Source organism: Rhineura floridana, chromosome 6, assembly GCF_030035675.1.
Source record: "Rhineura floridana isolate rRhiFlo1 chromosome 6, rRhiFlo1.hap2, whole genome shotgun sequence".
NCBI classification, from domain to species: Eukaryota; Metazoa; Chordata; class Lepidosauria; order Squamata; family Rhineuridae; genus Rhineura; species Rhineura floridana.
The window spans coordinates 55,110,591-55,398,948 of NC_084485.1; the positions used below are offsets into that span (position 1 = coordinate 55,110,591).

Genomic DNA, 288,358 nt, shown 5'->3' on the forward strand with positions numbered 1-288,358 from the left:
GAAGGGGAAGGGGAGGATCCCTGTAAATCAGGCAGAATTACCTTGCATGAGTGAGACTTCTGCTCAAAAAATTTTCAGAGATCCCCTTTCCACCTCAGCCGCTTGCGTTGCAGTCCACCCCATTCAGCAGGGTTCGCTGATCCTCAGGAGAGGCTTTCAGGGATGGGAGGGAAGCTGTCACGGGAAGGAGAGACAGGAAAGTCAAACTTCTGCCAGACCCCTTTTACAGGCTTTTCTCTGGATCCAACCGAAATCAATAACCACCCTTAAAAGGGCTCGCAGTAGTCTTCTGTCTGGGAGCTTGATCAGAACCATAGCTCAAAAGAAAGAATCGTAGCTCAGCCATAGAGCATGCAAAAGGTCCCAGGTTCAATCCCAAGCATCTCCACGGAGGGCTGGGAGAGCCCCCTGTCTGAAACCTTGGAGAGCTGCTGCCAGTCATTGTAGACAATATTGAGCTAGATGGACCAATTGGTCTGACTCAGCATAAGGCAGCTTCCTGTGTACCTCACCTGCTTAACCCCATCAGCCCTGCAGCATCTGGAGGACCCAGACCATTCCTTGTGCCCTATTAGCATCTCTGTTCTTGATCATACCCATTGTTCTATCCTTACATTGTTGATGGCTAGTCCTTCCTTTAAAATCTATTTTACCTGTAAACTGTTATTGTGTATCACTGGAAGTCACAGTCTGTGCCTGATCAGGATACACGCAACTAAGTGCCTAATGATCATCTCATCCATGATATATATTAAAAGCTGAAGCCAGTCATAGGTAGGTAGAGAGAGAGGATGCTGAGGATAGCATTCATCAAGGTGGTGAAATCCAGCACAGTTTAGATGCAGTTGCTTGTTGCTCAACAAAGAGTGAAACCAGTGCCTGAATGGGGATAGCTGAGGGAACCAGGAGCTTTTTGATAATTGCTGTGTAGTCTCTGCTTTATCTAATGATGACTTTAATTACTGTGCTCTTTGCCTTTTCTCAGCAGGGCTTCTGGAACTGCTCTGCATCTGGAGTTGGAATAATTGCATTCCTGCTGACTGGCTGTAGGTGGCAAAGTAATTATGTCCATTCCTGAACCCTGGTAAAGGAGACCAATGAGAACCCTATAATTTTACATCTCAGTGAGATAATGCTTTGTTTTGCAAGACTTTGTGGAAATCAGTGCATATCCTTCAACATTCAACAAAAGTGAAAACTGGAACTCTTGACATTTAATATGAATATAGTAGCCAGCCTGTTGATTAAGGCTAGAAAACAACAATGATACAAACAATACACTTCCATGGGATCTCTGCTCCAGTAAAGAATTTTGGAAATCTTAACTGCAAGTTGTACATTTTCCTAATAACTACAAACACATATTTTTTACAATTAGTTGCCATGAATTTTTATGTTCAATTATTTCAGTGACTATTGCAAATGTAACTCACAAAACAGTGTAATTTTCTAAACTCAGAATATTATTTCATTTAGTACATTTACATGCTACTCAGTTCACATTGCACAAAACAAAATTCAAACAATAAAGTTAATATACTAAAAACCAAGATCAGTTAAAGCTACATCATATCTGCAACAAAATTATATAATCCCACTTGAAGACAAATGCAAGTGTGTACAGTGAAGGTTTCTAGGCTTGGGCTCAGACTAAATTTCCTTCATATGACATTTAATAGTTCAGAGCAATCACTGAAAAGGTCCTCATGCTCACTCTCATAGATTTTACAGAGTGCCACAAAGGAATTACAAGTAATACAAGGTATTACAAACAGGTTAAATGTACACACCACTTGAGACCCTAGAGATCATGGAAACTGCTGTGCTTGACATGGGTTGTGGGCTTAGGCAATGCATTATTTAGGCTGCAATACTATCTACACTTACATGGGAGTAAGCCCCACTGAGTGTGGTAGCACTTCTAAGGAAACATGCATAGGATTGCACTGTTGTGCAGATAACTACCATGAGTGAGAAAAGCACCCCAGTTTATAATATGAATCAGCTGTCAGTCTAACTCCTAGAAAGACATGCAAAAATATCCCAAACATATTGTGGGGGTGGGCGATATAGTTCCAGCTGAATCCTGAAATGACAGCGGTCAAAACAAATAACTGTCAGAAATGATACAATTAGTATGGGTTACATTGTTCTCCTGAATATTCAGCTTCCCCCCACCCCACCTTCAATTCTTCACATCTCCCCCTTCTCCTCAATTTTTAATTCTTCACTGCTTCATTTTATGATCTGCAGTAGTATCTCCAATTCTCAGTGACTGAATATCAAACAGCTTTGTTATCAGTGCTTGCTACACCCAGGACCATTGAATCATCACTGACAGTCACAGAGATGGCCAGATAGGTGTCTGGCTGAGGTGAAAAGACATCATGAAAGATTAAATGAGGCACTAACCTATGGTTACAAATCATAGTTTCTCATAGAGTTAATCTTCAGATGGAAGACTAGGATGGAAATAAGTCATTAAGATGCCCGTCGTTTTCTTTTCCTTGATAGAGAAGAAATAGCAATTAACTGAAAGATGACATTTTTCATTAAAAGACAAGCTTTAAATCACTGGAGGAAGATGCCAAATGAGAACATTTTAATGGCACCCACATCTATAAAGGGACTCAAAGAGGTTTCTGGAGTTTGCTGAAAGCTAACATAATCATTAGAGTATCTCCAAAGAAAGAAAGGTTTTAAAAATCTCTAAGCAGGTTTTTCATGGGGTAGGCTGCATGCTGATTTCAATTTGTACCATCACTGGGCAAGCATTAATGAAGAAACAACCATAATGACACCTATCATTATACAATATCAGACCACTGGCAACATTGCCAAAAACCTGGACATTAAACATATATTTCTATCTGGTCATATTTATTCCTTTCATCATAAACAACCTTTTGGATGTCTACCTCCCTCCTACAAGTTATTCTAACATCACTGAATTTTATCATATATATGCAAATATGTTAAATCAGATTGAGAAACAACAAAAAATTACTCGTATTCTGCACCATATCCATTTTGAAAGCAGACAACTGATTTATTCTGTCTAAGCAGAGGACCAAAGAAATGTCATACAAACCTCATGCCTGAAATTAATGGCAACTGTCCTGCAGGGGAGAAAAAAGAAACACATACTCTAGTGAATGTAACAGATCGTGTAAGTTTTAGAGGGATGGGAAATCTAAATGTCACTGGCAGCCCAAACCTAACCATATTTACTCAGAGTCAAATTACACTTATAATAAGCACATGCTTAAAGTCACCTGGTAGCTTATGTTGAGAAATTTTAAGTGGCGAAGAGTGCCCACTGCTCACCTCAACGCACCCGGGCAGAAGTGCGAGCTGAGATAGAATCCTAATTCGTTTGGCTAAGAGCCACCCAGATATCAAATAAGACAAAGACAACTTCTTGATCAAAAAGGGCTTTCACACTCACACGGGCACAACAGCCTGGCAAGGATGAGAGCAACTCTTTATTGTTCAGCATGATGATATATAGTATTCTGAAACGTACTATCAATAAACAAAATGTAACTAAAACAAGAGAAAAGTAACAGGCCTAAGCTACATATCACTTGCTACATATCAAAGTCAGGAAGTTTCCCTTTAAAAATCAGAACCCATGTCCATCTCATCCTGAGATAAGGAATGGTATGTTGGGGTGAAGTAACACTTTGGGGGACCATAAACGAAAGACACATATACAAAGAGATACATATGGCCCTGAGAACTATCTTCAAGGAATATTCTATTACACACTTCTGAGGGGATATTGACACATTGGGGGAGACTGTAGTCATTTATTACAAAGGAAAACAACATGGCATGAAAGGAGTTGAGAATACACAGAGTACAGAAAAATAAAACAGTCAAGGACAGCTGAATGATTATCTTGTCCGGAACATAGTTGCAGCCTGGCAGGCACCATCTCACGCGCGTTCCCACAGTGAAGAAACAAAACTTAAAGAGTGCTTCCTGCCAGTTGGGCCCATGGTGCTTTGCAACTTTGGTTCTTCTGTGCTTTTGTGATTTTAAATCAAGACATAACTGAGGCCTTACCCTGATTTGTCCTAACACTTACAACACATGTATAAAGATATTTTTGTAATATGTTTATTTTTTTAATTTGTATTTACAACTGCTTTTCATTAAAGAGAGATGTTTGTTTATTTAAGCCATTTCAACACCAGTTAATATATACTGTATATATAGCAATTCCCAGAGTGGTTTAACAGTCAATCCCTATTTCCACAGAACTCTGGAAACTGTAGCTCTGTGAGGGGAATATGGGTCTCCTAACCACCCTCACCACACTTAACAAACTACAGTTCCCAGGATTCCCTGAGGCATGCTGTGACTGTTACAGTGATATATTGCCTTAAATGTAAAGTGCAGACAGATGTGGCCCAAGAGTTATATAGAATAATAACTTTCCCCATAAAGCTTTTAAGAGATTTGATGGCCTTGACCATGACATTTTCTAGGACCATGAGAAAAGCTGTTCATTCTAGAGGGATACACACAGTACTCAATATGCCTCTGCTCCAGCTGCCAGTTGTAATATTTACAGCAAATCACAGCTGACTCCAGTGTAATTGTCAGAATCTAAAGACCAAATAATGAGATCCTTCAAGCATTATTGTATTAAAGATACAAAGAATAATTGTATTCATTGTCCGGCCAAGACACAAATCAAAATCCTTGCCAAACCCTTTATGTGAATCATACAAACAAAACTCACATTTAGCTATCATATTTATGTTGTTCCAAAGAGAGAGTACATCTGAATTCTTTGTAGGATGTTTTTAGACCACAGGTACAAGCAGTATAACCAAAGCATCAGTAATGTGAACAGATTGTAGCTCATCCCCTGTATCCACATGACCCCTGTATAATATCTGAACTTTTCTGAGGTAAAGGTTGGCTACAACCAATTATTTCTCATAATACTTCCTAGTTGCTGTTTAAGAAAAGCAAAACGTGCCAGCAAGAGCTAACTAATTAGGTCTTTCTGTCCCATCTAATAGCAATAGTAAATAACAACAACAATAATAACCATTCTTTTTCTATTCATTGGGAGATACACCCTATTCCTATGATTATAACTTGTTTTGTTTTTAATATTGAATTTTAAACTGCTGTAACCCACCCTGTACCTGCTGGTGAAGGGTGGTTAATTAATAATTAATAATATTAATAACAACAATAACAATAGTAAGATTACACACTATTCATTTCAAGCACATAAGCATAAGGAATGATGCAGTCTTTAAGGTACTTTGGGGCCAAGTTGATTAGGGCTTTGTGAATTAACACAAGTACCTTGAACCTGGCCCAGTAGCAAACTGGCAACCAGTGCAGCTCTCTTAGCAAAGGAGCAACATGTTGGTAGTAACCTGCTCCTGTGAGCAGGATGGCCACTCCATTCTGCACTAGTTGCCGCTTCCAGACTACAAGGGCAGCCCCACAGTAATAAACTCTTGATGTTACCAATGGATGGGTCACTGTGGTCTGGCTATTGCAGTCCAGGAATGGTTACATTTATCTCACTTAGTTTCTTGGGAAGGCATTTGTCTTTTGTGACAAGGCACACCTCCTCAGACAGCAGCTATTTTGTGACTAGGCAGGCACACCCATTAGCCAGTTTGTAGTAGTGCCCACAATTGTTTCTCAGATTTCTAAATGTACTCCTGCCCCCAAAAATGGCAGGTGGACCTGCTATAAGCTTGTAAGAGTTCTTTCTAGAGAAGCCTGGTTTAAAGTAGCTCATTCAGTAAGCAGACTAACATATTCTAAAGACCTTTCTTACAAAAACTGTATTAGACAATAAGAGCAAAATAAACAAAGAAAAACAATTATGTAAGCAGAATTACTTGTCCTATCAGTGGAATAAAAAGGATCCTTACTTACAGGCATGAAGACATACAAAAATTCAGTCACACTTTGTAGTTAATGACTTTGGCTTAACTATCCTGATTTGTGAGTGGAGGAGTGTCTTATTTGCCATCTTTGCAGGGGGCCCTGGAAAACTCACTAAACTCTCTGCTGTAGCCTGGAACTGTGTATGGGCAGCACAGCTGATTGCTGAATGGGACACAGCTGTCAGCAGCCTGAGGAAGCTCCGTCCACCTTGGTGCCAGCTCATAAAAATAAGCCTAGAGTGAGAAACTTGGGAACCCTCTTTTGTTGAAAGATGGGGAAGGAGTGAGCTGAGTTTTAGCCCCTGGTGAGAGCCAGGTGGCTGACAGGGGAGGTGTGGCACAAGGAGAAGGAATAGATATTAGTTTATTTTTATTAATTGGCATTGATGTAACATTTCTCTATGTAACATTGTGTATTTTTGTAACATTTGTTATTTACGTTGTATGGGTTTTTTTAGTTTTCTGCGGCTTAGAGATATTGCTATATATTAAGCAGTATAAAAATGGTGTAAATAAATAAATCTTGATTCTCCCTTTTAAAATAACCAAAGTCCCTATCTACAGGAAAAAAGAGCCCTGCAGCCAGAATAAAGCATAAACTAATGAAGTGACATTATGGGGGAAATTCACAACTTTGTTTTTATATTTGTTTTTAATGTTTTTAATTGCTGTAAACCGCCCAGAGAGTTTTGGCTATGGGGCAGTATATAAATGTAATAAATAAATAAATAAATATGCCACCAAAAGCCAAGCGGAAGGGAAAGCAAAACTTATTAGCTTTAAAGTGAACATTTATCTATAGTTGGCAATAGACCTATTGTTTTCTCTGTTGGTGAAACCAGCTGCAGTTTCCAGACCAGCCCCAAGGGCAGCCCCACATAGAGTGCATTGCAGTAATCCAACCTAGAGGTTACCGGTGCATGGACAACAGTGGTCAGGCTATCCTGGTCCAGAAACAGCCGCAGCTGGTAAAAGGCGCTCCTAGCCACTGAGGTCATCTGGGCCTCTAGCAACAAAGATGGATCCAGGAGCACCCCCAGAGTACGGACCTGCTCTTTCAGGAGGAGTACGACCCTAAAGTACAATGCTTTAGTACGACTTTAGCAGCTTTTTGTATTTTCACAGTGTATCCAGAACAACACTATATAGTCTTCCCTTCACTTCTGTGTGCTGCTGTATGCTTTGTTCTGTAGCTTAGATACATGGAACAGTATTCAACTAAATAACTGCACTAATGAAATGATTAGCACTATTGTAGTGGGCCTTCCCCATTCTTCCACCTCCATATGCGCTCCACATGGGCACCAAATCTGCTATGGAGGGTTGGGGAAAACCCCAGAACAGATTTAAGGGGGAGTGCCAGGGGAGGAGAGGAACAGGGCTGGTGCTGTCATTAGGCCAATTAGGCAGCCGCCTAGGGAGCAGACCTCAGAGGGGCGCAGTACTGACCTTTGAGGGGCATAGCTTTAAACAGATTAGTTTTTTTAACCCTTGGGAAAAATGCAACTGAAATAAATTTAGCAGTTTCAAGTTTTGTGCTTTTCATTTTTTCTACATCTGTTTTTGAAAATTGAAGTGAGCAATTTTTTGGGGGGGGTGCAAGTAGTTAGCCTTGCCTAGGGTGCAAAATAGCCTGGCACCGGCACTGGAGTGTAGGAGAACATTCCATTGTGCCTGAAGAAACCTTTGCACTGACAAAACCAGCAATTTATTGCTACACTGTTTACATCCACAGTTTTTGTATTTCTGGACCAATGGTGGTGGGATAACTCTCCACTATAACTGCCCCTGCAGCCATAATGTAACAGGCATTATGGAAGTGTGTGAGACGTTTCAGCTGCAAAAGGATTAAACTTCCCAGGGAAAGAGGACTGTTCACTCCTTTACATCCACACTCTCAAAACTTCAGGGGTCCATGCACATAAGGTCATTGCTGGATCAGTCCAAAGATCTATCTATCTAGTCCAGCAGCCTATTTTCCACATTTAACAACAAGCTGTTTCCTGAGAAGTCTACAAGCAGGACATGAAATTAATAGCCCTCCACCACTGTTCCCCAGCAGGTGGTATTCAGAGGCATACTGCAATGCTTGCATATGTCTTGTCTTTAAGGGAAAAAATACATTTAGGATGCAGTCTTATGGCACTTACTTGAGTAAGACATGTATATGATTGTACTGCTAAGCAACAAAATGTTTGGCAATGGCAAGGATTGACATGGAAATATTTATTTATTATTCATTATATTTATATCTCACCTTTCCTCCACAGAGCTCAAGATGGTGTGCATGATTCTCCCCTCCCCATTTTATGCTCACAAAAACCCTGCAAGGTAGTTGAAGCTGACAGTCAGTGGCCTGAGATCAATAGAGATTTTATTTTATTTAACAAAATTTATATACTGCTAAATAAAATAAAGCCTCTAAGCCGTTTAAAAGAGTAACAAAACCTCTAAGCGGTTTAAAGGAAGGCAGGGCTCCTGCATCTTTAATAGTTGCATAACAATCTACACCTTCCCTATTCTACACAACTAAAGGTGCAACAGCGTTGACTTGGCAACCCTACATGATATAAAAATCAAGACTGACATTGATTTTCCATTTATTCTATTTAAAAGCCTACCGTGAGTGCAAGTCTGGAATAAAACTCTCATCCTTTGAAATATTTTTTTTAAAACAAAACAAAACAAGGAAAGTGCAAATGCAAACCAGAGGAGGCTGAACTCCACCAATAATGAAATTCCTTATATCATCTCCATGTTCATAGGGATGGATTATTTATTCATTGTCATCACTTTTTCTCTTAGCGTGCAACTAATGACTTCAGTTTTGTCTGGAATCTCTGGATTCAATGTCAGTTGGCTTGCTTGTATGCCAGAACAAATTCCTTCCAGCTAGATATGGAACAACAACTCCAGAATTCCTCCTTTCAGGAGCATGCTCCACAGTTTCTCCAGCATAGTTAGTATTAGACATAGATTCTGGAAAGTAAAACCGGTCATATTACAAGATGATTAGCTTTCATTTCTATAACCTTTACCCACCCGATAAAATGCAAGTTTTTTACTTCTGCTTGTTTGCCATTTTATCACTCATTGGGTAGCCAACAGCCCATCAGCTTTCCTCCCTATAGGTATGGCATTATTTCTTGGAACATTGTCATTTGAATGCTATCATTTGAAAGCTGGATTAATTAGTCAAAATCTAACAAATCATTATAGTGAACTAAAGCATACCAGGAGCTCCCATCCCCACTGGCCTTTTTCCAGTCTTCTTTTAAAGTTCAAACTTTTTTTCTCTCTCTCTCAGTGCATTGCTACAGAAATCCATTATAAATCAAACAGCCAAAGCTCAATTACTTCTGGTCCTCTCAAGGGGAAAATACAGGAACTCTTCCATGAGATAATTTAAACAAAACATTATGGCTGGGAAATTTGATTCAAGACCATGCTGAGAATGCACTAGCAAACACAGGAAGAGAGAGAGGCAAAACAGTCCATACCGGCTACAAATAACAAACATTGTGTCCCCCAGATGCCTGAAAAATTATCTGACTGCATCTCTGGGTTTCCCATGAAAGGATGGAACTGTTTTTTTTTTGGTGGTGATTAGGTCTCAGTCAGCTATCAAATTGACAACAAGAAATGTGACACAGACAGCGTCTCATTCGCCATGAAACATTGAGCCGAGAATAAATATCCATTCGATCTGCACTGAAATTTCTCTGAAGACATTTTTCTAAGAATCTCTCTTTTTCCCAGCCCCATAGAAAATGCTCACTTTTCAGAATATTTCTCACTTTTTTTCCTTTTTGGTGGCAACCAACATATTTCCCACACAATGCCCTGGAATGATGCTAGGCCTGGGGTGTTGTAGAGAATGCGAAATGGTGGCCAGATTGCCAAAACACCTTAGGAAAAAAGAAAGAAACTGTTGGAAAATTTCTCCTCTGTTTAGAGAAATGGGATGAAATGCTAATCTCTCCCCCATAAATGCGAGAATTTCAGCATTCAGCAGGGCTCACCACTGATGTCTGTTGTGGGTTACTCTCTTCCAGCACTCCAATTAGTGGCAGTGGCTTGGAGTCACTATTTAAATTTTCTTGAATGCCCGGCAGCACACCCTGATGTAACATGACTCTGGGGGCACTGTGGCAAATTTAAATAGTGTGTGGCATTAAAAAAAAGGCTGATTTTCCCACCTCTGGAACTCTCATAAGGTTACTCTGGAGCTCTAAATTTAGGGGCAAATGTGAGTGAATGTTTTCCTGGAACTCTATCATGCTTTGCCAATATGCCAGACCTGTGCATTCATGCCAGCATTCTCTAGTGATGCAATCACAATTTTGAATGCCATCTATGACAATTCTCAGATGTTTCTAGTATAGATGTTGCAAGTCCACAGTTTGGTTATGTCAGCACAGATAAACCCTGTGTCTCCTGCTAACATATGGGGAAAATATCTGCTTGGCTCCTGTGTACATGTAAAATTCAATGTTGCAATCCTTAACAGAGCGCACCTATAGCTGACACTTTTTTTATTGGCCTGGCTTTGGTGCCTTTAATAGCGTAGCATACAGAAATTAAGCAGGTACAGCTGTTCCTGGCATAGGGATAGAGACAGAAAATATCACGAAAAAGGTGTGCACCATCGGGCTCCTGTTAAAAGCATAGGGACAAAGTCAATGACATGCTGGTAATCCTAGGCAAGGGGTAGGAAATCTGTTGTTGGACTCCAAATCCCTTCATCCCTGAGACCCCTGGGCATGGTGTCCAAAGCTGATTGGGAGTCAGAATCCAATAGGTTCTCTATGTCTGTTCTAGGTACAACCACTGAAAGGAGTGCTTAGTTTAGTAGCCTCTAGGGATGGGGAGAAATTCTTTTCAGTTCACATTTAGAACCCAATCTATCAAATTCACACTCTCCAAAACAATACGAAAACTGAAACACATCCATCCTTCAAAATTCTCACTCATCCAAATTTTGCAATGGCGTTCTTCAATCAAACAAGGTTAATAAAATGTATATATTAGGGCACAAGTTCTTAGATTGTGGTCTGTGGACCACCAGTGGTCTGCAAGCTTCATTCAGGCGGTCCATGGCATGTCCACATTAACTATTCACATTGATTTTTATTCATATTGATTTATTGTGTTTTGACTGCTTCTATTTTTTCTTACAATTTGATTTCTATGGAGTTCAATTTTAATAGAATAGAATAATATACAATATATAAAAATAAAAGAAGCAATAAAATATAATTAAAAATCATACATTTATTAGAAAAAAGTCACAATAAAATGCTGAAGAATTTTAATGATTTTGTTTTTTAAACAAATGCAAATTGCTGCAAAAAAGTGGCAAACTGAATTTAAGATTGGAAAAATGAGAAACTGAGAGAACAAAATGGACAGATCCTTCCATCCCTAGAAGCCTCTGAATAGAAGGCCGTGGGGCATAAATCTAAGTCCTTTTCTGATATCGCAGTCATTTCTAGAACTATGTAAGACTTAAAGTGAAAGCTGAGAATGTTTCTAAATTAAATCACCTTCTTTATAGAGCACAGTATACAGATATAATTAATAGTTTCCTTATGTTTGCTATAGCTCATTAATTATATCTGTAAATGTTCCCAGGCTTAGATTTAAAATGAGTTCTTGTTATATTTAAATGTGTTAAGCTTCCAAGAATGATAACTTCTCATCTTCCCTTGCAATGCAAGAGAGCTCTGGATCATTACTGGGAGGAAATGGCCTATGCTGTATCCAGGTGACTGAGTTCTTGCAAGAATTTACAAGGCAGCATTAAAGTGCTTTATCCCCACAGGGCTGAGAGATGAGAGCAATCATGCTCAGTGGCCTTCTGTCTAACTTCATTTCCCCCTTTTATTTCCCATTTCCTTGTTCTGAGAATTATGCTGTAATATCTCCTTAAAAACATGGCTTTCTAGTCATTAGAATCACAGGTTTGCTTTGGTACCAAGAGTTTGATTAACAAATCCTTATTAAATCCAAAACGTTTTTAAATATTTCTTTCAGACTGAATAGTTACCAGATGTGAAGCATGCAGAAATTAAAATATTAGCTGCTCTGAGTACTAGGACTACATGTAGTATTAATAAATATTCATTACTACTAGTACTAATACTAGTACTACTACTGATTTATTTATATAGTGCCTTCACTGTGTATAAACCTTTACAGAGTAGAAGATAAAAGGTCCCTATCCCAAAGAGCTTACAATATAAAATTTGACATAGAAGCCACAACCCTGACACTGGGGAATCTGTGAGCACTTCCACAATGTCTCTGTTTTGTGGGTGGGATTCAATACTGGCAAATTCAGTGGATTTGGATCTTAAACAATAAGCCCAATTCAGGTCCTGCACAATAAATTTGCTTGCTTTTAGAAAACTGTCTTTTTTTGCGGCAAGGAAAGTGACAGGAAAATGCATTGCAAAGTGTGAGATAACAAATGCTTGATGTGACATCATATAACCTCCTGCAAATAAATCAAATGTTCAGTAAACAGCCAGCATTGTAACCCTCTGCAAACTTTGTGGGAAAAAATCTGAATAAATGCTCAATAAACAGCCTATCTGAAAGCAAACTCTGGCTATGTACAAGCCATACATTAAAAGCAAGTTTGTAGCACATTATTTCCCCAAAGGAATTTTGGAAACTGTAGTTTACCCCCTCACACATCTACAATTTCCAGCACCCTTAAAAAACTACAGTTCCCAAGTTTCCCAGGATTCTTTGGGGGATATTATGTGCTTGAAATGTATGGTGTGTACACTGCTTCTGTCTCTCCATAAGTTGTTGGACTCCAACACCCATCAACTCTTTGCATGTGCCATGGGGTGGGGGAATTTTGAACATCCACTCACACTCTGGGTAGTAGTATTTGCACAAAATAACTTCCAGGAAATACCTGCCTCAGACAAAGATGCATCCTGGTACGGAAGAAAGGAAGGGCAGGAAAGAAAATTGGAAGAAGCAGCTCTTTAGGACCCTACCGCAACTTCTGCCTGCTTACGTGATGTGTGCCTGCCCTTTGCTCTGCCCGACCTGCACCTCATCTCTCCCATGAATCATTGCTTTTAATTCTCCAAACTCAGTTCTGCCAGAGGGCCATCAGGAGATGAGGAGGAGGGTGAGGAGGACATGGGGGTGCTCATTCCTCCTGGCAGTTCCTGTCAGAAACTGGAACATTTGGTTCTGCTCCTTGCTCTCTCAACAGCCCTGCTGCTTCTGCATGACTAGTGAGCAGTGGCAGCAGTTTGGGTATAAGGCGCTGTGGGCCTCCTGTGGTCCTGGGTCCTCGGCCAGAACCCCACCTGGCTACATGTTAGCTCCGGGCCGGCTCCTACACCTTGTGGTAACTGCCACAGACAATTACTCTCCAGTGGCAATCTTGCCTGGAAATCTTAGGTGACATTCACTCACTACTTAAATTCTTCCTGCAGTGGGCCTGGAGTTCTTTCTGGGACAAGAACAGGCTGCCTACTCTGTCCCAGAAAAACCTTCCCTATTTTTTCTCTCCTTGCAGCAAACTCTGTAACCAGGGCTACTGACCCTGACCAATCTTATCTATATTGCTGTCCAGACATAAAGAAAGATTTAATCTTTATAGATTTCTACATTTTTAGTTTCTAGATATTCTAAATGACTATTCCCTAGACCAGTTGGTCATGGAACCGACCAGAGGGACGGCAACCCTGGACTTAATCCTCAGTGGGGACCGGGACCTGGTGTGAGATGTAAGTGTTGTTGAACCGATTGGGAGCAGTGACCACAGTGCTATTAAATTAAACATACATGTAACTGGCCAATTGCCAAGAAAATCCAACACGGTCACATTTGACTTCAAAAGAGGAAACTTCACAAAAATGAGGGGATTGGTAAAAAGAAAGCTGAAAAACAAAGTCCAGAGGGTCACATCACTCGAAAATGCTTGGAAGTTGTTTAAAAACACTATATTAGAAGCTCAACTGGAGTGCATACCGCAGATCAGAAAAGGTACCGCCAGGGCCAAGAAGATGCCAGCATGGTTAACGAGCAAAGTCAAGGAAGCTCTTAGAGGCAAAAAGTCTTCCTTCAAAAAATGGAAGTCTTGTCCAAATGAAGAAAATAAAAAAGAACACACACTCTGGCAAAAGAAATGCAAAAAGACAATAAGGGATGCTAAAAAAGAATTTGAGGAGCACATTGCTAAGAACATAAAAACCAACAACAAAAAATTCTATAAATACATTCAAAGCAGGAGACCATCTAGGGAGGCGATTGGACCCTTGGATGATAAGGGAGTCAAAGGTGTACTAAAGAACGATAAGGAGATTGCAGAGAAGCTAAATGAATTCTTTGCATCTGTCTTCACAGTGGAAGATATAGGGCAGATCCCTGAACCTGAACTAACATTTGCAGGAAGGGATTCTGAGGAACTGAGACAAATAGTGGTAACGAGAGAAGAAGTTCTAAGCTTAATGGACAATATAAAAACTGACAAATCACCGGGCCCGGATGGCATCCACCCGAGAGTTCTCAAAGAACTCAAAGGTGAAACTGCTGATCTGCTAACTAAAATATGTAACTTGTCCCTTGGGTCCTCCTCCGTGCCTGAGGACTGGAAAGTGGCAAATGTAACGCCAATCTTCAAAAAGGGATCCAGAGGGGATCCCGGAAATTACAGGCCAGTTAGCTTAACTTCTGTCCCTGGAAAACTGGTAGAAAGTATTATTAAAGCTAGATTAACTAAGCACATAGAAGAACAAGCCTTGCTGAAGCAGAGCCAGCATGGCTTCTGCAAGGGAAAGTCCTGTCTCAGTAACCTATTAGAATTCTTTGAGAGTGTCAACAAGCATATAGATAGAGGTGATCCAGTGGACATAGTGTACTTAGACTTTCAAAAAGCGTTTGACAAGGTACCTCACCAAAGACTTCTGAGGAAGCTTAGCAGTCATGGAACAAGAGGAGAGGTCCTCTTGTGGATAAGGAATTGGTTAAGAAGCAGAAAGCAGAGAGTAGGAATAAACGGACAGTTCTCCCAATGGAGGGCTGTAGAAAGTGGAGTCCCTCAAGGATCGGTATTGGGACCTGTACTTTTCAACTTGTTCATTAATGACCTAGAATTAGGAGTGAGCAGTGAAGTGGCCAAGTTTGCTGATGACACTAAATTGTTCAGGGTTGTTAAAACAAAAAGGGATTGCGAAGAGCTCCAAAAAGACCTCTCCAAACTGAGTGAATGGGCAGAAAAATGGCAAATGCAATTCATTATAAACAAGTGTAAAATTATGCATATTGGAGCAAAAAATCTGAATTTCACATATACGCTCATGGGGTCTGAACTGGCGGTGACCGACCAGGAGAGAGACCTCGGGTTGTAGTGGACAGCACAATGAAAATGTCGACCCAGTGCGCGGCAGCTGTGAAAAAGGCAAATTCCATGCTAGCGATAATTAGGAAAGGTATTGAAAATAAAACAGCCGATATCATAATGCCGTTGTATAAATCTATGGTGCGGCCGCATTTGGAATACTGTGTACAGTTCTGGTCGCCTCATCTCAAAAAGGATATTCTAGAGTTGGAAAAGGTTCAGAAGAGGGCAACCAGAATGATCAAGGGGATGGAGCGACTCCCTTACGAGGAAAGGTTGCAGCATTTGGGGCTTTTTAGTTTAGAGAAAAGGCGGGTCAGAGGAGACATGATAGAAGTGTATAAAATTATGCATGGCATTGAGAAAGTGGATAGAGAAAAGTTCTTCTCCCTCTCTCATAATACTAGAACTCGTGGACATTCAAAGAAGCTGAATGTTGGAAGATTCAGGACAGACAAAAGGAAGTACTTCTTTACTCAGCGCATAGTTAAACTATGGAATTTGCTCCCACAAGATGCAGTAATGGCCACCAGCTTGGACGGCTTTAAAAGAAGATTAGACAAATTCATGGAGGACAGGGCTATCAATGGGTACTAGCCATGATGGCTGTGCTCTGCCACCCTAGTCAGAGGCAGCATGCTTCTGAAAACCAGTTGCCGGAAGCCTCAGGAGGGGAGAGTGTTCTTGCACTCGGGTCCTGCTTGCGGGCTTCCCCCAGACACCTGGTTGGCCACTGTGAGAACAGGATGCTGGACTAGATGGGCCACTGGCCTGATCCAGCAGGCTCTTCTTATGTTCTTATGTTCTTATCTTACTGTGGTTGGTTTAGTCTCCCTTTCAGCCTCCCAAGGATACATGTTATAGCCAGCTTAAGCCTCAAATTAGCATCTATTGTGTTTCATACACAACTATGTAAAATATTTACTTCATCATGCCTGGGGAAAGAGCCCATTATGTCACATTTACATGTTGAGATTCAGTGTCATCTTACACTCTGACATAACATTTCCTCTTTTTAAGAAAACTTTAAACACAAAATACTAAGAATTCTGGTGAGCAATGTGGCAGGCTGAGGGCAGGGGCCAATAGTAAGCACAGGGCTTGGGGGGGGCTTGTTTTGTGGAGGTCTGGGACAAATGGCCCCAGGCAGCCCTGCAACTTTGCTGTGTTACCAAGTTGTATGGCATGTTCAGGATACAAAACATCACAGTGTAATAGGCCCTGCTACTTCCAGGCTTTTCCTCAGGAATGTATTTGGAAAGGACCCAGAGCGAACTACCTCTTGTTCTCTGCTCTGCTTTCAGTACACTCCTGCTCCAATTCTAATATTCCAATGACATCTCTGTCATGAGATTTGTAGCCCCCATTGTAGGCCCCATGGAGTTGTAGGCCCATATTCTTTATGATGTTCAGCACACACACAAAATGGCTCCTGCTGCAAGCTCTCCTCCCTGAACAACAATACTCCATCCTCAGCTATCAGGTTTTATTATTACTTTTTTATAGCTGTTCCTGTCTTTTGGTAAACATTCTTTATTTTAGAATATCCATTATTTTTATCTTTAAAAATAATAAATAAAAAGTATCCAGTTGACCTCTTACAGTAAATGGCTTTATTATTGTTTATATAGAGTTTATAGTATTTGAAGTGTTAAGTGCTCAGTAATGTTGCCTCAAAGTAAATCTGTGTTCCACTTATTTTTACTTAGAGCAGATGACATCAAGATGGAAATTGAACAGGAAACACATTAAAAGAATCATTTTTGTATTTAATCTACAAACAACATGTAGAACCTTGAAAACAAAGGTTACAGACACTTGCTTTGTGCCACCATAGGTCACTGCAGACAGTATATTAAAAAACACAACCACTGAGTTCAGCTTGGCACACACCCCCCAGTTCAGCTTGGTGCCACACTCAGCTCAGCTTGGCATCCTCCTCAGATCACCTTAGTGTTCCATTCAGCTCAGCTCAGCTTGGTGCCTCCTCAGCTCAGCATCCGAGGCAAACACCCAGCTTGCCCACCCATAAGGCTGGCTCTGGTTGCTAGACTACAGGTTCCATACCTCTAAGATGGAGAAAGGGAAGAAAGATGGAGGTGAGGGAAGACAGGAAAAGTATTTCTGTTATATGGTATTCTTAGTATGGGATATGGAGCCTAAAGGATTATGTCACAGACTTCACAGAAAAAGTGGGGTTTGATGAAGGATTTGGAGGAACAGAGAGCTGGCATACTGTAGGGTGGAATTAGATAAGCAAATGTTACAGGCAGGAATATAGGATTGTCAACTGACCAGAGAATACAAGCCTGGGCTTCTCTTGTTTAAGAGCAGCGTATACACATTTTTGGATGCCTAATGCACACATTTTTGGATGCCTAATGCATATACTCAGTCCTCATTACAACAGGTGGGAGGAGCCACCTTCACAATTGGGCTGGAAAGGAAGATGGCGGCGGCGTAGTAGCTTGCTCCAGCTAGAGCTCCGCCACCTCCTTCTTGTTAACATCATTTATGGGGGTTTTGGAGCGTTTCCCCCCCCCCTTTTGGTCCCGCTGGTTTTCCCTTTGCAACGGGTGAGGAGGATCAGGAGGTACTGGCGCAAGGAGATATTGGCTGGAAGAACGCTAACAGTAAGAACTACTCTGAACGGGGCGTGAGCTTACCATCGATCTGTTACCATCGACTGCCGAGCCAGGTGCTGTGAGGTCGGGTGAGAGACGTTCCTCTTGGCGCTTTGAGGTCGAGTGAGAGACGTTCCTCTTCGGCTCGTGCCTTTTGTTGCTGCTCTCTTTGCCTGTTGCTGTGGCTTGTGGCTTGTGCCTCCTGTTGTCACCGTTGCGGCCTGGCTTTCTCTTTTCACTTTTTGCTGGGACTCCTCCTCCCTGTCGCTAATGTTTTTCGTCGCAGACTACACCTTATGACAGCTTGTGTTTTTCATCACGGCAGTTTTCGCTACGGCTGTGTTCTTTTTGCCGTTGACTGTGCCTCTTTGCCATCATTGTGCTTCTGCCGCGGCCCGTGTTCCTCCGCTGCCGCTGTTGCGGTTTGAGCTTTCGCCGCGGCTGTGCCTCTATCGCCGCTGCTGTGTACTGCGCTCCCGCCGCTGTTGGGCCTTCGGATCTTGGAGCGCTCTCTATTTGGCGGGGAGCGGGGAGTGGTGGGCGGCGGGTGTGGCGCGGTACAGCCGGGTCGTGGGGGGCTTTGGATGTGCCCATGTTGCTGGGCTGCTTGGCTAGTGACGGGCAAAGGGAGGTATGGCGTTGTGAGAGGGACGGGCCAGGTTAGGGGAACGCGGCCTAGACATGTAGTGGCTGTGCCGTGTTCCGGTCCCTCTCACACCCGCAGGGTTGTTGGTTGTCCTCTCAGCCAACTCTCAGATCTCCAGTTGCTGCTTTTAAATGCCAGATCGGTATATAATAAAACCGCCCTCTTCCACGATTTGATTGTGGATGAGGCAGCCGATCTGGCATGCATAACCGAGACCTGGGTGGGTGAGCAGGGAGGAGTTAGTCTCTCCCAGCTCTGCCCATCGGGGTACTTGGTTCAGCACCATGGTAGATCTGAGGGTCGGGGAGGTGGGGTTGCTGTGGTCTATAAGAGTTCCATCTCACTCACCAAGCACCATGTCCATACAGTCACTGGCCTGGAGTGCTTACACCTTGTGTTGGGCCAGAGGGACAGGCTGGGACTCCTTTTGGTGTACCGCCCACCTTGCTGCCCAATGGCTTCCCTAACTGAGCTGACGGAAGTGGTCTCGGAGGTATTGCTGAGATCCCCCAGACTATTAGTACTGGGGGATGTCAACATCCATGCCGAGGCGACTTTGTCTGGGGCAGCTCAGGACTTCATGGCATCCATGACAACCATGGGGCTGTCTTTTTATTTTTATTTTATTTATTTTATTTCATTTCATTTATAAACCGCCCATAGCCAATGGCTCCCTGGGCGGTGTACAACATACAATAATACAATAAATGAACAAAATCACAGATAAAAATACAAATTCATAATAACACTAAATGATATTAGCATAGCTAAAACATTAAAACAGTAAAATACATAGAAATATATTAAAATGCCTGGGAGAATAAGAAGGTTTTAGCCTGGCGCCAAAAGGATTGCAGCGTAGGTGCCAGGCGTACCTCCTCGGGGAGACTGTTCCACAATTTGGGGGCCACCACCGAAAAGTCCCTAGATCTTGTCATTACCCTCCGAGCCTCTCGGTGAGACGGTACTTGGAGGAGGGCCTTAGATGTCGAACGAAGTGTACGGGTAGGTTCATAGCGGGAGAGGCGTTCCATCAGATATTGCGGGCCCACACCGTGTAAGGCTTTATAGGTCAATACCAGCACCTTGAATCTGGCCCGGAAACAAATCGGCAACCAGTGCAAACGGGCCAGAACAGGTGTAATATGTGAGGACCGCTTGGTCCTCGTCAGTAGTCTGGCTGCTGCGTTTTGCACTAGCTGCAGCTTCCGAACCGTCTTCAAGGGCAGCCCCACGTAGAGTGCATTACAGTAATCCAATCTAGAGGTCACTAGAGCATGAACAACTGAGGCGAGGTCGTCACCGCCAAGATAGGGGCGTAGTTGGGCTACCAAACGAAGATGGTAAAACGCATTCCGAGCCACCGAGGCTACCTGAGCCTCGAGTGACAAGGAAGGGTCGAAAAGAACCCCCAGACTACGAACCTGTTCCTTCAGGGGGAGTGTAACCCCATCCAGAACAGGATGAACATCCTCCATCTGAGCGGAAAAGGCACTCACCAACAGCGTCTCAGTCTTGTCTGGATTGAGTTCAGTTTATTAGCTTCCATCCAGTCCATTATCGCAGCCAGGCAATGGTTCTGCACATCAACAGCCTCACCTGAAGCAGATGAAAAGGAGTAATAGAGTTGCGTGTCATCAGCATACTGATGGCAACGCACTCCAAAACTCCGGATGACCGCACCCAGAGGCTTCATGTAGATGTTGAAAAGCATGGGGGACAGAACCAATCCCTGAGGGACTCCACAATGGAGAGTCCAGGGTATCGAGCAATGTTCCCCAAGCACTACCTTCTGGAGACGATCCGCCAAGTAGGAGCGGAGCCACTGCCAAGCAGTACCCCCAACTCCCAACTCCGCGAGTCTCTCCAGAAGGATACCATGGTCGATGGTATCAAAAGCAGCTGAGAGATCAAGGAAAATCAACAGAGTTACACTCCCCCTGTCCCTCTCCCGACAAAGGTCATCGTACAGGGCGACCAAGGCTGTTTCTGTGCCAAAACTGGGCCTAAAACCGGATTGAAACGGATCTAGATAATCGGTTTCATCCAAGAGCGCCTGGAGCTGGCTGGCAACCACCCGTTCCAAGACCTTGCCCAGAAATGGAACATTCGCTACCGGTCGATAGTTGTTCAAATTATCTGGGTCCAAGGACGACCTCTTCAAGAGACGTCTCACTACAGCCTCCTTGAGACAACGAGGGACAACTCCCTCACTCAAGGAGGCATTGATCACTTCCTTGGCCCAGCCGGCAGTTCCAGCCCGGCTAGCTTTAACTAGCCAAGAAGGGCAAGGGTCGAGTACCGACGTGGTTGCACGCACCAGTCCAAGCATCTTGTCAACTTCCTCAAGCTGCACTGACTGAAACTTATCCAACAACTGAGGACAAGACCATGATCTAGGTACCTCAATGGATTCAACTGTCCTAACATTAGAGTCGAGGTCCCTACGGATGCATGCGATTTTATTTTGGAAGTGCCCCGCAAACTCGTTGCAGCGGGCTTCAGATGACTCTGTAGTATCCTGAGGGCCAGAGTGTAAAAGCCCACGTACTACCTTAAAAAGCTCCGCTGGGCGGCATAAAGATGATCTAATAGCGGCAGCAAAATAACACTTTTTTGCTGCCCTTACCGCTTCTATGTACAACTTAGTGGAGGCACTTACCAAAGCATAATTGCATCCGTCAGGAGTTTGCCTCCACCTACACTCAAGCCTCCTCCTCTCTTGTTTCATCACTCTCAGCTCCGGGGTATACCACGGAGCTGTATGAGCTCTACATCGAAGGGGGCGTGCAGGAGCGATCGTGTCAACAGCCTGGGTCATTTCCGTATTCCACAGTTTGACCAGGGCCTCGACAGGAGCACTAGTCTTATCAGCCGGAAAATCTCCCAGAGCCTTCTGAAAACCCAAAGGATCCATTAGTCTCCGGGAGCGGGCCAACTTAATAGGTCCCCCACCTTTGCAGAGGGAAAGGGACGCCGTAAGTCTCAATATGTTAGTGGTCCAACACATGTGTCGGGGCATACTCTAGACCTTATTTTTGCGACTGGACATGGGGATAGTGATCTGGATGTGGGGAGTTTTACATCTCTCCCTTTGTCATGGACAGATCACTGCTTGCTGAAGTTTAGACTTTCAGTAGCCTCTTCCCTCTGCAAGGGTGGGGGAACCTATTAAATTGGTCCGCCCCCGGAGACTAATGAATCCTGAAGGTTTTCAAAGGGCTCTGGGGGGTTTTCCGGCTGACAGGACTGGCGCTCCTGTTGAAGCTCTGGTCGATCTGTGGAATGCGAAGATGACTCGGGCTGTTGACATGATCGCTCCTATGCTCCCTCTCCTGTGCAGAGCTCATACAGCTCCTTGGTACACTCCAGAGCTGAAAGCGATGAAGCAAGATAGGAGGCGGCTTGAGCGGAGATGGAGGCGAACTCCTGATGGATGCAATTATGCACTGGTTAGTGCTTCTACTAAGCTATATGTAAGAGCGGTGAGGGCGGCTAAAAAACAACATTTTGCTGCCACCATTAATTCATCTCTCTGCCGCCCGGCGGAGCTTTTCAGAATTGTCCACGGGCTACTTCAGTTACGTCCGCAGGACAAGGTAGAACCATCGGTGGCTCGCTGTAATGAGTTTGCTGAGCACTTCCAGCATAAGATCTCATGCATCCGCCGGGACTTAGACTCTCAATTTATAGCAGCTGATCCTAGCGAGGTGTCCGGAGCACAGTCTTGTCATGTTTTACTGGATGAGTTTCAGTTGGTTCAGCTCGAGGATGTGGACAAGGTGCTTGGACTGGTGCGTGCAACCACTTCGATACTTGATCCGTGCCCCTCTTGGCTAATAAAAACTAGCAAGGAAGGAACAGTTGGCTGGGCCAAGGAAGTGATAAATGCCTCTTTACGAGAGGGAGTGGTCCCTGACTGTCTGAAAGAGGCGGTGGTGAGACCACTCCTGAAAAAACCTTCCTTGGACCCAGAAAGTTTCAACAGCTACAGACCTGTGGCAAATGTTCCGTTCCTGGGCAAGATCTTGGAACGTGTGGTTGCCGGACAGCTCCAGGCGCTATTGGATGAAACCGATTATCTAGATCCATTTCAATCGGGTTTTAGGCCCGGTTTTGGCACTGAGACGGCCTTGGTCGCCCTGTATGATGACCTATGTCGGGAGAGGGACAGAGGGAGTGTAACTCTGTTGATTCTCCTTGATCTCTCAGCGGCTTTTGATACCATCGACCATGGTATCCTTCTGGGGAGGCTCATGGAGTTGGGAGTTGGAGGTACTGCTTGGCTGTGGTTCCGCTCCTACTTGGCGGGTCGTCTCCAGAAGGTAGTGCTTGGGGAACATTGCTCGGCTCCGTGGGCTCTCGAATGTGGGGTTCCGCAGGGGTCGGTTCTGTCTCCCATGCTTTTTAACATCTACATGAAGCCGTTGGGTGAGGTCATCAGGAGTTTTGGAGTGCGTTGTCATCAGTATGCTGATGACACACAGCTCTACTTCTCCTTTTCATCCTCCTCAGGTGAGGCTGTCGATGTGCTGAACCATTGCCTGGCCGCGACAATGGACTGGATGAGAGCTAACAAACTGAGGCTCAATCCTGACAAGACTGAGATGCTGCTGGTGGACGGTTTCTCTGATCGGATGGTGGATACATACCCTACCCTGGATGGGGTTACACTCCCCCTAAAGGACCGGGTTCGGAGCTTGGGAGTCGTTCTAGACTCTTCCCTTTCACTTGAGGCTCAAGTAGCCTCGGTGGCATGGAATGCGTTCTACCAGCTTCGGTTGGTAGCCCAGCTATGTCCCTATCTGAGTAAGGAGGATGTTACATCGGTAGTACATGCTCTGGTAACCTCGCGTTTGGACTACTGCAATGCGCTCTACGTTGGGCTGCCTTTGAAGACAGTTTGGAAGCTGCAGCTAGTGCAAAATGCGGCTGCCAGATTGTTGACAAGGACCAAGCGGTCCGATCACATAACACCTGTTCTGGCACGCTTGCACTGGCTGCCAATACGCTTCCGGGCCAGATTCAAAGTGTTGGTGTTAACCTATAAAGCCTTATACAGCATGGGACCATGATACCTGTCGGAACGCCTCTCCCGATATGAACCCGCCCGCTCACTGCGTTCTGCTTCGAAGGCCCTCCTCTGGGTTCCGACTCATAGAGAGGCCCAGAGGGTGGTGACAAGATCTAGGGCCTTCTCAGTGGTGGCCCCCAAACTGTGGAACAGTCTCCCCGAGGAGGTACGCTTGGCGCCGACGCTGCTATCTTTTCAGCGCCAGGTTAAAACCTTCCTCTTTCCCAATGCATTTTAACTTACGCTATTGATTTTTCATTTGTTGTATTTGATTTTAGACAGTTTTATTGTTATATGTTTTTATTGTATTTTATTCTGTATCTTGGTATTTTTGTTGTTCACCGCCCAGAGAGCTTCGGCTAGTCGGGTGGTATAAAAGTCTAATAAATAAATAAATAAATAATTTTTGCAAAGCAATTTTTGTGAAGAAATCCACATTAAAATGCTGATGAATTTTCATGAGCACCTTTTAAAAATAAATTTTAAAAAAACAAACTCATGTGGAAGTGTGGAGGACTGATCTTAAGTTTGAAAAAAAATGAGAAAGTGACAGATTTGCCCATCTCTACTGTCCGAGTGGTCATTTGGTGCTCATGGACTTCAGTCTTGAGATGCAGCACTAGCCACATCTTGGCTTGTTCCTAGAATTCAGTACCTGAATTAAGCAGTTATGCCTGTAATCAGCCCTTTTCCTCCAAACCAGAGAACGTTTCTACAGAGGTCAGCAGGGAGGAGTGGGGAGCCTGTTGGGTGCATGGTAAATATAGGACCTCCAGGGGGAAGGAACCACTGTGTTTAAACAGACATCCAAATATGTGCCGAGGACAATTTGTTCCAAGAAAATAAACTGTAAGAAAGATTTGTCCTGAGCAGAAGTGCAGAGAGCTGACTGTGATTATGAAAAGAGGGAAGTTGCAGAACCTCACACACACACTTAGCAAAGAAAGGGTTTAGGAGTTGCTACAAGATGAGATCCTTTGAGTACAACTGTACTTCGCTTACAAATGTTGGATCTGAATTATTCGGATGTACAAGGCCAAAAGCTTTCAAACTGTTATTTTTCCACACCCCAGCTTTTGTAATGCATAATACTTTTGTAATCTTTTAGACAGTGTGTACTGAGATCAACTCTCCCTCATCTTTCCATAAAGGTAAAGGTGTCCCCGCACTTATAGTGCGAGTCGTTTCTGACTCTTAGGGTGACGTCTTGCGACGTTTACTAGGCAGACCGTATATATGGTGTGGGATTGCCAGTTCCTTCCCCGGTCTTTCTTTATCCCCCAGCATATGCTGGGTATTCATTTTACCGACCACGGATGGATGGAAGGCTGAGTGGATCTCGACCCCTTTTACCGGAGTTTCGACTTCCTCCTTCCGTTGGAATCGAACTCAGGCCGTAAGCAGAGCTTTGGCTCCGTTACCGCCACTTACCACTCTGTGCCACGGAGGGTCTCTCACCACGGACGGTCTCTCATCTTTCCATAAGTGCCTAAAACTCTCAGCCCTTGATGTAGTTTCTATGCCTTTAAAAACAGATGCCTCCATGCATGTCCCTGCCGTTCTCTAATAATGCTCTCAAGAATGACATTGGATCCAGATAGGGAATGGGTTAGTGCAAAGAGCATGTTTGCTATGAAACACTAGTGAAGGGGAACCTGAAGTGACTTCATGTGGGCATCGTTGTTGACTTAACACTGAGGAATCTTACTGCTAGAACCGGGAATTAAGGCACACCATTGCCTCACCATTATCCCAAATATTCTTTATCCTAATGCAATTTCTTAGAAGCATGAATTTTACTGTCCATGGCATAATAATGTGCCTTAAGCATTTGGCAAACTACATTCAGCCAGGTATGGTTTGTCTCAAATGTTTTACATCTTTGTGCTGCGCAATAAATATTTTTTTGAAACAGAGATGAAGTTTTAAAGCAGTCTGTGATATGGCATGGGGATCTGTCATGAAAAATAATCATTGAATGTACCCAAGCCCACAAGTAGCTGTTTCAATCTTGGCCCAATCTGAACATCAGGGAAACCTTCCTAACAGTTAGAGCTGTGCAACAATGGAACCAATTACCTAGGGAGGTGGTGGGCTCTCCAACACTGGAGACGTTCAAGAAGCAGCTAGACAGCCACATGTCAGGTATGCTGAAGTTGGCTTACTGCATTGAGCAGGGTGTTGCTCAATGGCCTTATAGGCCCTTTCCAACTCTACCATTCTATGATTTTATGGTGCTTCCAGACATGCAACTCCAACTGTTACTACCTTGTCATTGCTCTTCTGCTCCAACCTATAATTGCAATAGACTTTCCCACTTAAAGGGATGTAGTACTAGCCCTGTAGTCAGCCTTCCTTGTTAGGTGGGGCAGCCACATTTTTAGATGGGGCATTTTTGGTGGGGAGGCACATAGCACCAACCAATAACCCACACAAACACACTCAGTGATGGAGAACATGTGAGGGCCAGACCAGGGGAAGGGAAAGGCAGTGACCTTCCCCTTACTCTTCCTCCATGGACAGAGTGAGTCACTTCCCTAATGGGCTATGTAAAGGTCACGCAAACAGAACATTTACTATGAACACCGGGAATTAAAATTTGTTTCATAAGAAAAAAGAATTTTATAGAAAAAAGGATGATACAATGAACAAGGGAATACCAAAAGGTGTAAAAGAAACAAAATAGTTTATGCTGTAACTAAGAAGTTAAAAACTAGTGTGAAGCTTGTTTTCTCAAAAAATCAGTTTTAATCTTGTATCAGGATAATACCAATACAAAAAAAAACCAGACTTGGAAACAGAGTAAGAGCACATTACAATGCAAACATGGTCAAGAGTAGTGCTGAAATCAATGTGCATAACTTTCTTGTTGCAGCCCATGAGACTGAGTTCTTCACTTTGTAAAATATTTACTGCATAACAGACCTCCTACATAAAGGACTAACTGCTTGGGTGTAACATTGCCAGGTGGGCAGAGTTTGTCCCCTCTTCTTTCCCCCACTACTCATGGTTGTAAAGAAAAGCCTTGGTCTCCTGCCCTTCCATTTTGACTAAACCAGCCCAGCATGTAACTCCCACCAAGTCTCCAAATTCACAGCTTAAATATTGGAATGTCCAGTAGGGAAATGGAGAGATCCTGGTGATGCTTAACACTAGAGTAGCCATTTCCCCAGCTCTCAAAAGGTGTGAAAGGTGAGAAACTGGAGGGGGGAAAGCCAACAGGAGTTGAGGACGGTTCAGAACAAATCTCCCCTCTGGGATAAAAAAACAAACAATGGCAAAAACTTAAATGGGGTAAGCCTAGAACTAGGTGTAGTGAGTGCAGGGGCACAGGATAGCAATCCAGAAAGGTAAAAGTACCACAGGCCAAACCCAAAATGTTGAGGACACTTGAAGAGAGACAGTAGATACAACTGTTTATATGCTAATGTTGTTGTTGTTGTTGTTGTTACATGCTTTCAAGTCGATTACGACTTATGGTGACCCTATGAATCAGTGACCTCCAAGAGCATCTGTCATGAACCACCCTGCTCAGATCTTGTAAGTTCAGGAATCAATCCATTTCTTGTTTGGCCTTCCTCTTTTTCTACTCCCTTCTGTTTTTCCCAACATTATTGTCTTTTCCAGTGAATGCTAATGTTAGAAGCCTTCAAGTCAAGATGAGAGAACCATAATGCATGGTCTTAGTGGACAGCATTGATACAGTCAGCATAACATATCAGCTGAGCATAACATATGGTTAATAAACAGAGAAAACCAGTGGGACACGTTTATCCCAGGATAAAAACTATATCAGAAGGACAGAGAAGGAAATACTGAAGGTGGTGTGTCACTCTATATGTGAAAGAGGGCACTGAATCCAGCAAGCTAAAAACCCCAAAAGAGACAGACTCCTCCACAGAATCATTATAGGTGGAGATACCGTGCCTCAAGAGTAACTTAGTACTGGGGACACTCTATCGTCCCTCTGATCAAAATGCTCAAGGAGATCTTGAGATGAAAAATGAAACTGAGAACGCATCTAAACTAGGAAATGTTGTAGTAATGGGTGACTTCAGTTACCCTGACATAGACTGGCTATATATGTGTTCCAGTCATGACAAAGAAGTAAAATTTCTAGATACCCTAAATGACTGTGCCCTAGAACAGTTGATCATGGAACCAACCAGAGGGGTGTCAACCCTGAACTTAATCTTAAGGGGGCCCAGAACCTGTTGCAAGATGTGTTGTTGAACTGATTGGGAGTAGTGACCATAGTGCTATTAAATTAAACATACATATAAATGGCCAATTGCCATTTATTTTAGTATGGAATATTTTAGCTTAGAAAAAAGGCGGGCAAGGGAGGGGACATAACAGCGGTGTAACACAACTCTTTGCTAACGTTTCATAACTCTGTCCTAACATTCTGTATGAGGATGGGCTTTATTGCTCTTTGCTAGGAAGAAGGAATCGTCCATAAGGAGTTTTGTGATGGTGTTACTCTGTTGTATATGCACAATAAAGCTCTAGTAGTAGTAGTAGCAGTAGTATTTTATTGACATATCAAAATCATGTTTCTGTTACATTCTTGGAAAACTCTTCCTAGCCTATATCTCCCATCCAAGGGGTTTCTATGCTTTCAGTTGAATTTGAAGCTTTCCTGCTACTAAAGCAGAGAAAAATGTTCATACAGGACACGAAACACATATATAAATATACTGCTGGGGATGGAGGTTGGAGCAATACATCTTGTCTGGTCAAGAAAACATCTCAGAAGGACCAAAAACCCCAGGGGCATTTTCCTGAGAATATTTTTTTAACAAGTAATTTCACCATAACCGGAGTGCTAGCAATTAAAATCCAATTTAAACTATCTGTCCCTATGGTATAGTGAGCAGCTCTTGCAGCTTAGTGATCATCAGGCCTGGGCTGATCTGTCTGGTTCTGTCAAGAATATTTCAGTAACACAAAAGTTATCCAGGCTGGGTTTCACTGAACTGTGATTTGTTTGTAAGAGAATAAAACCCTTGTCAAGTTTCATGGAGCTCTTCAGCAGACAGAAGTGTGCCTTCAGATCTTATGGGGTTTAAGCACATCTGTGATCATGTAATGAATGGCAATCATTTGATTGCTGCCTACATGAAGGGGAAGAGAATGCTATGTGTGGGAAGCCTGAACACTCAATAGTCTATCACAACTTACACTTTTCACTCCTCTGTTCATTGAGCGCTTTGATGGAACAAGTTACCCATTTTCAAAAGGTGGGTCAGAGTATCTGGGGACAAGCCACATGAGATCTGCAGCAGGGTTGAGAGTACTTTGACTCAGGAATGGGGACTTCACTGCTGCTGGAAGACAAACAGCATCTGGGAATTTCCCCCTCCCACATGATCCTGAGTGGGAGCATGTGAGCAACAGCTCGAGGAAGGAGTTGAGCTTGTCATTCTAATCAATCCCCACAGCTGCTGGATGGATCCCGTAGGCAAGCAAGAGAGTGGGTAGGAGGGATGGGCAAATCTGTCAGTTTTTGTTTCTCTCACTCTCTCCTTTTTCCAATCTTAATAATTTCAGTTCTCTACATTGCCACATCAGTTTGTGGTTTTAAAAAAAATCCTTGTGAAAATCATCAGCATTTTAATGCAAATTTCCCCTAATTTGCACACAGTTGTATGCAATTTTGCCTAATGCACAATTTTTTGCAAAACTATTTTCCCCAAAATAATGCATTTTGTATGGTTTTTCCACTAATACATGTGTTTGTATGGACACCTTACCCCAGTATATCCATTTTTGGACACATTACTTGGCTGAAAAATTGTGTCACCAAAATTTGGAGAAGTGCCAATTTCAAAGGGTGCCTTTGTTTTGGTCTTGTGTTGTCTCACAAAGTATGAATTAAGTCGATTTACCTTTAAATACAAACTGAATTGAATTTCTCCCCCATTCCTAGTGGTTAGTGCCCCAGGCCAGGGAAAAGAAAGTTGCCCTCCTGCAAAAATAATCCTAAGCATCCATTCATTCCGAACCAGTTTCTTACATGCAACCTCGAAAGTGAGATACATGTCACTATGCACAAGAATCACCATTACATACTAATCTAACAAAGCTGGCATGTGGTGAGGAAGGGTTGAAGGAAGGGACAGTTTAGAAGAGGGCAGCGATCTCTAGGAATTGTTGGCATTTGTTCAACTAATTTGGGGAATACTGGAATATAAGTAGTAAAGCAGACATAGGAACATAGGAAGCTGCTTTATACTGAGGCAATCCATTGCTCCATCTGCTCAGTATTGTCTACACTGACTGGCAGTGGCTCTCCAGGGTTTCAGGCAGCAAATTTCGCATTGCAGTTTTCCAGATGCCAGGGTTTGAACTTGGGACCTTCTGCATGCAAAGCAGACGTTCTACAACTGAGCTACAGCCCTTCCCCATTCTGGAGCATAGTAATTCTGCACATCTGTCATTTCTAGGGCCAAATTACATTTTAAAAATGTAAATAGCAAATGCGGATAGATTTAATCCTCCCTGCTCTCATCCCAGCACAGTTCTGATGAAAATACACACACTATTAGATTAGCGAAAAGATGTCACCCCCACCCCCACCTGGCTATTTGCAGCACAGGGATGATCCTGATGATTTTTGTCAGGCTCACAGCTCGAGAGAAAGAAGGATAAATCTCCCCTCACCATACATTGTGGTTCCAATGAAAATTTGGCTTCCCCTCCTGCACCCTCTCTTAAATTAAAAAACTGATGTGGTTGCTAATGTCACATCTTAGGGTCATATGTAATTTGGCTTTTTCTAACTGAGAATTTTGTGCTTTACAATGACACCTTTGCTGCTTGATACAAGGAAAGGCTATAAACTAGTGCTGTTAATACTGGGGTCTGTCTGAGATTTACGTTACTATATTTTAGTTTACTTCTGTACTGGTTCTTAGGCTTTTAGTGTTGGGAAATGCATATTTTAAGTGGTTCATATATGGACTTGGATTCGGACTTGGACTGGATGTTATATATGTTGCAAGCTGTTCTGTGTAGCATGGTTCTCAAGAAGGAAGGAAGGAAGGAAATTATCAGCAAACCTTTTTACCAGATCTTAATTAAAATTTGTTCAGGCTACCAGTTCCAGATAAAATCGCATTGGGAGCAGGATCTGACCCATGGGTTGCCATTCCTGGTTTCTAGACAGGAGTCAATAAACCTCTGTTCTTAACTGGTTCGCTCTGTAAAGCACCAATGCTTGTAACCTGAACCAGGGGGGAAATAGACAGAAAGGAAACCTATTCTTCCCTCACTGATTCCTTCTTTAGTAGCTACTTGTTTGTTTTACTCAGGCTTTATTCCCTTCCTCTTTATTCATAATTAGTGTTAATGTGTGAATGCTAACTTCTTGACTCTACAACATCTTAACCTAACATTTCAGAGCAGGACCAATATGGTGATATTGGTCCTCACTTTGACTACAAGGTGATATTGCCATCTGTAGTTTTCTGATCTGTGAGATCTTTGTTGGGGGTCCTGTTCCAGCTGCTCCAGTCATCTGAGGTGAAGTGGGTGGTGCCCAGTGCTATGTCATCTTCTGTTGTGGTGGAATACCCTTATCACTTTTAATGGTGCCTATTCTTGTAATGTTTAAGCACAATAAATCTATCTATTGTTTAGTTAAAATCACTGCTTTTCTCTCAAGCTTCTAACTAATTATTTGTATTGCTCCCTCTGGTTTTTGCACTTTTATTGGCATCTTAACTCCTTTTAGTTTTAAGGATTTATCCTGCCCTTCAAATACTTTCCCAGAGTGACCATTTCTAGGTCTGTTTTATTTATATGCCTGCATGTGATGTTCTTCATTTTGGGCTGTATTCAACTAAAGAATTGCCTGAGTGCATAATGGGCCTTCCCCCCCTTTCTCCCTCCATACTTCCCATGCCATCCCCAAACCTGCTCCAGACAACTGAAGGGGGGAAACCCAGAACAGATTTAGGGGGCACCTGGGGCAAGGAGAGGGGCAGAATGTTCCATTGTGCAGGGAGAAATCCTTGCACTGACGGATGTTGAATATAACCCTTTATCTTTTCCGCCCTTTCTTTTTGCATCTCATTTGCTGTTGTTTTTGCACTAATTGATGTTTTACCTTCGGTGATTTACCACTTCAAAAACTGTTGAAAGGCAGGATTTTTTTTAAGTGCTGTAAATAATGCCTGTGTGAAAAGGAATGACAGAATGATTGCAATCCTTGTACAAATATTGGTTGTATTCTAAAATATTTGTCAGTACTATCTGAAAGCAGCCAAGTGCAATCGTGGAATATCATCAGTTTCCTCAACCCTGGCCATGTCTTCCTCTTTCCATTGTGTGGCAGAACTACTATCCAGGGTCTGTTAAAGTCCATTCACCTTCTCTCTGTGGTATGAATGAGTTGTTTTGCATTCCCAGTCACACCCAGTACTAGGAAGCATTTCTCTCCAAACTTCACTGTCTGTAGTGGAGAAAATAGACAACAAGGTTTTCAGGCAGCAACAGCTTTGTTTAATCATGTTCATGAGTTGAATTTGACCAGCGGCAAGGTAACTCAATTGCAATTGATGCGGGCATCCTTAGATCCACTTTGTCCATTTGTATGTTGATGCCCAGATCAATAAATCACCCCATCTCTCCATTTCCCCATGATTAGTGAGAGGAATGGCATTGACTGCTACAAATGCCAACAATTCCTAGAAGGAAACAAATGAAGAAAAGCAGTGACATTTGTCTAACGCCAGTCCAAGAAGAACCATGCCTGAGCAGGTGAGCTTTGTGACTGGAAAGGTAGATCAGGCTGCAAGGACAAAGGCACCATTTTCTATAGAGAAAACTCAGTGCTGGCCATCATTTTCAGAAGCAGACAGAACATCAAATTATTTTACTCCATTAATGGATGCTTTTTGAAAAACTTTACCATGATAGATCTTTGATACCTTTTACTTTTTTAATGTCTTTGGAATGTTCACTTTGCTGCTGTATTTCAAGGGAAAGGTTGAGTAGAACAAGGCTCTCTTCAGTCAAGTTTTGGCTGCTCCATGGACAGGGCCTCACTGTCAAACGACACAAAATGGCAGGAGATTGATGTCAGATCTCTCACTGAAGTTTTTTAAGCTTTTTTAAAAAAGTGATTGGATCCAAACCAGCTCATGGCCATACTGCTGCATGGGGGTCAACCTTTTCCCTGTCCCTGAAATTTTGATCTGCCCCACAGGGGGAAACATTCAGGCATAAGACATGTTCACCCACACGACAAATATCAGCTTTGGATGAGAATGGTTTTTGATTTACAAAGCAGAGTGGGGTGACTGGTTAACTTCCCCCTTTAAGAACATAAGAAGAGCCCTGCTGGCTCAGAGCTTAGAAGATTACTTTTAAAAAGTAATAAATTACAGTTACAATTACATGGCCCAAAAAGTAGTAATGGCCGTTACAATTGCAATTGCTCTGAAAGTAATTGATTACTTTTTCTCAAAAGTAGTCACTACAGTTACATTTCAGTTACTTTAAAAAAACAGCTACAACGTGCTGGCCTTGGCTGCTGCACATCTAACTAGCCTAAAACAACATTAAAAATAAACACACACATACAGAGGTAGTAGAATAATTCTTTTTATCCATAAAATAGCAATGGTGGTCTCTCTGCTGGTAAGGGAGGTAGAATGGGAGGCAGAGGCCACTACTCAGATCTTTGCATGTCAAACCAAGTGCAACCCCCTCCCCCACTCAGCCAGCAAGCAAAATCTTTCTCACTTAACCACCTCCCGGACCCTGCCCTGCCACCAAGTAAGGGACACTCATCCACGCAAACATTTTCCCCTGAGATGCAAAAAAAAGTTAAAATACTGCAAATGCAGCATAGTAGCCAAACAAGGTGGTAGAGACCACTTTGTGAGCCAAGTGCAAACACGGTATTCACACACTCACTCACTCACACACATACACATTGACATCTTTCACCTCCACAGTTAACATAAGAACATAAGAAGAGCCTTCTGGATCAGGCCAGTGGCCCATCTAGTCCAGCATCCTGTTCTCACAGTGGCCAACCAGGTGCCTGGGGGAAGCCCGCAAGCAGGACCCGAGTGCAAGAACACTCTTCCCTCCTGAGGCTTCCGGCAACTGGTTTTCAGAAGCATGCTGCCTCTGACTAGGGTGGCACAGCACAGCCATCATGGCTAGTACCCATTGATAGCCCTGTCCTCCATGAATTTGTCTAATCTTCTTTTAAAGCCATCCAAGCTGGTGGCCATTACTGCATCTTGTGGGAGCAAATTCCATAGTTTAACTATGCGCTGAGTAAAGAAGTACTTCCTTTTGTCTGTCCTGAATCTTCCAACATTCAGCTTCTTTGAATGTCCATGAGTTCTAGTATTATGAGAGAGGGAGAAGAACTTTTCTCTATCCACTTTCTCAATGCCATGCATAATTTTATACACTTCTATCATGTCTCCTCTGACCCGCCTTTTCTCTAAACTAAAAAGCCCCAAATGCTGCAACCTTTCCTCGTAAGGGAGTCGCTCCATCCCCTTGATCATTCTGGTTGCCCTCTTCTGAACCTTTTCCAACTCTAGAATATCCTTTTTGAGATGAGGTGACCAGAACTGTACACAGTATTCCAAATGCGGCCGCACCATAGATTTATACAATGGCATTATGATATCGGCTGTTTTATTTTCAATACCTTTCCTAATTATCGCTAGCATGGAATTTGCCTTTTTCACAGCTGCCGCACACTGGGTCGACATTTTCGTCGTGCTGTCCACTACAACCCCGAGGTCTCTCTCCTGGTCGGTCACCGCCAGTTCAGACCCCATGAGCGTATAAGTGAAATTCAGATTTTTTGCTCCAATATGCATAATTTTACACTTGTTTATATTGAATTGCATTTGCCATTTTTCCGCCCATTCACTCAGTTTGGAGAGGTCTTTTTGGAGCTCTTCGCAATCCCTTTTTGTTTTAACAACCCTGAACAATTTAGTGTCATCAGCAAACTTGGCCACTTCACTGCTCACTCCTAATTCTAGGTCATTAATGAACAAGTTGAAAAGTACAGGTCCCAATACCGATCCTTGAGGGACTCCACTTTCTACAGCCCTCCATTGGGAGAACTGTCCGTTTATTCCTACTCTCTGCTTTCTGCTTCTTAACCAATTCCTTATCCACAAGAGGACCTCTCCTCTTAGTCCATGACTGCTAAGCTTCCTCAGAAGCCTTTGGTGAGGTACCTTGTCAAACGCTTTTTGAAAGTCTAAATACACTATGTCCACTGGATCACCTCTATCTATATGCTTGTTGACACTCTCAAAGAATTCTAATAGGTTACTGAGACAGGACTTTCCCTTGCAGAAGCCATGCTGGCTCTGCTTCAGCAAGGCTTGTTCTTCTATGTGCTTAGTTAATCTAGCTTTAATAATACTTTCTACCAGTTTTCCAGGGACAGAGGTTAAGCTAACTGGCCTGTAATTTCCGGGATCCCCTCTGGATCCCTTTTTGAAGATTGGCGTTACATTTGCCACTTTCCAGTCCTCAGGAACAGAGGAGGACCCAAGGGACAAGTTACATATTTTAGTTAGCAGATCAGCAATTTCACCTTTGAGTTCTTTGAGAACTCTCGGGTGGATGCCATCCGGGCCCGGTGATTTGTCAGTTTTTATATTGTCCATTAAGCTTAGAACTTCCTCTCTCGTTACCACTATTTGTCTCAGTTCCTCAGAATCCCTTCCTGCAAATGTTAGTTCAGGTGCAGGGATCTGCCCTATATCTTCCACTGTGAAGACAGATGCAAAGAATTCATTTAGCTTCTCTGCAATCTCCTTATCGTTCTTTAGTACACCTTTGACTCCCTTATCATCCAAGGGTCCAATTGTCTCCCTAGATGGTCTCCTGCTTTGAAAGTATTTATAGAATTTTTTGTTGTTGGTTTTTATGTTCTTAGCAATGTGCTCCTCAAATTCTTTTTTAGCATCCCTTATTGTCTTCTTGCATTTCTTTTCCAGAGTTTGTGTTCTTTTTTATTTTCTTCATTCGGACAAGACTTCCATTTTCTGAAGGAAGACTTTTTGCCTCTAAGAGCTTCCTTGACTTTGCTCGTTAACCATGCTGGCATCTTCTTGGCCCTGGTGGTACCTTTTCTGATCTGCGGTATGCACTCCAGTTGAGCTTCTAATATAGTGTTTTTAAACAACTTCCAAGCATTTTCGAGTGATGTGACCCTCTGGACTTTGTTTTTCAGCTTTCTTTTTACCAATCCCCTCATTTTTGTGAAGTTTCCTCTTTTGAAGTCAAATGTGACCGTGTTGGATTTTCTTGGCAATTGGCCAGTTACATGTATGTTTAATTTAATAGCACTGTGGTCACTGCTCCCAATCGGTTCAACAACACATACATCTCGCACCAGGTCCCGGTCCCCACTGAGGATTAAGTCCAGGGTTGCCGTCCCTCTGGTCGGTTCCATGACCAACTGGTCTAGGGAATAGTCATTTAGAATATCTAGAAACTTTGCTTCTTTGTCATGACTGGAACACATATGCAGCCAGTCTATGTCCGGGTAGTTGAAGTCACCCATTACTACCACATTTCCTAGTTCTTTATCTCCACTCTGCTGCTGCCTCCTTCTTGGGCATTACTTGGGAGGGGGGAAGCAGGGGAAGCTCCTCTGCTTTGTGGATGAAAATCATGTGCCTCAAACTGGGCTTCTGTGCAGCATCTCTCTTCCCTCGTGCTCTGTGGGTGGGTAGGAGGCAATGAGGGAGGAGGTGGAGAACGAGATTGGGGTGGAGTGGAGAAAACAATTGTTTTAAAAAATGGATGGCAGTGGAGAAGAATGGAGCGGAGGGAGAAAGGAGCCAGAGGGCAAGAACATGGATAAAGGAGGAGAAGGAGGCAGCAGCGGAATGAAGATAAAGAATTGTGGAGGTGAAAGATGACTCTGTGTGTGTGTGTGAATACTGTGTTTACACTTGGCACACAAAGCAGCCTCTGCTGCCCGTCCTGCTGCTTTGCTGCATTTGAAGTATTTTAACTATTTTGCATCTCAGGGGAAAATGTTTGCTTGGGTGGGTGTCCCTTAAATGGGGGCAGGGCAGGGTCCAGGAGGTGGTTAAGTGAGAAAGATTATACTTGCTGGCTGTGTGTGTGTGTGTGGAGGGTTACACTTGGTTTGACATGCAAGATCTGAGTAGTGGCCTCTGCCTTCCTTCCCCACCTCCTTTACCAGCGGAGAGACCACCATTGCTATCTTATGGATAAAAAGTATTATTCTACTACCTCTCAGTGTGTGTGTGTTTGTTTTTAATGTTGTTTTAGGCGACTTAGATGTACAGCAGCCAAGGCCAGCACCTTGTAGGCACTCTGGGTTTTTTAAAGTAACTTAAGTGTAATTGTAGTGATTATTTTTGAATAACAGTAAAGTAATCAATTTGTTTCAGAACAATTGTAATTGTAATGGTAATTTATTCCTTTTTGGGGTCATGTAATAGTAATTGGAATTTATTCCTTTTTAAAAGTAATCTTCCAAGCTCTGGTAGTGTGGCCCCTCTTGAAGAGGCCCTCCCTGGATCCACAGGTTTTAGAAAGCTCCTATTCAGTCTCTAATATTCTTTTCCTGGGCAAGGTGATTGAGAGGGTAGTGGCTGACCAGCTGCTGGTATGCCTGGAGGAAGCAGACAATCTAGTCCATTCCAGACTGGTTTCAGGCCTGGTTTTGGCATTGAAACACCTTGGTAACCCTGATTGGTTGTTTCTGTTGGGAAAAAGATAGGTGGTGTGAGACCTTGTTGGTTCTTCTTGACCTCTCATCATTTGACATTATCGGCCATGGTGTCCTTCTGGAGCAACTCAGGAGGAGTGGGAATTGGAGGCACTGCATTTAAGTAGTTCAGCTCCTACCAGCAGGGCTGCTATCAGAAAGTAGCACAAGGAGACTGCAAGGGTCCATTCTGTCTTCTATACTGTTCAGCATCTATATGACACCATTGGGAGCTGTCATCTGGGGATTTGGAGCACAGGGCCATCAGTATGCTGATGACATGCAGCTCTGTCTCTCCATTCCATCACAATCAGGAGAGGCTGTAAAGGTGTTAGACCAGTGTCTGGAAGCATTGATGGGCTGGATGGAGGCCAATAAACGGAGACCAAATCCTGATAAAATAAAAGTGCTACAGGGAGTTCCCAGGTCTGGGAATTAGGTGCACAACCTGTTCTTGGAAGGGTTGCACTCCCCCTGAAGGAACAGTTGGTAGACTGGAAGTACTCCTGGATTCCAACTTGTTACTGGAGTCTCAGGTGTCTTTTGTGGCTAGCAGTTCTTACACCCAACTATAGCTGGTTCACCAGCTATGACTGTTTCTGGATTGGAATAGCCTGGGTTCAATTGTCCATGCTCTGGTGACCTCCCACCTTGACTACTGCAATGTACTCTATGTGGGGCTACCCTTGAAGACAGTCTGGAAGCTGCAACTAGTGCACAATGCAACTGCTAAGCTGGTGAATAAGGCAGCCCAATGAAACCATGTGTCACGGGTCCTTAGATGCACTTGCTGCCAGTGAGCTACCAGGTCCAGTTCAAGGTACTGGTATTTTATTTATTTATTTATTTATTTATTTATTACATTTATATACCGCCCCATAGCCAAAGCTCTCTGGGCTGTTTACGGCAATTAAAAACAATTTATTTATTTATTTATTATTTTATTTATACCCCACCCTTCCTTCCAGCAGGAGCCCAGGGCGGCAAACAGAAACACTAAAAACACTTTAAAACATCATAAAAAGACCTTAAAATACATTAAAAAAACAACATTAAAAACATTTTAAAAAAACTTTAAAAACATCTTTTTTTTAAAAAGGGTTAAAGATATTAAAAGACATATTAAAAGCAATTCTAACACAGACACAGACTGGGATAGGTCTCAACTTAAAAGGCTTGTTGGAAGAGGAAAGTCTTCAAAAGGCGCTGAGAAGATAGCAGAGATGGCGCCAGCCTAATATTTAAGGGGAGGGAATTCCACAGGGTAGGTGCTGCCACACTAAAGGTCCATTTCCTACATTGTACAGAACAAACCTCCTGATAAGATGGTATCTGCAGGAGGCCCTCACCTGCAGAGTGCAGTGATTGGCTGGATATATAAGGGGTAAGACGGTCTTTCAGGTATCCTGGTCCCGAGCTGTATAGGACTTCGTACATCAAAACTAGAACCTTGAACTTGGCCCAGTAGCAAATGGGCAGCCAGTACAGTTCTTTTAGCAGCAGGGTGACATGTTGGTGATACCCTGCCCCAGTGAGCAGTCTCGCCGCTGCATTTTGCAATAGCTGCAGCTTCCAGACCAACCTCAAGGGCAGCCCCACATAGAGCGCATTACAGTAATCCAGCCTAGAGGTTACCAGTGCGTGGACAACAGTGGTCAGGCTATCCCGGTCCAGAAACAGCCGCAGCTGTCTTATCAGCCGAAGCTGGTAAAAGGCACTCCTAGCCACAGAGGTCACCTGGGCCTCTAGCGACAAAGATGGATCCAGGAGCACCCCCAGACTACAGACCTGCTCTTTCAGAGGGAGTACAATCCCATCCAAAGCAGGCAACTGACCAATTATCCGAACTCGGGAACCACCAACCCACAGTGCCTCCATCTTGCTAGGATTCAGACACAGTTTATTGGCCCTCATCCAGCCCACCACCGAGTTCAAGCACTGGTCCAGGGCTTGCACGGCCTCTCCTGATTCAGATGTTACAGAGAAATAGAGCTGAGTGTCGTCAGCATATTGCTGACACCTTGCCCCAAATCTCATGATGACTGCTCCCAAGGGCTTCATATAGATGTTAAACAACATGGGAGACAAGATGGTACCCTGCGGCACCCCACATCACAACTGCCAGGGGGCCGAAAGACAGTCACCCAATGCTATTCACTGAGAGTGACCTTGGAGATAGGATCGGAACCACTGGAAAACAGTTCCTCCAATACCCATCTCACCAAGTCGGCCCAGAAGGATACCATGGTCAATGGTATCAAAAGCCGCTAAGAGTTCAAGTAAGAATAACAGGATCACACTCCCCCTGTCCTTCTCCCAATAAAGGTCATCCATCAAGGCAACCAAGGCCAATTCAGTCCCAATAAAACAATAAAAACAAATTTTAAAATACAAAAAACAATTTAAAAACAAAATTAAAAATAAATAAAAACAATTTAAAAACACATGCTAAAATGCCTGGGAGAAGAGGAAAGTCTTGACCTGGCGCCGAAAAGATAACAATGTTGGCACCAGGCACACCTCGTCGTTATACTAGCATACAAAGTCCTAAATGGCTTGGGGTTCAAGTACCCAAAAGAGTGCCTTCCCCAATATCAACCACTCAGGCCCTACAATCAGCAGGGCAGGCACTGCTGGGGGTGCCACAACTGGGGGTTGCCCAGTTGGTGATGACCCATAACAGGGCCTTCTTGGTGGTAGTTTCCCATTTGTGGAATGGATCAGTCTCCCTCATTATTAACTTTTACTCATTATTAACTTTTAGGAAAATTTAACAAACATCCTGTTTACCCATGCATTTGATGGTTGAAAGAACTATTCCTGGCCACCCTGAAATTATTAGTTTTAAGAGTAGATGATTGCTTTTAGGATGTTGTTTTTAAGGGGGGAGCTAGAAATTTTAATTGTATTGTCTTAGTATTGGCATGTTTACTGCCCTGGACTCCTTTGGAGGAAGGTTGGGATATAGATTTAATAAATAAAATAAAATAAATAAAATCTAGTCCAGCATCCTGTTTCCAACCGTGGCCGACCAGATGCCTATTGGAAACCCACAAGCAAGACATGAGGGCAATAGCCCTCTCCCACTGTTGGTCCCCAGTGACTGGGATTCAGAGGCATACTGCTATGATCCTGGAGGTAGCATCTAGCCATCATGACTCATAGCCACTGAGTGTTATGTCCGTAACTTGATTTTAAGCTTTAAAAAACACTGTGGAAGATCCAATCACATGTCTTCTGCCATCTCATTTAGCTTAGTCCTTAGAAATGTCATGTTCCAAGCAGAAAGGCAAACTTGTTAAATCTGTCTAGACTCGGCTATGAACATGCCTGGGGATTTTTTTTCTTCTGACTTTATGAGGACTGGCTTCAAGAAATCTCTAATTACTAAGTCAAAATAGTCTTATACCTGACCTCTGGTATATCTCTGACCCAGTTTTTTATAACTGTATAATGCTGTTAATATTTGCCCAAATGTTCCCAAACATCTACATTTATTTATAGAATAAAGGGAATATTTATCTTGATGTAGGACAAGGGCACCAGGCCATAAAAATTCACCACCACCATACTGCTCAGATATGACTGTGAAGAACAGATGCCCTTGTTCTGGAAACAATTTCCATAATGCACTTGCAAGCCATGAGGTCGTGTCATTACTGATCTAGAATGTGATGTTTCCCTCATTGACTTTCTATCTGCTGTTTTGAATTAGACTCTAACCTACTCTAAGTTTTTCTTGAAATAGATAATTGTACTGTGTGTATATGTGGCAACCAAACTAACAGAATCTGCAACTCTTTACCATGCTCTGTTGAGTCAGGCAATGACACGGTCCAAACACCTGCCAAATTATATTTGATTAAATGCAGGGGGTTTGTTCATTGTAAAAGTACAATGAAAAGCAACATTAATTCCTCCATTAGGAGTTGGATGCATCTCTTGTTTCCAGAATGAGCAGTATTACTGCTGGGGTGCTAATTATTTTAGTTGCATGCAAAAATGATCCAATATTTATCTGGGGTGACTTGCTAACCCTTTCTTTCTGCCTCACCACATATATTGCTGTGCTCTCATACTTTGGAATGCTGCATTTTCAGATCAGAACAAAATCATCCTTAAGTAACTTAAATATGGTATAGAAGAGATCTAGAGTCTAGACGAAAGAGTTACAGATCAGTATCCTAAATGCTGCTCCAGTTATCTCCATGAGGAGTAAAACATTTGAGGTTATATCCAATGTAGTTCTAACTCAGGTTCACATCAGCACAAGGCAGTGGTAGCTGGTGGCTCCATGTCAGTGGGGCAGTGGAATCTGCTCCGGGATTTAGTCTGAACTTTTGATGAGCTGTGCTGAAGTGGGTGAGAGTGGGTTTCAGCACCTTGGACAGCTCCTTGAAAGTTTGGACTAAAACACAGAGCGGATTCCATTATCCTACTGACATAGAGCCACCAGCTGCCACTGGCACAAGGATTACCACTAGAGCAATGGAACTTTCCACCCTTTCCTCCCCCCATGCACTCCCTAAATATGTTCTAGAAGTTCCCCCAACCCTCCACAACAGAGTTGTGGAGGGCATGGGGCATGCATGGGCGGAGGGGACTGTCCCGTTGCACTAGCAGTAATCCTTGTGCTGACAGGACAAGTTAGTTGAATACCATTGCATTTTTTCTCCACAACTACCCCCAAGCAAATTCCTTGCTGCAGCCTTAATGGCATCCGTTCCACTAAGTTTCCACTAGGCACCCCTGCTGTAATGGAAACTAAGTATTCTTGAGGGCTTTTTCCTGCTCCCTTCCAGGGATTTGCCTAAAGCTGCAGTGCATGTGGACTTTCAAATCTCTAGAGTTCTCACAAGCGAACTATGCTAATGATAAACAACCACATGACCATAATTATAGAGGATATGTGGAATCCCTACAGGGACATAGCTGGTTAATCCATGCTGGTTCCTATGTGGGCTGTCCTGTTTATTACAAAGAGCTTTTCCGCTAAATACAAAGAAAGCTTCCACTGAATTAGATTGTTATATTTTAGGGCATTTTTTCTCCCCCAGAATACAAGAGAGGCTTTTGTTATGACACCTTTAAACATATAACCAAAGTTAAAATTACTCCCTGCAGTATTAGTGCAACATGTTTATGAACTGTGTCTCCTTCATTGTCCTCAACGAATGCAAGAGGGAATGTCAAAGGTTTCGTAAGCCGTTTGATTTCAGTTAGCAATAAATATATATCTGTTTGCTCCTTCTGTTTCCAGTTGGATAATAGCAATCAGACCTGCATAGCATGCGCTAAATACAGCAAACTCCCAGGCCACTGATAGAGAGAAAGAATTGGAGAATTACCCAGCAGGAGAAAGGAGATGTAATTTAAGGGTCCAATGGGAAGAAAAGCCAACAGGAGAATGTTGTGTTTATATATAGAATCGCATATATGATTTTGTAAACTCTTCAGCTGATCCATGGAGTGAGAACACAGAGTTATATTAACTCTGGAAGGGACTTTAAAGAAAACAAGTTCCAAAGGTATATTTTAAATTGTATCTTCTTTCTTCTTTTACTTTTTTTTAAATTGGGAAAAAATCATTACTGACATAAAATTAACTCATCAGTTTAATTAGCAAAGTGGAAAATAAGCAGGAATAAGAGAAATTGTTTGGAAACGTATATGTTACTTTTCTTTATAAAATAAGCTCAAAAGTGGTTATGCACAGGGCCGTCAACTAGGGTTGCCAGGTATCTGTTTTTTGCCCAGAGACTCGGGTTTTGGGGGGTCCTTTCTGGGTCTCCAGGGGAGTCACCCCAATCTCTGGACTCTTAGCTTTCATTTAAAAAAAAATAAGTTTCTAGGTGGTCTGGTTTAAGAGATATACACCAAAATGTCAGCCTCCCCCCCACCTGCAACTTCTGTTAGAAATATGCTGCTTTAATCCCCAACCTTTCAGGTCTTTAGCCAATAAGTAAAATCAGGGTTGTGATTGACAAGAGATTTGCTGACCTCCAGGCAATAGCTAGAACCTATTGCACATCCTGAAAAGAGTTTCCTTTCCCTGCTTGTCTGCACATCAGAAGTTGAGTGAGTGTATAACTTGCAGCAGCAGCAGCAATATTACCTTTCTATAATAATATAGCAGGAAATCTAGAATTGAAGATCACAGCAGGATCTTAGTAGGAATGCACAGTAAACTATCTCAGTTGTGGTTATAATAAAAGTGTACATGCAGGGTTTTTTTAATTACTTGCAAAAATAGCATATTATACATTTTATTTTTCAAATAATTTTTGAACAGAAATTTGAAAAAGCATACATGCTACAGCTCATGATGCCATTACAACGTGTTATACTTTCCTAATTATAAGGAGTCAAAGAAGTTTAAATTTTCCTGGGCTGTTGAAGAGGGCAGTTTATTTGTCTAATTCATAGCCTGTTTTGAAAACTTTCCCACTATGAAGCTTTAATCCTATACTCACTTTTCTGGGAATAAAGCAGCAATGCTAATCCCACATACCTGGGAGTAAACCCGATTGAATTCAGTAGGACTTACTTTTGAGTAGATATGATTAGGATTGTGCTGTAAATCAATGAGACATTTGAGTGAACATAGCAAAAGATTGTGTTTGTTTTATGAATCTCTCTCTCCCCCTCCAATCCTTTTTCTTTTTAAGCAATTGGGCAGGGCTTACTTAGGTGTCACTGCTTTTATTTGGTAGGAAACTAATACTGATTTTATGTTTTAAAAAATATTCTTCAATGATCAACTGGTTTTGACAATAAACTATTATATGGGCTTTATGTATTTTTACATCTCCAGTGTGTGTGTATAGAATCTTTCCAACAACCATATGAGGTACCGTTGGAAACAAGGCAGCTCACAACAAGAGATAAATCCATTTAAAATCCAATAACCATAAAACAAGCATAGAACAGTTGCAAAAGAGCTTAAAGTGGCATGATTCTGAATTTTCGGCTGGGTGAGTGAAGTTTGTTATCACTTGAGGTTGCAGTCCTGTGCGTGCTTCCCTGTTTGAGTAAGCCCCATTGAATACATTGGGACTTGCTTCTGAGTAAACCTGCATAGGATTGCACTTTAAATATCTTTACAGATTGTGTAAATAACGAACATCTTTGACATTCATGCTTATATAAATATTTCTTCACACTATGTCTTGATATGTATCTGCTTTCATACTATGGTTGTAAATTATTATTTACAAATTATTATTTCCTCTACATTTTAAGTGTGTCGTCCTTCCTTGGGCTAGTCATGGCTCCCCTCTTTTGTTTTCATCCTGAGGGGCAGATTAGGCTGAGAGATGATGCGTAGCCCATGGTCACCCAGTAAACTTTATAGCTTATCTCCATTCAAAAAAAAATAATTAAAATGATTTACATGCAGGCAAAGTTTATAAAGTAGATCCACACAATACATTTAAAGCACATCCAACTCCCATTTAAAGCACATGACTTCCCCCAAAGAATCCTGAGAAGTGTAGTTTCCCCCTCACAGTTATAGTTCCCACCACTCCTAACAAACTGCAGTTCCCATGATTCTGTGGTGGGATTCACGTGCCTCAAATGTTTAATGTACTTTAAGTGAATGGTATGCATCTGCCCTAGGTATGCTGTGCATTCATTAGTGAATTGAAAAGAACAATTTTAAAAGATACTTTTTTAAACAGGGGAAGGGCTGTAGCTCAGTGGTAGGGCACATGCTTTGCATGCAAAGGTCCAAAATTCAATCCCTGGAAAAGACTATTGCCTGGAAGCCTGGAGAGCCAATGCCAGTCCATGTCATCAGTATTGAACTAGATAGTACCAAATGGCTTGAGTCGGTATATGGCAGATTCCTTTGCTCCTAAAAGAGGAAAGAGACCCAAGGGCCACAGTGACTCCAAAATGTATTTATGTATTTTACTTACAACTTTTGTATACTACTTCAGGATTGTAAATAAAAAACCAAAAACCCTCAAAGTGGTTTACAGAAGGAATTAAAACAATAAAATTATTAGCAAAAACAGTTTAAAATTGGTATTTAAAAACATTCAAAATAATAAAACCAACAATGAGTTAAAAACAGATAAAAAGCATAATCGCTTCTACATGCCTGGATAAGCTTGCCTAAACAAAAAATGTTTTTAGCAGGTGCCAAAAAGAGTACAATAAAGGTACCTGCCTAATGTCAATAAAGATTCATTTAATATATAAAACAGATCAAATATTAAAATCCAAACCAAATTAACTAAAAACAGTTACACACAGTAAAACGAACAGCAGGATAAAAGCAATTCAACTATAAAAGCATGGGAGAAAAAACTTTAATGCCAACTAAAAGCTAGGCAAAAAGAAAGTATTGTCAGATCCCTTAAAGTGCAAAAAAACAGGAAATCAATCAAACCTCTCAAGGGAATTTGACCAGCTGGGTACCATATCAGAAAAGGCCCTGTCTCACAACCAGCCATGGTTCTGAAAGCAGTGAGATGCTCAGCGGAACCTCTGATGCTGAAAATAGTGGGCAAGCAGAATCAAATCTCCTATCCCAAATATTTTAGGACTTTGTAAGTAATCATCAGCACTTTGAATGGAGCTCAGAAACAAACTGGGGACTAGTGCATATGAAGCAAAACTGGGATAACAAGGTCAGTAAAGCAGGCTGCAGAAATCTACCTTACCAGCTTTGCATCAGCTAAAGCTTCCAAAATGTTTCAGTGGCAGCTTACATAGGGCATGATAAATTAATTCATTCTGGATGTGACCAGAGTACTGTATGTATAACAGTGGCTAGATCTGCTTTATCTAGGAAGGGGCGCAGGTTGCACACCAGCTGATTAAGCTAGGCGAACAGCCTTCTAGCTAAGCAGCCACCTGAGCAAGGCTATCTCCAAATGCGCTGAGATGAATGAGCTTTTCAGATTATTCAAAACCAGCTGATGGAGGTGAAAACTGCAGATTAGAAAACCTAATCTATTCCCATGGCAAACTGTTCTAAGGCACAGTCACTGATAGTAGCAGGAAATCTCCATATCATGCCCAACGCCTACATTTAGCTAGTGAATATTATCTGGATTTTTCTGACTGCCAGATGTCAAATGACTGGCCTTTCGTGCTTAGAAGTAAGGAATTGTAATTTTTTCTCCCCTGCCTACCCTACTTCGTATATCACTTAATGTAGGTATTCAGTCAGCGTCACTTTTTTCTCTCTCTCTTCAATTGAGCTATTTACAGGAGATTGTGACTCAAAAGCAGCCTATTTGCATTGTGAGAACTTAACTGGCTATTAGGCATGTAATCTGTTTAAGTGACCAGTTAAGAGAGTTAATAATATACTTCTCTGTTTCATCAGAAAAGATAATAATTGGTAATTTCTATTTATTTTGACCCCTATCTTTGTGTTAATAGCAGTAATTTTCTTCCAACATCAATTTGTTACCATGGTTATAGCATCTAATTCCAGGTCACTGGATACCTGTCACAGAGATAAGAGCAGATTTACTTGAATGCACCAGATTTCTGCACTCGTGGGATTACATAAACGGTAGGAAGTCCTGCCACCTAGATGTAGTTCTGCCAAATTTTGCCCTCCACTAATCAAATAAATAATCTGATAATTAAGTGACATCTGAAAATCAAATTACTGATTTTTTTTCTCTTTGATTACATCTAAAATTCCTTTTAGCCTCCCAAGATAAACCTGGTGTACAGACATTTTGCTCCAGCTGTTACCATATTCCAACAATGTTTAAAGGCCTCTCTTGCTTCCCAGACATTTGCCCCTTGAGCATCTCCCCTCCTTTTTCTCTCCCTTTCCCTATTGCATAGTAACCCTTTCCCTACTTTCTGCTTTTTATATTGCAAGCCTGCAAGCATAACTTGCTTATTTTATATTCTTCAGTCCCATGCTTAGGTCTTTGGAGCTGCAACTTTCCAGGGAGTAAGTCACAGTAGAAATATAGATTTGCTCCATTCCAGATGTAGGCTGCAATCCTGCAGACCCCTTTAAACTCAATAGGACTCATTTCTGAATAGACATGTATGGGGTTGCAATGTTAAGTCTTGCACAACTAGTAATGGTACTGGGTGGGAATGCACATTTCCATCTGTATCAGATTATGCAACCTAACATTTTAGATGCATATCTGCATTCATATCAACTTGGTGTGCATGAGCCTTCTTTGGCATGCAAATCTGCATGATGATGGATGATGATCTATCCTGCAAGAATTTCTTCTGAAATAGTCATTGTAAAGAACAATTTCACTACTTTTCAAACTATGACTCAGACAAAAAGGCTTTCTAATTGGACTTAGCCAAGTAAAAGATGTCAGAGGTGAAGCAACCCAACCCCTCTGTGGTATTAATATAGCCACTTCATGAGCATTGTTCATGTATAAGAATCTGGGCTTTTCTACATGATTCAGCAAAACATTGAACAGCCTCTCCTTTTGTATGAAATGAAGATGGACTGACTTCAAGTCGATACCGACTTATGGTGACTCTATGAATAGGGTTTTCATGGTAAGCGGTATTCAGAGGGGGTTTACTTACCTCCCTCTGAGGCTGAGAGGCAGTGACTGACCCAAGGTCACCCAGTGAGCTTCATGGCTGTGTGGGGATTCGAACCCTGGTCTCCCAGGTCGTAGTCCAACACCTTAACCACTAGCCTCCTATATTTCTCTTATAGCAAACAGGACAGGATACAGAAGGGGGAGGGATGCCTTGCTATGAAGCTTTGACCTTTTCAGTTTTACTTCTCGTTGATAAAATCAAAGAAATGAAATTGACAAAACTTTTCTCTTTTTAATCATCAAGGGAGAGTATGATGCAGTCCAGAGATGGAGAGTGCAAAGCATCTAGACAAATCACCCATTTAAAATGTCCAGGATGTTGGCTGAGCCATTGCAGTGGGAGTTGCTGGTATTTGCCAGTTTTTGTTTGTTTGGCTGGTAGGTTTAAAGCCCAGTTTTATGATACAGTGGGGAAGTAATCTGACTTTAAAGCTTAGAAAATAATGTCATAAGAAAACCTTGTATTGCTCATTTCTAGTTGTACCACATTGCACTGCCCAATAGGTGCACACAGTGCTTATATAACCCCAGTCAATTTAGCAATCATTGTAGCAATAGAGGCACTAGCAAAACAGGACAATGGTGTTTCCCAGAAATAGCATGTGTGTTTGGAATGCTGAGAAAATTGGATTTCCTTTCAAGAGAAACCTTATCTTGGGGAAATGTCTCGATCCCCTGCCATTAGTAATGGTTATATATTTTTGTGCTAAAAGTAATTATGTGGCAAGGTCTTCTGACTTGGCTAAAAGAAATGATGTTGGTGGCAAAAAAAAAATCCATTTGTCTTTAGAGAAGCCAAAATGTAAGAGTTTTCTGTTCCAATACTATTTATGTATTTATTAATTAAAAGTATAAATATTTTTATTTCTGCTTTTCCCTTCCACAAAGGCGGTATTTAAAGCTGCTTACAAATATAAAAGCAAACAAAAACTACAATGATCCAACCATTAAAACACAAGTGAACAAATTAAAAATAGCAATAGAAAGCAAAAACAGAAAGAGAATCACCAGGAATCAATCCATTAAACGGCAACAGAATCAAATATTTCCTTCTTTCACATAAACTGGGTTGAAATCTACCCTGGGGTCACTTGTCATTGCTCCTTTTCATTGCACTTTTCAGGGCAGAACTTACACCAAAGTAAACCTACACTATATTTCTTCTACAGTATTATCATCTGCACAGTAGTAAACGTCTGCCAATTTCAGCCTCTTACAGTTTTCATTCTGTAAATGAAAATTGCTGGGGGCAAAAAATGCCTCATGAAATCTATTGAAGCTTGCCATTAGGGTTCTTTTTTTGTCCCAGCTAATGTTAATGCATTGGGGTAAAAAAAAAGTCCCATGTAGTTCACAGTAACCAACCCAGAAAAGCAGATCAGTGCCCTTCTTCTGACATACTGCTCATGGCTTTATTTTGGGACACAGGGATATGGGAAGCTGCCTTATACCAAGTCAGAACATTGGTCCATCTAGCTCAGTATTGTCTACACTCACTGGCAGCAGCTCTCCAGAGTTTCAGGCAGGGGACATTCCCACCCCTACTGGAGATGCCTGGGACCTTCTGCATGCAAAGGAGATGTTCTCGCACTGAGCGATGGTCTTTCCTGACAAAGGGGTAGTGTTGCATCCTGGGACATTTGATTCTTGGAGCAGAATCAATGCTAGGAGTACCTGTTAACAACAATTAGTAGAGAGGAGGGGCTTTGTTAAGGGGGTGGTGACCAGGAGCTCCAAGCCCCAGGACTTGTACACTGAGCTCCAGATCACCTGCCCCTTCCCCCATTTTTAACCATACTTTCTTTACTTTGCTTTCAAGACCGTAAAGCACAGTGTCAGCAAAGCCTCAGGCTGCATACACACCACACACTATACATTTAAAGCTCATGACTTCCCCCAAAGAATCCTAGGGACTGTACTTTAGCCTTCACTGAGCCACAGTTCCCAGCACCCTTAACAAACTACAGTTCCCAGGATTCTTTGGGGGAAGTAATGTGCTTTAAATGTATGATGTGTACACAGCCATCTTAATTTGCCTAGAAGCAAATTTGTGTCATGCGCCCATGTCTTGAAACTTTGCAAGGAAGAATTTTTTTTTTAACGAAATTGCCCAGCATAAACTTCATATTTGAGTTTCCAAAACTTATTTTTACCTGCGCCATAAAGCATGGTCAGATCTTGAGTGTGTAAGCTAACTGTATGAAATTTTCTCCTCAGGATCATATTCAAGCAGTGTGGCAAAAATTTTCTCTTTGTGTCCATGAGATCCTTGCTGGCTTGAGGTGTAATTATGTTATTGCAGATTGAAACGAGTTTATGCAACATAATCCATCTTGATCAAAGCATGGAAATAATTGCAAATTCCAAGTCATTAACTGAAACTGTCTGCAAAAGTGATGAAACATTGTTTCATTCAGTGCACTACCAAGTTTGGTTGTTTTTGTTTTACAAGGTTATACGGTCAGGCTCTAAAGACTGTGGTTTTAGAATTTGTGCTGTCTCAAAAAAAGAGACAGAGAGAATTTTGCAAACGCCAGTCACACCAGTGGACAAGTCAAGGCTCTGTCATGTGCAACAAGCTATTGACACACAGCTCTTTAGAGGAACTATTCCATCCTGCCCAATCTAAACATGCCTTTCTAGCTCATCAGTATTGTAGCAGTTGCTCTGAATAATCTTATACTGGAAATGCAAATGAAAAGAATTGCCTTGCTGGATCAGACCAAGCAACCAATTAATCCAGCATTCTGTTCCCAACACTGGCCAGCTGGATGCTTCTGAGAAGCCCACATGCAGAACATGAAGGTAGCCTTTCCTTGTTCATCCCCAATATCTGTAATTCAGAGGTATGCTACCTCTTCATAAGAAGGTTCCATTTAGCTATTACAGTTTACAGGCCAATCCTCCACGAAGAATTTCAGGGAGCAAGGCTGGAAACCTGGGAGGACTACTTTTGTCTCTCCCAGTATGGGGCTTTTACAGCAGAAGCCATGAGTGTCTCGTGTTATAGGTTGCAATATCCATTATCCTGCTTCAGTCTGCTCAGCAAGAAAACAAGTTAGTAACATACTGTATGCTCAAGAAATATGAGAATATATAATACAGGTGGGGAACCTCTCACCCCCTGGATGTTGCTGGACTACAACTTCCATCACCTGTGACTGTTGTCCATGATGGTGATGGTTAAAGGAGGCCAACATCTGGAGGGTCACACAGGTTCTTAACTCTGGCTTATGGAGTGTGGATAGTGCCATCAACAGAACTCTTAGATAATCATGTAAACCCAAAAGCTCATAATGTTGACCACAGAACTTTTAAATAGGGAACCTGTAGCCCTCCAGATGTTATTGGACTCCCAATTCCCATCATAAATAAAGTTTCACAAAACAGTTTCAGGGCCTACCAACAGGCAAATATGGTTAATGTATTAATTACGTTAAGTTTTTACATTTGTTACAAATGTCACTGCCAAGTGTTGTATTATTTTAATCTTGTGTCGATTTTATATTTGATTGTATTGCTATCTGTTGTAAGTTGCTTTGGTGGTTTTATACAGAAAAATAATGTGGTGATAGTAGTATTAGTATTATTTCGGACCAATGGACTGACTCATCTTAATATGTGGGGTCAAGTTTCTTATATGTACCTGCCCTGCCATTAAGATCAACCTGCTTAAAGGTTTGCAGGCACAGGAGGCAGGGCCTTTTCAGAGATGGCCCCTTCATTGTGGGCCTCTCTCCCACAACAGGTTGGCCTTAAACAGATTTTAAAGACCTATCTGTTCAAATCCACCTTTAACTGAATAATGATGCTGATCTACATATCTAAGGACTTTTATTTAATCATTGCTGTGCCTACAACTTATTGCTCGCTTGGAGTATAATGTTATACTGAATTGCACTTTTTCTTTTAAATTATTTTATGATTTTGTCAATTGCCTTGAAAGGACTTCTTGTGTAGAAAATTGGTATTAAATGAATGAACAATTAATGTTGACGTCACATATATGATTGCTCTTTTTCGTGCTACTTCAGCTTCTGTTAATTCATCATGTTTTTCCACTGTCTAAACAACAAGCCTGAGAGATGGATGGACTGGCAGGACAATCCTATACATGCCTGTATTGGACTGTAGACACTCAGATTGTAGATATTCAGAAGTAAGTCCCACTGAATTCAGTGAAACTTACTCCCATGAAAGTGAGCATAGGATTGCAATCTTTAAATGTTCAATGTAGCACTTTCTGACCCAGGGTAAAGGAGTTTTGCCTGAACAACAAAGCTGCCATGGGGTGAGTTGATTTTGGATTTTATAGAAAACTAGAGAAAATGTCCCCAAATATAGACACATTTTTCAGCTGGGCAAGAAATAGCCACGTCCTGTTTGTTGCCACTGAAATACTCCCTCTATAATCATTTGGGTTTTTTTATGAGAACCATGTTATGATGCAATGGACAAAAGCAGTGCTTCCTCCATGACAGGTCTATTATGCCAAAGCTGGCAATGTCACTACTCCCCAGCAGGGAATCAGCTGCTGGTACAAGCTGTGTCATTCTGATGCACCCCGAAAAGCCGCACTTGTTTAATATGCTTGAGTTCTTCACAAGAACCAGCCAAGTCAGGACATGGCTTGGTCAAGGATAGCTTTTGTAGGGTGGGAGCAGAGATATACTGGAGCCAAGAGACCTTGCAAAAATTATCCTGGAATGGACTGGTAGCAGGAGGTCTTTATTATGGAAAGGTGACTTAAATAATTATTTAAATAATTGTTGAAAGATCTTCTAGTCAAGCTCTTTGTGCTGAAGCAAAATCTGTGGTTTGCCTAAATACGCCTAATAAATTAACCCTTATCTCATATACCGTATATATGCTACTTATGAATTGACACACTGAAGGCCTCTCCAGCTGTCCTTTTTATTATTCATTCAAGATGATCTGAGCTCATGATGTTCTCAGGGCAGTCATGTGTGATCTTGATTTCAATACCGTTTTATGCCTCCAAAAAAGCACTAGTCTGGAGGGCCCTAAAAGCTTACAGAATTTCAGCAGAAAATTACAGGATTTGCAATTTTTGGAAATGATCCTGCATGACCGCCCAAATAGCATCATGAGTATAAGTCATCATGAATGCACAATAAAAAGGATGTCCTAGAAGGGCACTAATAAGGGGTATAGTCATGCAGGGTCTCAGGGCGTCTTAGGCCTTTTACTTTGTTGCTGGCAGCGTTCCATCAGGGTCCCTATGTCTCCAGTATGCTACAAGCCAAACAGCATGAAAGGAGAGTGTGTTAGCCACTGAGAAGAGTCTTCTAACATGCTGCCTTGTCCTTTCCTGTGAATTGGAGTCAATCAGAGTGAACGGAGGTGAGTCAAATACTGAGAAGACTCTTCTCAGTAGCTAACATTCTCCTCTTTTATGCTTATTGATTCCTAAGCATTATCAAGGATCTCATTCTCAACCCCACAGCAAAAAAAAGAGGAGGGGGCATGGCTGTGATTAACATGAAGGGACCCTGCAGTTCTGAATTGGCCACTACACTCCTGGCTGTAATACTACAATATTCCTGGGGTGGGGTGGAGGGGTTCTATAGCTTTTGTTGTGCTATAGCACCTCCAGGCAACAATAATGCAGTAGCACTGGGGAAGTATCACAGAACAACTAATAAAGCAGAAGGATGTGTCAACTGCCCAGTATAAATCCACCACTAACGCACTCTTATTGTGTCAATAACATCTTGCAGAATGCTCGCCAAAAAAAAGTCTGGAGGGGCCCTCAGACTAATTCTATCTTGCAAAAATGATCAGACAACTATTTCAGGGATAGGGCTGGCCCTACCATTAGCCAGAGGGATGCATTTGGAGTGCCCTGAAAGTGCCTCATGACAAGTTGCTGCCGGAGTTTGTCCACCTTACTATGTACGAACTAAACAGATTCAGCTAAATCATCAGGGAAGCACAATCCTCGTCTTCATTTCAAATCCTGTTATAGGCCAGACTGCTTTGAAAAAATGTGTAACCCAGGGATGGGGAACTTGTGGCCCTCCAGATGTTGTTGGCTGGACTCAACTCCCATCAGCCCCTGCTCCTGCAAGCTTAACCAATAGTCAGGGACAATGTGAGTTGTATTGCAACAACATTTGGAGGGCCCCAGGTCCTCTGTCCCTGGGTTACACATTCTCTCCAACAGGTATGCTGGGATAGACAGTTAAAACACAGGCACAGGGTGAGATTGGGGTGATGGACTCAACTTTGTAGCCAGTGTTTGCAGTTTCGCTCATTGCCAGTTACTTGGTTCATTATTAAAAATAGTTCCCTGCTGGAGCAAGCTGCCTAGGGAGGCTGTGGGATTTCCTCCTTTTCAAAGTTTTTAAGTAAGGTTGGATAAGCATTGACATCAGTGCTTTAAGGAAGTCCTGCTTCAAGGCAGGAGGTTAATGAGACTTTTAAGACCCTTCCAGTCCTGTGATTCTGTGAAATAATCAGGCAGTGAAAGCAATGGTCTGGCAAAGATCATTTATTCTGCTGAGGTCTGTTCCATTGTCAACTCTCTTCCATGCAGCTTCAACATTCCTAGGCCTTCTCTCTCTCTCTCTCCCTCTCTGCCTGCTTCCCTCCCCCCCCCTCTCACACACGAATACTAGGATTCCCAGAATGATCTCATGTAAGTGTTAGAGTTTGGGGCATATGTATATATAGTGCAGAAATAACTGTTAGGACTGAGTGTTAAAAGAATAAAGAAACAAGGTTTATTACTACAAAGTCATACATGCTGAAGAAGCCATGCAGCTTCCACTCAGTGAGCCATTACTACCTAACTGAGAACAGACAGGAAGAGAAGGGAGGAGCAAAGCCTGCAAAAACAACAAACCCTTTAGAGGAGGAATCAGCAGAGGGGCGAACAGATTGCCTTTCTGTCTATAGTATCACCCTTCACTGGTTCAGGTCACTTGTGACATGCTTTGTGCTTTACTCCCAACAGTAAGCACATGAATTTGGCTGCATCACACCCTCCTTGAGTATTTTTTCCTGGCTGGCATGTGTCCTTGAACTCTGATCATGCTTCTTGCTTCCCTAGAGAGGGCTGTGTGAGTGTGTGTAAAACCCTTGCCTACTGTAGAAAAGGTTGAATTCACATTTGTCGTTCTGTCCACTTTTGCCTCTGGCGCCACTACCACTGGTATGTGACCCCCCAGAAGGTTGCACATCAGCCCCTTCATACAGTCCTGCTGCCCTTCCTGTCATTTGTATCAATCCCCTAAAATTTGAACCATTTTCTTTCTTGATTTCTGCTGCTCCACTAACAAAGTCATGTCAAAACCTTGCTCTTTCTAGAAGTAGTGTCTCATGAGCCTCTCCAAAAACAACAAGGATTTTAAGCATGTCCTTTTTCATAAAAATCCAGGGAAATGGATTGGTTCTCAAGTGAACTTTTGCCCAAATAATTGCATATTAGTCCCATGCAGGGGAGAACAAATTCTGGGGCGGGGGGTCTGGAAAATTTCAAGGTAGAATAAAGGGGAAATTCTTCACAGTGAGCATGATTAATCACTGGAACACTCTGCCCATGGGTGTGATGAATTCTCCATTCCTTGAACCATGTACATCAATATTGGTTTCTTTTCTTATCTATGATTAAACTTTTGCAAAACAAAACAGGGAATGTTTATGTATGTTCTTGAACACCCCTCAGGTGAATTATAAAATTAAATTACAGAGTTCTCTTTAAGTTACAAAAACATATCATATTGGTAGATAAACACATCAGGGGAAAGGTACAAATAAACGATGAACATGAACAGAGGAAATCGGGACAATAAGGGAGAGTGAAAAGACTCCGAAAGATAGAAGACAGAGCTGGTTCTGACATAATGCTAAACGATGGTTTAGCATTACAAAAATGCATTGTCCCTCTCATCTGGCACAACTGCAAGGAAGAGTTCAGAAGTTTCTGCTTCTGCAAGAGTGGTCAGGGTAGTGTGACAGTGTCACAGAGCTGTTCTCTTGACACTGGTGTTGTTTCCACTAGTCGAGGTGGGATAAGCCAGTGGCATGGTTGAGCTGCATGGGCGCACAAGTGGGCCCATCTGATGCTCCTGCCAGTGCCACTGCACAGCCCTGCCCTCGCTGTCTCAGGGCCCTTCTTAAATGGCAGCTTCCCATGCCTCTGGCAAACTACTTTGAGGATCTTTCAAAAGCAGTTTGGGATATGACAGCTGTGGGAAACCTGTGTCCCTACAACTACAGGTCCCATTAACCTTGACAGTAGACTAGGGATAGATGAGAAATTCAGTTCAGTTTGCACTTAAAGCCAAATTGATCAAATCTGCGCTTTCCAAAACAGCATGAGAACCAAAAGACAGCCATCCTTTGAAATTCACACTTATCTGAATTTTGCGATGCAGTTGTCCAACAAAGCAATATTTGCAAAACTGCATATATTAGGGGAAAGTGTGCATAAAAATGAATATATAGTGAAAATAACATACAAAAATGCATTATATTAGGAGAAATTGCTTTCAAAAATGTGTACAAAACAATACATATACTACAATAACTGTATTTAGTAGATGAAATTCACACTAAAATGCTGGAGAATTTTCATTCTTTTTTCAAAGCAAATTGCTACAGAAATGTGTGGAGAACCGAATTTAAGATTGGAAAAAATTGAGAAACCAAAATTGACAGATCCTTCCATTCCTGTCATTGAGCATGCTAGCTTTTGTAGCCCAGCAACATCTGGAGGCCCAGAGGTTTCTCACCCCTAGAATATGACATGGCAATATGTTGTGTGTGCCTGACATAGCTGCTTTGATATCCCAGCCTTTGAGAGTACATGATCACAAAACACCATGTGCTAGTGTGTGTTGCAGACAGCAGGAGACTCTTTTACATTGCCCTGGGGTGGGGCGAGGGGGATTAGTAAATGAAGTTTTGAAGGAGCAAAGCTTTCCCAGAGAACTGGATCCTTGTGATTATCTATTGTTATAACCAGCAAGGACAAAGGAAAATCATACGCACAATTGCCACATGGTTCTGTTTTCTTTCTGACACCTACCCGATCCTCTGGAACTAGAGCACTCTTTCTTCCCTTGTGGCACAAATCCCTAGAGGAGGCCCTGTTGTTGCTTTGTAATTCGTGAGATGAGTTAGAACTCATCCAGATGTTACGTGGGCAGAAATACCTATCTGAAGCGTAAAAGCCTGTAATTATACTTGCCAACCAGCCATTAAGAAAGAATTAAACGAAGAAATTATCCCCCATTCTTGTTTCACTACAATAGCAGCTTTGTAATACGCTTGTTTAAATTGGCTGGATTTAATTTCGCTTCTCTTGCTCCTAACACAGTGTGCAAGATCAGTTTGCTCCTTCAATAAGACCTTCAGAGCTGTCACGAGAAAAGCCAAGCTAGTTGGAAATTAGGCAAAAGCAAGAAAGTAAAACAAGACCTTTGCAAACAAAGAAGAGTGTGTCCTCATTTTCCCTGCTGCTAAAATATGTACACATATTGTTAAATACTGCCTACCCTAAGTGGTAAGAATTCCACCAACAAAGCTACAGGGTTTGGTTTCCTTCAGATGGGAGACAGAGCACTGGAAACCTATATCTGCAATCTGTTTTAAGTTACAAAGATAAAGCCTACTGGAAGTATAAGCTTGACACCTTATTTATTTTAGGCTTTTTAAAGGCCTAAAAAGGTCTTTACCTACTTTTTTTACTGTTTCTTTTAGCGGTTAGTCTGTGAATGTGTCCTTGGTTTTGGTATGGTCAGGTCGTGTTGCTTTATTTATTGTTATAAAATGTACATGTACTGCCTTCAAGACGATTCTGACTTGTAAACCACTTTGTGAAACTTCTGGTTTGAAAAGCAGTTCGCAAATTTTTACTTTATTTATTTATCTTATAAAGATTCCCCTCCACCACCACAAATAGGAAGGAAAGCTGCTGGTCTTGATCTTAAAGCAGATTCCCAAACCAACAGGATCTCCCACAGTCCCTTTGGCTGCTTCCAGTCCAGCTAAACTTTTTCTCTCCATCCCTGTCCCAACTCAGCTTCCCACTAGCTGAAGAGTGTCACCCTCCAAAGGCAAGGGAGAGAGAGCTCCAGTTATCAAGGAGCATTAATGTTCTTTTGTTATGTCCCTGACCACCCATTAGTTGTTTGATCATAGTAATCAAGGAAGCCAAATTTACAACAATATAAAACCTCCGCATTTGAGTTTGCTTTTCAAAAGGGTAGCATTTTACAGAGGACCAGGCAGGAAAGGGAATGTTATTACTCAGATAACTTCTATTAAAGTAATAAAATATTTGGCAATTAAACTAGTAGCAGTTACAACCCCACCAGGAAAGAAGAGATCCAGCAGGGCAGCCACAGAACATATTTCCCACTAACCTTTCATTACTGTAAGTGATGATATTGCATCCAAGTGCAGTGCTTTGCAAATCCAGTTCTTTTCCCAAAGGCCCAGGAAGCTAATGACTTTATATGCACATGAGATGCATTTAGGCACTCATGGAGCAATCAGTTTGTATCGAAACCTTTCTACATGTGACATGCAAATAGAACCTGAATGGCACAAGAGAAGGCTGTGTTACTTTTTTTACCATGTTGTTTTCTACAGAGTGGTGGTGGTGAGCCATAGCAATCCAGAAGGATCATAATCAAAGGTTTGTCTGTTTAATTCAAATAGGTTTTTGACAATGACCCCTTAAAGCTTTGGCTCCATACCTTATAGTCCCACACCTTCCAAAGCTGTCTTCTCTATTACTTTCTACCACCAGCATATAAACCAACCTGCTTCTAGGCTGTGTAAGCTTAACTCTGTCAACATTCTATCAAATGATAGCACGATCCTTAGCAATTAGCGTATTTGTGAACATTCCTTGACATCACAGCTGCTCAGCAAATGGCTGGGAGGAGTGAGTTTTGGGGAAGGGGTGGGTAAATAAAAAGCCACACAGCTACTATTAATTGGGGTAATCATCTAGTGCTCTTCCATATGGGCAGCATAAAAGCTGGAAAAATGTAATCCAAAACTCAATGAGGAAACCTTAGCTCATCTATATAATCTTCCCTATTACAGCCCAAGGAGTGCCTTGTTCAACTTCTCACAAAGCTTAGGGGGGACTCTATGGCTAGAAAGAGTTTTTTTTAAAAAAAAATCACAGGAAACAAGCAAGCTACAGCTAGTTTCTCAGCCTGTAGCTGTCTATCAGCCATCAGCTCCTCAGAAGTCATATGGTATTGAAGCTCAGTACATGTCAGTCTTTTGCCTTACTGCACTGCAGATGGGAGGAACCATCATTTGAAGATGTTCAGTGGTCTGCACACTGCACACCATACCACACTGTATTCTTTTTCTCAGGGGCTTCTTTCTGCATTCCCTCTTAAACACAAAACTACCAGATCAGAAGTATTAATAAGCAGTAATAAATTAGAACGTCCTATTGATTAAGGATGTATCTACACTACAGACAGAAAGCTGATTAGAAGTCAATCCATTACCCCACTTTTCCATGGGGAGTGGGCACAGGAACAGTGAACATGATCACACACATAGAATGAACATGTGAAAGGGGCTCCCAGAGATTTTTCTTGGTATCCAAACATAAGTGTTCTAAGACTGAGCGTTTGGATAGTAGTATTGCCTTAATTGCCCTGGTAAAATGGCCAAATTCGTCTCTTGGTAGGGAAACTACAAGTAATGTGTGTCTATGGGAATTAATTGATAATCTTCTTTAATTCTTTCAAATGGCTAGGAAATACTTAAAAGATGGCATGCTATTATCCCCACTAGCTCATGATTATGTAATCTAGGTGTCTGTGTGTAAAGAATAACAGATTGCAATCTGTGTGTGACTAAACGAGACACAGAGATAGCTCCATAAAGTAACAATGTTTTTGGGTGCTGGCTGTCTCTCTATAAAGACTGGATATGGGCAGTGGATTTGGCTATCAGTTGAAATGTTTAAGCTGTACTTCCACCCACCTGTGTTCAACTTGTATATTTCTAAATAAAAACAAATATTACAAAGCACCATAAGCCTCCAAAATCTCTTTCCAAAGGAAATCAAATCTGGATAAGTACTGTAGCCTGGAACTTATTGTAGCTTGTAGGAATGGGGTGCATGTACAAACGTAAAGAATCAATATATTCTGAAAAGGCAAAGGAAGTTATCTGTTCATGCATATCCATCAACTGAAGTAACTGCATGTTGGATGCAAATCCATTGTTCCTATATTTTAGTGAATTTGGTACGCTTTCAGTTATTGTTTCCAGCTCTCCATTTTCTTCTCCAGAGTGAGAAATGTACCATGTTTAATTAATTCTAAGACTCAGTTCAATTTTTTTAGTTTTCCTTCCTATAACCCTTATAAATATTTATGGAGAACAAACAGGGAGCGATAAAGTGGAATTTTAAAATTCTAGACAGGCAACCCTGTTAATCTATAGTTGCAAAAACAACAAAAATGTCTGTGGTGATGAACAGATTGACAGTACAGTCCTCTGCATGTTTACTCAGATGTAAAGCCTACACATCTCAATGGAACTTACACGATAGGAGTGAGCATAGGATTTCTGCCTAAAGTTGCATTGCTATACTCACTTACCTGGGAGTACAATTTACATCTGAGTAGACAGGCACAGGTTTGCACTGTTGTGGTAGTAAAATGTCATAAAGATAGGAGGCCTGTTTTCTGTGGAGTTTACAGAGAGAGAAAGAGAGGGCTGTGTTTCTGCTGATAAAAAGCAAGATGACTTGATGGTAAATCAAAGGAAATATGAGAGTTATTGAGAAGTCTGCTAGGAAACTGAATGCTGATGCTAGAAATAGGTGTCTATTTGTAGCCTGTATTGCAGAGGAGCACACCCATGGTATCATAATCTACTCTTGGTTCTGTTTTTTAGTAAACTTGGCTTACATTTTTTTTCCCCAGGAAGATAATTCACTCATAAAATTGATCTATGATCTCCCATTCCTTCTAGTTTTCTGTCAAATTGACTTACAGTAGAGACATTTTATGCTAGCATAAAACAAATTATTGCAGCTAGTTCTGTTACTATATGTTTTGGATTCTTTTCAAGGCTACCCAAACTACATATAACTAACAGCTAAACTCTGAAATACTTTCAGCTTTCAACTTTGTATGGAAAGTTGCTCTTTTTCACACCAAGATAGAAATAACACAATTTTTAACATTAATCCGGTATTTGAGTACAACAGAGGGCCCCTGGCAGATTTGAAGGAGATCCTGGCAAGATGCCCTCTGGTTCCTCCACCACCACCAGGCTTGGGTTTATCTGGCGACAGTGGCTGGATCTGGGAAGCCACCCACCATGTGTCACCCTAGAGTGGCACTAAGCTGGTTATTGGGACAACCATGCCAGTAAGCCCTTCCTGCATATTTGATTCCCAGCAGCTGCCTTAGGATGCCATGTGCTGATCACTGTCCATGGATTTTGTAGGCACGACATTCCCTATCACACACGGAGAACCCAGGAAATCTGCCATATACTAATTTGTCCATCCAGCCCAGTATCACTTACTCTGACCAATGGTGTGAGGCTTTATTTTTCTATGGATAGTTTTCTGTTTCATAAATTCCTTAATAACAGTTAATGGATGGAAATTGCAGGCCACATACTTGAGAGTTTCAAAGTCTTTAGCTTTAATTACAAAATACAAGTAAAATAAATGTGCTAAATTAGATCATTTTCTAGGGCATCAGAAAACTTCCTAATACAAACTAAACATTTCCTGCTGTAAATTACCTTCAGAAGGGAAGTCCAGAGCTTAGGTGCAGCAATAGAAAGGCCCTGTCCATGGTCTCAAGCGTGCATATTTCAGGGGATGTTGGGACAGGAGACCCTCCAAAGATTACTTCATTTAGTAGATAAGTTCATGTGGGAGGTGGTGGTTTATCCTGATCTTAAACCATTCAGGAATTTAAAGATCATCACCAGCCTTTGAATTATGCCTGGAAACAGATTGAAAGCCAATGCAAGTGTTTAACTAAGGGAGTCTCATGTTCCCTATATGGGACCCATTTTACCAATCTGGCTGCTATATTCTAGAGCAACTGTCACTTTGGAGTACTTTTCACAGGCAGCCATAAGTAGAGTGAATTGCAAAAATGCAGACGCGACCTAAGACAGGCATCACAATGGCCAGATCTGTATTGTTATGAGCATGGGGGTTGGGGTGGATGATTCCTGTGGGTCACCTTTCCAGCCTCTGATTTGGAATCCTGTGCCTTGGAATGAGGAACTCTCTGCTGGTCAGATGAGTCTTTTGTTAACCAAATAGATTGGCCAGGTAAGATAATGGGCCTATCAGTTGCCTAGCAATGGTGAATGGGCCAGGGAGATCCTTTTGTCATTGAAACTCTTCAGGAGAGCCTCCTTCCCCCCCTCCTGGAGCCCAGGAGAGTTTTGTGTTTTTAGTGTGTCTAGAGAATTGTGGGGAACTGAAAGGCAAGGCAAAGAGAGACTGCCTCTCTGCACCATGGTCTTTGAGGTGCCTCCTGCAACCCAGAGGGAAAAGCTGGATATTGGTCTGCTGATGCATTGAACCTCTCCATCCTTGAGCTCAGGTTGGAAATTGTGTAAATAAATAAACCATATTTCATAAAGACACTGCAGTCTCCACTGACCTTCATCCCAAAGGAAACCAAACCCTGGAGGGGTGCAGGGACCCCCAAAATCTCACCACTCGGAGATTGGGGGAGGCGCACAACAGAATTTTCCTGGACCAGGCTTTGTGCAGGTGCCACATTTATAACTGACATTCTCTCATCCCATAAAAGGAGCCCCAAGTGACAACACTACTACACATAGGTTTGCTTCACTAGATAAGAACATAAGAACATAAGAAGAGCCTGCTGGATCAGGCCAGTGGCCCATCTAGTCCAGCATCCTGTTCTCACAGTGGCCAACCAGGTGCCTGGGGGAAGCCCGCAAGCAGGACCTGAGTGCAAGAACACTCTCCCCTCCTGAGGCTTCCGGCAACTGGTTTTCAGAAGCATGATGCCTCTGACTAGGGTGGCACAGCACAGCCATCATGGCTAGTAGCCACTGATAGCCCTGTCCTCCATGAATTTGTCTACTCTTCTTTTAAAGCCATCCAAGCTGGTGGCCATTACTGCATCTTGTGGGAGCAAATTCCATAGTTTAACTATGCGCTGAGTAAAGACGTACTTCCTTTTGTCTGTCCTGAATCTTCCAACATCCAGCTTCTTTGAATGTCCCCGAGTTCTTGTATTATGAGAGAGGGAGAAGAACTTTTCTCTATCCACTTTCTCAATGCCATGCATAATTTTATACACTTCTATCATGTCTCCTCTGACCCGCCTTTTCTCTAAACTAAAAAGCCCCAAATGCTGCAACCTTTCCTCGTAAGGGAGTCGCTCCATCCCCTTGATCATTCTGGTTGCCCTCTTCTGAACCTTTTCCAACTCTAGAATATCCTTTTTGAGATGAGGCGACCAGAACTGTACACAGTATTCCAAATGCGGCTGCACCATAGATTTATACAACGGCATTATGATATCAGCTGTTTTATTTTCAATACCTTTCCTAATTATCGCTAGCATGGAATTTGCCTTTTTCACAGCTGCCACACACTGGGTCAACATTTTCATCGTGCTGTCCACTACAACCCCGAGGTCTCTCTCCTGGTCGGTCACCGCCAGTTCAGGCCCCATGAGCGTATATGTGAAATTAAGATTTTTTGCTCCAATATGCATAATTTTACACTTGTTTATATTGAATTGCATTTGCCATTTTTCCGCCCATTCACTCAGTTTGGAGAGGTCTTTTTGAAGCTCTTCGCAATCCCTTTTTGTTTTAACAACCCTGAACAATTTAGTGTCATCAGCAAACTTGGCCACTTCACTGCTCACTCCTAATTCTAGGTCATTAATGAACAAGTTGAAAAGTACAGGTCCCAATACCGATCCTTGAGGGACTCCACTTTCTACAGCCCTCCACTGGGAGAACTGTCCATTTATTCCTACTCCCTGCGTTCTGCTTCTTAACCAATCCCTTATCCACAAGAGGACCTCTCCTCTTATTCCATGACTGCTAAGCTTCCTCAGAAGTCTTTGGTGAGATACCTTGTCAAACGCTTTTTGAAAGTCTAAGTACACTATGTCCACTGGATCACCTCTATCTATATGCTTGTTGACACTCTCAAAGAATTCTAGTAGGTTACTGAGACAGGACTTTCCCTTGCAGAAGCCATGCTGGCTCTGCTTCAGCAAGGCTTGTTAATAATAATAATAATAATTTAATTTATGTGTCGCCTATCTGGCCAATGGCCACTCTAGGCGACGTACAAATCAGTTGCAGTAAATGCAGCACAATAAAATACACATAAAATACAATATAACAAGGAAACTATAAATAGGAATGATAACAGTTCAGAGTAATAGGCAGTTAGTCCTGAAAATTAACTCTCCCCGGAAGTCCCAAACGCCTGTCTGAAAAGCCAGGTCTTCAAGGCTTTGCGGAATACATTCAGGGAAGGGGCATGCCGAAGATCGTACAGGAGGGAGTTCCAGAGTGTGGGGGCCGCAACTGAAAATGCCCTCTCTCTAGTCCCCACCAACCTAGCTGTTTTAGTTGGTGGGACTGAGAGAAGGCCCTGAGTGGCTGATCTTGTCGGGTGGCATAATTGGTGACGCTGGAGGCACTCCATCAGGTAAACTGGTCCGAAACCGTGTAGGGATTTAAAGGTTAGTACCAACACCTTGAATTGAGCCCGGAAAATAACTGGAAACCAGTGTAGATCGAATAACACTGGAGTGATGTGTTCCCGGCGGCGACAATTTGTAAGTAGTCGAGCCGCAGCATTTTGTATAAGTTGTAATTTCCGGACCGTTTTCAAGGGTAACCCCACGTAGAGCGCATTGCAGTAGTCTAAACGAGAGGTGACCAGGGCATGTACTACCAGTGGAAGCTGATGAACAGGGAGGTAGGGTTGCAGCCTACGAATGAGGTGTAATTGATACCAAGCTGCCCGGCTCACTGCCGAAATCTGAGCCTCCATGGACAGCCTGGAATCAAGAACAACCCCAAGGCTGCGGACCTGGTCCTTTAGGGGCAATTTTACCCCATTGAACATCAGGTCAACATCTCCCAACCTTCCCTTGTCTCCCACAAGCAGCACCTCAGTCTTATCGCGATTCAACTTCAACCTGTTCCTTCCCATCCATCCACTCACGGATTCCAGGCACTTGGACAAGGTCTCCACAGCCAACTCTGGCGAAGATTTAAACGAGAGATAGAGCTGAGTGTCATCCGCATATTGGTGACACTGCAGCCCAAATCTCCTAATGATTGTCCCCAGCGACTTCATATAGATATTAAATAGCATGGGAGAGAGGATAGAGCCCTGTGGCACACCACAATTGAGAGGCCAAGGGTCTGAAACCTCCTCCCCCAATGCTACCTGTTGATGCCTATCGGGGAGAAAGGAATGGAACCACCGTAATACAGTGCCTCCTATTCTTCTATGTGTTTAGTTAATCTGGCTTTAATAATACTTTCTACCAGTTTCCCAGGGACAGAGGTTAAGCTAACTGGCCTGTAATTTCCGGGATCCCCTCTGGATCCCTTTTTGAAGATTGGCATTACATTTGCCACTTTCCAGTCCTCAGGAACAGAGGAGGACCCAAGGGACAAGTTACATATTTTAGTTAGCAGATCAGCAATTTCACCTTTGAGTTCTTTGAGAACTCTCGGGTGGATGCCATCCGGGCCCGGTGATTTGTCAGTTTTTATATTGTCCATTAAGCTTAGAACTTCTTCTCTTGTTACCACTATTTGTCTCAGTTCCTCAGAATCCCTTCCTGCAAATGTTAGTTCAGGTGCAGGGATCTGCCCTATATCTTCCACTGTGAAGACAGATGCAAAGAATTCATTTAGCTTCTCTGCAATCTCCTTATCGTTCTTTAGTACACCTTTGACTCCCTTATCATCCAAGGGTCCAATTGTCTCCCTAGATGGTCTCCTGCTTTGAATATATTTATAGAATTTTTTGTTGTTGGTTTTTATGTTCTTAGCAATGTGCTCCTCAAATTCTTTTTTAGCATCCCTTATTGTCTTCTTGCATTTCTTTTCCAGAGTTTGTGTTCTTTTTTATTTTCTTCATTCGGACAAGACTTCCATTTTCTGAAGGAAGACTTTTTGCCTCTAAGAGCTTCCTTGACTTTGCTCGTTAACCATGCTGGCATCTTCTTGGCCCTGGCGGTACCTTTTCTGATCTGCGGTATGCACTCCAGTTGAGCTTCTAATATAGTGTTTTTAAACAACTTCCAAGCATTTTCGAGTGATGTGACCCTCTGGACTTTGTTTTTCAGCTTTCTTTTTACCACTCCCCTCATTTTTGTGAAGTTTCCTCTCTTGAAGTCAAAAGTGACCGTGTTGGATTTTCTTGGCAATTGGCCATTTACATGTATGTTTAATTTAATAGCACTATGGTCACTACTCCCAATCGGTTCAACAACACTTACATCTTGCACCAGGTCCCGGTCCCCACTGAGGATTAAGTCCAGGGTTGCCGTCCCTCTGGTCGGTTCCATGACCAACTGGTCTAGGGCACAGTCATTTAGAATATCTAGAAATTTTGCTTCTTTGTCATGACTGGAACACATATGCGGCCAGTCTATGTCTGGGTAGTTGAAGTCACCCATTACTACCACATTTCCTAGTTTGGATGCTTCCTCAATTTCATATCTCATCTCAGAGAGATGAGATTTCATATCTCATCTCAAGGTCTCCCTGAGCATTTTGATCAAATGTAAGTGTTGCGAGATGTAAGTGTTGTTGAACCGATTGGGAGCAGTGACCATAGTGCTATTAAATTAAACATACATGTAAATGGCCAGCCAATTGCCAAGAAAATCCAACATGGTCACTTTTGACTTCAAGAGAGGAAACTTCACAAAAATGAGGGGAGTGGTAAAAAGAAAGCTGAAAAACAAAGTCCAGAGGGTCACATCACTCGAAAATGCTTGGAAGTTGTTTAAAAACACTATATTAGAAGCTCAACTGGAGTGCATACCACAGATGAGAAAATAAGATATGCACTTAGAGGCAGTTTTCTTCCCTATTGCTAGCATTTCATGGCTGTGGGTTAGTGCTCAAGATAGGTTGCAAGCTCACTCAGTCCCAAATATGCCCTGTAGCAAAATAACCCATCCACAATTTCCCCAAATTGTGTGTGTGTGTGTTATGCCCCTTGGAAAGTGCTGGACATTCTCATCCTCCTTCCCCAAGCCTCTTTTTAGAGCTAGGAACTCCACCTAAGGAGGCTGGTGTGACGATGAAAGAGAGGTTGTTAGACTTGATTGATGGATCCCTTTAACTCCCATATCCACGAGGCATTTCCAGAAATACATTAAGATCTTTTATGCAAAGCCTGGAGTTTATGGCTTGCAGGGTGCCAAGTTTCTGTCTGACTTACCTCATTAATCAGATCAACAGCATTATCAAAAGGATCTTTGGGTTGGGAATTGGCCTCAGAGGACATGTCCAATTCCTTCTCTCTTTTTTAGACCCCAGGCTGGCTGCTTCAACCTGTTGAATTTCTAGTCCCAGCCAGTTGAGGAGGGTCATGCCTGCCTATATGTTGCTTTCTCCTGCCTATCTGCATAAAGGAAGCGTGCATGGCAGTGCCTTGGTCCCTGCTAGTTTGGGTCAACAGCAGTAAGTCAACAATGTCTGCAAGACTGCAGGCTGTCCTACATGCTCCTATCTCCATCTGAGCACCTGGCAGGCTTGGCATCAGCACATGGAACTCTTAGGCAGCTGTCATGGTCCCAGCACCAAAGCAGGATCCACTGCCACACTGATGCCTGCTCTGCACCCCTACATTGCACTGCTGGGCCCAAGCTGCCATTTTAATTTTCCACAATAGCCGATGCTACATTGAGAGACTGTGGAAATGTAAATGGGGGATCAGATCCAGTTGCTTGGTGTTGATCACAATGTTGCTCGCCACTGACGCCAGTGATGGCCTATCACTCCCAGGTAAGCCACTGGGGCAACCACCAAGGCCCCCTTAAGTGTGGAGCCAACCCTGGCTCCTTGGCATTCTGCATAAGCACACACCCCATTCTACAAAGAGGTAGAACAATAGTCACTGCCAACTTAACCTGGCGTCCTACCTCACACAGAGGCAGCAGACTATATTACAGCACTTCAGAGAATAGTACATGGGCCCTACACAAGACAGATGGAGAATAATCTGTTTCCATATGAAAACTTCTGTTGCCCTTAATAAAGAGAGACTGACTTTCAGCCCTCAGGCAGGAGGGCTTTGCTGAAGTCTTCCTAATTTGATAGCATTAACTGTTCAAGCTCTGATTATTCTTATCCAAGCCGACAATAGAACCCTGAAATCCTGTCTTCCAGGATCCTGCTGTAAATACGAGAAGACACATTCCCTTTGCTGCACAGAACTCCAAAGGCCATTGTCACTGGAAAGAGCAGTGGAAAAGTTCCTACCTTTGCTAATGAAGAAAGAGTCCATCGTAGCCAGGCTGCAGGCATTGCACATTTGACACTTCCTGGCGAGTGCTACCTGCTGGTTTCATTCCATGTGTGATGCTCACACAGTTTGTGAGCATAATGGACAGCGATTGGCATAGAAGGAGCTGAATATCACCATAGCCTGAAGCTGGCCTCTTGTCTTCATGCACCTAATCATTGAGACGGTTATGGCTCATATACGCTGGAAGTTTACACAGCTTTATTGTATAAACCTCCAGGTTCAGAGACAGTATGCCACTGAATACCAGCTGCTAGAGAACAACAGTGGGAGAGGGCTGTTACCTTCATGCTCTGCATATGGATTTCCCAGAAGCATCTGGCTGGCCTCTGTGTAAGACAGGATGCTGGACCAGATGGACCATTGGTCTAATCCAGCAGGGCTTTTATATTCTCACTTATTATTTTGATGTTCAACTTGTCATTTATCTCCTCATATATTTTCTTAAGTTGGTCATCTACATAAAGCTTATGTAGCATTAGCATTGTCATTTCTACCCAGCAGTTTAATTCTGATTAAGGAACAGGAAAGTTATATTACATAAAATGTATTGGTATTTAGTAATCTACCCCTTTTAATGGTTCATAGAACTGGTAAGAGGCAATCTACATCAACTCCTTAACGAAAGGCTGGGCCATCAAAGCATCAACACCCCATGTAACAACTTATGGCACTCATAGCTATCTTCTTAAGTCTTGGTAGCCCTTGAACACTCCAAGTTTAACACATCTTCACAAGAGAAGATACTCCAAAGACTTCTGCACTGTCACAGATGCCTCTAGCATGACATCTCATTTTGTGCAAGACCTGCCAGGTTTGAAGTAAAGAATAGCTTTCAACCTGATCAGTCCGTTGGACCTTTGCAATCCTGACATCACAGAGGCACAAAATGAAAACAGTTCCTGCAGAAAAGTGCTTACAGAGCAAATGGTTTGAGATCTGTCATGAAAGCCACATTTTACATGGAGAGGCAACACCTACCAGGAAACCATATTAAATAGGACATGCCCATATGGAGACTTCCTGTATTGCCAGGTTTGTTCTTTAAGTTAGTTCATTACCAGAATGCAAATTCTAAATCAGTTGCTCACATTGGTGTGCAGCACACAGTAAGTAGATCTGTGCTGGTTCTCAACTCATGATGCATCTGATGAAGTAGACTCTAGTCCAAAGAGCTTATGCCATAATAAACCTGATAGCCTTTAAGGTGCCACATGAATCTTTGTTGGTTTGGTTGCAACAGACTAACATGACTACCTCTCTGGACATTGCTGAGGGATCAGTTATACAACACTGTACACACATTACTATTGGCGTGTGCGTGTATAGATCATACAAGGATGGAATCCAAGAGTCGCATAGAACAGGAATAAGCCAGGCCAGGCAAGTTTCTTGTATGAGTCTTTACTAGGCAAAGACATTAGACACAGTTCTCTTCACAGACAGCTTTTCCCCCACGCTGAGCTTTTCCAAGCATCCCACCTTATCAGGCTTCCCAGCCAGCTGCTGACCTTGGCAAACCTGGCGCTCTGTTCTCACAGCTTAACCCTTCTGCTTCAGGTTTCACTCTCTTTGCTAAAAACCCTGTCTGTGAGTCTCACAGCCTGCTTCACTGACCAACAGCCCCCACCTGAGACTCACAGATTACAAAACTTCATTGTTCATTATTACATTTCTACAATATTAACTTTTCATTACAATACATATCAGTACATGGTTTGTTTTCTTACAGTTTCTATTTACATTTTCAGTCCAGTTCTTGTCTCTTTATTTCTTTATTCACACAAGTTTTACAGAGTCATTTTGTTCACTTTTATTTGATAATACATTTATATTTCATTCCTCAACACAAAACTTCCACATGAGATCCATTATTTCTTTATCTATTGGTCCTTCTTTTTCCCATTCTACTGGATATTCATCTGTCTCATCATTCTGTTGTGTAACATTAAATGTGAATCTCTGAGGTGGTTGACCTTTCGTTTTTCTTTCTGATCTCCTAACATTATCTATTTCCATTTCTTCCTCACTTTCTATTTTACTTGGACCTGCACCTGTGTCTGCACTTGTACTTGGCATTTCTGTATCTTGCATTGCCATGTCTTCACCTCTCAGCCTTTTTACAGTACGTTTGCCACCATGTATTAGATCAGTCAATGCAGTTCTTAATGGAATTTGCTGCCCAAAAGGAACATCTGCTGCTTCCTGCTTGCTTGCACTATCTAGGATAACTGTTTGACTGTCTCTCCAAGGTTTATCTATCACCTTTATGCTTCTGCTTAACACTACTTGTTGTTTCTCAGGCAACCAAACTCTATAATATGAATTCTGAAATCCCAAAATGCGTCCTGCCTGAGCTCTTGAGCCTAATTTACCATGCCTTTTCTGTTTTGCAACATGTACCCAGCATTTTGCCCCAAAACGTTCTATGTGTTTCACCCTGGGCTTTCTTCCAGTCAGTTTCTCATAGGGAGACATGCCTATTGTTCTGTGCATAAGGCGGTTCTGAATATAAACAGTGTACAGAATACATTCACCCCAATAAGTGTTATTCATATCAGCATCTGCTAGCATGGCTCTCATTGAATCCTGCAATGACCGGTTCCTCCTCTCTGCAGTTCCGTTGGAGGATGGGCTGGAGCAGTGAGACTCTGTATTATTCCCTTCTTTTCCAAATATGTTTTAAATGAATTACTGGTAAATTCCCCACCTTGATCTGATTTGATATTTTTGATAACAACCCCATATTGTGTCTCTGTCCTCTGTATAAATGCCTTTAATTTCTCTTCTGCTTCACTTTTCTTTTTCAATAAGAACACATGTGTAAATCTGGAGAAGTCATCCACAATCACTAAATAAAACCTTGCTCCACCTTTTGAGCACTGGAAAGGTCCAGCCAAATCCACATGTATGAGCTGATAGGGTTCAGTGGTTGTGCTTTCACAGCTCTTATTTACCGGAGTCACAGTCATTTTTGTTTTATAGCATACCTCACATTCATCCACATGCTCACAATGTGTTAATTTCAAATCTTGACTATGCTTTGGGGTGTTTTGTACCTTTTCGAAATGTGCGTGTGCTAATTTTCTGTGCCATTCATGTAAACAATTATCATGTTTATTTTTATTAACTCTTATCCAGGCACACGTGGGTTTATCAAGATTGCACTCAACCATAAACATCTGGTTCTGTAATTTCCCTTGCATGCATATTTCACCATCCTTTCTCACAAAACATCTATCCCCTTCAAATGTAACTTTACAACCTATTTGAGCCAATTTTCTTACTGATAGAATGTTATATTTTAAACCAGAAACCAATAACACATCTGTTAATATAGTTCCCAAATTACTCAACCTGAGCGTGCCTTTTGCAATCGCGTCCTGAGTCGATCCGTCAGCCAGATAAATCTTCTTCTGCGCCGGCTTTGAAGTGTAAAATAAACTAGAGTCTGCGATTAGGCAATTAGACGCTCCACTGTCGAGAAGCCACTTAGAGTTAATGAGTTTATTGTCCTCTTTAGTAACAAAGTTCACGCTTGTTCTCTGACTTCCAAAGTCCCTGTTATTCCTCTCCTTTAAACAATGTCTCTGTATATGTCCACGGGACCCACAAAAATAACATATTTTATTCTCTTGCCTGCTTCTTTGATTTTGTTGTTGTTGTACAGCCACAGTCTCTTTTAACTCTGTTTTCTTATTCTCTTGTCTTCTATTCCACTCTTGTTGAAGTTTCTGTTCTACAAAGTCCAAATTCAGATGTCCGTCGGGTAAAGTTTCCAGACTAGAGACCATGACATCCCATTTTTGATCAAATGAAGATAACAGTATATAGACCATCTGAATGTCACTATGATGCACTCCTCTATCTTGCAGCTCAGCATTTAATCTGCGAAATTCAGCCAGATGCTCTGTCATAGTCACTTCATCTGTAAAACGCATCTGATAAAGTTTCCGTGCTAAACACAGCCTGCTCCCTGCAGTTTGCTGCACATGAGCGGCTCTTAGCTTCTCCCACATTTGATTAGCTGTCGGCTCACTACTCACCAGCAACAGTTGTGAATCAGACAGCCCCAGAGTAATAAAAGCCTTCGCTTTCTCGTCTTTCTTCAACCACGCTGCTGAAGGAGCTGCCGGAGGGGGGTTTTCTACAACATCATTCAAATCTTCTTTAATCAGAACTGCTCTCATTTTCCATTTCCAGCTGGAGTAGTTTACAGCATTCAGCCTCTCCATCGGCATCCCGGATAACAGGTTTACAGCCATGTTGCCCACTCTTACTTGCCTCTTTCTTGCACTTTGTTTCTCTCTGCACCAATGTCACGTCAACGGCTCTTGAACCTGCTACCTTGTATGATAAGCTGGGCCCATAACCCCTATTGGCGTGTGCGTGTATAGATCATACAAGGATGGAATCCAAGAGTCGCATAGAACAGGAATAAGCCAGGCCAGGCAAGTTTCTTGTAAGAGTCTTTACTAGGCAAAGACATTAGACACAGTTCTCTTCACAGACAGCTTTTCCCCCACACTGAGCTTTTCCAAGCATCCCACCTTATCAGGCTTCCCAGCCAGCTGCTGACCTTGGCAAACCTGGCGCTCTGTTCTCACAGCTTAACCCTTCTGCTTCAGGTTTCACTCTCTTTGCTAAAAACCCTGTCTGTGAGTCTCACAGCCTGCTTCACTGACCAACAATTACATGGCTGTATGAGGAGCCCAACCCCTACCTACATGTGTTCAGCATAACATCAGCACAGAGCCAGAGTTTGCATATACATAAGCCCTACATGTGTGTCAGGGACAGAGCCTGATCCTGATCCACTAATATGCACTGTCACTATACCCACACATGTAACATATGCAGTGAACTTGTAAACGTGGGCCATGTTTCACCAAAATGAAGGTGGTAAACAGTAGCTACCAAAATTAAGTTCCCTTTCAGACGACTGAGAGATTATTAAGAATCAAAATGTAAAACAGTTGCCATGCTCACATAACAAAAGAAACAACCTACTTGTGCCTTGTTTTACCATAAGGATATGGACCAGGAGATGTGTGCTATGGCAATACTTCCATCAATATGAACAGAAAGATCAGACCACTGTCCTTTACAAAAACTCTCAAAGACAATCCTAAAACACTAAAAGGGACAGCATAAAAATATCAATAACAATACATTCCAACTAGTGCAAAAAAACCCACAAACCATATATGAAGACCAAAAACACAGTTTAAATTTTATTTATTTATTTAAATTCAGAACAGAAGCTTCAGATCAGGCAACATAAGCCACACTAGCTTTTTGAAAGAGTCATGTTTTCACCACTCACCAGTGGGCAGAACGAAGGCATACTTGGTTCAGGAAAGGGCCATTCCGTGGTACTTGCAAGCTGCATCTCCAATCATGTTGGAAAACAGAGCAGAGATCTCTAATGTTGATCTCAGCACTTGGGTAGGTTAATATGGGAGAAGGTAAGACATCCTGGTCCAGAAATGGACTCAGAATTGGATGCAGAAACAAACTGGCAACTGGTAAAGATGAAATAATATCAGAATAATATGGTCTGCTCTGCAAGATGCAGTTAACAAATTTGGCAGCCACATTTTTAAGGAACTGGGGTCCAGGATTGACTGGACAACAGCAGAGCAATGCCTTGCATGCATAGTATATAGACATGTAAGGAACAGGAGTTAATTAGAGCAGGGGTTCCCAAACTGTGGTCCGTGGACCACCAGTGGTCCATGAGCTTCATTTGGGTGGTCCATGGCATATCTGTATTAAATATTCATACTGAGTTTCAATTGCATTTTATTGCCTCTTTTATTTCTTACATTGTATTGTATTGCAATTTTAATTCTATGGAATGCAAATTATAATACAAGAAGTAAAAGAAGCAATAAAATTTTACAATTAAAAGTCATGCAAGATCTAGCACAGAACATTACAGTTGCTACAAGAGGCAGAAAAATCATGTTTAAGTGGTCCGTCAAGACCTTCGGTAATTTTCAGGAGGTCTGTGGGGAAAAGATTTGGGAACCCTTGGATTAGAGAGTGAGACTGTAGCATGCTAAATTGGAGAGGAAGAAAGGAAAGAGAAAGAAAATGGACAGAGCAGCTGGATGAGTTTGAGGGAAGGAAAAGAGAACATAAAGGAGGGAGGCAAAAAGAACAGTTGGTCTGAGGGACTCAAAAAGGAGAAACAATTTCATAATAGAGATTAGATATCAATGTAAAATTATTTTAGCAACTGCCAGCTGATTAAGCCAAAATCAATGTTGAATCTACCACTATTTTTTGACTGGCTACCCCAGCTTCGGCATTTTGTGACTGATGGGCCTCTGTAATTTTCAGCCCTGTCAAGAGGGCCCTGCGGATTGAAAGTTTGAGTACCCCTGCCATAGAGTCATTCTTATGAATCTTTGCCAATGAAATTGCAATGTATATCCTATCAGAGGAATTGGTGCTTCAGGGTGCCAGGAAGCACAAAGGCTCAATTAAAAGACTTATGTTTAATGAAACATTCCTTTCCCCCCTTATTTTTAATACATGAAGAATTGATTTGGAGACAATCCCGTTCCGTGCCCGGTACCTGCCGGGCAAAGGGGCGTGTTTGCGGCTGCTGCCGAAGCCAGGCCGCCATCAAGGGTGTGTGCGTGCACACGTGGCGCGCCGTCGTGACGCACAGTAAGGAGGCGGGGCGGCTGAAGGCCATTTAAGGCCACTCCACCAGCCTCCCACCCTCCTTTGAATTTTGGTGGCGCCCGCCCGACCCTCCCTCTACTGCAGTGTGATTCATTTGGTCGCTACGGGGCCGACAAGGAATTTTTGGCCTGCCTGCCTCGCTTTGCTGGCAGGTTTCTTTTGCCTACTCCACACTGTGGTTGGGGGGACGGGTCAAGGGTTAGCACGGGTGCCTTTGGGGTTAATAGGCTGATTGGTGTGTTTTTAGCTTCAATATGTCAACGGTCACTTGTGGCAAAGAAGTGCGGGAAAAGGTTTAAAGGGAAAGGGCAGCTAGGTGACACCTTTAGGCACCTTTGGGGGCGATTGGCGGTCCGGGGGCCTGCAGCTCAGGGCTATACGGCCCAGGGGGCAGAACACGGGCCGCCTTTGGGGCCAACGTGCCTCATCCGCTCGGAGTTTCACGGCTCCGGGGGGCGGTGATGCGGGTTGGACCCCCTACACATCTTCTGGGTGTGGCCTGAGCTGGGGGTCTGGCACAGGGCAGCCCCGGGCTCAGGCAAGGTTTGGTCGCCCTATGGCTGCAAGCAGGCTTTGCCTGGATCATCAGAATGCTCCCGCACTTGATTTCCCCTCTGCAGGTTCATTATTCTAATTGATTCCGTTTAATAAAGTGGCCCATGATTTAACCCAATGAATGGTGTTTGTGTTTTATTTCGGCAATAGGCCGCAAACATAGAGCAGTTAATAAGCTTTGCTAAGCAAACGAACATAGTCTACAGGGCATACTAGCATTTCCAGGAATACTTTGCCTGCAGTTGTTCTGCTCTACAAAACATGCACATCTTTTCTCCAAGTGTGGCTATAAATTGACACATATTGGAGAATTCATGCGTTGCTGGAAGGCAGGGGAGATAAAAAATGCATGCAAAATTAAGAAACCAACCAGTGGCTGAAAGAAGCCTTGGGTTTGCTCTGTTGGAAGTCACTGGAGGTGCTGCAGAGAGATACAGAAAGAACGATTTTCAGGCCAGTGTCAAAGCAGTCATTTTAATCTTACAGTTGTGCACAAATGGTCTCTCAAAATTCTCCACCCTATTTGTGGGTAGATAAAGGGGAAGGACCATTTCACAGGGATGGAAACATCAGCCTATTTCCCATCCATGTCACTTTTGGGTAGTTTTGCTCTTATCACTATTCCATCTGCTTTGTACACTAATCTGTTAATTATTTTTAATTACTCTCAAAATATATATTTAAATGCATATTTTCTCCCAAAAAAAGTATTTAAATTTGCATTTTGCTCTCAGAATACATATTCAAATATGTATTTTGATGTGTTTAAGCTGCTGGGAACTTCATGACACCATTCAGAGAAGAGTGAAATCTGTTCAATAGAGAACTTTGGATCCACGCAGAAGTCCAAGAAGTGCATGTTTATCAGGGCCCTCCATTCAGGAATATGCAAAGATCAAATTCTCCAGATGTCCCTGTCTTGGCAGCTCCACTGTTCCTTGGAATATGTAAAAGGGCTCATGAGAATTTGGCTTGAATGCTATTTAAACCAGATGACGCTTCCTTAATCCAAATAGCAGCTCTATAAAGCAGCTGAAAACTTTAATAGCTGTTGGAATGAACTTGACCCCCTTTGGTGTAATATAAATGTAATATAGCAGACTAACTAACTGCAACTTTCTAAGAAGCAAAGGATCAATATGTATCCCAAGATGGAATACCATCCCTAAATATTGGAAACTTTTAACCTTTCCATAATTTGCTCATTGCAAACCAACCTACTCTGGGAAAACTGCTTTTCAAATACTAAGATCTTTGATTTCCCATAGCTGATATTGAGATAATTAAGCTTAGAATAAAATGAAAACTTAGATAACAGATGCCTTAGCCCAGGTCTGGAGTGGGAAATAATAACTGCATCGTCAGCATGAAATAAGATACACATTTTCCTATCCCCTAGTTTTGGCAGGTGATCATCTGGGTGGTCGTGGTATAAAACAGAGTCAGCTTTGGTTTAAGAAAAACCAAACATTTTTTGTATGTATCCCTTCATCCATAAGAAATAAATTATAATAATTCCCAAAGAGAGCTTTATTGATAATCTCCAGGCAGCCACATTCCCAGCTGTATTCTTCTCCTTGCCCCTCCTCTCTTCCAACCTCCTTCTTCAACTACTGGGTGCTGACAAGGACAAACTTCTCAAAACTCATACTCATAGTTCAAAATAAAACAGCTTTCCTTTTCATTGTGCTGGGTGAGGAAAAAATAACAAGCTTATCCATTCTAGTAAACATAGCCCCAATGTAGAATAGCAGTGAACTGAGAAATCTACCATTTAATCAGGGCCGGCCCTACTATTAAGGAGAGTGAGGTTGCTGCCACAGGGCAGTTATATAATTTATTATTATTGTCTTTTTTTCTGCCACAGAGAGGCTCTTGTGGGATTTTCTGCCTAAGGTACCAAAATAACTCAGCCAACTTTGAGCACTATGCCTTGACTTGGATGCAGGGGTACCATTTGCTGTTCTGCCTCAGGCAGTAAAATATATTGAACTGGCCCCACATTTCATCCAGTACTGCCATTCTCCCTTGACTGAATTCCACTGCCATTTCAGGGTTTTCCACTATTGACTTTGTCTGTTTTTATATAATTAAACATATTTGTTGACTTTATTGCCCAAGAATGTCAATAAACCCCTTTCTGAAAGATGGTAATTTGGCTAGGGTTAAAGGTTCAGCACACAATAAGTCAAGCAGAGATGTTATCAAATTGTGGGAAGGCTTGTTGAGTTGTCAAGTTAATTTGCAGGTCCCTTTTTGAAGATCAATAATTTTATGCTAAGAAGGGGGTCATTTTTAAAAAGAAAAGTGGATAGTTGTAAATAATTAGGACAATTGATTTTTCTCCCATGAAGTAAAATGAATGAAGTCAGTGTTTGGCACCAAAAAAGTACCAACTCGCCTGAAACAAACTGAAGCAAGAAGAAAATAACTTCTCATAATCAAATGTGTGGGGGGGTGGGGGGGTGTGGGTGTGGGTGGGTGGGTGGGTGGGTGGGTGGATGGATGATCTTTATCATGAGAGAGACAGGGAGAGTGTGACCCTGTTATTTCTGCTCAATCTCTCAGTGGCATTTGATACCATTGATAATGGTATCCTCCTGGATCAACTCAGTGGGATGGGAGTGGGTATTATGGTAGTTCTGCTGTTACCTTCAGGGTTGCATCCAGAGAGTAATACTGGTGGAGTGTTCCTCGGCCACCAGGCACTTGTGCTACAGGGTTCCACAGGGTACTATTCTCTCCCCAGTGCTATTCAACATCTATATGAAGCTATTGGGGTGGTCATTAGGAGCTTTGGAGCAAGGTGTCAGCAATATGACATGCAGCCGTATTTCTCCATAACATCTGAATCAGGAGAGGCTGTGAACACTCTGGATTGGTGTCTGAATGCTGTAGTGGACTGGATGAGGGCCAATAAACTGTGCTTGAATCCTGGGAAGATGAAGGCTCTTTGGGTGGGTGATTCTCATGTTGGGGAGATAGGCAAGTTACCTGTTCTGGATAGGGTCATGCTTCCTCTGAAGGGCCAGGTCCATAGCTTAGGGGTACTCCTGGATTCATCTTTGTCACTATAGGCTCTGTGGCTAGAAGTGCTTTTTAACAGCTTTGTCTGGTTCGTCAGCTATGGCCGTTCCTGGACAGGGATAGCCTGACCTCTGTAGTCCATGCGTTGGCAACCTTGAGACTGGATTACTACAATGCACTCTATGTGGGGCTGCCCTTGGCCCTGTCTTGAAATAGCTTGCAAAAATGTGTACCTTTGTCAAAACTGCCTACAAAAATGTGTTTAGTTGGAGAAATTCACACTAAAATGGTGGAGAATTTTCATGAGGATTTTTTTAAAAAATGCACAGATTGCTGCAGGAATGTAGAGCGCTGAATGCAACATTAGAAAAGTGAGAAACTGAGAGAACCGAAATTGACAGATCTTTCCATCCCTACCTTGTATAGGCATGGGAGATTGCTGAGATCATCTGGGGAGCTCTTGTTAGTGGCAGTGTGTTTTGTTGACTACTAGCAGCTTTGTACCTGGCATTACTCAGTAATTCAATGAAACCAAAAACTCGGTGCAGTTTTTAAATCAATTATTAATATCAGTGCAGTTTTGAAAGGTTCAGTCTGCCATCTTAATTCAAAATGGTGTCTAAATTGAATCCAAACATAGACAAAAAAACTGCTCCTTGGTCTCAGGAGCAATCATGCAAAATTTGGTTACAATATCTGAAGAGGTGTTTAAATGCATCAAGAACAGACAAGCAGCTTTCCAAAATATATGGTAGACTTGTAACTGACATTGCTTAGGAATTCTAAAACAATCAGTGCCATTTTCAAAGGTCCAGGCCACCATCTTGGTTCAAAAATTGCATTCAATTGTATCCAAACATAGATGAAAAGCTGCTTCTTGATCTCAGGGGCCATCATGCAAAATTTGGTTACAGCATCTTAAGTGATTTCCAAATACATGGAGGACAGACAAACAACTTTCCAAAATATGTAGCATAACTTTGCAAAATATGTAGCATAGTATTTTCTGCTGATCTTTGGAATGCTCTTTCTCCTAACACACAGGAAGCACAATCAATTACCTGTGTCAAATGTCTTCTGAGGACACATCTTTTTCCCCAGCCTTTCCCTGCTCCTGTAATAAACAGGTCCTAATGGGCTGTGAGCAACATAGGAGACTGTTGGAAGTGTGGCAAAAGTAGCTCTTGATCTGCTTCATCTTGCATTCCAGAAGGAAGATAGAATTAGGATCCTCCAGCCTGGCTGGGCTTGCCTGTCTTTATTTGTCCTCTTCTCAACCTAACTTCCTTACGTTGTAAACTGATATTCTCAGGCAAGCTGACCTCACTTCTGATCCTCCTTCCTGTTTACTCTTGTTCGACTGTCTGAGGAGAGAGGATATATCTTTGTCCTTGTTCTCTCTCCTGAAACGTGAGGGCAATACCCAAGTCTGGGTACTGAGCCTCCAAATTAGTGAATTATCCAGATTATCTTGACCCATTCCAATCTGGGATCAGGCCTGGTTATGGGACTGGATTGGGCTTGGTGGCCCTAATGGGTGACCTTTATCAGGAGAAGGACTGGGGGAGTGTGACCTTGGTATTCTTACTTGATCTCTCAACAGCTTTTGATTCCATTGACCATGGTATCCTTCTGAGCTGACTTGGTGAGATGGGTACCAGAGGCACTGTTTTACAGTCGTTCTGATCCAATCTCCACAATCATTTTCAGATAATAGCATTGGGTGATTGTATTTTGGCCCCCTGCCAGTTGTGCTGTGAGGGGTCACAGGGTACCATCTTGTCCCCCATGCTGTTTAACATCTATATGAAGCCCTTGGGAGCAGTCATCAGGAGATTTGGGGCGAGGTGAAGATACCCAGCTCTATTTCTCTGTACCAACTGAATTGGGAGATGCCGTGCAAGCCCTGGACCACTGCCTGGACTCGGTGGTGGGCTGGATGAGGGCCAATAAACTGAGTCTGAATCCTAGCAAGATGGAGGCACTGTGGGTTGGTGGTTCCCAAGTTCGGATGATTGGTCAGTTGCCTGCTTTGGATGGGGTTGTACTCCCTCTGAAAGAGCAGGTCCGTAGTCTGGGTGTGCTCCTGGATCCATCTTTGTCACTAGAGGCCCAGGTGACCTCCGTGGCTAGGAGTGCCTTTTACCAGCTTCGGCTGATAAGACAGCTGCAGCCATTTCTGGGCCAGGATAGCCTAACCACTCCCTCCTGCTGTGTGTTTTTCCCACCTGTTGTACTAATGATGAACATTATCACACAGCATTCCATTCATGTCAACCTGTGTGAAGAAGCTAGCAATCAAGCACCTTGGGTATAAGTCACCTTTGATATTCTGCTTGTACTGAAGTACTTAAGATCTATGGTGTTATAAAATACACATAGGTTAATGAAAAAAGTAACTCTGATGTATCAGCTCTGCCAAATGATTCATTAATGCTCATTCTTTTTGAAATCAGAATACAGCCTAGCACAAAGCTACTCACCCTTATATTTTGATAGATTGGATGCCCAGAAGCTGCCTTCTCTCCCACCTGGGTTGTCCATGCTATAAGTTGCTGGCACTAGAAACAAGCTCTGTTTTATCTGCAGTCTGGTAGTACTGGTTAAAAATTCAACAAATACAGAAGACAAAATTTATACTGGCAGTCTAAATCCCAATGCATTCTGAGCAAATCAGAAGCCTGTCTTAAATGCATTAAAAAAAAAGTATTAATAACTACATTTGAAATTTTCTTCTTCAAAAACACATAAAATAAATAATTAGCAATGCCCTGTACAATAAAACATGTAATTACATATACCAGTAATTTTGCAAAACAAGCACTGTATATTCAACACAAAATATAGAGGATCGATCTACATCCCCCAAAAGTAAAAGTAAAAAAACATGTAGGAATATCACATTTCTCTTTTGAAAAGTTATGCCAGAACATCACAGTCCCGTTTTTTCCTCAGAACATTTATTTCAGAGATGAGACAACCCTAAAACATTCCATATCTTTTCAAATCCCAGTGTTAGCTCTATGATAATCATATATTCTAGAACATGGGTGACAATTATTTTTATTATTTATTAAATTTATATTCTGCCCTTCCTTCCAGAAGGTGACTGGGGCAGCAAACAAATGACAAAACACTAAAAACATCTGTTCTATTGTTTTCAGCTCAATACTCCAACCTATCAAGATCACTTTGAACATCTTAAAAGCATCATAAAACAAAATATCTTAAAAACAAAACTTTTTTAAAAAAAACATCTGTTTTGGTTTAATATTTAAGGGGAGGGAATTCCAAAGGGTAGATGCCACAACACTACATGCTCGGTTCCTACGTTGTGCGGAACAGACTTCCTGATAAGATGGTATCTGCAGGAGGCCCTCGCCTGCAGAATTCAGTGATTGACTGGGTAATAAGGAATGAGACTATCTTTCAGGTATCCTGATCCCAAGCTCTGTAGGGCTTTATACACCACAGCCTTTATACACCAAATGTGGTGTCCTCCAGATATTGTTGAACTCCAACTCCCATCATCCCCAGCCAACATGGCCAATAGTGAAGAATGATGGGAGATGTAGTCCACAACATCTAGAGGGCACTAGGGTGGCTACCCCATTCTATAACCAGTCATGACAGGAGAATCCACAGAGTTGGACTCCTTCTGTCTTTCTCCCAGCATAAGTCATCCATTAGGGTGACTAAAGCAGTTTCATCCCCAAAACCAAGCCTGAACCCAGTTGAATTAGGCTTGATTGAGATTTCTAACTATACCCTACACCTTTAAGCCTCAAAATACTGCTAAAAATGCTCTGCATGGTGGCTTTGTGGAAAGAATTGTCTGAGGGGCTGAATGGCCTCAGGACTCAAAGGAAGGGGGAAATCTTCAAATAAAAATGAAAAAATGGAAATGGACTGCCTTCAAGTCGATTCCAACTTATGGCGACCCTATGAATAGGGTTTTCATGGTAAGTGGTTTTCAGAGGTGGTTTACCATTGCCTTCCTCTGAGGCTGAGAGGCAGTGACTGGCCCAAGGTCACCCAGTGAGCGTCATGGCTGTGTGCGGATTCAAATCCTGGTCTCCCAGGTCGTAGTCCAACACCTTAACCACTACACCACACTGTTAAAAAAAAAACTAGTTTCAAGTATTTCGTTCACCTCCTGATTCATCAGGGGCAAAAATTTAATTGATAAAAGGTTTTCAATCAAATCATGTAACCAATTAATCAACTGCATGCTGCAGCCCTGATTTTTAATTTTTAAAAATCTTCTAAACATGTTGTTGTAAAATTTATATCCCACTCTTACATAGAAACATAGGAAGTTGCCTTACTGAGTCAGACCATTGGTCCATCCAGTATTGTCTACACTCACTGGTAGCAGCTCTCCAGGGTTTCTTTTCCTGCCCTACATGGAGATGCAGGGGGTTGAACCTGGGACCCTCTACATGGAAAGCCAATGCTCTACCACAGAGCTACAGCGTTTTCCCCCAAGGTGCTAGTTGCTATGTCTCCCAGCGAAACCTCTTCAGGATACAGTCTGAGCTACTGTATGGATTGAGAATGCCAGAGGAATAAACATGGAACTCTGCTTGGCAAGGGAAGGGTTTTGAAGTAGCTGCAAGGAAAACAAAGAATCTTCCCCTCTTTGCCCAATTGATGGGAGTCAGGAAGGCAGATCCATCTCCAGTTTTTAAAAATGCACAAAAAGTGAAGGGATGGAAAGCAATATTCCCCATGTGTCTGCAGGTGCTCTACCTGCCCTGTTGCCATGCCAACAGAGCAGTGTTAGATTACACTTTCTGACTATGTGGAATACAGCAGATATTGCGTTCAGGGGAAATTATAGAAAATTGTTGTTTGGCAGATGAATAATATTATTAAAAGGAATTTGTTTGAGAGATAGAGCAAAAAATGTGGTTAGAAATGAGACATCTCTGTCAGAGAAAGATAATTTCCCTGTGCTAAGTGGTTCTTCTAAAAGAAAGGGTGGAGCCAATAGCCATGTGAACAATTTGCTGCATCTCAAGAAGTTAACACAGGGATGGGGAACCTGTGGCCCTAGAAGATGGTTGGATAACTCCTGTCATCCCTGACCATTGGTCATGCTATTTGGAGCTGATAGCAGATGAAGTCTAACAACATCCAGAGCCCATCAGTTAAAGAAAGAGCAGAAGGAAGCAACTGTCGCTTGACACTCATCATCACTACCAGCATGATCCAGAGTCAGACTGCAACTGTTATGGGATAGTATGAATGGCTCGAAATGCTGAGAAAAAAAATGGTGTGAGCATATATGCTCTTTGTTAACATGTTTTGGCAGAGGTGGAAAGGCTGAAGGGTTCCATAGCAGCTTGAGTGGAAGGAGTGTGGCCTGATAGCTGGTGACTGAAGGAGTGTGGCCTGATAACTGTTGAGTGCAACTAGCAGCAGCTGTGTGTGCTGGGAGTTTCATCCTGTTTCCTGACTCCTAACTGAGCAGAGCAGAGGGAGCTGTCTCAGCTGTCCAGAGGATATACAAGCAAGCTAGCGCTCAGACAGTGAGCGAACAGAGAGAGCTAACAGGAGTTTGACAGTGGAGTTCAGGGGGGTGTCAAGGAGGAGGTCCCCACAAAAAACATTATTGTAGCACACACCACATACCAGTGGAACTCTCTTGGTAACTGTCAAGAAGGACAGGACAAAGCACAGGCCATTCCAATACACGTAGGAAAAAAGAAACAAAAGGTAATAGCGACTATGGATCCAAAGGACACTTCAGTGGTGGTGACCTGCAAGGTGTGTGCAATGTTTGTTTTCTTGCATGAGAACAGCATGGCAACAACACGTGCAACAAGCGCAAGCTGGTAGTGCTGTTGGAAGAAAAAGTGAGAAGCCTGGAGCAGTAGGTGGCCACACTCAAAAGTATAAGAGAAGACAGAATGCAGGAACAACAGCAAAGAGAAGTATAGGAGGTGGAAGAATAGCAGCATGTTGAAGCAGAAGAGGAGAGTGCTGAAGAGGGGAACAACGAAGTGAAGGAAACTCCATGGACAAGTGTGACAATTAGGTAAAGAAGAGCTAGAAGACACTCTGCACTGATGGAACTATGGCACCACGTTCAGGCATTTGAGGATAAGACTGGGAAAACAGCCTGTAGAGGAAAAATTACAGGAGATCCCATGAGACAGCGAGTGAGAGGCTGAAGCTCAGTCAAGCAGAGGCCATGAAACCATGCTCCACAACAAGAGAAGAGTAGTAGTAGTGGGAGACTCCCTACTGCATGGGATTGAAACCCAAGTATGCCAAGAAGACCCATTGACTCACCAGGTGTGCCTTCTCCCTGGAGGATGGATTCGAGATCTGACAGAAGGGTTGTCATCACTCATAAAACCTACTGACACATATCACTTTCTTCTCATCCATGGGCAAACGAATTATACTTTCAAGCAGAGCTACAAATAAATCACGTCAGAATTGAAAACTCTGGGAAGGAAACTAAAGGATTTTGGGGCCCAGATAGTTTTCTCACTATCCTTCCAGTACTTAGAAAAGGAGCAGAGAGGAAAAGAAAAATATTCAGGGTGAATGACTGGCTACGAAGGTGGAGCTGATGCAAGTGATTTGGATTCTGGGACCACGGGCTATACTTCCTGAAAGATGGACTACTGGCAAGTGATGGATTGCCCCTCACAAGGACTGAGAAGAATGTGTTTGGCCACAGCATGGAGAATTTTATCAGGAAGGTTTCAAACTGAATCCTAAGGGGGACAAAGACATAAACTTGGAGGTAGCAATTGACAAAGGCTTATGCATAGTAACAGGAACAGGGAGAACAGCTGGAATGGGGCCCAATAGTAGTCTTCATAAAAACGTAGGAAGGAATCCAGACCATAAATCACATGGTCTTTGATGTCTATATACTAATACTCGGTGTATGGGAAACAAACAGGATGAACTTGAACTCTTAATACAGGAAGGTAATTATGACTTCATAGGTATAACTGAAACTTGGTGGGATGACCCATGACTGGAATACAGCAATTGAAGGATATAACTTATTCAAAAAGAACAGAAGGAATAGAAAGGGAGGTGGAGTCACAATATATGTTAAAAGTATATACCCCTGCTCAAAAATACAGGAAGATGAGCTTGGTAGCTCCACCAAGAGTATCTGGATTAAAATAAATGAGGCAAGGAATAAAAGGAACATGGTGGTTGGAATCTACTACTGACCACCCAATCAAGGAGAAGATAAGGATAAAAATTTTGAAAAGCAAAGTGCCAATGTTTTGAGGAGGCATTATGTAGTAGTAATGGGAGACTTTGGTTACTTCAAAGCTGTTGGGAGGCAAATTCTGCCAAACACAGCCCATCCAAGAAATTCCTGAAAACTTTCTCCTAACAAAGTGGAGGAAGGAACAAGAAGATCAGCTATCCTTCACTTGATTCTAACCAACAGAGATTACTTGGTAGATGAAGTGGCAGTTACGGAAGCTCTAGGGGAAAGTGACCATGTTATACTTGAGTTCTTGATTTAAAGGAAGCAAAAGCTGAGAGTAGCTATACACATACCCTGGACTTCAGGAAAGCCAATTTTAATAAACTCAGAACAGTGTTAAGTAAGGTTCTGTGGCAAGCGACCCTAATGAGAAAATGAGTCCAAGATGGGTGGGAGTTTCTAAAAAAGGAAATTCTAAAGGCACAATTGCAAACAGTTACAACAAGGAAAAGAGGTGGAAGACAGCAAAAGAATTCAATATGGTTTCACACAAAGCTTAGAGATGACCTGAAAACAAAAAAAGGACACATACAGGAAGTGGAAGGAAAGCCAGGCTACAAAAGAAGAGTACAGACAGATAGCAAAGAATTGCAGGGATGGCGTCAGGAAGGCTAAAGCTGAGAATGAGCTGAGGTTAGGAGGAATGTTAAAAGCAGCAAAAAAAGGTTTCTTCAGGTAAAAAAAATGTACTGCCTTCAAGTCGATTCCAACTTATGGTGACCCAATGAATAAGGTTTTCATGGTATGCGATATTCAGAGGTGGTTTATGATTGCCTTCCTTTCTTCAGGTACATCCATAGTAAAAGACAGAAAAAACAAATGGTGGTACAGCTACTCAATGAGGATGGCAAAATGATGACAAACAAAAGGCAGAAGTGCTCAATTTCTACTTTGGCTCAGTCTTCTCCCAAAAGAGGGTCTATGACTCTCCTGGCAAACGTGAAGTTGAAGAGGCAAGGTTGCAGCTTGAGGTTTAGACAAATGGTCAAGGAATACCTAATCACTTTGAATGAGTTCAAATCTTCAGGGCCCAATGAACTGCATTCTAGAGTAATGAAGGAACTAGCTCAAGAACTCTCAGAACCACTGTCTATCATGTTTGTGAAATTGTGGAGGATGAGTGAAACTCCAGATAACTGGATGAGGGCTAATGTTGTCCCTATCTTCAAAAGGGCAAAAAGGAGGAACCTGGCAACTACAGACCTGTCAGCCTAACATCAATCCCTGGGGAAATTCTGGAACAGATTATAAAACCATGAATCTGCAAGCACCATGAAAACAATGCAGTGATTACTAGAAGCCAGCATGGATTTGTCAAGAACAAATCTTGCCAGACTAATCTTATCTCATTCTTTTATTGGTAACCTTCCTGATAGACTGTGGAAATGCTGTGGACATAATATACCTCAACTTCAGCAAAGCTTTTGACAAAGTGCCCCATGATATTCTGATTACCAAGCTAGCTAAATGTGGGATGGATGGAACAATTATCAGGCGGATTCACAGTGAGCTACAAAATCTTATTCAAAGAGTGCTTATCAATGGTTCCTTCTCAAACTGGGGGAGTTAATGAGTAGGGTACTGCAGGACTCGGTTCTGGGCCCAGTGCTCTTCAACATTTTTATTAATGACTTGGATGAGGAGCTGCAGAGAATGCTTATCAAATTTGCAGATGATACAAAATTGGGAGGCATAGCTAATGCCCTGGAGGACAGAAACAAAATTCAAAGTGATCTTGATAGGTTGGAGTATTGAGCTGAAAACAACAGAATGAAATTTACCTGGTATAAGCGTAAAGTTCTACACTTAGGAAAAAGAAACCAAGTGCACAGTTATAAGATAGGGGAAACAAACACTTCGCCGATAAAATCGAACACTTACGGAGCTCAATCCCGTGCGCCGTGGACACAGTGGATGAACCAGAGTTGGCCAGTTGCATGCCGGTAAATTGGGATCGGTTTCGGCTTCTCCCTTCTGAGGAAGTGGACAAGGTGCTTTTATCTGTGAAGCCAACCACTAGTCTTACTGATCCTTGCCCTTCGTGGCTCCTTGTGAGCTGCAGAGAGAAATTGGGCGAGGGGATCAAAGCGGTGGTAAACGCATCCTTGAAAGAGGGTGTGATGCCATCAGCCTTCAAGGAGGCAATTGTAAAGCCCATCTTAAAGAAGCCCTCCTTGGATCCCGAAGTATTCGATAACTTCCGCCCAATTTCGAATTTACCATTTCTGGGCAAGGTCATTGAGCGAGTGGTGGCCAACCAGTTGTCAGCACACTTGGATGAAACGGATTATTTGGATCCATACCAATCGGGTTTCAGGACTGGTCACGGAACTGAAACAGCCTTGGTCGCTCTGGTAGATGATTTGAGGAGGGCATTAGATAGGGGAGAATCCACCTTTCTTGTCCTCCTCGATCTCTCAGCGGCTTTTGATACTGTCGACCACAGTATCCTTCTGCTTCGCCTGGAGGGATTGGGAATTGGAGGCACTGTATTACAGTGGTTCCATTCCTTTCTCTCCGACAGGTACCAACAGGTAGCGTTGGGGGAGGAGGTATCAGACCCTTGGCCTCTCAATTGTGGTGTGCCACAGGGCTCTATCCTCTCTCCCATGCTATTTAACATCTATATGAAGCCGCTGGGGGCAATCATCAGGAGATTTGGGCTGCAGTGTCATCAATATGCAGATGACACTCAGCTCTATCTCTCGTTTAAATCTTCACCAGAGTTGGCTGTGGAGACCTTGTCCAAGTGCCTGGAATCCGTGAGTGGATGGATGGGAAGGAACAAGCTGAAGTTGAACCTTGATAAGACCGAGGTACTACTTGTGGGGGACAAGAGAAGGTTGGGTGACATTGACCTGAAGTTCAACGGGGTGAGTCTACCCCTAAAGGACCAGGTCCGCAGCCTTGGGGTTGTTCTTGATTCCAGGCTGTCCATGGAGGCTCAGATTTCGGCAGTGAGCCGGGCAGCCTGGTACCAACTACACCTCATACGAAGGCTGCAACCCTACCTTCCTGTTCACCAGCTCCCACTAGTGGTACACGCCCTGGTCACCTCTCGTTTGGACTACTGTAATGCGCTCTACGTGGGGTTATCCTTGAAAACGGTCCGGAAATTACAACTGATACAAAATGCGGCAGCTCAACTACTTACGAATAGTCGCCGCCGAGATCACATCACACCAGTGTTGTTCGACCTACACTGGCTACCAGTTGTTTTCCGAGCCCAATTCAAGGTGTTGGTATTGACCTTTAAATCCCTACACGGTTTCGGCCCAGTTTATCTCACGGAGCGCCTTCAACGCCACCAATTATGCCGCCTGACAAGATCGGCCACACAGGGCCTTCTCTCAATCCCGCCAACAAAAACAGCCAGATTGGCGGGTACTAGAGAGAGGGCATTCTCAGTGGCGGCCCCCACTCTTTGGAACTCCCTCCCACAAGATCTCCGGCACGCCTCTTCTCTAAATGTGTTTCGGAAAGCCTTAAAGACCTGGCTCTTTCAGCAGGCCTTCGGGGTATCCGGGGAGGGTTAATTGTTATAACTGTAATGCCTCCTGCCCAGTTTTAATATTGTTGCTGCAGATGTATTGTTTTTATATTGTATTATTATATTTTATCAATTGTATTCTAACAAATTTGTAAGTCGCCTAGAGTGGCCATCGGCCAGATAGGCGACAAAGAAATTAAATTTATTATTATTATTATTATTATTATTATTATACTTGGCTCAGCAATGCTACAAGTGAGAAGGATCTTGGAATTGTTGTTGATCACAAGCTGAATATGAGTCAACAATATTATGTAGCTCCAAAAAAGGCAAATGTTATTTTAGGCTGCATTAACAGAAGTATAGTTTCCAAATCACATGAAGTACTACTTCCCCTCCATTCAGCATTGGTTAGGCCTCATCTTGAGAAGGATGCAGACAAACTGGAACAGGTTCAGAGCAGGGCAACAAGGATGATCAGGGAACTGGAAACAAAGCCATATGAGGATAGACTGAGAGAACTAGGTAAGTTTAGCCTTGAGAAGAGAAGACTGAGGGAAGACAGGATAGCAGTCTTCAAGTACTTGAAAGGTTGTCACACAGAGGAGGGCCAGGATCTCTTTTCAATTGTCCCAGAGTGCAGGACACAGAATAATGGGCTCAAGTTAAAGGAAGCCAGATTTCCATTGAACATCAGGAAAAACCTCCTAACTGTTAGAGTGGTGTGACAATGGAACCAATTCCCTAGGGAGGTGGTGGGCTCTCCAACACTGGAGGCGTTCAAGAGGCAGCTGGACAGCCATCTGTCAAGTATGCTTTAATTTGGATTCCTGCATTGAGCAAGGGGTTGGACTTGCTGGCCACACAGGCCCCTTCCAACTCTATTATTCTATGATTCTATGAAACATGCTTGAGATGGAATTCGGCCTTTCTATGGTTAATACAGAGAGTCTGATATGGTGGATGGAACAGCATTTTCCTGGTAACATGCCACACTCAGGCTATGGACACACTTACAGTTATACTGGTTTCAGTGTGTCTCCATCTCTGTGTTTTGAATCTGGGGACACACAAAGTCAAACTCCACCCCTTTTTACTCAGAATCTGGCATTTTTGAGATCAGGTGCATTTTCCCTTCAAGCCAGCTTCACACCGACTTCAAAACTGTTCAGTCAACCAACCCATTGGGACTCCAAGGTGTGTCCGATGGAAACAGCAGTGGGGCTGGAAGTATTCCAATCAAACAATAAAGATGTGTACAGAACTGGGTGCAGATTTATTTCAAACCACACCCAGACAAAACAGTCTCACTGCTTTTTAAGGAATGAGTGTGCATGTAGCCTTAGTCTGCCCTTTCAGCAAATTAAGGCAGGTTTGCCATATGGAAAAGTGTCCTCCATGGCTGCTGTAAAGGCTCAAGCTGCATCTTTTCCTTGTCACTGGCCCTGTGGTAGCTGAAGGGAGAAAGGGACCTGTTATGTATATAGCCTATATCTACATAACTTATAATATATATAGTATATAGTATAAAGTAATTCATAGGAACCCAACAACAGTTGTTATTTCAAGTTATGTCCGGCCCTTCCTCCCAAATGTGCTCAAGGTGGCAAGTCAGCGTCTCAACTGAAATGAGAATCAAAAAGGAAGTAAAACTGTCAAGTAAAGTAAGATTCAAAGCAGGGGTGGGGAACCTTAGGCCCCAGACCTGAGTGTAGCCCTGCAGGCCTCTCTACCTGACCCTTGGGTCTCTCTACAGGCCATTCCACCTCTCCCATTTTCAAACCCTGCACTGGCCCTGCTTGGCTCCCCAGGTGTTTTGCTTGGCTGGAATGGGGACTTGAGCTCTGATCGTGCCTCTTGCACGTCTGCATGGAGAACGGGGAGGGGGTGTAGGAGTTATTCTATTGTACGAAGGTAAATGTTACACTCATTGCTCTGCCCACTTTTGCTTCTGGCTCTGCTCACAACTGACATGTGACCCTCAGAAAGTTGGCCAGAGGGGAATGCGGTCCTTCAGCCAAAAAAGGTTCTTCACCTGATTTAAAGAAACAGTAAATCACAAGGCCAGATGAGCAGATGAAACACCCTGAATTATCCCAGTCAAACCCTTCACCCATGCAGAGGTATCTGGAGTCCTGTGTATATGTAAACATGAATGGCATTGAGGTATGTGTTTTTGCCTTCTCAGGGTCAATACTGCCATCCTTTCCTTGTAGGGCTTATTCACATGGGAGCATAACTTTGTGCTAAAGATGTTGTTTTTACCTCCGTTTTCCATTTGCACGTCCACAGTAAGGGCTCAATTCCAACAGCAAACACTGTGTTTCCTAGTCACACTTGAGGGGAAGCATCAATCATGCAGTTTCCTAATGACCACGCCCTCTAATTTAACATTTCCACTCGTTCTGGTTACCTGGCAATCAAGCATGCTCAGTTTGTTCTACCAGTAAGTTTCATTTTAAAAAAAAATCCAGAAGTGCAATTATTTGTATTTTCACTGGTACAATTCGGCTGAAATACAAATCTTTGTTTGAGCAGTGTTATGCTTTTGCGCACAAGTTGGGGGGGAAAGAAAATAAAGGCATCATGTGTAGCAACATAAAAAAGGCTTACAGAATGGGAGAGAGCAGCTGAAGTTTCTCTTCAGCCCACAGGAAATGAAATGAATGAAAGGAGGAGGAGGGAGTGGGTGTGGAGAGGGGCACAATTGACACACCCACCTAAAAGCATCGGAACAAAGAGTCTGCAAGCCCTAGAGATACAGAGAGAAGACGGTTTTTCCTTCCCTTTTCTGATTATCAGAGGACTGGGTTGGTATGGATTTACAGGGGGGAAACTGCATGATAGCTTCTGTTTGCCAGTAACGTCATGTGAATCATGCAAATTAAAAGGGGATGCAAGTAGCACCAGACACACAGTAAACCATTGTGCAGATGAGCCCATAGTTACAAAGTGCTCTCAGAAACCATCATCCATGTTTTGGTCATGACACTCAGTAGCAAAGGGTGCAACGACACCTTATGTCTCTGCCCTTTATTGCATAAATTATTATGAGTTTTGCTTATTTGTGGCTCTCAACTGGTTGAGCTACCAAAAATGCTAAGGAGCAGGAAAGCATGGGACAGGGTGGGAGTGATGGCAATCAGACCATTAATATCATTGGTTCCTGACTTCTTCCTGTATTACCTATCTACTGCTCTTCCAGAGTGAGTAGGAGATGGGGGAATGAAGAGAGAGATCACTACTTATTTGTGTACATTAATTCCTTTAAAATCTTTTAAAATTTTAAATTATCCATTGCATATATATTTGTATTTGCGTAGAAATGGGTTGTTTGATGAGTGAAGGCTCTTTCCAGCTGCTGGTTTCTGCAGGTCTGGTTTATTTAAATATAAATATCACGTGACTAGTTCCATTCCCCTACTGGATGTTGAGATATTCATGAGCAAGACCCAAATAGGTTGCAATTCCCTCTCTAATCACACCCTTGTGCACCCACTCATGCCTTTGATTGCTTAACTAGGATGCTGGATGAGCAATTTGTATGAGCAATTTACTAAGCAAGTGCTTCTTTTGAAGGTGCTGCCAACACAGCTCTTTCCAACCCCAACCCCCATTTCACACTTCTGCTGCACTGCCCATGGACAGCCATTTTATGATTTGTAGACATTTTGAAGACTATGAAGGAAATGTTTCAAGAGCATGATGTTGACACCCAAAGTGGTCCTTTAGAGGCAGGCCTGAATTAGAATTGATTACTTATTAATTTGCTGACACTGGTGTGGTTACAATCCTGCGGACGGGAAGAAAACCCCTCAGTATAATTACATTTATCCTTGTAAGAACATAAGAAGAGCCTACCTGGATCAGACCAAAGGCCTGTGAATTCTCACAGTGGCCAACCAGAAGCCTTGTTGGAAAACCCACAAGGAGAACACAAGTGCAATAACACTCTTTTGCTCCTGATCTTCTCTCCATCCACAAAAGATAATATTGTAATCAGTTTGTTAATCTTTAAGGTGCCACTGGACTCCCTGTTATTGTTCGGCAAGGCTATGGGAAATATTAGTTAAGTGAACCATGGGTTGTTTATGTCACATGCGGTTCTATATTTATGTGTTTGTTTGTTTTTAAAGTGTATGTCCCACTTTCCAAGGAACTCAAGGCAACTAACAGGTCACAGTAGCAAAATAATATTTCAAATGAAAATAATCCCCAAGTTATACCCAATCATAAAAGCCAAAAGAAGAAGAAGAAGAAACCAAAAATGTTTCCAACACAGCCCAGCACCAGACAGAATCATAATCAGCTGTAGGCCTTTTTTGAAAAGCCACATCTGTACCAGAAATCTGCCTGACTCCATAATAAGGATGGAGCCTGAGGCACCTCACTTGGCAAGGCATTCCACAGATGGGCAGCACTACAAAAAATGCCCAAGACCTGGTTGCCATCAACCGTAACTCATAAGGTCAAGGCAGCCTTTCCCAACCAGTGTGCCTCCAGATGTTGTTGGACCACAACTCCCATCAGCCTCAGCCAGCATGGCTGAGGCTGATGGGAGTTGTGGTCCAACAACATCTGGAGGCACACCAGTTGGGAAAGGCTGGGTCAAGGGATCTGGAACAGGATCTCAGATGCTGATCAAATCACACAAGAAAGAACATACGGAAGAAGGCCATATGGAAGAACATATGGAAGAAGATCAGGTGTCAGGCTAAAGTTACCAACCATACCCAAATGTTGGTTTACAGTTACACTTCATGAAAGATCAGAAACAAAAGACAAATGTGATCAACCCCTTGCAGCCACAAGAGGTCACTGTAGGTGTATTTAAGAAGTCCAATCAATACACACTACACATCTGGCAGCTAGTTAAATTCTGACCATTAATGAAAATTCTTCATTGCAAATCTTATCCAAAAGGATTCATATTAGGCTGCATATCCCAACAGCTCCCAGACTTTCTTGTCCTCCTCGATCTCTCAGCGGCTTTTGATACTGTCGACCACAGTATCCTTTTACATCGCCTGGAGGAATCGGGAATAGGAGGCACTGTACTACGGTGGTTCCATTCCTTTCTTTCCGACAGGCATCAACAGGTAGCATTGGGGGAGGAGGTTTCAGACCCTTGGCCTCTCCATTGTGGTGTGCCACAGGGCTCTATCCTCTCTCCCATGCTATTTAATATCTATATGAAGCCGCTGGGGACAATCATCAGGAGATTTGGGCTGCAGTGTCACCAATATGCGGATGACACTCAGCTCTATCTCTCGTTTAAATCTTCACCAGAGTCTGCTGTGGAGACCATGTCCAAGTGCCTGGAATCCGTGAGTGGATGGATGGGAAGGAACAGGCTGAAGTTGAATCCTGATAAGACTGAGGTGCTACTCGTGGGAGACAAGGGAAGGCTGGGAGATGTTGACCTGGTGTTCGACGGGGTGAAATTGCCCCTGAATGACCAGGTCCGCAGCCTTGGGGTTGTTCTTGATTCCAAGCTGTCCATGGAGGCTCAGATTTCGGCAGTGAGCCGGGCAGCTTGGTATCAATTACACCTCATTCGTAGACTGCAGCCCTACCTTCCTGCTCATCAGCTCCCACTGGTGGTACATGCCCTGGTCACCTCTCGGTTGGATTACTATAATGCGCTGTACGTGGGGTTACCCTTGAAAACGGTCCGGAAATTACAACTTATACAAAATGCTGCGGCTCGACTACTTACAAACTGTCGCCGCCGGGAACACATCACCCCAGTGTTGTTCGACCTACACTGGCTCCCAGTTATTTTCCGGGCCCAATTCAAGATGTTGGTATTAACCTTTAAATCCCTATACGGTCTCGGCCCATTTTATCTGATGGAGCACCTCCAGCGCCACCAATCATGCCGCCCAACAAGATCAGCCACACAGGACCTTCTCTCAATCCCGCCAACTAAAACAGCTAGGTTGGCGGGGACAAGACAGAGGGCATTTTCAGTGGCGGCCCCCACTCTCTGGAACTCCCTCCCGTATGACCTTCGACATGCCCCTTCCCTGAATGTATTCCGCCAAGCTTTGAAGACCTGGCTCTTCAGACAGGCCTTTGGGACTTACGGGGAGGGTTAAATTTTTACGACCAATAGCCTACTACTCTGTACTGGAACTGTTTTATTGTTTTATTGTTATATTGTATTTTATGATGTATTTTATTATGATGTAATGTATTGTTGTTAAATTGTACGTCGCCTAGAGTGGCCATTGGCCAGATAGGCGACCCACAAATTAAATTATTATTATTATTATTATTATTATTATTATTATTATTATTATTATTATTATTATTATTATTATTATTATGAAGGAGGAGCCTCAAGATCTTAGGCCACAGGAGGGCTTTTTTGACAACAGTGGGGCACAAACAAGGATTGAACAAGATGTTACAAAAAGTAGGGTGCTGCCCCCCTCCATGTATCTTCTCTCCTCCCCCTGCACAGTAATACAATATAATAACACATGGGGAGCTGTGTTGATCCATAAGAAAAAAACCACAATTAGGCAATACCTTTATTAGGACCAATAACAAAGTAGAAAAATTAGGCTGGATGTTTTAGCCATGAGGTCTGCTTACAGACAGAGTGAGTTTAAGATGGAAGCAATGGCAGCTGTCCCCATTTCACAAGAAATTTCACCCCTTTGGAATGGGGGGGGAGTCTCATCCTTAGGTAATATTGCCACCATCACCTTGCTTATCTGCCTCCAAGCTAATGGGACAGAACCAGGTTACAAACCAGACTTTATTTTTTCAGAAAAATGAAGGTAGCAGCCATTGCTTCTTCATCCCAGAATCTCTAGCATGTAACCTGATAGCACCTGGTAGAGACACTCAAAGACCTCAAGAGCATACTTGGGGGAGGTTCATACATGGGGAGGAGGAGAGGGAGGGGAAGTTCCATAGCACAAGCAGAAGTCATTCTGCTCATCCTTCCCTGGATTCAACCCTTAGCCTTCTATCTGGATCTTAAGCTTAGGGCTCATCTACATGGGAGCATTTCTTCATAGGGAATACACAGCTTGTACCTTCGTAATTGACTTATACCATTCGCAGTTCCTCCTCAATGTTAGCTGCCAGTCAGTTTTTCCCATTCACACAAGTAGGCGCTCCTCCCAGAAGGATTAGTCTCACTGTTTCCTTGTGGCTCCACCCTCTAATTAAACATCTCCACTCCTTCTGGTTGCTAGGTGACCAAGCATGCTCAGTCTATTCTACCAGCTGCAGTAGGTTCCTTTAAAAAAAACCTAGAAGTGCAAATATCTGTGTTTTCCTTGCCTGTGGTTGGTAGGATACAGCTGAAATACAAATCTTTGACTGAGCAGTGCTATACTTTTTCATACAAATTAAGGGGAAAAGAAAATAGAGGCACTGTTTGCAGAAACATAAAAAAGGCCAGCAGAATGGCGGAGAACAGCCAGAAGTTGCTTCTCAGCCTACAGGAAACAAAATGAAAGAAGGGAGGAGGAGATAGTGGGCATGGAGAGGGGAACGATTGACACACCACCTAAAAATATTGGAGCAAAGTGTCTGCAAGCACTAGAGAAATGGAGCAGAGAAATGGAGCAGAGACTTTCCGTATTATCAGTTGTTTGAGTTAGTACGGATTTATAGGGGGGAAACTGCATGATACTTTGTTTGCTGGTAATGTTATATGAACCATGCAAATATAAAGGAGATGTGAGTAGCACCAAACACACAGTAAACCACCGTGTAGATGAACCCTAAGTCTATAAACAGATCTCATAGTTATAACATCCAGCCTAATTTTTCTGTTTGTTTTATTTTTTTCCTCATCGAACCACTCCCTGCTTTGTATAACATCTTGCCAGATGAAGCATTCTGGGGAACTCAAAAGCCTGCCACATTTTTGTGACTTTTGGGTTGGTCCTAAGAAATGTAGTGTAACACAATGCATGCCCTGAGTGGAGGGATGCAGAGTACAATGACATCACATTATATATGATATTATACCACTCATTACTGTTAAGTGGGCAGAAAAGCACACATGGTGAATCATTGAAATACACAGAGTGGGGGCAGCTTGCAAGGGCAGGTTTCTTGTAAGGTTGAGTTCTTCCCTATCTCCCCAAAATGAAACAGTAGCCAGGATCCAAAGAGATACACAAACATATGCAAAGCGCTTATTCACAAGGGTGGGGAGTTGCCAGATTTTATTCCCATCAATAGAACATCATCTCCCATCACATTAAAAGCCTCTCCAGAATGACCGTAGGTGGTATTATGGGTAGGTGGTTTCATGGGGGCTTTGGTATGAAGTGGGGCTGACAAGGCCCTATGCCTCTGTGATAGACTACATGCAGCTCTATTCTTATCCACACACACACAACTTCATCAATGTGTTTACTTAAAACCTGTTTTTTTCCACCCCACAAATTATCTCTTTCTGGCCATCTGCAGCAATTTGATTGATTGATTGATTCAACTAATATCACACTGTGAGTCAGTCTCCAAGTTTCCAACAGAGGTCATAAATACAACAGGATCAATATGGTTAGTATTTGTAGATGTGATGGCCAGGACAGGGCCCACCCCATGGACAGACTGCCTTCGGTGGCATCCCCCTGGCAATCATAATGTATTCTCTGACTCTAAGGTTCTTTGTTCCATACCTGTTCTAGCGAGTTTCTTCTAAAATTGTAACACCTCTAATAACAGTCAGAAACTAGTCTGTACAGAATTCTCATTTGTGTTCATTAGTTGTTGTACTTGCAGTTTTTGTAACCTAAATAAATCTTGTGGAACATCCCTCTGGCCCGTTTGTGGAGTACAATTATATTCCTCCTTAACTTTTACTTTCTAAGCCAAATGGCCCAAGTTTCCTATACATCTCTATTTCTGCTATTCTTTGCCCTTCTTCCAGAGCACTTCTCCTCCCCCCGTGGGTCACCAGAGCCCTCCCCTCTCCCCTGCAGGTGGTCACAGCCCTCCCCCTCCCCCTATGCAGGTTGCCAGACCTCCTTCATCCCCTGATGCAGGTTGCAATAGATAGATAGATAGATAGATAGATAGATAGATAGATAGATAGATAGATAGATAGATAGATAGATAGATAGATAGATAGATAGATAGATAGATAGATAGATAGATAGATAGATAGATAGATAGATAGATAGATAGATAGATAGATAGATAGATAGATAGATAGATACATACATACATACATACATACATACATACATACATACATACATACATACATACATACATACATAGATACATAGACTTGTAAAATGTAATACTTATATACCTACTCCTGCTTTTCTTTTAAAAAGGGGGGGGAGAAAGAATATCTAATTAAAACCTGCTGTGATCTAACTCTGGTAAATCCATGCCTTTTCACACCCCATTTTCTCCCCCCCCTCATTATTCCCCCCCCCTGGCATTGTAAAACCATGCCCTCGTTGCTTGGGTCACTATTTCTGCATGTGGGGAACTCAATTCGCAATTTTCAGCCGTCTTTAGGATGCCAGCAGTAGACCAATGATCCTGTCATGATGGGTCACAAGAACCCTATAGACTAGGCGCTGTACACTAAGAAGTAGCAGTGCAGTACACAGTGCTAATGAACAGGTGACTTTTGTGGAGAACTGACAGATGGGCCTTTTAAAAAATGCCAACTTTTTCTTCTTTTCCTGTTTGCCAGTATTAAAAGCATTGTGATCCAGTGCATTAGCCACCAGTGCATCGCTGAAGAGAATAACCCCCATGAACAACTGGATTTTCCTAGCTAGGCAGAAGGCAGTTTGTTTAAAAATTCATTGGAAGGAATCAAGCTATGCAGTAGCTGTAATAAGCAGGCCTGACTAAACTGCAGAGCAGTAAGTCTCGATCCCAGACTGGGAAGGAAACTAGCTCTTTGTCTGAACATTTTCCCCCTGGTCAACAAAATGCCGAGCTCAGCAATTAAGAAGCTTTGAGGTTTGGGGGCAGGAGAAAAGTGTAGCTTTTCTTTCCCTCAGCACCTCAAAAGCTAGAAGCTTGGAAAATATTTGGCCAGAGGCCAGTTGCTAACATTTCTTCCCTTTACAACATGACAAAAGCATCTGGCGGTATTATCAAAGAGCAAACATTAGCCTTAGGGATGCAGCCTCAAGAGTAACAGAGAAGTGCATGCATTCCTATCAAGAGAAAGTTGAAGGAGCTCTTAGGAATGACAGATTACAACCTGGAAACCATGCCTATCTCTTTAACATCCTGCCAGGGCCAGAGTGAGGCAGCTGCCTCAGACACCTGGCTTGGGTGTCATGAAAAGATAGCATAATGTATTATTATTGTATTTTTACTGACAGGAAGTGGGGAGAGATATACTTGTGACGGTGTTTTGTTTTGTTTTTGCCTTGGAGACAAAAATAAATTGGGCCTTGGGTACTATCTTGATGGGAGGGAGGGCACCATTTGCTGCCCCACCTCAGGCAGCAATATGTCTTGGGCCAGCTGTGGGTGGCAGCCACACCTACTTCTGTAAACCCAGAAAAATCAGTCTTTTGGTGTGGCAGCCCCATCCAGGATAGATGCATACAAAATGTTGAACCTGGGCTTGCTATGCCTTTAGTCACAGATTATGTCTGTTCCTTAAATCAGTGATGTGGAGCCAGTAGCCCTCCAGTTGTTGTTTTAAATCAGGTGTGGGGAACCTTTGGCCCTGCAGATGTTGCTGAACTACAGTTTCCATCTGCCCCAGTAAGCATGGCCAATGGCTAGGGTTGGTGGGAGTTGTAGTTTAGCAACATCTGAAGAGCCAAAGGTTCCCCATAGCTCTGTTAGGAGACCCACACAGTGCTCTTTGGGTATAGACACATGTCTGGGCAACGACCTGAGAACCATATAAGAATTTTCAATCAAGAACTTAAGAACAGCCTGAGTGGATCAGGCCAGTGGCCCATCTAGTCCAGCATTCTGTTCTCACAGTGGCCAAACAGATGCCCATGGGAAGCCTGTAAACAGGACCTGAATGCAAGACCACTTCCCTCCTGCAGTTTCCAGCAACTGGTCTTTGGAAGCATACTGCCTTTGACTATGGAGACCGAGCATAGCCATCAGGGTAGTGGAGCCTTTTCCTCTATGAATTTGTCCAATCCTCTTTTAAAGCCATCCATGTTGGTGGCCATCACTGCCTCCTGTGGGAGTGTATTCCATAGTTTAACTATGTGTTGTGTGAAGAAGTACTTCCTTTTGTCTGTCGTGAATATTCCAAGATTTAGCTTCATAGGATGTCCACAAGTTCTAGTCTTATGAGGGAGGGAGGAAAACTTTTCTCTATCCACTTTCTCCATGCAATGCGCAATTTTATACCTATTATGTTACCTCTTACTTGCCTTTTCTCTGAAGCTCCAAATGCTGCAACCTTTCCTCATAGGGGAGTCGCTCCATCCCCTTGATCAATTTGGTTGCCCTTCTCTGAACTTTTTCCAGCTCTACAATATCCTTTATGAGGTTAGGCGAGCAGAACTGTATACTGTACACTGTTCCAAATGTAGCCGCACCATAGGTTTGTATAACGGCGTTATGATATTAGCAGTTTTATTTTCAATACATTTCCTAATGATCCATACCATGAAATTTGCCTTTTTCACAGCTGCCGCACACAGGGTCAACATAGTCATCAAGCTATTCATTACAAGTCCAAGGTCTCATTCCTCGTCAGTCACTGCTCCAATATGCATCACTTTACATTTGTTTACATTGAATTGCATTTGCCATTTTACCATTCATTCACTCTGTTTGGAGAGGTTCTTTTGGAGCTCTTCACAATCCCTTTTTGTTTTAACAACCCTGAACAATTTAGTATCTTTAATAATAATAATAATAATAATAATAATAATAATAATAATAATAATAATAATAAATCTTTATTTTTACCCCGCCCTTTTTCCAAAACTGGAACTCAGGGCAGCTTACAAATAAAAACTACACATAGGTAAAAAAGCATACAAAAATATACAATTAAAATAGAATTAAACTATTCGTGACATTAAAACCATGAAACATACACTTAAGATACTAAGACAATTTAAAACATTAAGAATAGGACCATAGAACAATACAACAGACCTTATGAGGCCCTATCTTAAACATCTTCTAGTCCAAAAGCCTGTCGGAATAAAAAAAGTCTTTGCCTGCCGATGGAACGATAGCAAGGAAGGGGCCATTCGTGCTTCCCTAGGGAGAGAGTTCCAGAACCTGGGGGCAGCCACCGAGAAGGCCCTATCTCGCGTCCTCACCAATTGCGCTTGCGAAGGTGTTGGGACTGAGAGAAGGACCTCTCCTGAGGATCTCAACGCCCGGGCAGGCTCATATGGGGAGATATGGTCTGACAAATAGCCTGGACCTGGGCCGTATAGAGCTTTATAGGTCAAAACCGGCACTTTGAATTGTGACCGGAAACAAACTGGCAGCCAGTGGAGCTGTCGTAACAAGGCGGTTGTATGGTCCCTGTAACCAGCCCCAGTTAGCACTCTGGCTGCAGCTCTTTGTACCAGTTTTAGTTTCCGAACAGACTTCAAAAGCAGCCCCACGTAGAGCGCGTTACAGTAATGTAAAAGGGATGTAACTAAGGCATGCATCACTGTAGTCAAATCAGGCGTCTCCAGGAATGGGCGCAGCTGGCGCACCAGTTTTAACTGGGCAAAAGCACTCCTGGCCACTGCTTTGGCCATCTAGAGTTAGCTCACCTCTCACTCTATATTGTTTATGAACAAGTTAAAAAGCACAGGACCTAATACCAATATTTGGGGGGACTTCACTTTCTACATCCCTCCATTGGGAGAACTGTCCATTTATTCCTACTCTCCCCTTTCTGTTTCCTAGCAAGTTTCTGCTCTAGAAGAGGCCCGCCCCTCTCATTCCATGACTGCTAAGCTTACCCAGGAGTCTTTGGTGAGGTATCTTATTAAAAGCTTTTTGAAAGTCCAAGTACACTATGTCAACTGGATCACCTCTATCAATATGCTTGCTGACACTCTCAAAGAATACTAAAGGTTAGTAGGACAGGAGTTACCCTTGCAGGTGCCATGCTGATTCTGGTTCAGCAAGGCCTGTTCAGTTTGCTTGGTTATTTTATCTTTAACAATGTGTGAAATAATGTAAAGAACTCACAAAAGATTTCAGCCTACTTTTGGAATGCAGCCTTGGTGTGTGCCTGGATCGAACTTTGTAGGTGGAGGCCCGAGCGCCTCCAATGCCTTCCTTAGGTTTCAGCTGGTAAGACAACTGTGACCATTCCTGGATCTGGACAGCTTGACCACTCTGGTTCAGGCACTGATAATTTCAAGACTGCATTTAACAAAGGGTTTGGTCCAAAAACTAGAGTTAGTGCAAAATGCTATAGCACGATTGCTGACAGGAGTGAGAGTCTGTCAGCATATTACACCTGAGCTCAAAGATCTTCATTGGCTTCTAGTTCACTACCAGGTTGAGTTCAAGATGCTATTATTGGTATATAAAGCCCTGACCTGTTGGACTGATTTCCTTAAGGGATTGTCTTACCCCATACATGCCAACTCAGTCACTTGGATCTGTACAACTTGCACTTCTACAAATGCCATGCAATGTCAATTCTGCCTTTGTAAGGAGTCATTACTTTAGCATGGCAGCACCTGTACTTTGGAACTCCCTGCCTATTGACATTAGCCAGGCACCTTTACTGTTTTACATTAGATGCCTGCCGAAAACTTTTCTGTTTCAACGGGCCTATCCAGGCATATGATTTGGTTACACCTGTTCTTAAGTTTGCTTCAGATGATTTATTGTTTTTAGATGTTTTTAACAGTGTTTAAATATTTCAGATAGGTTTTATTTGTAATTTTATTATTATTACTGAAATGTTTGCCACCCTGGGCGCCTACTGGGGGAAGGGTAGGATATAAATCTAATAAATAAATAAATTTAATTGTGTAGGAATTATCAGGTTCATGAAAAGGACAAGTCTTTGTGGTGCTGTTTGCATGGATAATAAAAAAGGATCAAGAGAATGAGATGTGATGCATATCATTTGGATCAATCAGCCACGCCTCTTCAGACAGAGCTCAAAATGGAAATGGCTACAGTAAATGAGAAGAGACAGGAATCTACAAAGAAGAAGACATACTAGTTACCAAAGCCCAGTGCCAATGGGATACAGAGGGAGAATGGCCACTGACAATGCACAATACATTCCTCTAGACCAGCTTTCCCAACCTAGCGCCCTTGATGTTGCTGGACTAAAACTCCTTTCAGCTCCAGTCAGCATGGCCAACAGTCTGGGATGATGGGGACTATAGTCCAACAACATCAGGAGGACCAGAAGTTGTGGAAGGCTGTTCTAGACTACTTCTGTCTTGCTGGGCTCGGCTGAAATGCATTGTTGTGGAAGCACATCCTCTTCTTCTTTGTTTTGGTCCTCTTTGTTTTTATACTGTATTTTGTTATGTTGTACATCGCCTAGAGTGGCAGTTCACTCGGCCAGATAGGCGACTCAAAAATAAAATTTTGTTATTATTATTATTCTTAGGTTGCTATCATGCCTATGCTAACACTCAGTTTTAGAGCTAATTAACAGGAAATTATAACTGCATACTTTAGTACAAACTAACCAATGACTCACAGCTGTCGGGGGTGCTGGAAGATTTATGGGCTACAAGCAAATACAAGTAAGGGTCCTACTCATACATTGAAACTGATCCACACTGTTCTCAACATCTATCTGAGTAATGTCCTACTCTGTGCTGCTTGGGTGTTCCTCCTGACCTCCTCCCACCTACACTCCCTCTTGTAGCAATGTCTGCCATCCATCTGCAATGTTTGTCTCTACTTAACCATTTTCCCGCTTTGCTTACAAGGTTGCAGTTGTTATAGCTGTTGTTTCTGATGCAGGGCTAAATTTGTACTAGATCTCACTGTTTTCAGTGCCAAGATGTGAAAAGTAATAAGAATACTTCTGAGCATCTGCCAATCATCATTCTGTTACCCGTGGAGACTCCCCCCCAGGTTCCTTGCCACACCTGGGGAGGGGGAATCTCTGTTCAAGAGTGAAGAGATAAGCCTCCCCTCCCCATGTGCCACCTTCCTAGTGAGAATCAGCCTCCCCCTCCACAAAGTCACATTGACACCATGCGCCTCCACCGCCACCAATTATGCTGCCCAACTAGATCAGCCACACAAGGCCTTCTCTCAATCCCGCCAACCAAAACAGCTAGGTTGGTGGGTACTAGGGAGAAGGCCTTTTCTGTGGTGGCCCCCACTCTCTGGAACTCCGTCCCATGTGATCTTCGACATGCCCCTTCCCTAGATGTATTCCGCAAGGCCCTGAAGACGTGGCTATTCCAACAAGCCTTTGAGGTCCTTGGGATGGGTAAATCGTCATGAGTCTGTCATCTATCGTATGTTGTCACAGTGAGAAATTCAGAAGGTGCAGATTTTATGGAGGTTTTGCTCTTTCTGGAGCTATAATGATAGGGAAAGCAGCATTTGAGCTGAGACCCTGTTAAGAACTGCTGCCAGTGAGAGTAGACAATATTGGGCTAGATAGAAAAAACAATCTGAGCTACTGAGGCAGCTTTCTGTGACACAGTTACTCTGCACCATTGAAGGTGTAGGAATCTCTGTCAGGAAATGAGGTGGCAAATCTATCATGTAAAGCGGGAGGGGGATTTTCTTTCCACCCTCAAGCACCAGTTGCTGTTTTCCTCTAGTTTTCCCCAAACTTAAGTGACAGGACCGCTTATACTCGGGCTTAGGGCGGCATATAAATTAAATTAAATAAAATAAATAAATAAAATATACTCACCAGTCGTAAAATCCCAAGGAAGGAATGACCATTATCCTCCAGCTAGTGCTATGTAAATCTGTCCATTTTGGTTCTATTCAGTTTCTCATTTTTCCAATTTTAAGTTCAGTTCTTCACACTTCCCTATCAATCTGAGATTTATGTCCCCAAGTCCTCACAAAAATTCATCAGCATTTTATTGTGAATTTTTCCTAATATCCACTTTTTTCTATTCAAAATATATTTTGTATATTTATCCTAATAGAATTAATTTTGTATGTTATTTTCACTAATATGTGCATACTTTATACTGGTATATGCATTTTTGTATACATTATTTGGCTGCAGAACTGCATTGCAAAATTCAGAGAATGGCTGTGTTTCGCTTCGCCTTTTGTTTCAGAAAGGACTAATTAGAAAGATTTGCCTTGAAATACAAACTGAATTGGATTTCTCCCCCATCCCTACCTCCAGCAGTTCAAACCCACAACAATCCCCCACCAGGCCCCAGAGTCTGGGGCACACTAAGGAGCAATCCACACACTGTCTCCACACTTGCTGGGAATGTCTTGAAACTAAGCCAACCCCCAGCTGCTGCATAAATCTCTCTCCTATGAATTTCCAGTCAGACTTGGAGTCAGGTTAAACTCAAGAAAGCAATGTGCAGCCAGCCAAGAAACCAAAGAAACAGTCCTGTTGGAACTTCTGTCTAGAATTTGCAAACTACTTTTTCTGACATTCAACCAGTTCTTCTCACTTGCCCGCCCACCTCAACCCCCTTATCCAGCGCCTTTTCTTTGGTTACGATGCTTCTATTGTTTCGATGGGGCAACTTTATTTTGTGTGTGTTTTATCTATTTCTTTTCTTACATTTATATTGTGTTCTTCCACCATGGAACCCAAGGCAGTGTGCATGTGATTCCTAGACAGGCTAGGGCTGTGCCTGACAGAGCACATGCTTTGCAAATGTTTTTATGATGTTTTAAAGTGTTTTTAGTGCTTTTGTTTGCCACTCTGGGCTCCTGCTGGAAGGGCAGGATATAAATCAAATAATAAAAGTCTCAGGTTCAGTCCCCAGGATCTCCAGGTGGGGCTCAGAGAGATCCTCTCTGAAAGCCTGGAGCACTGCTGTCTGTCAGCACAGACAGTACTGAGCTAGATGAACCAATGACCTGACTCGGTGTAAGGCAGCTCCCTATGCTCCTCCCATCCAGGCACTGACCAAACTCAGACTTGCTTAGTTTCAGCAAGATTTTATTTATTTATTTATTACTTGAATTTATATCCCACTTTTCCATATAAATATGCCCAAAGTGGCTTACAATAGCACAGAAATGCAGATCACTGCTTCAATAGCAATCATGCTGAAAACATAACAATCGTTTCAAATCATTTCAAGACATAGCACTCCAACGATATCTCCAATTGATTACCTAAACATTATTACATTTAAAGTCATCATAAAACAGGCTATCAGTCAATTAAAACATATAAAATTAATAACATAACATTCCAACACAAAAGTGTAAGAAAAGTTTTCTTATAGTGTCCTCATGCCCTGTACCATATACAATGTGACCACAGTGCACTTTCATCACCCAACAAACTGTATTGTGTATGCCACCACTTGCATTGTTAACCATCTTTCACAAAGAACAAAAAGGACTTCTGCACAAGGAATTAATTCCCTTTCTTGTTGTGGCAGCATGCCAGCTTATTCCTCAGCACTGAAAGACCTCAGACAATTTTTCTGTTATATTGTGGAGACAGGAGGTTTGAACTATAGCTTTAACAGAGAAGCTGACAAAAAGGATGACAGTACTCAGTGGTGAAAGAGATGCAGACAATTTTCCTGAAATTTGGTACCTGTTTATGAACTTTGCAAGTGATAATGATGGAGAATAGCAGCCACCATCAACACGTGTAAATCTCTGGAATGGCCTTTATTAGTAACTTTGTCGGATTGCTTCAGGGAGAGGGGGTGTCATGTTCATAGACTTATTTCTTGGATGTCCAAGAGATCTTTGTATTAAAACCTTTTTTAAAAAATTATTTTTTAAAAAAAAACCATTGTGCAGTATATTATTTTGTTGAATTTATGTGTGATACCTCAACCTGGTATCTGTACAGATGAAGAGCAGGATATAAATGTTTTTAATAAATCAATAAGGCATAAACCCTCTTCAGTTCAGGCACACCTACACAATTCAGCCCTTTTATGGTTTGCACTGGTTTTCTCAAGCTGACTTCTGCTTTTCTTACTCTCATTAGTTTGATATGTGCAAGGACTATTCAACCCTCAGCCTGGTCTTCCTGGCAGAATGATCTATCTATTAGGCAAGCAAAAGAAGCCATGTTGGCAGGAGATCCTCTCCCATTTGCGGTTGCATTTTGCAGACAATGGAGAGATTTAAGCCAAAACTTGGCAGATGCGAGCAAACATTTCTCAAAAATTCTTCCTGAAAGGGGGGGGGGGTTCCTATGACTATTTCCTTTCGTCCCAGAAGTATGAAACAAAGTGAAGGAGAACACAATATTAGAAGAGGGTTGAAAGAAAACTTCTGTATAGTCTGAAAGGCTTGCTGTAAACAACATGCAAACAAGCTTATGTAAAAGGGCAATACTTGTGGCTACAGTCATTTACCGTGTGGCAGACCATAATGTGCTGGTGTGTATTCAACCACATGGGATGCTGATTGTCTGTAGCAATAGCAAATGGTGAGGAAAATATTAATACACACTTTTTTGTGTTCAAGAGCAGATTTGTGATCCAATTGTGCTTACCAACAATCAGTTGTAGGAACACTATACCAAGGACCCAACCAGTTGTGGCATCATGTCATAGCCAATCCATGCTCAGGATTTTGTGCAGTTTGCTTTTACTGTTTAATAGCCCAATATGGCTGCATTGAAAATCATGGAAGTGGCAGTCTGGTGGAGTAGTTTTAGCCCTTTCCTCTCACTCTGATCTAAATGCCCACTCCTAAAGTTGCTCTTAGAGGTGCAGAGTGGGGGGTAGGGACAGGTATAGATGCTATAACTGTCTCCTCCCCCACCCCAGCTAGTAGCAGCTTCAGGAGAGGAGGGATATAGATCAGAGAAGGGGCAAGGAAAGAAAAAGTTTTAACACCTTCTTCTAGAATGCAGTTTTCCTGGCCTTTGAAGCAGCCACTGAAGGGGCACTGGTAGATTGGACTCTCTCTCTCTCTCTTTCTCTCTCTCTCTCACTCTCTCTCTCACTCACTCACTCTCTCTCTCACACACACACACACACACACACACACACACACACAGAGCACTCACTCACTCACTCACATACACACACACACACACACACAGAGAGAGAGAGAGAGAGAGAGAGAGAGAGAGAGAGAGAAAGAGTTTGAGGAATAATATGTGCATTTTTCCACCCTTGCACAACCCATGCTTTGCAACTTGTACAACACACGCCCCTGGCTCCCTGTTCTGAAGCCGTGTTCTACCTGCTTTCTCCATCCACAGCAATAGGTTGGGATGCAGAAACAGCATGCTTCTCCCACTTGGGATATTTTACAAGTTCAGAGGTGTGCTTTATTGAAGGACTGATTAACAGTGAATCCTGGAATGTCTGTGTGGAGGTTCCCTTGTCCCATTTTTCCATCCTCAAACAGGCAGTTCTTCCTCTTGACTTCTTGTGAGATGTACATTTTCTACACATTCATCCATCCATCCATCATTTTTATGTTTATCCATATGTGCCCACATTTTTAGTTTCATTAGCTATTTGCATATAAACAAATACCAATCAACCACACAACTCCCTCTGCAAACAAATCTTGCCCAGCAGCACAAGAACTGTATGCAACCTTGCAGTTCCTCTGGCACAAGACTTCCATGTGCACAACAAAGCTTCCTCTTGGCCCCTCCAGCCCACTATTGTATTGTGTACCGCCTTCAAGTCGATTCCGACTTATGGCGACCCTATGAATAGGGTTTTCATGAGGCTTAGAGGCAGTGACTTGCCCAAGATCACCCAGTGAGCTTCATGGCCATACCCTCAAAATCAACTCTAGTGGGTTGGGTGACTACCAGAAGAGATTTGAAGAACACCTGAGGAGAGTTGAGGAAACAGAAGTCCCATTACTTTAGCAGAACCCCACTGGTGCAGCATGGGATGCAACCCCAAAAACCTACCAAAAGGAACTGCCAGCTAGAGATTCCCAATCATGCACATATGTACAAGCACACAGTGATGTACAATCATACACTGAAAATTAAGAAGTGTCTTTCTCTGCCATTTTGCTTAGATGTGCATGAGCTCTGTGTGTTTGGTGGAGTGGGTGCCATAAGTGCAGACAGGGACCATTGACTGTGTGCTGTAGAGCTGGTTTGGAATGCATAGTAGGACTGGGGTGAGAGGTCTTCAATAATGACCCAACAATGAACTGCCCTCTTGGTCCTCTGTCTGGGACATACAACAGGCAAAAAGAGCCAGGACCTGATCATGCTCCCATGTTCCTTCATACACATGAGTAGACAATCAGAACAATGACGGGGGCATCAACAGAAAACAGTTTTGTGGGTGCAATGTTTCAAGTTGAAAGTGAAGGAACAAGGACTGGTATGCAGAGGAGTTAGAGTTGGGGGATGCACTTCGCAGGCATTTCCCAGGTGCGTAGGCATGTAAAGGTGGAGGTGGGGTTGCTGCTTTGAGGTGTCCTGGGGGTGGGACAGAGAATACTCCCACTTGATGAAAACACCAAAAATGAAAACAAAAACCCACCCTGGTTTGTACTAAGGGTCATGCAGGCATAGAGCATGATACATCAGGGTAAGCTTGCATTGAGATGGAAACCGTTATACATAACATTAGCATATCTATATGCAACCTTGTGGCTAAAGATTTCTTTAAAATTTAAAGCATGGTGTAATTCCAGGATGTCATGTATGTATATGCACAGATGGCATAATACACATTCAGACGATATGTTTGCACATTTTTGCAATAGTAAACATGGGGAGTTAGAAAGCCATTGTTATTTGAACTGTTTTAAACCTGTGTGACTGAGTTTTTCCTTCTGGTCTTTTTTTCAAGTAGGTCCACCAATATTAATCAATGGACTTTTTAAAAAAGAATATATTTGAATTTATATAATATGTAAATGTTCAGTGATGCACACACACCACACTCCAATCCAGGAGAAGTAGTGTTACTAAATACGGATGACCTCCCATGACTATAAAATGTAGCACAAGTAAGAGTATTCAGATCTGGTAAAGGCCAGCAGCTAAGGAGACAAATGTACCTTCCCAGTCTGTAGAAATTACATCCTGATTCTCAATGTCTTCATCTCATAGCCTTCAGCTCTGCCATCCTGATCACCTTCTTTCAAAAAATGTTGTCACCCCTGTTTCTAGGAAATGAGGCCAGAGGCTATCAATGTGATTTTCTTGTAAATCAGCTAAACTGATAGGAATGATCTTAGTCAATGTGAACAAGTCTAGCTGGAAGGCACTGTGATACAGTTATAGCATTCTTTAGAGCAGGTGTGAAGAACCTTTGGGCCTCCAGATGTTGCTGAACTATAACTCCCATTATCCCTGGCACTGGCCATGATTGCTGGAGCTGATGGGAATAGTATTGTAGCAATATCTGGAGGGCCAAAGGTCCCACACCTGTCACCCTCCAGATGTTGTTGGAGTACAACTTCCATCATTTCTGACCATTGGCCATGATGGCTGGGGCTGATGGGAGTTGGAAGGTTGCTCATCCCTCCTTTAGGGAGACGTCTGACACAGACATAGTCAGTGCCACTGGAGGGCAACCTGGAACACTTGACAATGTTTCAACTGATTTAACTAGCATTTAGAGGGATATACTCTCACTTAATGAGGTGCACTGAGGATAGAGGCCAGACGTTACTTTCAATCTGGCCGGGCCCCAGACATGCCCCATGAGAACTCTGGAGCACTCTTTTACTTGACACACCCCACCATCCTCTGCTCTGCAAAGGCCATAGTGCAACACACAATTGCACCCTCCAAGACAGTAAAGGGGCTTTCTTGTTCAAGGACCTATGGAAACCACACAGTCAGCCTTAAGAGCACATGATTGTTGCAGAAATTAAGTAAACAAGAACCCAGAGGAAATGGCCGTGGAATCAGATCTAAACAAATCTAGAAATTAGTAAGGAATTGTAATACAAATGAAAAAGAGGGCATCCCAAAATATGAGTAAAGACTCAGAATGCAATAAATTCTCACTGACTTTCAGGAAAAAAAATGCTAGATAGGAAAGTTGGGAATCGAAGAAATGTGGCTTTGTTTTCTGTTGTGAAAGATTTCAGAAAGGCAGACTCAGTAGCTATGATGAGGGATAATCATACGAAAGTTAGTGCCTCTAACACAGCACTAACTTTCATGCAAAAAAACCCTCATAGCAGGCCACAAATCAGAGATCTCAAGATGAGGCAGGGACCACAGCAATACCTGTGTAATACGTTTAGGGACATAAGTGCAAAAAATATTTGATACAGACATATTCTGATTAATAGAAGGGATATTTAAATATAACAATAGAAATAAGGTACAACAAACAAGCAAGAAACTGCCACCTAGACTCTCCAATTAAAGTATATTGAGGGCAAAGAAATGCAAGAAAAACATTCTTGTTAAATTAACCAAAGCCTATGGGAGATTCTTTATTATCATTATTATTGCAGTGCAAACTCATTGTCTGGCCTTAGAGTCATGAGTGCCTGCCCGCTCCCTCCCATGGGCAGTCTCTTTAAAATCCTTCTGGGTTGTCTTTGTAAAAAGGAGGCATCTATGAAATAATAGTGCTGGCTGGCAGATGCCAATTTGATTTCTAAGATATAGGGCCGCATGAAAATTTGGGGACATCTGCCCTTACCTCAGACCCAAAGCTGATTGACTCTATTCCCCAGGAAATTTTGTTATTGATGATGATGTTTTCAAACATAAGATATTTTTTTCATTAAAAAAAGACTAATCCAATTTTAAATGAATTGAAAAACAAAAATTGACAAGTCAGGCAATTTCTGCATTAAAAGCATTTCATATAACAGGAAGTCCAGTTTAGTCTGTGCTTGCTGGTTTTCTAAGGAGCTGAACAAGTTATGTGCATGAGTAGGCGGCAGCTGAGTTGTATCTGGAGGGAGGCAACGGAACATGTTTCTGATGCTCTCTCCACCACAGCCCCAGGCCTTTCTCAGACTTCGGTCTTCTTCTTCATCTCCATGCGGTAAATGAGTTGATAGCCATCATCCCAGGCATAGATCTGCCTCTCTTTGGGATTGTACTTCATGCTGGAGTGAGAGCCGTATCGCTTGGGAAAGTAGACCAGGGCAGCATCTTCATGTGATATTGAGCCACTGACATCAAAGACGCACTGGATACGGGATCGGCTGGGAAGCCGGGTATTGTAAACCACATACAGCGCTCCACAGATGACAAAAGCACTCTCTGCATTCTCCCGAGGGCACGGTGTGTCCCACATTTGCTCAATGTCTAGAGTTGCAGGGTCTAGTTTGGCCAGTGCTATGTTTTTTTCATTCTCTTGGGTGGCATAAATAGCCCAGATCCCCTCCTCATCAGCCACCAGATCAATGTAGTTGTAGGATGCAAGTCCAAACACAGGGATCTGCTCCTCAGCAGGGAAAACTGAACTGTCAACAATAGTCTTGTTGGCCAGATTAAACTTGATGACCTGGAAAGTACCATGTCGTCGGATATAATAAAGATGGCCCCCGTACACTAAGTGTCCAGTGCCAACCCAAGGATAGGGTAGCTTTATGCGTGCAGCCTTTCGTGTAGCAGAGAAGAGTGTGAACTCCCTCATCCTGGGAAAGACATACACAGTGTCATTGCTAGTACCATCAAATACATAGATCTTCTCTGAATTCCCCAGTGGGTCTTTGGTCCAGAGTCCAGCAGTGCCGCCAAACCGCTTTAGAATTTTCATGGCTTTCACCTGGGACACAGTATCACTGCAGTCTATAAAGATAGGATAGATTATCATCATCACATCTGTTAATCGCTTATCATCATCATCAGATTTGTTAGTCGCTTGTTACCCGAAGGTCTCCAATACATCACACCATATAAACAAAACAATTAAAAGAACTAATAATATGCTTTTCTCTCACACAGAGATCTATAGCACCAAACTGTGAAATGAACATTAAAACACACCATACAGTCATGGGAGCAAATAATAAATTCCAGAATACCAGTCATACTCAGAACCTGGTGGCTTAATTCTACTCCCCTTCCTCAATTTCTGAGACTCTCGGGGGACATGTTTACTAACAGTATGTTCAACATCTGCCCTTTCAAGGCACTTCAGTTTACTCCCACATTAGCCTCAGCAGTAAAGTGCTCCACTTATGTACTATTTGTACGGCTGCTTTAGTGATGATTAAACCATTGAAGTTCCTCCATATTTTACACCCATGCTGAGAAAAAAGGCAGTCTCTATCCCATATTTGCTTGCTTCATGTCAAGATCCCTTTGAAAAAGAAGATAAAGCTATTGCATTCTACCCCAGAATACTCCAACCATCTTCCAAAATTATTATACCTGATTGTGCCCTAGACAGTTATGCTGATTGACTAAGTAGCTACTGTTGTTTATAGGGTCTCTCTCTCACACAATCATTAGCCTGTAGTGTTCCCATTATAATATACGGTAAAGAGTGCTGTCACAAGATCGTGTCAACAGAGCAGGAGTAGCCAATGTGGTACTCTCCATATGTTATACTGCAACTCCCATCTGCCCCAGGCCAGCCAGCATGGCCAGTGGTAAAGAATGATGGGAACTATAATTCAACATCTGGCTGACAAATGATACTGGATCAGACCAAAGGTCTGTCTTCAAAGCAACTCTTGTGTTATGAAAACTGCAGTTCCTAAAGTGGTAGAGACCTTTATGTTCACATTATACTCACACACAAAATTAATTGCATGTGGAAGATTCCCCACCCCCCTTTGTGAAAGGGAACACAACAGAATTAATTTGCCCAGATTTTTTTCCTCAAATTATTCTGCACCCTTTGAAAAAAAGTGCCCTGGAAGTCTCAGGTGAGACATCCATAATCACAGATCACTGTTGAATTGAGCCCAAACTTGCTTGCTTAAAAACCAATCTAAATAAGGCTTGGCCTTTTCAGTACTAATACAACAAGCTGTTACTGATTTATTTCTGGCAAATGGTATCATTTCTCTCCTAGCTTTGATTTTTCCACTGCGTTGTGCAGCTTAGCTCTAGTGACTGGACTTGTAACAAAGCTTTCGTTACCATCTATTTGTCTTGCAGGTCCCATCTTTCAGTCATTGTTTCTGTAACACAGCATACAGCTTCCATTGCCCATCACATAAAACAATGAAGAGTTGCACTGAGCTGCTTCCTTACCCGGTTCTCCTCAAAGGCTAAGCTGCAGGGGAAGATGGAGTGGGAGAAGCTGCTTGGAAGCTGGGCTATATCACATTACATAACTGATCAGAGTTCTAAGTAGGACAGGGAAGGAGCAAGGAAAGCCAAAACCTTTCCACCTTTCCCAATAATGGATCATCACTGCATGGATGAATTATAGGTCTAACCAACAGCTACCTTTGGTAGCTAAATGCTGCCTCCATATTCAGAGGTAGCATGCCTCTCCTTGATAGATGCTGGAGGCAAGGGGATGGCTACCTCTATTTTATATATAGCTCGCATGGATTTTTCACATTCTGCCATGTTAAATTGAAAATACTCCCCATGCCATTCTGCTGCTTCCCATAAGCTCATTTCAAAACAAAATCTTACCAAATTTATAGTTCTGAACTCAGAAACACTTGCTTAACAACCCTCTAAGTTTTCATGGTGATACACAAAACACTCAGATAGAATCCAGAGTGCAAACTATAAAGCAAGAGTAAAATAATCCAGACCTCTGTTGGACATTTTTCTGTCAATGGTCTCATAATTTGTTGAAATGAAATAAATATCAGCCATGTTCACAGAGTAGTTGTAATCCTATTACTGACCTTGCCCCATACTCTGACCTTCATTGTCTGCAGTTTAAAGGTTAAAAAAATGCATGGCTGAGTTTTAATTAATTTAAGAAATTAACACTGGAGTCTGTGATAGCGCAGGCATGCTCAGTAAGAACCAACTGTCAGTGTTCTAAAAGCCAGACTAACAGCTGCTTGGCTTGGCTAATCAGGAGGCCAGACCCATGCCAGACATTTATCCCACTTTAAACATGGCTTCTCCCAAAGAATCCTGGGAAGTGTAGTTTGTGAAGACTGCTAAGAGTTGTTAGGAGACCCCTATTCCCCAGACAGAGTTTCAGTGGCCAGAGTGGTTTAACAGTCACCCCCTCCTCTCAGAGAATTCTGGTGATTGTAGTTCTGTGAGGGAATAGGGTGTCTCCTAATAACTCTCAGCAGTCTTCACAAACTACATTTCCAAGGATTTTGGGGGGGAAGCCATGACTGTTTAAAGTGGAACAAATGCCTGGTGTAGATGTGGCTAGGGACAGCTTTGGGTTAAATTTGGGTGGGAGACTACATGTGTTTGATGTAGAATTAAAACGTGGGGAAGACCATCCAAAATAGTGATACTATTAACAGTACTTTCCTTTTGGAAAGTAAAGGAGCTTTCCCACTGCCTAGTGCCCACCCAATCTTCTCCTCTCTCCTCCTCCTCCCTGTCCCTCTCCCAGGTCAGTTTTACCTATCCTAAGCATGATTACACAGGGGTAAATCCCACTGAACTCAATAAACATGCAAATGATGAAACTTGCTCTCCCCTCCTCCTCTCTCCTATCCCCTCTCCCTTCCTTCCCCCTCCCACTCCTCCCCTCCCCTCCCTGTCCTTCCCTTCCCTCCTCTCCCTTCCCCCCCTCTCCTCTCCCCTCCCCACTCCAGCCCTCTCTTCCTCCTCAGGGGTCAGTTTCACCTATCCTAAGCATGATTGCATGGGAGTATATCCCACTGAATTCAGTGAGCATGCAAATGACCAAGCCTGCCCTCGTCCTCCCCCCCCTGCACCAATCCTCCCTTTCCCAATCCACTTCCTGTGTAGCTTGGAAGAATTTGGTAACATGTGCCTCTGAGCATATGGTGAGTGGTGGCAACACCTACAATCATGACTGCATCTCTGTATCCTCTGCAGCAATCTTGACGCCTCATCCACATCTACTGTAGTCCCCAGTGAGGTGTCCAGTGCAATGTCTGCTGCAACTTCTTGGAATTGGTTTCCGTTGATGCGGCCTGATGACATGGACAAGGTGTTTGCAACGATGCGGCCAGTAACATGTCCTCTTGACCCTTGCCCTTCTTGCTTATTAAAGCTTGCCAAGGGAGTTTGACTGAGTGGATACAGGGTGTGGTCAACACGCCGTTGTGGGAGGAAGTGGTTCCAGCTGCCCTGAAAGAGGCAGTGATTCGATCACTCCTGAAAAAGCCCACCCTGAACCTATTGGTTTGTGACAACTACTGACTGGTCGCAAATACCCCCTTCTTAGGGAAGGTGATTGAGAGGGTTGTGGCCCAGCAATCGCAAGTACTCTTGGATAAAACAGATTATCTTGACCCATCCCAGTCTGGATTCAGGCCTGGTTATGGGACTGAATCGACTTTGGTCGCCCTGATGAATGACCTTTATCGGAAGAAGGACAAGGGGAATGCAACCCTGTTATTCTTACTTGATCTCTCAGCGGCTTTTGATACCATTGACCATGGTATCCTTCTGGGCCAACTTCGTGAGATGGGAGGCACTGTTTTCCAATGGTTTTGATCCTATCTCCAGGATAGTTTTCAGAGAATAACATTGAGTGATTGTCTTTCGGCCCTCTGGCAGTTGTGCTGTGGGGTGCCGCAGGGTACTATCTGTCCCTGATGCTGTTTTAACATGTATATGAAGCCCTTGGGGGCAGTCATCAGGAGATTTGAGACAAGGTGTCAGCAGTACACTGATGATCCCCAACTCTATTTCTCTGTAACATCTGACTTGGGAGAGGCCATGAAAGCCCTGGACTGCTGCCTGAACTCAGTGGTGGGGTGGATGAAGGCCAAAAAACTGAGTCTGAATCCTAGCAAGACAGAGATACTGTGGGTTGGTGGTTCCTCAGTTCGGATAATTGATCAGTTGCCTGCTTTGGATGGGATTGTACTCCCTCTGAAAGAGCAGGTCCACAGTCTGGAGGTGCTCCTGGATTCATCTTTATTTCTAGAGGCCCAGCCCAGGTGACCTCAATGGCTAGGAGTGCCTTTTACCAGCTTTGGCTGGTAAGACAGCTGCGGCCATTTCTGGACCGGGATAGCCTGACTACTGTTGCCCATGCACTGGTAACCTCCAGGCTGGATTACTGTAATGCACCCTATGTGGGGTTGTCCTTGAGGTTGGTCCGGAAGCTGCAGCTGGTCCAAAATGCAGTGCCGAGACTGCTCACTGGGGCAGGGTATTGCCAACATGTCACCCTGCTGCTGAAAGAATTGCACTGGCTACCTATTAGTTCAAGGTTCTAGTCTTGGTGTACAAAGCCCTATACAGCTTGGGACCAAGATACCTGAAAGATCGTCTTACCCCTTATATACCCAGCAGATCACCATACACTGCAGGTGAAGGCTACCTGCAGATACCATCTTATTAGGAGGCCCATTCCACACAACATAGGAAACAGACCTTTAGTGTAGTGGCACCTACCCTTTGGAATTCCCTCCCCTTAAATATTAGACATGTTAAATGTTAAAATGTTATCTTTTTAGTGCCTACTGAAGACCTTCCTCTTTCAACAAGCCTTTTAAGCGGAGACTTTATCCCAGTCTGCGTCTGTGTTGGAATTGCTTTTTAAGATGTTTTTAAACCTTGTTTTTAAAAAAGATGTTTTTAAAGCTTTTTAAAAATGTTTTTAAATATGTTAATATGTTTTTAAGGATGTTTTTGTTTTAAAGTGTTCTTAGTGCTTTTGTTTGCCGCCCTGGGCTCCTATTGGGAGGAAGGGCGGGATATAAATTTAATAAATAAATAAATCTCCAAAGATGGAGAATTACATTTTTTATATGTTTGTTGGTGTTCTTCTTACTTTGCTTCTTTCCTGTGTTTCTACAGAAAATGTAACCCAGAAAATTATATTTTTCTCATTATTCATCCTAGAAATCTGTGTCAAATTGATTTTTATTAATTTCAAAGCCTTTTCATTGGTCAGTGTCATATGATGGTGAAGACAGCCTTTTGTGTTTCAAATTGAGGTTATGTTCTATTTCTATTTTGGGTGCATTAACAGTTGAATCTGAAACTTCAACTTGATGTAAAATTAGACTGATTACAACATGTTGCTACTTAAGGAACTACTCTAGCTGTTGGAAAAAACAAACTTGGCCTACCCACGATGCATATGCCCAGCCTGCTATGCTTTAATCACTCCACTTAAGGAAGGCTGGGCATAGTCAATTAAAGCCATACAGTACACCCAGCAATTTGCTAGAAAATATTTCACCTCCCACTCTTTTACCTTGTGCAAACTAAGACACTCCTCATGTCCACTGGGGACTATTCTGCAGAATAGTCAGAGCCATTATTCTACAATTGTTTTGTGGGTTTTTTAGTGTAAATTATGCAAAGTGTTGCTGTACTTCACATATTCACAGAATCAGAAACAAAATAAAATAATTTACCATAGGAAATTTCACTAAAATTGCAAAGTAAATCAAATATATGTAAAGTGAATATCTGAACTATATCAACTGTCAATATTGTTGCTTCCTCCCTGCTAAAACAAGATCACGTGTCTTGTTTCTGTTATTTGGGCTGATTACCACCACTCACCATATACCACTCACCATATGCTCAGAGGCACATGTTACCAAATTCTTCCAAGCTACACAGGAAGTGGATTGCACTGTGAAAGGCCAACCCAAAGTGTATTTGCATTTTTACAAATTTGTAGGGCAGTACAATACTTCAGAGAAGTCAGGTCTCCTGCTCCCCTGGTGTATTCACTATAGCTGCCCAATTTCTCTGCTTTTTAACATTTGACAGAAATATCTGTTGGCTATAAGTACGTTCTTAAACTGCAAGGGTTTTTTGCCAAGCAATCTTGCTCTGCTTGTGAGCTCTGCAGATACATCCTGTTAGAAAAGCATACTTTGAAAGAAAATATGTGAGAAATATGCCCAAAAATACATATTTATATACATATTTCCATGCTCTTTTTGGGCAGGGGGTATCACAGATTAATGCAGAAATGGGTCAGAAGGCTAATGAATGAACAGATATAAAACTGAGATGGGAACAGATTGACCTGTCCATCTCTCCTTACAATCAGTTCATACCAAGTTTATCTGTATAGTGGTTACTGCATTCACACAGTTTGCTTCTGAATGAACATTATATTCAATTTCTTTGAAGTGAATTCCAGTAAACTTGGAAGACTTTAATCTAGAGCAAAGGAACCAAAAACTACAGAGCACCAGATCATGAATATGTACAGATGTGGAGAGATACTCTTAAGAGTAAGCAATATTGCCATTGCAAAAGTGGCAGAGTAAGTTTCTGGGATATCGCGTGATTTGTCCCAAGGAAACATAACAATGGAGTCTGTGCTAGCAAAAGAAGGAATATAGTTTTGCCAACCCCTCCAGATCACTAGCACAAATGGAAAAGCCTATTATTATTTATTACCCACCCTGCACCCTGAGGTTCCAGGGTGAGTTACAACCATTTAAAATACATCCTTAAAAACAATTTAAAGCAACTTACAATCACAAAAACCAAGGGGATCCTAAAAATAGACATCCCAAATGTCAAAGGCCAGGGTAAAGAGGCATGTCATAGGGAAATCAGATTTGTGAGAAGCATGGGAGAAACTGAATGACTCATTAAGCAATTTGTTATGCCTGAGAGAACTGTTCGCTTGCAATGGCTGGACTGTATCTGAGACACTGTGGTTGCGAGTAGTGTAGTTGGAAATTCAGAACTGCAGGGTCCCTTCATGTTAATCATAGCCATGCCCCCTCCCTGTTTTTGTTTTTGCTGTGTGGTTGAGAATGAGATCCTTGATAATGCCTAGGAATCAATAAACATGAAAGAGGAGAGTGTTAGCTACTGAGAAGAGTCTTCTCAGTGTTTGACTCACCTCCTTTCATTCTGATTGGCTCCATTCCATAGGAAAGACAAGGAAGCATATTAGAAGACTCTTCTCAGTAGCTAACACACTCCCCTTTCATGCAGATTTGCTTGCAGCACACTGGAGACACAGGGATCCTGCTGGGACCCTGCTCCCAAAAAAGTAAAGGGTCTAAGACCCCCTGAGACCCTGCATGACTACACCCCGGTGGCTGCAATCCTCCACAATCTGCTGAAATCTGATTTAAGGCAATGGAACTTCAGCAGTCTTAACTGTTTGCATGATTGCAGCCTATGTAGCAATCTTACTGCTGAAGTAAACTAGTCCCTTAGCTCCCTTAAACATAATTATTTTTGTGCAGTAGCTCTTGCTCACATGTTACAAAAGATCTTCTTTGTTATTGCAGAAATAACACAAAGTAAAATACTGTCCCATCCATCCACCCCAACCCAATAGCTCATTCACTGTAAATAAAGTTGTTGTGTAGATTGTGGTGGAATACATCTCACACATCCCTATTGGCCAGTGCCTGTGACATCATTACCCAGCTCTTGCACCATTTGGTGAGCATTGTATGTTCATTTTTTGTTCTTTAAAAACAAAATAATTGAGAGACTATGCATTTCTTCACAGCGCATATATCCAGGTCCTTCTAAACGAAGGAGTCATCTGCAGACTTGGAGATCCTTTCTTCCTTCTCACAGAACTTGCAAAATTTGCAAATTTCATCCTGCGATTTTTAATAGCCTTGCCAGTTCACTACCAGTACCCTTTCGGGGTACACCACCACCAAGGTGTTGTCTACCTCAGGGGTTCCCCAGCGATGCTTCACGGTGGTGGTCTGCAGTGTGACTCACCGTGCAGGAGGACAGATGCAGTGGCTGCTCCCTCATCGTTCTGAGGATTTGCACTGGGTGTCGTTTCCCTGCCTGCGTCCCTCCTTTGGAGCTAGTGGGCCAGTCACATCCCCCCTTGTTTCACATTTTCTTTCTTTCTTTCTTTCTTTCTTTCTTTCTTTCTTTCTTTCTTTCTTTCTTTCTTTCTTTCTTTCTTTCTTTCTTTCTTTCTTTCTTTCTTTCTTTCTTTCTTTCTTTCTTTCTTTCTTTCTTTCTTTCAAATCGGCTTCACTTTAGAGACGTGGAAGATTACTGGATGTTAAAAGCCTCCCCCCCCGTCTTTGACCCAGCCTTCCAACCCTAGCGTCTCTCCTTCCTCACTATTGACCTCCATTGTGGTGGCCCTTCCCGCCTTTTCTCTCCTGGGGCTTCTGCGTGTCTGGCAGTCACGGGAGTCACTCCAAAGGGCAGGCTTGATAGACGGCGCTCTTTGTTTCTTACAACTGCTGTCATTCCCCCCCCCACACACACACACCTTCCACGTTTCTCCCCAGCTCCCAGCCCCCGTTGAATGTACCATGCCTCCTCGCCACGGCTGCACTAAGGGATGCCAGGTTAAAGAGAGGTAAACCCAAGAGATTCCAAAGATGCAGACCATAATGCTTACTTGCAAGTAAGTGCCACGGAACACAGTTAGGCTTCCTTTTGAGTAAAGGTGAATGGGCTCAAGCTTTTAAGTCTGCAGTCCTGTGCATATCTACTACTAATCTCTGGGGGGCTTCCTTCCAAGTAAATATGTATGGGATTGACTGCGTGATGAGGTTTGGGAAGAAAAAGAGACAAAACTGAGGTTTGGAGGGTGAAGGAGGAGAAGGGGAAATACTAACAGGCTTTATGGGATTTTTGTAGATAACAGCACATGTGGAGCGCTTTGAGTACAAACCTTTTCAACCCTTTCTGACCCCTTACCCCAATGATTTACCTTTTGCAACTAATCCCACCTACACACACAAATCCCTCAGTAAATTCCTCCCATTTCTGTTCCATATGCATCCATTGCATTAAATACGCATATTGATTTTAATTGTATTTTGTTGCTTCTTTTATTCTAAAAGAATCCATAGAATTCAAATTGTAATACAGTAAAATACAATATAAATAAAAATGCATTTAAAAATCATTGTGGTCCATCAAGACCCTCAACAATGTTCAAGTGGTAAAAAGTTTGGGAACCACTGGTCTAGATCTAGATTGCACACGCCATCTATTTCAGCCTTTTTTTAAAAGGCACATAGCAATATGACTGCATTTCCCCAAAGCACAGTTCTCTCCTCTGCAGCTAATCATACATGTTTATGCCATGGTGACCAAGTATAGCACTAGTGGTCCATTTTGCAGGATCATCTAGATCAGCCATTAGTATGAGAGCATTCTGTGAGGGCGTCCACTCACCTGTCAGTTTGTTGTACTTCTCATTCTTACGCTTCTTGGCACTGGAAACCTGATTCTCCATGAGCTTGTCATCCACCTCCACACAGGGTGGGGCAGGATTTTGGGTTTCAAGGTAGTCCACCTCTCGCTCCAATCGGTCCACCCGCACTGCAGTGTTTTCCACCTCTGCCCGGAGTGTCTCCCGGTCTTTCTCCACTGTCTCCAACATGGACACCACCTTGTTCTTGAAATCCCTCAGCTCACTGGAGTAACGGCTGCTCTGATCATGCCACTGGGAAATCCTCTCCTAACGGAAGAAAAAAAGGTGATAAGAAGCCTTAGGAATGATGCAGAGGGAATACAACTCCAGAGCAAGCAATGCTCCAATCAGACTAGGTGCAGGAGAACTAGGATAGAAAAGTCCATTCCTGACATGCTAAATAACTTACCCAACCTGGGGCTCTGATCACCATACAGAGGACAGATTACTTTTGACTTGAGAGATTGCAAGATCACCCTGGGCTCCTTCTGGGAGGAAGGGCAGGATATAAATTTAATAAATAAATAAGATCATCTACATTGTAGACTAAAAAAACCTCTCAGAATCACGAGCTTGTTTTAAAAGTCCTGTCAACAGGATGCCAGTTCATTTTGATATAATTTCATCTGCCTTCTGGATTCTGAACCATCGCTGTGCACTCTGCAGTTACACTGTCAAGACTTTCTATAAACATTTTTGTTCCTAAAGTTTTTTAAAAAAGCAGCTCCTTTATTTTAGATTTTAAAGAGCCTTTGTCTTGACAGTTTTATTATCCTAGCCTCCTAGTCAGTGCTCTGTATCCTACTACTACTAACACTCCTGAAAGCTGCTGCAGGATTATCAGATAAACTTAGTCAATAAGCATATAGAGTGCTATAGAACCATTGTGTTTTGGAATGAGATTCTATTATGTTCTAAGGAGCTGTGACATTCTGGAATGAGGAAGGAGGCTTTAAAGCCTGGAAACACTTTTTCAGAATGTCTTGCATTTTCTGTAAAACAAAGTAATGGCCACATAGGACAACCTGAGAGTTCCCATATCCACCTCAGTGTCTCAAAGCTCAAGCCACTTGCACTTATGAGCAATTTTTTATCTTAGCATAAGGGATTACTATAGTTCCTTAGCTCAACCTCCAGTTCAGGAATCATTTTCAAACCTCTGCAGATCTAAAGCAGCCTCCCAGATGGTTTTTCTTCTGTCAAGGCAAGTAACTCCAGACTGAGCCAGCACCCCTAAGTGCAAGATGGAATACTCTTCATCCTGTGCGCACATCAGGCCCAGAGGAGGAAGCATTAATTGCCATTCTGCTCTCACCTCTAAGACAGCGAGCCTCCTCTCCATGTACTCCATTAACTGCTGCTGTTGCCCGTCAATGGCATTGGCCAGGATAACCAGCAGAAGCAAGGCGCGTTGGAGAGCCATAATTGTAGTACCTGGTTTCTTGTGCTTTGCCAGCAATCTCTGCGCTGGATTGTAGCTCAGACCATTGGAATGTTTTGACAGTTTCTCCGTAAAAGAGGGGAGGGATCACAGCCTCGTTTGCTAGACTTTATTAAATCCAGATGGCTAGTTTTGGAGGAGAGAGGCTGCTTTGCCCCATGAATAGAATAGACTTAACTCCTTTTTTGCCAGAATCATTCAAGCACTGAGGGAGTGGATGGGAGGCGCCACTGTTACGTACTTGCTGCTCCAGAATTCTTAAAGCAAAAGATATAAAGTGAATGAGAGGGCCTTCTTCACTCTGGCACATTGTGTCTTTGATCCCTGCTCCCAGGAGATCCATTTAGTCTCGTCCATGATAACAATTCTTAGCTTTCCATCACCATCCGAAAATTCCTGTGTTTAAGAAGGCTTTTTTGTGGCCATTATTAGATAATTTTTACACCTTTTTTATTATTTTTGTTTTTTAATCTGCCACTATAACTGCTTTTGACCTGTATGGTTTCTTTTGTTGTTTTATAGTTATATTTTTAACTTGCAGTATTAGCCATATTGAATGGTTCCATTTTTGAACCTCAAAGGTGACTATAAGTACTCTCCATAAATAATCATTGGGTCTGTAACATGAGTTGGGAACCTCTGACCCTCTAGAGTTTGCTACATCAGAACTCCCATCATCCCGGACCATTTGCTGTGTGGGCTGGGCCTGATGGGAGTTGGAGAACAACAATAAACTTCCCTGATCCATAAAATCAGACCCTGTTTTTATTTGTCTGAATTCCCTGATAATCTGTTTTTATGTGCTTTTATACTACTGTTTTATTGATTTTTGATACTGTATTTTTAAAATATTGTTTATTGGTTTTATGTTGCAGACCACTTAGATATTTTTTAAAAATTAAGTGACTTACAAATGCTTTTAAATAAACAAATAACTATCTGGAGAGATGCAGATTCCCCACCCCTGGTTTAGAACGTGCAACATTACTAGCAATAAGATGCAGACTATACTTTGCTAGAGTACTTGATCTTTTCACTGGCAATGGCAATGAACTAATTTCATTTGTGACCCTGAGATTTATTTATTTAATTAGTTTATGTAAAAACAGTATTCCAGAATCTTCCAATCCCTTTTTTCACAACAATTCCACATACAGTGAATATGTGAAAGCAGGGAGAGGGATCTCATCTCCTGGCCCTGCTCCAACCTCATGCAACACCTGAACCTGAACAGAACTTTTGCTGACAACTTGTATACTCATTGGCTGTCTGCATGCAATTGGAAACCACAACTACATTCCATTGCTGAATTACAATGGTCACTTTGTTGTTGGTGGTGATGGTGTATGTTTAGAACTATGATCTCTCAATATGAGAGAAAATAATTATGTTATAATTTACATAATCCCAGGATGAAAAACATTTGAGTCAAGAAAGGCTGGTCCCAGCAGGGACAGCCAGTCCTTCCTCCCCCACTCCCCATCCCCACATTCATGGGATGAATTAAGTGCCATTGATAGAAATGTCTATCATGTAAGCAAATCTGGGTACTGAAGCAGAGAGAAAGGAATGCTGAATGAACTCAAAAGAAAGAATCAAATTCCATCTGCGAGGAAGCATCTAGTGGTTAGTGCTTACATGTTTACATCAATGTGCAGACATTGACCTGGGCAGACCATTTCCTCTCTTCCCATCTCATTTCATTTCTTATTGTGAAGATGACATATTACAGGAAACTAGAGCAGAACAAAGAAGTCTCTCCAAATGTTTGATGCTGCAGCCAAACTAAAAGCTAGAAAATCACCAGGATGCTGATGCTCTGGAACCACTCTGAGATGCTATACACGGGGCAAATCAAAATCTCTCTCCCTCCCACACCAAGGGATGAACAAATCTGTCAATTTTGGTTTCTCTCAGCCTGCGTATACACTTTTTCATTTGTAGCACATGTTTTTCTCAGTACAGAATCATTCAAGCTTGTCCTCAATGTGCTGTTTCAATCTAGATTAAAATAACCTAGATCCAGGTTACTAGATACTGTATGTGTTAGAAAACCTTCCCCTTGTGATCTTGGTATGCACGTGCCACATTATCATTGGACAGCTGTGGAAACACACCCCATTTAGCCCACTCAAACATGAAGCTTGCTGGGTGACCTTAGGCCAGTCATGGTCTCTCAGTCTAACTTACCTCACAGCGTTGTTGTGAGGATGAAATGGAGAGGGAGCAGAACACAGTATACCACTTTGAGTTCCTTGGAGGAAATGTGGGGTATAAATGTAATAAATAAATAAATAAAATAAATAAAATAAACCAAACAGGAGTTTGCTTGTCACTTAGCGGTCCTGTAGAGCTCAAAGTCTTGAGGTACGAGTAGGGTGCAAGTGAAGCTATTCCCTAGACCTAGACATTTACAGAGTTAAAGACGTAATGGAGGTCTGGATGATAAAGTAGTCAAAGGAAAGGGCCGAGACATTCTATTTGAGGTCCTTGACTTTCTGCAGAGTTAGGGAGACAGCTGTTTCTGAAATTGCCATCTTGAAATTCCCACAGAGTGAGCAATGGCAGCTTCAACTCTGCAATGCCTATATGCAGCAATCTGTTCCAGGGCCTCCATAATCTGTGCACAACAGTGATACCACCTGGACTACTTAATAATACCCAACAGGTTTGGGGAGATATAAAATACATTATTCCATTCTATAGAATCTGGTCATATCCACACCATATATATAGGCCATATCCATACCATACTTTTAAAGTACATGGCTTACTCCAAAGAATCCTGGGAATGGTACTTTACCCCTCGCTGAGCTACAATTCCCAGCACCCTTAACAGACAGCAGTTCCCAGGATTCTTTGGGGAAAGCCATGTGCTTTTAATGTCCTTTAAAAGCAAATGTGCTTTAAAACTTTGGTATCTTTGTATGAACCCTGTTGACTTACCTCCTTTCAGAATGTGCCCAACTTCATATGAAATGCCAAGAGAAGTGCTTGCCTTCCTCCACTCATATGCTCTACAAGGGGCAGGGCATTTTTTTTTATGCCGACAGTTTTTAAAAAGTCTCTCGAGTAGCCAGTCATTTTTATATTGTATTGTATTTAAAAGTTTTTATATTGCTGTAGGCTGCCCGGATGTTTTGCAAGAGGGCAGTATATAAATACTTTTATAAATAAATAAAACAAGGGACAAAGGTAAGGTTTCCCATCTTGTAAGGTTTGTGACCAAGGGAGTTTATGGCCCCTACCATGTTGCAACTGTAGGGGAGCTTTCAAACTCCTGGAGAGTTTATCCATGGTTCCTTCAAGAGAAGCTCAGTCATCATAACAAACATGTTTCCTTGGTGCCCATATCTGCCTACAATATGTAGATGCAAAGGGATGGGGCGGTAGCTTTAGCAGGACACCCTATTAGTTCACATGGGGAAGGCCCAACAGACCCAGCCAGTGACCCAAGAAGTGGTGCAAGGGTTCCACAGATATCTGGTTAATACTGAATGTGTTTCATGAAAGCAGAAAATCCAAAAACCCTGCCCCAAGATAATCCCTATAGCTCAAAGAAATATCATCACCAAAAACCAGAAGGGTTTTCTTCGCCCTTAAATGAATTTTAACATCTGGTTGGATTTTTCATTTCTGTTCTATTACAGCAACTGTGAAAAAATAGATTTGGATATTTGTAATTGACATTAAGACCAGTAAAATTAACTGACTTTGAAATAGTAACAAATGGAAAGATGCCCAGAAACATTTAAGCTTAAATGCATTGCATTTGATTAAAGTGATTGCAAAAAACCCTCAATAACGACAGTTAGAAATGAGCCACTGTTTTCCTGTATTAGCAAAGTAATCAGGTCTTCAGCAAATCTGGTACTAGATCAATAGCTGCATGACAGTCTAGTAACATTACTGTAGAATGCAAATAATTTCTGATTAAGGAAAGAACAAATTTATTTTTCTGGTGCATCAAGGTCATATAGTGTGCCATATGACAGGCTAGAACATTTCACAGTGCTTGCCAGTGAAGGGCAGCTGATTTGCCTCCATTACTATCCGTAATGTCTTATACCAAATCAGACCACTGGCCCATGTAGCTCAGCATTGTCTGCACTGACTGCAGCAGCTCCTGTATGGTTTCAGACATAAGTCTTTCCAGTCATACCCAGAGATGCCAGGGATTGAACCTGGATCTTTTGCATGCCAGGCCTATGGTTCTGCCACTGAACTACAACCCTTCCTGGCTAGAAAAGAAATGGAAGAATGGGATGGCAGGGTCTGCTTGCGTAAACTAAACTTTCCCACGTTATTACCCCACTATCAGCCCATTATGGGGATTGCATTCCATTTCAGTTCCAGATCTTGGGCTATGTAAAAATAAGGGGAAATTACTCATTGTTCCTTTCAATGCTGCGCTACAAAGTTTATTTATTTATTGCATTTATATCCCACCTTTCCTCCAAGGAGCTGAAGGTGGTGTACATAGCTCTTGCCCTCCTCATTTTAATGCCCACAACAACCATGAGATAGGTTAGGCTGAGAGGTAGTGATTGGCCCAAATAAATAAATAAATAAAACAAGGGACACAAGGTAAGGTTTCCCATCTTAGCCAAAATGTAACATGAACAACATGTGGGAGCTTTCCCTCACTACCACCAATACCAAACAGTTGCTGCTGTCTGGATTCATTTGATCCAAGTATTTTTGTCATGATGGGCCACCAGCCTTTAAAAAAACATGTGAATAAGGCTTAGGTCTATTGCATGGGTAGCCAATTAGGAGCACTTCAGATGTGTTTGGACTCCAACTTCCATTATTCTTGAACTTTGGCAATGCTGGATGGATCTGATGGGATTGTAGCCCAACTCATCTGGAGGGCACCCCATTGGCTAGCCCAGTAAGCAAAGCTGCTCTACACTTTCCCTACCTCTTTGGCTTTTTGTGCAAAGATTGCTTTTACTCAAAGGCTTATGGTGCCATCTAGAGGCTGCACCAAAATAATTTCAGTATTCTCCAATCTAAATAAATGCAAACTTTTGTAGAGGTTCTATAACTTGCTATAATTGTCTCTCAAGACAAGTTTAAATGTCATGAAATGGCCCTTCTTTTTTTCATGAGTCTGAAAAGACCTTATACTTGATTTTTTAAAATGTGCTGAACATGGGGACCACTTACACATCGCCAAAAAAGAGGAAATGCATCACCAAAAATGATCCTCCCAAAATATTGTTGTTGTTTGTTTATATAGCACCCCCTATGCACATGGCACTGTACAGAAAAAAAATGAATAAAAACATGTCCATACCACAAAGGTGTACAATCTAACTAAAAATAAAATGGGACAGAAAAGGACTAAAAACTAGTAAGGAACAATACAGACACTTCAGGTACATGCTCAGGATATGGAGAAAACCTAAACTGAGATTCCAAAGGCTTTGGAAAAAAGAAAAGTTTTTAGCTAAAATTTAAAAACAGTAATTGAAGAAGTCCGCAAGTGCTCTGGGAGACTCCTCCAGGAGTATGGAGTTGCAAGGGAAAATGGAGAAAGCTGGGGTAGGGAACAAAAAACCCTGAATGGATAAGAAGTATAGGATTTGATGAATGAATCTCTCATGCAGGGCTATAAGAAATGAGGGCTGAGAGTTAAGGGGGAGCCAGATCTTGTAGAGCCTTAAAAGTTAGAACAAGTAGATTATGCTGAATGCTAAAATAAATAGGCAGCCAGTGAAGGGACTTCAAAAGTGGAGTGGCATGATCGAAACAATGGGCGAAATAAATTATCATAGCAGTAGAACGTTGAACAGAAACCAGCAGACTAATATGAGTTAGTGGTAGACCAGTCAAAAGGCGATTGCAATAGTCAAAGCGAGAAATGGCTAAAGCATAAAGTAGAGTCCTTGCAGAAGAAATGGAGAAGAAAAGTCTTGATTCTGGCAATATTATAAAGGAAAAATGATGTGACTTTGCTACAGACTCAATATGAAGGGGGAAAAGAGTCAAAAATTAAACCAAGACTGCGTGCTTCCTCCACAGGTTGGAGAGGAACATTAATTAACAGTAATAGATAATGTATATTGGGAAGAGAGATAGTCAGTTTCACCTTAAAGCAAAGGCATAGGCTTGTCAGTTTATTGATACAAACCAAAGACACTGGCTGATCAGTTTCACCTCAAAGCAAAAGCACAGGCTATCCATAGCAAAGCAAGGCTGGTCAGTTTCACCTTTAAAAAAACCTTCCTTAAAAGGAGCTTGGTTCCTGGAGGATTAATTTACTGAGGTATTACTGTACATGCTTTTGTCTTGTCTTGAATCTTCTAACATTCCACTTCATTGGATTGGGATTTTCCAGCAGAGAAAGATGTCGATGCTGTTGAAGTCCTGGTCTTGCTGTTGAACAGCAAGATGAGATAGTCAGTGAACAGGATTACTTTTGAATGTCTTCTGTCATGTTGAAGAGCCCGATTGGCTCCCTGGTATTCTGGGAAACTACGTGCTATGTAGCAAACTGGATTAAGACTAGAGCAGAAGTGGCACAAGTCACACCAGAGATAAACCAAACACTGCTTGGTGCATATAATTGTGCCTACCAGGCAGGGATGGGTGACAAATTCAACTCAGTTTACCTTTCAAGCTGCATCTATCAAATTCACACTTTTCAAAGCCATGAGAACCAAAACACAGCCATTCTTAAAAATGTAAATTTATTTGAATTTTAAACTGCTGTTCACCAACCAAACTATGTTTACAAAAATGCATGTTAGGGGAAAGTGTGCATAAATATGAATATATGAGTTAAAATATACAAAAATGCATGTGATGAAAAATTGCTTGCAAAAATTTGTACATTAGTCAAAATTGCCTAAAAAATGTGTTTATTAGGAGAAATTCACACTAAAATGCTGGAGAATTTTCATGAGGATTTTTCTTTAAAAAGCCTGCAAATTACTGCAGAAATAACTGAATTTAAGATTGGAAAAATGAGAGAGACACTAAATTGACAGATCTTTCCATCCTACTGTGTGTCAGCAAAGATGGCAAAGAATGCACGCTTTACAGCCATTATTGCATCCTCTGGTACACATAGTGGCTAGCTGCATGTGATTTGCAAGACACTCTGAGAACAAATTTGATTGACTGAATTGATTGATTGATTGATTGATTGATTGAATATGCTGATATTACCGCAAGTCCGGTCCAGATGTCCAATGCTACATGTGGCCTGGTATTATGGGATCATTTCCAGATGATGAAGCTGATGATATGGACAGGATACTTGCAGCAGTGTGTCTGGCCATGTGTTCTTTGGAACTCTACCCTTCCTGGCTTGATAAATCTATTCAAAGTGAGGTGGCCAGGTGGGTCCAGAGTGTTGTGAATACATATTTGTGTGATGGGGTGGTGCCTGCTGCCCTTAAAGAGGCAGTGGTGTATCCGCTCCTTAAAAAGTCCATCCTGAATTCAGTGGTGTGTAACAACTACTAACAGTCACCAATGTCCCTTTTGGGAAGAAGCTGGTGGAGAGGTTATGGCAGAGCAAGTGTATGCACTCCTGGATGATGCTGATTATCTGGATTCACTTCAGTCCAAGTTCAGGCCTCTTTTCGGGACTGAATCAGCCTTGGCTGCCCATTACCTTTATTGAGAGAGGGACAGAGGATTGTGACCCTGTTACTCTTACTCACTCTCTCAGCAGCTTTTGATACCATTGACTATGATATCCTCCTGGCCCAACGGCTCAGGATGGGTTTTGGAGAGACTGTATTACAATGGCTTCATTCCTACCTGCATGGTTGAGTCCAGAGAGTAGCATTGGGGGAGTGCTTTTTAGCCCACTGGCATTTGTGCTATAAAATTCCACAGGGCACTGTTCTGCCCTCAAAGTTATTTATCATTTACATTAAACTATTGGGAAAGGTCATCAGGAGTTCTGCAGCATGGTGTCATCAATCAGCTGATAACACAGAGAGCTCTATTTTTCCATAACACCTGAATCAGAAGGAGCTGTGCAAGCCCTGTTCCAGCGGTGGAGCCAATAAACTGAGTTTGAATCCTGGGAAGATGGAAGCTCCGTGGGTTAGTATTTCCTGCACTCAGAAGATAGGCCAATTGCCTGTTCTGGATGGAGTTACACTGCCTTTGAAGGAGCAGGTACATAGCTTGGGGGTACTCCTGAATACATCTTTGTCATCAGAGGCCCAAGTGATCTCTGTGGCTAGGAGTGCCTTTTACCAGCTTCATCTGGAACACCAGCTACAGCCAGATCTGGATTGGGATAGCCTGGCCACTGCAGTCCAAACACTGGTAACTTTGAGACTAGATTACTGGAATGCACTCTATATAGGGCTGCTCTTAGGTCTGGTCCAGAAGTTCTAGCTAGTGCAGAATGCAGCAACTAAACTGCTGATGGGAGCAGATGGCTGACAGCATGCGACACCTCTCCCAAAACATCTGCACTGGCTGCTCATAGACTACCATGCCTGGTTTAAGGTTCCTGTATTAATGTACAAAGCCCTGAACAACTTGCGTCCAGGATACCTTATGGACCACCTGCATCTTTATATTCCAGCCCAATCACTGAGATATTCTGGAGGAACACTGATAGTTGTTCCCTGTGTTTCAAAAGCTTATCTAGCTTCAACTAGAAGTCAAGGATTTAATGTCGTCAGTCCCATGCTATGGAATACTCTTTCAGGTGTCACTTGATGACTTTTTTATGCAACAGACCTATTCAGTTGTTCACATTTTTTCCAATTACTTCATGATTATTTTGTATTGTTTATTTATCCTATGTTCATTTGTATATATTTTTGTACACCACCTTGATTTTTATGAGTGGCCAGTATATATTTTTATAAATCAATAAATCAATCTGGGGATGCTGATCCAACCTTGTCACTGGAGGCCCAAGTAGCCTCAGTGGCCAGGGAATGCCTTTTACCAGCTTCAGCTAGTACAGCTCTAACCATTCCAGAACAAGGATAGCTTGACCACAGCTGTCCAGACATTGGTTAACTTCAAGGGTGGATTAATGTAATGGACTCTATGTGAATTTATTTATTTATTTTATTAAATTTCTATACCGCCCCATAGCCGAAGCTCTCTGGGTGGTGTACAAACTAAAACTTCTATCTACAACTAAAACACATATTTAAACAATTTTAAAACTACATCCAAATTTCAAAATTGAAAACATTTTAAGACAGACAAAAACACATATTAAAATACTAAATACTAAAATACTAAAATGTTAAAATGCCTGGGAGAAAAGGAAAGTTTTAACCTGGCGCCGAAAGGATAGTAATGTTGGCGCCAGGCGTGCCTCGTCAGGAAGATCATTCCACAATTCGGGGGCCACCACTGAGAAGGCCCTCTTTCTTGTTGTCATCCTCCGAGCCTCCCTCTGAGGAGGCACCCGGAGGAGGGCCTTCGATGTTGAGTGCAGTGTATGGGTAGGTTCATATCGGGAGAGGCGTTCCATCAGGTAGTGTGGTCCCAAGCCATGTAAGGCTTTATAGGTTAAAACCAGCACTTTGAATCGAGCCCGGAAACATATATGCAGCCAATGCAAGCGGGCCAGAATCGGTGTTACATGTTCAGACCGCCTTGTCCATGTCAATAGTCTGGCCGCTGCATTTTGCACAAGCTGCAATTTCCGAACCGTCTTCAAAGGCAGCCCCACATAGAGCACATTGCAGTAATCTAATTTGGAGGTTACCAGAGCATGGACAACTGCAGCGAGATTTTCCCTGTCCAGATAGGGGCGCAGCTGGGCCACCAACCGAAGTTGGTAGAAAGCATTCCGGGCCACCGAGGCTACCTGAGCCTCAAGTGACAGGGATGAATCAAGAACAACTCCCAGGCTGCGAACCTGCTCCTTCAGGGGGAGTGCGACCCCATCCAGAACAGGTTGAACATCCACCATCCGAAGAACCTCCTACTAGCAGCATCTCAGTCTTGTCTGGATTAAGCCTCAGTTTATTAGCTCTCATCCAGTCCATTGTCACAGCCAGGCAACGGTTCAGCACATTGACAGCCTCACCTGAAGAAGATGAAAAGGAGAAATAGAGCTGCGTGTCATCAGCATACTGATGGCAACGCACTCCAAAGCTCCTGATGACCGTACCCAACGGCTTCATGTAGATGTTAAAAAGCATGGGGGACAGAACTGACCCCTGTGGCACTCCATACTGGAGAACCCAGGGTGCCGAACAATGTTCCCCAAGCACTACCTTCTGGAGGCGACCCGCCAAGTAGGAGCAGAACCACCGCCAAGCAGTGCCTCCTACTCCCAGATCAGCGAGTCTCCCCAGAAGGATACCATGGTCGATGGTATCAAAAGCTGCTGAGAGATCAAGGAGAATCAGCAGAGTCACACTCCCCCTGTCTTTCTCCCGACAAAGGTCATCATACAGGGCGACCAAGGCTGTCTCCGTGCCAAAACCAGGCCTGAAACCCGACTGAAATGGATCCAGATAACCGGTCTCATCTAAGAGTGTCTGGAGCTGGCTAGCAACCACTCGTTCCAGAACCTTGCCCAGGAATGGGACATTTGCCACCGGTCTATAGTTATTAAAATCTTCTGGGTCTAGGGAAGATTTTTTCAGAAGTGGTCTCACTACCGCCTCTTTTAGGCAGCCAGGGACCACTCCCTCTCGCAGTGAGGCATTAATCACCTCCCTGGCCCAACCGGCTGTTCCATCCCTGCTAGCTTTTATTAGCCATGAGGGGCAAGGGTCCAGAACAGAACTGGTCGCGCGTACCTGTCCAAGCACCTTGTCAACATCCTCGAGCTGCACCAACTGAAACTCATCCAAACAATCAGGACAAGGCTGTGCTCTGGATACCTCCTGTGATTCAACTGCTATAACATTGGAGTCCAAGTCCTGGCGGATGCAAATGATCTTTTTCTGGAAGTTCTTAGCAAATTTGTTACAGCGGGCCTCAGATGGTTCTACCGTGTCCCTAGGGCCAGAGTGTAATAGCCCTCGAACAATTCTGAAAAGCTCCGCTGGACGGCAAATGGGTGATTTAATAGTGGTAGCAAGCTGGATTTCGGTCAGGTCGTTCAACTATAGATCATGCGTTAGTGTTACAACACTTTATTGATAAATATAAAAGTGAAACAGGGAGAGCGCTATATACAGCATTCATAGACTTAAAAACAGCATTTGATTCTATTTCCAGAGAAAGGCTTTGGAACAAGCTCGCTAAATCTAACATTGACATGCGTTTACTGTCTCTTATACGAGCTCTATATAAAAATACATCTCTTAGAGTCAGATGCAGTAATAATGGCCAATTAACGAACCCCATTCCCACCTATAAAGGGGTCAAGCAAGGATGCATCCTTGCCCCATTATTATTCAATATATATATAAATCCAATAGTTTATAGGCTGTCACTAATAATAGGCTGTCATCGCACCCTCCAAAACTAACCGAATTTTCAAGACCTATTTTACTATATGCTGACAACATTGTACTGATTTCTAGAACCCCTGTTGGTCTGAGGAGACTACTATCCGCAGTAGCCCTATTTTGTAAAGAAGAATTATTATCAATAAATCACAAAAAATCAAAGGTGATATTCACTAATAAAAGAATTAAACATATTTGGCGAATAAACAACCAGCAAATCGAACAAGTAAATGTATACAAATATCTAGGAATGACCTTCCAAGCCTCCGGATCATGCTCTTCGCATGTGAAACAAGTAGTTTCTAATGCCAAGAGAACCATGAAGGCTTTACTTTCTTTCTATTATAATAAAGGAGGCCAAATCCTTACTGCAGCCATAAAAAATTTCAAAGTGAAAATAATTCCCCAATTATTATATGGCTCCCAAGTATCAATTAGTGAGAAATTCATGCCTTTAGAAATAATTCAAAACATCTTTCTCAGATCCATATTTGCTGTGCCCTCTTGTGTTCCCAGCTTCATGTTAAGACTGGAAGCGGGTATCCCAACCATAGAGTCTCGTATATGGACACTCAGAATCAATACATGGCTTAAACTGTTGTTTAACCCAATTGGCTTAGCACCCCAGATACTACAAGATAAATTTCAATCACAATGGAACAAGATGATTATTAACAAAGTGATGCATCTGGGTTTTTCAATCTCTGAAGTTCTAAACATGGGATATATAAAAGCTAAGGAGAATATCCAACTAAGGATTAAAGATATAGATCTCCAACATCATTGGATGCTCGTTAAGAAACACATCTACAATACCAATTCCCAGATAGCCATGCCATACCTAACTAATCTATTTTTACCAAAACATCGCAAGGCATTCACCATGGCAAGATTTAACTGCCTACCATCTGCCATCCTGGAAGGCAGATTCAATAAAACACCCTATTCTGCCTGGAAGTGCCCTTGTGGTAATAATATGTTAGAGACACTTAACCACATTTTTTTCCATTGCCCATACTATTGTGAACCCAGACAACAATTAATTAAACCTTTAATCTCGCAATTTCCTGGAAGAAGCGAAACCTTTTATATAAACTACCTACTTGCTGATCAGTCTTCAGATATAACCGAAAAGGTCGCTAAATATTGTGCCACTGCTATAAATTTAAGAAAATTACGAATTTTAGATAATTATATCGTCTGATAAACTTTTTAAAAATTATATCTTTTGTATATATTGATGTATTTTATATATCTATTTTTGGTCGATGACCGTAATAAAGACTGACTGACTGACTGACTAGTGGTAGCAAAGTATTGTTTTTTTGCCACCCTCACAGCTCCCAAATACTGTTTAGTATAAGCACTTACCAGTGTATGATTGCAGCCATCAGGAGTTCGCCTCCATCTGAACTCAAGCCGTCTCCTATATTGTTTCATCGCTCTCAGCTCTGGAGTATACCATGGAGCTGTATGAGCTCTACACAGGAGAGGGCGCGCAGGAGCGATCATGTCAGCTGCCCGGGTCATTTCTGTATTCCACATTTCAACCAGGGTTTCGACAGGAGCGCCAGCCTTATCAGCCGGAAAACTCCCCAGAGCCCTTTGAAAACCATCCGGATTCATTAGTCTCTGGGGGCAGACCATCTTAATAGGTCCCCCACCCTTGCAGAGGGGGAAAGTCGCTGTAAGTCTAAACCTCAGCAGGCAGTGATCTGTCCATGACAAAGGGACTGATGTAAAACTCCCCACCTTCAGATCACCATTTCCATGTCCAGTTGCGAAAACCAAATCTAGAGTATGCCCTGTCACATGTGTTGGGCCAATAACATATTGGGACAGCCCCATGGTTGTCCTGGAGACCATGAAGTCCTGAGCCGCCCCAGATAAGGTGGTCTCGGCATGAAAGTTGACATCCCCCAGCACCAAGAGTCTGGGGGATCTCAGCAGTACATCCGAGACCATCTCTGTCAGCTCAGTTAGGGAGTCTGTTGGGCAGCGGGGTGGGCAGTACACCAACAGAATCCCCAATCTATCCCACTGACCCAACACAAGGTGCAAACACTCCAGACCAGTAGTCACATGGACAGGATGCCTGGAGAGGGAGATAGAACTCCTATAGACCACAGCGACCCCCCCTCCCTGATCCTCAGGTCTACCATGATGCTGAACCAAGTATCCCGGTGGGAACAGCTGGGAGAGACTAACTCCTCCCTGCTCGCCCACCCAGATCTCAGTTATACATGCCAGATCGGCTGCCTCATCCACAATTAAATCGTGGATGAGGGAGATCTTACTATATACCAATCTGGCATTTAAAAGCAGCATCTGGAGATCTGAGAGCTGGCTGATATGGCAACCAAGCAACCCGTGGGTGTGGGAAGGACCGGAACAAGGCACAGCTGTTAACTGCCTGGGCCGAGTTCCCCTCACCTGGCAAGTCCTCCGCACAACGCCATATCTCCCTCTACCCGTCACTACACCAATGGCGGCCCCCTCAAATCTTCCCACTCGGCCATGAGTCCTCTCTCCCAGGCACATGGTGCAAAATTACACCCCCACAGACCAGAAATATATACACTCACACCATGCAGCCCCCCACCCCCCTACACAAAGCCAAAACCACTACAGTTAAAACTGAGGTAGAGTGCACCAAGCGAAAGGTGAGGAGCAGCAACAACAGCTGCTCTCTTTCCCTGGGCAGCGGTGATGTTCTTTTTTCTGCAGGCAGAAGTCTCCCAGGCCCCTCAGTCAGCAAATCTATATATCCCTCCAAAGAGGGACAGATGGAAGAGTCAGTCGCAGCTAGGTGAGTGCCTGGGACCTGGTCCTGCAAGGTGTGGCACCAGTCAAGCGGCAGCAGACAAACAGGAAAAGGCAATGATGGTAGTGGCCAGAAACCGAAAGCAATATTAACAGCAACGTCGGCAATAGCAGCTCTCCCTGGGCAGCGACGATATTCCTCTTCCGACGATGTTCCTCTTCCAGCAGGCAGATGGTCTCCCAAGCCCCCCCCCCCAGCCAGCCAGCCTATAGGTCCCTCCAAGGAGGAACAGATGGAAAAAAGAAAACTAGCCCCAGCTGGCTGGAACCAGGGACCTGGTCCTGCAGGGTGTGGCACCTGCCAAACAACAGCAGTCCGACAGGGAAGGGCAGTGATAACAGCTCTCCCTCCCTGTGCTGCGACGATGTTCCTCTTCTTACAGGTAAAAAGAGTAGTTGGCCGTATTTGTTCTATCACAGCTCATCTCCTGCTTATCCCTGCTTCCTTTCAGAAAACACATTGCCTGAAGAATAGGCTGATAGCTAGGTTGTAAAAACTGTAGTCCAAACGCAGATTCAGAACTAATTACTGCAAGGAGCCCCAGCCCCAGTTTCCCTTATGGTTGGTCCAGAAACTACAGTTGGTGCAGAATGCTGAAGCGTGACTGCGGACAGGCGTAAGATCCTATCAGCATATTATCATTTGGCTCAAAGATCTGCACTACCTGCTGATTTGTTAATGGGCTAAGTTCTAGTTTTTACTATTAACATGTAAAGCCCTTAACAGCTCGGGCCTAGTTTACCTGAAGGACTGCCTTGCCTCATATGGCACCTTTGATCTGCAGATTTGCACCTTTATAAATGCCATATAATGTTTGCTCTGCATCTGTGAGGAGCCATTCTTTTAGTGTGGCAGCACTTATGCTTTGGAACCCCCCCATTAACATTAGGCACGCACCCTCCCTGTACTATTTTAGATGACTACTTAAAGCTTTATTGCAGCAAACTACCCTATCCAGACATAAATTTAGTTATGTATACTTTTTAGACCAGGGTTCTAATCCCCATAGCCATGAAGCTCACTGGGTGACCTTGGGCCAGTCACTGCCTCTCAGCCTCAGAGAAAGGCAATGGTAAACCACCTCTGAATACCGCTTACCATAAAAACCCTATTTATAGGGTCACCATAAGTCGGAATCGACTTGAAGGCAGTCCATTTCCATTTATGTGTATTATTGGTAGTGGGTTGTATCCACCACAGTGCATACAGAACTGCACTCACACAACAGGACTTCCCCTTCCTCTCCTCTCCTTGCACACTCTCAAAATCTGCTCTGGAGTGCCCTCCAAACTTCTGGAGCAGATTCTGAGGATGCATGGGGGGCTGCAGCAAAAATGATAGGAAGGCTCCATTGTGCAAGTGGAAAGTGTGCTGTGCTAGCAGAACAGGAGTATTGGATATGACCCTATTTTTTTAAGCAGTTTATAATTTTTTCTAAATAACCCAAGCTTTAAGTACCTAAGTATGTATGATGGTGTCTGTCCCTTCCACCAACTGTTTCCCCACTGTCTGTGTTGCCTACATAACTTTGGAAGGCAAGTGTAGTTTTAATAAAATAAACAAAACTTTCTGCAGTACCTGTCAAAATGCCCATCCCTGTACAAACCCATTTCTAATTTCAAGTGTGATATCCTAAGTAGGCTATGTGTATTCCACAATTCCCTGCATGCCCAGAAAAAGTACATAATTTTATAATGCACAGAGAATTCAGCATCTGGAAAAAACTAAGATTTCATTTTATTTTTAAAATAAGTTTCTAATCCATAAGGATAACAAAAAATGTGTATGATACCGCATAAAAATATAAAAAGCCAGAACACTTTGGAAATTTGTAGACAAGAGGCAAGTAGCTTTCCACTAGCAACGGGACTTCACCTTTCCTTTTCCCTGCAGCCACCTGCATACCCCCAAAATCTGCTCCAAGGATCCTCTTAGCATTCCAGAGGAACTTGGCAACTCACAGAGGGCTGCAAGGGAGAGATGGTGTATTCCACTCGTGCATGAATAACAATGGATACAACCCTCGATTTCTAGTGCTCAGACAGCAATATCCCTTCCCTTGACTAGCAGAAGTTAATTACAGCAACATTCTATACATGTCTACTCATAGTGTTCAATGGAGCTTACTTCAAGGTAAGTGGATACAGGATTGCCGCCTAATTACACATATTCATATATATTTCCTTAATTTGCACACTCGGCTTTTCATACATAGGAAGCTACCATACTAGGTCAGACCACTGGCTCATCTAGACAACTACAATAATACCTCAGTTAGCAAAGTATGTGCATGCCTGGACATTACTTCTTTAACAGAAACTTTGGTACCAGAGGTAGGAGTAATATGGAAAGAATAGGGATAGGTTCCTACATCACACACACAAAAAGATCAGTTCAACGTATTTCAGCAAATTTTTTATTAGAAACTAACAATACACATGTCTGAAATGAAACAACAAGGTCAGGTAAGCTTTGCATACAGACCACTTGAAGGCTTCTTTCAAATTGCATGCAGGGATGCCTGCCTTGACTTTTTCCTTTTATCATGTAGCATCTTGCTATAGTAATCTAAAGTTTCAAGCACAGGTCTCCTCTCCGTACACTTGATCAAGCAGGCAAGGGAAGCCACCACCACTACCCTGTGCTTGGTCTCTCTCTCTCTCTCTCTCTCTCTCTGCCATGCTCCCCTACGCTCAAACAGTTGTGTCTGCAGTAAACAGTGCTTCCAGGGCATGCAAAGCACTGTTTACTGCGGAGGCAACTGTGCCACCTGGCAAGAAGCACCATTCTGGTCACTCATGGGAGAGCTGCCTGCAGCAGCTGCAAACCAGTAGACAAGAAGCCACATTCTGACTATGTCAGAGTGTGTGCACCCCCCCCAAAGCCCCTTGCACCCAAAAAAGATTTTGTTAAAAGGAGCTTCTTTCCTGGAGGATTTGTCAACTGAAGTATTACTGTATGATGACTGGCAACAGCTCTCCAAGGTTTCAGGCAGGGTTTGTCTCCCACACACACCTGGAGATAATGCGGATTGATTCTGGGACCTTTTGGATGCAAAGCAGATACCACTGAGATATGGCCCTTCTTCAAATTTTGATTTTTTTAAAGAAATAAATATTTTAACTAGCCATGAGGGCTTATAACCATAGAACACGAGTCAGAAACCAGCAAATGAATAGAGTACAGAAAATTAACCCTTTTTATTGATGCATTGCAATTGTTCTACATTTTTACCATATTATGTAGAAAATACTTAAAATACAAGCTACTTTGTAAAACCAAAGACAAACATTGAATCCAAAGATAAACTATGTTTTCACAATGGACCCTTTTCCCATATAGTTAGTATTAAATTTTTTTTAAATATCTGTATTTCCTTTTGTTAAAATGATTTTTACATTACCCCCTAAGTACGTTGGCAATACAAACATAGATCAGTAATTGTCAGAAACTACCTTTGTCTAGCGGCTTGTAAAAAGGAAGAGCACAACCAGAAAAAAGTTAAATTCTACACAGTAAACTAGCATATCAAACATTTAATAAAGTAGGAATTCCATTGCAATATCAAGGATTCAAGCAGAAATACTAACATTACATATAATGCACTGCTACATGTAGTGAGTTAGATAATAGTTCAAGCTGAATCTGAAACCACACATTATATAAAGTTTCGCAACAAACAACTATGTCAACATGCAGCACCATTCATAAGTTAAAAATGAAAATGAAAAAGCAGAGCTGTGCCAATCCGATAACCTAGAAGCAATTTAATTTCATTTTTTGTTGCTGTTGGTTTTTTTTAAACCAAGTCAGAGGTATAGTGCTGCACTGGTCAACTATGTGCTAAACAGTAAAGCTCTGAAGTTGCTTTTGCATTGGAGTATCAATAGATGTGAGATGAAAGTTCAGCTATCAGGAAAGAACTTGATTTAACTAATCTTAAGATGAGCTGAAACATTGCATCTTGTCATTACAAAAAACGTTTACTGGGGAGGGCACCCCAACCCCACCTCAGGCTGCAAAACTGAACACAGTTACACATATGCCAGTCCCACAGATTTCAACAGGACTTTCACACATATTCAGCTGTGTGCAAAAATGCAGCCTCAACTTGGGGATTCCAGAAAGGAATATTTTAGTATGTTTTTTCCCCTTAAAATAGTATGTTAGTTTACATATAGGCTGCACAGCTGTGAGGCTACCTATTGTCCTACATTTCTCCATCCACAGTGAGGGAAGCTGGATATTGCACTGGGGGAAAAGGATGCACCTATGACCTGGTTCTCACAAACAGCAGGTGAAGTGCCAAGATTGTAACACAAAGCCAGTCTTTCACCATACTACGTTTTCTGCACCCAGGGAAAAGGATTCTAGTAAGGCAGACATATTTATTTTCTATGTGCAGGGACTTATGTTGATGGGTGAGGGAGAGATGGCAGACATTTCTCACATGCACCCTCACCTGAAATAATAACAGTCCAGGCACAGGGTTGCCAACACATCTGCTCTTTCTGAGAACAAGACCTATCTGATCTCTTGAGGCAAATCATGATGGTCAGAATCTAGACAACCTTTTAGAAATGGTTCTTATCATTTAACACTGATGGGCTCTAATTGTACTAAGGAACAGGGAATCTGTGGCCCTCCATATGTTGTTGAACTCCAGCTTCCATCAGTCCCAGCCAGCATGTCCATAGTCTGAGATGAGAGTTGTAGCCCAACAACATCTGTAAGGCCACAGGTTCCCCATTCCTTCTTTAAGTAAACATTTTGCATCTTGGACAAACACTTCCTATCCTATTGAGCGATGGTTGACTCAGGAGGGGTGAATTGGTTTGGGCTCAAAATGCCAAGAGAATCAAACCTCTCTGATGGGCATAGGTTTTAGACCAATACTTTGAATTTGTATCCCAAAGGATTAACTTGGAAGTCTTGTTTATACTGGAAATGCCCTAGTTGTTATAAAACTGGGTAAAAAAATACTTTCAGGATTTCTCTGAGGTGGATTTGGAATTTTTCTCTTTGGGTGGAAAGGCACAACTCTGCCCTTAAAGGTCTTGCCATAGAATTTGGGAAGGAAAAATTAAAAATGTGCTTGGCACTATGCAAGAAACCATTTTGATAATGTCACAGCAACAGAAAGCATTGTTGACACCTATGATGTAAAGAACTGAAATGCCTTGGTTATCTTCACATCAATACAGAGGAAAAGATTAAAACAACTGAGAGCAAGAGTACAGGTAAAAGGTTCACAGCTAGTCACGGTGTTAACCAACCACTCTCCCCTATTGCCAAAAACAAGATTCCTCATTATAAAGGAAACTGTAAGGCTTGCGGTCCACAAACCACTTAGTCCTATTTGGGATAAGTGGCTTTAAAGATTACTGAAATCTTGGCCTCACTGAAATTACTAGTGCAGCCTCTTCTGACTTCAGTGGGGTCAGGGTTATTGCCCTATGTCATCATACAAGCTGTTCACATCAGGGCTAGGCTATAACACGCTATCATGCAAGTTTCAGAAATGGGCTCTTCATTTCTGAATTCTTTGTAATGTACCAAAACTAACCTTGCGATACAGACCGGACAGAATACAAACTGGGTTTTCAAGGCTGTCAAAGCCTTTTATTGCTGTAGCAATACCACTATCCAAGCCAGTTTATTCTCCCTTTGGACAAAATCATTCTCTATATAATGGCAGTGGTGAAATGAACAGTAGTTTGACAGAACCCAGGAAATCAAGGGTGCACACTATCAGCAGGCCAGTTCCAATGTGCATTTCCTCACAACTCCAAGTGCTACAGCTCTCAAATCTTCCCCAAAGCGCCACATTACTAGTGGTGTTAAAAAAAACCTTCAGAATATTATGTGCTTTCCAGCAGGCTCTCTTTGGTATATAGGTCTTTAACACCAAACTAGTAATATTTTACAAGAAATATTCTGCTATGCACATGGGGGAAAATATGTCACAAATATGTCCCTATAATTTAAGGAAAAGTAATTGCACATGCTTAATTACCTCTGCAATATCAGATAAATTTCCAATGCATTCCCAGCACAATACCCTATTAAAGATGCATCAACAAGTAACAGTATAGGCAATATTTTTTTGGGGGGGGGAAGCTTTACTCCAAATAAAACACCTTGGACACAATCCAGCTAAACTGAAGCATCTTTAAGTCTCACTGGCTCAATTTAGACATCAAGCAAAACCATAGTTAACAGTTTGGCAAGATGTATGAACAGACAACTCACGGTTTCCAATCGGTCAGTAAACCAGAGAATCAGAAACTATGCTTTGAAGTAGCTTTGTAAACTATGGTTTGCAGTGATGTCTGAATTGACAAATAGTTACAGTCATCCCTCTGCCTCCTGAGACTGCTATACAATGAAGGAGAGAACTAATGAATCTCAGGACGGAAAACAAAAGCAGCCAAGCAGCTCTGCACCATAGTTTTGTTTTAAAACTATAGTTAGCACAAACTATGGTTCTGTTTGATGTTTGAATTGAGGCCATCCATTTCAAAGGGATTGTTAAGCATGCCCTTAACTTTCTAACTGAAATCAATGGACATTAAGAAATACTTAAATTTGGCTGGATCATGCCCACAGCTCCCTTTATGTTAGCACTGAAACTTAAAGCAACATGTTTTTGCCAGTTATTTGTATCCTCTGTTGGATATGATCAACGAATTGCTTCAGTTTGACGGAGAGCGGAGGGGCTTGCTGGTCCATTATAAGGCAAGCTCACTGTAAACTCTAGTCACACTACATAATCATTTAAGGCACTACAATATTTGGGGGGGGATGGGGACACACCAGTCACACATACCTGTGCAAAACAATCAGAAGGTATCCTTGCCTCTCATGCGGCTCCATTTTTTCTCTCAGTGCTACAGTGATGAGCTCTAGACGATTGCATTATTTCACATACATTCCAACATGTATCAACTCATTTTGGTTTAAATACAAAGGAAGAGATCAATATTATCCCCAGAAACATTTAAGAGTTAGACAAACACTAAGTACAGAGTTCAAGTATAATCACTACACATTTTGATTACAAAGACTGAACATTTGGGATTAGCAGGAAATTTTGCTTGTTATATTTTGTTCTAATCAATATGTACATATTTCATTTTCTGTAAAATATTAAAACACCACCATTACAAAACTTCTAAAATAGTTTTAAATTCAGTAATAAACCTTTAAAATCTGCAATTTGTGTGTCATGTTTTTGCAATTCCTACATGCACTTACTGTATACAAGTCTTAATAAGAGCGCTTTAAAGTTTTCTGCCAAGAAGATCCCAGAGGGATATGCTTGCAGGAGTATAAAAAGTTGTACATATCAGTAGGTTGATGTTATGGTGAATTTTGGATTCCTCAGCTAAATTTATCAGGCGAGGAACGGCAGAGGCCCCTGTATTTCTCGGAAAGGAATCCAGCTCCAAATGCTATTAAAAAAATTAAAACTGAAAAGGTATAACTTGCTTTTTGAGCTCCTGATGAAATCTGGAAATGAAAAGGTGATGCATATCTCTTATTCATTTCAGCAAGACCTTATCAAGAAGTTCCCAACAGAATCTGCTGTCAAGCAGTAATGCAAACCTATGTATTTTCAGCTGAGAACACAAGCTTTCTGGCAAAACAGTCAACCCATATTATAAACTAATCTAACATACAACAGAAAGCAAATTCATGCCTGCTGTAATTATTTTTTTTAAAACTCTCAACTTTATTTTGGAGATTCATACATTAAATTTTGAAAAGGAAGAAAAAATTCATGGTGTAATGGGAACTGAGAATAAAAAATTTGCTACACTAACTTTGAACAAAACAAAAGATAATTAAAACAAAGAAACTGGAGCAATATATATAGATATAGATATATAATATACACAGAGAGAAAGGGAGAGAACTTCTTTTGCAGAATTCAGGTATTGCCTATCAAGAATGTAAGTTACAGAATTAACTTTAAAACACTAACTGAAGTTTATAAATCTGCCCTAGCAACCTAGAGTTAAATGTGCATTTTTAGTGGCAATATGGATTTGTGCAAGCTGCTAAAATAATTTAAACAAGTACTAGGTAAGTTTAAGAGTTAAAAAAACCAGCCTTTTCACAAAGTCTTTGATTTTCTCCCCCTCCTTCAATTAACATAACAATAAGCTTTAAATAAATGGGATTCAGGCTTTGTTGTTGGTTTTTCTAAAACATCCATAAAAGTTAACTGTAAAATCTTAATGTGAATGTGATTCAAAATGTTCTGCCCAGTCATTACCTGAGCTTTCTCCAAAAAGCAGGGCTCCACCAAGTGACAATCAGACTCTGGAGAGCATAATGAGAAGTGTCAACAAGAGGGAGGTGGTCCCGTTTCGTTTTTGATTCTGCAGACATTCCTGTTGTAGAGCTGTTAGAATATTGCAAAACCCACTGTGGATCTCTTCATTTCTGTGATCAAGTAGGGAACAATTGCCATTAATCCCTGCCCAAGAACTATAAGTAAGAGTACTGATTAATCTTGGTAGGGCTCAGAGGGTATCCAGTGTAAATAGCAGATCCTCTGGAAGCACCGATATAGGACTGGGTGGCAAACTGATGTTGATATTGAGCAGGTGCTACATTGGCAGAGGTTAGCAAACTGGGTCCCACACTGACTGGGACCTGGTGCACAAGAGTGCTCGGATGGGTTGTATACGTGGTGTGCCTGGAGGAGCCCTGAGGGGAAAAGAGATGCGCAATGGAGTTGGTGGAGCCCAGCGTGGCAGCAGTAGTAGGTGCGTAGGTGTACATGTGTGGCTGGCTTGCCGTTGCTGCTGCCAAGTGAGGATGCACTGGGCTACTATGCTGGAACGTGTAGGGAGCCTGAGCTAGTGTTGTTGGCAGGGGAGCAACGTAGGCCTGCTGTCTCCGTGGAGCTGGGTTTCCACTTCTCTCTTGTGAGGCCAGAACAGGTGCTTGCTGGTTCTGCAAAGCAAGGGAAATGTACATTGAGAAAGCATTAATAAAGATACTATTCTAAGAGCTCTTATTAGGAGCATTGATCCAGATCAACAGTCTGTTTTAATCTATTTTGCACCTGCATCTGGAGTATTGTATCCAGTTCTGGGCCCCACATTTTAAGGAGGATAATGATCAAATGGAGAATGTCCGGAAGGAGAGGGATCTAGAAACCAAGATCTATAAGGAGTAGTTGAAAGAGTTGGGAATATTTAGCTTGCAAATTAAGCGGGGTTATGATAGTAGTCACAAAATAGCCTGAAGGGCCATCATGCAGACTTCTGCTCTGTTGTTCCAGAGGGCAGGACTACAACTGGGTGGAAACTGAAGGGAAGCTCATTTCAGCTAAACATTAGGAGAAACTTACTAAAGATAAGAGCTGCCTCAGGACATTGTGGAATCTCCTTCACTAAAGATATTTAAACAGAGGCTGGACAGCCATCTACTAGGGATGCTATAGTTGCACCCTGCATTGCAGATATGAAACCACGCAAAAGGTTAAAGTAGATGACATCCAAAACCTGTTCTAACTCTAACATTTCAATATTATTGGTGCATTTCCAAACTAACTAATAGCACAAGCCAACTCTAGTTTCAAATCTAAAGGGAGGTAGTGATTCCTTAAAACTGTTCAATATAGGACCAAGTTGTAGAAAAAAAATGTTCAGCAGCAAACAAGGATGATAAGCAAACTTATGTTCAAGCCAGGCTGACACTGCACACTCTCCAGGACCTTGTCTGGCCCAAAGCCTAGATACCACCACAACCTTTCATATGGTAGATTAGTAGGAAGGAACCTTTTTGACTCCACAGGCCAGATCTTTATCAAGATCTGCCTCACGGGCCAAATTTTACACATGGGTGGAGCCACCCACCAGTCGAAATCCCTTATGTTTCCCATTTAAGTCTCTGAGATAAGGAACTTAAAGGGGGGGGGAAGACTTGCAAAAACTTTAAGACAGCCCCTGCACTCCCAAGAGCTGCTTCAAAGGGCACATTTGCTCATCAGCCGACCAGGGATTAAATCCTGATGTCTGCTGTCCTCCTGCCTATCAGGAGTGATGTCAGGTGATGGGTGGGCGTGGCCTCATGGGCCAAACTGGCCCAGATGTTCCCCATCCTTGCGGTAGAGGATGGTTCCTGGCATATGCTGGTACAAAACAGTGGTTCCTTATACATAGTGGAGGGAATGTGTGGCAAATCTCATGAACAGCAGTTGTTCAACCAAAAGAAAATCTCTACATTCATTAAATGAGTAGCTTAACTTTGCCCTCAAACTGTAGATACATGAACTAGAAATAGAATCAAATTTCCTGCTCCTTGAATTTCTCATCTATGCTACTTTCTCTTTTCCCCCCTCATCATTTGGACCACTTTTCACTATTCTTTTGTTTTACTAGCCATTGCTAATGCCTGACATCACAGCAGGATCTGCAGACAGCACCCATCTGACAAAACAGTCCTACTTACCTGGCTAAGGTTAAGAGGCTGTACACCATTTGTCACCACCCGGTGTTGCCGGTATCCTGTTGGCGTGATACAGCACCCTGATGTTTGTCCACTTACAGATGCCACTGGCTTGGTCTTGTTCAGGCTACTCAGGACACCTGCAATGTTAATCCTAGTGTTTAGTCCACAAGATCTCTTACTTCGTAAAGAGAGAAAACTAGATTCTGTGGCTGGAAATTCACCCACCCACCCCCACCACCAAAAGCAGCAAATTCATGTCCTATCAAAAATGACTTCCGAAAGTGCCTTCTGTTTCAGAATTGATTTACCATGCAGCATGAGGAGGGAGCTGTTTTTGGAAGACAAGCCCACAGCTCCCTTAAGTCTACAGAACAAACGAAACTGTACACAGTATTCCAATTTGATCATGCCATAGGTATCTATAAAAGTTTTACAATAATGGCAGCTTTCAGGACTTTTACTACTCCAAAACCACTCCCCCCAAAAACAAAATTTGAAACTTAGGAATATTTAGTACAGCTGTTAAATATGTCTAACAACCAATTACTACTGAGGGGAATAATTGTACAATTGAAAAGGATTATACTGACTTTACAAGCCAATAAAGAAGCACCGATACAAAGTGAGAACAATATCTGCAAAGCACAGGCTATAAAACCTCAGCCAATGTTTCCAGCCAGTTCAGGATAATTTTATTTATTTGAATATTTTTAGGCCACTCCCCTGGACAAACGGCCACCCAAATAAGCAACCTATGTTTACGTTGCTTAAAAATCTCAACAGGGCAGGTCCTACACTCATCAAATGAGTAAACCTACATCTATGATTAAGAGATGACTGAATAATTGTTTTAACTGTTTTTATGTATGTAACTTCTTAATATATGCCATTATATTGTAAATCAGGATGCCTCATGGGAAGATATTCATAAATAAAATAAATCAATAAACAATGATAGAGCTACGGCTAACTTAATGAATGACTGTGGAAAGGAGAACTGGTATAATATATTGGACTGGGGAGAAGCATATATAGATATTTGACCCTCCCTGGTAACTCTTGTCTGTTTTACTGTATTTTAAGTATATACAGAAGGTCTATTTGTTTAGATATTTTATTATTTTGAAGGCAATAACATTTCAGTTGATCTCTGTACTTGTGATTTTTTTCTCCAAAACAAATTTTAAAGAATCTCAAATCCTCAGATAGTAATTAGCCAAAAGAATAAACTATTTAGCAAAATCTGTCACAAACAGCTCTGCGTGTACTATCCCTCTTCTACCTTTGAAATAATGGTTATGAAAACTGTGGAGTCAAATGTTCGCAGAAGATAAAAACATACTTATAACCAACAGACTGAAATGAAAATCAGAATCAAGGTGGAAGACAGTTTTATAGGCAACCAATCTTACCTGAAGCCTGGGTGGCTACAATACAGTCACTGAGCTGTGTTTTGAGAGGCACAATAATGGTGCGGGAGCTGGAAATTTCACCTGCCCCTCTGCTTTGTTCTAGTGCTGCCCCAGAGCTCCTGAGTGTGGAAAGTGCATCTGGTACATAGGGGCTATTCAATGAGGAGTCTGAATCAGGAGAGTCATTAACTGTAACGTAGCTGATGACGTTGGATCTCTGCTTCATGCCCAAGCTAAGAGGGGGGGAAATCCGTTTTATTACACCATTTAATCAAATGCATGTCAGTAGCATTCAGACATACAAATAAGTCAGATAAAGGGGAATAATGCTATTTACATCCAGTTACTGTAAGCTCTCCAATTCCCCAATTACATTATTTATTACATTTGAATTGCCTTTCCTTTAAGAAGGATGGTATACATGAGGGCTACCCCATTTCATTACCAAAACTGCCCTAGTAGCTAGGTTAGGCTGAGTGCACACAGCTAGCCAAATGTGAGCTTCATGACTAAGCAGGAATAGAAACCTAGGTCTTCCAGTCCATCATCCTGTTCAATATATCACACTGATTCATCACCATTTCTAACACACAGGCCCCCACCCCTTGGCCAGGAAACCCATGGGGTCCCACTCAGTGAAGACAAGTAATTTGTCTAAATCAGTGAGTGGCTACTCAAATAACTGGAACGTCAACCAACATTTCTGTGAGCCAATTAATATACCCACACTGCTGCTGTTTCTCTCCCACCCCATCTCAGCTTTATATTTAATTCCGTGCTTCACTCAACTTTATATACAGTAATACCTCATTTAACAAAGTAGATACATTCCTGGATACAGTAGGGCCCCACTCAGCGGGTTACGTTCCAAATCCCCACCTAAAAGTGAAACCTGCCGAAAAGTGGGACTCCGTCAATAAAATGGTGCCCAATGCCCGAAAAATGCTGTAAAAGCGGAACAAGCACCATATGAGTGGGGCCTTACTCTAATTGTGCTGCCGTATTAACGGACTGCTGAAAAGCGGGCCGCCAAAAAGTGGGGCCCTGCTGTATTACTTCTTTAACAGAAACTTTGGTACCAGAGGTAGGAATAACATGGAAAGGATAGGGATAGGTTCCTACACCCACTCATAGGTGGTGGCGACAAGCTTCAACAGGGGCTTTAAAGTGTGCCTATCTGGCACCCACCCTTTCCTCTTTCCCCCTTCTCTTCCTCTGAATCATACTGGATCCTTTCCTCCCCAGCCCTGGGAGAAAGCAAGACATCTCTTTAATGCAAAGCAAACACACACGCTTGTCAGTTTCATCCTAGCACAACAAAGGCACAAGCTTATCAGCTTATCCATAAAAAGCAAAGCAAAGCTGGTCAGTTTCACCTTTAAAAAAGCCTTCCCTAAAAGGAGCTTCTCCTAGAGGATTCCTTCTCTGAAGTATTGCTGTAGTTTTTACCTTCTTGGAGATAAATAAGTTTAAGGCTTGAAGGTACAAGGGCGCATTTATTTATTTATTTAGTCGCCCATCTGGCTGGCTGTCCAGCCACTCTGGGCGACATACAAAATAAAAACATACAAATACATTAAAACATTAAAAATCTCAACAATAATAATAAAACCTAACCCACCCCAAAAGCCTGCCTGAAGAGCCAGGTCCTCAAGGACTGGCGGAAGCTCATCATAGAGGGGGCATGGCGGAGATCATTTGGGAGAGAATTCCACAAAGTGGGGGCCACAATTGAAAAAGCCCTCTCCCTAGTTCTCACCAGTCTAGCTGTTTTAACTGGTGGGATAGAGAGGCCTTTTGAGGCTGATCTTGTTGAGTGGCATCCCTGATGATGTTGGAGGTGCTCCTTCAGATAGACTGAAGCCAAGCTTTCCTATGCTGGTGGGAGTTGTAGTTCAACACCTGGGAACCCAAAGGTTGGGAAAGGCTGCTCTATTCACTATATTAAAATTTTGGGTAAGGGTTTTTCAATGAATATCTTAGGAAACAGACAGAAAGCAGGAGGGGGAAGACACTACCTTGATGATGGGCAATTATCTGCCTAATTTGCACTTGAAAATGAATGTAAACAGGCAATCAGTAGAGTTCAGAATAAAGATAAGATACCAGTGGAAGAGACTCATGAATAAATAGCGATTATAATATCAATAATTTCCTCCCTCTATATATATATGAGTAGTTCTCAAAAAGGATAAGATAGCAGAGGAAAAAGAAATCAGATAGTTAATGACCTCGAGGGGGCAACACTTAAAAAGGAAATGTAAAAAAGGATTCTACCCCTAGACTAAACTACAGCTATGAAAGGAGTGGTCAGTTATCCATCATGCCCCAAGATAGATGAACTCTCCAACAGCTATCCCCTCAACACTTAGATTAACCTACTCAACTATTTCTGAGTAATATTCCTGACTCATCCTCTCTCATTGCAATTCCCTAACAGACTACATTAGTGACACTCTCGGGGCAAAGCTAAAACCTCTACCTTCCAGGCTTGTATTTGTTGTCCTCCTCTTCATCAGTGTCACTGCGGATGGTGATTACACTGACTGGTGGGCTGGGAGTGTCTGGAATGACAATGGGCTGATGCTGTTCCTGCCCTGGAAGGAAAGCATTAGAGGAGGAAGATGTGGCACGCAGAGGGCTGCTCCCAATTAGAGAGTAGACTTGAGATGGAATAGCCTCTACTGTAGATGCAGGTCTATGGAAAGATACAATGACAGTTGTTATAAACAAATCCATCTGAGGACAACATAACAGACCTTATGTTTTAAAGGGATTTATACTAGCCTGAGCATTCAAGCCCAAAGGATAATGTACAGATCAGTACAGAAGCACATCAATTAAAAGTTACAGGAGGCCCATATCATTGAACGTCCCAGCCTCCACAGATTTTTCATACACTACATTCCTCAATACTAAACTACAGAAGCAACTGTTGGCACCAATCTAAGGCTACTATGGGAGACAGCTCTCAGATCTGGGCACAGGGCTGCCAGGGTACAATTTAACCTGGTTTTAGCTTTACTACTATTAGGCAATGCATAGAATGAATCCATGAATCCAAATAATATGGGCCTGTTTGAAAAGTACTTTCAGTCTATTTTGTTCCAGAAATGTATCTCAGCAAGAAGTAGTCCTTACTTTGTGGCACTATGGGATGGCTGTTTGTTCTTCTTTACTGTCACAGTATTATTTTGCTGCGGCCTCACAACATGAGCCACTCCAACATTCAAAGGCTGGGTTGTAGCCAGAGTCACATGGTTGGTCAGCAAAGACGGCTGCTGCATGATCGTGCTGTACTGGTTTCCATGTGAATGGGCATTTCTACAGGAAACAGGGAAAAGAATGCAGAAATGCCAATTACTCATTAGGCACTGTAGAAAAGACAGCAATTCCCACAGCAGTCTTCCTCATCCTAAGGCCCTTCAGGTGATAGCGGACTACAACTCCCATCAGACTCAGCCAGCTTGGCCAACAGTTAGAAATGATGGTAGCTGTTGTCCAAAACATCTGGAGGGCACTGTGGGTGGGGAGGCTGTTTGAAAGTGCCTGTTCTGACGTTTGTCTTTGGTCCACCAATCTATCTGAACAAGCAAAAACTACATGCTCTCCGCAAAAGTATGAAATCTGAACAAAAAATAGCATCCTTATTCCTAGTAGATTTTCAATTAAATATAAAGGACACTGCCCTCTCAACAGAAGCAAAAAAAAAAGGCAGAGAAGTATTGCATAGCTTCTGCAAGATACATAGGCACAAAACGTCAGGGGAAAGGAATACATGTACGCATTGTATACTCTTGACACACATATATGTCACAAGACAGATGTCAAGATGATGCTCTTAAACAAGTGATGTAGCAGGGATGGGGAACCTATGGCTCTCCTAATGCTTTAGAGTACAATCCCATCAGCCCCAGCCCAGCATGTCAATGGTTAGCGATGATGGGGTTTGCAATCTAACAAATTCAGGAGGGCCACAGATTCTCCACTCCTGTCATACACGAAATGAAACAAAGTCTTAGTGCTTGTTTTACACCTCAAAGTAGAAAGTTTAACACTGTTTCCATAATTTGTTTTGGATTAACAAGCCCCTCCTGAGGATCAGAGGACCCTGATGAATCCTAGCATAATGCAAGGAGTCAACATCTGTGACTGGAATTGCCACTCTTAACAGTTGCCTCCACCAAATTTCCAGCAATTCCTCACTTTCCCCCAAAACCGCTCTCCTCTCCAGCCTTTTTTTTTTTTTTTTTTTTTGGGGGGGGGGGATTGCTGAGATGAGGATGGCCTAAAAGTATCAGCTTCCATCAGCCCCCATTACATGTTTCTTCTGGATCCAGCCCACAGGAAGTTGGTATTTTTGGGCCAATCAATCTCCCTGCACTTCATGCCCAAATACATATAATACGGAAAGATTACAGCCATCCTGCTCTATGTCATTTTACCTCTGCCATATAAAAACACTCACCTCCAGTCAGCCAACTGCTGGTTGCTTCCAATTGTTTCTGGAATCACAGCTGTAGGCTGAACAGAATTGTGCAGTGCAACCCCTGGAAGCTGTTGCCAAGTAGAAGGCAGTAAGATCTGCTGGGTGCCTCCAGGCCAGGCCTGCTGCAAGACAGCAAACAGAAAAACAAAATGTTTACTAAGATTAATGTTTTAAAAGCATGGGAAGAAAAAATAATTTCTTCAAAGTAAAGGAAATGAGTAGACTGTTAACTTGCAGAGATAAGCATGTGACTGCCCTTTTACAAAGTGAAGTGAACAAGAAATGCAGAGAGAAAACATTCCCTGTCACTCTGTTTACGTTTACATCACAAAGGCTGGCTGCGTCAGTTTGATGTTCATATTGTACTGCAGAAAATATATCTCCTTGGTGTTCACATTGTACTAAAGGAAAAAGCATTTCTTCGAAGCATCTGAAAAGCTCAGGCTGGCTGTCAAAAAAATGATCCCCAAACTATTATGATAGGCCAGCCTTGGAGACTTAAGAATGAAGCGGGGATAGGAGTTGTACATCACTTCCTTCTAAGGTCAGTGTTTGGTTAGCACATGGGATTTCACCCTGCTTAACTACTAATTCAGTACACAGATCCTTGCACAGAACAGCAGGCTCATTGCACATGACTTATACAAGGATCTCTGCATGTTCACTTGTAGAACCTATGTTTGTATAGGCTGGAGGTATGGATAGCAGAAGGAGGTGAGTTCAGAAAATTTGGAAATGAACTGCTATAAAGATCACACATTATGGAAATAAAATAGAGTGTGTGTATTCCAAAAGGTAAAAGCAACTTATGCCAATTTTCCTGCAATTCCTTTTTCTGGACAATAAGGAAGAATTTGGAGAGTGTCTTTGCCTCCATATGGAACGGTTTGGGCAACAGCCTTAAGGAAACTACCTTAAGGAAATTATGTAGTTAAGTAGCCTAAGCCTGTTGAAATCAGTGGGTTTAGGCACATCCACACAGGACTGAGCAATCAGGTTTGCAAGAGAGCAAATTCTATTATCTGGCTATCTGGAGTTTTAAGTATCTTCCGCGTATGTTGTATGAACATAAGAGGTTCTAGATTACAAATGAAATTTAACTACTTACACAATTATTTCTCAGTTATCAGGGTCCACACATTTTAAGTTTGCTTTGTAGGCAAACTTTGTTTCTAGCAGACACTGGGGCTCCACTGTAACATTTCCTGCTCTGCAGAGACAACGTAAGCAAGAGAGGCTTGCCTGGTGGGACACAGCCTCGTGGCAACAAAGCCACTGCTACTTACTCGGAGGGCAGCAAGGTCAGGGCTGTGCAAATGCACCAATGAGACTGCCAGATTGGCTCCGTCAGTGCGTCCACACAGCACCAACCTTGCCACCACTTCATCCTTCCCAGTAAATGATAGTGACTCCACTTCTAGGGGGCTATTGCTGTGACTCTGTTACACCAGGTGAGACACTCCTGGCAGCAAGTAATTCCTTTTTGTAGCCACTGCCATCTGGGGGGCTGTTACAGAGGGGAGATGTGGATGGAATATGTGTTTCTAACAACTTCTTGTCCTGCAAATGACACGAAGGCTGCACCCCAGCATAGCTTGCTGACATTTTTAAAAAGGTAGCTTCTGTGAGTGTACTGGTAGCTTCTTTAAAACTTATTACTCCTATGGTAGACTATACTATAGGTTTTCCTATATCATTAAATATATCGCAATCACTGGTGACCAATTCTGTGAATCCTGCCACTGATATAACCAATCCATTTTGTAGCACTTTCCCCATTTACATTCAAGTCCATCCAAGAACAGTGTTTCCCTATACAGAAATTATTCCTAATATACAAGTTCTGCAGTAAAAAATTTTCAAGTATAACATATATGGTCAAACTGTAAAATGATGAACACATGGCATTTTACATGACTTATTTCTGCAAGTAACAGATCCACATCATAAACACTGGTTCCAAATAAGAAGCCTTCAAGCAGTGAACTGCTAACCCCTCTGCCAATACAAGCGGAATAATTAAAAAAAAAAGAGAATTGTGTTAAAAGTCACACCATGCCTCTTTCCAAAAGCCAACACCTGCACAAGACAAAGCAAAGAGTTTAATATAATGCGAGATCTAATGTCCCACCGGGAGGCAGAAATCGGGCCTTCCAAGCGACGAACTGTTTTGACAGAGGAGGGACAAAAATATGCGAAGCTTAGCAAATGGCTAATGCAAACTTAGATGAAGCGGCAAAAGGGAGAAGTGTTGAAAGCACTAAAAGTGAGCACTTCAGGCAAAAGGCTATTAGAAGCCAAAATTCACAGAGAGAAAAGCAGGATCCAGGTAGACAGGTGGATTTAGTCAGGGATATGTATATGCAGTCATCGCACCACACAAGCACAGAAATTAGTATGGGGTGCAAAATTCAGCATTCAAGAATCTCAGTTTTTGTTTGTTTTTTAAAGAAAGTTTTTAGTCCTTAAGGCTGCAAAGAGGTTTGAAAAGACACAGGCAATGCCTGATGAAATCAAAGAAAGAAGAGGGGGGCCCAATCAGAAAAGGATTTCAAATTGTCAGTGCCTTGCAGAGCTCTTCTCCCCTTCCCATGAGCCAAAAGAGAATTATATGTCTGCAAAGTGCCTAGTTTGCATTATTTGTACAGGTCTCAGAATTCAGCTTTCCTTGGCGATGAATTTAGATTATGAGTACATACAGTTGAGTATATACAACCTTTGATTCAGTATTCTGCAATGTCCAAAGAGGGGCTTACCAGATTACTGGCTGAGAAACTCAAAAGTCTTTATAGTAACTAGTCATAGAACATTTAGGTTCTCCTACATGCATGCCATATGTTTCAGCAATTGAAATTAAATTTGAACTGAATGAGGGGAGGCAGACAGGACACCTATGAACTCTTTAGTGGTCTTTTCAGCACATGCAACTATAACCTTTAATTCCCATTCTGTCTGCCTTCTTACACTCACTGTGGCAAAAACAGCAATGCCAAAGGCAGCAGCTCCTCATCTTGGTGACACTTTTGTTTTGACTGGAGCCAATAATGTTCCAGAATTTATCTCCATTGGAAGAGAAAGATGCTCATGAATTATCACTTTAAAGCCACAAAAGACAATGATGTATGTAACAGATGGAAGTGTGCTTTGCAAGACACGTGATGACATCAGGATTTCAAGTGCACTGCAATGTTTCCATAAACTTCACTGATCTGATTCTGGAGTTTCCAATTGACTGTTTTTTGGCACCTACAGTGTGAATTTCAATACAGGTACCAGACAAATTCAGACTGGGAAAGGGAAATTTGAAAATGTACACTGTTGCTTCCTTTAATATCTCGAGTTTAAGAACAAACTATCCCGAGAAATAGTTTAGCTAGTAAGAGCTCACCTTTAATCTCAACCAAGAAATGCAAAAGGAACTAAAAGTATTGGTGGGAAGCAACATCTCTCTGAGGATGATGCACACTGCCAATGATTGGTCAGAGGTAACAATGAAAGGCCTGGGAGAATTGAGGGTCATCATTGTTCAATGGAGGTTAAGAAATCTGAACTGTTAAAGCCATTGATTAATAAAGCATTTGCTGATATCAGAAGTTTTCAGTGCCTGACACATTTCTACATGTGAAGAAGTTTTTTTTTAAAAGCTTAACTTGTCAAATCCTGGCTGCCCAGATACCTATGGCAGAGTCAACCTAAGGGCCATCCCCCTTGTTTCCAATCAATAAAACGTTAAAAAGATAAGAGAGTAAAGAAAAGAAGAAATACAATTACCACTCTTCTCAGACTAGAAGAAGAGCTTGATCAACATACTAGGCTAGTAAAGAACAACAGTCAATGGATCTAGATTCTTTACAGAGCAACACTAAACATCAGAGTCAGACAGTGCTTCAGCAATGTTGGGAAGGAAAAACAACAAGACATTAAGATGTAGCAAGAACACAGCCACAAGATGGCACATGCTTCCATGCCCTCTGCAAGTCTAAGTTAAAACAAAAACTCCGTTAGTGAACACAATCAAGGGAGGCAATTACCAGTACTGCAGCCGTCTGTTCTACTAGCGCTGGCCGGCCGGCTGCGCAGTTCAGAGTAAAAGGCACCGCATACTGCGGCGTGATGGTGGCTACTTGAGGATGAAGAGTTGCTACCATTAGTGGTGTACAGCTTCCCTGAAATGTAGATTAGGCAATGAGTGAAACAAATGTACTGAGGCAACAGGGCCAGAAAGGCTTTCTCCACAAGGAAACTAGTGGTGCTTTTGAGTGACTTGCAGAATTCATAGGTATGCTCTGAAATAAATATGCTCTTCTACCAACTTAATTCAGTATCTCTTGCATGGAGTGATATTAAGTACTCCTGAATATCAGTGAACAAGCTTTTGTGTTTAGTGCACTCGAGAGAAATCTTAATCATGAGTGGTATCTAAACTAGTGCAAGGAAGGCTTGGAAATATTAGTAGTCCCTAAAATGGCCTATTGGAGGTTCCCAACTGCAAAACAAGCGTTTTTGTATTTTCAGATAAAAACAGCAATACCTACCTTTCCACTGATACTTGTTTAAAAAATAAATAAATACAGGGCAATTCAATGATTGATATAGTTTCAATAAATGTCTCCATAACCAAACAGACTTAAAACTTTGTGCTTTCTAATAGATAAGAACCATCTGTTGGCTGCATTTATAAAGAATACTGTACTGGATTTGCGCTGTGCTAATTTGAGTGCTTCCAAAATAGAAATTTGTTTAAGAAAATTTATTTCCTCTTGATTATGAAAAACCTCTAAGCAGTTTACAAAAAACATGAAAATTATCAATAATTATAATATTTTAAAAGCAATTAAAAACAACATTAAACTAAAAAGAGATTAAAACACAGCAGCATGTGTGTCTGGATAGGCTTGCCTAAACTGAAATGTTTCACGCAGGTGCCGAAAAGAATACAGCAAAGGTGCCTGCCTGTTGTCGACAGACAGCGAGTTCCAAAGGGTAGGAGCTGCCACACTAAAAGAATGATTTCTTAAAAGTGCGGAACAAGTATTATGTAGCACCTTATCAGTGTCAGTTTCACAAGGGACAAGTTATAACATTTAATCATGCCTCATCTGAGCATGTTTACAATGATGTAACCCAAGTCCCATGGCAAAAACCACAAAATTATGTTAGCAATTTATGTAACTAATAGGATTTCAGGATCTTCTGGTCTGGAACAAACAACTGCCTTATAAAAATGATATTTAGCAAAATACAAGTATTTCTGGAAGCAGATCCCCTTTGTTTTTATGGCAGGATATAAAATGGGATTAGAGTATCAAAATAACAAATATTGAAACCTAATTATTTTATATCATCTTTCGTTTTATAAATTTAACCGCACAAAAGAAAATAACGCAGTTGCAACAAGTATCCCTATTGTGAATGGGGAGAGGGAATGGAAAAAGGAATTTACTTGAAACAAACAAGGCAACATAAAATCTTTTACTGATTTTCTTACAGAATATCAGTTGTGAACACATTCTGCTGTAGGCACAGTGGTAAATCTGCACCTGCAAATGAAAACTACCTAAGACTCAGGCCTTTATTTATTTATTTCAAGTTTTAAAAACCGCTCTACATTTGAAGAATACCTGAGCAGTGTACAAAAATAGTATATAAAAATAATATACATAATAAATATTGAAATAAAAAACCAACAAGAATTTAAAACAATGTTATTTTGGTTAAATGGGTTAAACATTAGGCAATAATTAGCCCATTTATAAAGGCCAAACCTTTAAAGCAGACAAATGATTAGATAAAGAAACCAGACTAGTGTCCATGTTTTCTTCAGTGATGGTAGGTAGGACTCTGCCAATGACTTTTAAAAGTCCTGGTTCCCAACTTCAATCCAGAACAAACCAATAATTGTATTCAAAGAACTTTATTGATATTGCAGTTGTTGTCCTCTCTTTTACCTGCGTGAGAACTCCTGACTGGATCTGCAATGGCTGAGCTGCTGGTGCCTGTGGCACAATTGGAACAGCGTTGTCCATCCTTACAGGGAACCCAGAATGCTTTGTAGTTGCCTGAAGACCAGCTGTGAGGAATAGATGAAAGGTAACAGTTAATCTACTTCTTCAACTATCTAAACATTTCAGAGTCCAGTTACCAACAAAACATGAAGATGCAGCAATAATTACTGACATTGAGAAACATCAATTCAACCTAGTAGAGACTGTCTCACACTGATGTGCAAGATGGAGTAAGCTGTGGGAGAAAACTGAAAGTATAATAGTGACAGTATTTTTAATAGTGGAGAACATGCAAAAGATGCCCATTTGAAAGTAAATGCTGCCATGAATTCCCAACAATACTCACGTTTATCTACACACGTGGTTCAGCAGCACTACTGTACAGTTTAGGCATAGCCAACTTTTCTCTGGAACACTACCTACTCAAAAACATGTTCCCTCAAATGAGACAATGCTGGTGGATTGACACAAACCCACACATTGATTCTGTTCTTAACAGTCAAGTTACAAAGACATGGCATTTGAGACTTGGGAAGCCAACTTATGAATGAACAGTGTCTGTATTATTAAAAACATAGTTTTCCCAGCTCCCTGGGAAGCTTTGTCCCAGGCGGCAGTACCTGCAGCATAAAGAATTAAGTAGCTGTAGCAGTTTGGAAACTGGCCATTTAATCCTTGACAACGAATCATTTCAGGGCCAGCCACTCCAAATATCAGCAAGGTACTCATTAATATTTTCCTCTTTACTGAAATATTTTCTTACAGGGCACTGTGGTACAATGCTCAAATAAGATATGTCTATAGGTACTGTGGCTTTGGCTGCATTTATCTTCAGGATGTATAATGGGAAAGGGGAGCAATGAATTTTGCAATGTATTTTGAAACATGGAGAACGGACAGCACAGCACCATTATTCCACATAATGGAATAATTATGTTATTAATACAGATATTTGTATATCACTATTTTTAAATTATATAGTTATTATTAAAAATATTTCTTCTCAATTGCCTGCATAAGTCTGGCAGAATAGAAAAAAACTGTTTTCTCTGAAAAGGTTCCTAAAATTTATATCCCGAACTTCCTCCCAAAGGAGCTGAGGGCAGCAAACAAGTGATAACACAGTAAACATACCTTTAAAACAAAACATCTTAAAAACAATTCCAATACAGATACAGCTACTGATGAAGCTGGCTTTGGAAAGATGTCTTTCTACCTGCAGGCTACTGCAGTTGAGTTTACTCAGTAACATGCGTTCTACATAAAGGTCTGTAAATGGGACCTACGGACCCATCGTGTACCTACTTCGATAGAAGTAGCTGTACATCAACAGGAAAGGAAGTTTTACTTTTATCTGTTTTAAAACATGAAAGATGTCAAATTATATCTTAGCTGCATATATGTTATAACAGATTTAAACTACTATATATTATTTGTGTAAATAGCACATAAAGACCCCTACATGGACACTTACTTTGAAAAGCAGGAGGACACACAATGAAGGTTTGCTGAAATGGGTCAGTTTGGGTACAGATCTGTGTGGTTCCAGGCTGTAAGGAAACACTCTGCTGTGCCACACCAGCAACTGGTGCTGCAGATGATGGGTACAGAGCAGACTGATAATTCAGCAATGAAACATCTGAATTTGCCAGAGACAGAGTAGCAGCAGCTGTAGAATTAGAAGCCAAAACACTAGCCTGAAAAACAAGAACATTTAGCATTAGAACTAAAACTTGCCATATTTTACCGGCTTTTAATCTCTCTCTCTCTCTCTCTCTCTCCCCCCCCCCTCTCTCTCTCTCTCTCTCACACACACACACACACACACACGAAAAGTAATAACAAAACCAATCCAATTAAGCAACTGACAAGGAAATGCAATACAACTGTTCGACCAGCAGCAACAACTGGAACATCAGAACAACATCAGAAGGACCCAGGTCCTTGCCGCCGCTTCTCCAACAACAGCCCGGTGCGGGGCTTCCTGCATGGGGGTCTCCTGCTCAACAACAGCTTGGCGCCTCCTACCCAACAACAGCCTGGCGCAGGGCCTCTTGTGCGGGGCCTCCTGCTTGACAACAGCCGCTGCCTCCACGTCCTTCTCCCTCTCCTGCTCCAGGCACGGCTCAGATCCCGGAGCCAGAGCTCCTGCAGCTGCCCTCCGACATAAACTGCCATCAGCAGCAGCAGCAGAAGCTGAGAGAGCAGCAGCCGAGCGAGCCCGAGGACATGGAGAGGAAGACAATATTGAACCAGCAAACAGCTTCGCTGTAACAAATGCCTGTCACCCTTCTGCCTCTCGAGAACTGCCACCCCCGCTAACACCACCTTCTCTTTCTGGCGGTGCAGATAATGATAATGTTGTTTCCATTTAATTTAATTTTTGTATATTGTATTGTTTATATTGCATATTATTGTATTTTTATACCTGTGTTTATTTTTCTGGTAAGCTGCCTTGAGGGCCTTTGGCTGAAAGGCGGAGTATTATTATTATTATTATTATTATTATTATTATTATTATTATTAATAATAATAATAATAATAATCCAAGAGTAGAAAAGCTTCATGCTTGCTACTCACTTTAACCAAACTTTCAGTATCTCTGACTTATTTTACAGATCAGCATATCCTCAAAAGCTGGCTGGCTGACATTAAACTACTAGTTAGCTGCACTTGGGGGTGGGAGAAGGGCAAGTCACACAAGGAGAGCTGTTCTGAGAGGTCCCAGGCCACAGAAAGCTTGAAAGGTCAATGCCCCATGAAAGGCTTTAAAGATCAATCCCCCCTATTTGGGTATAGAGCTCATAGGCAGTCATAGCACACTAGTAAGGAAAATCACTCTAGGAAATTATAAAAAGCAATTCCTTTTGGCTTTTATTCCTCATAGGGGAAACATGGAAAAAAGGATACAGAACTAATTACCTGATGGTGCATAGTATTGAGTTGGTTGTTGAAACTCATGGTGAGATTTGTGCTTGTGTTTGGTGCAACATGTGTTGTGAATGGGCTCTTTATTTGATTAACTGTGTCATACATATTAACTCTTCGCTTGCATATCTCCATGTTCTGAAAGCAGGATTTCACACTAAAAAGAGTAAGCAATATTCAATCAGTCTGTTCAGTGAGCTATCAGACTCTAAAACCGTAGTTATCCAGCATTTAAGGTTGGACATGCTATGCTTCTGAAACCTATTTTAACATGCACCCATATAACTCTAAGTGCAATCCTCCCTCCACCTGTACTGCCTTCGATTCTGACTTATGGCGACCCTATGAATAAGATTTTCATGAGGCTGAGAGGCAGTGACTGGCCCAAGGTCACCCAGTGAGCTTCATGGGTATGTGGGGATCCAAACCCTGGTCTCCCAGGTCGTAGTCAATACCATGATCCCCAGGCACAAGCAGTACTGATCCTTTAGTTCAAGGATGAGGAACCTGTGGTTATCAAGATATTGCTGGACTCCAACTCCTACCAGCCCCAGCCAGCATGGCAATGGTCAGGGATGTTGGGAGTTGTATTCCAACAACTTCTCAAAGATCACAGGTTCTCCACCCCAACCTTAGTTAATCCTCAATATACTTATCCCAGCTACATACTTCTAGCAAGCTGCACACTTTTTGGGTGGCTGCAAGCATCCACTACAACCCTCCTGTTCCTGCCTCTCCTCTCCCCACTACTGGGATATAAAGATTCTCTACCTATGAGAAATTTACGGTGTTGGTGAAAGGCTGGGATAGAAAAGAGAGTAAGCAGCTGCCATGACAAAAATTGTTAGTAACTCCAATGAGTATTATACTAAATACACTATGGGAATTCCTTTGATTGAATCAATTTTGTTCTGAGTTTGTTTTGTTGTAATATAAACTTTTAAAAAGATTGCATCTCCTTTTTTGCTTTATTTCTTATTTGTCTTAAGCATTCAGGAAGGGACCGGCTACACGTATGAATGACTGAATCAATAAACACTGTTTCACGCATCTGTGCTAGAAACTCACTGGTTGCTGTGTGGGAAATCCAGTAGATGGTTCATTGTCACAAACGGATGGTTCAAAGTTTTCAGCGGAGTAATTCTCTTATCTGCATCAATTGTCAACATTTTCTTCAACAAATCAATGTATTCCCTTCGATCAGCCTTCTCTGCCAACATGTCTGTTCCCTCCAAGTCTGTAGACATATTTACCTTGTGGGAGAAAAATTAGAATTATATCTTTGTTGCATAAATCATTTAAGCTCTCTAACAGTACACTTAACTCAATTTTAGATTTAGGACCTCATTCCTCCACTCTTCAGCTTTTTCTAATACAGTGGTTCCCAACCTTTATGAGCGCGGGACCCCCTTTATAAACTCAAAATTTTTTGTGACCCCCCACATGCTAATTGTGATTATAATCTCTGTTAATTGAAAAAAAATACATACTGAAGTGTTAAGTAATATCATTTTTTATTCATCTCAACAACAAATATGATGATGATATTTATTATCTGCCCTTTACCAGAAAGCCCCAGGGCAGATTACAGAATATAAACAACTTCTAACAAATTTTGAAGGATCATCAACTTACTAAGTAACTAGGGGCTTCACACACCAACCCCATATGCATATATATACACACACAAACCCCAAGCATGCACACACATAACTCGAAGCTCCCAAAACACTCACATCCACACCCAACACCCACACCCAGGGACACACATGCACACACACACACACACACACACACCCAGGGACTCCAGAACAGGTCCCTCCCCAAATGAAGCTGCTCAGTTAATTACTTCTGAAACCCACAATGTGAAGAAGAGTGAAACTAGGCTATATTCACACCATGCATTTATTCCACTATTATTCCACTTTAAATACTAATGGCTTCCCTCAAAGAAGCCTGGGAAGTGTAGTTTGTGAAGGGTGCTGAGAGTTGTTACGAGGCTCCTGTTCTCCTCAGAGAGCTACAGTTTCCTGAGTGGTTTAACGTTCCAACCCTCTTCCCAGGAAACTCTGGGAATTGTAGATCTGTGAGGGGAACAAGGGTCTCGTAACAACTCTCAGCACCCTTAACTACACTTCCCAGCATACTTTGGGGAAAGCCATAACTGTTTCAAGAGGAATAATAGTGGAATAAATGTACAGTGAATGCAGCCCAAGAGTGTTCAGGTGACCAAATGATTACTGTTGACAAGTTCTTAAAATCAAGCTCATACATCCATGGTATAACTGAGTTAATGAGAAGGCTGGTGCTGTTTTGCAGCTGTCAGAGATTGGAAGTCTGGTTGAAGAGATGCACGTTTCAACCTTAAATCTGGTTGCACATCTAACTTGTTTCGATATTTTGATTTCAATGCAACAAGTGCATTGCCTTCTTCTCCCCCCCCCCACACACAAGAAAAGGGATTCCTCTTACTTTTCAAGAAGCTATCATGCTGGGAGGGAAGAAGAAAACATCCCTTCTGACATTTTCAGCCCAATGTTGCTCCCCCTTCATCAGAGAGGAGAAAAACCGCAGTAAAAGCCACTCCTGCCTCTACTCCCTTGTCCCTTTACTGTAGGTTTTCAATCTGGGCTCGCTTCCTCCTGCACGCTGTGTTTGGAGGGAAGGTGTGCAGTGTAGGCACTCTAGAATGGGAGTGATCCTGACTGCATGTGTAGTGGCTGCCTGGCAGAAAATGACCAGATATAGAATGCAAGTTGAGTAGTTTTAAGTTGTGCAGCCACTATGCATGCAAGCTGAATCACTCCTATTCAAGAGAGCTTGCAGTGCACACCTTCCCGTTCAGCCCAAATCATCTAGTTCAGGAGGAGGGCGGCTAATAGGTGGTGGAGCAGCAGCGTTATGTCTGGGACTGGGGAAGAGAAGTGTTTAGCATAGTTAACAAACGTGCAGTTGCAGCGCCTTTAGTTTTGAACCTGTTTAAGGATTTCTCACAAAATTCTCTAGCATGACATCACACACACACACAAACACACACACACAGAGCCTCATCTGCTACCCACCCAGGAAAGATAGGTACCCAAAAGCCTATTTGTGGGCACAAGATTTTACACAGGTATTGACTTGGGGGGGGTATCTTATCTGTTTTTGCTTATCTAATTCTATGAGGCACCATATACATTTGAGAGCATAACACTAACACCACCCCAGGAGTAATCCTGCCTCCGTGTAGTTTTCTGTTGCTCCAAAGACCTCCCACCCTCCATGCCCTCACCTGCAGCCCATCCCAGGCGTCGCCCTGCACTCACTGCTTTGCTCTTTATCCCGCCCTTCCTCCCAGCAGGAGCCCATGGCAGGCAAGCAGGGCTGGAAGCGGGGGGTGGGGTGGAGGAGGAGGGAGGGAAAGGTGGTCAAGTAGCTGGGCTGGGCTGGCCAGAAAAAGACACAGCAACAGCGGAGCTCCAGCTGATTGTGTTACTTCCTCTCTGCAACCATGCGCCCCCTTCGTGGATTTAGGAGGGAAGGGTGAGCTCATCCCGTGCAGTGGGAAGAGACAATGGGAGCATCATGACATCGACAACGACATGGGTGGGAAAGGATACGCGCTGGCGGAGGGGCAGTCACCATAGAGATAGAAAAGGGATAGAGGCAACACTCCATCTGTGGCTTACCATTATTTGAGGTTCCTTTTTTTAAAAAAATCTGTCTTCTTCACAACCTCCTTTTGATTGTTTTGCGACCCCCTTGGGGGCCATGGCCCCCAGGTTGGGAATCACTGCTCTAATATATGGATGTTGAAAAGTTGCACTATTATAGCATTTAAGGAGCATGTTCAAGGGAAGCTACTATTTGTTTGTTTGTTTGATTGATTGATTAATTTATATCCCACCCTTCCTCCCAGCAGGAGTCCAAGGTGGCAAACAAAAGCACTAAAAACACTTTAAAACATCATAAAAACAGACTTCAAAATACATTAAAACAAAACCTCTTTAAGAACATTTTTTTAAAAAGCTTTCAAGAAATCTTTTTTTTTTTTTTAAGGTTAAAAAGCTTTAAAAACATCTTTTTTAAAAACAAGGTTTAAAAACATATTTAAAAGCAATTCCAACACAAATGCAGAATGGGATAAGGACTCAACTTAAAAGGCTTGTTGAAAGAGGAAAGTTTTCAATAGGCGCCAAAAGGATAACAGAGATGGTGCCTGCCTAATATTTAAAGGGAGGGAATTCCACAGGATAGGTGCCGCCACACTAAAGGTCCATTTCTATGTTGTACACAACGGACCTCCTGATAAGATGGTATCTGCAGGAGGCCCTTGTGATGTTCCTGTAGGTTAAGCATCTGTAAATATGGTAAGTGCGGGTCTATTAGGTGATGTATGGTAATTGACTGAGAAAGAAAGGGGGAGTACATGGGTGAGAAGCTGAAGTATGCTGGATGATGATTGACTGAGTGGCTGGCAGGCTGAAGGTATAAATGGAGGTTTGTGAGTGATGAGGGGGAGAAGTTGTTCAGTTGGTTGGAGTGAGGTCATTTGGTTAGGGTTGGTTGGCAGAGTTCTGAGGGAAGTTTGGATTGTATTTAACTGATATTTAAAGAGTATATATATGAACAGAAACATACAGAGTGACCATATATGAAACCATGCGCTTGTGAAACATTCCTAAAGTAATCTTGTTATTTCCTGTTGTTAGTAAATAAATACTTATTTGGTTTACCAAAGGCCTGATCCTTGGCTGGGGGAATATACAGACCAGAAGGGAGGGCAAGGTAATTGCCAAGGCTGAACAGAAACTGTGTCTAATGGTGGCAGCAGTGAAGGGAGATATTGTAACAAGTCAAGTATCCAGAGCAACCCAGAGTTGTATGCTTTATATATAAAAATACAAGGGGGTTGGGAACAGCATAGGCACACAGTCACAAAGTAACAAGCTATAGAGAGACTTAGGCATGGTCTCTGGGAGTATTGGTTACAGGAAGTGACTGGTGGTGCTGCCTAGCAGTGGGATCTAGTGAGATCTGTGCTAGAGCGGAGTGAGAAACCATATAAAGGACGGTCCTGACTGGTGGTGTCCCTGGTGGTGCCTAGTGAAAGGCAGGAGCCACAAGCAAGTGGGAACCTGACAGGGAGAACCAGGGAAGGACGTCACAGCCCTCACCTGCAGAGCGTAGTGATCAAATGGGTATATAAGGGATAAGACGGTCTTTCAGGTATCCTGGTCCCAAGCTGTATAGGGCTTTGTATGCCAAAACTAGAACCTTGAACTTGGTCTGGTAGCAAATGGGCAGCCAGTGCAATGAAATCCTAAGCATGTTTACTCAGAAATAAGACCCACTGAATTTACTGAGGCTTACTCCCAAGAAAGTGTTAACAGAACTGCAAACTTAATTCCTGAAGGGGTTAGTGACACAATTAACTCCTATGTAAAGTGAGCGTAAAATACTTCTACTCTGGATTATCTTGCTTGTACCATAAAAGGCAGAATTACTCTTTCCTTGCAGCTCACCTGTGCCATGTCATCCAAACAGTTGAAAATGTACTTCCGAGCCTCCTTTGATTTTATTCCTGTCTCCAACTCATGTTCCTCTGGAGTCTATCAAATAAAACAGAGGTTACAAGCAACTGTAGCACAGTTTTAATATTTTAGTGCAATAAAAGTAAAGGTAGGTCAACAAGCAATCAGCCATTAACAAAAGGAATGCCCTATGAAGCAGAAATGATAGGCCTTTATAACCTTACCACCTAAGCTTGTGAAAATGGCACAGTGTCAAATTAATGTTCTCATCTATATTCCCTAGGACAAATACCAGCCAACCTAAAAAAAGTATCAGATATTTCACAAGGCAGCCATAATGCCATGCTTCAGAGGGTTTCTGAAGAGGAGTTCAAACTCTGAAAGGAGGTTTTAAATCACTGGGTGGCTTTACAACAAAAGCAGAAATCATTACAAATGTGAAAAAGATTTTCTGACAATATATCTTTTTGTAAAAAGAATTTGTCACTGAACAACTCTTTCAAAACTAATTTGGATGATCTTAAAATCATCTTAAGATAGTGTTATTTCTTCTCCATTTTGCTGGTGGCACAGACAGCCTTCTATGGACATGTCTTGTAAATCTCCAAAAGAGTGTTTGTTTCCAAAAACACTCAGCTACACAAACACTAACAAAATGTGACTATAAATAAAAAATAAATGTATTTTTGAAAATTCCAATAAAAAACTTTGCTCCTGTGCACACATTAGTCTCATCAAGAATTTAAGTAGCTCTGTTTATTGTATCTGGTTCACTGGATGTATCCAGAGAAGTGCATGTGTCAGACACAATGACAGAACAACATGCGATGGGAGTGTAGGTAGCAAGACAGAGGAATAAGACAGACCTGCCCCTCCTCTTCACTGATCCCTCCTTCAATGACTTCCTGTTCTACATGTGAAGAGCCTCCAGGCAAAGAGATAGATCGAATAGACAGATAGACAGACAGACGGCAAGTAGACCTTACAATTTAAAACATGTAACAATAAATTGAATGTCTAAAGAAAAATAAAAACCTTTAGCCTCCACAGTGGGTATCCCAAGTTTGGATCTCTGTTAAAAAACCTGCTTGTTTTCGTTCCTGCACTCAGAAGGTACTCTGCTGGAAGTCCTTGGGTTTGTGAAATGTAACGAATCTGAAACAAACAAAAAATAAAGATATCCATGACAAAACTGGAAGAAGGAAAACATAGAGTAGATCCTTTTTAACAAAACAGCCTCAGTCAATATTCACATAACAAATTTCCATGCAGAAGCAAAGAAGTTTCCTTTACAAATCTTAGTTGTGAAATATATTTATTTATTTATTATTCGATTTATATCCCACCCTTCCCCCCAGCAGGAGCCCAGGGCTGCAAACAAAAGCACTAAAAACACTTTAAAACATCATAAAAACAGACCTTAAAATACATTAAAACAAAACAACTTTAAAAACGTTTTTTAAAGCTTTAAAGACATCTTTTTAAAAAAGGGTAAAAAAAAATATTGTTAAAAAAAAGGTTTAAAAAAAAGTTAAAAAGCAATTCCAACACAGATGCAGACTGTATGCCACTGAATTATTCATCTCCAAACATGTTTTGGGGCGGATTCCCAGTTTCTGGTTAGTTTGAACCGATTTATAGACTGGACCTAGGATACAACCATTTCCAGTGGGTTCCAGTGTGATGCCAATGATGCAATAACAGTGCACCAGAGGTCTGAGGCCATATGTTGTAAGGGCTAGTGCATCCCAGGACATTCCAATTATAAGAAATAAAATATCACAAATACTAAGAACATCTTTCCCTCACCAGTTAGTCTCTTAAAGCGTTCTAGCACTTTTGTCTTTACTTAGCTGTCCTGCAACAAGGACACCCAACCAAGTACGGGCTCTAGAAAATCCTATATGATAACCACTAGAACGTTCATTTCTTTCACAGGCATCAAATACATGAAAACACAATATCAAAAATACCCACTTTTATATTTGCATAAAGAAACTACCCTGCTGTTTCTCAGTTACTTTCTGTCTCAGGCTTATTACTTTTGTACTCATCCCTTGAAGATTAACAGTGCTGAAAATACAAGAATTCAGCAAAAGTAATGTAAAACATTAACCTTAAGATACACTTCATACACAATATTTTACCAGCAGAGGTATTTGTGAGTAAAAGCGGAAAGTATGGGTATTTTGTAGTATGTTAAGAAAGCGTGATTGGCACATGTACATGCTATTAAAAAGCCATATACACACTTTTTACTCATTTTTACATGCATTACATTTTTTTTGCCTACACCAATGAAGGTAAAATATTTGAAGGAGCCTTCAGACCAACCTATACACAAAGGAAAACATTTTGCAGACATGCTGAATGTTTCAAGCTCAAAAAACAAGGACCAAACAGATAAACACAGATACATGGTTCTACATAGTTATGTATCTAAATGACAGTCTCAACCACACATCGAGGTAAACCAATCTTGGCCACTTAGCTCCACTACCATGCAGGGAAAGCAAAGCATGATCCATGACTTAGCATCCCGTCTGAATTGGGGATAGTGGTTTGTTTTCACTCCCAGCAAACCATGATCTCTAACCAAGGTTTGTTCATGGTATACTGATCACGGTTTGAGTGAAACAAACCAAAATTCCTGGTTCAGGCATAAAACCAGGAAGCATGATTTGTTTCCCTTGTAGGAAGGAACAAAATAGCCTGTCCAGCCTTTCCCAACCTTTGGGTCCCCAGATGTTGCTGGACTACAGTTCCCATAATTCCTGACCACTGGCCATGCTGGCTAGGGCTGATGGGAGTTATAGTCCAGCAACATCTGAGGACCCAAAGGTTGGGAAAGGCTGGCTATATTGTATACACTCCCACATGAACATTCAATATAGGTGAGGAAACAGAGACCTCATTGGGCTACTCACACCAAAAGGGATGCCTCCAGGGAGCTGTTCTCTTGACCTGCAACTGCCTGAAAGAATGCCTGTGGTCATCTTAAGCAGAGGCAGCAGGCAACATTCATGCCAAGCACAACCTGGATGACTCCCACCCTTCCTCAGTACAGAGGTGCTGTCCACAGGTACTGCATAGGCATAGCCAGGACAGAAGCTTCATGCCACCAGGCTGTGAAGGAATCTGGTGGGTCATCTGGTGCACCCTCTGCCAGAAGCAGAGGTGTACTGGACCTGGTATGATACTGGACTTTCAGCATTTTATGGTATCCTATGCATTAATTGATTTTGAGCAACCGAAGACAACTGTACACATGGATATCACGAAATGGTCCATATAGGAATCAAATTGACCAAAAGGTGGAGAAGTTCCACACTTTCTGAGAAAACAAGACCAGGAGCAGACTGCGGTACAGATTATGAACTGGTCGTATTGAAGATCAGAGTAAAGCTGAAGAACAACAACAAAGTAATCATAATGCCAAAATACAATTTAAATAGCATCCCAGAGGAATACATAGATCAAAGGAACAGTTCTGAGGCTTTAAGCTTGGTTAATAGAGAACCAGAAGAACTATGGACTGAAGTCAGAGACATTATCAGGGAAGGATGCAAAAAAAAAATACCTCTAGTTAAAAAGAAAAAACTCAATGGATGACTGACGAAACTCTTAAAATGGTTAAAGAGAGAAGGAAAGCAAAAGCAAAAGGAGATAGAAACACGGTTAGAATCCTAAATGCAATAATACAACGACTAGTACGTAGAGACAAAGAGAACTATTACAATAGTTACCGTATAGAAATAGAAGAGGACAACAAAAATGTAGAACAAGAGCCCTATTCCAAAAGATTAGAGATATTAAAGGGAAATTTAAACCAAGAATAAGGATGTTGAATAATCAACAGTGGAACACGCCGATTGGCCAAGATAAAATAAAAGGATGATGGAAGCAATACACTGAAGAACTGTATAAAAGAGATGCAAGGATGACAGATTCATTCACGGAGGTGCCATATGATGAAGAACCAGAAATTTTAGAATGTGAGATGAAAGCTGCTCTTAAAATACTTGGAAACAAATCACCTGGAACAGATGGCATACCAACAGAGTTGCTACAAGTTACTGAGACGGAATGTGTCCAAATTTTGACAAAATATTTGTAAAAAATATGGAAAATAAAACAATGGCCCACAAACTGGAAGCTTTCAATATATATCCCAATTCAAAAGAAAGGGGATCCCAAGAAATGCACTAATTATCAAACTATTGCCTTAATATCCCATGCAAGTAAAGTAATGGTCAAGATTCTACAACAAAGGCTCTTACCATATATGGAGCGAGAAATGCCAGACGTCCAAGCTGGATTTAGAAAGCAAAAGGTACCAGAGATCATATTGTAAGCATACATTGGATAGTGGAATGGACCAAGGAATTTCAGAAGAAAATCACCCTGTGCTTTATAGATTACAGCAAAGCCTTTGATTGTGTAGACCATGAAAAACTACAGAATGTTTTAAAAGAAATGGGGGTGCCACTGCATCAGATTGTCTGGATGCACAACCAATACCCTGGACAAGAGGCTACTGTAAGGACAGAATATGGAGAAACCGACTGGTTCCCCATCAGAAAGGGTGTGAGACAGGGGTGCATTTTATCACCCTATTTGTTTAATCTATATGCAGAACATATCATAAGGAAAGTGGGATTGTACCAAGATGAAGGAGGTGTAAAAATTAGAGGGAGAAATATCAGTAATTTAAGATATGCAGACGATACCATACTACTAGCAGAAACCAGTAATGATTTGAAACAAATGCTGATGAAAGTTAAAGAGGAAAGCACAAAAGCAGGACTACAGCTGAACAGCAAGACTGAAGTAATGACAACAGAAGATTTATGTAACTTTAAAGTTGACAATGAGGACATTGAACTTGTCAAGGATTATCAATACCTCAGCACAGTCATTACCCAAAATGGAGATAATAGTCAAGAAATCAGAAGAAGGCTAGGGCTGGGGAGGGTAACTATGAGAGAACCAGAAAGGTTCTCAAATGCAAAGATATATCACTGAACACTAAAGTCAGGATCATTCAGACCATGGTAATCCCAATCTCTATGAATGGATGTGAAAGTTGGACAGTGAAAAAAGTGGACAAGAGAAAAATCTACTCATTTGAAAGGTGGTGTTGGAGGAGAGCTTTGCGGATACCATGGACTGCGAAAAAGACAAATAATTGGGTGTTAGAACAAATTAAACCAGAACTATCACTAGAAGCTAAAATAATGAAACTGAGATTATCATTCTTTGGACACACAATGAGAAGACACTAGAAAAGCCAATAATGCTGGGAAAAACAGAAGGGAGTAGAAAAAGAGGAAGGCCAAACAAGAAATGGATTAATTCCATAAAGGAAGCCACAGACCTTAACTTACAAGATCTGAACAGGGTAGTTTATAACAGGTGCTACTGGAAGTCACTGATTCTTAGGGTCGCCATAAATCATAATCGACTTGAAGGGACATAACAACAATCTATTAAAAAGGAGTTTAAACACCCTAGTAATTTTTATAATCCTGTAATTTCTTATCTAGGATACTGGAACACAATGGAGCAATGCAAAACAATACAAGGTATTTTACAACTTGCTTTACCTTGACGTGAGTGTGTTTATTTCACATGTCACAAAATCAGCCCAAGATAGCCATCACTTACTAACTACTATGGGGCTCTAGGATGAACTTGTAATATCTGAAAGCATGTTTCCTGATCCGTATTTATCAATCTGAAAACAGGAGGACTGTTGATCAAATCTAACCATCTCTCTAGATCAACTGCCAAGTGCCCATGAATTAGATGTTTATAATCCAACTACAGATGCAACTGCAATACAATCCTAACATTATTTACTCAGAGGCAAAATTCACTGAGTTCAATGACAGTTATTCCCTAGCGGAGCTACTTAGGACAGCAGGCTTAAATACCATGAAATCAGGTCAAGGTACCTTTTTGTTAGCAGGAATGTGGCTAAATTTGGACAGGTATTATAAAGGGCTAAAATGATCTTAAAACCAGGCATAAGTATGAATTCAGATTTTAATGTAACTTGAATAAACATCCTCACATACTTACCTGATCATATTCTGATGCTCCTGGGTACAGAGGCCAACCAAGAAACAGTTCAGCAATCACACAGCCCAGTGACCACATATCAATAGCTTCACAAAATGGCAAACCCAGGATGATTTCAGGGGCTCTGCAAAACATGCAACATTACTTTTGCTTATTATTCAATGAGCCTGCAATCAAAATTTCCTAGCAACTTCACAAATCCCATCAAATTGACTGTGAATTTAAAAGTTTAGATTAAATTTATAGCCTTAACTATTTTTCCACAGTACACTAGCTTTGTTTCTAAGAAAGAATGAGTAAAACTGCAAAAGCAATAAACTGTCCTATGACACCTTAAAAAGACTAAAACATTTATTATGGCACCCCAAATAATGTGTGACATGTGATAAAGTTTGCTTTGTCCCACACAGGTGCATGTTATAACAAGTTGTTAGCCTTTCAGATGCCGCAGGACTCTACTGTTTTTGCTGGAAAAGACTAACGCTGCTCACCCTCTGAAATCTCAAAGTGCTTGTATTTTCTTTAAACAGGAACAGCAATGCACATAGTTTCCACAATACCAGGACAATGTGGTCTTCAATTCAAGGAGTTCAGCTTGGGTAGCCCGGCACAAAAACATATGTCTGTATCCAACTGGTGTCCCTCTGCTGACAGGAGGCTCTTTGATCCAGAGAAGCTTTCCATCAGCTGAACAGGGATTGAGATGTTAGTAGTTCCCCCTCCCCCTGCAGCCTCCCAATATATGTTCCAGAGGTTTGGAAGACCCTTTGGAACAGTATGGGAAATGCAACAAGGGACTACAGAGGGAAGAGATGGAATTGCCACAAATGAGCTTGATCCCTATTCTGCTGACAGAAGCCTCCTCTGGATCAAAGAGATCGGTGTCAGCAGATGGACACCAATTTGATGCAACCCAAGCCCAAACCTATGCCCTGTATACTTCAAAGTAAGTCCCATTATGTTCAACAGGATTTACCCCCAGGTAAGTGGGCACAGAATCACCTTTCCACACAATCAGTCTTCGACTGCAAACTAAGACACTCATGCTTGAGAGTAATTCAGTGAACTGAATTCAGGGGGAACAACTACTTCTGAAGCACAGGATGAGACTGTTTATGTTTTAAAAGCACCATAGTGAGAGAATGTCCTGACCAGTTTAGCACACAATTAGCTAAAATATTTCATAGCATACAATCTAAATCAAGTGATCAAGGCAACAGCATGGATTCATTGGGAAACAGCAACTTTGTTGCCAGACCTGCTGGATTATTATTTATACAGTAGGGCCCCACTTCCCGGAGTTCCGCTTCCCGGCGTTCCGCTAATGCGGCGGCTTTGATTCCCCGTTTTTAAAGCCGATTTTGCTTTTGCATCATTTTGGCATCATTTTCACACGACGTGCCCCATTATATTCAATGGGGTTCCGCTTTACGGCGATTTCCGCTTTACGGCAGGGTAAGCGGGGCCCACCTATAACTGGAAATTTTCCATCAAATGGAAGAAACATGTCTAGAAATGTGGTTATAAACACAGGTTGCAGTTGAATGCCAGATCCAACATCTCTAGCTGGCTCCATGTTTCTTTGCCCAGCTTCCTTGCTCTCTTTAGCTCGATGGACCCTAATGTCTGCCCACTGCCTCACTTGTAACCTTACCTCAACTGCCTTCTTGCCCTTTTCTCTTCAGTCTTATTTAGGTGCAAATTTGATCACCAAATCTTGCAATGTTACTTAGCTGTGCTTCTACACAGTATTTATTCTTGACCTTTTGCTTCTAGGCCTGTTAATTCTGGCAGTTTTTCCTACTTAGTGGGAGGGATGTTAATTGATAGGTACACAAATAGGTATGAGATGAGAGTAGCAACTGATGTAGCAGATGCTGACTATACAAAGGCACTGATATCTCCCTTAAGCAGGAGAAAGCAGTGTGTTTCCCTATGCCATTTCTAGATGGAAGAGGCATTTGTGAAAGGTTATACAACCAACAAAATCATCAATTCAACTGTGTGTGGAAACAAAAGAGAGCAGTGGCCATCAATCTATTGAGTTTCAGCCACCAAACTCCTCTTTTTGTTCTAAATTATCTTTGATCAGGTAACCAGCTATATTTTTATTATTATTATATTATTATTTTCACAGGCATAAAGAAGGAATGAAGTGTTTCACATGAAAAGGATTTGCAAAGCCAAGAAACAGCCGAGAAAAGAAGTATGTTCTGTTTGCACTGAGGTTCTGGTGTTTCAGATAGAGGGAATGCAACAACAGAATTACAAGAATTGTGTTCTGTAAGATGAAATATTGCCACCTCCCATGCAGGAAGATCTAACAGCAAGATTTTTTTTTCTCATACAAAAAGATTTTAAATCTGAAATCAGAGCGATACTTTTCTTTTCTAGAGAAGGGCTAGGATCCTATGCAGGGAAGAAGTGTGCACACTTGTGGAGCTTAGCATTTGTTCCGGGCACAGCTGTTCCCACTGTCAAAGAGACAAGCTGCTGTTCCATTTTACAAGTGGCTTTTTCACTCCACTGTCAGAAGGGCTAAAAAACACACACCACAAATGCTCCTTTTGTACATGGTATGTGTATGTCTTATTCAGAAATAAGTCTCATTGCATTCAATTATGCTTATTCCCAGGTAAGTGAGCATAGGATTGCAATCTTAGGTAAGTGGGCATAAGAGTTCATAAGATATGGGTGTTTTAATCACAGCTTTCATGGTGTCTCCTTGAGCACACTAAGCATATGCTGTAGAACTTAAATACACAATCTGAGTCCCATGAAGTGTTTCAGAAATGTAGGATTAAACTTTGGCCAAGCAGGATTTTTGTTTTCTGTAGTTTTTGAGAGCTTTTTTTCACAGCATTCAGTATGAGTAAGGAAATAAAGCCAAAGAAAAGCAAGAGTAATGACTTCCACAAGCTAATTAATGATGGAATGGGGCAAGACTTGCAAAGTCCTGGGCCAAAAAGGTATGTGACCCTTCATGTATCCCAATAATAACTAGTATGTAGTTTTGTAGTATGAGTGTTTTGAAAGAAGCAAAGACTACCAGTGTTGAAACAATGATCCTTCAACATCAACTTTGCTGGACCGGCTATGTTGTTCAAATGCCTGATCACCATCTTCCAAAGCAGCTACTTTACTCCCAATTTAAGGATGGAAAATGGAATATAGGTGGACAGCAAAGGAGGTTTAAAGATGTTCTTAAAGCAAATCTAAAAAAATGTAACATGAGCATTGAGAACTGGGAAGTCTTGGCCCATGAATGGAGGATGGCTATTATCAAAAGGGCTATGGAATTCGAAGAAGCACGAATACAGGGTGAATGGGACAAACGAATTAAGGCACGTCAAACAAATCCTCATCGCGACCATCTTCCATCTGGAAGCCTATGTCCTCACTGTGGGAGGCTGTGTGGATCCAGAATTGGCCTCCACAGTCACTTACGGACCCACTGTTAAAGACCTTCTCTTGGAAGACAATCTTACTCAACAACAAGTGATGGCCAATGAAAAACATGAAGTATGAAGTCTCTCCTGTAACATTTACAACGTAGTATAGAAAGTTATCTTATATGCATTGTGACTTAAAGAAAATTTTAGTAAACTAGAAGTCCTCTTGGCTTTAGAGGAGTATGAATATAATGCCATAGGCATGTGCTCTCTTCAGGAATACTAGACTAAGAAAATGCAGAGACAGGAGTGGATGATGAGCAAAGTAGATTGCATATGCTGCAGAGAACCTTGAACTCACCCTGCTTCCTAAGGATGAGGGACACGAGCATCCACATCTATTTAGAACCTCTCTCATTAACAAGATGGCTTTTCTAATAAAGCAAAATCCTTGTCAAATGCCCTTCAGATATGTGGCATATGAACTGGCACAGATCTATATAATAAGGCTGGAGATCCAACATATGAAGATGGATACAGAAAACAAAGCACCAGCTAAATAAAGTAAGTGAAGCAGCCTTTTTCCAGAATCACATGGCTTAGCTGGCTTATTTTGAATCATTTTGAGCCATCTGCTTGTGGTATGTAGTGAACAGAATTACAGGGATTAATCTTGGGCAAGAGAAATTGCAATGGGCATAATGATGCAGTAGTCCCTCCCAGAATAATCTTCTGTTATTTCTAAAATTTCAGCTTCTCAGGATGTTTTTGTCTGGGCTATCTTTTACCACCCAGGTTTGAGACTGGCTGGCACTCTAGGTCTACCAACTATTTCTCAACCTTCTTCACAAGAATGTTTATTACAGCAGAAACTCTAATTCAAGGCAGTCACCTTAGGCTACACACAGGATGAAAGTTTACCATCCTGATATCAAATGGATGCAGGCAATACCGTGCTCAAATTTAGAATCAAAGAATCATAGAATAGTAGAGTCGGAAGGGGCCTATAAGGCCATCAAGTCCAAGCCCCTGTTCAATGCAGGAATCCAAATCAAAGCATTCCCGACAGATGGCTGTCCAGCTGCCTCTTGAATGCCTCCAGTGTCGGAAAGCCCACTACCTCCCTAGGGAATTGGTTCCATTGTCGTATGGCTCTAACAGTTAGGAAGTTTTTCCTGATGTCCAGTCGAAATCTGGCTTCCTGCAACTTGATCCCATTATTCCATGTCCTGCACTCTGGGACGATCGAAAAGAGATCCCAGCCCTCCTCTATGTGACAACCTTTCATGTACTTGAAGAGTGCTATCATTCCAAATTATTCTTTTACCGCATAAAATAAAAGCAGTACACAGTTACAAAGCTGGCATGACAGAGCTGAAACACCATCCTACATCTACTCCTAAAGGAATACAACAAGAGCTATCATGTTTTCCTCCCCAAACTATTTGTGGCAATATTGAATACATACTGGGTGTTGCCACTGTTTGGATTCTCTGTAATACAAAAGTTTCTTGTATTAGTTCATAAGAGTGGCACTCTCACATTAAGAAGCTAAAATTTGGGCTCTTTAATCATAGTGAGAGTTCTTAGTTTTGAAATACAATTGGGTCATAAATACAATAAATTGACTCTAGGTTACTCATTAAATACCCCACACAGTGAAAATGCATATGAAGCATCTGTGCTGATTGTTGCTCACTTCTGTTATGTCCAGATTCATTTGAGGACATTTACTTCCAGACCTGTTAAGCAAGACAATCCTTTCCTTAGTGCAGGGATAGCTAAAGTAGTGCCCATTGGTTGCTGCTGGACTTCAACTCCCATCAGCCCCAACTAGCATGGCTTATGGTCAGGGATGAGTAGAGTTATAGCCAGTAACATCTAGAAGCACCACTACCCACTTTAATGGCTAATTCTACCTTAATTAAAGTGTGTATGTTAGCAATCATGCAAATGTGTCAGAAAGATAAGGTGGAAAATAGCGTTAAGAGCTGCATGGGGAATAACAGCAGCTTGTTAAGGGTCAGTAGGAAACTTCCATCCATGGAATACAGGAAGCTGCCTTATACCAAGTCAGACCATTGGTCCATCTAGCTCAGTATTGTCTATCCTGACTGGCAGCTCTCCAGGGTTTCATATAGGACCTTTGGCATACAAAGCAGTTCCTCTTCCACTGAGCTATGCCCCTTCTCAGGGATATGGGCTCCAAACATAATGCATATTACTTGCCTATTCCTGTTTGCAAATATTACTGCTTCTTGTTGAACATTAATGATAACACTGTTCCAGAAGACAAGATCATTTTGAAGATGCTTGTAAACCTTACCAAACTCCAAATAAAAATATTTCCAGTTTAGAATGAAAAATGTTTTATGCAACATTATATACAGTAGGGCCCCACTCATACGGCAGGTTACGTTCCAGACCCGTCTAAAAGTAAAACGCACCAAAAAGCAGAACTCTGTCAATAAAATGGTGTCTGATGCCCAAAAATGCCGTAAAAGTGGAACAAGCACCATATGAATGGGGCCTTACTCTAATTGAAAACCGCTGTACTAGCGGAACGCCGAAAAGCGGGGCCCTACTGTGTTGTAAATCACTTTGGTACACCTCATGAGACCTTGTTTTCATATAGTCTTGTAACTTATGATTTACAGTTTCAGTGAATATACAAGACGATATCATGCAGTTTCTGCATGGCACCTCTCTTACAGAACTAATCATACCTTTACCAAAACATTCCTACAAAAGTACTTACCCATCCCCAGTAGCCAAACGCCCCATGTACCTGCATTAATAGAGGTTTATTGGGATGTGGTACCCATCTGAATGCTCAAACCCTCTGGATAACTATTATGTGCTTGTGTTAATTTTTCAACTATGCTCCAAATTCTTATATACAATCCCTGCAGCAAATACACAGACATCTTCCAATTCTGGCTGCTGCTAGGATGGAGATCTCCAAGCACTGGAAGACCTCCTCATTCAAACCCTGCCTACATGTATAGCACACTAGATTGTAGAGGACAATATTAAATGCATCAACAGGAAGCAGGCAGAGAGGTAAGGATTGTAGTTCACATAGGTTCCTGGGTCAGCATGCTGAGCTGGCAGGATTAACATTTAAATTAGAGCTAGGAACACAGCTACTGTCCAAAAAGATGTCAAATGTAATTAGGTGAACAAAAGTCATTTTTGCTATTTTCATCTCACACCATTGCATGCACTTCCCTCCTCTAGTTGATTATCTTCCTTGATTAGAGCAAGTAGTTCCACTGAGCATTCAAATGGCAAAACCAAACTTCACATAGAGCTGCACAAATAAAGTATAACAGACAAAGGCATCTTTATGTCAACTTGTCCTTTTTCAAGGAAATGGGGTACATTTTTTGGTAAGGAAATGGGATTTATTGAATTTGTTTTATATTGTGAACTGTGCTTTTACTGTTGCAAATACAAATTGCTTTTAAAAAATAAAATAAATAAATACAGGAACATTCACCACTATCAGTTCCTTGGAGGTGAAAACTCTCACTGACTATCTCGATATCAGGATATGTGCGTGGCTGTTTTTTCTTTGCCTTAAATGCAAAATGGCTCCATAGACAGTTCAACATGTGGATATTTCTATACCATCCAATAAAGCAAGTTCTCTGGACAATTTTGTAAAAATATTAAAATAAAAGTTCTAACACATGTCTCCCTCACCTTCACAGACCAAGTTTGACAAGTGGATAGGGCCACTCATCTTTCAATTACATGATGTCACAATGTCAGGTGCCCTGTTTTTGTCCACACCAATCAGCTGATCATCAAGACTTGTAAAGTGCTGTGCAGGGCTGTGCAAGTTCCCACAAGCAGCTGATCATTGGGCCTTGCAGAGCTTTGTGCACAAAGCACCCAAGCCTCAATAATCAGCTGATCATCAGGGTTTGCACAGCTCCTTATAGAGGGCTGCAGAAGTCCCACCAATCAGCCAACTATCAATGCTTATACAGGGCTTTGACAATCAGTTGACCAGCAGTGCCTACAAATGTCTGGCTCAGCTGCATCCTTACTTGCCCCAGACCTGATGTCATATATTGCATGGGCATCGCTTAGCAAAACAAAAAAATGTGGAGGCTTGGCAGCCTAATTAGGCCCATAAGCAAGAGGTTCCCCACCCCAATCAAACAATAATTGTGGAGCAGGGGAGGGGAAGAGTAATCCAAGGAGCTCAAGATAGCATACATGGTGTCCTGCCCACAAGCCTAGGAGGCAGGTGTGATTTGCTTAAAATGTGATGATCTCTGCAGTTATACGTGTTTTCCTCATTCATATTACTATACAGAAAAGGAGAAGGGTTCTTTCTTGAAAACTCACAACAGGTCAAAGGATGAAGTGCTGGAAGATGGTGGAGCTGACAAAAAAATTGCTTGGGAATTCAAGAGGGTAGGAGAAATATTGATATTTTCCATTTAAAAGTTTTTTCAATATTGCAATCAGCTTGTAGGCTTCTGTCAAACCATGATTAAGTTTTGACTGTTCTTTCTTTGGTATGATGGCATTTACTCTGGTTTGTAGTCATAAAAAATGAAAAGCTGAAGGACGTATTTGGCCAAAATCAGTTCAGGAACATAGTATCTTCTGTGTTGTTATGCAAGCCAAGCTCAGGTTAAAAATACAGGCGCCCCCAGTAGCATCAACCTCTAAGTCTTCCTCTCCTCTTGTCCTGCTATTGTGCTGCACAGCAGAGCTCTGCTTCTCCCTCTCTCGGGGCCTAATGGCTGGTTACCATTAGGCTATGAGATAATGGAACAATTGAGGCCTAAATAATCTTGGGATCAGTGTTGCCCAGAGCAGGGCGATGTTGAAGTGAGTGCACACAGATGGCTTCTTCTGAAAAGCCTTGACAGGTGCCTCAAGAAACTTGGATGCTATTGCTCTGTGTGAAAAAAATTGGTCACACTGGCCACATTCATACGTCATTGTAAACCAGAAACCATGGCTTACGATACACAAGAGAAATCACACCTGCTATGCTTCTCCCCACTTGTGCTGGGAGAAAGCGGACCATGAACCTTGGCTTGGCACTACGTCTGAACTAGAGATTGCAGGTTCTTTTCAGTTCCACGAAGCCACAATCAGTACCCATGGTCTACTCTTGATTTATCATACGTGACTTGTTGGGAATAACCAACCCATGATCTCTGGTTCAGATACAACACTAAACCAGGCATCATGGTTTATTCATTCCAGCATAAGCCAGGAAGAGCAACACAGACATGATTTCACTTGTGCATAACAAGCCATGATTTATGTAACATATGATGGCAGGTACTGAGTACTCATTTGCATATGACAGGTGCCTGACAATTCTGTTGGTACAAACATCTGAGCTTCCTAACACCTGGCAGTTTCTCAGGTACCACCATTTTAACACCAAGTGTGAGGCATACAAGTGCCAACACCCGTATGAGACTTTAGATGAAATCATAGGCTTGGGCACATTCAGAGGGATATACATTGTTTTAAAATGTTTTAAGGTTTTTTTCATGTGGTATGGATGACTACAGTTTGAGAAAGTTAAGTCTCCCTTGTGGATTTGTGTGGGCTTTCAGATTCTGGCTACGTCATTCAATGTACTGCACTTTACATCCAAATTCTAGAAGTATGGAAAAGTTCAATTTCTAAATGTCAACTGATGACATATCACCCCTTGGAATCTGCACTCTGAATGCAGCAGTAAAGTTTCTGAGTCCCTACTCAATTTTAGCAGCCCAGTTATTCAAAAATACTTACAAATATTTTGTAAAGTTGAAAACTCAAATAGAAAAGAAACAGGGAAGGAGCAGAAGCTGCAACTAGACAGCTGTGATTTCAGGAAACAAAAGAATTTGTGTATGAGTACAGGATGAATATCATGCAAAAAAATTGTTTGAAGACATGAAATGGTTACTTACCTATAATAGCGCGATTGCAAGTAAGTAGAACACACAGCTTTCGACACATGACTAGCAGAGCCAAAGTCTATGACCTTCACTCTGTAAGGCTGGCGCACAGGATCAACTAGCATGATGTTTTCAGGCTTTAGGTCTGCATGTATTAGACCCAGGCTTTTCAGTTTCATCAAGGCAGTAGCCACCTGTTGCAAAATCGGCCGAATATATTTCAGAGGCAGGGGGCTAAACTTGTTTTGTTTTAAGAAGTCGTACAAATTTTGTTCCAGCATCTCAAACACCAAGCATGTATGGTTTTTGTGTTGAAAACACTCATAAGAGCGGACGAAATTATACTCATCGGCGTTCTCACTACTCAGCCGGGAAAGGATACTCACTTCAATCTGCCCCTGCCTGGCATAGGAAGGGTGGTTTTTTAGGATTTTGATTGCTACTATCTCCTTTGTGCTCCGCTTCCAGCATTTTGCCACCTGCCCAAAGGTTCCTCGGCCCAAGAACTCCAGCACTTCATAGCTGTTTGTCATGGAACAAAGGATTTCATGCTGGACCAGCTGGTAATCCCCTTCGCCACTGGAACTACTGCTTTTGGTTGTTACAGTGGTGGTAGTGGCCGCAGCACCCACCGCAGGTCTGTTTTGCAGCATGAGAGGTGGATGTTCCTCAATTATTTGCACGCTACCGTTGCTGTCAACTTCTTCACTTTTCCTTTTTAATCCACATTTTTGATATGGTTCCAGCAAAGCAATATTAGCCCTGTGTGTTAGGGCCTGGCTGTTTTGGAACGATGTTGTTCCACCACTGCCTGTGCTATCTGCTGCTGTGACCACAATGTGCTCAACTGAAGGAGCAGGGAGAAGGAGGCTCTGGTCATAAGCAGGGATGCTGAAATTTGCTACCTGGTGAGAGGAGCTGGTTGGCCCTTGAGCACCTGGGAGATTTTTGCTGTGACTGTAATACTCGTCACCGTTACTCTGTCCTGAAACATCCCAGCTAGTGGGCTCCACTTTTAGTTTCTTGGCACTGCAGAAGGCACTCGAAGATACTGATGGAGGGGAGAATACCTGCAGCTGTGAGGCCATACCTGAAGAGGAAATAAAGAGTCAATTAACAAATAAATGTATGGTTCATCAAGCAACAAGATACCACAGCTTTCTTATATCTGCTGAATAGTAATGGCCAATGTGTGATCTCACCAAGAGTTTCCCAAAGCTCATGTTGCAATAGCAACAAGGCAGATGGGAGATGTCAAAGTCTATCCATAGATTGCCTACAGCAACACAAAAACTGCCACAAATAAGCAGCCAAGCAATACTACATTCTTGTCACCCTGACTGGCTGACCTACATAGATGGGGAGATGGATCAGAAAAAATTAAAAGTAACTTTTTATTTTGGACAGGAAAACATACAATTTTCCTTTTAGAACAGGCCTGTAAATGGTCAGATGCCTGGCTACAAGTAAAGTAACAATTTGTCAACAGTTCTTAAGTGAACAAAATGGGGTCAAGTAGATGTGCTGGTAAAAACTTTGTGGGGTTAACATGTGCATACTTATTTGGTGTTTCAAAGGATCCATCATTTCCGCTTTGCACTATTACAGAAAACTTATATAATCCTCTTGACCATGACCAAACAGGCTGTTCATCCTTCCTCTGCCAAAGTACAACCCACTTATAATTAAGGATTGGAGTCACATTGCTTCCCAACAATTGCTCCTACAGACAGGTCAGCCTTCCCAAAGGATACTCCCCAGACTCATAGTTTAACTGTGGGTAAAACATTTTTTAACCAACTAACTGGCTTTTAATCCATTTCAAAGGTGTTTTGAGAATACAAAGGGAAAATATTTGTTTTGTTTTTAAGTGCAACTTAAAAGCTATCCCTCATTGAAAAAAGGCAACTTATGCAGAGCAGAATAAAGCCTTAGACATATTATCAGTCCTGCAAAAAGGACACCGCCTTTGATTAAGCAATGTCAGTATCAGATACCACTAGTCCTTACTGATGATGGCCTGATGTTTCCTCTTGTTGTAGGTTTACTGCTTATTTATATTTTATTGTTTTTCACTACTTTGGCTCTGCATGATAAAAAACATTACAAATATTAAAAGTAAACACTAGTAATTTCACTATGAAAGGTTATTACCAGAAACAAACTGTTAGACCATTTATACGTTTTTGCCTTAAGTGAAACAGAGAAGAGGAAGCCAACATCAGTACAGAACCTACTTCAATTGGACCTTCAAGGTCCAAGTCTTTACATGTTGTCAGCCTTTTTAGGGGGACAGATTTAAATCTGCATCTCACAGTAGAGGTTACAGACATGATGCCCTCCAGATGTTGGGGACTGCAGCTTCCATCAGGCCCAGCCAGCATGGCCAATAGCCAGGGATGATGGGTGTTGTAGTTCAAAACGTCTGAAGGACAGTTAAATTTTGGTTATACACTTTTAGAGAATTAAGATCACTCTGGCAAAAGGAAAGAAAGGAAGCCTGAAGAACTATCCTTCTAACTTCAAGAGACCACTTATGAAAGCCTGAGTTTTAAAAACTGATGTTTTTAAAAACTAGCAGTGAACATATGCCCACAGTTAGTCAAACCAAGTTTTCCTAGAAGACATTAAGACTAGTATAACACCAGATCACAGTCAATTCACACATGCTTCATCTAATTGTGACTAGGGTTTGGCTGCTTTTGTAATTGTTCTCATTTTGGAACTAGTTTCTCCATTTTAAACAGAATGATTCATTCACAGTATTGTTGACACCACTGTGCCAGTTAATATGGAGAAGTTTGCTAGGAGGCAGGGTAGAAACGATGTCAGTGAAGCAACTTATTCCATCGATGCAATTTAACATTTGCCCATAGAGGACAGTAACAAGCTTCTGCTTGTGTCATCATTCATATAGGCCCGTGCACACTGGCACTCCTTTACTCAGTGACCCGGTTCCCATGTAAGACCAAAGCAAACAGTGGCTTAGTGCAAACAAGTGAGGTGCAGGTTCACAGAGAGAAGATCATGGCCACTTTGCTTCTCTTCTGGTCTTGCTGCTGATGTGCTCTTGTGAGCTAAACCATGGTTTGGCTTAACATTATATCAGGTTCATGGTTTATCTCACTCCAGGCAAACCATGAGCTGTAGCCATGGTTCTTTCTATGGCTTACCACTCTTAGTTTGTCCTGCAAGATAAACCAGGAGTCTGGACACAATGCTAGCCAAAACACAGCATAGCTCACAGAGTATGACACCAGCAGGACCAGAGGAGGAACAAAGTGGCCTCTGGGAACTGGCACATTTGTTCTTTCACCCTAAGATATTGTTTGGCTTACTCCTTAATGTTACATGCAATCTGGGCCAGTCTAAAGTTCAGCACCAAAATCAGTTTAGCAGAAGGCAGCTCTACTTTGATTTTTTATGTTACTAGATGCATATATGAAGACTGCCAAATTAACTCATTCTTGCCAGTGATAAGATGCAATCCAGAGTAAGTTATGCACACCTGAACACTCAATTTCAAAGCAATTTCAAGAATGATTTCATCTCCTCTGGACTGCACATAATGAATTTAAGTATGTCTCATCAGGCATGTGGATTGCCCTGATATAAAAACAGGGTGCTCCTTAGAACCTTACATGATGTGATTGAAGACCAAGACAGTCAGGAAACAAGAAAGCATATCACAGGACAAAAGTCTGGTCCAAAGCACCCATTTCAAAACACTGCATCTCATTGCCAGCTGCAGTGACACACACATTACAAAACAGAAAGCCATCAATTCCTGGAAAAAATGAACTTCCTGTACACTGCCAGCCCTCTGTTCAACTGGCTATTCTCGTATCAACATCCCATCAGAAATGCTGAGCCTTCCCTGCTCTATTAGAGCTCAACAGCGAAGTGCTTTTTTCAATATGCTGCATTTCTTCCCAATTCTGAGAACAATAGTATGTTTAGTCTTTCTGAGATCAGCTAATCTATTTGTTCAAGTTGCCTCAACAGAATCCAGTCAGAAGAGTTCTTCTCTCCCTCCCACCCATGCCTTAACCAATTGTTGTGAAAGTATTTCATATCTTACTGTAGGTAAGCCAGGTCGTAGCAAAACTGGCTGCTATGATCTATAAGCCAAACAATAACCAGATAGCAATGCCTTGTACTCACTACTTATTCAAGGGCAGATTAAAGGAGTAACATGTATACGTTTTCTCTGCGTTGTTGGCAAAGAGTCAACCATTTTCAAGAGCTAATATCCGTTTCAACATTTTATTCCAACTCTGTCAGGAGCATGTTGGATGAGTTACTAAAAACCAGTAGTAAGAAGGGAAAAGTCTGGCTCCAAGAGATGCCCCTTCAAGTTCACACTCTGACAACATCTGTCCTGAAGGATAAATGTAGTAGTAAAAACATAATATCAAGTTTCAAAGAACAGCCACAAGTTTCAGTAAAACACTTTTATCAGTATCCAGGAAACTGTCTTAACTCCAACCCCATCTTGTGTGTAGGCTTGGTCAGATGCCACATCAGCACCATTTATGCTTTATAAAACACATCTTAGTACAAAATTCTATCTGTAAAACTAAGAACATCAGGCTGTTTTGCTGTTATCCAATTCCTCAGCATTACTACCACTTCGTCAGCCATGTCAACAATAAGTTCACACTAGGCCCTCATCCATTTCCAATAAATAAAGGTGTGACCCCAACAGTGGCAGGTTTTGCATTTCACAGTATTGTGACCTAGATATCCTCAGAATGAGGACTGCACTATTATAACAGGTTTCTAGACTGATCTGTTCAGTTACGATATCAATGCAGATCCAAAGCTTACCAGGAAGACAACCTGGTTTTCTGCCACAGTCCTGGACTAAATAAACCTTTGGTCCTATACAATGTATTTTGTTGTTTAATACTGCCTGTTAATGAACAACATTAATTAAAACTGTTTTAAAGCAATATAGTAGAATAATAGTTTTAAGATATTAGCATAAACTGCATTGGCAGACTGCCTATGAGCCTATAAACCGGAGAGACACCCCACCCCAACATGCCTATATGAATTTTTAAATGGCTTCGGTTTGGTTCAGTTTGCAAAGAGGCTGCTTGAGACCTGATGGGAAAAGTAGCTGAAAGGGTTTAGTTTGCCATCTCATCTGAGAGGATGTTGCCAGTCATATGCTCAGGACATGGCCTTTGGCAATCCAATCCGAAAAGCAATTTTAAAATTTGGCCCTCAGGAGAGGAGCCCATTGTTCATATCCTATCAAGCTAGCTAAAAAGTGAATGCCACCGCCTGTCTTCACAAAAGAAAAGCCCATTACCCTGACCATACAAACATAATAGGTATGGAAATTAAGAAAGGACACCTGTCTGATACAATCAATCCTGCACTCTCCTTTGAGGCTTTTGTCCAGAAAGGTATAAAAACTGGACTCATAGAGCCATGTCCTATTCTGGGCCTTGGTCACCTACTCTGCTGAATATCACTCTACCTGAAATCACCTGCTGAATCACTTAGCCAACCAGAACCCAGGGGTCTGACTGTCCCGTTTTTCCTTCACTATCTCTGGACCCCTGCCTGCCGAAGTTACTTCAAAAGCTCTTTTCAGGGCTCCACTACTTTTCCTGCTTTGCTCTGGACTTTGCTAGCCAAAGCAGAGATCCAAGAAGCCATTTCAGGGTCTGCCTGCTGCATTTGCCGTTTTCCTGGCTGGTCCAGGAATTTCAGCGTGCTCCAGTTCTACTTCCAGATTGTCCACCGGGGCTGGGAAAGGTATATCTTGCTCTCTATCCCGTCTTCTGGCAGTCCTTTCCCTACAAATTGTAGCCTCCACATCTGCTTCGTCTGCAGACTGTTCGTGAGACTGTTCTTCAAAGGTGAATTTCTGGTCCTCCCTACCCAGCTGCACATGACTGAGGCCTAATCTGCAAAATAAGTCCAGAGAGAGAAAGGGCAGGCCAGTGTGCCTTCCTTAGTTGTGCTGAACTCAATCCCTCCATCTTCTCTTGTGCATTTTGTTCTTGCTCTTTCGTGTGTGTGTTGAGTGTGTATATGAATTTCATTATAATTTGGTTTATTTAGCTAATTCCCTCACACATGTTGTTACTGAGCTATCCCCACTGATGTCAATAAATATGTATTGGTACTGAGCTACTCCCCATTTAAGCGTTAAACGTATATGTGTTGATTCTGTGTGTGTATGCTCAATAAATACCTCCATGTTTAAGACCTGCGTGAGTGTAAGTTACTAGGTAAATCTGCAAAGATGCACTATTGCCAATGTCTAAAGATCCTAATTCACAAGAACTTGGAATATGCGAATGTGAAACGTGTCTACAGAGCAATCTTGCTAACAACTGTGTCAGCTCTCGTGTACTTTGTGGGTCTTACAGTGGATCTTTAAGTACATGTGTATCAGCCTCATTCAACAAAATATAAATAAAAAACAGCGTTTCTGAAATCTTCATTCACCTCATCTTACTCCATATTATATCAGTTGCAGATTTCAACTTCTATGATAAATTCTGAGAATCCCCATTAGAGCAACTTGGTAAAGGAGTTAACTTTTGGTTTACATATTGAGGAGCAAACTAAGGCTAGTTATTTCTAAAGTAGATATTTACAGGCTTTAGATGCAGTTTAGCTATAGACTTCTGCTACTTATTCCTGTGTTCTTCTAACAGTGCTAAAGAGGTTTCTCAGATACCCTCTGAATATACCAATAAAGACCTGCTTTGGCTCCAGGCACAATCACTCAGCATCTGCAACAAGAAAATGCCACAACACATGCAGGGCATGTGAATTTATCAAAACAATCTAATAAACTAATAGTCCACTTGTGGGGTTACTGGGGAATCCAACAGCAATTCCAAGTTATCTCACAGTTAAAACTTTTGCTATAGGGTCGCATTGCTTCTAACACTTTGCTAATAAATTTTTGCTCATTGCTGGTTTAAAACACATTACAATTTTGTTAATGGTTCAAGTACAGCTCAACAGAATTCTCTTGCAGTCCCTCCACAGCTCAGGGACCCAGCCTCTCCAGATAGGATGGGAGAGACACCAGCCTGAAACCTGGAGAGCAACTGTCAGCCACTGTACTCAATACTGAGCTAGACGTACCAAAGGCTTGCCTCCCTATAAGGCAGCTTTCTGCTTCCCCCACCCACTGTCATCTACCACCCAATCGTCCTATGGGAAGGATTCCAGGAGAGAGGTGGAACAAAGACCATCACAAAGCCTGCTCCAGACTGGACTATGGGCTACCCCCTTCCCAACACAAGGCTATTCTACCACCTGTAGGGAAAAAATCCTGATCACCTTTTAATATGTTGATATTATTTAATGTAGTTTCTTAAAGTGTGGTTTAATACTTCTTGTAAGCCACTTTGGAAGGTTTTATATCTATAAAGACGAGATATAAATAATCATAATAACTTAAATAGCACAACCACAACAAATGTGGCACTGGCAGTAGAATAGACCTCTACAGTAATTTTTTTAAAGGGATGTATTTCAATTTACTGTATTTTAAACTTGGCGGCAGCGCAGACAGATATGAAAACGCAATTTGCTCTCTCCGCTCACCGACCTGAAGCCCCAGTGACTTAAATAAGAGGAAAGAATTAGAGAGTAGAAATCCCACCCGCCAGACCAAAACGAAAAAATGGGGGGGACACCCCATGATTTAACAGGTTCAGATATGGATGAGTATAATCAGGAGCAATGCAGGAACCTGAAAATCAGCCCACGATAATTGACTCACCCGGGGCCTTCCCACTTATCAAGAACGATTCGCTTGTGCTAGCAACGTTCGCCCTCTGTCTTCCCAGACAGGCCTCAGTGGCCGTCAAGCACGATGACGGCCACTGAACCCGAAAACCGACCTGCCCAGGACGAACCGAAAAGCTCTCCCAGCGGCCTGTCCAGCCACATCCTACCAGCAAGCCGCCCCGAAGGACAGAGATTCCACCCCAATACTTACTCGCCACAGTTGGGGGTGTCTCAGCCGCGGGCCGGGCCGGGAGCTGCCTGCCGGTGCCGGGGGACGAACGGGCGCATCCTAGCCCCGGGATACGGGGCCGGCCCGGGCAAGGGGGAGCGCGGCCGCCGTGGCCCTCTCGAGGCGGCCAGCCCTGGGGCAGCCCCCAGGCCGCTCAGCTGCCGCTTCCGCCAGGCTTTGGCCCCCGTCGCCCGCCAGCGAGCCCGGCCCGGCCCCCGCTTCTCTTCAAGCTGCCGCGCCCTCGGGGCCCCTCAGCTCCGCTCAGCTCAGCCGCTTGGGCTCCGTTCCGCGCCCCTCGATCGAGCCAGGCTGAGCCAGCCGAGCCCAGCACGCAAACTACTCCTCACACTCTAGGCGCCAAGGCGGAGGTAGACGAGCGTCGAGGCAGGGATGGGACCAGGACCACGTGATCAGCGGCCGTTGGGCCACGCCGATTCCGCGGAGGAATCCAGGCTTTCGGCAGTGACGGAATCAAATGAGACATTTTCTTCGATAGTTACGGACGCAAAACATTTCAAAATGCAAATAAATACACGCCCCAACAACCAGATCCAGGCCACTTGGAAGGAAAAAAGATACCGTACTGAACAATCAGAGTCCAATTCCAAGCACGTTCACTGGAGAAACAACAAATCCCACTGAAATCAGGACTTCCCTGGGCATAGCCGATAACATAAAACGGGCAGGATTCCCTGTAGAATTGGGATCCCGGCGAAGTCTAAATTCAGGAGGTAGGGCATTTGTGGCGGATCCTCCTGACATACCTACGCGGCTGGCCACGACATGAAAAATCAGTGCTATGCATCGTACTTGAGAGTAAGCGCCACTGAGTACCGACAGTTGCTTTGGGGCAAGCATGTATAGGAACAAGCATACTAATTTCGGTTTTCCCCTAGCTCTTTTACATACAGCATTATTCTAAAGAAAAGCCTTCTTGTGTCTTCATATGCCACGTGGGCCCCTTCTACATTTTGACCCAATCAAGTATTGGAGAACTCCACTTGCCTCTTTTTCTTTTCAATATGGTTATTACCTCTCTGTGTTCAGATGTTCGTCTGCTGCTTTTAGCTTCCATCTTCATGCAGATGGAAAGGATGTGAAAGTTAAGGTCAGCTAAAGGATGTGAAAGGCAAGTTCAAAGTTTCTCCTTTCTCGATCTGTCAAAAAGCGGAGGCCCTCTGATCAAGCCCAGACGACCCTAGCTCAGCCTGTTGTCCGCTGAAGGCCTAGATTTCTAGAAAGAGAACAGGAATCCGCTCCGAACAAGCCCTTGGGGATTTTTTCTAGAGTTTTTTACGGTTTAAAACCTCCAGCGAAATATTTTTATTGGTCATTCTGAATCTAGCCAAACACAACGCTGCTAGAAAATATACTAGGCTGTTTCCTGGGAAGGGGAATTTTATATAGTGACTACTCTGTCTCCCCTGGCCATAACAGTAGTATTCAAATGTAAATACGATATTGTTTTAGCACCTTTGTGGGGAAGATATTCACCACTCAGGATCCATCAATACATTTTTCAATAGATTCATCAGTAGCCTTTGAGGACAAATATAATCACAACAAGATTACTAGTCAATAGAGATAACTGTAAATAATAGAGTCGCTGTGAAGTGTTTTGTAATTACTGTGATCACGTTAGTCTTCCAGTTTTGCTAAGGCAAGTTCACATTTTTGTAAATTAAAATCTTACAAGGGTTAAGGTTCACCAGAGAACATCGCTATTTATGATAGCATTCTACAAGTCTTTTGATACTCAGTACATTAAAACAATAGTTACGAAATGATTACCATCCTTATTTTACAAAAGGGGTCCAAGGTGCATTAAAAAAAGACCACAGGGTTGGCAATCTGTTTCGTCGTTGTTGTTGATTTGCTCTAACATATCAGGAATATAGAAGCAGTTGTAAAGCACAGAATGGTGTGGGGGAGAAAAATAAATGTGTTCATTGCGTCCTTCAGAACTGAAATAATACACATGGCCTTCCAAGCTTCCCCCCTACCCCTGGGGATCCAGGATCTCAAGTCTAGGATCTAAAAGTACCTCACTGTACCACTAAGGCCTGCCCCTGCATATTAATGAACTCATGCGGTCAAGTGCCAATCAGCTTGGAAGCAAAAAGGGAACAGCCAAAAATAATGTGGGGTGTCTATATCTTTGGGGGAATTCATAGGCACACAAAAGTAAGTAAGTTTGCAAATTAAAAGAAAAACGTGTTTAAACCTGTAACAGAACAGCCTGAGAAGGACCAATGACATTTTAATTCATATGGAATGTGTGAGGTACCTTTGGGAGAGAGATAAAACTGGAAAGGAGGGGGAAGGGAGAAAGAGAGGATGTTGGTCTGCTCAATTTATACAATTTATAGGAATATCCTCAGAAAAGGGAGTTAGAACTAGAACTCAAATTAAGGGAAATTCCCCTCCTTGCAATATACAGAGAAGTTTCAGGAGGAAAAGAGGGACAGCTCTTCCCTTTTCTATTTTCTAGAACCATAACCAGCAATAAAAATGATTACATTTGGGTCTAGAAACCCGCATCCAGTACAGCTGGGGAATGTTTGAGAGAGCAAGAACAAAAATACTTTTTTCCCTCTCACAAGGCCTGAACGGAAGTATTTTGTTACATACCCCCACTAGTGTTAAACCACCTGTTTTACTATAACCCTCTACAGTACTGGTCTCTCTCAGAGCTTGGAAGATTACTTTTTAAAAGTAGTAATTACTGTTACAATTACAATTGCTCTGAAAGTAACTGCTATTACATTTCAGTTACTTTTTTAAAAAAATGCCTACAAGGTGCTGGCCTTGGCTGCTGCACATCTAAGTAGACTAAAACAACATTAAAAATAAACACACACATACAGAGGTAGTAGAATAATTCTTTTCCCCCTCCCATAAGATAGCAATGGTGGTCTCTCCGTTGGTAAGGGAGGTGGGGAGGGAGGCAGAGACTACTACTCAGATCTTTGCACATCAAACCAAGTGCAACCCACACACACACACACAGACACTCAGCCAGCAAGCATAATCTCTCTCAACCATCTCCTGGACCCTGCCCTGCCACCAACTAAGGGACACTCACCCAAGCAAACATTTTCTCCTGAGTTGCAAAAAAGTTAAAATACTGCAAATGCAGCACAGTAGCCAGAGAGGGTGGTGGAAGCCACTTTGTATGCCAAATGCAAACACAGTATTCTCTCTCTCTCTCACACACACACACACATGTTATCTTTCACCTCCACAGTTTTATATCTCTATTCTGCTGCTGCCTCCTTCTCCTTTATCCATGTTCTTGCCCTCTGGCTCCTCTTTCCCTCCACTCCATTCTTCACCACCACCATCCATTTTTTAAACAATTTTTTTCTCCACTCCACCCCATCTCACTCTCCACCTTCTCCCTCGTCGCCTCCTACCCACCCACAGAGCATGAAGGAAGAGCAACACTGCACAGAAGCTCAGTTTGAGGCACATGATTTTCATCCACAAATCAGAGAAACAGAAGACTTCAACTGCTTCCCCCCCCCCAGTAACGCCCAAAAGTAATGCTGGAAACTTTACAATTACTCCACAAAAGTAATAAAATTACTCCTAGTTCTATTACAATCAAAATGTAAAGGAATTACCCACTCACTCCTCAAAAAAGTAATGAATTACAAGTAATTCATTACTTGTGATGAATTACTTCCAAGCTCTGGTCTCTCTTGAGTACATCTCTACTTTATAGACTGAAATACTACTTAAGACTTTCAGGTGGAGCCAGTTAGGGACAGAAATAGCTGTGTTACTGAAGCTTAAAAATTCAGTTCTCAGACTGCTTTTAAACTTCACCAAAGAGAGGAGGAAATGCAAGTGTCTTATGCTTCCTGGGTCTGCCCACCTCTGTCATGTCTGCCATAGAACTTTATTCCTCCTAGAAGGAGCCCAGGGCAGCAACTAAAAACACTCTTAAAACATCTTAAGAACAAAAGAATGTAAAACAAAGCATCTTTAAAAACATATTAAAACAAAACATCTTAAAAAAAAAAAAGCTTTAAAAACATCTAAAAAAGTCATTCCGACACAGACGCAGACTGGGATAAGGTCTCTACTTAAAAGACTTGTTGAAAGAAGAAGGTCTTCAGTAGGTGCCGAAAATATAACAGATAAGGGGAGAGAATTCCAAAGTGTTGGTGTCACAACCCTAAAGTTCTGCTTCCTATGTTGTGCGGAACAGAGCTCCTGATAAGACGATCTGTCAGGCATTCCAGTCCTAAGCTGCATAGTGCTTTGTACACCAAAACCAGAACCTTTCATTTGGCCCAGTAGGTAATGGGCAGCCAGTGCAATTCTTTCAGTAGCAGGGTAATATGTTGGTGATACCCAGTTCCAGTGAGCTGCAGTTTCTGGACCAATCTCAAGGGCAGCCCCACATAGAGTGCATTACATTAATGCAACCTGAAGGTTACCAGTACATGGACAACCATGGTCAGGCTATCCCGGTGCATAAACAGCTGCAGATGTCTTACCAGCCAAAGCTGGTAAAAGGCACTCCTAACCATTGAGGTCACCTGGGCCTCTAGTGACAAAGATGGATCCAGGAGCATCCCCAAACTACGAACCTGCTCTTTCAGAGGGAGTACAACCCCATTCAAAGCAGGCAATTGACCAATTATCCAAACTTGGGAATCACCAAACCATAGCATCTCCATCTTGCTACGGTGCAGACTCAATGTATTGGCCCTCATCCAGCCCACCACAAAGTCCAGGCAGTGGTCCAAGGCTTACATGGCCTCTCCCGATTCAGATGTTACAAAGAAACAGAGTTGGGTATCACAGCGTACTGCTGACACCTTGCCCCAAATCTCCTGATGACCGCTCCCAAAGACTTCATATAGATGTTAAACAGCATTGGGGACAATATGGTACCCTGTGGCTGTTGGCGAGTGCGTGTGTAGGTCAGACGTGGTTTGAATTCAAGAGCCGTTTAGAACAGGAATAAGACAGGCCTTATAAGAGTCTGGAACTCTGTTCTCACAGCTTAACCCTTCTGCTTCAGGTTTCTCTCTCTCTGCAAAAAACCTTGTCTGTGAGTCTCACAGCCTGCGTCACTGACCAACAGTGGCACCCCATAGCACAACTGCCAGGGGGTGAAAGACAATCACCCAATGCTATTAACTGAAAACAATCCTGGAGGTAAGATCGGAACCACTGTAAAACAGTGCCTCCGATACCCATCTCACCAAGTCGGTTCAGAAGGATACTATGGTCAGTGGTATCAAAAGCCACTGAGAGATCAAGTAAGATCCCGTCCTTCTCCCCCGTCCTTCTCCCAATAAAGATCATCCACCATGGGACCAAGGCCAGTTCAGTCCCATAACCAGGCCTGAACTCAGATTGGAATGGGTCAAGATAGTCTGTTTCATCCAAAAGTACTTGCAATTGCTGCACCACAAGCCTCTCAATCACTTTCCCTAAAATTGAGTATTTGCAACCAGGTGGTAGTTGTCACAAACTAATGGGTCCAGGGTGGGCTTTTTCAGGAGCGGTCAGATCACCACCTCTGTCAGGGCGGCTGGGATCACTCCCTCCCACAAAGACATATTGATCACACCCTAAATCCACTCGGTCATACCCCATCGGCAAGGTTTAATAAGCCAAGAAGGGTAAGGGTCAAGAGGACATGTTACTGGCTGCATTGTCACAAGCACCTTGTCCACATCAACTGAAACCAATCCCAAGAAGTTGCAGCAGACGTTGCACTAGACATCTCACTGGGGACTACAGTAGATGTGGACGGGGCAACAAGGTTGCTACTGAGTTGGGCAAATTTACCCTCAAGTGCCTTGCAAACAATTAAGAGTGGGCCTCCAAAGCTTCTAAAACTCCATTTCCTGGAGTTGATGTCAATAGACTCCTGACAATACAAAAAAGCTCCACTGGACAGCTATTTGAGGATGCAATGGTGGCAGAGAAGTGGGCCTTCTTTGCCGCCCTCACCGCCACACAGTTGGCACAGTTATGATGTTCTACTCATGCCCACAGCACACCTTGCATTCTAGCCATTGTCCAGCCTGTTTCATTGCCCTTAGTTCACAGGTGTACCAAGATGCAAACCGGGTTCCACAGTGCCAGAGAGGGCACTCAGGGGCAACCATGTCAGGAGCCCGACACATCTGGCTGTTCCACAACATGACAAGGGCTTCAACAGGGTCACTGGCTTTATCTACTGGAAACTCCCCCAGGGCATTCAGAAATCTGGTGGATTCCATTAGTGTTTGGAGGTGGACCATCTTAATCTGTCCACCACCAAACTTTCCAAACTTTGATGCTTCCCTTTGCTGTGTGATGGACACCATAACCCCAATTTGTCTTCACTTTTCTGGAAGGGTTCCTGCTTTTGTAATATTTTATTATTATTTTATTCATTTGTTTCTCGCTCCAGAAAAAATCTCAAAACAACATACACATTTTAAAGAACATACAGTACCAAATTTAAAATAATGGCTGTATAGAGGCTGAAATGTAAAACTTTCCTAGCATAAGTATGCAGTAGCAGAGGCGTAAGCTTCATCTCTTAAGTATCTTGCTGTGCAGCTGGTGAAGACACAGGGCCTAACTAATCATGCAACATAACACACCAAACAAATTGTTCCCCTTTGGGGAAGGGCCGTAGCTCAGTGGCAGAGCTTCTGCTTTGCATGTAGAAGGTCCCAGGTCTAATCCCCAGCATCTCCAGGTAGCTCTAGATGAGAACTAGGGATGGAAAGATCTGCCTGTTTCAGTTCTCTCAGTTTCTCATTTTTCCAATGTTAAATTCAGTTCTTTACATTTCTACAGCGATCTGCAATTTAAAAAAAAAAAACCCTCATGAAAATTCTCCACCATTTTAGTGCGAATTTCTCCAAATAAACACATTTTTGTAGGCAGTTTTGACAAAGGTACACATTTTTGCAAGCCATTGCGCATCATTTCATACCTTTTTGCATGTTATTTTCGCTCATATATTCATTTTATGCACACTTTCCCCTAATATATGCATTTTTGTAAATGTTGCATCCCAAAAATCTAATAAAGGCAAATTTCAAAGGATGGCTGTGTTTCAATTCTCATATTGTTTCAGAAATTGCAAATTTGAAAAATTCTGCTTGAAATGCAAACTGAATCGAAATACTCACCCATCCCTAGTGAGAACCCAGTCTGAAATCCTGGAGAGTTCATGCTAGTCAGTGTGATGAGCTAGATGGAGTGGAATTAAGGCAGCTTCCTATGTTCCCATATTGAATATTTTCTGGAACAGGTATGGAGATCAAGTTCATAATCATTCATAGATCACTTTATTGGGTGGAGGGGGAATGAATCAGTGTCATTCACAATGTTATGAGGAATGTCTGACTCTATTTCCCCTAAATTGGGGTTAGAAAAATCAAAAGCATCTGGATACTGGCCTTTTCACTCTCTTTGTGCTGGAAGCATTGTTGCAATGGTAAGCAATGTTGTGCAGGAGAAGGTGTCTGGAAGATAACCCTTCACAACAACCACACCTCCAGCTGGAATGTAGAGATTGCAAGGGGGGAGCTGCTAAGAAAACTCCTGAACCATTTCAGGTCTCCCTGCCAGCTGAAGTGTCATGAAGAAGCAAATTTCAACAAAATGTAGAACTACCAGGAACTGGCAATCCCACCCCATATATACGGTCTGCCTAGTAAACGTCGCAAGACGTCACTCTAAGAGTCGGAGACGACTCTCACTATAAGTGCGGGGACACCTTTACCTTTTTTTACCATATATACTTTTCCTGCAAGCTTTCATGGCCATGAACGTAAGCTGTAATATTGGTAGGTCAATGGCCCAGGTCTTTGTCTGAACTGTATAAAAATCCTACTGGCTTGGAGAGAAATACAGGAATTGCCAAATAACATTAGCCATATCTTGTCCAACAATGTGTCTCAAACAAGGGAAGCATGTGATGATTCAAAGGAAGGTGCAAGGCCTTTCCAAACAGCTGGTGTAGCTGTATGCATGTCATCATTTTCTAACTTTTGAAAAGTATTATACGATCCATGGATTACATCACTGTATACATAGCTATCGGTCATCTATTCTCCCTATAAAATCAGCATATTTCTTGCCATTGTGCCTGCACAAAACTCGTATGTTCCCAATCAGACCACCTAGATGTGCATCCAGTATTCATATACGTCTGTTTATAATAGAACTGGAATAAACCATCACGGTTTGAAAGTATTTCCAATTATTTCACTTAGAGTTGTCAACTTTTTTTAACTTTGACAACACAAATTTACCAGGTGTCTTTAATTTTGCCTATTGTTTAACAGCCTTTAAAGATAGTTTCAGTGGCTGCCAAATTAAAACTTTTTGCTTGGCTACCTTTCTTATTTTATACATATATAAACACAAAATTACACACACACACACACACACACACACGGACACAAAATCATCTAGCTCTTACTGATAAAAAATTATGACGGGGAAAACAGTAAATAGGCAACATTGAAGCAGAATGAGAAAATGTTTACCTTAAAAGTCATCATAATCACACTTCATAAAATGAAGAAACTGTTATAATTAATTCTCACCTGCTTACTATTCCAAAGTTCTATACACTGTGTCCAGTCCCGTTCAAATAAACAAAGTAATCTGACATACCATTCTCTCCAATGGGGAATTTCTTATTTTGTTCCAGTATTTTGCACATAGGATCTGTACCATCACTATCATATGAAATAACAATCCTCCCCCCTTTCGGTACTACATTTTCTAAATATGTAAGCAGAAATATTTTGGGGTCTTTCTGAACCAGATATTTCAAAACAGATCTTAAGTTGGATATTATTTCTTGCCAGTATCTCTTAGCTTCAGGGCAGTTCCATCAACAGTGTATATAATCAGCTCTAGTTGCACAACATTTCCAACAACTTCATTACTGGTATGGCTTGGCTACTTTTCTTGGTCAGATAAAACACAGAACTGAGGGAAACATAACCAGTGGCTTCAATAAGAAACAGTGTATTAGCCTGGTATTAAGTTAACATTAGAATAAATTCTACTGTTGTTGTTGTTGTGTGCCTTCAAGTCGATTACGACCCTACAAATCAGAGACATCCAATAGCATCTGTCATGAACTACCCTGTTCAGATCTTGTAAGTTCAGGTCTGTGGTTCCTTTATGGAATTAATCCATCTTGTTTGGCCTTCCTCTTCTTCTACTCCCTTCTGTTTTTCCCAGCGCTATTGTTTTTTCTAGTGAATCAGGTCTTCTCATAATGTGTCCAAAGTATGATAACCTTAGTTTCATCATTTTAGCTTCTAATGATAGTTCTGGTTTAATTTGTTCTAACACCCAATTATTTGTCTTTTTTGCAGTCCATGGTATGCGTAAAGCTCCTATTTCCTAATGTCAGTGAACTTGCTACCCATGACTTAGATAAAGGTATTAAATAGTTTACCACCATAAGCAATTGAAAATCATGTCTGTGGAAAAAAATCATTTCCAGAAAGCAAGACAAACTTGTCTGAGCTATAATGCAGTCTAATGTAGCCTTTGTCAGTATGCGGTGATTACTGTGGGATCAGTGTGATTACTAGCAGAAAAGCTGGAACATTCCACTGTCAGTTTGCAAGGGCAACAGCAAATTCCTGAGTCTATAGAATTTCCCCAGCTTTGCTTTGTTTTTCTCTTCAGGGTTCCACTGTCTAAACTTCTCTAGGGATGGGCTGAAGTTATGCCAAATGTTATTTGTGGCTCAAGTTTTGAGGCTTTCTGCCATTAGGCAACAGTAGTAGTCTGATGGCTACAAGACCTTGGGGGATGGGAACCTGTGAACCTTCAAATATTCATAGAATCATAGAATAGTAGAGTTGGAAGGGGCCTATAAGGCCATCGAGTCCAACCCCCTGCTCAATGCAGGAATCCAAATTAAAGCATACCTGACAGGTGCCTATCTAGCCGCCTCTTGAATGCCTCCAGTGTTGGAGAGTTCACCACCTCCCTAGGTAATTGACTCCATTGTCATACTGCTCTAACAGAAAGTATTTCCTGATGCACAGTTGAAATCTGGCTTCCTGCAACTTAAGCCCATTATTCTGTGTCCTGCACTCTGGGATGATCAAGAAGAGATCCTGGTCCTCCTCTGTGTGGCAATCTCTTAGGTACTTGAAGAGTGCTATCATATGTCCTCCCATTCTTCTCTTCTGAAGGCTAAACATGCCTAGTTTTTTCAGTCTCTCCTCATAGGGCTTTGTTTCCATTCCCCTGATCATCCTTGTTGCCCTGCTCTGAACCTGTTCCAGTTTATCTGCATCCTTCTTAAAATGCATTTTCCAGAACTGGACACAGTACTCAAGTTGAGGCCTAACCAGCGCTGAATAGATTTGGAAACTATACTTCTGTTAATGCAACCTAAAATAGCATTTGCCTTTTTGCAGTCATATTGCACTGTTGGCTCATATTTAGCTTGTGTTCAACAGCAGTTCCAAGAACCTTCTCGCGTGAAGTATTGCTGAGCCTAGTATCCCCTGTGTTAAAACTGCACATTTGGTTTCTTTTTTCCTAGGTGTAGAAATGTGCACTTATTGTGGTTAAATTTCCTTCTGTTGTTTTCAGCCCAATGCTTCAACGTATCAAGATCCCGTTGAATTTTGTTATTGGACTCCAGCTCCCTGACTCCTGACTATTGGCCATTCCGCCTGAGGCTGATAGGAGATGGAGGCTAACAGCTAATCTTGGGTTCCATGACAAAAATAGGCAGGAAATAAATGTCAGAAAATAACAAGAAATAAATAATAACATATATGATTCCCCTCCCCCCAATTTCATCCTCACAACTAACGAATGAGGAAGGGCAGACTGTAAAATTATGAATAGGGCTGCATACACAGCTTACATTTAAAGCACATTTTCTCCCCAAAGAATCCTGGGAACTGTAGTTTACTCTCCCAGAGTTATAATTCCCTACATCCTTAACAAACGGCAACTCCCAGGATTCAGGAAGGGTGTGGATGCTTTAAATCAGTGTTACCCAACCTTTTTCAACCCAACTCCCCTTTGCAAAATCTTTTTGTGCCCAATGCCCCCCTCAGATTAAGTATATGCCAATGCTTCCTATTCTTCCCTTAAAATATGAGTAATGCATAAAAGGTATTTTCAGTTATTATTACTGATTGTTTTTATCATGCCTTTTTATTGCACCTAGATTACACATTGAATTCTAGTATGATTTATTAATATACATACATAGTTATAGAAAAGTAAACATCACAGAAACAACAGGTAGCAAGCGTGTCCCATTCCTGAAGAAAACCAGCAAATGACTGTCCGCGTCACCCGTTTGCACACGGCACTCATTCGTTGGAAGAATGCATCCTCCACCAATACACCCAGCTTATCAAACACTCATAAGAACATAAGAAGAGCCTGCTGGATCAGGTCAGTGGCCCATCTAGTCCAGCATCCTGTTCTCACAGTGGCCAACCAGGTGCCTGGGGGAAGCCTGCAAGCAGGACCCGAGTGCAAGAACACTCTCCCCTCCTGAGGCTTCCGGCAACTGGTTTTCAGAAGCATGCTGCCTCTGACTAGGGTGGCAGAGCACAGCCATCATGGCTAGTAGCCATTGATAGCCCTGTCCTCCATGAATTTGTCTAATCTTCTTTTAAAGCCATCCAAGCTGGTGGCCATTACCGCATCTTGTGGGAGCAAATTCCATAGTTTAACTATGCGCTGAGTAAAGAAATACTTCCTTTTGTCTGTCCTGAATCTTCCAACAACTCTCTCGTGATTGGTTCCAACATCCCTCAAGACAGCATCGGAACATTACCTAGTGCCGAGGCATGGCTAATATCCCCATTCCTTGATATGACACTGGCCGCTATTCAGAATTTCTTTACTAGAGAGCACACACTATTTATAGTGTTATTTCCATGAATTGAGACTCTTAAATACATTCTAACTGGGGACAAAACAGTTTAAAAATTAATGATTTGTGTATTAAATAAAATTAAACTTGAATGCTTCAACTGTCGCATCAGACCGCCAAAGTCAACGCCCCCCTAATGAACCCAAACACCCCCTAAAGTTTGTAGTCACGCCAACGCCCCCCTTAAAGGCTGTAATGCCCCCCAGGGGGGCGCTACCGCCCACGTTGGGAATCACTGCTTTAAATGTATGGTGTGTACACAGCCAAGGTCACCCAGTGAGGTTCAAGGCAGAGGGAGATTTGACCCTGGGTCTTCCCATTTCCAATCCAGCCACTCTAAGGGTGCAATCCACGTCATACTTCTGCCGAACTGGATGCAGTGGACCCCTGGCAGACCTGGCAGACTCCCGGCGCTGCTGGGTTCTGCCAGCAGAAACCCCCAGCATGGCTCAGCCACGGCTGAACCGCAACACTGCCAGTACCCTGCCAACTTACTCGGGGCTTCGCCAGGGACAGCCAGCCCGGTGGACGGAGAGCCAGCAGAAGACAGTGGAAGCCCCAAAAAGGGGCATTCCGGGGGCATGGTGGGGAGGATCCACAGGTGGGGCTTACGTGAGATCCTCCTGGCGTTAGGAGCCCTCACCCAGGTCCCAATCTAGCCGAAATCTCCACTGGGCAAAAGGCTGGTGGAGTAAAATATTGTGATGGGCATCTACGGGGAGCGCTTACTCCCCGGGAGGCCAACTAGTGGGAGATGGCTGCTTCCTTCCTGCTCGTGCACACAGCCCCCAACAGAGCCAGCTTTCAGCCAGGCCAATGGATCCCAAGCAAGAAGTGGATCCCGTGGACTTTCCATCACACCTTCCACTGGTTGCCCGGGGTTTGGATTGCACTGTAAAACACTACTACTACACTGGCTCTCAAAGCATCTGTTGTTTGATTACACCTCACTAAGCATTTTGAAATCCATGGCACTTAAAAAAAACCCTTTTCTGACAAAAAAAAAAATCACACTGAAATATTGTTTTATGGAGTAAAAATGTCTATAACGGTTTATACTTGTGGGAAGAAGAATTTTCAAATAGACAGTTGTTTTTCAGAGCCTGATCTAAACTTTGTTAAAAACCAGGGGTTGTCTCCCTTTGAATTAATTTCAATGAGAGTTTTTTTTAAAGCTTTTCCTTTAGCGAGGTCAAGCAGAAGGAACCTGCTTTTGCTGCTGTTGCTATGGTAGGTTGACCCTTTTCACTGTCATACGACAAAGGACATTCTGCAGCTACCTCATATCTACAATGTAAACTTATGACAAAAAGCAATCTCCTTTTACCTCCAGTTCATCCCTACCCCTCATTGTTCCCCAACAGGAACAACTGGAAAACTATGTTGTCACTCATGCGACCCTGTTATTAACAGATCCTACAAGTGAAAGGAAAAATACACTCATCTCCTTAGTCAAACATTCACATAGCTAAGGGCTTTCTGGGCAAAGCCCATACAGTGCTGTCTTTTTTAATTGATATGTTTGCATGAATCAGGCACATAAAATTAATCCCAAAATTACTGTAGATTTCCCTGTGAAATAACATGAAAGTGGAATCTGATCAAATGAAACATGAAGAACCAGAGTGAAAACACTGTGGGAAAGGGAAGGATTACCATAAAACACTCCACCCTCCCATAATAAATTGTGATCATTTCTCTTTTAGTGTGATTGGGGGTTGGGAGAGAACTTAATTGTCTACTTGGAGTGTGAAATAAATTAACTGGGATTTCCAAGGTTTGCTATGCAACTGGAACACTTCAGTGCTAAACCCATTTATTTAGAAGTGTGTTCCAATTAAAATGTGTTTAGAAACGTAAGGAAGCACTTTCATAATAAACAGAACATTGTAAAAAATTAAAACTAAATATGCATTCGTGTCTACATTTTAGATTTTTTGACTACTGAGAAACATTACTATTTGAGATGAGAAATGCTTTTTAAAAAAAAAAACATTTGTTTGGCAATTGTGAATGAAACCATTACTTTGTAGCAGGGGATAATTCTCAGTGTTATCTGAAGTAAGACATAATTAAGATATGACTCAGTAATTTTCAATATTTGTTGCTTTGTATACATAGAAGTGAATACTTTGGACCAAGAAAGAAGTGCAAAGTGCTTTTCTGAATGTGAGCCCAAACCTAGGATAAAATATGTAGGAAACTGTGTAAACAGCTCAAATCAGTTTCCTTTGCTGCTAGGTGGGGGAGGCATAGGTCTTCCTGTTACAAAATGTTTATGTCGACAGCAGGAAAATGTGAAGCTATTTGACAGCGGACAGCAATGAAGCAGCCAAAAAAACTGAAACTCTCTATTACTGTCAATAGAGCTCCAATTTCTGCCCCACTGCAATGTGGAAAATTTGCCAGAGCCATGCCTAGATTGATATTTTGGATGACTGCAGTACCACATATGTAAAAGGGGAGATAAGTATATCATTCTAGCAACTGAGCACTGACTATTTTCATCTTCCACTGTGGGGTTTACTCTCTCAACCCTAGCCTTTAAGGTTTCATCTGCAAAATTTAGCAAAAGTTTTTAATACCATTGAGTTAAACGTGATCACCTGCTTAACGGCTATAGCTCAAACAGTTGTTTAAATCAGGGATAGGGAACCTGTGGCCCTTCACTTGTTGTTCGACTCTGGCTCCCATCAGCCTGTCAGCATGGCCAGTAGGGATGATGGGAGCTATAATCCAAAGACATCTGGAGGACCACAGGCCCCCCATCCTAGTCTGAAGGGAAGGGACAACTATAGGGGCTGTTACAAAGTTGGCAACCCTATTCCAATATAAATGAGAAAAAGCAGGATGAGATGCAAAGACTGCAGAGAAATGTAGTTCTGAGATTTTCAAGCCCCTGGGAGTAGTCCCAGGAGCAGATTGTAAATCAAGGATAGTTAAAGGAAGAACAATTGCCAAACAAGGGAGATGAGGAAACCAAGAGATTTATTATTAGGCAGTTATAGTAGACAACTTAATTGGGCACTGTGCCATTATTCTTGCTTGCAGAATTCACCATATGAAACATTTCATGGCAGTGACCAATAATAGCAGGGTTCATGTGCCCCTAAGAGGCTGGAGCAGGCAGAAATTCAAGGGGTACAGCTTCCACCTGCATTGATGAGGAAAGCTATAGAATCTTGCCTGTCCCGCAATGGTATAGGAACCCAGCTTGGCGGGGGGGGGGAGGAGGGGAGGCATAGATAGATAGGGAATAGGATGACCAGATGCAGAATGGGCCAAGGCTCCTGCATCTTTAATAGTTGTGTAGGAGAGGGAATTTCAACAGTTGTGCTTACATGACAAGCTAGACCTGCTGAAATTCCTTCTTCTACATAAGTATGAAAGGTGCAGGAACCCTGTCCCCTTTTTGCATCTGGCCATCTTACATAAAATTTTATTTATTTGTTAAATTTATATCCTTCTGGCCAGGAGCCCCCAATTTTGTTTTTGTTAAAAAAAACCCATTTTATCTTGATTTATGCCCAGAGGTGATAGTTGATGGTCATGGTAGAGAGCACAAAACATATTGTACAACACCATTTTAAGTGTAGATATGTCATTTGCTCTGTCACATAATGAGCGACTAAGGTACCAGTGGTAAGATTTATATATAGAAGCTGAGGCGGGTATATAGACAGTTTGGCAGGAAAGATTGACCTTGCTACTGAGTTCCAAGGATACCGATTTGAAAGTGAGGCCTACAGCACTTAGCCACACTATTTTATCTCTTTTCCTTCCATAAACTTCTTTTCTGGAAAGCCATGTTCATTATATAATGCTGATAAAAGTAGCAGAGCCCAGACAGGTAGAGAACAGAGCAGCGAGCCAGGAAAATTATCAACAACGTGTCTGAGCCAGGTCTTCTCATGAATAGTCCTTAAGTAGAAGGATATGAATGACCTTGTAATTTATTAGGCTTGGTAGCTATACTTCAGCATCTTGTGCTCCTCAAGGAAAGATGAAAGTGTTCTTTTGTGTTCAAACAGCAGAGGAGGACTGTGTTTGAAGCATAAGCAGTCTCAACCTGCAAACCTACACACTGTGACTGGCACCAAGTGGTTCATTGTTTGTGAAAGAATTTGAGAGAGAAATTCATGCTGATTGGCCTGAACATGGAGGCAGATTGCTGACAGTAGGTTTTTGTTTGTTTTTAAAGAACAGGCACACAGTCACATGTAAAAAAAGAAAGGATTTTCAAAGCTACATTCAGAACAGGCACAAATTCTTGTCTTGCTGATACAGCAAAGAAAGATAAAAGGCAACTCAAAGCTAGAGAGTGGTTCATATATCTGCATCTTTTGCAATATTTTGTCTTATAGGCATCTCCATAGGATTGCATAGGCTCAGTCTTTCTTCATCCAATTTCAGACACAATCTTTTTGAATTATTTTCTATATGCCATCTCCTTGGCTTCCAAGAGAATCCAAAAAACCATAGCTTTGCATTCAGAAGGTCCCAGGTACAATCCCCAGCATCTCCAGATAGGGCTGGGAATATCCCCCCTTTGTAACCCTGGAGAGCTGCTGCCACTCAGTGTTCACAATACTGAGCTAAATGTACCAATGGTCTGACTTGGTATAACACAGCTTCCTATGTTCCTATGACATTTCAAATAGCTGAACAACTCAGACTGCTTCCTATCTAAACAAAAGCGGTTGAAGCTATCAAGAGCATATTCACATGACGCTTCAGTTTATGGCTGTCATTAATTACTTTGTTCTACAGTCTGTTGTTTAACTATTGTCACAACAGTTATGTGAGGTAAGTCACTATGATTCCCATTTCACAGATGTGGAACCAAAGCTGACAGCAATTTGTTCAACACTCCCACATGGAATTATATGCCACAGATTTAAGGTACCGTGTGTTCTTAAGAAATTACCGTAACTCCCTCCCCCACAGCTTGGATTGTCAACTGCCACTGTCATCCTTAGGATCAGACTTGATCTGAATTAACACGTTACAGTGTTTTTGACAATCTCACAGTAGTAGAACTCTGCAGTAGCTGAAGGAGAAGGCAGGGTGGGGGGGGGAGAGATAACGTATTCAACAGAACCATTTATGAGGCATTTACATAATCCACCACATCTTGAGTTGCATTTCATATGCTTTCCTCTTTGTGTTATAATGTTCAGTTTAGAAAGCTTCCTCATTTGCTTTATTGCAAAATTAGGTGAAAAACAAAGGTGAGCTCTTGCAACAGCTGTCCAGCTGCTGTGCCAAATCTCCACTGAGCTGCAAGAGGGTAGGGAGCAACCCACTGAAACTGGTGAAAAAATTCAGCAATTGAATGTGCTAACAATAGGTAGGGAAGCTCCTAGATAACTCCCCCAGGCTTTTTTTCTTTCCTTTCTTTTTAGAGTGCTACACAGCGTAATTAGAGAGGGCCCACCTGGGCTGGGATCAGAGGCTTTCATTTCTGAGCTACCATCACCCTGAAAGCAGTGATTACTTTAATACCATAGCTGATTACATAAGGGATATCATAAACCAGGGTGTGGTGTTCTGGGAAAGAACCACATGTACTAGGAAAGCAAGCAGCCACAAGCAGCGCCAGACATTCTACTATCTCCCAGCAACTTTATGCTGATCTTTTTCTAAAGCATATTGGTTTTGTGAGTGATGGATGGTTTATATATACTGTTCTGTCCTGTTGCTGTAACACATGGAGTGGAAACTTGGTTAGCGTGCCAGATGGCTTCTGACCAGAAGCTATCTTACAGCCTTTACAGTGACATTCTGAGAAATCATCTTTTCAGGGTTATGGTAGATACTAGGTATGTCACCAGAAGATGGGATAGTCCTGGGAGGCAGGAGATAATTAACACATCTGACTATCTGCTCCAACAGGCCTCCCTGTAATGGTTATCTCATGGGAAGTGCTTTTATTTGCTAATGAACAATCATGGCTGCATTCCATTTGGCTATACCCTGAAACAGCAACTTTATAGTTGTGCATTGCTATGGAGCTCAGTTCGAAATAATCTCTAATACTATCAGTGACCATCCAGTCCAAAGGCTAAGACTGTTGTTCTTCTTCTATAGCACAATAAATACTCCCATGTGGATACTGACACAATGGATAACCCCGTCTGCCAGAAGTGAACATGAAAGGCAGATTATGTCTAAAAGAATCAGCCAGTTTTGTAATAATTAGTTGCCTTACAGCCTGATCCTATACAAGTTTACTCAGAAGTTAATTGCCCTGAGTTTAGTGGGACTGACTCCTAAGTAAGAGTGCCTAGGATTGCTGCCTCAAAGTGCAAGTCTCTTGGACAATCTATGGCCTGTGAGCCATTTTACAAAGGGAAAAGTACAACTTCAGGTGCATGGGAAAGAGGTATCTTCTAATGAACACACATAGGCCAAAGAATAAACAAAATTACACACATCAATCCATAAAAGCTCTTCTTTGGGAGGATCCAGACGGAAGTGGACTGCCTTCAAGTCGATTCTGACTTAGCAACCCTATGAATAGTATTTTCATGGTAAGTGGTATTCAGAGGTGGTTTACCATTGCCTTCCTCTGAGGCTGAGAGGCAGTGACTGCCCCAAGGTCACCCAGTGAGTTTCATGACTGTGTGGGGATTCAAACCCTCGTCTCCCAGGTTGTAGTCCAACACTCTAACCACTACACCACACTGGCTCTCCATGGGAGGATCCAGATACTGGGTGGTATTCAACCAACTTTTTGTGTTAGCACTAGGGTTACCTCTAGAACAGTGGTTTCCAACCTTTTTGAGTATGGGACCCTCTTTATAAGCTCAAAAAATTTAATGACCCCCCCTATGCTAATTGTAATTTTAACCTCTGTTAATTGAAAAAATGGTGTGTGCAAAATCACATCTCCAGATATTCCTTTCCATAAAATGCTCCCTGCAGACAGGGAGGCGTTGCTCATTTCTTAATGCAAAGGTTCATCAGATTGGTATCCCCACACACACACATACATAGTCTGAAGATGTACAGTCCTGTCTCCCAACACCAGTGGGTTACAGTGTTGGACTAAGATCCAGGTTCAAATCCCCACCCAGCCATGAAGCCCACTGGGTGACCTTGGGCTAGACACAGTCTCTCAGCCTGACCTGTCTCACAGGGTTGGTATAAGGAGTAAATGAAAAGGGGGAGACTATGTGCACCACCTTGAGCAACTTGGAGGAAAGGTGGGATATAAATGCAATAATAATTAAATAAATACATTTCAGCTGCAGTATGTGGACCCCAGCCTCAGCCAACCTACTGAGCTTTAAATAATAATAATAAAGAAGCAGCAATGTGGTAGTTGTGGAGATGCTAGATTGTGAAGACAAAAGAGTGGATAGATTGAGTAGGGGGGTTAGTGCTTTTAAGCCTTGGGATGATCATCAGAACTGATGACTTGGTTGGCATGCGCTTGGGGAATGAGAGTGGAGCAGAAGACAGATCAGTGCACGCATGCACATGCACACCTGCCCCTTCTGCAAGCATCTGCAGGTGTGTATACATTTGGATGTGTGGGAGGGGGGAAACCTCAACTTCCACAGCATCTTGGAGAGAGATTGGGGGGGCAGAGTGTAGGTGGAAGAAAGGGGGGACGCTGGCACACACAGCCTCAGAGATGGGGGGCGAGCAAGTCCTGAGCTTCCTCACTGCTCCTTGGCTCCATCAGGGATGAAGGCAACATCTGGGCGGCCTCGCAAATAAGAATTGTTAAAAGGAGATGGCAGTGAATCAAGAGCCAAGAAAGACAGGCAGGCTGGCTGCCAGGAAGGAGAAAAGCAGCCATTCCTTGCAGCCTTGCTTCGTTTTGCTTCACAAAAAGCCCTCTCCTCTCGTTCTGAGTAAGGGTGTTGTCAGCAGCAGCAGTACAAGGAGATGGGAGTTGGTGATAGTAATTCCCTCTTTTTCCTGGTAGCTCCACCTTAAGCCTCCTTTTGCATCTGCCACATTTTATAGGAAGATGCCTGCCTTCGGTGTGCCTGAAAGATGCTCTAGCACTTCAGCAAAAGTCCTCCTGTCTTGTTGGAGCAAGGGGAAGGTGTTGTCTGTAGCAGCAGTAGAGAGCAGACAATGTCCAGGGAATGAAGTCTTTTTTTAAAAAAAAAATTCATTTCTTTACTGTTTGTGGCCCCTCTGGATTACTTCATGGCCTCCAAGTTGGGTACTGCTCTAGAACAACAGGGTTTCCCCACTCTCCTCCCTCCCATATGCCCCCTCCGCCGTCCCCAAATCTGCTCTGGAAAGTTGGTGGAAACCCTAGAACAGATTTAGGGGGCACATGGGATGAGAGGGGGAGATCCTTCTGTTGTGGAAGAAATCCTTGCACTGACTGAATGATTGTTTTAGTGCCATGTTGAATACAACCCACTGTCCCACAAGGTAGCACTTCTGTGGTCACTGGGAAAATGCTATTCTTCCCCCAGTAGGTGCACCATTGCTCTTGCAAATGCCTTCTGGAATGTTGCTCCACTTGCATGCATGTCATGGACGCTGGTTCTGGTAACACTAGTGATAAGCAACTCAGCTCAGCTCGTTTTGTGGTCTTTTTAGAAGTGTTTTTATTTTTCTACTATTTTATTTATTTATTTTATTTATTAAATTTATTAGTCGCCCATCTGGCTGGTTGTCCAGCCACTCTGGGCGACGTACAAGATAAAAACCAATACATTAAAATGTTAAAATTTAAAACCATAACAGTAAAAACCTAACCCACCCCAAAAGCCTGCCTGAAGAGCCAGGTCTTCAAGGCCCGGCGGAAGCTCATCATAGAAGGGGCATGGCGGAGATAATTTGGGAGAGAGTTCCACAAAGTGGGGGCCACAATTGAAAAAGCCCTCTCTCTAGTCCTCACCAGTCTAGCTGTTTTAACCGGTGGGATCGAGAGAAGGTCTTCTGAGGCTGATCTTGTTGAGCGGCATCCCTGACAATGCTGGAGGCGCTCCTTCAGATAGACTGGGCTAAAACCGTGTAGGGTTTTAAAGGTCAAAACCAACACCTTGAATTGGGCCCGGTAAACAACCGGTAGCCAGTGCAACTCCTTCAGCACTGGAGTGATGTGATCTTGCCGGCAGCTGCCTTTAATCAGACGAGCCACCGCATTCTGTACCAGTTGCAGCTTCCGGACCATTTTCAAGGGTAACCCCATGTAGAGCGCATTACAGTGGTCTAGGCGAGAGGTGACCAGGGCATGTACCACCGGTGGGAGCAGATGGTTGGGAAGGTAGGGGCACAGCCTCCGTATCAGATGGAGTTGATACAGCGCTGCCCGGCTCACAGCCGAAACTTGAGCCTCCATGGACAGCTGGGAGTCAAGAATGACCCCCAGGCTGCGGACCTGGTCTTTCAGGGGCAATCGTACCCCATTGAGCACCAGGTCCACATCCCCCAGCCTTCCCTTGTCTCCCACAAACAGTACCTCGGTTTTGTCAGGGTTCAGCTTCAGCTTATTCCTTCCCATCCAGCCACTCACCGACTCCAGGCACTTGGAGAGGGATTCTACAGCCAACCTCGGTGAAGATTTAAATGAGAGATAGAGCTGCGTGTCATCCGCATACTGATGACATTGCAGCCCAAATCTCCTGATGATTGCCCCCAGCGGCTTTATACAGATGTTGAACAGCATCGGGAAGAGGATGGAACCCTGTGGCACCCCACAAGTGAGAGGCCAAGGATCCGAGACCTCATCCTCCAATGCCACTCTTTGGTACCTACCAGAGAGGAAGGAATGGAACCACTGCAATACAGTGCCCCCCATGCCTAACCTCTTCAGGCGGTCCAGGAGGATAACGTGGTCAACGGTATCGAAAGCCGCTGAGAGATCAAGGAGGACAAGGAAGGTGCATTCGCCCCTATCCCATGCCCTCCTCATATCATCTACCAAGGCGACCAAGGCTGTTTCAGTCCCATGTCCAGGCCTGAAGCCCGACTGAAATGGATCCAGATAATCCGCTTCCTCCAAGTGCGCTTTTAGAGGCTGAGTGCTCCCCAATGAATCACTCAAGTGTGGGAGTGCTCACCTAGCCCTTTAAAAAGAAAGGGGAAAAAAAAGAATGACAAGTTCCAACAAGGTTCCATCCATTTTCTAAACTTTATTTAAATGAATGGGTCTGCAACAAAAAGTTGTGGTATAGAGTGCTTTTGTTCAGTATTCTAGCCAGATACGCCCTCTTCTGGGACATTCCATTCTATTCTCCTCCCCGCTAGTTTTCAGGATTTTTCCTCTCTCAAAGGACACTCAGCATTCTGTTGACACAAAGTATGCTCAGTCCTCCAATGGGTTGTGGGTTGGCTTGTTGGCTTTCTGGGGTGGGGGGGTAGTTGCCCTTGTTAGCGTTTTTTTCTCCAGTTTTTTGTATTTCTGCAAACCGTGGGATTTCCTTTGGTATGCTCATACTGCCCTCTTTTGGCTCAGTTTTGACTACAATCCCGATAGTACTCACCAGCTTAATTTGCTATAAGAGGAGTGATAAGGAAATGCTCTCCCCTCTCTTAACACTGGAGTATACTTTTCTCTTCCCATCCACTGCAAAACCCAGGTTTTGCTGATGAAACCAATGGGCTACCCTACACATCCCATTATGTGTTTGCACAGTATCTGGCTATTGTCACTGGACTGGGGCTAAAGTAAAGTTAGGGCATGTGCTAGCTACAGTAATTGTGTTGATACCTCCCAAGAGTCCATAAGCAAAGTCTCAAGCAATGACTGCAGGAGTTCAACACCGATTGTCTCTTATGGGCAGTAAAATGTTTTATATAAGCTAAGAGCATCACTTCCCCCAGCTATGTTGAGGAGGAAACAACTGTCTGTCTGGAAATTTAAAATACCAGTCATACACTACTAGAATCTAGCAAAGTCATTTTTGTTTTTTAATTCAGAAGAAAACCTGTTCTCATCAATACAACTAGGAGTCTGGCCAGTGTACACTTCCTGTTGGGCTCTTTAATAATACTGCGAGAGAGAAAAAAACTTTGCTAGAAAAACAACAGGATCTCCCTGCCAACAAGCATCTGCTTCCCGGTCAGGAATGCTGCCATCACTGCCTTTAATTCAAGACAGAGAATGCTTAATAGCATTTCATAAACCAAGAAACGATACAGGGGTTCCCTCTCAACATATGAAAAATGCCACACAGCTGAAGCTACATACTCAGAAGCTTCTGACTGGGCAGTCCAATAAACAATGGCAAGTAGCCCTACTAGATAGGGAAGAAAGTTCCAGAGGGTTGATTGAGGCAAACTGCTGATTTTGTAGGGTCACAACAATTACAGTAGGGCCCACTCATATGGCAGGTTTGGTTCCAGACCCCCGCTGAAAAGCGCCGAAAAGCGGATCAGCTGTAGCGCGGGGGTTTGGAACCTAACCTGCTGATCGCGCAGGAAAAGATCAGCTGTAGTGCACTACAGCTGATCTTCCCCTCCTCTGGAGTGATCAGCTGGAGTGTGGGAGTCTGATCCACCCCGAGGAGATCAGTTGTAGTGCGCTACAGCTGATCTTTCCCTCCTCCGGCACAATCAGATCGAGCACGGGAGTCTGATCGCACCAGAAGAGATCAGCTTAGCTCTCTACAGCTGATCTTCCCCTCCTCCGTTGAGATCAGCTGGAGAGCGGGGAGCTCCAGTCTCCCTTCCAGCTGATCACCCGCTGGCGCCTTATTAGCAGAACGCAGAGAAGCTGGGCCCTACTGTAGTTGTACAAGAACTAGTTTGACAAATGACTGGCAAAACTTGCTTGCAAGTCCCACTTGGACACTGAGATCATTCCATGGATACCTGCTGTGACACTTGCTTCAGGGTTTCACTTTTACCTTTTTCCCAAGTACAAATCTGCCCTGCTCCTTCCTCCATGCATTTGGGTCCTTTCCCTCTCTTTAAGTACTTTTCTACTTGCCAATCAAAGTTTTGAAGAGACCATTGCTTTGGGGTACTGAGTGGAGACAAGTCATATTCCTGAAGAAGGCCTTGGGAAGTCTGTTCACCGACAAGCTGGAATGTTACGTCCGCTGGAGAGGCAGATGTGTCATCTGTATCAGTCTGAACAGCATGTGTTGATGTTGAGGGGGCATGGTTCTCCAAGGCCAATTGACCCAGACAGTCACTCTTTGCAGAGGAACATGGAGATCTTTTTGATATGGACCTTGCATCCCTCTCATACCAGTGAGTGTTTGTTAATGTCATAGTCTGACACTGATTGACAACACTGCCTTTCAGCTCATGCTTTGAAGATGTCATAGATTCAGATTTTATTGCTCTCTGGCTCTCGAGATTTTTTGGCTCTCCCATTATTTCTTTCATCTCTTTCCCAACACATTCATCTTTAGATTTCTCCGTGGGTTCTGGGCAGCTTTGCTGGGAAACCTCTGCATCACAGTCATTTTCACTCTCACTGGTACATTTTTCTGGGGAGTCAAACCAAACCCCTCTGGGCACATGGTGACAGGTAGTCAGTTTCAGTAGCTTTGAGGGTCTTTCCCAATTATTGTGGTTTTGCTTCTGCATGAATCTTTTCACTGAATAGGGGACTTTGGACTCCAGAACTGAGTAACTTTTAGATCTTAAATATTGTTGAAAATATATCTGACAAACTTCTTGCTTTACCACTGGGATTATGGAGCAAGGCTTTATCCAAGCTACAAACTCTAGTAACTCTTGGAAAGATGAGTGGTCTGAGTAGGGAACAACGTGGACATCAGGGTGGTTGATCTTCACTGGCCGGCTTGTAGGGAGAATAGCTATGGTGGGATGACTCTGGTTCCAGCTGATCATAGTTGCTTGACGGATTTCTGAAAAATCCACAGCATGAATCCAACCAGCCCCTTTCTCAGATGTGAATACATCCTCCATCTCCAGCAGTTTCATAAGTTCCAGCTTCTGAGGACTTACTACAATCCAGGTGTGAAATTCTTGGGCCAGTTCCACCAAGAGTGACTCTTTTCCTAAACTGTAGGTACCTAGAAAAGGACAAAGAACTGTATTTCAAAGCTCAGATGGCACGAGGCACAGTGAAGTTTATTCAGCAGCTAATAGTACCTGAAGCTCAGGGCTTCTGATAGAGCTGCAGCTTAGCTGTCAGACCCTTACTTTGGAGTTCAAGATTTCAAGGAAATTAAACACTTTCTTGTCCATTAGTGAGCACCTCCTGCAATGATTAATGATCCTTGTGCTGCTAAACTCAACTGTGAATGTATCATTTGTGGATACATATCTGGATTCTGTGGATTTACATTGTCCTTCAAGAAATTCATTGTATGGGACCTCTTTTCACATATGACTTCAGGGGAAAATGTGCTTGGAAACCCCACTTTAAAAAGTTAGACTTCTTCAATATCCTGAATTCATTAGATTAATTCCATGTATGTGTTCCTTTCTGGAGAGAACTGAAAATTCTGGTCTGTTGACCACCCTATTCTAAGGATTCTCAATTCAGTGATTTTTAAACTGTGCCTCAACTAACACAGGGATGGGGAACCCGTGGCCATTCAGATGTTGGCCTCTAGCTCCCATCAGCCTCAGCCAGTATAGCCAATGATCTGTGATGATGGAAGCTGTAGTTCAGCAACATCTGGAGGGCCACAGGCTCCCCACTCAGTTTAAGAAACATTTTCCAAATCTGCTTACCAATCTTAACCAGGTGATGGGGGTGTGCTTTGATCACCTCTTTGATCTGTTCAGTGGCGTTTTGCCTGGATGGTATGATAATCTTGGGGTGGCAGTTAGTATTGTCCAGGTAGAGACTGTTGATAAGCTTCGAGTTCTTCAGAGCTGTCTCCTGTTGCATGCTGGGAGTGTAACGGAAATCACCTGGTAAGACACAGATATCACAGACCCATCAGGGGAAACAGCTGCTTGGAAGTTTAAAGCTGAAATCATGATTAAAGTTCCAAATGAGTAAGCTCGTAAAGTAAAGCCAGCTTCTTTGGTTGTTGCAGCAGAAAACAGGGCACTAAAGGTTATTATTAATTGCTTCTATAGAATTTTCAAGTGTAAAAATTCTTCTTTCGTTTATCCTTGCAACAACCTTATGTGGCTAGCTCATCTAAGACAATAGTGACTTCTCTATAGCTACTACTGACTGGGATGTAAATTTTGTTCTCCCACAACCAAAGAAACACTGGGCTAGTCTTCCCCAACCTGGTTCCCTCCAGATATAATCCCATCAACCACAGCAAGCACGGCTGACAGGAACTGTAGTCCAAAACATCTGGAGAACACCAGGCTGTGGGAGGCCACTGCACCATCATAGCCTAGAAGTGAGAATGCTGCACAGCTACAGAAGTGGGAGGCCTCACTTGTGGAGTCTGCTTTTACAAAGTACCCACCACCACCAAAGTACCAGTTAAAAGGTGCAGTCAAGAACCTTAAATAAATGTATTATGGCATAAGCTTTTGTGGACTGGAGTCCACTTCATTTTTAAGGTGTCACAATACTCTTTGTTGATTTTGTTGCAACAGGGTAACATGGATACTCTCCAAGATATGGTCTGAAAGCACATTTATTTATTTATTACGTTTATATACCACCCCATAGCCGAAGCTCTCTGGGCGGTTTACATGCTCTCTGGGCGGTTTATGAGGCCAGTACCTTGCTGAAACTAAGCAGGTATGAGTCTAGTCAGTGCCTGGCTGGGAACTACGTGTATGCTGCCTTGGTTTCCATGTCAGAAGAAAAGTAGTGTATAAATGTAAGTAAATAATTTTTAAAATAGTCAAGAAGATGTTAGTGCTGAGAGACAAATTAAGGGGTAGCAAGGCTGGAACAGAGAAGAAAATGAAATCCAAAATGTGAGCCTCCTGTGTCTCATAAACAAGGAAGTTCATACCTGTGTAGAGGATGGCACCAAAGTAACCTTCAAAGAGGAACATGACAGAACCAGGACAGTGGTTAGCATCTATCAAGGTCACTGTCATGGTCTCCCTGCCCACTTCATCCAAGGCCATGACATGGCTCTCTCCCACTTCCAGAGGGCGGATCCATCGCTCAGCCACCTAGAATCAAGATGAAGGCATGGTAGAGTCAACTCTAGGTGTTCCCTAATATAAATGGCAGGGTATGATAAGACCATGCACCTGTATCTAGGTCTACCTTCAGTCTAAGATGCAGGATTTGACCAGTAACAGAAGAACAATAAATAGGTCGGTTCCAGGTGCTAGAAAGCCCCACTGTATGGTCAGTGTGCATGTGAGAAAGAAAGAACAAGCGAGCCTGCCCAGCTTTTCTGATATTCCAAAAATCCACTGCAATAGGTGTGTCTGCGATGAGAGTCCCATTCATCAGTCTAGCTCCTGTAAAAGCAAGGGGGAAATTTTGAATACTACAAAAAACTCAGAAAACAAGGATGGATAGAGGCATCAGTAAAGTTGCTGATGGCCACAGAACTGGATCAACAAGAAATAAAGACTGAGATACGTATACCCAGAATGAGATGCATAGTCATCAAGGATATGAACTGATCATAAAAAAGGCCCTGCTGGATCAGACCATAGCATGTCATCATTAATATGTAACAGGAATAAATTGATTCACAAATAAAGGTAAAAAATGAGACTGGGGTTGGGATAGTGGTGCTTACAGCCTAATCCAAAATGCATTTAGAAGACAATCCCACTAAATGTAGTGTTTATTGCAATCCTTAATAGATGTAACGGGAAATAAATCCTATAGGACTAAAGCTGCAATCCAGTATACAGATCAGGGAGTAAGTCCCATTGAAAATTCTTACTTCTTAGTATGCTTGTATAGGATTGCACTGAGATTGCATGTTTACTCAGATGTAAGGCCACTGTGTTCAGTGGGGCTTACTTCCAGGTGAGTATGCATAGGACTGCAGTATTAGGCTCCAATCCTAATCTCGCTTACCTGGGAGTAAACTGCACTGAATTCAGGACTTACTTCTGAGTAGACATGGTTAAGATTCTGCTATTACTCTCTCAATAAAAACAGCACAATGATAGAAGTGTGGTGCCTGCTGTTTTCACTGTTGATTTATTTTTCATTGCTATAATTTATACTTTTATGGTTTGATGTAAGCTGCCTTGGACACTGAATGACAGAAAGCCCGGTTGTAAATGATTAAAATAACAAAGTGGTTAGTATTGCAGTTGGACTGATGAGCACTGGGTTCAAACCTCTCTCGGTTAATGAAGCTCACTAGGTAACTTTCAGCCAGTCATTATGTTTCAACTTAAATTACTTTGCAGAATTGTTGTGATGATAAAATGGCCACGAAAATATGTATGCTGCTCTGAGCTCCTTGAAAGACGGGCAGGATAAACATCAATAACGAGTACTGAATTAATGATTTATTTAGTACTACAAATATGAGAGAGCAATCCTATTGGTCCTTGTAGTTTCATTCACCACCAACCAGAGCACAGTCTGTTATTTGGTCACATGATAGGGGATCAACACCTATGTTTTCACTTGCTAAAGTTTAACCTTCCTAATGCGAGGAGCAGAGTAACTATTATGCATCAAGTTCCATGTATAATATTTGCAAGATAATTAGCCAACTGACTCTGTGGGCTTATAGATGTTGTTGAACTCCAACTCCCATCAGCCCCAGCCAGCATGGGCAACAGCCAAGGATGACAGGAGCAGTACGTCCAACAACATTTGGAGGGCCACAGGTTCCCTACCCGTTCTACGAAAATCACCTTGAATGCCTCTGAGCGCAAGGAACCTAGTATGTGTATAAGGATCACATAGACATGGCAGCCAAGAATGATTCACAAGCAATCTTTCATGTACTTAGGATGTTAGACTACAAATATCCTGTTCTGATGACAGGGAATGTTTAAAGCAGAGATAGAGAAGTTGTGGCTCTCCAGATGATGGTGAACGCCAACGTCCATCAGCCCCACCAGTATGGCCAATGGTCAGAAATGATGGAGTCCACCAACATCTGGAGGGCCACAGGTTTCCTATCCTTCGTTTAAACCTTGGACAACATGAGCTTCTGTGGAACCCAAACATCAATTAACAGCAGCTAATCTGACTACAGTAGGGCCCCGCTTTGCAGCGATCTACTTTACAGCATTCCACCAATACAGTGGTTGTCAATTGCAGAAAGGCCCCGCTCCTACGGCACTTGTTCCGGTTTTATGGCGATTTTCGGGCATTGGGCACCACTTTTGTCAATGTTAGTCAATGCGTTCTGCTTTACAGCGGATTTTGCTTTACAGTGACAGTCCAGAACGAAACCCGCCATATGAGTGGGGCCCTACTGTATAAATATCTAGCTGGTTATGTAATATTGTCTTCCATGCAACACTGCACTCAATTTTTGTTCTAGTTATTTCAATAGAAACACCATTAGGATGCTTCCACAAAGAGAACAGTTGTTTTATTATCATAACCTAATTAAGGGAGCACTGGGTAACCATGAAAGTACCCGTGAAAACATGAAGGATTGGGAATAGGATTGCCAGGCAGATTTTAAATATGAGCCCCAGAAAATAGGGCTTATTCTATACAAATAAGTATGATGATCTAACTGTTTGGACTTTCATCAGCGTGAAGGAGGAAGTAGGAGGGGACAGGATATTGCAAAAGGCACTAAAGTTATAGGATGGTACAGAAATATTGGAAGAAAAAAATGAGGCACAGGTCTTGCAATAAAGGGGCTGCAATCCTACGCAGTTAGTCACACCTAACTCTTCATATCATCGTTTCGGATACCTCACGTGCTTAGCAGTGTAGATGGACAGCGAGATGCAGATTTATTCAGCAGTATATTCTACAGCTTGCAATATGCAATCCTGTGCATACCACTGAATTATATGGGGATTCCGAATGAACCCATACAGGCTCAGGCCACAGGAATCTGTAGGAAAATACAGGCAGGCGCTCGCGCACGGCTACTTAATGGAGTTTGCAGATGTTTCGCATCTGGTTCCAGAATCGTTCGTGATGTTCACACACGTTGGTCCAGAGCTGACACGATCCCGTCTCTCACCTTACAAATCAGGATGTAGCGAGGAAAAGTAAGGAAGCTTACTGTACTTTGCAGGCCTGTGGGACGCGAAAAGGTAACAGGCGGGACGCGCGGCTCCCCTCGATATATAAACGCTTTGCAATGAATTGAATTGGGACGCCTGTACTAGAACTTAGAAGGCTTCCTCCATCTGTGCAGGAAAAATCACTGGGTCCCTCTCCCTCGTTCAGATCTCAAGCTGCTCTTCCCGCCGAAAAATCAAACAATGAAACAACAGTTCTCCCGCTCACGGGGCGCTACGGTAGACGCTCTTCTTCCAGCGAAACGTAAAAAAGAGTACACTCTGTACAGTACAACCAGGAAAGTGCGCATGGGCAGATGTGCCGTGTACTTATTTGTTCAGCCGCTTGGCGTGGAAAACGTAGTCCTTCAGAAAGTAGACTGATAAATTTTCGGTTGGTGACGACTCCTTCGGGTTACTTTTTTTATTAGGGGAGTGTCTCTACTGGGAAGGCAGCTGTTCATAAGAAGCAGTGGGGAAATCCAGGATTATAGTATAGCTGTGACTGGGCAGCAGCCCTTCTCAAACTAAAGGTAGCAACAAAAAAGAGACTACGCTCTATTTGAGGTAGGTCTTATTTCAAGTAGAAAATGCGTGCGTGTGTTTAGTTTTTAAACATTTTTTAAATCGCCCCGAGGAGGATGGGCATGTGAATATACTCCAACGTTATACATATTGGAGGACTGCGACTAAGGGAGAAGTTTTATGACAGCCTTGCAATGTAGTCCTGTATTTGCAGATATTTTCTGTGACTGATGAGCAGTCCAGATGTATCCGGTCTCCTGGTGTTTCATCTCTTCAGGAAAACGCAAGCTCAAGGGTCGGGGGAGGGCTGAGAACTCAGCAGCGACGTTTAAGGTGAGGATGAGCCATTTTCCTCCCTGCGGGCCGTTTTTGCTATGAAGCGCCTCCATCAGCCTTCTTCACTCATAATTTCCCTATTCCGCCCCGCCCCATTGCTTACAGAAGCCTTGTGCTCCATTTACTTGCATGTGGGCGCCCTGAGTTTTTGGCCCTGCTAAATCAAAATACATGTATAAACGTTCTAAGTCAACGCGGAAGCTGGACTCCGTTTAAGTCTATACCTATAAATCTATGTTTTAGCTATTAGCGCATGCGCATTAGGCTTTCTGTTCGGTGGAGTTATTTGAGCAGGTTTGTGAAGCAAACAGATAATGTAAATTTAAGAGCATCTCTCACTTTCGGATCCGATTAGAATAATCAAAATGCGGGACAGTAGGAAGAGGGCGGTTTTTTTTGAAAGGCAGGTGAGCTGTTCGTGAGTTTAAAAATGAATTCAGTCTATGAGTTTAATTAGTTTTGTTTATAAATAGTGATGAAGAATCTATGTTTTGGAAACGCGCAACACAAAATGCCGACGTGTCTACTCAGAAGTAAGTCCCACTGAGTTCAAGATTAGGTAGGCAGAGGATTGCAGGGTTAGTGTTGCTGCCTACCTCTTCTTGCTTCAAGTAATACTTAGTCCAGCAGGCAAGCCTTTTAAAGCAACATTTCACTGGCCAGATTTACCAAAGACACAAAAAAGCAAAATTGTAAGTAGACAGTTAAACAGCAAAAAGAGAAGTGTGCAGTTGGCAAGAAAAAGACAAAACTCTTTTCATTGCTGAACATGTTTACTTGGAAATAAGTCCTTTGGCTTTCAATATTTATTATTTTAATTGTTAAAAATGTATTACCTGCACAGTTGGCCAAAAATGAGTCATGGATGGTGTACATAAGACTTTGACATGTACAATACAATATCTTATTTGTAAAATTTATATCCCACTCTTCATCACCAAGCAATCCCATTATAACATGAAATAATACAATAAAACATTGATTGACGACATATTTATCTAACCTGCTAAAAGCACAATAATTTAAAATGCCTGGACAAATAAAAAAGTTTTAACCTGGCATCAAAAGGAAAACAGTGGTGACACCAGTCGTAACTCCCTTAAATAGGCATTCCAGAGTCAGGGTTCAACCACAGGAAAGGCTCTCCCTTTTGTACGTGCATTTATTTCTTTTATAGATGGCATAAGACAAAAGGCCTGCTGTCACTATTTTAATGCACTGGCAGGTTGATATGGAAAAAATCACTTTCAGACATTTGGGACATATGCCATGTAGGGTTTTAAAGGAAGAAGCAGCACCTTGAATTGGGTGGTTACAAATAGGGAACCAATAAAGGTGGGTCTGAACTTACACAACAACTTCATAAGCTCATCCAAAAAATCTGGATGAGGGAGGAGATCCCAGAAGACTTTAGGGATGCCATAATTATCTCTCTTTTCAAGAAGGATTATAGAACAGATTGTGGGAACTACCAAGGCATGTCTCTTCTAGTTACCGCAGGTAAAATCCTTGCAAGGATCCTTGCAAATCGCCTCCTGCCTATCTCAGAAGACATCCTCCCTGAATCCCAAAATGGTTTCTGCCCTTCCAGGGGGACAGTGGACATGATCTTCACTGCATGACAGCTTCAAGAAAAATGCAGGGAGCAAAACCAACCTCTGTATATGGCGTTTATTGATCTAAGGCCTTTGATACTGTAAATTAAACCATTCTCTGGACCATCCTGAAAATTGGATGCTCTGATAAATTTGTGAATATTTTGCGACTCCTCCGTTACAACATGACAGCAACAAATTTTGGATAACAGTGGCTCTCAAAGTGATCCATTGAAAGTGGAATCAGGCATCAAACAGGGATGCATCAGGGATACCAGCCAAAGTTCTAGTAGCTGAGTTGTGTAATAGTTGAAGCTTTCAAACCATTTTTCAGAGTAACTCCACATACAAAGCATTACAGTAATCCAACCAGGAGGATACCAGAGCAATAGGATTTTTAGGGTAATAGGACTTTTATTCCCATGTAAGTGTGTTTAGGATTGCACCTGGGACTGAAGTGTTTGCTTGCTAAAGCCACTGTCAAAAACTGAAGCAGCAGTTTTAAATTTTGCACCCATAGTTTATTGGGATATGTTTCAACATAGCTAATATAGTGTTGGACTTCAACTGGATTAGTCTCCTGTGCCTTTAAAAGGCTGCATAACAAGTAGAAATTTAACAAGTGCAACCTTTCCTGCCACTGTACTTTTCAGGGCTTTCCGAGTGGAGTTTTTGTCTGTCAACAACACCTAGAGTTTAGGCAAGGCATCACCACTATCCCATCTTGGTTTTTATGAGGGGAGAGAGAGGATATGATGTTTGCAACCTACTGCAACAAAGGAGAACCTGCAAGTTGCAGTCCCTTCCCTTTCAAGTCTAGACCACAGGTAAAAATATAACGGGAAGGTTTGTTCATATCCTGAATGTCTGCTTTGTCCTGAGGCATTTAAAATACAAGACGGGGCGTGATGATTTCAAAGCAGTAAAACAAAAGGCAACCTCTGTGCCTTGCTTGTTTTATGTTACTGCGCTCATTCTGATGTCCCCCCCCCCCCCCAGAGGCTTCGCTGATTTGCAAGTGAAAAGCGGAAGAAGTCGGCAGAGAACCTGGAAGATTTTAGCTCCTTTCAGGTCTGCATGAAAGTGAACAGAGTGGAACAGGCGAGATTTTTCTGCAGGTATGTGTAAATAAATTCTACCAACGACCCTGGCTGTGGATGATGTCCCTCCCTCCCTCTTTCCTGCTGGGTGTTTCCATGATAGCAGGTGCTGTCCTTCTTTCTGGCAGAGCTTAGTGACTTGCAAGCAGAGCTTGGAAAAGTTACTTTTTTGAACTACAACTCCCATCAGCCCCAGCCAGCATGGCTACTGGATTGGGCTGATGGGAGTTGTAGTTCAAAAAAGTAACTTTTCCAAGCTCTGCTTGCAAGGTAATAGCACTGGGTCTTCAGGGCTGCGAATGTGGGAAAGAGTTTTAGGGCAAGGCATGCTTTCCGAACAAAAGATCTCAGTTTCACCCTGTGAACTCTCTAGGTAGGGCTGGAAAGACCTTTGTCTGAAACATTGGAGAGCCACTGCCAAGTATGGGGAGGGGGTTATAAGGCTGTGTCAATGGCTGCTGCTAGTAGTCATGATATAGCTGTATGGAATTCCCAGTATCAACAGCAATATATCTCTCAAATAAATATCAGTTGCTGGGGAATATCAGTGGCAGAGGGCCATTGCCCTGGTATTCTGCATCTAGTTGGCCACTTGCAAACAAGTTTGCTGTACTAGGTAGGCCTTTGGTTTGACCTGGCAGGGTTCTTTTTATGTTCTTACCCTAGATTTTTCTGCAGTCGTTACTTCCTAAATGTTTAGAGCCAGTCCAAACTCTACAGGATGCCATACTTAGGCTCAGAGGACACAGTGAAGGAGCTGAAGAGAGCTTTGTCTAACCCTCATGTGCAAGCTGACCGTCTCCGCTACAGGAATGTTATCCAACGAGTGATCAGGTCTGTAGCCTGGACTGCTGTGGAATGTACAACTTGCTTGTTCTACAGGCGTTGTAGTTGTGGGTTCATGAAATGATGGATATTTTCAGTCAATCACTTGCGTATGAACCGATTATCTTGTGACCCTAGTTGGTTGTTATTAGTTTGGCTAATTGTTATTATTTTATAATAATAATTTCCTTGCTCTGAAGTCTTTAGGCAACATAAAATAAAACCAATTAAACAACCAAATACAGGCAATTAAATGAACAAACCAACCACAGAGAAATAAAAGCTGCAGTATTAAGCAGTATATAAATTAATAAATTAAACTGCAACCAAAGCACAGTTACATCATATTAAAAACCCCACCTGTACAAGCAAGCACTTTGAATTCAGCCCAGAAACGTGTTGGAAGCCTATGCAGACAGGCAAACATTTTATTAGGAAAAGATATATTAGATCACATTGAGCTGGTTATATCAATGATAACAATGTCCTTGTTGTCAACTTTAAAGTTACATAAATCCTCTGTTGTCATTATATCTGGTTATATCAATGGAAAGCATAATAATCTCGTTAAGAGAGAGCCAGTTGCTGTAGTCCAAAATGTTTAGAGGGTACCCGATAGGAAAAAGTTGAGTTGCAGCATTCAAGGCTTTGATTACTTATGGTCTGTGCATCTGTGCTGTATTTTGACAAACCTGCCAGAGAGCTTGGTTTTTGTAGAATACTGGTTCCTAGCTATCACAGCTGTAGAGTTAAATAAAATAGCAGCATCTGTGATTGCTTGGAACTTAAGCAGAAGTAGTAGTGTCTGTGGTTGCTTGGTGCCTAAACGGAAATCTTTGATCAGAGGTGAAGATCTTGTGCAATACAGCATAACTTCCTTTGACTCTTTCTCAGTCTTCCAATTGCTTGTTCTTATAACTTTGTCCATGACAAGCAAATATTATCCATGCTTTAAAAAGAAAATAAAACTGCACAAACATCCCTCAAATTGTGTACCAAGAACAGAGGAACACAATCAGCAGTATACATTATATTTGCATATACTTTTTATTTTGCAAAATTATGTTTCTGCAACTCATAAAGAGAGACTTAAGAGATATGTATAGCCCTGAAGCATGCCCCAACTACCAAGTCATGTTTGTGTCCCTTTGTGGCGTTTAAGATTTCATTATACTCTTTCAAATGTATACATGCAGCCTGGTATCAGTTTCTTCAGTTGTAGAAAATAACAACAGACACAGCTGTATCTCCTTTGCTAGCTACAACATGTGTCATGGTCAAGATAAACTATATTTTGCAAACTTATACTTAACCGTTACCCAGTTTGAGCCCTTGAAAAGGTGCAGGTCACTTAGGAATAAACCAATTAGTTGTGCAAAGTATGGGATATGTAGGACTCCATCTCTGTTATCTTTTTGGCACCTACTGAAGACCTTCCTCTTTCAACAAGCCTTTTAAGTGGAGACCTTATCCCAGTCTGCATTTGTGTTGGAATTGCCTTTTAATACGTCTTTAAAGCTTTTCTAAAAAAGATGTTTTTAAATCTTTTTTTAAAAAAGATGTTTTTAAAGATGTTTTGTCTTAATATGTTTTTAAGGATTTGTTATAATATATTTTTAAAACTTGTTTTTATGATGTTTTAGAGTGTTTTTAGTGCTTTTGTTTATCACCCTGGGCTCTGACTGGGAGGAAGGGCAGAATATACATCTAGTAAATAATAAATAAAAATAATTTGCCTAAATTGTTCCAAGTGTGGAATTTGGTTCATGACTTAGGCTGCAATCCTAACTCCATTTATCTGGGAGTAAACCCCACTGAATTCAATAGGAATTACTTCTGAGTGCACATGGTTCGGATTGCGTTGTTAAACATAGGTTCATTAATTTCTATGGGTCTACTCTGAGTAGGAGTTAGTTGACTACAACTACAGAACATGAATTTCAGTTTGATTTGTTGCATTAAGGAAAATGCAGGTAAACTTTTTCCCTCCTAGAATTTTACAGGGTGAACTTGCTACCTTTCTCCTAACACGTTTAAGAATTGGTTATGGTTTATTCACTGGCTATGACCATTATTGCAGCATCTTGTAATTTTAAAGTAGGTTAATAGCCATAGGTGTGGTGTTTAAATATTTTATCTCTTACTTGCAGGCACATGACCCAAGGTGTAGATGTTTCCAGTGTCTTTATGGAGATGGTTAAAGCTAGTGCCACGGTGGACATTGTTCAGAAGAAGCTAGTATACTTGTATATGTGCACATATGCTCCACGGAAGCCAGATCTAGCTCTCTTAGCTATCAACACCCTTTGCAAAGACTGCTCAGATCCCAACCCCATGGTTAGGGGCCTGGCCCTGCGCAGCATGTGTAGTTTCAGGTAACAAAACTATATAATTTTCAAACTAGAGTGGTGCTGCTTGTTTTGGCCTTCATTATAAACACATATAAGGAAAAAAACTTGTTCTTTAATTCAGGGGTGGGGAATCTATTTCAACCTGAGGGCCACATTCCCTCTGGGCCACATGCCCATGGTGGATGAGACCAGAAGCAAAAGTGGGTGGAGCAACCAATGTTAAATTTACCTTTGTACAGAAGGCTAATTTCCATGCATACGTGCACACACCTCTATCCTCCATCCAGGCAAGCAGGAAGCATTATAAATGTTGAAGGACACATTCCAGCCAGGCGAAAGCATTCAAGGAAGGTGCAGAGCAGCAGCTGGAAAAAGGTGTTACCTGAGGAGAGGTGTGTGGTTGGGGAAAGTTCTCGGGTCCTGATAGAGAGGCCTGTGGGGCTGCATTTGGCCTCTGGGCCTGAGGTTCCCCAAACCTGGGTTAATGCTTTTATGACATGAATCCTTAGCATTATAAATCTTAGGCTTTGGCTTAAGTCTATGTAATGGTGCATACGTGTAAGTATTGTCCTCACACTAGTTCAGGGGTGCAGATCCAATGCCTGGTCAATGAAAAGAAGGTACATCTCTGTACTGCTCTTTGCAAAGGCATGAGGAAAGTTTTACTGCAATAGCTTGCTGCCCTGCTTGCCAGGGATTAGGTGCCAGTTGAATTATAAACTTGTTGGGCTGCTCTAGGTAAATCAGACCTTTGAAATTACATCACTAGTACCACCTTATAAAGTGACAAAGGGCTACATGATTATAAATGCCTACTACACAAAATATGTGGCAAGGCAAGGAATTAAGATGAGAAGTACTTTGGGGTGACCTTTCTCAGTTGTTTTGAAGCTAGTTTAAAGTTGTGTATGTAGAATGGAAGGCTGTTCCTTGTCTTATCTAATGCATAGAAGTCTTCTCTCACAGCAGCAGTGTCAAGGGGGCCTCAAATTAGTGTACTGAACATCAGGTTGTAAGGTAACATAAAATACACGAGCAAGGATTTAGGAGGACTTGGAACATGATGGCTTTTAATGTTCCTAGGATGCCTAGCATACAGGAGTACATCCAACAGCCAATCCTGAATGGACTGCGAGACAAAGCATCCTATGTCAGGAGAGTAGCTGTTCTTGGATGTGCAAAACTGCAGAAACTCCAAGGAGACTGTGAAGTGGGTAAATATGCACATTTATTTTTCACTTTCTCCAACTTCACTCCTCCTGCAACATTAGAATAAAAATGGGGGCATGTTATTATGCTGTAATGCAGAGACCAGAGCACAAATGCTGTACCATAGTTTCACTGAGCAAATATTCTGTCGAAGTCCTTTTAAGACTAGAAACCAGTTTCACAGCAGGTTTGTTCTGCTGGTTAAAACTCTCCTCCTCTTCCCCTCCCCAATCATTTAGCAGCAGTACTTTGAAGACTGTGACATATTATTGAGGGGATTGAATTATTTTGTTACATGAGCATACACACCGCATGACTGCTACCTGCAAGAGGCATTCTCCTATTGAACTAGGATTTTCTAACTTGCATGCTTTTTTTTTTGACAGATGGTGCACTAGTTAATGAGTTATATAGTTTGCTTCGTGACCAGGATCCTATTGTAGTGGTGAATTGTCTGAGGGCACTAGAAGAGATCCTGGCACATGAGGGAGGAGTTGTCATCAATAAGCCCATTGCCCATCATCTTCTCAATAGGTATGTTCTCCTGTGAAAGAGTACGTGGATTCCTTTGTGTTTGTGAATTTGCAGAAACCAGCTGCCAGCAAATACTCTTGATGAAGCTGATGTGCCACACTTATGTGGGGTTGCGGAAATATCTATGTACTGCACTAATGCTGTGTGTTCAATGTAATTCACTTTGTGGATCATTTTGATGGGAAAGTAATAAAATACGGAAAATGGATGGTTAGCCTGCAAATTCTGATGCCAGCCAATGGATAATACTCAGCTGACAGTCCAGTTTGGGTTATGATGGGTACAGCACTGAGAACTTGCTTGTTATGGGCCTTGCCAAAATGAATGTTTGGATATTAGTTATAGATGGGGGTGTACCTTTGAACCTATTAAATCTTTTGATGGTTTTGAGATGCCGTTGAACATCTGATGCTAGTAATGTAACTGGTATAATTTTGGAATTTTTTTGCTAGGATTGTTTACAAAGCAGGGAATCAAACATTTGTTTAGTACAAGTATGGGGTAAAACTAACAGATTTGGATTGAAGGCTACTAATATACACTAAGCTTTCTCAGTTTGCATCATACAAATGTGAGACTGTAACTTTTCCATTCTAGAATTCTGAATGCATCCATCCAATGCTGAAAGTATCCATAACATCTGAATATCTTTCTGTGATAATATGTGGTCGTGATGGGTTAATTTTAATGTAATTATTACATTTCTGTTAAATATGTGTGGATTTTTTTTAAAAAAAATGCAAAATATTTTCCTGCAGTGTAGGAAGGGATTCATAGATGGATTGCTGTTACCACTTGCTCTGCTAGGCAGAACTAATCAGATTGGTTTCGGCCCAGTTTATCTGAAGGAGCGCCTCCAGCATCACCAATTAGGCCGCCTGACGAGATCAGCCACACAAGACCTTCTCTCGGTCCCACCAGTCAAAACAGCGAGGCTGGTGCGGACTAGAGAGAGGGCATTTTCGATTGTGGCCCCCACCCTCTGGAATTCCCTTCCTTTCGATCTTCGCCATGCCCCCTCCCTGATAGGTTTCCGCCAGGCCTTGAAGACCTGGCTGTTCAGGCAGGCCTATGGGATTTCTGGGATGGGTTAGTTTTTAATGCTGATTCAAGACGAATTGTGGTTTTATTGATTTATTATATTGTATCATTGTACGTCGCCTAGAGTGGCCGTTAACTCGGTCAGATAGGCGACTCAGAAGTAAAATTTTATTATTATTATTATTTGAGCATATGACTAGCTGAGGTGGAGATTGGCCCTCTTTTCATTTTCTTCCTGCCTAACTTCAATAGGCAGCATTTTCATAGAACCCCACTGGCTTTTATATTAGCAGCAATTTTTTTTTGCATCCACCAAACTCTTCAGTTTGCTTTTCATCCTCTTCATTTAGGGAAAGTTAGGGTGGTTTCAGGCCAAGTCACACCTGTGCCAGAAAACATCTTCTGGTAATTACTACATATCTACTTGAAAAATAGATCTGTTGAATTCTAAAGGCTCAAGTTTCTGCATGCCTAAATTATAAAGTAATGTGGAAATGCTGATACCTCTTCTGTGAAGAATTCGTTTTCCTGCAGCCACCAGTTGATTGGTCAGGTGTTTCATCTTGTTGATATGTATCTTTAGATCTGATTGTGGCTGAAGTTGCAAATCTGTGAAAGAATTGGTCTGCAGATTGCAGGAGCCAAGTTAAAGCCTTGCAATTACCAATTCCAATCATTGTGCTGATTCTGGTTTCTTCTTTTGGCAGGATGCCTGACCTAGATCAGTGGGGACAGAGTGAGGTGCTGACCTTTCTGTTGCGCTACAAGCCCCGCTCTGAAGAAGAGCTCTTCGACATCCTTAACTTACTGGATGGCTATCTCAAGAGTAGCAGTTCCAGTGTGGTGATGGCTGCCACTAAACTTTTCTTAGTGCTGGCCAGAGACTTTCCACATGTGCAAGACGATGTGCTGGTGAGAGTAAAGGGCCCGCTACTGGCTGCTTGCACCTCTGAGAGTAGGGAACTCTGTTTCACTGCTTTGTGTCATGTGCGCCAGATCTTAGACAGCCTCCCTGGTAATTTCAGCAGCCATTACAAGAAGTTCTTCTGCTCATATTCAGAGCCACATTACATCAAGTGTCAGAAAATGGAGATTCTGTGCAAGTTGGTGAATGATGAGAATGTGCAGCAGATACTAGAGGAGCTAAGAGATTACTGCACTGATGTGTCTGCAGAGCTTGCACAAGGAGCAATCTTTGCCATTGGTAAGTGAGCAAGCAGGATTATTCCATACAAAAAATGTATTCCTTACATTCTCTAAGACTAGATGACAGCAGGACTTATTCTATATTACCCAGTTCTATATTCCTTAGAAATTGAAAAAAAGGAGTAAGACCCTCAAAATAGAAATGAGTGGAATAATCAACTGTCCTATTGAAACCATTTGGCAAAGGTCAGCAAGTTATTTTGGACTGCTCGGCTTCAAGGCTTTAACTATGAAGGACGGTCAGCTGCTCCCTGCCCACAAAATTCCCTGTTTCAGAACTTCTCACAGGTGATGCTTCCAGCTGCCCACACATTTGAGGGGCAGAATGGAGAATGCTGACTAGCAGGCCTGGGTGGAGAGACACTTCCACCCAATCCAATCCCCAGCCTCCATCATCAGCATAAAGGGGGTTTGGATTGCAGTGTTAATTTATGAAAAATATCTTGTTCCCCTTTTGTTTTAGATAGTCAGTTATAACCTGCTTAGACTTCTTTTATTTAATCAGTTTCCTTGGTCTCTACTCACTCTGATCTTGAAGATGACTTACTTGTGGTTATGTTCTTATATTTCTGTACTACAACAGGCGTTTAGAAATACCAGAACTTGTTTGTGACTTACTATGCACTGTTACCAAGTTAAGGCAATGCTAAGCAGCCCAAAAAAGTCTGTATCTCTTATTTTGTTTTCTAGAACACCCTCTGCCAAAGATGACACTTCCAGTGTATCTTAGTACAACTCTTATTTTTCAGAATAATCTCATTAGCAGGAAAAAACCCTGATATTTAGGGATGTCTGAAATCATTCTATATGATGCTACAAAAGAGTTGGAACACATCATTTTGGGGAATTGGTACATTCATATAGCAAATCCAGCCCACATGGAGTGGGCAAGTGAGATTTCACTTGGTGCTAGTTTACACAGGTCATGGGGGATAATAGTGGTATCAGTTTGGCCTATTTAGTCACAATAGCCAATAGCCAGCTACTTAGTTTGGGCACAGCAGTGTTCCAGGGATACTTCCCATCCTTTTCGTGGAGTGCTCTAGCACCAAAGCATGGACAGCTTGAATTTGAGAAAACAGAGTTTTGACTGAAGAAATAAATAGTTTCTTCTTGCTTCATCTTAACTTAACAAGTATTTACAACATTACAGGGAATATGTTGCAGTGGTGTTAGTTAACTAAAACATTTGTTTTTGTCTGTCTAAACAAAGCTTGGGTCATTTTGTGGGCTTTGCAGGTAACATTGCAAGGACCTATACGGAGCAGTGTGTGAGAATCCTAACAGAGCTGCTTGAGCTGAAGCAGGAACATATAACTTCAGGTAACAATCTCAGCCCTTCTGATTTGAGATTCAGTTTACCCCTTACCACTTGGTGGTCTACAAAACACAACTGTGCCAATGCTGTTGCAGTTTCAATCACTGTATCATTCCTTACTTACTCCTCTTACATGCGATCATTCTTTGCTTCCTTTTCTTTGAATTTCCATGCGCTTACAGATGCTGGATAAATTAGATTTCAACTCCCATTGGCATGCTTGTAAACTGGAAAGCAGTTTTTGCTGTGTTTGAATTGTGTGATGAATGCTTGAAACAGGTGTCCCAAGCCATGCAGATAAAGCATGGAAATGTTCATACAGCTGGAGCAGAGTGCTATGGCCAGAATAATTTATATGCACCAGTGTTTCAGTTGCGCTGGCTTCAAGTTCTTTTCCAGGCCCAGTTCAGATGCTGGTTTTTACCTATAAAGCCCCAAACGGACCAGGATGTTTGAACGACTACCTCATTCTACATAGACTTCCCATTAGTTGCAGTTGTCTTCAGAGGCCCTGCTGTATGTTCTGCCACCAAAAGAGGTGTAGTTGGTGGGTTTGTGGAACAGGGCCTTTGGAGTGGAAGCTCCCTTATCATGTAATTCCCTTCCAGGAGAGATAAGACTGATTCCTTCTGTGTTTTCTTGTAGGCTGGCAGCTGAGACATTTTTATTTTACCAGGCTTCTAGTATGTATTAGTCTTGCTAGCTATGGCTGTTGTGTTTAAGGGTGGTATCCCATTAACATGCTGAGTCAGCACATGGCTATCTCTTTGCGCAACAGATCTTTACCTCTCTTTTCTCCTCCCCCACACCCCTCAAATCTGTTCTGGGGTTTCCCCCAACCTTCCACAGCAGATTTGGGGAGAGGAGGGTAGAAGGTCTGTTGGGGATATCCTTGCACTGACAGAATGGTTACTTAGCGCCACATTGAATACTACACTACATGTTCTGGTTTTTAATGCTCTTGTTTTTTAAATGTATTGAGATTTTTACAATTGTGAATTGCCTTGGAGAACTGCCCCTGCTAAGACCAAAAGGCCATATACAATGTTCTCATAAATAATTTCTTTCCCACTGTAGCTGTAGTGCAGGTGTTCCGGGACCTGGTGTGGTGGTGTCCGCAGTGCATAGAGAATGTGTCCCAGGCTTTGGGTGGTTGCGAAGAGACCATCCAGGACAGTGAGGTAAGGGAAATCGTTTTTTTGTGTGTGGCTGGGAATGGAAATGATAGAATGACTCAGTTGAGGCATCAGGCACCAGACTTGAGAAATGCAGCTTGGAATCTAGACTTAGATTCTGCTATCGGAAAATCCAATTTCTAATATCAATATGTTCTGGAATTGTATCAACATCCTCCACCCTGTAGAAAGTCTATTACGACTTTATCTGAGACTGAAGAGGCGAGGACTGCCCTATCTTTTGTTATGTTAACTGTGTATATGTGGTCTGTTTGAAAAATCTATCGCACTCCAGTTGTATTGTTCTCCAGAAATGTAAGCTGAGCTGTGGGTGTGTCTTTTACAATAATGTTTCCATGTAACCCCTCTGCTTTTCCAGCTGTAGAGTAGGATGTGACGCCCTTCCCTGGCTCTCCCTGTCAGGTTCCTACCTGCGCGTGGCTACTACCTGTCACTAGGCACCACCAGGGACTCCACCAGTCCGGACTGTCCTTTATTATTGTTTTTTCTCTCCCCGCTCTAGCACAGATTTCAACAGATCCCCCTGCTAGGCAGCACCACCAGTCACGTCCTAATACCAGTATTCCCAGAGACTCTGAATACTGGTATTGTTATTCTCTTCACCGCTGCCACCATTTGTTACAGTTCCCCTTCAGCCTTGGTCATTACCTTACCCTCCCTTCTGGTCTGTGAAACCCCAGCCAAGGATCAGGCCTTTGGTAAACCAAATTAAGTATTTATTAAAGATAACAAAGCTAACAAGATTAACAAGATTTCTTCTTAAGGCACATAAGCATATGGTTTTACTCAATACTAATCCGAACTCCGCCCCCCTCCTTCTCCACTCTCTCCTGGCAAACCACTCTCTCAAACCCACCAAACAACCCACTCTTTCTCTTCTCCCCCCAGATTCCACTCTCACTCTTCCTTTTATACGTTCAGCCATTTTAAACACTCAGCCAATCATCTAGCATTCTACTGCCCATTCACTCCTCCTCCTCTTTCACTCCACTTACCATGTATCTTCTAAACAACAACACTTACCATATATACATTAATATAGGAACATCACATAGGACTCCTGACTTAATGGTTCTACATTTAATTTATGCATTTACCTCCTGAAAACAAAGGGTTAATTGGTGTCCTTCCATCTTTTGCTCAAGTGAGAAAGCAGGGAAGAAAATTATTACTACTATGTTACAGAGCAGAGATGTAACTCAAAAGCTTTGTCACTCTTAGCACAGCAAGGTGACCAGAAGCAGGTATGCATGACTAATGCTTGGATGATTTAATATTATGTAAACTTAAAGTAGGTGAAGTGATAACCATATGACAGAAGTAAAATTTTATAATCTGGATGCACTTTGAGAATCTTCAAATCAAAGTGCTGCAATGTATGGGATCTGAATTACTAGGTGTTCATGTGGTGAAGTAGTCTCTGAACCCACTTCACCATGTGCTCTACTCTGCACAGATCTGCTCAGCCCATACTCTTTGCATGGCAGTCTGGTCACACTTATACCCCTGGCTCTCACTGGTATAAATAGGATTGCTAAGTGGGATTGCGTGACCTTGAATGTGAGGCATTCTGGTTTAATTTTTCAGGGCAAGCAAGCACTAATCTGGCTGCTGGGGGTACATGGAGATAGAGTCCCCAATGCCCCCTATATCTTGGAGGATTTTGCAGAGAATGTGAAATCGGAGGCATTCTCAGTTGTGAAGGTGGAATTGCTAACCGCTTTGGTACGGCTTTTCATACAACGCCCAGCTGAGTGTCAGGACATGCTGGGTCGATTACTCTATTACTGCATAGGTAAGTATATGCCTTCTAAGATGTCTGATATATTATGAAATATGTCACTCATGAGGAGTAAAAGTATTGCATGGCAGAAGCTCTGCAGTTCTTTAAAAATACACCAATCTAGCTTTGAAATCTATGAATCTTGAATCATTTTACAAGAAATTTAAGATATGCAGATGATACCATACTACTAGCAGAAACCAGTAATGATTTGAAAAGAATGCTGATGAAAGTTAAGAGGAAAGCACAAAAGCAGGACTATAGCTGAATGTCAAGACTCAGATAATGACAACAGAAGATTTATGTAATTTTAAAGTTGACAATGAGGACATTGAACGTCAAGGATTATCAATTCCTTGGCACAGTCATTAACCAAAATGGAGACAATAGTTTAGAAATCAGAAGAAGGCTAGAACTGGGGAGGGCAGCTATGAGAGAACTAGAAAATGCAAAGATGTATCACTGAACACTAGTTAGGATCATTCATACCATGGTATTCCCAATGTATGGATGTGAAAGTTGGACAGAGAAAAAAGTGGATAAGAGAAAAATCAACTCATTTGAAGTGTGGTGTATAGAACTATCACTAGAAGCTAAAATGATGAAACTGAGGTTATCATACTTTGAACGCATCATGAGAAGACACGATTCACTAGAAAAGACAATAATGCTGGGAAAAACAAAAGGGAGTAGAAAAAGAGGAAGACCAAACAAGAGATGGATTGATTCCATACAGGAAGCCACAGACCTCAACTTGCAAGATCTGAACAAGGTGGTTTATAACAGATGCTATTGGAGATCGCTGATTCATAGGGTCTCCATAAGTCGTAATCGACTTGAAGGCACATAACAACAACAAATTGCTTCCCTTGCTTCACCTTCAGCTTGTATCAAATGCCCAGATCTGGTAAGGGGAGGCATATTCTATAGAATCATTCAGGTCTGAGATGAACAAATGCGATATTCTGATTCATAATAATTTTCTTTTTTTAAAAAGTGCCTTTTTCTTTCATCCAGAGGAGGAGACAGACATGACAGTTCGGGATCGTGCTCTTTTCTACTATCGTCTTTTGCAAGCTGGTATGGAAGATGCAAAAGGGATTCTGTGCAGCCCCACATTTGATCACTCTTTGCGGCTTTTAGAAGAGCGGGCTGAAGGCTCTGTGAATGCATGGGCCTCTGACTTTAACTCATTGGTGCCTATATATGGCAAAGAGCAATGGACAGCCATGACAGCCAGCCGAGTTATTGGCCTTCCCCATGCAGATTCCCCCTGTGAAGATCCCACAGTAATGGGTGAAGGTAACGGATTCACTTGGCTCTTGAACCACTTCCCTGGTCCTTATGTGCTCAATTTTCCCTAATGAAAACCAGAACCTTCAATGAAAGGTGCTGTTTTAGGCATCTGACACTGCTAGATGCTTTTCATTCCCCCTGCTCAGTATGATGTGTATTATAGCTTGTAATACCAGGCATGAAGCGATTTGTGTTGTCTAATAATGTGTTGTTGTTTTTCCAGAGCCACTGATATCAGAAAAGAAAGAGGAGGTTCCTTGTGCTGACACCAGTCCAAGTGTCCTTATTCTCATCCCTAGCACATGTATGACCGCAGAACAGTTTGAGAGGAAATGGCTAAATCTGGGTGTGGGCTGCCAGCAAACTGTTCCTTGGCAGAAAACTGTACAGCCAGACACTCTACAGGCTGCACTGCAGGTTGTCCATATCCAGACAATTGCTATGAGCAAGGCTGGCTCCCAGCTGTGGAAAGCTTACCTTGGTGCCCAGGATGACACAGGCTGCCTTTTCTTGACTGAGCTGCTGCTTGAGATGGAGGATCCAGAGATGCAAATGATGGTAAAGCAGAGTGAAAACAAGCCTGAGGCACTGCAGGCTTTCATCTCTGTTCTGAAGACTGTACTGGGGACAGTGACAGAGTTGTCATCCTGACTCTTTTTAACCGCTGATATTGGCCATGAAAAGGAAAAGACTGAGTCTGTTTGCATATTGCATTGTTCACATTATACTGCTGCTCTTATGAACTGTTAGTAAAGGAGAAGAAAATTCCATTGTGGGCTGAGTGAGATCCAGCTGCTCAATCCCATTCCCTTATCTTGGAATATTTTGATGGGAGCTGCTGCCTGCTGTGACAACAGGAAACAAGGAAGAGGGCAGAAAATGCTGCTTGAATAATGCTGGTTTTATATGGACACCATGTAATTCCTGTTCCTGTAGCAGATTTGAGTGTGATTTTACTTTGAGAATCCTTTGTAAGCTGTTTCAAGAGACTCTTGGAGTTAAGTGCGATATAAGTATTCTAAAAATAATAAATAACAGCCTTTGACTTAAGAGAGCAGTTGGTGATGCCAGTGGGAACAGTATATACAATAAGTTAGTTGTCATCATCAAGTGGGGAAATAAGATGGGTATATTTTTGTTTTGACCTAGGGAGCTGGATACAGAACCCCATAAGTAGCACAGATGGAGCTGAAATCCTGCGTAATGGGGATTTAGCGATGGACAGAGTCCCCTGGAAAGGGTTGTCAAGTGCATTGGTCAGCAAAAGTGGTAAGTTTACTTTAATGCAGAGGTAGCCAACATAGTGCCCTCTAGATGGTTGTAAACTACAATTTCCATCAGCCCCAACCAGCATAGCCAATGGTCAGGAATAATAGGATTTGTAGTCCACCATCTGGAGGGCACCATGTTGGCTACCCCTGCTTTAATGCTGAGACCATAACTGGGGTGAGAGCATTTGTTTCCTGACTGATTTCCAGTTCTGATCTTGGTCCAACAATGAGGAACAGGCAGAGTGGCAAGTTTTTGATATTGGTAATGTACGCAGAAGCCCCTACACTCTCTCTAAATGAATACACCCTTCCTAAGGATTAAACGCTTTAAGTGCAGGATACCGCTATAGAAGTAGAATAGCTTTGAGACTCTTGCTGTTCTAAGGCAAAGGAAGAAACAGGTACAGCACTAATGGAAGAGAAAACGAAACTTGGTTTAGAGGGCAGTGCCGTTTACCAGAAATTAGGTATAGAAGAACTCATATGACTAAATCTCATGGGATGCCATCAGGGTTGCAAAGGTGTAATGGCCATGCACAGTGGTTCATAGCTCACTCCACCTCCATTGGATACTGGTCAGGATGTTTCATGGGAAGCAATACATAAATGAAATACTTGGGGATGGTCCTAAAAAGGATGCCAGTATATGTGCATGGTGAATAATTGTTTGGCTGAATTATTTAAGGTCATGCATTATTAGTGTGGCTTGATTAATTGACCCGTATAATAATGTAAGTATTTAATCTTTTAATGCCTTCTCTAGTACCTAGCACAATGTTGGCATTTTAATCCATTCAGTGGTACCAGAAGTAGTTTTTTCCTCCACGAGCTCCACGAGCTAGAGGGAGCCCCAGCTGACAAAGCGTCAAGGCGAGTTAAGCAGCAGAGCGAGTTCGGCAGCAGGGCGAGGAGGCCAGGGCCCCCCACTCTGCCCGTCTGTTCCCTGACCTCAACTAAACCGCAGTCTCCAACCCATTGACGTAATAAACCTTAAACAAAATGATGCAGGTAAGAAGCCAGCAGGGGTGTGGGGGCTTTCCAGTGTTTTGCACCGCCTGCAGCATGTACGACTATCTGCCTGTTGGACAGAAGTCGTGGGTATGCTCTCGGTGCAATGAGCTCCTGGCTCTCCGGGAACGACTTCATTTCCTTGAGGCCAAGGTGGCGGACCTGGAAAAGCTGAGAGAGGCAGAGATGTGTGTGGAGGAGGCCTTCAGGGACGTTATAGCTGTGTCCCACTCCAACGATGATAGCTCTCCTGCTATCATGGAGAACGATGGTCTCGGGGAAGGAGAGCATCCAGCTGAGGAAGAGGAAAACAATCCCTTAGAAGGGACCCATTCCTTGGGGGATGAGCAGCTATCCTCTCGTGCCAAGGATATATCTCCAGGGGGTGGAGGGATCCTTGTAGTGGGTGATTCGATCATTAGGAACATAGACAGTGGGTTGTGTGATGGGCGTGTAGACCGCAAGGTGTTTTGCCTGCCTGGTGCGAAGGTTGCGGATATCGCCCATCGTTTAGATAGTTTGGTAGACAGTGCTGGGAAGGAGTCAGTGGTCGTGGTGCACGTTGGCACCAACGACATGGGGAAATGCAGCCGTGAGGTCCTGGAAGCAAAATTTAGGTTGCTAGGTAGGATGCTGAAAGCCAGGACCTCCAAGGTGGCTTTCTCTGAAATGCTACCAGTTCCACGCGCAGGACCAGCCAGACAGGCCCAGCTTCGCAGTCTCAATGCGTGGATGAGACGATGGTGTCGGGTGGAAGGGTTTGGATTTGTTAGGCACTGGGGAACATTCTGGGACAAGCCGGGCCTGTACAAAAGGGACGGGCTCCACTTGAACCAGAATGGAACCAGACTGCTGGCACTTAAAATTAAAAAGGTAGCAGAGCAGCTTTTAAACTGACTGAGGGGGGAAACCCGACAGGAGCTGAGAAAGGTCCAGTTCGGAATAAACCTCCCCCCTGGGATAAAAACCAAAGAAATGATGAAATTTTAAAAGGGGTAGGCCTAGAAGTAGGCATTGTGAGAGCAGGGGCACAGGATATAAATTCAGAAGAGCAAAATTACCACAGGCCTAACCACAAGTGCCAAAGACACTTGAAGAGAGACACTGCTTACAAGTGCCTGTACGCTAATGCTAGGAGCCTCCGAACCAAGATGGGAGAACTGGAGTGCTTGGTCTTAGAGAAGAGCATTGATATAGTGAGCATAACGGAGACCTGGTGGAATGGAGAAAACCAGTGGGATACGGTTATCCCTGGATATAAACTATATCGGAAGGACAGGGAAGGACGTATTGGTGGCGGAGTCGCTCTATACGTGAAAGAAGGCATTGAATCCAGCAAGCTCGAAACCCCAAAAGAGGCAGACTCCTCCACAGAATCGTTGTGGGTGGTGATACCGTGCCCCAGGAGGGACTTAATACTGGGAACGATCTATCGTCCCCCTGATCAAAATGCTCAGGGAGACCTTGAGATGAGATATGAAATTGAGGAAGCATCCAAACTAGGAAATGTGGTAGTAATGGGTGACTTCAACTACCCGGACATAGACTGGCTGCATATGTGTTCCAGTCATGACAAAGAAGCAAAGTTTCTAGATATTCTAAATGACTATTCCCTAGACCAGTTGGTCATGGAACCGACCAGAGGGACGGCAACCCTGGACTTAATCCTCAGTGGGGACCGGGACCTGGTGCAAGATGTAAGTGTTGTTGAACCGATTGGGAGCAGTGACCACAGTGCTATTAAATTAAACATACATGTAACTGGCCAATTGCCAAGAAAATCCAACACGGTCACATTTGACTTCAAAAGAGGAAACTTCACAAAAATGAGGGGCTTGGTAAAAAGAAAGCTGAAAAACAAAGTCCAGAGGGTCACATCACTCGAAAATGCTTGGAAGTTGTTTAAAAACACTGTATTAGAAGCTCAACTGGAGTGCATACCGCAGATCAGAAAAGGTACCGCCAGGGCCAAGAAGATGCCAGCATGGTTAACGAGCAAAGTCAAGGAAGCTCTTAGAGGCAAAAAGTCTTCCTTCAGAAAATGGAAGTCTTGTCCGAATGAAGAAAATAAAAAAGAACACAAACTCTGGCAAAAGAAATGCAAGAAGACAAGGGATGCTAAAAAAGAATTTGAGGAGCACATTGCTAAGAACATAAAAACCAACAACAAAAAATTCTATCAATACATTCAAAGCAGGAGACCATCTAGGGAGACGATTGGACCCTTGGATGATAAGGGAGTCAAAGGTGTACTAAAGAACGATAAGGAGATTGCAGAGAAGCTAAATGAATTCTTTGCATCTGTCTTCACAGTGGAAGATATAGGGCAGATCCCTGAACCTGAACTAACATTTGCAGGAAGGGATTCTGAGGAACTAAGACAAATAGTGGTAACGAGAGAGGAAGTTCTAAGCTTAATGGACAATATAAAAACTGACAAATCACCGGGCTCGGATGGCATCCACCCGAGAGTTCTCAAAGAACTCAAAGGTGAAATTGCTGATCTGCTAACTAAAATATGTAAGTTGTCCCTCAGGTCCTCCTCCGTGCCTGAGGACTGGAAAGTGGCAAATGTAACGCCAATCTTCAAAAAGGGATCCAGAGGGGATCCCGGAAATTACAGGCCAGTTAGCTTAACTTCTGTCCCTGGAAAACTGGTAGAAAGTATTATTAAAGCTAGATTAACTAAGCACATAGAAGAACAAGCCTTGCTGAAGCAGAGCCAGCATGGCTTCTGCAAGGGAAAGTCCTGTCTCAGTAACCTATTAGAATTCTTTGAGAGTGTCAACAAGCATATAGATAGAGGTGATCCAGTGGACATAGTGTACTTAGACTTTCAAAAAGCGTTTGACAAGGTACCTCACCAAAGGCTTCTGAGGAAGCTTAGCAGTCATGGAATAAGAGGAGAGGTCCTCTTGTGGATAAGGGATTGGTTAAGAAGCAGAAAGCAGAGAGTAGGAATAAACGGACAGTTCTCCCAATGGAGGGCTGTAGAAAGTGGAGTCCCTCAAGGATCGGTATTGGGACCTGTACTTTTCAACTTGTTCATTAATGACCTGGAATTAGGAGTGAGCAGTGAAGTGGCCAAGTTTGCTGACGACACTAAATTGTTCAGGGTTGTTAAAACAAAAAGGGATTGCGAAGAGCTCCAAAAAGACCTCTCCAAACTGAGTGAATAGGCGGAAAAATGGCAAATGCAATTCAATATAAACAAGTGTAAAATTATGCATATTGGAGCAAACAATCTTAATTTCATATATACGCTCATGGGGTCTGAACTGGCGGTGACCGACCAGGAGAGAGACCTCGGGGTTGTAGTGGACAGCACGATGAAAATGTCGACCCAGTGTGCGGCAGCTGTGAAAAAGGCAAATTCCATGCTAGCAATAATTAGGAAAGGTATTGAAAATAAAACAGCCAATATCATAATGCCGTTGTATAAATCTATGGTGCGGCCGCATTTGGAATACTGTGTACAGTTCTGGTCACCTCATCTCAAAAAGGATATTCTAGAGTTGGAAAAGGTTCAGAAGAGGGCAACCAGAATGATCAAGGGGATGGAGCGACTCCCTTACGAGGAAAGGTTGCAGCATTTGGGGCTTTTTAGTTTAGAGAAAAGGCGGGTCAGAGGAGACATGATAGAAGTGTATAAAATTATGCATGGCATTGAGAAAGTGGATAGAGAAAAGTTCTTCTCCCTCTCATAATACTAGAACTCGTGGACATTCAAAGAAGCTGAATGTTGGAAGATTCAGGACAGACAAAAGGAAGTACTTCTTTACTCAGCGCATAGTTAAACTATGGAATTTGCTCCCACAAGATGCAGTAATGGCCACCAGCTTGGATGGCTTTAAAAGAAGATTAGACAAATTCATGGAGGACAGGGCTATCAATGGCTACTAGCCGTGATGGCTGTGCTGTGCCACCCTAGTCAGAGGCAGCATGCTTCTGAAAACCAGTTGCCGGAAGCCTCAGGAGGGGAGAGTGTTCTTGCACTCGGGTCCTGCTTGCGGGCTTCCCCCAGGCACCTGGTTGGCCACTGTGAGAACAGGATGCTGGACTAGATGGGCCACTGGCCTGATCCAGCAGGCTCTTCTTATGTTCTTATGTTCTTATGTTCTCATCCTCCTGTAATAGCATGGTACTCTTCAAAACCAAAGCCCTGCAATACTCCACAGAAAGAAGCTCCATTCACTTGTTCATCACTTCTGATCCCTGGAGGAGAAACTGTTAGGATGCTTCTGGGCATGGTGGCTTGTATGCTTTGAGAAGGGGCAGCACATGCTGTAAAGGCTGTGTAGTTCCTGTCCTGAGCAATGGTGACACAGGGGAAATGACAGCTGCTTTTCCCCAAGATGCTTTTCACCTAGTTGCCTGTTAAAGAGAGCAAGGAATGCTGCCAAGAGTTCTTGACCAACTTGTAGTTATTCTGGTCTTGGGTTAGAAAGGTGAATTAAGTTTCATCGACCAAAGCAGTGTTTAGAGTGAGTCCTGCTAATGCTTTTCCTGCTCACCTGGATCATAACTGTATCTCCGCTTCTTACATTATTCTTTTGGTTAATGGTGGCAAAGCAACTGTTCAGTCAATTGCTGGTGTTCTAGAGATTTCTGACATATAACCACTCATATCCTATTAATGGTTTTGTCTTGCGTTTCATGCTGTTTCTTTAGTAGTAGTAATTTCCCCTCCCCTCAACATTTATGTCGTGTTTAGCTTACTATGCATATCCTTAACTGGGACATTTTGTGTAATTCCTCACAATGGTTGATGTGATGTGGATTTTTGTTAGGAATGTTAAAATCTCTTTATTTGAATCTTTTTTCTGGTTCTCAGAAATCACATTCCAGGAAAAACAGGAAAGGATGAGCTCCAATAAGATATCTTTTCCTATGTTTTTGTTCTCTGAACCTATAAAAATTATTTTGGTCAGGAAGCTTCTGCTCCTAGGCATTTAATATGCTAGGAGAGGCAAATCTTAGTTTGCTGTTATCTCTGTAGTGCTGGGTTTATTGGACAAATAATTACTGCAACAAAAATGTGTGTAGGTGGGCTCTCTGCTGTAGAAAACATAAGACTATTCAAGAAAGCTGCTGCAGCTACATTAATCTCTAATTTGTCAATTTTTGGCATATTCTCTAGATTTTCTTTTCTATCAAAGTTTCTGTTTTTGGTTAGTTTCTTAATGAAATGGTAGAAATATTTAGCTTTGTGAGGGCTTTAAAATTTTCTAAGCTCACGATGCCCATCAGAGCCTTGGAAAGGAGGGTTTTCATAGGGGCCTTTCATACATGAACATCAGACATCTCTAATTCACAAGGGAGCTTCCTATCCATGGGCCTTGGTGTTAACAAGGATTGGGTCTATTTTGGATAATTTAAAGGGATCAGCACATGCCTAGCAATGAGTTTGATACATCAATCATTGTTAACGTCATATTTGGGAAGGGCCATAGCCCAGTGGTAGAGCATCTTTCTTGCATGCAGAAGGTCCCAAGTTCAATCCTTGGCATCTACAGGTTGGGGTCAGAGACACACGGCATGAAACCCTGGAGAGCCGCTACCAGTCAGTGTAGACAATAGTAAGCTAGATGAACAATGGTATGACTCTAAGGTATCTTCCTTTGTTCCTCAAGTGATTGTTTATTATTATTATTATAGTAATATTATTAAATTTATTTCCTGCCCTTTCTCCCAGAAGGAGCCCAAGTTGGCAAACAAGCAACAAAAGCACTTTAAAACATCTTAAAAACAAAACATCTTTTAAAACATATTAAATATGAAACAACATTAAAAACATTAAAAAGCGATTCCAACACAGCCGTAGACTGTTAAAGGCTTGTTAAAAGAGGAATGTCTTCAGCAGGTGCCAAAAAGATAACAGATGGCACCTGTATAATACTACACTAAAGGTCCATTTTCTATGTTGTACAGAACAGACCTCCTGACAAGATGGTATTTGCAGGAGGCCCTCATCTGCAGAGCACAGTGATCGACTGGATATATAACGGGTAAGACAATCTTTGAGGTATCCTAGTCCCAAGCTCTACAGCTTTGTACACTGAAACCAGCATCTTGAAACTTGGGCTGGTACCTAATGGGCAGCCAGTCCAATTCCTACAGTAGTGGGGTAACATGTTGGTGATATCCTGCCTGGGTGAGCAGTCCCGCCACATATCGTACCAGTTGCAGCTTCTGGACCAAACTCAAGGGCAAGGCAGATCCATGCGTGTATGTAAAGAAACAGGGGACGAAAACCACGTTCTGTGCAGTTTATGTTGATGACATCATGTATATTTATCATGAGCAACAAGAGGAACGGGAATTTAATGAGCAACTGGGCAAGCAGGTGGACACAAAGAATTTGGGGCCTGTCAAACACTATTTAGGCACGGACATTGTGCGTGAAGCAGACGGGAGCATAACATTGAGTCAGGAAAGTAAAATAAATCAGATCATAGAAGAATGCAACATGACAGAATGCAATGTTGTGAAGACTCCAATGGTTGTGGCATTCCAACAGAATGTTCAAGAGACGCCTTGTACAGAACCAGAGAAGTACAGGCGTATAATAGGGAAATTACAATATTTGGTGAAGGTGTCTCACCCAGACATATGTAATGCAGTCAGCATATTAAGCCGAAAAGTAGAGCATCCATCAGAGGCTGACTGGCAGGGAGTTAAAAGGGTAGTGCGTTATCTGAAAGGCACGAAGACAAAGAGTCTGGTTTTGTCAGGAGCAAAGACAGGAGGTCTTGAATGTTTTGTGGATGCAGATCATGCAGGGGAGCTGAGCAGTCGTAAGTCAACCTCTGGCATAGTTGTGATGTGGCACGGGTCGTGCATCGACTGGAGCAGCAAGAAACAAAATGTGGTTGCCACCTCAAGTGCAGAAGCAGAGTATGTGGCTCTATCACAGGCCTGTAATGAGCTACAATGGTTCGCAATGCTCATGCAGGATATAGGCATGGAAATACAATTTCCGATCGCTGTATATGAAGACAATCAGACCTGCATCAAAATAGCCACATCAGAAGCTCATACTAAAAGAACAAAACATATCAGTGTCAGATACTTTCACGTCTGGGATTGTGTGCAGCAGGGGTTTGTTAACCTGACATTTTGTGACACTAACATGTTGGGCTGTGACCCATGGGCATTACTGTCTCTAGTTGTTTTCCATAAAGCCTGCAAGTTTGGAGAAGTAACTGTTATCTCTTGGCCTGAGAGTGAGCAGACATTCAAGGCCAGCGGTTGTCACGGTAACATAAGATAGCAACTGGGAAAGTTCTAACAGAGTCTGTAAGTTGTGTCTTCTGATTTATGCCTCTGAACTGTGAGGCTGTTCTTCTGAACATAACAACATGGTGGCTGACATAATGACCAAGCCTTTGTGTGAGGAGAAATTTGGTAAAATGGTGACAAGGCTTGGAATGAGTTGAAGTACAATGCTAATAAAGTTTTAAGCTGTGTGAACTGTAAACTGGAAATGTAATGTATGCTGAAATGTATTGAAATGTATTACTGTATACCTATGTATTGTAGAAATGTACTGCTGAAATGGAAATGTTATAGATGCAAATGAAGACTTTGCAGTCTTGATGGAAAAAGGCGAGCATGTTGGGCTGTTGACTCATAGGCATTACTGCCTCTCGTTTTCCATAAAGTCTGCAAGTCTGGAGAAGAGAAAGTGTTATCAGCTGGGAACGGACAGCCAAGGCCAAGCACACGTTGTCTTGGCAACCGGGAGATAGAGGCTGGGAAAGTTCTAACAACTGTTGTCTGTCTTACTTTTGCTTTTGAAGAGTGATGATGTACCGAAGGGGGGGGGAATGAAGCTGCTTGTAACTGCTGCAAGCCTTAGTGTCTGAGTAAAGACTCTTAACCAAGTTCTTTGTCTATGGATTTCTTGACCACTTTACTTCTAAAGTAACGCGAGCTGTTCACGCAACAACCGCACACACCAACACAGTAATCCATCCTGAAGGGTACCAGTGCATGGACAACAGTGGCCAAATGTTGCTAAACTATAACTCCCATCATCCTCATCATCCCTGGCTGTTGGCCATGCTTGCTGGGGCTGATGTTGTAGTTCACCATCTGGAGGCCCAAAGGTTCCCCACTCCTGCTCTACACCCATGAACAATACTCACTAATATTACAGAGGCAAATACATCCCTAAAGAATTCAGAATTTATATGAGGAATACTTAATCAGAATGGAACATTTGTACAGTAGTGGTGCACTATGGTAGGTGTATGGTCATAGACCTGTGATACTAATTATAGAAACCTCTGCTAAGTATATGCACAAGTTTATTAGGAAAGAATTGGTGGAACCATTTAAATAGGAAACTTAAGTGGGAAAGAAATGAAATGGGGGGAAATCTCCAGACAAGATGGGAGGTATGTCAGACCTCCTTTCTTGCGCTGGCCCCGGCACAGATCTCTCACAAACCCACCACTAGCTGCCCTGAGACTTTGCCTTTGTCCTCTCCTTTTTACAGAATTAGCCAGTGTGGTGTAGTGGTTAGTGTGTTGAACTAAAACCTGGGAGACCAGGATTTGAATCCCCACAGAGCCATGAAGCCCACTGGGTGACCTTGGGCTAGTCACTGCCTCTCAGCCTCAGAGGAAGGCAATGGTAAACCACCTCTGAATACCACTTACCATGAAAACTTATTCGTAGGGTCGCCACCATAAGTCGGGATTGACTTGAAGGCAGTCCATTTCCCATTTTCATTAAGTGTCTAGGTACACTTTCAGGCCAACAACCTCCTTGTATCTTTCTGTCTTTAAAGACTACATCCCTGGGTTGCCTTTGGATACCTGCTGCTGATACACTAACCATTCACCGCTGCCACCATAGATACTGCTTCCAGCATCGGATTTTGCTCTGCCCACCCTTCTCTGTATGAACCCAGCCAAGGATCAGGCATGTTGTTTAACCAAACAGATTTATTAAATAACACTGGGAATGAATAAGATTACTTTGAATTCAGTTGTCATGCGTGTGGTTACATATAAATGATCTTCAACATATTATAGTTTCCCTTACTTCATATACTTTAGTCCTAAACCTGCCTCACTACCCATCTAAATACACATCCACCCCTCACCCTCTTCAACCCAAAACTAGAACCGAATTGTCATTCTCCCCTATATTTATTTATTTTATTTATTTATTTATTAGATTTCTATACCGCCCCATAGCCGAAGCTCCCTGGGCGGTTCACGACAGACAGAACATCAATATACAATAAAACCAGATATAAACAATTTAGACACACGCAGATACTAGAATACTAGTAGACTAACATGCTAAATGTTAAAAATATTAAAAATATTAAAAAGTTAAGACATTAAATATTAAAAGTTAAAAGTTAAAAAGTTCAAATGAGTTAAAATGCCTGGGAGAAGAGGAAGGTTTTAACCTGGCGCCGAAAAGATAATAGTGTTGGCGCCAGGCATACCTCAACAGGGAGCTCGTTCCACAATTCGGGGGGCCACCACTGAAAAAGCTCTTTTTCTTGTTGCCATCCTCCGAGCTTCCCTCTGAGTAGGCACCCGGAGGAGGGCCTTCGATGATGAACGTAGTGTACGGGTAGGTTCATATCGGGAGAGGCGTTCCATCAAGTCTTGTGGTCCCATGCCGTGTAAGGCTTTATAGGTTAAGACCAGCACCTTGAATCGAGCCCGGAAACCTATAGGCAGTCAGTGCAAATGGGCCAGAATCGGTGTTATATGTTCGGACCGCCTGGTCCTTGTTAATAATCTGGCCGCTGCATTTTGCACGAGCTGCAGTTTCCGAACCGTCTTCAAAGGCAGCCCCACGTAGAGCACGTTACAGTAATCTAATTTAGAGGTTACCAGAGCATGAACAACTGAAGCGAGGTTGTCTCTGTCCAGATGGGGGCGTAGCTGGGCCACCAACCGAAGTTGGTAGAAAGCGTTCCGTGCCACCGAGGCTACCTGAGCCTCCAGTGACAAGGAAGGTTCTAAAAGAACGCCCAAACTACGAACATGCTCCTTCAGGGGGAGTGCAACCCCATCCAGGACAGGTTGAACATCCACCATCTGGTCAGAAGAGCCTCCCACTAACAGCATTTCAGTCTTGTCTGGATTGAGCCTCAGTTTATTAGTTCTCATCCAGTCCATTGTCGCGACCAGGCACTGGTTCAGCACATTGACAGCCTCACCTGAAGAAGATGAAAACGAGAAGTAGAACTGCGTGTCATCAGCATACTGGTGACAACGCACTCCAAAACTCCTGATGACCACACCCAGTGGCTTCATGTAGATGTTAAAAAGCATGGGAGATAGAACTGATCCCTGCAGAACTCCATACTGAAAGCCCAGGGTGCCGAGCAGTACTCCGCATGCACTACCTTCTGGAGGCAACCCGCCAAGTAGGAGCGGAACCACTGCCAAGCAGTACCTCCAACTCCCAAATCAGCGAGTCTCCCCAGAAGGATACCATGGTCGATGGTATCAAAAGCAGCTGATAAATCAAGGAGAATCAACAGAGTTACACTCCCCCTGTCTTTCTCCCGACAAAGGTCATCGTACAGGGCGACCAAGGCTGTCTCTGTGCCAAACCCGGGCCTGAAACCCGATTGAAATGGATCCAGATAATCTGTCTCATCCAAGAGTGTCTGGAGCTGGTCCGCAACCACTCGTTCCAGGACCTTGCCCAGGAATGGGACATTTGTTACAGGCCTATAGTTGTTAAAATTTTCTGGATCCAGAAATGGATACATTCAACCACCCAGATGCTCAGCCAATCACAACACAGCATTCCTCAACATTCCATCACATGTACTCCCCCCTCCGATATTTAACCTACAAAACCAGCCCTTACCATAAATATTACACAAACATTACAGGGCATCACAAGGTACACACACTGCTGCACAGCAATCTGAATAGAAATGTGTATTTGGAACTTCTTATTTATTCTATGCATAGCTTTTCTTTCAGTTTCATATGCAAAATTCATGGCTGAATTGAGCAAAGTTAAAAGCCATTAACATAAAGAAGAGACTAGCCCACAGAAGAGATGTCTTGTTTGATTTTGTGGTACAAATAACTCCTGACAAAGTATTAAAATTCACTAATCTAGAATCCGTTAGCGCTTCTCCCACTACATGGTATTTTCTTTTTAAAGGACAATAGGGATCAATGACTTCAGGGAATACTAAACAACAAAAGTAAAAGATGACCATTCAAAACTCTTTCCAGGCATGGTGATAAGATTTATTTGGGATCTTGAAAGCCCCCTTAGGCTGTGCAATCCACATAGGAGTAAGCTCCATTGAATTCAGTGGGGCTTACATCTGAGTAGACAAGTATAGGATTGTACTATTTTGACAGAACAATTAATGCTAAACAGAGGTCTCCGTTTTGTACCTATGCTCCAAATTTTACCCATTACAGATAGAAACTGATATTTCAATGAAATATAAGCATATTTTGATGTACTGTTCTAGTCTGTAAACGTACTGTAAGTAAAACTTTTATTTCTCCAGGTTTAATGTACCATTTAGTTTAGAAAGTTCTCAGAGTTGAAGACAGTGATATATTTAGGCATAGTATACCTAGGAAAGACCTTTGTGTTGCAGAAAATAAGTGCAAAATACTACAAAGCACAACAGATGATGGTAATGCAGTTGAAATAATGGGGGGAAATGTGAGAAACTGATATATAGTCAGTTGCCATATGGGGATGTGCAATTGCCATTCAGATGACTCACTGCTTTTGTAAGCACTGAGGTTCCTGCAAGGAGGAAGAGAGAGCAGAAGTAGACTTTGCTCGCTGATAACTTCCTGGTGACTTTTTCTGTTTGACACGGATAGCTATTTTAATGCTGAGAAGGGTGTAGCTGCAATTGCATGCAACACAAGAACAAACAAACGTCCTCTTGTAACGTGTGTAGCCTTATCTGGGAAGAATCTAGCTGTAGGTTCTATCCTCATACATTCTGACCCGGCAGCAGGTTAGGAGCTCTAGAGACTTCCATGCACAAACTCTCTTGCCATTGAAAGGATAACTGCTAGAAAACTGTGGCAGCAACTTGTGTTTGGAACAGAGAATAGCTAACATGAAGGACTCTGTGACTTTTGAGGAGCAAACAGAGCAAATTGTGCATGTGTTGCTTTCCAATCTCCCAGGGCAAACGCCAAGAACAGAATATTGTGGCCTTGACTTGCAGTTGCAGGGTGGTGGAATTGTGCGTGATACAGGTAAGTTTACTTTTTTGTGAAGGAGTATGAAGGTTTCTAGCTACTTTCCCCAGCTCAACAGTTGTAGAATCAGAAACTGCTAGTTAAGAGCTTATTGTTGGAGTGTAAGGATTTATGAAGAACTTTCTGAACGTTGGAGTGCACCCATCTACAGTCTGCTGATATAAAGATTTTGATCAGCTGCCTGCTGATCAGTGAATCAATTACATCTCAATACACTTTTTTATTTCCAAACTGAAATCTCAATAAAGATGCCAGAAGAAAAGGCCAGTTTTGGTTTCCTCTTTAATAAATCAGAATCAATATATCTTCACAAAGGAAACAGTTCTGTCTGAACCTTTCAGCCTTACTAATTATCAGTTTAGTTGGTTAAGAATTGGTGGAACCATTTAAATAGGAAACTTAAGTGGGAAAGAAATGAAATGGGGGGAAATCTCCAGACAAGATGGGAGGTATGTCAGACCTCCTTTCTTGCGCTGGGCCTGGCACAGATCTCTCACAAACCCACCACTAGCTGCCCTGAGACTTTGCCTTTGTCCTCTCCTTTTTACAGAATTAGCCAGTGTGGTGTAGTGGTTAGTGTGTTGAACTAACACCTGGGAGACCAGGATTCAAATCCCCACAGAGCCATGAAGCCCACTGGGTGACCTTGGGCTAGTCACTGCCTCTCAGCCTCAGAGGAAGGCAATGGTAAACCACCTCTGAATACCACTTACCATGAAAACTTATTCGTAGGGTCGCCACCATAAGTCGGGATCGACTTGAAGGCAGTCCATTTCCCATTTTCATTAAGTGTCTAGGTACACTTTCAGGCCAACAATCTCCTTGTATCTTTCTGTCTTTAAAGACTACATCCCTGGGTTGCCTTTGGATACCTGCTGCTGATACACTAACCATTCACCGCTGCCGCCATAGATACTGCTTCCAGCATCGGATTTTGCTCTGCCCACCCTTCTCTGTATGAACCCAGCCAAGGATCAGGCATGTTGTTTAACCAAACAGATTTATTAAATAACACTGGGAATGGATAAGATTACTTTGAATTCAGTTGTCATGCGTGTGGTTACATATAAATGATCTTCAACATATTATAGTTTCCCTTACTTCATATACTTTAGTCCTAAACCTGCCTCACTACCCGTCTAAATACACATCCACCCCTCACCCTCTTCAACCCAAAACCAGAACCGAATTGTCATTCTCCCCTATATACATTCAACCACCCAGATGCTCAGCCAATCACAACACAGCGTTCCTCAACATTCCATCACATGTACTACCCCCTCCGATATTTAACCTACAAAACCAGCCCTTACCATAAACATTACACAAACATTACAGGGCATCATGAGGTACACACACTGCTGCACAGCAATCTAAAACGAAATGTGTATTTGGAACTTCTTATTTATTCTATGCTTTTCAATCTCCCAGGGCAAACGCCAAGAACAGAATGTCGTGGCCTTGACTTGCAGTTGCAGGGTGGAATTGTGCGTGATACAGGTAAGTTTACTTTTTTGTGAAGGAGTATGAAGGTTTCTAGCTACTTTCCTCAGCTCAAGAGCTGTAGAATCAGAAACTGCTAGTTAAGAGCTTATTGTTGGAGTGTAAGGATTTATGAAGAACTTTCTGAACGTTGGAGTGCACCCATCTACAGTCTGCTGATATAAAGATTTTGATCAGCTGCCTGCTGATCAGTGAATCAATTACATCTCAATACACTTTTTTATTTCCAAACTGAAATCTCAATAAAGATGCCAGAAGGAAAGGCCAGTTTTGGTTTCCTCTTTAGTAAATCAGAATCAATATATCTTCACAAAGGAAACAGTTCTGTCTGAACCTTTCAGCCCTACTGATTATCAGTTTAGTTAGTTAATATTCTAACACTTGCAGCTCTACTAAGACTAAGAGCCTGTTGTTTTCCTGCTGGCACTGACATTAATAGTGAGGTTTGGTTTTGTACTATATTGGTAGCATAGAAAGTCACAGACCCCACGCCTTTTGCAGGCCGGTGCTTTCCCCTCTGTGCCAGCGCTAACAGTGAGGCAAAGAAGGGACTAAGCAGAATCAGCCCCTGCACCCCAAGGATAATGTAAAAATGGGTCTTTAGGAACCTTTATGTTGAAGTCAGATGGCACAAAGTAAGACAATGTCACTAGAGCAACAATATAGTATTTTGCACTTATTTTGGGCAAAAATGCTCTTTTAGACACAACACGACTTCCTACGGAGCAGATAATTTTGTCTGAATGTGCTCTTTGTCACTCTAAAACCTACTACGGTTTAAAATATGTCTAATTAGTGCATTTAGATTGATGTCATATGACAGGACAGTCAATCCATGTTCAAGCCTGCAATTTTCATATTTATTACTTTTATATCTCACCTTTCCCCTGATGAGCTCAAGGCAGCATGCATGGTTCTCCCCCCGGTCTGCCCATCTCATCCTTTCAGCAATGTTATGAAGTAGGTTAGGCTGAGAAATGGTGGCTGTCTGAAGGTCACCTAGTGAGTTTCATGGCCGAGTGAAAATTTGAACCTGGGTCTCCCCAATCCCCAGTCCAGCACCCTAAGTACTATACCATACTGGCTCTCAAGATAGTGTAAAGGCGTTGCTTTACTGGGCACAGTGGAATGCAACTTAGAGGTAGGCAAAAGATGGACAGCCTTCCTAAATATGCCACACTTTAAATCTAGATAATAGCAGCTGACAGAGGAAGAGGGTAGCTATGCCACCATATTGACATAAGGGCCTCCCGGCATGAACTTGTCACATGAACATAATATACTAGATCACGCCACAAAAGGAAAGGGCACCTGCCATTGTGCAGTCTGTAAGAAGAAGGACCCTATTGTCTTTGGATTTTCATCACAATATGGGTTAAGGCTGGACTGTAAGAAGCCATTGTTACACATATCACAGAGCAGAAAAATAATCTGCATATAGGGAGAAGCTGCAATGGGGAAGGTACTCACTTTGTTCATTGTTGCTCTAAGCTTCATGAATATTTTTTATTGGGAAGAGCATTGTGAAATAGGGTGGGCAAATGTAGCTAAGGACTTGCCAATAGATCTCTGTGTGACTTGCAGTAGATTACAAAGGATTTCTGACTCCCAATTTTTTAACAACAGAACAACATTACTGCCCAAAATCCAATAATGGATTTTTGTATGTTGGGATAGGATTGGCCTGTCCCAATTCCTGGGCTGAAATACACTTAAAGGCACTGTATTCCTTAATTCGAAGGGCATGTCTGCCCCTCTTTTGCATTTGGCTCCAGTTGGTGGACCTCTGTGTCTGGGAGCACGGTAGATCTTCCAAATTTGAAGTCCACCCTTTCCTATTTCAAAAGGAGAGGAAGTTAGTGTTCGCTTGAAGATTCAGAAGTTGACTTTTCCTATCAGTCTGCATTCCTGCCACAGTATCAAAACAAAGTGTGATGAATAAAGACAGATTTGCTGCAGGCTGAACTGGAATTTCTCTCTAATACAATAAAATAAACCCTCATCAGCCTCTCTCTATCTCACCTTCCATGACTGCTCTGTACTCTTTTCCCCTCTGTTATTTGTAGTCGTGCCTACTTCACTTTATGTTCTTTAGGTTTGTGTAGCCCTCTTCAGACAGTAATGCTATCTGGGCCATGCTAGATATAATTAATACCTTTAGAACTAAGATTTAAACTAAAATGCTATTGCATGAAGGGGGAAACCTAAGTCTCTGTTTGCTTCCTTTTAAGCCACGAGTAGTGCTGCAAGCCCTTTTGACCCATCTCATATTGCCAACACCCTGCAGCGCCTAGGAGATGAGTTTAATGAGGACTTGGAGAGATCAGCCCAGGAGGTCATAGCACAGAGAAATGAGGAAACGGTAATGTACTCTTATGCTGTCTGGCAAAAGAGTTCTCAATCCCTGTCATAGGGGACTTTCCTGCACTGAGAAAAACAACTTTCATGCCTATCTACATGTAACAAAGGCAAATAGAATAACTTGGCAAGCTTCTCTTCTGTCTTCCCTTTGACCGATGACTAATCAAGCAATTTAAGACATAGGGGTCAACCAGCCCAAAGCAGGTGCCAGGCACCATGATTTATTTATTTATTTGAAGTGTTTTATGCTACTTTTCCAGACAAAGTCTTCCCAACTTTTAAAGCCATAAATTACAATTATGAATCCTTAATAAAGTGATTATAAAACACAGTGTAAGCCTGCACAGTAACCATCATCAATCAAAAAACTAATAAGCTAGTAGCATAATCAATGAGATGATCTCAATAAAAAGTCATCTGAGACAAATACATATTGAAAGGCCTTTTGAAGGTCAAAAGTGATGGGGTCGACTGTACCTCCGTGGGGAGAGAGTTCCACAAATTAGGGCCACCACTGAGAAGGATGCCTCTAACATTTCGTGGACTTTCGCTTCCCACCAGTGGAAAGAAGCTATATAGGCTCTTCAGTACAAAACAGCCCCCCCTCCCCGAGGCATATGGTACTCTGGGGCAATGCTACATAAAACATGTATGTTAACTCCAGGTAGAGAATGGCTATTGCGTATGTGCCACATAGCAGGAGGTGAGCAGGAAGTGGAGGAAGAAAAGAAAGGGAAGAGAACAGGGGTGGAGGAAGTGCAGTGTCAACACTGTGTAGGACTGAACATTATACATTTTAGATTTTGCTCATTTTATTACAATATTTAGCATTGCATTTCAGTTATCCTGCACACTCAGATGAATCTTGTCTTTGGGTCTGTTTGTTTGTTTTAATAAGCACATTTTCAAAACATTTTAAGCAGAAAGATACTCTGCTGATGGTCCCAAAATTTTTGAAAACGAAAGGTGGCAGCCATAGGAATCCTTGACCTTGCCTGGGGCTGTTGACTTTTCCAACTCACTTGAGCTATTTGAAAGAGGGATTGCTGCAAATTCTTTGCACCGTTGTTCCATTTCCTCCTACTCTTTCAAGAATCTACAAAGCTATTCATGGGCATCTCCAGGAGGGGTAAGGGGCAATTTCCTCCACCCTCGAGAAGCCATAATCTTCAGACCCCCAGATTTCATTTTTTTTAAAAAAAGTCTCTAGCACCTGTAGAACCTGTGATATAATGTAAAATGTGTAGGCACTATTCCACTTTTTGTTTTGTGAGAAACCAGCCTGCTCCTGTCTTTCAGTATTTTTAGTTAATGAATGAACTGATAGCAATAACTGACATCTGAGGAAGCAGATCTAGCCAATTAGACAAAGAGAAGAAGGAACTTCTTCGTTTGTTTTTAAGCCTTTTGTGCTGGTCTACTCTGGTAGACCCCGTCTAGGATGCACACCTTAACATGGTGAGGGGGTTTGAGAGTGTCGAAGAAGTTGAGAGCAATGCCATCAGTAGTCTAGACCAAGAGGCTAGACTCTTAGCAGGGTCACCCAAGGTGGAATGGTCAAAGCTGAGACACCAGACTAAGATGCATCCAGACTCAGAGGAAGATAATGGTAAATCACTTCTGAATACCTCTTACCATGAAAACCCTGTGAATAGACTATCCAAAATACAACATGGAATAGTGCTGGAAGATGAGACCCCCCAGGTCAGAAGGCACTCACCAAGCTACTGGGGAAGAACAATGGACAAGTATGAGTAGTGCTGCGACTAATGTTGCAGCTGGGTCAAAAGGAAGCCCAGAGGCTGATGCGCACAGAAGTGAAAGGAGTCAGGAGTTGTATGACGTACAAAATAGGAACATGGAATGTGAGAAGCATGAACCAGGGAAAGTTAGAAATTGTCAAACAAGAAATGGAATGTATAAACATCAGAGTACTTGGCATGAGTGAATTAAAATGGACAGGAATGTGTCATTTTCAATCAGGCAACTACAAAATATTTTATGCAGGAAAAGAGAAATTAAGAAGAAATGGGATTGCTTTACTAGTGAGAAGTGATGTAGCAAAAGCACTTAGGAGCTATAATGCAAGGCCTGAGCAAGTGATAACAACGAGATTTAACGGGAAACCTATTAACATAACCATCATCCAAGTCTGTGCTCCAACGCTAAACACAGAAGAAGAGGAACTGGGAGATTTCATGCGGAAGTACAGGAAGAAATTGATCACACACCAAAACAAGATGTGCTGATAATCGTGGGAGACTGGAATGCAAAAGCAGGGAACAGAGAAGAACTAGGAATTGTGGGAAAATGGGGCTTAGGAGATAGAAATGAAGCAGATGAAAGACTCATTGAATTCTGTGAAGCCAATAATTTGTTTCTTGCGAACACATTTTTTGAGCAACTGAAAAAATGACAACTGTACACGTGGACATCACCAAATAGTCAATATAGGAATCAAATTGATTATATAATTGGTAGCAGAAGATGGAGAAGTTCCATGCTTTCTGTGAAAACAAGACCAGGAGCAGACGGCGGTACAGATCATAAACTGGTAATATCGAAAATCAGAGTAAAGCTAAAGAAGAAGTACAAAGCAATCATAATGCCAAAATAAAATTTCAGTAACATTCTAGAAGAATATAAAGATCAAATAAGGAACAGATTTGAGGCTTTAAACTTGACAGAGAACCAGAAGAATTATGAATTGAAGTCAGAGACATTATCAGGGAAGAATGCAAGAAGAGAATACCTCTAGTTAAAAAGAGAGAAAGACCTCAATGGTTGACTGAAAAAACTCTTAAAATGGTTAAAGAGAGAAGGAAAGCAAAAGCAACAGGAGATAGAAACATGGTTAGAACCCTAAATGGAACAATACAGCAACTAGTGCGTAGGGACAAAGAACTATTACAATAGTCATTGTACAGAAATAGAAGAGGACAACAAAAAAGGTAGAACAAGAGCCCTATTCCAAAAGATTAGAGAAATGAAAGGGAAATTTAAACCAAGGGCAGGGATGTTGAATAATCAACAGGGGAACACACCGATTGACCGAGATGAAATAAAAGGAAGATGGAAGCAATACACTGAAGAACTCTATAGAAGAAATGCAAGGATGACAGATTCATTCATGGAGGAACCGTATGATGAAGAACCAGAAATGTTAGAACATGAGGTGAAAGCTGCTCTTAAAATACTTGGAAGAAACAAATCACCAGGAACAGATGGCATACCAATAGAGTTGCTACAAGCTACTCAGACTGAATCTGTCCAAAGTATGAGAAAAAATTGTCAACAAATATGGAAAACTTAACAATGGCCCACAGACTGGAAGCGTTCAATATACATCCCAATTCCAAAGAAAGGGGATCCCAGAGAATGCAGTAATTATCGAACTATTGCCTTAATATCCCATCCAAGTAAAGTAATGCTCAAGATTCTGTAACAAGGCCCTTACCATATATGGAGCAAGAAGTGCCAGATGTCCAAGCTGGATTTATAAAGGGAAGAGGTACCAGAGATCATATCGCAAACATATATTGGATAATGGAATGGACCAAGGAATTTCAGCAGAAAAACAGCCTGTGCTTTATAGATTAGCAAAGCCTTTGACTGTGTCGATCATGAAAAACTATGGAATGCTTTAAAAGAAATGGGGGTGCCACAGCATCTGATTGTCCTGATGCACAACCTATACTCTGGACAAGAGGCTACTGTAAGGACAGAATATGGAGAAACCGACTGGTTCCCCATCAGAAAGTGTGTGAGACGGGGTTTATTTTATCACCCTATTTGTTTAATCTATACGTAGAACATATCACATGGAAAGCGGGATTGGACCAAGATGAAGGAGGTGTGAAATCTGGAGGGAGAAATATCAGTAATTTAAGATATGCAGACAATACCATACTACTAGCAGAAACCAGTAATGATTTGACATCAATGCTGACGAAAGTTAAAGAGGAAAGCACAAAAGCAGGACTACAGCTGAATGTCAAGAAGACTAAAGTAATGACAACAGAGGATTTATGTAACTTTAAAGTTGACAACAAGGACATTGTTATCAATATGTTGGCACAGTCATTAACCAAAAGGGAGACAATGGTCAAGAAATCAGAAGAAGGCTAGGACTGGGGAGGGTAGCTATGAGAGAACTAGAAAAGGTCCTCAAATGCAAAGATGTATCACTGAACACTAAAGTCAGGATCATTCAGACCATGATATTTCCGATCTCTGTATGGATGTGAAAGTTGGACAGTGAAAAATGTGGATAAGAGGAAAAAATCAACTCATTTGAAATGTGGTTTTGGAGGAGAGCTTTGCAGATACCATGGACTGTGAAAAAGACAAATAGTTGAGTGTTAGTACAAATTAAACCAGAACTATCACTAGAAACTAAAATGATGAAACTGAAGTTATCATACTTTGGACACATAATGAGAAAACATGATTCACTAGAAAACACAATAACGCTGGGAAAAACAGAATTTCTACTCTCTTTTTCTGAAGAGGAAGACCAAACAAGAGATGGATTGATTCCATAAAGGAAGCCACAGACCTGAACTTACAAGATCTGAACAGGATGATTTATAGCAGATGCTATTGGAGGTTGCTGATTCATAGGGTCGCCATAAGTCATAATCAACTTGAAGGCATATAACAACAAAACTCTGGTAGAGATGTGATTGCTGCCCCAAAGAAAACAATTCAGGTATCCTAGATTTTAGTGAAGGTGTGATTTGGAAGTAGCATGTCAATCCAAAAACAAAAGGTAGCATTCATGTTCTAACTTGGGTCTTATTTCATAGGAAAAAAGTGATTTCTTCCTGTGTTTTTAAACAATGACTCTTATTGGCGATCACTCATGGCCGAGTAAGATTGTCTTCCAAGATAAGGTGTTTAACAGTGGTCCGTAAGTGACTATGGAGGCCAATTCTGGATCCACACAGCCTCCCACAATGAGGACATAGGTTTCCAGATGGAAGATGGTTGCAGTCAAGATTTGTCTGACGTGCCTTCCACTTAGCTCGTTTGTCCCCTTCACCTTGTGTTCGTGCTTCTTCGAAGTCCACAGCACCTTTGATAATAGCCGACCTCCATTTGGGTCGTTCATGGGCCAAGACTTCCCAGTTCTCGATGTTCATGTTACATTTTTTTAGATTCGCTTTAAGAATGTCTTTAAACCTCTTTTGCTGTCCACCGATATTCCGTTTTCCATCCTTAAGTTGGGAATAAAGTAGCTGCTTTGGAAGGGTAATCAGGCATTGGAACAACATGGTCAGTCCAGTGAAGTTGATGTTGAAGGATCATTGTTTCAACACTGGTAGTTTTTGCTTCTTCCAAAACGCTAACATTAGTCCGTCTGTCTTCCCAAGTAACTTGCAGAATTTTCCATAGGCAGCGTTGGTGGAATCTGTCAGCTCCACACTGCATCAGCAGTGTCAGGGGGGGGCTGGAAATTCCTGGGTCTTTGGCAGGGAAGGAAAGTCCTAAGCCAGCAGTCGGGTTGTAAATCTGCCAGGCCGATCCAAAGCGTACTTGCCGAGTCAGAAGTCCAGAAGCGAGGTCAGTGGAGGTCCGGGATCAATTGCCAAGGAGGTCAGTCAAAGAGATGCTGCAGGGAAACTAGGTCTACACAAAGCCACGCCTGATGTTGCAGTCAGCAACAAGCTGCAGCCAAGGTGTGCCTTATAAAGAGCAGGATGGACAGCAGGTGTGAGCCCTCAGCGTTTGGGCCTTAAGGAGACAGGCCTGCCTCTCTTCTGCCTGACCTTCTGCTGTCTACGTTCTGCAGGTGAGGGGGGAGTATCCTGTTCACTGTCTGTGTCTGGCTGCAGGGCCTCTGCTGTCCCTGGGGTGCTCTGCAGCTGAGGGGCAGAAGGAGCTGGATTCTCAGGAGGCTCCTTCGTGTCTCCTGCTGCTCCTGGGTCTGCTGCTGTTACTCCCGAGTCATCCTCATCTGAGGAGTCCTCTGACGGGGCCATGACAGAATCTTTCAAGAAGCTGGAAGTGGCGTTTATAAATGGTCCATGTTTCACAGGCATACAGTAAGGTTGGTAGTACAATGGCATTGTAAATAAGCATTTTGGTTTCCCTGTGAATATCTTGATCCTTGAACACTCTATGCTTGATTCGGGAGAATGCAGCACTCGCAGAGCTCAGACGATGTTGAACTTCAGCATCGATGTCAGCTTTTACAGAGAGATGGCTGCCAAGATAGGAAAAGTGATCAATGTTCTCCAGCATCACCCCATTAACCTGGATTGATAGCGCTGCAGAGGGACTAGTTCGCACCTGTTGATGAAGTACTTTGGGTTTTTTTTAATATTAAGTGAGAGCCCAAACTTTCCATATGCTTCTGCAAAGACATTTAGGATAGCTTGAAGATCTTTCTCTGAATGTGCGGACACTACATTATCATCGGCATATTGACGTTCTACGACAGAGGTTGACATTACCTTACGTTTTGCTTTGAGCCTACTGAGATTAAAAAGCTTTCCATCTGCTCGATATATGATTTCCACACCAGTAGGAAGTTTCCCCTCAATAAGGTGTAGAATCAAAGCAATGAAGATAGCAAATAAGGTAGGAGGAATGACGCATCCCTGTTTTACGTCTGATCCGACTCTGAATGGATCGCTCTGAAAGCCATTGTTATCCAAAATTGTCGCTGTCATGTCATGAAGGAGTTGCAAAATATTCACAAATTTATAAGGGCATCCAGTTTTCAGAAGGATGGTCCAGAAGGCGGTTTGATTCACAGTATCAAAGGCGTTAGTCAGATCAATAAATGCCATATATAAAGGTTGATTCTGCTCCTGGCATTTTTCTTGAAGCTGTCATGCAGTGAAGATCATGGCCACTGTACCCCTGGAAGGGTGCAAACCATTTTGAGATTCGGGGAGGACATCCTCTGAGAACGGCAGGAGGTGATTTGTGAGGATCCTTGCAAGGATTTTACCTGCGGTAGCAAGATGACTCTACAATGCAGATGATTGTACCCATTATTGTACCATACTGTGTGGAATTGGCTGTGGCTGCGACAATGTGAGTTATGCAGCCCTGTCAAGTAAACCAATGCTGTTAACACCTATTTTGCAGGAGAAGAGGGAGTTAGAGTAGTATGAGAACCCTGATGTGTAGTGAAGTGTTATTATCCTAGCATGTGTTAGGGAAAACACAGGAGGGGCTATGAAGTTGTGGCAACAGTGCAATTAATTAAGGGCTGGAGGGAGTGAAGCAAGCCAGGGGAAAAAATGAGGGCTTCAGCAGTGAGTGGAAAAATAGCTAGATATCAGATCTACCCACTAGGTGTCATGGCCCTGTCAGAGGACTTATCAGACGAGGATGACTCGGGAGTAACAGCAGCAGACCCAGAAGGAGAAATGGAGGAAACTCCTGAGAACCCAGCTCCTTCTCCCCCTCAGCTGCAGAGCACCCCAGACACAGCTGAAGCCCTTCAGCCAGACGCAGCCAGTGAACAGGATACTCCCCCCTCACCTGCAGAACGTAGACAACAGAAGGTCAGGCAGAAGAGGGGCAGGCCTGTCCACTTAAGGCCAAAATGCTGATGGCTCACACCTGCTGACAAACCTGCTCCTTAAAAGTCAAACCTTGGCTTCAGCTTGTTGCTGACTACAACGTCAGGCGTGACCACTGTGTGTCTTTCTATACCCTGAACCTTGACTTGGACTGATCTCTCGGCAAACTAGACCCGGACCTTCACTGACGTCTCTTCTGGATTTCTGGCTTGGCACGTAAGCTTTGAATGGCCTCTGCCCTTATTTTGCTTCCTCCTTACTAGCCTGGCAGATTTATAGCCAAGCTGCTGGCTGAGGGCTTACGGCCTGGCAATTACCAAGGAATCTCCAGCCCTGTCTGCACCGCCACCGCCACTGCTGTCTCAGTGAAGAGCTGACACTAGGAAACCAGAGGGGTAGATCTAAAATACAAGTTTCTCAGAGGCCAGGTCTACCCAGTAGACCTGTTCTTTGCTGCTAGGTATGTATGTTTGGATAATAAATAAATAAGCCTTCTGCCCTGGAAAAATTAATGGAGACACCCATAAGTCTCTTTGACCAGAGGCAAGCAGGGAAAAACTAAATGTGCATATGTCATGGGAAGCAGAGCTTGGAAAAGTTACTTTTTAAAACTACAACTCCCATCAGCCCCAGCCAGCATGGCCACTGGATTGGGCTGATGGGAGCTGTAGTTCAAAAAAGTAACTTTTCCAAGCTCTGATGGGAAGTAATACACTTAAAAAAAACTTCCTACTTCCAGCAGTTGCTATCATGGGAAGCTTGTCTCATTTGACTTAAGCTGAACCTGGAGTACAATGAGCTTTAATTGTGGTCTTTTAGGAATCTCGGGTATGGAAAACAACTTGGTGTACAGTATATGATGAAATGCATATGACCCTATTGATAATGAGGATGTTGGGTTTTTTGTTTTTGTTTTGCATGATGCAGCTGTTCCCCCAGTATATTGGTTCTTCAACCTTTAATAATATTGTATATGCTAGAAACCTCCTCTAGCTGTTTACCACTTTGCTTACAGGTAGTGAAATTCAAAGAAACAGTGGCCACTCTCAGCAAGACCTGGAGCAGGCAGAATCCTGAGCTGGAGTATGAAAGAGCTTTCCTGGCTGTTGCTGTGAAATTGTTTACATACCTTGCAAGGAAAGCTCATTATATAGCCCAGTCACACTTACTCACAGAGACAATCAACGGAACCCCGCAAGTGAGACAATATATTGAAAGGCAAGGTGGCTGGGTAAGTTAAGCTAATGTTCCCCCTCATGGCTTAGCATTTGGGTAAACTCTGTTCAAAGACTGCTGTTCAGCAGCTCATCCAAGTAGTGTAAAAACTCCAACATTTTCCCATTACCTAGACTCAGTGATTTTATTTTATTTTGAATATTTATTTCCTTCCTTTCATTTGAAAGATCTTTAAGGCAGATTACAACAAACTGCAGTAATATAAAACACGCAGGGCTGATGGATGGCAACAGAGTGCAGTTCTGGGGCAGCTGGCAGTTGGAGCAGGGAGAAGGGGAAGCAAGATCCGTGCAGCTGCTAGTCCTCCCCTTGCCATGATAGGACACAGAGGGTGCACCGTCTCAGTGGCTCTTTGACTGACAGATGGGCACTCGCATCATCTTTTCTGTATGCTTCCATAATCCCAATGTATTTCTTTCACACCTTGTTTCAGTGTAATGGGATCTTTACAAGATGCCTCTATAAGTAGACAATTTATTTCCATTTGCTGCTTCATTTTTCTAATTCTTCTTTATTTCAGGAGTACTTTGGAAACAGAAGAGGATAAAGTAACCACTAATCTCTCTCTTTCATACAATAAGTGTTGCTGCGCTTTGTGCTGGAAAGCATTCCTGCACTGGAATTGCACAGCAGAGGGAATGTACAACCTGCATTTTTTTAAAAAAAAAAAAATCCTAATTAAAAAAATGATAGGTCTTGATGGTGATGTTACGTTGTGAGCCTTCAGTAATGCTGTAAATCATTCATGTAACCATAATTCTACACAGTACTCCAATTTGCAATGGCTTGGCTTAACTGATAACTAATTGCATGTTGCTGTGATAATTAGGAAAGTCCCTGCAATTCAAGTCTTGGAATCTTATTTCAGTATCTCATTTTGCCATCTGTAAAAATAAGCACAGTAGTAAACTTTCCTACAATAAGAAACTTTAAAAATAAGAATGCTTTTTGTGGATGCCCAATGGATTTGTCATCCCTTTATAACACGGATGGGGGAACCTGTGGTCCCTCCATATGTTCTTGAATTCCTATTCACCATCAGCTCCAGCTAAAAAAGCCAATGATCAGGAATGATGGGAGATGTAGACTAACAATGCATAGAGAGCAACAGGTTCCCACCCCTTGCTGCATAAGATTGGGAGGGAATTTCCCCTTCACTTAAAGTGGCTTTTTGCCGCTTTCCCCTATAGCATGGAGAATAACTCATTTCATTGAGCTGAGGGTATTGTGCTACATATCTGAATTTGGTAACTCAACTTGCTCATGCCACACTTGCTCATGCCACACTTGCTCATGCCACACCTGCTCTGTTTGTAACATATAATCTGAACAGTAATGCTGAACTGGTTATGGATGATTAGATGGAAAGAAGGATTCTGCCTTTGATAATAATTAGGCAGTTGGAGGTCCCTTCCTCCTCTATAGTTCTTTACTTCCCTGAGCTAAAGACTATCAAATCTGACATGCTTTTCACTAGACTGTATTGACCTACCTTAATGTAAACTTTGGCGATACTCTTATGTTAATGAAACATGCCTTCCTGCTCAGGAAACTCACCAGTTTTCTATATGATGTTCCAGTGAATTGGAATGAAAGAAGCCATGAGAATAACCAAGGGCTGATTCACACGAAGATTTAATGTGAAATGGGAGCCACCTGCACCCCATTTAGTTTGCACAGTTTACATGACATCGCAGACAAAGGGAAGGTGTATTGCTGCTTTTCCCTTTAAATCCAAATCAAAGCAACCTGCTGAAAATGCGGTAAGTGAAGGAAAAACTGTCTCCACTTTGCTGTGCTCCTCCCATGTAGGCTCTTTCCTCTGATGCTTTTTGCTAGGGGGTGGAACATTACTTCAGATACTCTCCTTTCTCCGCCCACTAAACTCTCCATGAATTCCATTTTACTTCCATTGGCTCAAGAAGCAACTTCCAACTGGCTGCTCCCAAACTGCTGCAGCCCTCCTTTCTTTTGTCCCTTACTTGCCCAATAAACTGCCTGCCTTCACTCCTGTTCTTTTGAACTCTTTCCACCCAAACTCCCTTGGGCTTTGCAAAAGTGAAGCTGAACTACCCCCGTGACTTTCCCTGAAAATTGTGTCAGCAGCAGTTACCCTTCATTGCAGTAGCATCTCTCTCTCTCTCTCTCTCTCTCTCTCTCTCTCTCTCTCTCACTCTCTCACTCTCTCACTCTCTCACTCTCTCACTCTCTCACTCTCTCACTCTCTCACTCTCTCACTCTCACTCTCACTCTCACACACACACACACACACACACACACACACCTGTCTCTGACTACCTAATTTTAAAAAAGAAAAAGGAAGAAAGGGTTTTACTAGGGATAGGAGACGGGGTCTAGTCAGTGTCATATCAGTTACACGCTGAGGCGCTCTCCTGGCTCCAGCCTTTAAGCCTGAACAGTCATGGGAATTGCATCCCCCTCTCCATTCTGAGTTCCATGCGCCCAATTACCGATGTGACAGAAGGCGTGTGCAGACACACACACACACTTCCATTAAAAATTGCATTTCAGAAGCACTTAATAAAAAGGGGTTTTCTATAAATATGTTAGGAGGAAATGAAACTGACAGAATAAAGCTTTTTGTGTAAATTGGACCCCCATGCTATCCCAGCTTCAGCAAACCCCCTCCCCTTTTCCATTAGCAATACTCCAGAGGCAGCAAACATGTAAATTTGGGGCCAGGGCCACAAGGAAACAGTGATACTAAATGTGAATGGAAAACAGCAGATTGGAAAAGTGTGTGAACATTGAAAACCTATCCTGATGGGAGAAGCTTCATCTTTAATATGAAGTTTAGCTCCCATGTGAATCAGCCACAAGATCACCAAACATAGAATACCCCATGGGCTATAATTCCAGTTTCTCAAACAAAGGAGAAAGAAAAAAATCCTAAACAACTGTTTGTACTGATTTTGTAACAAGATACATTAAAATTGGAGCCATCCCTCAACTAAAGAAATTTTAATCATTATGAGTACCATATTGTGTGATGGGGAAGAGGTGTAAGAAAGGCTCTTATGGGAAGGAACACATGCATACAATCAATATTAAAGTAGTTTAAACACTGCCATTTGTTTAAACTATCCACTTGTTCAGTTGCATATCTCAGAAAGGGATGAAAAATTAGATAATAATAATAATAAAAAATAATAAAATTTAATTTATGTGTCGCCTATCTGGCCGATGGCCACTCTAGGCGACGTACATGTAAACAGTTAAAACACAATGTGATAAAATACATTAATACAATATATAAACAATACAGCAGCAACAACAATATTAGTGCAGGGTAAGAGGCATTTCAGTCATAAAAGTTAACACCCCCCCCCGGAAATCCCAAAGGCCTGTTGAAAGAGCCAGGTCTTTAAGGCTTTACGAAATACATTTAGGGAAGAGGCGTGCCGTAGATCTTGTGGGAGGGAGTTCCAAAGGGTGGGGGCCGCCACTGAGAATGCCCTCTCTCTAGTTCCCGCCAATCTAGCTGTTTTTGTTGGCGGGATTGAGAGAAGGCCCTGTGTGGCTGATAGATGTATCTATCCGTGTTTTGTTAACTATCCCCACCATGTAATCCTCGGTGTGGGGCCCTTATGATACTGCCTACCTGCACTTAATTCCTTGTAATCCTAAACCAGCATTACACAGAGGCAAAGTGTGGCTTTATGAAGATTCAAAGGTACTGGGATATTAGGACAAAACAAAAAGAAGCATTTGGCTTATAAAAGATGCCCTACTCAAGGATGGTGGCAAAAGAAAGGCACTTGCTCTCCCCCCCCCCAAATGTAATAGTGGGTGGAATGGGTTGCCAATGATGTGTAGTAACAATTCATAGACTTTGGGCCCTCCTTAGAAACATTTCTGCAGACACTATTGGCCCTATTCTATACAGAGACACATACAAACATACTTTTCAGCTGTGATATTCCACAATGGGTCACATGCAGACCTGTTGCTGTTCTCCTCCCCATGCCCAGCAAAGGGACATGGAAGGGAGAGACCAGCTACTAAAGGGTTCATTATTGGGAACAGAACCAAAGCAATCCCTCTATGGGCACGCAGCTGAAGAATGATCAGTTATATACATTTTGTCACCATAGGGAAATGGCATTTATGTTTTAATGGTGACTCCCCCACCCCACTGCCTTTGATAGATGCAGAACAAAAAATGTTAAATGCCAGTTTTTGCTTGCAGTACGACAGCAGCTATCACTCATACATGGAGCAACTACTTAACAGGGTGCATGTTTTAGGCCCAAGGAAATATGAAACACCTAACATCATAAGCTACATGAATATTTTCATAAGTGCAAATCGCTGCAGGAATGGGGGAGATCAGCCTCAGAAGTGTGTGTGGGAGTTAACCCTACATGGCGGGGAGGGAGGTTAAACTCAGTCTTGAGCATGATGCTTAAAAGTGATACATTTAGTCTCATCTCAGTTAGTTTGGTGGTCACCTATGGGCTAAAACTGCCAACGTTTATTGTACATGTAATTTTATCCCTTACTGATGAAGTCAAAGGGACTTAAGTCCATGTTCAAACCTGATCTCTCTCCCCCCACCCCCGCTTCAAACTGGCAAATACTTTTTTTTTTACTGTCTCCACTCTTGGAGATGTAGTACAGAACAAGATGGGACTGTTGCAGTTTGTTTCCAGGCTGCACTCCAAAGCATATCTAAAATGTTGTTTTAGAAACAAAATGTGCATTCTGTTTCTGTGAAGTTACCCACCAAATTATACAGCCACAACAGTGGCTGTATACTATAGCCAGTGCGCAATGTTAAATTCTCCAAGACGGAGCCCAAGGTGGCAAACAAGCAACAAAACACTAAAAGCACTTTAACACGTCTTAAAAACAAAACTTCTTTTAAAACATATTAAATATAAAACAACATTAAAAACATATTAAAAAGCAATCCCAACCATCCGTAGACTGTTGAAAGCTTGTTAAAAGAGGAAGGTCTTCAGCAGATGCTGAAAATATAACAGATGGCGCCTATCTAATATTTTAAGGGGAGGGAATTCCACAGGGTAGGTGCCACAACACTCCAGGTCCGTTTCTTAGGTTGTACAGAACAGACCTCCTGATAAGACGGTATTTGCAGGAGGCCCTCATCTGCAAGCCAGCATCTTGGAACTTGGGCTGGTAGCTAATGAGCAGTCAGTCCAATTCTTACAGTAGTGGCATAACATGTTGGTGATATCCTGCCCCAGTGAGCAGTCCTGCCACATTTTGCACCAGTTGCAGCTTCTGGACCAAGCTCAAGGGCAGCCCCACATGGAGCACATTACAGTAATACAGCCTGAAGGGTACCAGTGCATGGACAACAGTGGTAGACTATCACTGTCGAGTATAGTTCATGAGTGTAGAGCAGGAGTGGGGACCCTTTGGACCTCCAGATGTTGCTAAACTATAACTCCCATCATCCTCATCATCCCTGCCTGTTGGCCATGCTTACTGGGGCTGATGTTGTAGTTCAACATCTGGAGGCCCAAAGGTTCCCCACTCCTGCTCTACACCCATGAACTACACTTGCACACTAATATTACACAGGCAAATACATCCCTAAAGAATTCAGAATTTATATGAGGAATACTTAATCAGAATGGAACATTTGTACAGGCATGGTCACAGACCTGTGATACTAATTATAGAAACCTCTGCTAAGTATATGCACAAGTTTATTAGGAAAGAATTGGTGGAACCATTTAAATAGGAAACTTAAGTGGGAAAGAAATGGAATGGGAAAAAATCTTCAGACAAGTTAGGAGGTATGTCAGACCTCCTTTCTTGCGCTGGCCCTGGCACAGATCTCTCACAAACCCACCACTAGGTGTCACTACCTGACACACTGTAAAGCAATGCTGCCCTGAGACTTTGCCTTTGTCGTCTCCTTTTTACAGAATTAGCCAGTGTGGTGTAGTGGTTAGTGTGTGCCATGAAGCTCACTGGGTGACCTTGGGCCAGTCACTGCCTCTCAGCCTCAGAGGAAGGCAATGGTAAACCACCTCTGAATACCGCTTACCATGAAAACCTATTTGTAGGGTCGCCATAAGTCAGGATCGACTTGAAGGCAGTCCATTTCCCATTTTCATTAAGTGTCTAGGTATACTTTCAGGCCAACAACCCCCCTGTATCTTTCTGTCTTTAAAAACTACATCCCTGGGTTGCCTTTGGATATCTGCTGCTGATAAACTAACCATTCACCACTGCCACCATAGATATTGGTTCCAGCTTCAGATTTTGCTCTACCCACTCTTCTGTTCTGTATGAACCCAGCCAAGGATCAGGTGTGTTGTTTAACCAACAGATTTATTAAATAACACTGGGAATGAATAAGATTACTCTGAATTCAGTTGTCATGCGTGTGGTTACATGTAAATGATCTTCAACATATTAAAGTTTCTCTTACTTCATATACTTTAGTCCTAAACCTGCCTCACTACCCATCAGCCTCAGAGGAAGGCAATGGTAAACCTCCTCTGAATACCACTTACCATGAAAACCCTATTCATAGGGTCAACATAAGTCAGGATCGACTTGAAGGCAGTCCATTTCCATTTTCAAACATGAATTCACAGAAATAAATCCCACTGAACTCAAAAAGTATGCAAATGATCAAACCCACCCTCCCTTCTCTTCCCTCTTATCCCCTCCCTCTTGCTCTTTCCCTCCCCCTTCCCTTCCAATCCTCTCCTTCCCCCTCCCCCTCCCCATGGTCAGTTTTACCTAACTTAAGCATGATTGCATGGAAGCAAATACCATTGAACTCTATAAGCATGCAAATGATCAAGCCTGCCCTCCCCTCCCCCTTCCTTTACCCCCCTCTAATACGCTCCTTCCCCTCCCCCTCTTCCTCCCCCATGGTCAGTTTTTCCTATCCTAACCATGATTGCATAGAAGTAAATCCCATTGAACTCAATAAAGCATGCAAATGATCAGTCCTGCTTTTCCCCTCCTTCCCCTCTCCTCTCCCTTTCTCCTTCCCTGCCCACTCCAGCCCTCCGCCCCCCTTGGTCAGTTTTACTATCTTAAGCGTGATTGCACTGGAGTAAATCACACTGAATTCAATTAACATGTAAATGATCAAACCTGTCCTTCTCCTCCCCCCCTCCTGCCTACTCCCATCCCAGTTCTCCACTCTGCGTTTCCTCCCCTCCCTTCTCCTCCTCCTCCCCATCCCCTGTGGTCAGTTTCACCTATCCTAACCATGGTTGCAGGGGGGGAAATCCCACTGAACTCAATAAGCATGCAAATGATCAATCCATTCTCAGCAAACTTGGACAGGATCCCATTTCTTACCTCAGGACAGGATCCTATTTCTCTTATGCTCAGAGGCACATGTTACCAAATTCTTCCAAGCTACAGAGCAAGTGGATTGGACTGTGAAAGACCAACCCAAATTGTGTTTGCATTTTGACAAATTTGTAGGGCAGTACAATATCTCAGAGAACAGGTCAGGTCTCCTGCTCCCCTGGTGCATTCACTATAGCTGCCCAATTTCCTGGTTTTTTAAAGTTTGATAGAAATATCTGTGGGCTATAGGTACGTTCTTAAACCGCAAGGTTTTTTTTGCCTATTAGTGAATATTACCAAATGCTGTGAAATTAGCCTCATCTGCACTGGCTGTCCATCCACTATTGAGCCAGGTGCAAGGTCCTTGTATTAATTTACAAAACTGTGAACAACTTAGATCCAGAGTATCTTAGGGAATGTCTAAACCCTTATATCCCAGCTCAGTCACTGAGATCATCTGCAAGAGTGGCTTTGGTCAAGTTGGCGAGGCTCATTTACCACTGACACAAAAATGAGCTTTCAGTGCCATTGGAAGGCTCTGCCAACAGTGATTCAGCAGATGGCTGCTGAAAACCTTTCTGTTTTGCCAGGCTTGTGCAGGCAATTAAACTGTATTTTTCAATAGCTGACCTTTGTTTTTACTGTATTTTTAATGGTTTTTACTTTACAGGTATTTTTTATTTTTTTAGTTGTAAACCGCTTTGATATTTTTTAAATGGAATAGCAGTATACAAATATATTTATTAAAATAAATAAATAAATAAATATAATCTTATGATAGATGGTACTTACCTTTCTATGTCATTATGATGGAAGTGGAATTGGAAGGGAGAGATGCATTTAAATTAAACTTGGAATTATCTGGGAAAGCTGTAGTAACCTCAACTGAAGAAGAGGGAGTAGAGATAGGACTGGTTGTCACATAGCTTTGTGTTGCAGGATCTGCATAACAGCAATGAAATCTAATTTATATTTACAGTCCTGTACAAATCAGCATATTATTAGATCCCTTAGCTGCTCCTTCCACTATGAATAATTTTAACACTGAAAAATACTATAGAAATTTTTCATTACTATTAGCCATGCAAGCAATGAATAATAAAAATAATTATTGATTTAGAGTGCAGTCCTATGGTCCCTGGAAGGGTATCACAGGGAGATAGGGGCCATAAAAAAAAGTGGATCTCCTTATCTGGCAAGGAGAGGCAGGTCTGTGGGTGGAAAGGGAGATTTGTCTGTGCAAGTTACCCCACTGCTGTCATGGAACCTCTGCTGCCTTGGTGTTCTACCATCAGTGCTCTGTCATCAGCAACATCAAAAAAGGGTGTGTGTCAGATTGGTTTGGGGAAGAATTTGAATCTGCTGTACCTGAAGCCCTTCCAAATCTCCTGACATAGCCCTAGGACAGGGAAACAATGCAACAATCCTAGAGCTAGTGTACTTCTGCCCTGCTGGAACTCTTCCACACAAGATTGACCTGCCAATGTATATTTTTAGTTCAAACTCTTGAATTTAAGAATTAAAATCTTGTGACGACCAGTGAAGCACACAGTAATGCAGTTTATGAAGCAAAGGTAGGAATAAAATCCTCTAAACTGTTTCAGTTCCACATGCAGTTGATTAGCACATTGTAATAGGGATACTTTCAGCAAAAAGACAATAAAGCTGGGAAAAACAGAAGGGAGTAGAAAAAGAGGAAGGCCAAACAAGAGATGGATTGATTCCATAAAGGAAACCACAAACCTGAACTTACAAGATCTGAACAGGGTGGTTCATGACAGATGCTCTTGGAGGTCACTGATTCATAAGGTCACCATAAGTCATAATCGACTTGAAGGCACATAACAACAACAACAACAAAATAGAGATACAGCTAGAGCAAGGGTCTTTTTACCCACGTTGGTTTGTGAAGGGCACTGGTGCTCATAACTAAACTACACAAGAACTGCAACTATTGCAAATGATGATTTTATTTATTTCAATAATTTATATTCTGCTCATCTAAAGTGTACACATTACTCAGTGTGGCTTAAAACAATTAAAGCCAACTATATAATACAGTAACACACCATAATATAACAAGACCAACTCAGCAGATAAAACAGAGTAGATATATAGAAAACATTAGCTACTGGATAGGAAAAAAAGTCTTTACTATCCAGTAAAAACTAGTGAGAGAGGGAGCCAACTGAGCCTCATTGAACAAGGAATTTCATAGTTTAGGTGCAGCTACTGGCAAGGCCCTTTTCCTGGTCTCAAATAACTAAGCCTTATTCTGGATGAGACACAAATAAAGGCCTCAATCTCTACTAGATCTTATGGACAGGCTGGAGGCAGTTCCAAAGATATTCTGGACCCAAGCCAATTAGGGCTTTAAGGGTGATTGTCCACACTTTACACTGTGTCCCCCCCACAAATCACAAGCCAGTGCAGTTATTTCAGGATAGGTATAATATGATCCCATGCCATGAGCAAAAATACCAGTGCTTGCTAGTTTTGTTTAACAAAGTTCACTGAATTAATTCAAAAATCTTTGAACTACCTGAAAGTAGTTCTCCTAATTGCTGGGTGAACTGAACCTGAAAACTTTTTTTACACTTCAGGCTGTTTGGGCCTTTAAGCTTAAATATAATTGTTGGGGAAAATAAATTAATTGCCATTTCACTGTGTGTGTTTTGATGTTTTCTTAGTCTTCTTGAAATGGAAATGGACTGTCTTCATGGACTTATGGCTACCCTATCAATAGGGTTTTCATGGTAACCAGTATTCAGAGGGAGTTTACCATTGCCTCCTTCTGAGGCTAGTTCTCCCTAGCTGGCTAGGGCCTGCTCAGCGTGCCACAGCTGCACAAGCCAGCCCCTTCCTTGTCCGCAACTGCCAGCTGGGGGGCAACTGGGCTCCTTGGGACTATGCAGCTTGCCCACGGCTGCACAGATGGCAGGACACGTAACTCCTGAGCCACTCACTGTGGGGGTGATATTTAGCTGGCCCTTTACACCCAGGAGACATGAGTGGGAATTTGAACTCACAGACTCTGGACTCCCAGCCAGGCTCTCCTCCCCACTGTGCTTTACCAGCTGTATACCAGCATATTTTATATTTCAGTATTTCTCACTCTCATACAATGTAGTAGTAGTAGTAGTAAGTTTAATCCAGGGCCAAAGGCCAACAGCATTATACAAAAATAACAAAAACCAAGATAAAATGTTGGTATAAACACAGTGCTGACCAACATACAGAGTTAAAATGCTGTCTAGTAGGGTACAATGAAAATAAAGCTTGAAACTAGACATAACGTTTAAAAACACAGTATTTAAATTGACTATAGGGTTACATAGTTGTTATCGTCATCAAGTAGCTGTAATCTTTTAAAATTAGCCCTTAACTTCCGAGCAGCTCAAGTAAACAATGATACATTATAAGTGATGTCAGGGTTAGAGTCAGACAATAGTATTTTTATTTTATCCTCTGTTGCGGTCAATGTGTCATTAAAGAGCCCAAACCTAAGAAATCTGAGTCGAGGGTTAATATATATTGGGCAAGAAAATAAAATATGGGGAAGATCTTCTGGCTCAGAGGAGCTGCATATGCAGGTCCTCTGAACATTGGGGACATCAGAGAGCCAGCCTTCTCTAACTGCATTAGGCAGCGAGAAAAAGCGTAAGGCTGTAAAGGCATGCCTTAGGGCTAGAGGAAGAGGAGATATAAGATAGAGTGAACATTCAGTATCTGATTTAAATCTCCAGAACCATGGAGCAGCCTTTGAGCTCATAAGTGATAGTCTGTCTACATAATGAGCATGGTAAAAGATGGCTTCCTGAAGGCGGATTGTGTTAGAAATCGAATTGAACTCCCGAGTTGAAATATGGTAATTATGTAACAGGTCCCCTAGATTGCTAAACCACAGTTTAGATGCCAAAGGGTGGGCAAGGCAGAGTTTTAGGAGATTTCCATCCGGAAAAGAATCAAACGATCTAAGGAACTTCAAAAGTGCATGGTGGATACGAGCGGAGATCGCTGGAAGACCGGTCTCCGAACGCAACATAGCAGCTGATGTTCCTTTTGGTAATGACAAAATACGCCTCAAGAAGTCATTTTGAGTGGATTCTAAAATCTTTATGTTGTTATTTTCCCATCCCCAGACCAATACACCATAAAGTATTTGAGGGACCACTTTAGCTTTGAAGATTTTCAAAATTGGTAAAATCATATTACCTCCTGAAGTGCGGTAGAATTTTAATATAGCTCCTATTGTTTTGGCCACCGTGATTTTTATATGTTGTATATGAGGTTTCCAGGACAGGGTATCTGAAAACAGAATTCCCAAGTATTTGCTCATACGATGTGAACTGGACCAATCTGAACTGGAATTAGTTCCTTTTTGGACATGTTGGACTTGAACTAGTTCCTTTTTTAAATGAACTTTTCAAGCTCTGGGAAATACCCACTAAAGCAATGTATTTCTGCATTCTGGACTAAGTGAAGTTTCTGAAGACTCAGAGTAGCCCTAGATAGAGTTTATTGCAATAGTCTAATCTGGATGTAAATAAGGCATGTGGTCTAACTGATCCACATAAAATGACACACTTTTGCAGAAATATGTAGACAGACTCATAACTATTGTGAAGGAAACATACATAAGAAGACATTAACAACTTCTTTAATGTGCATATTGATGATATTTTATCAATAAATCAAGGAAGGAGGTAGAAGCCAGCAAGCATTTAACTCACCCAACTTTCCCATTTCACTCATCCCCTCATGCTTGTATTATAGCTTTGGCAGAAGCAGAGAAAGAGAGCCAATGGTAAAGTGTTTTTCATTTAACACTAAAAGCTTATAGGAGGAATTCAGAAGGGAGTAAAACCAGCAATGTGTTTAAAAGAAAACATTTTCTGCCTGTTTTTTATTTTTTGGCTTGCTTCAGATCACATAATTTACAGCAACTGTGGGGAAACTTTGGTGTAGGGTGACACCAAGATTATAATGGCTGGAGTGGGGAACCTTTGCCCCTCCAGATGTTGCTGAAGTACAACTCCCATCATCCCTGGCCATTGGTCATGCTTGCTAGGGATGATGGTTGTAGTTCAGCAACATTTGGAGGGCCAGGGTTCCCCACTCCTGACTTACAGTTATGTGATCAGCCATTATAATCTTGATGTCACCCTAACTAATTTTGCAGTAGCAAAAATACCATTCTTAGGCTTTCTTATTTCTACCCATCCCCCTCAAATTGCAGTGGGGAGGGCACTTCCAGATGGGCAACCAATCACTGTTGTTCTGCTTCAAGCTGTAAATGGAATAGCGATGCTGTTCCCAGACTTCTAACACTCTGTAGCCAGGTGGGCAGTCCCCCCTCCTCAGATGCAAGTAGTGGAACTGGGGATTTTTACTAGGACCATTGTGTGTGGGAATTGGATAAATACTTCCTCTCCCCTCAGTAAGCATAATTGCCCCTTTTACTGCAACGGGAGTGGGTGGGAAGAAAAATTGATAGAAAGATAATAAAAGAAGGACTAGAGAGGATAGATAGACCATAGAGAAGGAAATGGATACAGCAATCCAGTGCTTTTTTATAGGGAAAAAAGAAGTGATGCTAGTACTCATGTCTTGATAAAAGAGCCATAGATGTACTTTTATTATGTGAATACTAGCACACACAAAAAGCACTGGGGGAATCTATACAGGTCAGAATAGCTTGACCTAGAAACTGCAGTTAGGGCAGAATGCTGAAGCAATATGGCTCTCTATTTCCCCTCTGTGCATGCACACATGCACTTAAATATGCCCAGTCATGCCACCTCTTGCATAGCTGCATCAGTGTGCATGCCTGCCATCACCCAAGATGGCAGCGGGGGCATGTTGATGCCCTCTCCACCATCTTAGGTGATGGAAAGCATGCATGCGCAGCAAGCTGATACGGCAATGCGAGAGGTGATGCGACCAGGCATTTTTAAGTGTGCACTGGCTGAGCACATGTGTGAGGATAATATATTGCCTGGGACAGTGGAACTTCTGCTTCATGATCTACGCTACCATCCAGTCACAGCCCGCAACCAGATGCTGGTGGGGATCATGGAATGGGAGCTCCACCCTCCCAGCCCTAGTCACAGAGGCCCTCAGTTAGCTGCAGGGGCCCTTGGCCATTGCCCAACCTAGCCGCCTACTGGCATCAGACCTGTGCAGCAAAGTTGCTGATGGGATTGAGACTCTGCATATAACACCTCCTCTCAGAGAACTGCGCTGGTTGCTGATGTGTTACTGGGCCAAGTTCAAGGTATTATTGGTATATAAAACCCTTAACAGCTTGGGACCAATTTACTTGCAGGACCGCCTTATCCCATACATGTCTACTTGATCGCTTCAATCTGCAGAACTGGCACAGTTACAGGTGCCACACAATACACATTCCGCACATGTAAGAAATTGTTCTTTTAGTGTGGCAGTACCTACACTTTGGAACTCCCTGCCTATTAACATAAGGCAGGTGCCTTTGTTGTATTCCTTTTGGCACCTGCTTAAAACGTTTCTGTTTAGGCAAGCTTGTGTTTAGGAGGAGTCTTAGTAAGGAGGAACATGGGTGATGCCACCCCAATTTCAGTGATCATGGGTAGAAGGAGGTATAGCTATGGGAAGGTGGTAAATTACCATAGAAGACTAGCGCAAAGCTATCTACGTCTTGTTCCTCGCTCCCACTCCTCTCATGGGCGGGTTCCTTGTAGCTCATCTGCTGTGCCCACTGGCCTGTGTGTGCTGTTTTTTAACTCAGATCAGTACACAATAAGACCACACTAATCCATTATGTGATCATGGATGAAGGTGCCGATTTGGTGTGCATTATTGAGACCGGGGTGGGGGAGTTGATCTGACCCAGCTTTGCCCACCTGGATACTCGGTACAACACCAGCACAGGCTTCAGGGACAAGGGTGGGGAGAGATTGCTGTGGTCTACAGAACTCCCATCTCTGTCACCAGGGAACTACTCTGTCTTGGAGCTGGCTGTGAGGACCTATACCTGCTGTCAGGCCAAGGAGACAGTAAAAGAGGGTTGCTGCTGGTGCACCATTCACCCTGCTGCCCTGCAGCTTCTCTGACTTCTTGGCTGTGGTTTCGGAGGAGACCAGAATGATAGTCCTGGGCGATTTCGGTGTACATGCTGAAGCTGTCTCTACTGTTCTGGCTCGGGACTTTATGGCCTTCATTATGACCATGCGCTGTCTCAAGTTGTCACTGACTTGATGCATAGGGCAGGGCACACCCTCTACTTTGTTTTTGCTCCAGGTGGAGGAAAAGGTGGTCTGATATGGGTGGATGGATGTCATCCCATTGTCATGATCAGACCACTTCCTGATGAAGTTTAGAGTTATGGCTCCTATCCTCCCCTGCAGGGGTGGTGGACAGATTAAGATGGTCTGCCCTCAGAGACTAATGGAATCCAGAGGATTCCTGAATGCTCCGGGGAAGTTCCCAGTAGATAGAGCAGGTGACCCTGTTAAAGCCCTCGTCATGCTGTGGAACAGCCAGATGTGTCTGACTCTTGACACGGTTGCCACTGAGCTCCTTCTCCAGCATTGTGGATCCCAGCTTGCACCTTGGTACACCACTGAGCAAAGGGCAATGAAACAGGTGGTATGACAGTTAGAGCGCAAGCGGCAAAAGACATGCTGTGAGGCTGATCGGACACAAGTAAAACATCATAACTGTGCTTACTGTGTGTGGGGGGGGAAGGGCAGCAAAGAAGGTCCACCACTCAGCCTCCATCGCATCCTCAAGTAGCCGTCCAGTGCATATTTTCCATATTGTCAGGGGTCTGTTGATATCAACTCCAGGAAAAGGTGTTTTAGACCTTTGGAGGCCCACTGTTAATTGTTTGCAAGGCACTTTGAGGGTAAAGTTGCTTGCCTCCATGGCAATCTTGATGCCTCATCCACATCTACTGTAGTCCCCAGTGAAGTGTCCAGTGCAACCTCTGCTGCAACTTCTTGGGATTGGTTTCAGTTGATGCGGCCTGATGATGTGGACAAGGTGCTTGTGACGATGTGGCCAACAATGTGTCCTCTTGACCTTTGCCCTTCTTGTCTTATTAAAGCTTGCTGAGGGGTTGCTGAGGGGTTGACGGAGTGGATCCAGGGTGTGGTCATTGCGGGAGGGAGTGGTTCCAGCCACCCTGAAAGAGGCAGTGATCGAACCAATTACTGCCCGGTCGCAAATGCCCCCATTTTAGGGAAGGTGATCAAGAGGGTTGTGGCACAGCAATTGCAAGTACTCTTGGATGAAATAGATTCTCTTGACTCATTCCAGTCTGGGTTCAGGCCTGGTTATGGGACTGAATTGGCCTTGGTCACCCTGATGGATGACCCTTATTGGGAGAAGGACAGGAGGAGTGCAACCCTATTATCTTACTTGATCTCTCAGTGGCTTTTGATACCATTGACCATGGTATCCTTCTGGCCAGACTTGGTGAGATGGGTATTGGAGGCACTGTTTTACAGTGGTTCCAATCCTATCTCCAAGGTCGTTTTCAGAGAATAGCATTGGGTGATTGCCTTTTGGCTCCCTGGCAGTTGTGCAGTGTGGTGCCATGGGGTAACATCTTGTCCCTGATGTTGTTTAGCATCTATATGAAACCCTTGACAGCGGTCATCAGGAGATTTGGGGCAAGGTGTCAGCAGAACACTGATGATAACCAGCTCTATTTCTCTGTACCATCTGAATCGGGAGAGGCTGTGTAAGCCCTGGACTCGGTGGTTGGCTGGATGAGGGCCAATAAACTGAGTCTGAACCCTAGCAAGACAAAAGCTCTGTGGGTTGGTGGTTCCCGAGTTCAGATAATTGGTCGTTGCCTGCTTTGGATGGGATTGTGCTCCCTCTGAAAGAGCAGGTCCATAGTCTGGAGGTCCATCTTTGTCACTAGAGGCCCAGGTGACCTCAGTGGCTAGGAGTGCCTTTTCCCAGCTTCAGCTGATTATTTTATTTATTTATTTTATTTTATTACATTTTTAGACCGCCCTATAGCAATATGCTCCCAGCTGATAAGACAGCTGCGGCCGTTTCTGGGCTGGGACAGCCTGGCCACTGTTGTCCACACACTGGTAACCTCTAGGCTGGATTACTGAAATGTGCTCTATGTGGGATCAAGGCCTTGAGGTTGTTCCAGAAGTTGCAGTTGATGCAAAATACGGCTGCGAGACTGCTAACTGGGGGAGGGTGTTGCCAACATGTCACCCAGCTGTTGAAAGAACAACAAATTGTACTCAGAAATGCAGATTGTAAATAGGGCAGCTCTAGAATCTATTTGTTAGCTTTATTTATTAAATTTGTTAGTTGCTTTTCTTCACAAAACCCAAAGCGACTTACAATCAATTAAAAAATTAAAACCCATATAAAAACGAAAACAAAATGATAAAAACATAAATTTAACAGCGATGGAACAACCCACCCCAAACAAGGTTACACATTATGAGCCCTCCAAAATCTCTCTGAAATCAGGAGCCAAATGCCTGGGAGAAGAGAAATGTTTTTGTCTGGTGCCTAAAAGTAAATTGTGACAGAGCCAGGCGTACCTCTCTGGGGAGAGCATTCCATAAACAGGGGACCACCACTTAGAAGGCCCACTCTCGTGTCACTATCCTCTGCACCTCCTCAGAGGGGGCACACAAAGAAGGGCCTCAGATGCCGAAAGTCAGGTCCGGGTTGGTTCATATGGGAAGAGGCGGTCCTGAGCTGTATACGGCTTTACAGGTCAAAACCAGCACTTTGAACTGAGCCCGGAAACTAATTGGTAGCCAGTGTAGTTGTGCCAGAATTGGTGAGCAATCTGGATGCTGAATTCTGTACAAGCTGCAGTTTCCGAACTGTCTTCAAAAGTAGCCCTGTCTTCAAACTGTCTTAAAAAGTATAGATTTTCCTTGGTAGTGGTGCCAAGGTGATGGAACTCCCTTGCTCAAGAAACTCTCTCTCTTGGCCTTCATGTGAATAGCAAAGACATTGATTTATGTTCACCACTTAGAAATTATTTTAATTATTAAGCAGTTTTTAAATCTTTCTAAATAAAATGACATTCCTATTTTGCCCAAAGTTTGGCTTGTTCTCCCACGTGCCATTGTGGCTTCTGTTGTTGCTCCTGTGTTGTTGTTGCTTTAATTCTCTTTTAACTATTTTATTGCTGTGATTTTATGGTATATTGCCTTTTAAAAACAGGGATGGGGAGCCCTCCATTATCCCTGACCATTAGCTATGCTGACTGATGAGAGTTGCACTCCAACAACATCTGGGGGGCCACAGGTTCCTCATCTCTGTTTTACATTGTTGTAAGCTGCTGAGGGGTTGTTGTTGAAATGTGTGTGTGTGTGTGTGTTGAAATTTAATAAGTAAATAAATGCTACCACTAAAGCAATTGCTTCCCATCATTTCATGGCAGGAGGACTGGGTTGTGCCAGCTTCTGTGGTTCCAATCCAGTGGGATGCACAAGCCCAGCCAAGAAGACTTTGCCTATGCTTCTTCCTCAGCAGCATGGTACTAGCTCTTACATAGCCCCACTGCAAGGAACAAGCACCAGCACTATACTGCTGCATCAGTGCTTGATCTTAGGTTGTGTGTCACCTCTCTGTCAATATGTATACATGGAAAGTAAAGCTGACGATAAGGAAAAACAGGCCAGGCCTGCTCAGCAGCTTCTGTGTAGGAATCAGTAGGGCTGCTTTCACACATGGGACTATTTGCTTTAGTTTAACAGATTAAAAAGGAAATGCTTCTGTCCTGATTTATAAAACCCCTTTCACACTGCAGTACCTGTTGCATTAAGGAACAGCATTTTTTTCAGCCGATATATCGGCATTTCGAGCAAAGGTCTTTCACACGGCTACAGTGAACGTCTTGTTTTCATCCCTCACCCATTATACACATGTGTATTGTTCCCCACTGTGTAGGAGGTCGAAGATCTCGTCCTTTTGCCATGCAAGCCCTCTCCCTTTAGGATCTGACTTTTAAAATTATTTTAGTTGTATAGACAGAGGGGTGTGTGCTGCTGCTATCTGCGCTGATGCCGGAATACCAGTACAATTTTCACCAGGCAAAAAAATCCTGGCGTGACTAAAGGGCGGGAACGCACTGCATGCTGGGATGCCTGTCACATGAGTGGCTGCAGCTAGCAAAAAACTCTAGCAATCTTTCTGGTTCCCAGCCTTGCTAACAGATTATTTCTGGTATCATTTATCATGGAAGTTTGTGCTTAACTTGCACTACATTCCACTAGAATTCTGGATCTAGCTTGTGCGTCATGTGAAAGGTCAAATATAATGCACACATTACCAGGTAAGAAATCGTCAGAATAACAGAATAAAGTGCAGTGTGAAAGCAGCCTAGGTTAACTTTTCACAACATGGAGGCAAAATATGCTGTTTTGCTAATCTCTGCACATCAACCTGTTCCTAAAGACAGTTACTTTGCCTAGTTTAAACATTGCCTACCCTCCTGGAAAGTACCAGGTCATGAGAACATAAGAAGAGCCTGCTGGATCAGGTCAGTGGCCCATCTAGTCCAGCATCCTGTTCTCAAAGTGGCCAACCAGATGCCCATGGGAAGCCCACAAGCAGGACCTGAGCACAAGAGCACTCTCCCCTCCTGCAGTTTCCAGCAACCGGAATTCAGAAGTGGAGGCAGAGCATAGCCATTGGGGCTAGTAGCCACTGATAGCCTTACCCTCCATGAATTTGTCTAATCTTTTAAAACCATCCTAGTTGATAGCCATCACTGCCTCTTATGGGTGTAAAGTCCATAGTTTAACTATGTGCTGCGTGAAGTAGTCATGCCCTCCCATTATTCATTTCCTGCTCTATAAGTTCTGTCTCACCAGTTAGGCCCAGCTGTATGTGCATATTGCTTGGTCTCTCAGCTACCCTGAACAAGGAAATAGGAAAAGTAACCTTTCTGCTCACTGTTTGTGCTTCCCTGGTCCATTTTGTGAGGATCCTGACCTTCTGTGGCTGATCCTGGATTTGATGATTCTTAGATAATCAAAGACATTTTGCTGCCTGCGGCAGAACAGCAAATAGTTCTCCCCACCCACAAGTGAAGGTGCTTAGTACGCAAGGCTGACACTGAAGACACAAACTCTCACACAAGTGCCTCTCCCTAGGAGTAAAAATATAATAATAAACTAAATAACCAATTATTTGCGTCCCTTTCATGACACCTTAGCTGCCTGAAGCAGCTACTCTATCAAATGGTAGGACTGGCCCTAGGCCTTAGACATTTTGCATTGTATATGGGGAAAATATCAAAGTTATTTTATATTTTATTATTATTTTATTATTATTTATTAAACTTATATACCGCCCGACTAGCAATAGCTCTCTGGGCAGTTAACATAAAATACAATAAAATTACAGAATCTAATGCAACAAGCATATAAAAACTACACAATCTAAAATCAAATTACAAACATTTAACTAAAATTAAAATGCCTCAGAGAAGAGAAAGGTTTTAACTTGGCGCCGAAAAGATGATAGTGTCGGCGCCAAGCACACCTCCTCGGGGAGACTGTTCCACAATTCGGGGGCTGCCACTGAGAAGGCCCTAGATCTCGTCACCACCCTCCGGGCCTCCCTGTGCGTCGGGACCCGGAGGAGGGCCTTCGTAGTAGACCGTAGTGTACGAGCCGGTTCGTATCGGGAGAGGCGTTCCGACAGATATCGTGGTCCCGCACCGTATAAGGCTTTATAGGTTAACACCAACACTTTGAATCTGGCCCGGAAGCGTATTGGAAGTCAGTGCAGGCGAGCCAGCACAGTGGTTATATGCTCAGACCGCTTAGTTCTTGTTAGCAGTCTGGCCGCCGCATTTTGCACTAGCTGTAGCTAGTAGATCTTCATTTCTGGCTTTGTTTTGTGACATGCAGAGGTGGAAGTTGGGGGAAGATAAACAGCATTCCTTTTAGGGTCCACTGCCCAAAGTAACCTTGCTACCTCGTGATAAATCTAGTCCTGCCTTCTAGCAAGTTATTTTAAACAGGACAAGCTTTGCCATTAGGCGGTCCCCCCTGAAACTCCTAAGCTTGCCTGTTCCACAGGACCTAAGTCTGTTGCCCTCTGTGGGGAAGGATGGGGTCCTATCACCAACGGTGAAATATCATTCAACTGTAGTCCAGTCAGATTCTGGAACTGGAATGGAAGGAAGGCACAGATGTGCTCTTTGGCCTTGGCAACAAACTGTCTTGGGCAGGGTCTGGTTCCAAAGCACCCAGCAGAGTTGGGTTTGACTCTTGGCCTGCCTGGAAAAACCCCCAGCCTTTTCCTGTGTATCTGAATTATGTGAAGGGACTTATTCCTTCTTCTTACTGTAAACAGCCCAGAGAGCTTCGGCTATGGGGCGGTATACAAATACAATAAATAAATAAATAAATAAATAAATAAATAAATAAATTCTTGGGGTCTCCTTCTACAAGGAAGCCCTGTATATGGCCAAGTGTTTTATTGGTCCAACTGAAAATCCAATTCGAAAGAAACCCTGTGGCCAGCCTACATTTTGGTGTGTTTTCTGAGTCAGCAGACATGCAGCAAAGGAAGTTGCAATTAAAAGTAACCACTCGTAGAGTGACCAAAATCTGGCAAACACAGGAAAACTACAATGCTAATCATATTTAGAAGCCATATTCCCACTACTAGGTGCATGTGGCAAGTGAAAGTACATTGCCAATTCTTCTTCTTAATTATATTTTTATCTTACCCTTCCTCCAACAAATGCAGAATGGCAATACATGATCTCCCTCCTGCTCATTGTATCTTCACAATGCAGAGGAATCATGATCAGTCCGAGGTCCTGCAGAGAACTTCCAAGCTGTGAGTGGATATTTGAACATGAGTTATCGTTGCCCTAGCTTAGCCTGCAAACTGATACACTACATTGGCTCTCTATGACACTGAAAATACATGAAGGGCCATAGCTCAGAGGTAGAGCATCTGGTTTGCACGCAGAAGGTCCAGTCCCTGGCATCTCCAGGTAGGGTTGGGAATATTGCCCGTCTGTAATCCTGTACAGTATTGAGCTAGATGTACCAATGGTCCAATGGAACATAGGTAGCTTCCTATGTTCCTATGAAGACAGCATGCTGAATTTTCTGTAAGAATATGGTCATTCATAAAATAGTCACAGTTTTAACACTTGAAAATTCAAAACAGTTCTTCGACCAGTACAAAACCTTTGTCACAACATTGTTAATTCCAAACATGAGATTGTGTATGTGTCTAGCATTACTAACAATTCCAGCACATAGCTATGCACTTAGTTTGCAGTGCTAAATCCACCTACTGGAGTAAGTCCCACTGAAATTAATGGAACTTGTTTCTGAGTAAACAATGCGTAGGATTGCTCTGCTTACCACACTGAAATAAAATGTCTTAAGCATTAGTAACTTTATGCTCGATCATGGCCATTTTGTATAATTATTTATTGGATTTATATCCCACCCTTCCTCCTGAAGGAGCCCAAGGCAGCAGGAAGCCCAGGAAAGCTTTGAAGAAAATGTTTAAGTGATGCTTTCACTTTGTTTTGGGATCCTTGGATGACCCATGTTAGAAGACAGCAAAACAAAAATAAGGATTAGCAAATTTGCTTGTGAGAAACAATTAAATCACTCAGCTATCAATCATTAATGAGAAAATACTATAATGAAGAACTACAGAAATAGTTCCTACAATGCTGATTAACGTATAATCTGATCATACCTACATTTACTTGGAAGTAAATCTTGCTGTGTTCAATGGGATTTACGCCCACGTGTGTGTACAGGATTGTAGCCTTAAAGAGGTAGCCTATCAAGATTTTGTCTTTTAAAATTTAGGGGTTTGGGACAGAAAGGACTAAAATGGTGATTAATCAAGATGATACACTGGTACCTTGCTTGCACCGTGACTAATATATATTGTTCTTCATGTGAATGGTGAGGACTTTCTTTATGCTAAACTGATGGAT

The 288,358-nt window shown here is 42.4% G+C and overlaps 5 protein-coding genes and 1 long non-coding RNA gene across 22 annotated transcripts; 2 read left to right on the forward strand and 4 right to left on the reverse strand.

Moving 5' to 3' along the window:
* Positions 1 to 31,977: 31,977 nt before the first annotated feature.
* On the reverse strand, positions 31,978 to 58,425 carry LOC133386642 (uncharacterized). Of its 2 annotated transcripts, none has more exons than XR_009763225.1 (3): positions 58,360 to 58,425; positions 32,587 to 32,703; positions 31,978 to 32,108 (listed from the first exon to the last, which is right to left on the reverse strand). It is a non-coding gene; the product is annotated as an uncharacterized LOC133386642 (long non-coding RNA). The 2 variants fall into 2 exon arrangements; XR_009763226.1 differs by lacking the exon at positions 31,978 to 32,108 and adding an exon at positions 32,224 to 32,343.
* A 53,433-nt stretch (positions 58,426 to 111,858) lies between these two features.
* Positions 111,859 to 124,412, reverse strand: OLFML3 (olfactomedin like 3). Its single transcript, XM_061631943.1, has 3 exons — positions 124,073 to 124,412; positions 122,739 to 123,024; positions 111,859 to 113,333 (listed from the first exon to the last, which is right to left on the reverse strand). Exons 1-3 carry the CDS (start codon positions 124,178 to 124,180, stop codon positions 112,549 to 112,551), a joined length of 1,179 nt encoding a protein of 392 aa, XP_061487927.1. The 5' UTR covers positions 124,181 to 124,412; the 3' UTR covers positions 111,859 to 112,548.
* A 17,200-nt stretch (positions 124,413 to 141,612) lies between these two features.
* HIPK1 (homeodomain interacting protein kinase 1) lies at positions 141,613 to 193,038 on the reverse strand. Of its 3 annotated transcripts, none has more exons than XM_061631946.1 (16): positions 192,647 to 193,038; positions 184,675 to 185,752; positions 175,341 to 175,464; positions 170,292 to 170,411; positions 169,248 to 169,334; positions 164,809 to 164,993; positions 163,735 to 163,897; positions 162,287 to 162,509; positions 160,756 to 160,877; positions 158,839 to 158,973; positions 154,787 to 154,926; positions 153,460 to 153,642; positions 152,801 to 153,016; positions 150,319 to 150,551; positions 148,907 to 149,043; positions 141,613 to 147,403 (listed from the first exon to the last, which is right to left on the reverse strand). In XM_061631946.1, exons 2-16 carry the CDS (start codon positions 185,748 to 185,750, stop codon positions 146,933 to 146,935), a joined length of 3,615 nt encoding a protein of 1,204 aa, XP_061487930.1. In that variant the 5' UTR covers positions 185,751 to 185,752; positions 192,647 to 193,038; the 3' UTR covers positions 141,613 to 146,932. The 3 variants fall into 3 exon arrangements, with proteins under 3 accessions (XP_061487930.1, XP_061487928.1, XP_061487931.1); XM_061631944.1 differs by having other exon boundaries at positions 154,787 to 154,929; XM_061631947.1 differs by lacking the exon at positions 158,839 to 158,973 and having other exon boundaries at positions 154,787 to 154,929.
* Positions 193,039 to 214,678: 21,640 nt separating this feature from the next.
* On the reverse strand, positions 214,679 to 223,375 carry DCLRE1B (DNA cross-link repair 1B). 6 transcript variants are annotated; one of them, XM_061631959.1, is made up of 5 exons: positions 222,557 to 223,375; positions 219,685 to 219,884; positions 219,422 to 219,587; positions 218,220 to 218,402; positions 214,679 to 217,552 (listed from the first exon to the last, which is right to left on the reverse strand). In XM_061631959.1, the coding sequence occupies exons 2-5, from the start codon at positions 219,871 to 219,873 to the stop codon at positions 216,360 to 216,362; spliced, it is 1,731 nt and encodes a 576-aa protein (XP_061487943.1). In that variant the 5' UTR covers positions 219,874 to 219,884; positions 222,557 to 223,375; the 3' UTR covers positions 214,679 to 216,359. The 6 variants fall into 6 exon arrangements, with proteins under 6 accessions (XP_061487943.1, XP_061487942.1, XP_061487941.1 ...); XM_061631958.1 differs by having other exon boundaries at positions 222,370 to 223,375; XM_061631957.1 differs by having other exon boundaries at positions 222,599 to 223,374.
* AP4B1 (adaptor related protein complex 4 subunit beta 1) lies at positions 222,828 to 239,961 on the forward strand. Of its 9 annotated transcripts, XM_061631948.1 has the most exons (14): positions 222,828 to 223,163; positions 223,336 to 223,454; positions 225,706 to 225,879; positions 226,052 to 226,170; positions 226,819 to 226,986; positions 229,128 to 229,352; positions 230,412 to 230,542; positions 230,924 to 231,071; positions 232,820 to 233,316; positions 234,558 to 234,641; positions 235,714 to 235,817; positions 237,420 to 237,627; positions 238,633 to 238,917; positions 239,135 to 239,961. In XM_061631948.1, the coding sequence occupies exons 5-14, from the start codon at positions 226,874 to 226,876 to the stop codon at positions 239,560 to 239,562; spliced, it is 2,223 nt and encodes a 740-aa protein (XP_061487932.1). In that variant the 5' UTR covers positions 222,828 to 223,163; positions 223,336 to 223,454; positions 225,706 to 225,879; positions 226,052 to 226,170; positions 226,819 to 226,873; the 3' UTR covers positions 239,563 to 239,961. The 9 variants fall into 9 exon arrangements, with proteins under 9 accessions (XP_061487932.1, XP_061487933.1, XP_061487935.1 ...); XM_061631949.1 differs by lacking the exon at positions 225,706 to 225,879; XM_061631951.1 differs by lacking the exon at positions 223,336 to 223,454.
* Positions 239,962 to 253,098: 13,137 nt separating this feature from the next.
* BCL2L15 (BCL2 like 15) lies at positions 253,099 to 268,259 on the forward strand. The gene is made up of 5 exons (XM_061630346.1): positions 253,099 to 253,429; positions 254,864 to 254,932; positions 257,167 to 257,297; positions 265,853 to 266,068; positions 266,594 to 268,259. Exons 1-5 carry the CDS (start codon positions 253,288 to 253,290, stop codon positions 266,618 to 266,620), a joined length of 585 nt encoding a protein of 194 aa, XP_061486330.1. The 5' UTR covers positions 253,099 to 253,287; the 3' UTR covers positions 266,621 to 268,259.
* Positions 268,260 to 288,358: the final 20,099 nt, after the last annotated feature.

What these genes read in the sequence shown, in the direction of transcription:
- OLFML3 (XM_061631943.1), bottom strand. Translation starts at nt 124,180, where the DNA reads ATGGCTCTCCAACGCGCCTTGCTTCTGCTGGTTATCCTGGCCAATGCC. An exon ending in GGAGGCTCGCTGTCTTAGAG is followed by an intron (nt 123,025 to 124,072) that starts GTGAGAGCAGAA and finishes TTCTTCCGTTAG; the next exon opens with GAGAGGATTTCCCAGTGGCA. An exon ending in GAAGTACAACAAACTGACAG is followed by an intron (nt 113,334 to 122,738) that starts GTGAGTGGACGC and finishes CTATCTTTATAG; the next exon opens with ACTGCAGTGATACTGTGTCC.
- HIPK1 (XM_061631944.1), bottom strand. Translation starts at nt 185,750, where the DNA reads ATGGCCTCACAGCTGCAGGTATTCTCCCCTCCATCAGTATCTTCGAGT. An exon ending in TTGCAATCGCGCTATTATAG is followed by an intron (nt 175,465 to 184,674) that starts GTAAGTAACCAT and finishes CATGTTTTGCAG; the next exon opens with AGCCCCTGAAATCATCCTGG. An exon ending in AACAGACGGCTGCAGTACTG is followed by an intron (nt 154,930 to 158,838) that starts GTAATTGCCTCC and finishes GCTGTCTTGCAG; the next exon opens with CAGGCCTGGCCTGGAGGCAC.
- DCLRE1B (XM_061631959.1), bottom strand. Translation starts at nt 219,873, where the DNA reads ATGAATGGGACTCTCATCGCAGACACACCTATTGCAGTGGATTTTTGG. An exon ending in TGGTGCCATCCTCTACACAG is followed by an intron (nt 218,403 to 219,421) that starts GTATGAACTTCC and finishes GTGTCTTACCAG; the next exon opens with GTGATTTCCGTTACACTCCC. An exon ending in CCATCACCTGGTTAAGATTG is followed by an intron (nt 217,553 to 218,219) that starts GTAAGCAGATTT and finishes GTCCTTTTCTAG; the next exon opens with GTACCTACAGTTTAGGAAAA.
- AP4B1 (XM_061631948.1), top strand. Translation starts at nt 226,874, where the DNA reads ATGCCATACTTAGGCTCAGAGGACACAGTGAAGGAGCTGAAGAGAGCT. An exon ending in CGCAGCATGTGTAGTTTCAG is followed by an intron (nt 229,353 to 230,411) that starts GTAACAAAACTA and finishes TAATGTTCCTAG; the next exon opens with GATGCCTAGCATACAGGAGT. An exon ending in TCCCACAGTAATGGGTGAAG is followed by an intron (nt 238,918 to 239,134) that starts GTAACGGATTCA and finishes TTGTTTTTCCAG; the next exon opens with AGCCACTGATATCAGAAAAG.
- BCL2L15 (XM_061630346.1), top strand. Translation starts at nt 253,288, where the DNA reads ATGAAGGACTCTGTGACTTTTGAGGAGCAAACAGAGCAAATTGTGCAT. An exon ending in TGGAATTGTGCGTGATACAG is followed by an intron (nt 254,933 to 257,166) that starts GTAAGTTTACTT and finishes CTTCCTTTTAAG; the next exon opens with CCACGAGTAGTGCTGCAAGC. An exon ending in CACAGAGAAATGAGGAAACG is followed by an intron (nt 257,298 to 265,852) that starts GTAATGTACTCT and finishes CTTTGCTTACAG; the next exon opens with GTAGTGAAATTCAAAGAAAC.